At 46.0% G+C, this 227,578-nt stretch overlaps 7 protein-coding genes, 2 long non-coding RNA genes and 3 pseudogenes across 20 annotated transcripts; 3 read left to right on the top strand and 9 right to left on the bottom strand.

Moving 5' to 3' along the window:
• Positions 1–14,186: 14,186 nt before the first annotated feature.
• TIE1 (tyrosine kinase with immunoglobulin like and EGF like domains 1) lies at positions 14,187–33,964 on the bottom strand. The gene is made up of 23 exons (XM_086383454.1): positions 33,847–33,964; positions 30,930–31,247; positions 30,730–30,840; positions 29,128–29,283; positions 28,841–28,972; positions 28,541–28,681; positions 28,192–28,320; positions 27,256–27,401; positions 26,867–27,011; positions 24,624–24,782; positions 24,322–24,459; positions 23,839–24,135; positions 23,025–23,315; positions 22,131–22,321; positions 19,671–19,881; positions 19,399–19,509; positions 19,000–19,190; positions 17,888–18,001; positions 17,707–17,777; positions 16,510–16,550; positions 16,312–16,408; positions 16,127–16,226; positions 14,187–14,655 (listed from the first exon to the last, which is right to left on the bottom strand). The coding sequence occupies exons 1-23, from the start codon at positions 33,902–33,904 to the stop codon at positions 14,584–14,586; spliced, it is 3,420 nt and encodes a 1,139-aa protein (XP_086239580.1). The 5' UTR covers positions 33,905–33,964; the 3' UTR covers positions 14,187–14,583.
• Positions 33,965–54,982: 21,018 nt separating this feature from the next.
• LOC147375158 (hypoxanthine-guanine phosphoribosyltransferase pseudogene) lies at positions 54,983–60,625 on the bottom strand (annotated as a pseudogene). Of its 3 annotated transcripts, none has more exons than XR_015157475.1 (2): positions 60,500–60,625; positions 54,983–55,930 (listed from the first exon to the last, which is right to left on the bottom strand). The product of XR_015157475.1 is annotated as a hypoxanthine-guanine phosphoribosyltransferase pseudogene, transcript variant X3 (transcript). The 3 variants fall into 3 exon arrangements; XR_015157459.1 differs by having other exon boundaries at positions 60,372–60,511; XR_015157466.1 differs by lacking the exon at positions 60,500–60,625 and adding an exon at positions 60,324–60,496.
• Positions 60,481–64,053, top strand: C3H1orf210 (chromosome 3 C1orf210 homolog). 2 transcript variants are annotated; one of them, XM_086383438.1, is made up of 4 exons: positions 60,481–60,616; positions 61,941–62,017; positions 62,906–63,020; positions 63,160–64,053. In XM_086383438.1, the coding sequence occupies exons 3-4, from the start codon at positions 63,002–63,004 to the stop codon at positions 63,480–63,482; spliced, it is 342 nt and encodes a 113-aa protein (XP_086239564.1). In that variant the 5' UTR covers positions 60,481–60,616; positions 61,941–62,017; positions 62,906–63,001; the 3' UTR covers positions 63,483–64,053. The 2 variants fall into 2 exon arrangements, with proteins under 2 accessions (XP_086239564.1, XP_086239553.1); XM_086383427.1 differs by lacking the exon at positions 60,481–60,616 and adding an exon at positions 60,664–60,709.
• An 8,568-nt stretch (positions 64,054–72,621) lies between these two features.
• On the bottom strand, positions 72,622–73,201 carry LOC147375156 (uncharacterized). Its single transcript, XR_015157457.1, has 2 exons — positions 72,976–73,201; positions 72,622–72,872 (listed from the first exon to the last, which is right to left on the bottom strand). It is a non-coding gene; the product is annotated as an uncharacterized LOC147375156 (long non-coding RNA).
• Positions 73,202–73,817: 616 nt separating this feature from the next.
• Positions 73,818–77,022, bottom strand: TMEM125 (transmembrane protein 125). Its single transcript, XM_086383387.1, has 3 exons — positions 76,985–77,022; positions 75,524–75,673; positions 73,818–75,277 (listed from the first exon to the last, which is right to left on the bottom strand). The coding sequence occupies exon 3, from the start codon at positions 75,133–75,135 to the stop codon at positions 74,476–74,478; it is 660 nt and encodes a 219-aa protein (XP_086239513.1). The 5' UTR covers positions 75,136–75,277; positions 75,524–75,673; positions 76,985–77,022; the 3' UTR covers positions 73,818–74,475.
• Positions 77,023–89,639: 12,617 nt separating this feature from the next.
• Positions 89,640–158,694, bottom strand: CFAP57 (cilia and flagella associated protein 57). 5 transcript variants are annotated; one of them, XM_086383344.1, is made up of 23 exons: positions 158,593–158,689; positions 158,198–158,370; positions 152,947–153,263; positions 151,301–151,587; positions 148,934–149,141; positions 145,480–145,632; positions 141,107–141,246; positions 140,157–140,322; positions 139,065–139,178; positions 131,494–131,706; positions 130,042–130,215; positions 126,238–126,399; positions 122,053–122,208; positions 120,851–120,944; positions 120,046–120,236; positions 116,159–116,332; positions 114,581–114,739; positions 111,818–111,961; positions 103,456–103,572; positions 101,789–101,923; positions 101,563–101,706; positions 95,055–95,184; positions 89,640–90,002 (listed from the first exon to the last, which is right to left on the bottom strand). In XM_086383344.1, the coding sequence occupies exons 2-23, from the start codon at positions 158,352–158,354 to the stop codon at positions 89,791–89,793; spliced, it is 3,747 nt and encodes a 1,248-aa protein (XP_086239470.1). In that variant the 5' UTR covers positions 158,355–158,370; positions 158,593–158,689; the 3' UTR covers positions 89,640–89,790. The 5 variants fall into 5 exon arrangements, 4 of the variants coding, with proteins under 4 accessions (XP_086239470.1, XP_086239461.1, XP_086239488.1 ...); XR_015157441.1 differs by having other exon boundaries at positions 101,811–101,923; positions 158,198–158,693; XM_086383335.1 differs by having other exon boundaries at positions 158,198–158,694.
• Positions 105,844–106,742, bottom strand: LOC147375154 (U6 snRNA-associated Sm-like protein LSm1 pseudogene; annotated as a pseudogene). The gene has a single exon (XR_015157453.1). The product of XR_015157453.1 is annotated as a U6 snRNA-associated Sm-like protein LSm1 pseudogene (transcript).
• A 52-nt stretch (positions 158,695–158,746) lies between the features above and the next one.
• On the top strand, positions 158,747–165,480 carry EBNA1BP2 (EBNA1 binding protein 2). Its single transcript, XM_086383375.1, has 9 exons — positions 158,747–158,986; positions 159,070–159,153; positions 159,357–159,526; positions 160,125–160,248; positions 161,798–161,887; positions 162,865–162,940; positions 163,167–163,260; positions 165,000–165,162; positions 165,300–165,480. The coding sequence occupies exons 1-9, from the start codon at positions 158,921–158,923 to the stop codon at positions 165,348–165,350; spliced, it is 918 nt and encodes a 305-aa protein (XP_086239501.1). The 5' UTR covers positions 158,747–158,920; the 3' UTR covers positions 165,351–165,480.
• A 5,683-nt stretch (positions 165,481–171,163) lies between these two features.
• Positions 171,164–179,615, bottom strand: CFAP144 (cilia and flagella associated protein 144). 3 transcript variants are annotated; one of them, XM_086383301.1, is made up of 4 exons: positions 179,411–179,615; positions 176,342–176,401; positions 172,553–172,656; positions 171,164–171,493 (listed from the first exon to the last, which is right to left on the bottom strand). In XM_086383301.1, exons 1-4 carry the CDS (start codon positions 179,541–179,543, stop codon positions 171,383–171,385), a joined length of 408 nt encoding a protein of 135 aa, XP_086239427.1. In that variant the 5' UTR covers positions 179,544–179,615; the 3' UTR covers positions 171,164–171,382. The 3 variants fall into 3 exon arrangements, with proteins under 3 accessions (XP_086239427.1, XP_086239418.1, XP_086239437.1); XM_086383292.1 differs by having other exon boundaries at positions 171,164–171,361; XM_086383311.1 differs by having other exon boundaries at positions 171,164–171,361; positions 179,430–179,615.
• Positions 175,060–175,918, bottom strand: LOC147375151 (high mobility group protein B3 pseudogene; annotated as a pseudogene).
• A 33,546-nt stretch (positions 179,616–213,161) lies between the features above and the next one.
• Positions 213,162–214,142, top strand: LOC147375149 (olfactory receptor 2A12-like). Its single transcript, XM_086383273.1, has one exon. It carries the CDS (start codon positions 213,162–213,164, stop codon positions 214,140–214,142), a length of 981 nt encoding a protein of 326 aa, XP_086239399.1.
• Positions 214,143–219,589: 5,447 nt separating this feature from the next.
• On the bottom strand, positions 219,590–221,431 carry LOC147375148 (uncharacterized). The gene is made up of 2 exons (XR_015157420.1): positions 220,344–221,431; positions 219,590–220,065 (listed from the first exon to the last, which is right to left on the bottom strand). It is a non-coding gene; the product is annotated as an uncharacterized LOC147375148 (long non-coding RNA).
• Between the last annotated feature and the right edge of the window lie 6,147 nt (positions 221,432–227,578).

Here is a 227,578-nt window from a genome sequence, read left to right as displayed (position 1 = left end):
TTTTGTTACTAGTTTCTGAGTAGCCTCATGGCTTCAGTTCCATTTATAAAATCTACCAGTAACTTTCCAAATCTTAACACTCTTGAACTTCAAGTTTTCAGTTACTTACTAGACATCTTGAGTTGTTGTCCCATGGGTGCTTCCAGCTCACCGGGTCCCAAACAGAGCTATTCCTACCTCCCTCCTATCTTCCCTTTCTAGGTTTGCATCTCCCCATAGGCAACCTGGGTGTGTAAGCTTGGAACCTGAATGTTACCCTCAAATTTTCATTTTGCCTCCACTCCTGCATGCAGGTCTTACCAAGTCCTGTGAATTCTACAGAGAGAGTTAGGGGTGCAGAGCCCACCAGACAAGGGGCTTGTTTATGACCATCAGAGAGTTGAGTTGGGGCCTGTTTGCTCCTTCATGGAAGGAGGTCCAATTATCTGTCCCTTTCATCTTCCCATTTTTTTCTGCTTCCACACAGCTGAAGAAAGATGCCTTCCTGGGCCCTCTGCTTTTGTAGAATATCAAACAAGGACTGGGGTAGCCCTCGGGGAAAGATCATTTAGGTCTGCTACTCTCTGGTCAGAGTCCAGTGGGTCCAGCCCAGGTCAGCAGGCCTAGACTTTCCTGTTGGGATATCAAGCCAAAGCCCTGGCCTACAAAACTCTGTATTTATTCTCTGTACAGCCGTTGCTGAGGGAACTCAAAGGGTTGCTGTGTGAGGATTGGCTCAGGCAGGTATGTGCTGTTGATCTGCTCTTTGGTGGGTGGTGGGAGTCCTGTTGTGTAGCATTTGCTGACCTTTGTGGTATAAGTGGGCTTCCCAGCTGGTGCTAGTGGTAAAAAACCCAGCTGCCAATGCAGGAGATGTAAGAGACTTAGGTTTAACCCCTGGGTTGGGAAGATCCCCTGGAGGAGGGAGGGGACAGCAATCCATTCCAGTATTCTTGTCTGAAGAATCCCATGGACAGAGGATCACAAAGTCCAGTGGGTCCAGTGGGTCACAAAGAGTTGGAGAAGACTGAAGCGACTTAGCACACATGCACATGGTATAAATACTCCAGGGATTTCCCTGGCGGTCCAGTGGTTACTTCCAATGCAGAGAGTGTGAGTTCAATCCCTGGTTGGGGAAATAAGGTCCCATGTGCCACATGGTTAAAAACAAACAAAAAACCCAAGACCTGCAAAACAGCTAATTTCAAGCTACTCCTGTGATGTGCTCCTGCCCTGTCCCTCCCAGATTTCCCAACATTGTCATTTTAATCCAGTCAGAAAGCCTGGGAGAGGCAGCTTTGGGCAGTTGGTTTCTCCATCTCCCTGCCTCTTTTGCAGCTTTGCCAAGCTTCTCTCTAGAATCCTTGTTGCACTGGCATCTGGGGCAGCGGGTCAGAGCAGTGTTTCCCCATATTTTCTTCAGTGTTACGTTTGCCCTTGCCGTTGTTAACAAATGATATCTCCTTACTCAGAACCTTTTCTGAAGCTCAAATTTGCTTTTATTCTTTCCCTGCTTAAAACCCTTTCATGATCCTTTGGATCAAGGCTCACCTCTCGATGCTGGAGCAGAAGCCCTTTGCCTCTCTTCGTCCCATTCCTGACTCTCTCCTTCGCGATGCCCGCCTCGCTCTTTCCCAAATGCGATCCCCTTTCCTGCCACAAGCCCTTGCTTCCCTGAGCACAAAACCCTTCAGAACCTCGCAACCTATTGGAACTGTCTTTGTGATTCAAGATTTGTCCTGAGTCATTACTTTTGGGGACTCTTCTCTCCCAACTAAATGTAATGGGTGGTGGCGGGGTTTGGGGGGAGTCTAACTGTAAAAGAAAAATGCAGTGTCACATTTCTTTCAGAGGCCTGGTAACTCTTCTGTGATCAGAAACAATGCGTGAGCCTTTGGGCCTGGGAAGGATTTAGAGAGCTAATTTGCCAAATATGAAATTCGTGAGAATTTTGAAGTGTATAGTAGTAACTCCAGAGAGGAAGAAGGAGGGCTAGTAAATGAAAGATAGCAGCCCGAGGAAAAGACGTCTTCACCAGGGAGAAATTTCAGTAGAATGGCTGTTGGAGGAAAATTTTAGAACAATGATGCCTAATACTCAGTTTTAAGTTTATACTCTCTCTTCTGTGAAAGCTTAGCTTCCCTAAAGCATACTATTGGTACAGGCATTCTATCCACGAAAACTTACATGGTGTTTTAGAAACAAAGGGAAAAAGGTGACAATATCTGAGGAATCAAGAGACAATGGCAGCCACATAAAGTGAGCAAAAAGTGATGAAAAATTTAGCAAGAGCAGGAATTCAGACTGAGAGGCAATCATGAGGATGTACTAAAGTCCTAGTCAAAATAGAGACAGGTATGGACTTTCCAGAGGATGTGGAGTAGGGACAGGGCTGTTCTGATCGGATGTAAAGGGAAAAGGTGACCTCAAAGGGTAGAACGCCTTGAGGATATTTGGGTTACACCCACATTCCTCCCTTCCTCTGAGTCTCCCCAGAATTTTGCGCCTCTATTGGGCTGTTTTATATATAAACAGCCATGCATACCTTTGCCTTTGCTAGACAAGATGTCAACCCTGCTTAGAGGGTACCATCATTTTATACTCGTGCTTCCTGGGGTAAAAGCTGGATGGGGTGGGCCAGCCTCTTCCTCTCTAATTCCCTGTCTCACCAGCTACCACTAAAGAGTGCTTGCTGTTTGCCAGCCCTGTCCTAACGCATTGTCTCATTACATCACATGAGGAATTGATTATATGCCCTTCTTCTTGGACTTCCCTGATAGCTCAGCTGGTAAAGAATGCACCTGCAATGCAGGAGATCCCGGTTCAATTCCTGGGTTGGGAAGATCCACTAAAGATGGGATAGGCTACCCACTCCAGTATTCTTGGGATTCCCTGGTGGCTCAGCTGGTAAAGAATCTGTCTGCAATGTGGGAGACCTGGGTTTGATCCCTAGTTTGGGAAGATCCCCTGGAGAAGGGAAATGCTACCCACTTCAATATTCTGGCCCGAATAATTCCATGGACTGTATAGTCCATGGGGTCACAAAGAGTCAGACACGACTGAGTGATTTTCACTTTCACGCTTTCTTACCTGGCAGAAGAGAAAACCAAAACTGAAATGGATTAACTGAGTTGTCCAAAGTCATGATTCAGGGGTAGAGCTGAGATTTGAATTCAGGTCTGTCTGACTCCAAAGCCTGTTCTTATAACTTCTACATGGACACCTCTGACGAGGACTACTGTTTCCTTCACTTCATTCACTTACAGGAAGTCCCCTACATATGAAACTTCAACTTGAGGACTTTCAAAGACGCAAACGTGCATCTGGTGCCAGCAAGGGACCAGAACCTGTGCCATCAACGTCAGACGTGAGTGAAAGTGCAGCTTGCCATGTGTCTCCTATTGCTGACCATCCTTCAGCTCTGCCATCTCCCACCTCCTCTCCTTCCTCCAGTCAGTCACTCTTCTTGCCTGTTCACTTGATGCCAATCACTGCATCTTAGCTGTTGTACTGATTAAAGTACAACAAGGAACTGTGTTGTAAGATTAAACATGTTTATTTTTTGTGTTTTTATGTATTATTTGTGTGAAAAGTATTATAAACCTATTCTAGTACAGTGCTATATAGCTGGTTGCTTTAGTTGGGCACCTTGGCTAACTCTGTTGGACTTACAAACAAATTGGACTTCTGAATGTGTTCTCGGAAAGGAATTTGTTCATATGCAGGGGACTTACGGTATTTAATATTTTGTGCCTGGCACAGGGTCACACTAGGCCAGAATCTCCCACAGGATGAGGCTGGGTTGAAAATAGGCATCAGGAGAGACTTAATTCAAGTAAAGGGACAAATGATCCCTAGGTACCCACCAGTGACTCCAAGCGAGAGAGCTTCCAGAGACCCAGTTTGCTTAGCTCTCTGTTCTCCTGAGCTGCTGGGCTCTTGCTGAATCCATCTTTCCTGCTCAGGAAACATGAGGACCAGACCACTCCGGCCAGACTCTGGGAGAGGGCCTGGGGTGAGATAAGAGATGCACAACCATGAGAGGCGCCTGAGCTGCCCAGAGGGCTAGGCAGGAAATCACCCTTTCCTTGGGGCTGAGAGGGGAATGACTCAGGGCTGACGGGTGGGAGTTCCATTTTTGCAGCCCAGGCAGGCTGCAGCGAAGACTGTTGGGCAAAGCGCTTGGGTTTGCCTTCCCCGTAGCCGCCAGCCTAATGAGGCTTTAAGAGGCATGCCTTGGCCTTCCTTCTTCTGCTTTCCATCATTTCCCTGGAAACAAGTTTGTGCTGCTGGTCTGGTCTCTTGCTCCAATGCTTATCCAACCCCGGCCAGCCTCTGTGGGAATGCAGCTGCTGAGAGAGGTGGTGAGGACCACAGCTAGACAGGACTGGGGCAGGTGGGGCTGCGAAGCCAGGCACTTTGGCTTGAAGGTCTTATTTGCAGTGGCATCCTGGGTCCTATGGTACCAAGTGGACATGTGAGCTCTTCTGCTGGGGAGGATACCCTTGGGGCCTGCCCTTAGCCCAGGACCTGGCATGCAGTATGGAATCAAAGTATTGGTGTTGGATTTGCAAGCTTGTATTAGGGCACAGGGAAGGCCGGCATGCTGCATGCAGTCCATGGGATCGCAAAGAGTTGGAGATGACTTAGTTACTCAACAACAACAACAACAATCATACCTCAGCTGGGCCCTTTCTCCTGTGCCAGCGAAGCACCATAGCACTGTGGCTAACAGAAAGATTCTGGATCCAAAATTCTCAGTTGGAATCCTAACTCTGCCATTTACTAACTGCCAGACTCTGGTTAAGTTACTTAACCTCTCAGACTTGTCTTTTCTGTTAAATGGGAATGATAATAATAGTACCAACCTAATAGGGTTGTTGAAGATTAAAGGAATTAATATATGCCAAGTTCTTGGGACAGTGCCTGGCAACTAAGTATCATGTAAGTTGTTGTTCAATCAATAAGTTGTGTTGGACTCTTTGCGACCCCATGGACTGCAGCATGCTAGGCTCCTCTGTCCTCCACTGTCTCCCAGAGTTTGCTCAAATTCATGTCCATTGAGTCAGTGATGTTATCTAACCATCTCATCCTCTGCCAGCCCCTTCTCCTTCTGCTTTCTATCTTTCCCAGCATCAGAGTCTTTTCCAATGAGTTGGCTCTTTGCATCAAATAGTCAAAGTATGGGAGCTTCAGTTTGAGCATCAGTCCTTCCAATGAATATTCAGAGTTGATTTCCTTTAGGAGTGACTGGTTTAATCTCCTTGCAGTCCAAGGGACTCTCAAGAGTCTTCTCCAACACCACAGTTCAAAAGCATCAATTTTTCGACACTCAGCCTTCTTTATGTTTCAACACTCATATCCGTACATGACTACCAGAAAAAACATAGTTTTGACTATATGGACCTTTGCTGGCAAAGTCATATCTCTGCTTTTTTTTTTTTTTAATTTCTTTCTTTTTTTAAAAAATTAATTTATTTTTTAATTGAAGGATAATTGCTTTACAGAATTGTGTTGGTTTTTGCCAAACATCAATATAAGTATACATATGTCCCCTCCCTCCTGAACCTTCATCCCATTTCCCTTACCATCACACCCCTCTAGGTTGTTACAGAGCTCTGGTTTCAGTTCCTAGAGTCATACAGCAAATTCCCATTGGCTATCTATTTTACATATGGTAATGTAAGTTTCCTTCCTTGCTCCCCTGTGTGTCCGTAAGTCTGTTCTCTATGTCTATGTCTGCATTCAATTCAGTTCAGTCGCTCAGTTGTGTCCGACTCTGCGACCCCATGAATTGCAGCACACCAGGCCTCCCTGTCCATCACCAACTCCCAGAGTTCACTCAAACTCATGTCCATCGAGTCAGTGATGCCATCCAGCCATCTCATCCTCTGGTGTCCCCTTCTCCTCCTGCCCCCAATCCCTCCCAGCAACAGAGTCTTTTCCAATGAGTCAACTCTTTGTATGAGGTGGCCAAAGTACTGGAGTTTGAGCCTCAGCATCAGTCCTTCCAGTGAACACCCAGGACTGATCTCCTTTAAGATGGACTGGTTGGATCTCCTTGCAGTCCAAAGGACTCTCAAGAGTCTTCTCCAACACCACAGTTCAAAAGCATCAATTCTTCGGTGCTCAGCTTTCTTCACAGTCCAACTCTCACATCATACATGACCACTGGAAAAACCATAGCCTTGACAAGACAGACCTTTGTTGGCAAAGTAATGTCTTTGCTTTTCAATATGCTATCTAGGTTGGTCATAACTTTTCTTCCAAGAAGTAAGCGTCTTTTCATTTCATGGCTGCAATCACCATCTGCAGTGATTTTGGAGCCCCCAAAAATAAAGTCTGACACTGTTTCCACTGTTTCCCCATCTGTTTGCCATGAAGTGATGGGACCAGATGCCATGATCTTAGTTTTCTGAATGTTGAGCTTTAAGCCAACTTTTTCACTCTCCTGTTTCACTTTCATCAAGAGGCTTTTGAGTTCCTCTTCGCTTTCTGCCATAAGGGTGGTGTCATCTGCATATCTGAGGTTATTGATATTTCTCCTGGTAATCTTGATTCCATTGCTGCCCTGCAAATAATTTCATCAGTACCATCTTTCTAGATTCCATATATATGTGTTGCTGCTACTGCTACTAAGTCGCTCAGTTGTGTCTGACTCTGTGCGGCCCTATAGACGGCAGCCCACTAGGCTCCTCTGTCCCTGGGATTCTCCAGGCAAGAATACGGGAGTGGGTTGTGTTAGTATACAATATTTGTTTTTCTCTTTCTGACTTACTTTATCTGTATAATAAGATCCACCTCATTAGAACTGACTCAAATGTGTTTCTTTTTATGGCTGAGTAATATTCCATCATGTATATATATATATATATATATACATATATATACACATACACCATAGCTTCTTTATCCATTCATCTGTTGATGGACATCTAGGTTGCTTCTGTGTTCTAGCTATTGTAAATAGTGCTGCGATGTACACTGGGGTACATGTGTCTTTTTCAATTTTGGTTTCCTCAGGGTATATGCCTAGTAGTGGGATTGCTGGGTCATATGGTGGTTTTATTCCTGGTTTTTAAAGGAATCTCCATACTGTCTTCCACACTAGCTGTATCAGTTACATTCCCACCAACAGTGCAAGAGAGTTCCCTTCTCTCCACACCCTCTCCAGCATTTATTATTTGTAGACTTTTAGGTGATGGCCATTCTGATTGGGTGTGAGGTGATATCTCATTGTAGTTTTGATTTGCATTTCTCTAATAATTAGTGATGTTGAGCATCTTTTCATGTGTTTGTTAGCCATCTGTATGTCTACTTTGGAAAAAGTCTGTTTAGGTCTTCCCCCCACTTTTTGATTGAGTGTACCTCTGCTTTTTAATACGCTGTCTAGGTTTGTTCTAGCTTTCCTTCTGAGCAGCAAGTGTCTTAATTTCATGGCTGCAGTCATCATCCATAGTGATTTTGGAGCCCAAGAAAATAAAATCTGTTGCTGCTTTTACTTTTCCCTCTTCTATTTGCCTTAAAGTGAAGGAGAGGATGCCATGATCTTAGTTATTTTTTAATGTTGAGTTTAAAGCTGTTTTTTGTTCTTTTAGTGACTGGCACTTCCAGTAACCCAATCATGTAAACAGAAGTGTGGCAACCATCCTAGACTCCTTCCCTTTCCTTCCACACCCTTATTCACCGCCTGCTCGGTCTTTCACCCGAGAATTTCTTCCAGCTCATCACCACACCATCACATCTCCACTCTCTCCCTCTCTTTTTTAATAGCTTTATTGGGATATAATTCACATACCATAAAATTTGCCCAACTAAGTGTGTAGTTCAATGACTTTTAGTATACTTTAGTGTTTATATGAAAGTGTAGTCAATTTTAGATCATTTTTATCTCCTCAAAAAGAAATTCTGTATCTTTTAGCTTTTGCCTTTATATCCTTCCATCTTTCTCCCAGTCCTAAGCAACTTGCAATTTACTGACTGTCTCTAAAGACTTATCTGTTCTGGACTCTTCAAATAAATGGAATACAAACAAATACAATGTTAGTCTTTTTGTGACTGGTTTCTCTTAGTGTGGTATTTTCAACATTCATGCATGTTATAGAGTACATCAGTACTTCATTCCCTTTTAATGGCTGAATAATATTCAACTTTATGGATATATCATATTTTGTTTACCCTTTCATCAGCTGATAGGCATTTGGGTTGTTTCTACTTTGGGGCTAATATGAATAATGCTTCTACAAACATTCATGTACTGTTTCATGTAGGCCTGTGTTTCATTTCTCTTGGGTGTATACCTAGAAATGGAAGCGTCAGGTGCTATGGGAATTTTATGCTTAATTATTTGAGGAACTACTATTTTCCAAAGAGGCTGTACCATTTTACATTTCTACCAGCAATGTATGAGGGTTCTGATTTCTTCTTGCCAACTTGTTATTGTTTGACTTTTGATTATAGCCATCATAGTAGATATGAAGTGGTATCTCCTTATAGCTTTTAAAAAAAGGTTTATTGTCGTGTGGTTGATTTATAGTGTTGTGTTAATTTCTGCTGTAAAGTGACTCAGTTACACATATTCTTTTTCAAATTTTTCCATTATGGTTTTCACAGGATATTGAATATAGTTCCTTGCACTATACAGAAGATTTTATTGTTTATCTATCCTATATATTTATAATAGTTTACATCTGCTAATCCCAAACTCCTAATCCTTCTCTCCCCCTACCCCACCAACTCTCCTTATAGTTTTGATTTGAATTTTCCTGATGACTAATAATGTTGAATATATTTTCATGTGCAAATGTCCATTCAGAGCCTTTGCTCACTTAAAAAATTGAAATATTTGTCTTTATTGTTGAGTTGTAATACGTCTTTATGGGGCTGCCCAGGTGGCAGTGGTAAAGAAACTGCCTGCCAATGAACAAGACACAAAAGCCATGGGTCACTCCGTGAGTCAGGAAGAGCCCCTGGAGTAGGAAACAGCAACCCACTCCAGTATTCTTGCCTGGAAAATTCCATGGAGAGAGGAGCCTGGTGGGCTACAGTCCATGGGGTCACAAAGAGTCGGACATGACTGAGCGACTGAGCGTTCCACACTTCTTTATATTGGGTTGGCCAAAAAGTTCATTTGGGTTTTTCTATAAGAGCTTATGGAAATATCTGAGTGAACTTTTTGACCAAGCCGATGTATTTTAGATACAAGTTCCTTATCAGTTATGTGCTTTGCTAATATTTTTCACCATTGTGTGTGTTGTCTTCTTGATAACGTCCTTTGATACCCCAAGGTTTTCAACTTTGATAAAGTCTAATCTATTTATTTTTAATTTTGTTACTTATACTTTTTGGGGTAATGAAGATTTACCCCTATGTTTTCTTTTAAGGATTTTATAGTTTCAGCTCTTGCATTTAGGTATTTGATTCAGTTTAAGTTTGTTTATGGTGTTTGGGTATAGGTCCAATTCATTCTTTTGCATGTGGCTATCACTTGGAAGGAAAGTTATGACCAACCTAGATAGCATATTGAAAAGCAGAGACATTACTTTGCCAACAAAGGTCCGTCTAGTCAAGGTTATGGTTTTTCCAGTGGTCATGTATGGATGTGAGAGTTGGACTGTGAAGAAAGCTGAGCACCGAAGAATTGATGCTTTTGAACTGTGGTGTTGGAGAAGACTCTTGAGAGTTCCTTGGACTGCAAGGAGATCCAACCAGCCCATTCTGAAGGAGATCAGCCCTGGGATTTCTTTGGAAGGAATGATGCTAAAGCTGAAACTCCAGTACTTTGGCCACCTCATGCGAAGAGTTGACTCACTGGAAAAGACTCTGATGCTGGGAGGGATTGGGGGCAGGAGGAGAAGGGGACGACAGAGGATGAGATGGCTGGATGGCATCACTGACTCGATGGACGTGAGTCTGAGTGAACTCCGGGAGTTGGTGATGGACAGGGAGGCCTGGCATGCTGCGATTCATGAGGTGGCAAAGAGTCGGATACGACTGAGCGACTGATCTGATCTGATTCAGTTGTTCCAATGGTATTTGTTGAAGATTTTTCTTTCCCTATTGAATAGTTTCAGCACCTTTGTTAAAAAACTAGTTGAGAAAAAAAAACAAAAACAACAAAAAAAGAAAAAAAAAACCCCAAACTAGTTGACCATAGACACCTGAGTTACTTTCTAGACTCTCAATTCTATTCTGTTGATCTGTCTATCCTTACATCAGTACCATTAATTTTTCTTGCTTTGTAGTAATTTTTAGAAATTAGGAAGAATTATTCCTCCAAATTTGTTCTTTTTCAGCATTGTTTTTGCTAATCTGTGTCCCTTGCAGTTCTCATATGAATTTTAGAATCAGCTTGTCAATTTCTACTAAGAAGCCAGTTAGTATTCTGATGGGGATTGCATTGAATCTATAGATCAATTTGGGCAGTATTATTATCTTAACAATACTAAGTCTTCTAATTCATGAACATGAGATGTTTTTCCATTTATTTAGATGTGGCTTGATTTCTTTCAGTGATGTTTTATAGTTTTCAGGGTATGTTTTGCATGCCAAATTTACTCCTATGTATTTTATTCTTTTTAGTGCTAGTATAGGTGGAATTGTTTTCTTATTTTCATTTTCAGTTTGTTCATTGCAAGTGTATAAAATAAAACTGCATTTTGTATATAAATCTCGTGTTCTTCAACCTCACTGAACTCATTTATTGGTTCTAATAGTTTTTTTATTGGATTCCTTAGGATTTCCTGGATACATGATCATGTTATTCTCAAATAGGGACAGGTTTACTTCATCCTTTACAATTCGGATGCTGTTTATTTTTCTTGCACATCTGCTCTGGCTAGAACCTCCAGTACAGTGTTGAATAGAAGTAGGAAAAGAGATATATTTGTCTTGTTTCTTCCTTTTCTTAGGGGGAAAGCATTCATTAAGCATGATGTGGATTTTTGTAAATACCCTCTATAAGGTTGATGAGGTTTCTGTTTACTCTTAGTTTTAGTTTCTTTTTTTAAACATGAAAGTGTGTTGGATTTTGTCATATGCTTTTTCTGTGCCTATTAAGATGATCATGCATTCATATTATACTAACTAATTTTTGGATGCTAAACCAAGCTTGTAGACCTGGGATAAAGCCCATTTGGTTATGTTGTATAATCCTTTTTATATGTTGTTAGATTCTGTTTGCTACTATTTTCTTGAGAATTTTTGTGTCCATATTCATAAGCTATATTGGCTCACTGTTTTCTTGTGATATCTTTGTCTGCTTTGGGTATCAGGGTAACACTGGTCTTACAGAATGAATTGGGAGCTATTCTTTCTCCTATTTTTGAAGAGTTTGTGAATAGTTTGTATTTATTTTTAAAGCATTTGGTAGAATTTAGCAGCGAAGTTATCTGGGCACGGGCTTTTCTTTGTAGGTTGCTTTCTTATTACTAATTTAATCTCTTTACTTGTCCTCAGTTCAGTTCAGTTGCTTAGTCGTGTCCAACTCTTTGCGACCCCATGAATCGCAGCACGCCAGGCCTCCCTGTCCATCACCAACTTCCAGAGTTCACTCAGACTCAAGTCCATTGAGTCAGTGATGCCATCCAGCCATCTCATCCTCTGTCGTCCCCTTCTCCTCCTGCCCCCAATCCCCCCAAGCATCAGAGTCTTTTCCAATGAGTCAACTCTTCGCATGAGGTGGCCAAAGTACTGGAGTTTCAGCTTTAGCATCATTCCTTCCAAAGAACACCCAGGACTGATCTCCTTTAGGATGGACTGGTTGCATCTCCTTGCAGTCCAAGGGACTCTCAAGAGTCTTCTCTAACACCACAGTTCAAAAGCATCAATTCTTTGGCGGTCAGCTTTCTTCACAGTCCAACTCTCACATCCATACATGACTACTGGAAAAACCATAGCCTTGACTAGACGGACCTTTGTTGGCAAAGTAATGTCTCTGCTTTATTACTTGTCCTAAGTCTATTCAAAATGCCTATTTTTTCTTGAGTCAATTTTGGTAATTCCTGTCTTTCTAGGAGTTTGTGTATTTAAAAAAAATTATTTGTGTATGGCCTAACTGGTTCTTGATGCTGCGCGCACGGGCTTTCCTCAGTTGTGGTGAGTGGGGGCTACTCTCTAGTTGCGGTGCGGACTTCTCACTGCGGCGGCTTCTCTTGCTGTGAAGCACAGGCTCTTGCTGAGCAAGCTTCAGTAGGTGTGGCTCTCAGGCTTAGTTGCTCCACAACAAGTGGGATCTTCCTGGACCAGGACTGAACCCGTGTCCCCTACAGTAGAAACCTGGAATCTTAACCACTGGGCCACAAGCGAAGTTCCATTTGTCTATTTTATTGAAGGTTTCTAATTTATAGGCATATCTTCACTGTGTTCCTCTATAATCCATTCTGTACATATTTGCTAGTGATCTTTTAAAAAATGCAAAACTGATCATGACACATCCCTACATCCAGTTCTTTTATGGCTGACGTTTGCCCTAAGGATAAAGATCCATATCCTTAATAGTGCTTATAAGGTTCAGCACAGGCTGGCTTGTGTCACCTCTCTGGGGTCATTACCCTCACAGAGCAATGTTCTCACTTTGTTCCAGCCACAGGGAACTCTTTGCAGCTCTTGAACATACCAGATATTACAGGTGTTGTTTCCTCTGCCAGAGGTTTTCTTCTGTCAAGTTCTTGCTTCTTCACGGCCCATATTAAAATGTCACTTTTTCTGGAAAAGCTTTCCTGACTGCATCTCCTTTCTATGTATCCCCCAGATCCCCCTCCTGCTCCTATAGCATACACCACTGTATTTTAGTTTGTTTACAGGATCTGTCATCCCACAAGGGCATCTTTGTCTATATGTTGGTCCCTATCAGAGATAACGTTTTAATCCTTCCACCCTGGACCTGGAAATAGCCCTGCAATAGATCAGAAATGGAATTTCATCTAAGTAAATGCCATCTCCCCTAGCATGCATAGCCTCCCATTTACTCCAGTGAATTTCTTCTTCTTAAAGTCTCTCTTAGCACTCAAGTCTTTTTGGAGTACACCCCTCCCCCAACCTCCTGTATTTGTATATAATGTTATCAGCCGACACTTACTGAATACTACTTCCAAGGTTCAGTGCTGTGATCATATTCAGTGCTGACAACAGGGAGGTACCTATTACTAACTCCATTTTTCAGAGGAGAGAGCTGAAGCTCAGAGAGATTAAGTGAGTTGACCAAGGTCACACGGATAGTAAGTGATAAAACCAGGGCTTGGACATGGTCTATGTGATTCCACAAACTATGCTGTTAACCACAATGTCATGCTATGTTATGGCTTCTTTGATTTTATCTGATTCTCTGAAAAAATGTGAGAAGCAAGACGTCTTGTTTTTTAAGGAGCAGTGGGAGAGAAACCTGAGGCCAGCAGTGACAGATCAGAAGGGTGGGCAAACCTGAAGCCCACACAGCAGAGGGTAGTGATGTGGGCCTAGCTTTCAGGACAGGGAGCACCTCCCCAAACACCGAGAGACTCTGAAGAAGGCACAGGCATCCTGCTATGATTGACTGAAGCTGGAAATGACTTCTGCCTTCTTCCTTTGGGGCCCACAAGGTGGGCAGTACCAAGCCAGGGAAGGTTGCCTACAGACAAAAGTAATATGGGCGCACCAGACAGGCCAGACTCTGTCTGGTGCTCAGTCTGAACTGAGGCTGGGCTAGAGCCGATGCGGGGAGGGACTGTTTGGACACAGCAGAGAATCCTAGACTGGCAGCTGTTTAGGGAGACATATTGGTAGTATAGGCTGGAGAACAGGGAAGAGACTAGGGGAAAACTGGGCTTCTCATTATGATAGTGACGTGAGGGAGTGATTATGAAGTGAAAGTCACTCAGTCGTGTCTGACTCTTTGCAACCCCATGGACTATACAATCCATGGAATTCTCCAGGCCAGAACACTGGAGTGGGTAGCCTTTCCCTTCTCCAGAAGCTCTTCCCAATCCAGGGATTGAACCAGGGTCTCCTGCACTGCAGGCAGATTCTTTGCCAACTGAGCTATCAGGGAAGCCCGATGTGGGGGCAGTGTATGTGTAAAATGAGTCTTTCAGGACATCTCCCACCATGGAGAGCTTGAAATAATGACAGTATAACAAGGGAGAGCATTTCTTTTCTTGGAAAGTCCAGTTTCTCCCTCTTTGGTTTAAATTTTCCCTGGGGTTGACCAGCAGTAAAAGGTAGACATTGGATGGAGCTTCTTAGAGCATTTATTTTTCCTGATTATGAGGCTGGGAGTCGGGCGCAGCTGAAAACGGCACGTTAGTGGTGTGAGTGCTGGCTTGAATGGAGGGGTTGAAGCAGGGGTTTGAGTGGAGGGAGCAGAAGAGCGCAAACAGCTCTGGAGCAGCTGAGCCAGAAGGAAGGATGTGAGGGTAGCCATCAGTGATGCAGGAGGCACTGGGAGCAACTGCAAGGGATGAGGACCCACCCCACCCCTGAGCCCACCCCATCCCTGGATCCCCATTTTTATTCCTTAAGTTAAAAACCAATTCCTTGAGGCAGCTCAGGCGACAAGGATCAGCAGTCACAGGTTGGAGAGCCGAGTGTGCTCTGGCCAGCAGAGCCAGGATCTGGTTGGACAGTCGCTCAGGCCTCCTCAGCTGTAGCGTCAATGCCTGCATATGTGAAGTTCTCAAACAGCGACATGTTCACATAGGCCTGGGGAGCAGAGAAAGCTTTAGTGGGGGGCCAGGGATGGGGTATGCCTGCCCTGGAGGTCCTCGACTTCCATATGGTTGGGGTACTGGAAGAGACACTGATCCGTACTGGAGACTCAAGATGACCCCATGGCCAAGGGTGGTGCTCACCAGCCCAGAGCAGCAAGAATATCAGACCACAGCTGGGAAGCTCACATGAGAGACCCTTGACACAATGTTGGATAGGTGTTTTTTCATGCCCTTAGCTAATGAATTGATGGATAGTGCATTCATCCATTCATTTACTTATTCTTGTACTCATAAGGCTATTTCTGCTGATTTACCCATTTTTATGGTTGCTTGACTATTCCTTCATTCTTAAGATAGTTTAATAATTTCTATAACTACTTAGCTCAGTTGGTAAAGAATCTGCCTGCAATGCAGGAGACCCCACTTCAATTCCTGGGTCAGGAAGATCCCCTGGAGAAGGGATAAGCCACCCACTCCAGTATTCTTGGGCTTCCCTGGTGGCTCAGCTGGTAAAGAATCCACCTGCAATGTGGGAGACCTGGTTCGATCCCTGGGTTGGGAAGATCCCCTGGTGAAGGAAATGGCTACTCACTCCAGGATTCTAGCCTGGAGAATTCCATGGAATGTAGTCCTTGGGATTGCAAAAAGTAGGACATGACTGAGCAACTTTTGCTTTCATGGTTATTTGATTATTCCTTCATTCTTAAGATAGTTTAATAATTCCCAAAACTATTTAGTCATTGATATTTAAGAACTCTTTTCACATTACTCATTTTCATGTACTTCTTCACTTAGATTTATTTGATAATTCATTTACTTATATTATTATTATCATTTACTTATGATATTATTATATTAGATTTAGTTATTTAATTACACGTTTTTTTGTCATGTGGCTTATAGGATCTTAGTTCCCAGACGAGGGATCAAACCCGTGCCTCCTGTAGTGGAATCATGGAGTCCTAACCACTGGACCAGCAAGGAATTCAGGAATTCCCTTAATTAGTTTATTTGTATGATTATTATATCATTCATCCACTAATTCTATACATTCATTCATTCAGTTACTGTGTTACTCATCCATCCATCCATTTGGTGAGCTGACCATTCGTGCATTCCACCCTGGCTCTGTGCCAGGTGAGAAGAGGTGTCCATAAGATAAGATAAGAAAGGACTGATGACCCCAGCAGAGGAAAGCAGGGAGTCCTGGACATGGGATCTGGGACAGGGACTTGCTGCTGAAGCTAATCAGTGGTCTTGGAAGGCTTTAGAAAGGCCCAGTGTCCAACTTGGTGAGAGCTAGAAAGGGCATTACGCCCCAGGGCCCAGTTTAGCTGTGGTGCAGCTGTTGGTGGGGACAGGGCCATGGAGACTGCTGCCTTCTGGCTCCTATGGGCACTGTGAGGGGCAATCCTGTGAGCTCAGTGAGCCCAGCTCTCCCCACACCCCGGTGCTCTCCTCACCTTCCTGGCTTCCAGCATTCGGCCCAGCTGTAGCGCAATCTGGGCAAAGGGGGGTCGCTCGTATGGACGGTCCCGCCAGCACTGCCGCATCAGCTCGTACCTGCGGGTGGGGATCGATGAGATGAGGGTCAGGGCCTGCTGGGGTGACTGACAGGGGGCCCAGGGCTCGAGGCTGAGGGACTCACACTTCATCGTCACAGTTGCGAGGCTGTTCCATGCGGTAGCCCTGCGGCAGCTTCTCATATAGCTCGGCACACGTCATGCCGCAGTATGGGGTGCCCCCTGTGGGAGGGCAATGCTCTCTTAGCCCAGGGCCCAGGAGGAGAGGGGTGGGGGTCAGGGAAAGGTGGGGGCCCTCTGGGGAACAGGGCTCAGGGACTCACCAAGGCTCACGATCTCCCAGAGGAGGACCCCAAAAGACCAACTGAAATGAGGAGGATGCACTGAGTTACCTTCTAGGCCCTGGGGCCCAGCAGCTTAATGTCTACCTACCCCAAGTGTGCAGCCCCTCCCAGCCCCTACCTATGTCTACTTTGCAAGGGTCAGGCCTTGGCCAGGTGTGGTCTCTGCTACTGAAATTCCTTCACAGCCTCCCAGGCTCAACATAATCACAGCTAACATTTTTACTGTGTACTTGCTGTGGGCCAGGCACTCATCATTTAATGTATATGTTAATTCATCTACCCCTCACACCAACCCTATGATATAGGCACTATTATTATCCCCACTTTACAGAGACACTGAGGCACTGAGAGGTTAGCTAGCTCACCAAGGTCACACACTTAGCAAGTGGCAGAGCTGGGATTCAAACTCAGGCAGTCTGGTTCCAAAGCCCTTGCTCTTAGCTGCCTCTTATATTATAACAGCAGCTGAGCAGATGAGAGGTGGCTGAGGCCAGGGTAGGAGTTCTAGTCGGGGGAGGCATTTCAAGGGACCTGGGGCAGAAGTAGGAAGTAGGGGAGTAGTGGTTAGAGGGGTGTTGGTGTGGTAGATAGTGAGCTGGGCAGGCCAGGCCAAAGAGCTTGGGGAAGGGCCAGGACCAGGGCTGGAGTGCTGGGCAGGCCAGGTTGAAGAGAGGGGCAGAGGTGTGCCAGGATGGCTGTCTGGAGGAGGGAGCACAGAAGCGGCCTCTGGGGGTCATGCTCTGGTTAGGTTCTCCAGTGGGGATGACCTGCCCCTCAGAGAGGAAGGTCAGAGCATTCTTTTGAGTGGTCTCTCCATTTACCCAGGCGTTATCCGCCAGCAGCCCCATACCTCTCCAAGGCATCCTCCAGTGTCTTAGTCAAACACAGCCCTAAACCATTCCTACTCCAATGCTACCCTGAAATACCTTCCAAGATGAAGCTTCCTTCCAGCTACTTTCCCCGCCGCCCAACCCCGCCTTCCCATTAAGATGCTGGGCATGACCAAGGCATGCTTAAGACACATCTGTCACATCTGTGTCATACCTGGAATATACCCTAGGGGCAGCCAAGTCATGCCTTGGACAACCTGACACATCTCTGAGGTGTGTCCAGGTCACACCTACATGCATCCTTAGAGGACCAAACCCTCCTGCTTGTCTGCACTCCCACACTCACACATCACTCTTGGTGGTGTAGACGCTGTAGTTCAGAGACTCAATGGCCATCCAGCGCACCGGGAGACGCCCCTGGGAGGGAGTGGGTTTGAGGGGTTGGGTAAGGAGAAAGGGCTGTTCAGCAGGTTTTGGGAGGCAGGGCGAGACACCGGCCCTGAAGGGGAGGATTGAAGGAGACTTACCATAGTCTTCTTTACATAAACCTCCTCCCCCCGAGAAAGGCCAAAATCTGCAATCTTGGAGGCCAGGTTCTCTCCGACCAGCACGTTTCGGGCAGCCAAGTCCCTGTGGATGAACTGCAGGCATGGTTAGAAGTCAGGGACGATGGAGGATGATGGAGCCTGGGACTCCAGGGCCAGGGAGGGGGTCCACCTCATGGCTGGCTTCCTGGGTCCTCTGGGCCTTTAGTAGCCCTTTACTCTTCTGCCCACCTACCCCAGGCCTCAACCTGAGGTAGGTTGAGACTCAGAGACTCAGAGCGACTCAGAGACTCGTGCCTGGGAAAAACCACAGTGGGGACTGTCATCCCTTCCTACTTGTGATCTGGGCCATGGCCAAGTTCAGGCTGTATCCTTCTCCTGGGACAACGGTTGACTTTCCCCCAGTGACCACACTGCATCTTCTCCTCTTTGAATGCTCCCTGACCCCGTCTCTCCCTGACCTCTCCCTGACCCCTGCTCCACTGATGAGAGTGGAAAGGCCCTTCTCTTGCCCAAAGCGATCTCTCCCTTGAGTTCCAGATCCTCCTCACTGGGCCCTCCACCTTCCTCAGAGACCTTGCTCTATCATCCCTCCCTCTGCCCTGGCCCCCTGCCCTCTACTTTCAAAGATACTCAATACATTAACAACTTCAAAATGCCTCCCTTAGTCTCACATCCCTTCCTCCAACTGTCCCCTCCCTCCTTTCATTCAAGCGGGGTGTCCTTGGACTTGGGCTCAGGCTTCCCGTCTGTTCCACCCTTCTCCTGGTGAGTCTCACCCACTCCCTGGCCACCAGCACCCCTATTTATGAAGTGACAGCTTCCAGACTGTTGTCCCTGGTCCAGGCCTCCCTCCTTGGTTCTAGGCTGACAGTTGCAAAATGCTAAGCCACATCCCCAAACACAGACCTGCTTTGGGGGTGGTCTCACCCACTCACCCAGGCCAGCAACTTGGGGTCACATCCTCTCTATCCTCAATTCCATATTCAATTAGAGCCTGCTGATTTGATGTTCTGAAGTGCTTGATGGTCTCCCCTCATCCCGCTAGCCCACCTTCCCCAAAGACACACACACACACACACACACACACACACCTGCTTCTCACTCAGGTACTGCATGCCATTGGCAGCATCACTGGCAAAACGCAGCAGCTGCCGGGAGCTGAGGGTGGAGGCTGTTCCGTGTTCCCGGGCAAAAGCTGGGTCAGTTTCCAGGACCCGGCTTTTGCGCAGAAAATCCAGCAGATTCCCATAGGGGGCATATTCAATGGCGATATACAAGTAACCTGGGAGGTGAGGAATACAGGGTGGTGATTTATACTCAGACAACCTGGGATGGCAGCAGGCACCTTACGGTACTAGATAGAGAACCTGGCGCATGAAGGAGAACCAACAGTGATGTTTTGGTGTCCTGAAGCTTCCTATAAGCTACTAGAGGTCTTGGCTGATGATGAGGGTTTGGAAGAAGGGGTAGGTGATGAGTTGGGGACTCACCTCGGTTCTCACAGGCCCCCAAGAGGTTGATGATGTTCGGATGATGCCCCAATTTGCACAGAACTTCCAGTTCTCCCGCAAAGTCACGATGGTCATTTTCAGAGGCATACTCTGTGTAAAGAATCCAATATCACTTTTGCCGGAAATAATCCTGGAGAAAGGGTGTGGGCTGTTGAGGGCTGGGGTCAGTTGCTGGTGGAAGCTAGGTGGGGCCTAGGGTTGAGGAAGAAAGGAGAGGGTCAGGGCTGGGGCAGGGGTTGCTCTCAGCGGACCTTTCAGCATCTTGATAGCGGCGTTCATCTTGAGTCCATCCTTCTTGATCATGGCCCGGATGACCTGGCCAAAGTTACCCTCTCCAATGAGATCCTCAAAGGTGATGTCCTCCCACTCCAGCACTGGGTAATTTAGGGGCTCGGGCTGAGGTTTTGGCCGCCGGGTCAGTGTCAAGGTGCCTGAGCTGAACTGCAGGATGGTCTCCTCGCCCTTCACAGGATGGGACAAGTAGGCAGACAGTCCACACAAGAGACAGGGGCAGGCAGACAAAACAGTGATCAGACAAACAAACAGAGACCCAGACAGAGGGCACCCTGGTGGCCAGCCAGGCATGGACAGACACAGGACACATACTGAGACAGAATCATATGAGATGGAGCCACAGGTGGGCCAGTGGGTAGACAGATGTCCAGAGAGAAATGCAGAGACCACAGGCTGGAGATCTAGTGTGTGGGCTCTGAAGGAACAAGGAGTAGGTAAAATTGCTGGAAGCCATGGCATGAGTCAACGGAAGGTTGATACTCCTAACCCTAAAACCAAGAGGCACTGGAGTGAGCTGTGGTGCGAGCAACGAGCGTCCCCTTATTCTTCCAATCCCCCAACCAGGCTGTGCTGTCACCAGGGAGGTTCTGGAGTGGATTCTGGCCTTGGGCAGTGGATCGGGGTGTGTTTAGTGAGTACCTACTCCATGCTGAGCCTAGAGCAGCGGGCAGCCAGTGGAGTGGTTTTCTTCTCCATAGCAGAGAAGCAGAGATGACCCCTGTCCACCCACTTGGCAGCTCCCATAGCTCTCAAACCACCCAGGACCTGAAGACAGAAAGAACATAACACAGAAGACCATCCATTTGCCCTAGCCAAGTAGGCCCTGGGCCACCTGGGCAGGGCTGAGAGCAGGGAAAGGAAATAGCTGAGCGGGACCATGGGCACCGCCAATATGAGAATACAAAGAATGGTTAAGATAGACCTGTTGGGGTGTGGGTCCCCATATGAGCCGCAGCCCAGCTTGATGGGAGAGATCTGAGGACACAGGTCACACGGATTCACATGAAACGTAGACAACTGAAAGCGCACACCTGCACGCACACACGCGTGTTCTAGTGGAGGCCAGTAGGCAGGGCATCCATGAGAGGTACATGTGGACATGTGCTCGTACAGGAGAACAAGCAGAGGGACACATATGTCAGGGATACAGGTGCATGCTGATGGGGGCATTCACAGATGGGCACACGCACGCCCAGCACACGCGTTCATGCACACAGATACCCGCACATAGGCGCCTGGGGCAGGGGAATGTCTTGATATATGTTAGGATGCTACATCCATTTAAGACTACTTTCCTGCTCCTTCCCTTCACATGCATACCCCTGACCCTCCCCCACCACAGCCAGGCCGCTTTTTGCACACACTGACCTCAGAGGGAGGCCAACGCAGCCTGGAACAAAGAAGCCGATTGAATCTCTGAAGGGAGTATTTTAGAGGCATGGTAGAGACAACAGCCTTGGACACTAGGCTTTCTATCACAAGGATCAGCCCTTGAGAGAGAAGAGGGTTTTTTTTTTTTTGAAATGCCAAAACTTCTTTGTAAATACCGAGTCCAGGCACAGAGGACCAGGGCAGAGTTCGGATCATAAGTGACAACAGTGGGGAAGATTCCAGAGGAGAGAGAGGTGGAGGAGGGTGACAGATGGGGTGATGCTGGGGTCCCTGAAGGGGAGTTAGCACCCTCCCCCAGTCCTTACCCCCTCAGTGGGGTCCTGGTGCTCAGGTTTACAGGGAAGACAAGAGTAGGGAGGCCTGTGCTTCTCGCAAGGAGTGACAGGTGAGGCTGCAGGCTCGGCTCAACTCGAGAGCAGTAGAAACAGTTGTAGGAGGAGCTGCAGCAATGGGTCTGAGGGCTGCAGAATACGCTGCCCTCTGCAGGATCAGGGAAGGCCCTTGGAGTTCTTAAGTCCAAGGAGGCCCTGGGATTTGCAAAGATGGAGATTGGGATGAGGAACTCATAGTGCAAATGCCCTTCTGGCCCAAAGGAGGTCACAGAAGGGCTGAGGACATGAGCCACAGATGCATGCAGGACGGCCTGGCCAGAGAGAGGTCCTCATGGAGCCCAGGCATTCTCCATGTTCTCATCAGGCTTCCCAAGCATCCATCACCCCTCATGGGAAGGGGGAGAACCCCGAATTGACCCTGGTGCAATATGGACATAACTGAATGATTCTGAACTGGGAATACTAAATATTTCATCACTAATATACCTGGGCTCATGAGCTGCATTCAATTCTGTAGAAATGGATAAAATTACAGATTGTGCCCTTGTATGCTTTTGAGTATAGTCTTACACCTAAACATCCATGCGTGCACACATACACACTCACAGTGAACAAATACTTGTGTGTATACAGGGACACATATATACGCAGGGTCTGCACACATATGCCTGGTGGCGGGTACAGGTGACTGACCGATCCTGACTGGTAGGTGAAGGTGCGTCTGCGATGCAGGCAGCTTTTGCGGATGCACGCCAAGGTGAGAAGGGCAGCCAGGATGGTGAGGCAGGTGGCAGACACAGAGCCCACCACAGCCAGGACCAGCTGTTGATCCAGGCCCTCTTCAGCTGCATGGATCTCTTGGACTGGGCCCTCAATCTGCAGCCCTGGACACCAGAAGAGGGGCAAATCACAGAGATGCCTGGGTCAGGGAACCTGGAGGCCACCACGGGGTCACACAGAGGTGGAGGTCAGAGATCCCAGTACCAGGGAGGGAGCGGGGATGTCAGGCCTAGGACCAGCAGGTTGCTGGAATGTCATGAGTTTCCCAGCACTCGGACAATGGGTCATAAGAAGGGAAGGGTCGGACTCCCCTGGTGATCCAGTGGTTAAGAATCCGCCTGCCAATGCAGGGGACAGGGGTTCGATCCCTGGTTCTGGAAGATTCCACATACCTCGGGGCAACAAAGCCTGTGTGCTACAACTACTGAGCCTGCACATCAGAGCCCTCGAACCACAACTTCTAAAGCCTGCGCTCCACAACAAGAGAGAGAAGCCACTGCAATAAGAAGCCTGAGCACGGCAACTAGAGAGTCATCCCCCTCACCACAACTAGAGGAAGCCTGCACACAGCAAAGACGACCCAGTGCAGCCAAAAATAAACAAATTAATTTAAAAAAAAGAAAGAAGAAGAGCCACATCAAAGAAAAACGGAAAAAATGAAAGAAGGGAAGGGTCAGGGCCCTCACTGCCAGGTGTCATATCACTCTCTGGGAGGGGCCTAGGAGGCCCTGGAGCCAAGGCAGGGGATCACGTGCCAGGGAGAGCACCTGAGACCGACCCCGCGGCCCGGGCAGCCCCTCATCTCACCATTGCCCAAGGTGGACTGTTCTACCACGTTGCTCCAGTCGCCAGGGCCCTGGACACTGGCCCGCACGCGGAAGAGGTAGCGCGTGCTGGCGTTAAGGCCGCGGACGATGGTGCTCGTCTCCTCGGGCCTGTCCACGTCCATCCACAGCGGGTCTCCGGAGCCCCCTGCCACCTGCACCTCCACGATGTACTTGGATATAGGCCCGGCTGCAGCCTCGGGGCGCTGCCACATCAGCTGGATCTCAGAGTCTGAAAGGGCCTGGGCATGGAGGTGTCGGGGGGCTGGGGGCCCTGGGGAGATTGGGGTGGGAAGGTGGGGCTCAGATGGGACCAGGCTGTGTGACTGTGGGGTCAGACAGATCCGCTCTAGCTGTGCCCGCAGCTCTACCGACCCCAAAATGGGAGATCTGCTGCCGACTTCTGTTTCTTCCTGGGCTGTATATTCCTCTCGCTGTGGCCTCCTTCACCAACGAGCTTCTGCTTCCCCTTACATCCCAAGTCTTCCTCACAGTATCCCCATGTCCCCCAGGCCCCATGTCCTCCTCACGCCCCACCCCCTCCCTTGACCTCCCTGGGCTTGCCTCTGTCCTAGTCACTCCTGGAGGTCCTGGCATCCTGGATCCTCCCGTGTCCTGTCCTCCCTGTGCTCCTGTCTGCCTGACATCCAGATCCTCCCTGCGCCCATTTCCACGTGCTGTGGTCTCTGCCTGTCCATCCAGGCTCCTGTAACCTCCCATGTCCTTTCGGGCCCCGTGTGTTCCCTGCATGCTCTGCCCTCCCTCGTCACGAGCCCGCCACCCCCTCCCAAGCGTACCGCTGGGGGGCAGAAGCACACGCGCTGCGGGCGAGGCCGGGCCCAGGAGGGTGCAGTGGTAGAGCCGCACGTCCAGCTGGTAGTAGGTGCCAGGCGTGAGTCCGGTCAGGAGGGCGGTGCGGGCCTGGGGGGACGAGACGTTCTCCCGCCGCTCCTGTCCCCGGGCCCCGTCCCACAGGCGCAGCAGGAAACCATCGCCCACCAGCGGCCCCGGCACGGGGGGTAAGGACCAGCTCACTCGCAACCGGTCGGGGCCCTCCACATGCCAGCCCTCCAGCCACGGCTTCAACAAGGGCTCTGGGGCCAGAGGTAGAGGTCAGAACTGTCTGGTAGGTCCTGGGGCCCGGACGGGATGCTGAACCCCCAGGGACAACCTCCAGTGGGAAAGGCAGGGACCCCCGGGGCTGACAAGCTGAGACAACCCCAGAGCGCACGGGACAGTGACCCCTGGGGGACAGAAAGGGGTGACTCTGGGCCTCTCACCAGGACAGTCTGTGGTCATGAGGGTGGGAGGCCCCCAGGCCCCCTCCCCCCCTTCCCCGGGCCGGCTCAGCTGCACACGGACACTGTATCCCGTCTTCGGCCTCAGGTTCATTAACGTCACGTTCTCACTGGGGTCCACTGGGGGCAGGGTGCACAGCACGCAGCATTCAGTCCCAACTCCGTCCAGAAGCCTCTGCTCTCCCTCAGCCCCTCTCTTCTCCGCACACTCCCCACTCCCTTCCATTCCTCCGACCCCCTCATTGTCCGGCACCCCATCCTGCCCCTAGCTCTTGCCCCCTCACCCACGATGGTAGACCAGGCCATGGTGCTGTCCTGGGGCCTGTAGTGCAGGCGAACGGAGGCGATGGGTCCGTCCCCAGAGAAGGAGACCAGCGGGGAGACCACGAGCTGGCGGCTCTGCTTGGCCAGAAGCCTCGGGGCAGTCAGGGGCACTGGTGGCACTGCCAGGAGACTTAGGGTAAGGCGTGGCCCACACAGCCCACCCAGCCCTCAGACACAGAGGCAGACTCTGTGCTCTGGGCATTAAAGATAACTCTGGGTCTCAGGTTGGGCCTGGGGACTCCCCTGGGCTGGGGAGAGACCAGGTGCAACAGATGATCAAAGTGGCCAGGGCCTAGGGAGGACAATTCAGGGCATAGGGACTCGGAAACAAGGAGATGAGGGTGTCCCAGAAGATGTTAAGTGAGGAAGTGACATGGCCAGACAGGGGTTTGGGGGAGGGCACTCCACCATACAATGTGCGGGAGGACAAAGAAGGCTAAAGCCCAAGGCAGTGTCACCCTGCTCTCTGCCCCTCCCCCATCATTCATCACTCTCTTAATTAAAAAAAAAGTAGCAGGTGATGAAGCACCTGCTCAACCCAGATGCTTCACGTGCATGGCCTCCAATTCTGACAACTGCCTTCAGGCAGGGCTCATCATCCCTATCTTAAGAATGAAGAAACTGAGGCTCAGAGACATGGAATGACCTGCTTAAGGACATGCAGCCAGGGTTTAAACAAAGTCTGTCTGACCAGGCCATCTAAAATCAGCCCATCTTATCCCAAACAGCTTTTGTGCTCCTGCTTAGCTTCCTCACCCCATGGTCACTGTCTTTCCTGCCTTAGCTCTTCTGTCCAGATTATTGCATTAATGTCTCAACTGGTTCCCTGGCCTCGTCCAAACATTTCCCAGATGGATTTTCTAAGGAAAATGGATATATGTATGGATGACTGCAAGCATGGATAAATGGAGGGATGGGGGAAGGGAGGAGGGTCAAGGAGGATGCAGGGGTGTGGTAGAAGGGGTGGGAAAGAACAATGTTGCCAGGCAGGAACACACATGTACAGAAGAAGTGCTGGCCTGGAGGGAGAGGAAGGTCCAGTTTGGATCCTATGGAGCCCCTGGGCCTGCGGCTCACGCAGAGGATTAGGTGACCTGGAGTGGGGCCCCTGAGTCGTGCACCGGGTGACTTCCCCACTGACTTCAGAACCAGACCCCCATTACACAGAGGTCTGGAACCCAGGAGAGGGGTCCAGGCTGCAGATCGTTATCTGGGAGTTGCCAGGGAACGGCTGAAATCTTAGGAATAGGTGACATTATAACTACTAATAGCAATAAATGTCAATATACATTGACCACATACCCTGCGTCAGGCACTGTGCCAAATGCTTAAACGCATCATCTAATTTAATCTTCACAGCAATCCTATCAAGGGAGTGCTGATATCCTCATTTTACAGAGAGAGAAACAAGCTATGAGGGGCAAGGTAACTCGCTTAGATGATGGAGCTAGAATTTGTAGTGAAGATTCAAAGCCAAGTGGCCTGGGGAGAGTGAGAAGAGGAAGGCTGGAGGTGGGACCCTGGGGTGGTGGAGGGGGCGACAGAGAAGTAGAGATAGGATGGGAAGCAGAGTCGTACAATGAGAAAGAGGGAGAGGGACAAGAGATCTGGGCTCATGTCAGGGGAGGTGGTGGCGGGGTCAGGAGCACAGGGAAAGAGGACCAGGGGGCGGGAGGGGGTGTGAACGTCTGATGCTTATGATGCTGCAGAAGGTGGGGGACACCTAGATGGGGGTGGGGGTGCTCGGCTCTCAGCAGTCCTGGGCACTGGCAGCTGCCTCCTTATTCACCAGGAAGCACTTCTGGGAAATGAAACAGGTCCACAGCCCCAGGCACTCCCCTGTTGTAGCACTGGGTGCCCGGTGGTGTGACTTGGGGCTGGAGGGAACACAGCATCGCAGAAGTGGAAAGAAAGGCACCGTGTGTCTGCGGGGCGGGGGAGATAGAAAGGAAGCATTGCCCGGGGCAAGGCTGGAGAGTGCCCCATTTCTGGGGCATGGGTTCCCTTTTCAGGGGGGACTGAGCTACGCTCCAGCCTGGAGAGTGCCCGGTCCAGGCCTCAGGCTGACCACAAGCCCTCTTCTCTGCCTGGTGCTGGGCTGTGACCTTACATGCTCTTGCCCTTCCTGCTCCTATCTGAGCAGCCTTGGCTAGCACCCACTCTGTCTGCCATCTATCCTCCATGGACCCGGGACATCACTGACCTTTGACATTGATCCTGAAGCGTCGACTATCCTGGCCACCAGACGTGGACACGCGGCATTCCCAGAGTCCACTGTCCCCAAGAGCCAAGCGGGGCACCTCAAACTCGGCTGTGGTTCTATCTGGCTCCACAATGGCCTTGGTGGACTGAGAGAGGCAGGGGAGAGGGGCAGGCCTCAGAGAAAGTGTGCCATGTGGCAGAGGTTTGTGTGTTTGTCCAAGTTGACAAGGGGACAGAGACTGGGAGGTGGTCCCTCAACAATCAGCCTGACCCAATTTGAGCTGTGATCAGGCCAGTGGGCAGAGCCTGCAGAAAGCCCCGAGGGGTGGAGAAGCCTGAGGGTGGGCAGAGGCCCCGGACCGCCAGAGGCCCTGGGGTCATGGGGCTCACCAGGAGCACCGTGCCATCCGGCTTGCGGAGCTCCATGCTGCCCCGGACTGGGAAGGGGTTCCCCGCTGCGGCACAGTTGATCCGGGGCATTGTGTCTAAGTTGAACTCCAGTTCTGAGACCATGTCCAAGATCTGGGGGATCCGGTCTGGGGAAAGAGGGGACACTCATCCTGGAGGCCCTGTAAGGGCAGACACACAACTGCCACAGAGCCCCCTGCCTCCACCCCCCTGCCCCCTGAGTCTTTCATCTTAGAGGAGGCACCACCAGCATCCCAGTCATGCAGGCCTGCAAGCTAGGAAAGTCTGGGCAACACCTCCAGGCCCTCGTGCCCACCTCTACAGGCCCCCGAATCTGCCTCTTGTGCCCTCCGCCTCCTCAGACCCTCCCACACCGAGACCAGACCCCTCGCCAGCCTCACCGCCAGAACCCTGGTTCAGTCCTCTATCATTTCTGGGCCCCGTGACAGATCCTCTGGGCTCTCCTGCTCCCGCTCCCTCCCCAGCAGCTGGGGTCCTCTCTCAAACCCACAGCTGACAGCAGTTCTGATGGACCTCTTCAACCCTTCCCTGCAGGGCTAGCATATTCAGCGCAAACCCTACAGCCTGTCATTCAAACGCCCCGAGAGCTGACCTCTTCTGAACACTTCCAGAGCCTCTCCTCATGCCACTGTCCTGGTATTAAAGCTTGAGTCCTCAATCCCCCGGCCTTTGCCCTGCTCTCTCCCTAGCCATCTTTCTCCCGTCCTTCATACCCCATCTGAGATCACACCTCTTTCCAGAAGCCCTTCCTGAATCTCTTGGCTTGGTCAGGGTCCCCTTGGGGCTCCCACCCACCCTGGGCTGCTGCCCATCCCCAGGGGGAGGAGGGGCTTTGAGCCAGGGGGATGCATCTGGTGAAGCTGACCTGTTCCTCAGAGCCACCCCCCGTGCTCATACCTGACTTCTCACAGTGCATCCCATGCCACCCGGAGGGACAGACACAGCCGCTGAAGCGGTCACAAGTACCACCATTCTGACACTGGCACTGGAGGTGGCAGTCAGCTCCAAAACGACCTGGGGCGCAGGCTGGGCACAGAGGGGGTATAGTTAGAGGGGCACAGGTCTGGGGGCAACAAGGGCACAGCTGGGGCCTGGGGAATGCCAGGCTTGGTGGAGAGGGCACTGGTCAAGTGAGCAGGGGACGGTGGAGGGCTTGGTGTGTGAAGCAGGGCCAGAAGGAAGAGTTGGGGCCAGGCTTGCAGCCAGCTGTCTGGTCAGAGACTACAGAGGGTGGGTTAGTCCGTACCTTCCTGGCACTGGCTTCCTCTCCATCCAGATCCACAAGAACAGCCATAGGGGTCTGGGAGGCAGAAGGTGAGGCCCCGGCAGCCTGATGTGCCTGGGCACTGCTCCTGGCAGCTCTGCCCAAAACGGCCTTCTCTGCAGGCTAGAAAGAGGGCATGTGGGTATAGAAGCCTCTGTTGGGTCTCAGCGTTCAAGACCTACTGGAACATCCTCACCCTCCAAGTCCATCCTCGTGGTTTGCGAGTCTTCTCCCAGCCAGGCATCCTCTCCTGCCCAGGTCCTGGTGCCCCCTCCTCCTTACCCTGCTCACAGCGGGTCCCAGTGAATCCAGGGGGGCACACACACTCGCCGTCCTGGTCATGGCAGACACCTCCATGCAGGCAGCCTGGGCATTCCTTGGTACAGTCTTGTCCCCAGCGCCCTGCCTCACAGCCTGCAGGAATGTACTCTCAGCAGCTGACCCTAACCCACTGGACCACTGCCTCTGAGGACTGGGGCGGCCCTGGGGGCTCAGGGGGATCCACAGGAAGTATGCACAGGGGTCCCAACCTCCCATATCACCCACCACCTCTGCCCTCTGCTCCTGACCCCGCACGATGAGTCGAAAGAAGGCACTGCCCAGTGGGCTGGCTTCCAGGTATGTGGCACTGTAGATGCCGCTCGACGATGGCTGCACGTTTGGGAGCTGCAGCAAGAACTGCCCGTCCTGGACCTCGTGCCGGTCCAGGGTGTAGAAATAGGATCCTGCGGGCATACACGGGATAGGGGCCTCAGCATCACACAAGAGCTGGTGTCCCCTCCCTCTGCCCACCTTATCCCGAGTCACATTAGTGTGGGTCAGGCAGAGTGAACAGACCGGGGGAAGGCACCAGCGAGTGTCTGGACCTGAACCAGGAATGTGGGAGGCAGCGTCTTTTCCATGTTCCACCAACCACTCAGTAAATCACCAAGCCCTGTTCAGTCCACGTCCTCCTTGTCTCCTACAGCTGCCAGCTTCTCTCCACACTCACTGCCACTACCCTGCTCCCAGCCTCCCACAGCCTTCCAAGCTGTCTCTCTGCCTCCAGTCCCCCTGCTTCCTGTCTGTCCTCCACTCAGGGTGACCAGTGAGATTTTCCTCCAATAGACCCCACCATAGCTCCCTTGCTTAAGCTCTTCAATAGTTCTTTACTGCTCCAGGGACAGCATCGGACTCCTCAACACATCAGTTTCACCAGTCTGGCTACAGTGCAGCCCTTTAGCCCCACACCTCTTCACATCTTGACTTCTAGCATTCCTGAACTGCTCTATCTCTTCCAGAAACAATGTGGTGTCTCACAGCTTCCTGCCTTTGCTCTTATCAATCCTCCTGGAATGCTTCTCCCCTCTTCTTTGTGCAGTTAATTCCCAGGAGCCTCTACCTCCAGGATCTGTGAACCCTAATATTAGGGTTCTCGTCTCTGCACCCCTCTCCACTTCCTCTTTGCTCAGGATGGAAGAGAGATTCTAGAGAACACAGGTCTACCTGACTCCACGTCTCTTATTAGTTCAGGGACCCTGGAGCTCAAGAGGCAAAACCTTTGGCACAAGAGTCCAGGGATACAAGAGGCAGCCAAAGGGCTGTGGGTGTGAAAGCTGAAGCAGGAATCTTTGGGGCCATACAGAAAACTGGCTTCCTCCTCTGCGGTGGCCAGAGGAGCTGACAGGGCCAGGTGGGGGCAGGCCCGGACTAAGATCCCCAGGCCTGCCCTGGCCCCTGCTCCCGTCTGGACAGCTCTCTGGAAGAGGCCAAATATCCCTTGCCTGTGCTGAGGCTTTGTTACCCCTTCTTTTCAGCAGGGGGGGTTTCTGCTCCCTGCCAGACCTGCTGTGATAGTACTTGCTAACTTCTGGGAGAGCCCAACTGGGAGGGGTTAACACAGCTAACTGGGGGGTGACAGGGAAGGAGGCAGCTGCCCATGAGGCCGCTGGTCCTCCAGGCACAGTAGGGGGACATCTCACAGCCAGAGACGAGTTGGATGCAGGCGCTTCCCATGCATCTGGTGCAGGAGAAAGGATACGCCCGGGGAGGCTGGCCAGAGCGGGTAACAGGTGTATGGAGTCATGGCTGTGTCAGGGGTCAGCACTAGGAGCTTCGAGGGCCATGGAGGTGCTGGGGTGTCAGAAATAAGGGTTTACCTGCCCACCCAGTTCAGACCCCTCCCCCCTTACCGTTGCTCTTCCAGATCACATCTGTCTGTTTCTCCTTGCGCACTCGCGCGGAAAGTACAGCCGTGTCGCCCTTGTTCACTGTGTGTGTGACCTTGTCCGGGAGCAGGTGGGCTGCGAGGCGAATGGAGGGCGGGGTCAGGGGTCAAGGGCAGCCCCTCCTCCCCTCCCCCACCCCCACCCTCACCGGCGGCCGGACTCACCCCCGGGGCTGTTGTGCACATAGAGGACGCGCGTGCGCCGCGTCCCCGCGCCGCCCACGCAGGAGAAGACGCCCACCAGGTCGGAGGGCTGCGAGAAGCCGCGCACGGTCACTCGGCTCGAGCCGTTGCGGGCGATGTGCGGGGGCTGCCAGGGCCGCGGCGTGCGCACGATGCGGTCGTCCTTCTCCAGCAGCAGTGGGGGCCCCCAGGCGTCCGAGCCCCTGCCCGCCCCCGCCTCCCCGGACACGCAGGTCAGGAAGAAGCGCTGGGGCTCGGTCAGACGCAGGTCGGCCAGCAGCGTCAGGTCCACCGCCGCCCCTGGGCCGGGACACCGGGCTCCGATCTGGCAGGGTCCCGGCCCTCCCCCTGCCCCGCCCTCCACCTCTCGCCCCTCTCCTCGCAGCCTCTCCCCTCTCCTTCCCTCCCCCCCAGGCACTGCACTTCATCAGGCACGTCCATCCGCCTCCCTTCCTGTCTCTATCCCCTTCCCGGTGCACCGGCCCCTTTCCCTCGAGTCTCTTCATCCTAACAGAACAAAAACAAAAACAAAGCCCCTTCCCTAGCTTCCCCATCCCCTCCTTTCTCCAGCCAGATGGCTTCCCTTTACAGCCCAGCCTTCGGAAAGAAAGAATGATCTATGCGCCCCATCACCGTTTCCTCACTCTATTCCTGGCAGTGCCCTTTCCTGACCTGTCTCTACAGCTGCTCCGCAAAGGGGAGCCGCTCTCCCCGCCCCCCTCCACTCTGCCCCCCGCAACACCAGATTGCCGGCTAGGAGAGTGCTAAAGATCAGAAGTGTCTTGGAGGGACCCCTCTGGTTGCTCTGGTCCCCAGGTCGCTCCGGAATCTGGACCGGTTTGCTGTGCTGGGATTGAAGGCGGGAGAGGCTGCATTCTGCAGCCAGGTGGTTATGGGGCAGAAGGGAAGAGAGCTCTGGTCCCAGCAAAAGGCCAGAAGCAGGGAGGGCAGGCCCTAGGGCCCACTTGGGGCTGAAACATGCAGGGACACCAGGTGGGCCTTGACCTTTGCCTTTTACAGAGCTTCCTCTGGACACATCTATCAAATGCATGAAACTGTAGAGAGCACAGAGAAGGGACAGCTGACCTAGCAGGGGGGAGATAGGGGCTGGAGCGGTGCCTCCTGGAAGATACAGCTTGAGGGTCTTAAAGCTGAGCAGGATACAGGGTGGGGATTGAGGATGAGGACAGGGAGAGGTCATTGGTGGGAAGGACCTTCTAGGCAGAGGACAACGCCTTGTTGCATGCTGTTGCTTCAGTCGTGTCCGACTCTTTGCGACCCCTGGACTGTAGCCCGCCAGGCTCCTCTGTCCTTGGAGATTCTCCAGCAAGAACACTGTCCTTGCCAAGTGGTTAGTTGGTTTAGATGCTGCTTTGCTTGTCAATGGATATTCTTTGAAAGCTTGCCACAAGTAAGCGAACTGACTGTCCTGTGCTGAGCACCTGTTTTCCTTTGGATCCTCACACTCTGCAGAAGTTGGTGTCTTTCCAGAGGAGGGTCATAAAAATTGTTCTCCAGGCTTCCTCTAGCAAGCTCATCCTCTCTCCAGGCTTTCACCATCACTTCTGAGTCAATAACCCTGGGCAGGCCTCTTGGCTCTCCCCAGACTTGCTCCTCTCTGGACTTCCTGCCTCAGTAGACTGCAAAACCCACCTGAGATACAAACTTCCGAGACATTTCATACTGCTGCTATCATAATGAATGTCTATCGGAGATCAGTTATATGCCACATCCTTTACTTATGTTCTCTTGTTTTATCATCCCAGCTCTCCTGGGAGGTGGGTATTATTACCCCAGTTTTATAGCTGGAAAATTAAGGCTCAGAGAAATAACTTACCCAAGGGCATACAATTAGTAACTGGCAGAGCCCGGTTGTCTGACTCTAAAGTCCACACTTTGAAGCACTATCCTGACTGCCCCAATTAGTCACAAAATAATTCTGTTTCCTCAGAACCTCTATAGACTTCATCCCCACCCTCAAGTCTCCCTTGCTAACCCTCATCCTTGCTTCCATGGACCATCCTGATAGCCACACTCTTCCCTCAGCTTGTCCTCCAAACTGACCCATCCAAGACCTTGTGACTCTCTGGCCTACACCTTCCATGGCTCCCTATTGCCCTTCAGGATGCAGAGCTTGCTGTAGAGCCCCCTTGCTGTTCCCACTGCCCCTCCTGCTGTGCGTTCCCTCCCGAATCCCTCACTCCCCTGTACTTCCATGCCTCTGAGACTTGTGTCTATTGTTCTGATTGCCCTGGAATGAAGACTACTCCTCTGAGTGAAGTCTGTCCTGATCCCTTTTCATCTCCTACCCTGAAGTAGAGTAGGCTGACTCTTCAGTGCTCCTCTGTGTCTGTTCCGTGCTCACCCAGTGTCCCGGGTCTCCCACTAGACTGCAAGCCTCTCAAGGTGGACTTTGTGTTCTAATCCTCTTTGGGCAGCACGCTGAAGGAATTGGCTACCACATATTCAGAAACTCTTAGCAAGTGCTCTTTGTAAATTACCTCATTGAAACCCAATTACAGCCATAGGAGGTCAGCGTCATTCAATCTGTTGTACAGCTCTAGAAGCGCTCTGCCTCTTAAAGCTCTTGGAATATTGTTGGTACTCGATAAATGTTTGTCAAATGAATAACTGAATTGAGTCCCACACACTGACCGTATGAGCACCCCTGAAAACTTCAGGGGGCCCGGAGACTCTGCTGCTCCCCAGTGATGTTCAAATCCAACACAGTCTGTGGCTGCTTCCCTCCCCCAGTCCCTAGCTTCTGCCTGGGTTTTCCAGGCCCCAATCCCACTTTCTAGTGAATCAGGGTGTGGAGGAAAGAGATAGCAATGATGCTAGGGTTTTCGGGGGCAGGGGTAGTCAAGACCCTGGGCAGGGAGGTTCAGGGGAGACTTACCAACATGAGAAGCCAGGAAGAAGATGGGGAGTAGCAAAGGGGGCTCCAGCCAGACCATGCTCCGGAGGCTGACTGCGCCAGCCAGCACAAGCGGGGCCCGGGGCCACTCACTGGGTCTGGTTGCTCAGCCTGTGCAGTCGGTGTGTTGGTGTTTGGGAGGAAGAGGAAATGAGTTAGCTTGGGTGGGAGGGGTAGCTGGGGAGAGGGGTGGGGAGGACTTATCCTGCTTCTGGGCCTCTAGGCCCCCCTAGTCTGGGGATGGGTGTGGCCTGGAAGGTCCTGGAGTGGGGTCACTTAGGGTGGGGGAAGGGTTGTGGTAAGGACGGACCTGGGGACTGTTGGGCCGTTTCCCTTCCCCTCCTCTCCCCGTGGTCCTCAGTCCTGCCAGCGGGCAGGAGGCAGGAGACAGGAAAGGGAGGAAGTCGGTGGCTTCCTCCTATTGAGAAGGGATGGGGAGGATATTGTTCTGGGGTCTCTCCTCCCCCAGCACAAACACACGATTCCTTATGTTTGCACCCCAGGACACAGTTACATGGGTGTTCTAGAGAGCAGTTCATGCATGTAACACAAGGATCCGGAATGTACACAAAGGAACAAAACAACACTCTCAGGATAAAAGCCCTTTGTTTCAATCTTGTGTTATTCTCTCAGTTTACAGGTAGCAAAATTGAGGCCTGAGCCTGCAGGGCCTGAGGGCTCTCTGAGGTTAGGGTGAGGCTGGGACCTGAGCTTCTGACTTAGCCATTCCTCAGGGCTCATGCTAAGCCAACCCACAGAGTGCACAGGGGGTGAATATCCTGCATTTACAATCCTTGGCTTAAGCCACTAACAGAGGCTTCAGCACACTGTCTGACTGATGTCATTATCCTTGGACACTGGGGCAGCAGAAGCCCCGCCCAGAGAGTGCCTGTAGCCTGACAGCAGCCTGGAGGCAGTCCTAGCCCTTGACAAAGGCTCTGAAGTCCCATGGATCTGCTGTGCCCCTCATCTCTCCCTGCTCTGGTGCCAGCTCTCCACTGGCAGTTGCCAGAGCAGAACATCATCCACAGGCATAGAATGCCTGCCAGGCTGGGGGTGGGGTCTGTCCTGGAGCCATTGGATGGCTGGGTGCACGTGTGAAATCTGTGACTCCTCTGGCCTCGAATGGAGTGGTTGGGGTGGGGTGAGACCTGGTGCTAGGTTAGGGGACTGGTTTGGAAGTCCATACCCTCCCTCTGGGGCTGGGACATCAACCTTCCCTTTGGGGCTGGGACATCTTCCAGAATCTGTTACCAGGTGAAAGCTGGACTCCCTTTTGGACCCACAAGGCTCTAATTCACTGTCTGGGGGAAGCTGGGCCTCTGCAGTCTAGCTGAGCTGGTTTAGGCATGGGACTCTTCTGAAAATCCCTGAAAACTCCCAAGAGAGACGTTGACTCCTGGTGTAGTTTGAAAAATGGATCAGGGAAGACCCCCCACCCCACCCCCACCATGTTGGCCCCCAGATTCCTCATTCCTAGGTATGAGGCTGGGAAGGGCTTTTTGTGGATAAGACACTAGTGGGAATAGGGGTGGTTGATGCTTTAGTCTTCAGCTTATCTTGGTGTCAAGACGTTTGACTCTGGCATAAGAAAGGAGATGGGAAATGCTGGGGCAGTTTGTCTGGCAGGGTTGTAGGCAGAACTTTTCTCTTGTTTCTGGAAAGGCCTAATGTCATTTTGTATATATACAGAGAGCACTTGGGCAGCATCTGTTGTGGAAAATGACAGCTACTGGCACAGGTGCTTGCTCTGAATGAGGTTTAAGGCTCTGTGACTCTATAACATGGCAAAGACTACAGGTCCATCTGGCCGCCCCACTTTCAACTGAGAAACAGAACACAGTAGTAATGATCTGTAGATGAACACAATGCACATCTTGCAGAGTTTGTATACAAGAATTTGTATTATAAAACAATGTCCTATAAGTGTAAAAGTGTATTTTTACATGTGTTGAGATTACGTTGCAAGCAACTTAAATACCATCTGTTTACAAACAGAATGTCACTAATGAACTATCTGTGCACCAACAAATTTTGAGTGGGTTGTGTGTACATCTGCTCTTGCAATAGGAATACTTAAACCATAATGCATGCCTTAAAGTCTCAGTCACTGGAAAGTTACAGACCAAGAATAATGTTAATGCAGATACGCAGTTCTACATATTGTGAGGTCAACCTTCCAATCCAGAACAAAGCTGATAATAATAGAGCTAAAGATAACTTATTTTTTAAAAAAGCAAGAATAGCAGCATGACCAACTCCACACAAGGCTGATGATTCACTGCTACAAAAGCCACCTTCCTGCAAATAGTGGGAATGCCAGCTCTTGTCACATGGTCACATATAGGGGTTTTGCCAGGTCACCAGGTGTTAAGGGCAACCAGGCCTCCTGTGGAACTCTGAAGCAGAGATTTTTGGTAAACAACCTATGCCAATTTACTTTCCCAATGCCAGATTTTACTTACCTTCAGTTAGAATGTTGCTAGTAAGAAGCCTGCAGTTGGACCTGAAAAGGTAATGAAAGTAATTATCCTTTGCCCATAAGAACTGAAAAAGGACGTGAAATTGTGGAACTGTCCAAGGTCCATGGGGGCAGCCTCATGTTCCACTGTGGGGCTGTGGAGCTAGAGTTCTGTGTTTGCATGATTGTGTCAACTGTTGGTATCAACTGAGTGCTACTGAAAATGGTCGTGTATTTTTTCATAGCTAATCTGAGCTTTGGGGCTGCTACTTTTGTAGAAGTAGTCTGTTGTGGTCCCTTTGGGATGCCATAACAAAATACCATAGACTGGCTAGCTACTAAACAGTAAACATTTATTTCTCACAGTTCCAGAGGCTAGAAGTCCAAGATCAGGATGCCAGCGTGGTCCAGTCCTTTCAGGTCACAGGTCCTCACAGGGTGAAAAGGCAAAGGAGCTCTCTCAGTTCTCTTTTATAAATGTATTACAGGCATCCCTAAGAGATAGTGTGAGCTCTATTCTAACGTCTCCAATAAAGCAAATAATACAATAAAGCAAGTCACATATTTTTGGGTTTCCCAGCGTATATAAAAGTTAGGCTTACTGTACTGTATCTATTAAGTGTACAATACCATCATGTCTAAAATATATATGTACTTTAATTAAAAAATACATGGGACTTCCCTGGTGGTCCAGTGACTAAGATTCTTCACTCCCAGGGCAGGGGGCCCAGGTTCAATCCCTGGTCAGGGAACTAGATCCCGCATGCAACTAAGACCTGGTGCAGCCAAGTAAATAAAGATAAATATTTAAAATATTTTATTGCTAAAAAATGCTAACCATTATCCGAACCTTCGGCAAGTTGTAATTTTTTGCTGGTGGAGGGTCTTGCCTTGATGTTGATGGTTGCTACAGGAAGGGGTGGCTGTGGCAGTTTCTTAAAGTAAGACAGCAGTTGAGTCTGTATCAGTTAACTCTTTCTTTCCTTTGAACACTTAGAGGCCATTGTAGGGTTATTAACTGACCTAATTTCAATATTATTGTGTCTCAGAGAAACCCGAGGAGATGGGGAGTGACAGGGGACTGACCAATGGGTGGAGCAGTCAGAACACACATTTATCGTTTAATTTCGCTATCTTATATGGACACCTGCCCCCAAACAATTACAATAACATCAAAGATCACTGATCACAGACCATCATAACAAATGTAATAATAATAAAAACGTTTGAAATATGAGAATTACCTAAATGCAACACAGAGGCAGGAAGTGAGCAAATACTGTTGGAGAAATGGCACTGATAGCTTTGCTCAATGCAGAATTGCCACAAACCTTCAATCTGTAAAAAAAAAAAGCATGGTCTGCAAAGCATGATAACGCAAAGCACCATAAGATGAAGTATGCCCATAATTTCACCCTCATGATCTAATCACCCAAAGGCCTCCACCTCCTAAGATCATCACATTGGACAGTAAGATTTAAATGTATGGATTTTGGAGGGGGACAGACATTCAGACCATACTGTCATCCTTTGCTAGGAGCAGATTAATGAGACTAAGGTTCTAGCCCTTGTCTCTGTAACAGTTGGCAGACTTCTGGGCCACTGGCCACATTTTGAGTAGCATTAGTCTAATGGGTAACAGACAAAGAGGGTCGAGGGATAGATGGCTCAAGTCATAAATGTCTGAATTTGAGAGTTACAGGGATCCTCCACTTTTTCTCTTTTATGAGATACCTGCCTTAGTACCTGTTTTTGCTGACCAAAAGAGATCCGAGGAGCATTTTCAATTTTATGAAAAAAGGTGAAAAGTGAAAATAGCATTCATCGTTTGTTTTGCAGGGAGTTGTTACAGAGGCAGCTTGTACCCTGAGCTGCTAGAGAGGTAGACCGCCAAGCTCCTTCCCAGAAACTATACTCAACATCTTAGCGTCAAGCTGATCTGTGTCTGTGAGCATCTGTGCTTAATCTTGATTTATTTTGTGCAACCGTTAGTTAACGAGATGTGTCCTAAGTAATTGCTTCTTTGCTTTATGCCATCTCAGCTTAAAGGTTTCATGGGAACGCTGTGATGGTGGGGAGACCCATAGAGCATTTCTGGCTTATGGTGGAGTCTGTGGTACTGTAGGAGTGGCAAGGAGGTGATGGCCACAGGAGACGAAGAAGTCCAAGCGGGGTTTGGAAACGTCATCTATAAGGATATGGTCCTTTTCACCCTTGTCATTCAGAATACACTGTATTTTTACATAGATGCAGGCGTGTAAAAACTCTGCACTGAACATTTCCAGTACAGGCCTTCTTGATTTGTGTACCTTCTGCACATTGTTTGTAATGCATCAATTCTGTTTTTCCTACAAGTGGTTCTAAACTCTGTGAGTGGAGATGGGAAGGACAAATCTCCTCTAAAACAATGGGACAGGACAGACCAATCCCAAACTCTGAAATTGAAACCATGGTTAAAAACCTCCCAACAAGCAAAAGTTCAGGATCTGACAGCTTCACAGGCGAATTTTATCAAACATTTAGAGAAGAGTTAACACCTGTCCTGAAACTGTTCCCAAAAAATTGCAGAGGAAAGAACACTTCCAAACATTTTATGGGGCTTCCCTGGTGGCTCAGACAGTAAAGAATCTGCCTGCAATGTGAGAGGCCCCAGGTTTGACTTCTGGGTTGGGAAGATACTCTAGAGAAGGGAATGGCAACCCACTCCAGTATTCTTGTCTAAAAAATTCCATGGATAGAGGAACCTGGCAGGCTACAGTCCATAGGGTGGCAAACAAATGAAAGTTCAGGACCCGATGGCTTCACAGGCTAATTTTATCAAACATTTAGAGAAGTTAACACCTATCCTGAAACTGTTCCAAAACATTGCAGAGGAAGGAAAACTTCCAACTTCACTTTATGAGGCAACCATCACCCTGATAACCAAACCAGACAAAGATAACACAAAAAAAGAAAAATACAATATCAACTGATGAACATAGATGCAAAAATCCTCAACAAAATACTAGCAATTCTTATCCAACAATACATTTAAAAGGTCATACACTGTGACCAAGTGGGATTCATCCCAGGGAAGCAAGGATTTTTCAACATCCAGAAATCAATCAATGTGATATACCATATCAACAAGTTGAAGAATAAAATTATGGGACAGAATTAGGGTTGGAGAAGGAAATGGCAACCTACTCCAGTATTCTTGCCTGGAGAATCCCATGGACTGTAGCCTGCCAGGCTCCTCTGTCCATGGGGTCGCAAGAGTTGGATGCGACTTAGGGACTAAACCACAGAATTAGGGTGGTATGCTGGCCTCCTCCGACCAATGGGTGTCCTACTTGATCCCAGGGTGTTCCGAGGAAACCAAACCCTGGAAGACCTGCTGTATTGCTTATTTGGGTCTGGGGACTGCTTTTCTCCATGTTGAACTATCCCCCATCTTCCATGAGTGAAGGCTCAGGAAGCGGAAGGGGGAGAATTGGGGGACTAGGGAGCAGCGGACCATGTGGGGTAGAGGGCTTGAGGCTAGGTGGGAACTTACTCTAGGGATGAGCTCTGACTTGCCAAGGCCCCATTTAGTCTGTGCTTTGGTTGGAGGTGGTCTTGGGGGAAACATCCCTTTCTGTCATCTTAGAGACTGCCTGATTTTTCACTTTGAGTCTAAAGAAAAGTCCTGAATGGGGCTGGAGGTGCCTGGCTGGCACCTCAGTCCCCAGGCATTGGTGGGGGAGGAGGAGGGGCAGGGAGTGGGCTATAGCTGGTACTGCTTACAGTTCCAGCTCATGGGGACCTGTGAATCTTTTCTCCTGAGCTGGAGCGGGGCAGTGTTTTTTGTTTTTGATTTTCATTTTGGGTTTTTTGTTTGTTTTATTTTTTGTGATTTTATTTCTTAGAACAATTTTAGATTTATAGGAAAATTGATATTATAGTAATCAGAGTTCCCATATACCCCATAGCCAGTTTCCCCTCTTGTTAACATCTTATATTAATAGGGTATATTAGCTATAATTAAGAAACCTTACTTAGTACATTATTATTAGCTAAAGACTATGGTTTATTTAAAAATCTTCAGTTTTTACTTTTCTGCTCCAGCATCCCATCCATGATACTATATTACATTTAGTTTTGTGTCTCCTTAGGCTCTTGCCTGGAAAATCCCATGGACGGAGGAGCCTGGTAGGCTGCAGTCCATGGGGTCGCTAAGAGTCGGCACGACTGAGCGACTTCACTTTCACTTTTCACTTTCACGCATTGGGGGAGGAAATGGCAACCCACTCCAGTGTTCTTGCCTAGAGAATCCCAGGGACGGCAGGGCCTGGTGGGCTGCCGTCTATGGGGTCGCACAGAGTCGGACATGACTGAAGCGACTTAGCAGCAGCAGCAGCAGCAGCAGGCTCTTCTTGGTATGATAATGTCTCAGACTTTTCTTCTTTTTGGTGACCTTGACAATTTTGAGGAGTCTACTGGTCACGTATTTTGTGGGATGTCCCTCTATTGGAATTTGTCTGATGTTTTCTTACTATTAGACTGAGGTTCTAGATGCTAGGGAGGAAGACCAAAGAGGTCTTAACAAGGATACACATCACCGATATGTTCCGTCACTGTTGATATTGAACGTGATCACCTACCTGAGGTGGTATTTGTCACATTTTCCCACTGTAAAGTCACTATTTTCCCCCCTGTTTTATAGCCACACTGCATGGCATGTGGGATCTTAGTTCCTTGACCAGAGATTGAACCTGTGTCCCCTGAAGTGGAAGCATGATGTGTTAACCTCTGGACTGTCAGGGAAGTCCCAAAAGTTACTACTTTTTCCCTCCCTTTCCAGACACTCCTCTTTGAAGTCACTACATATTGTCCCTTTTCTCTTCCGTTTCTCTATCTAGTCAATTATTTGTTTACGACAACATGCCCTCATGGGTATTTATTTCATATTTTGGGTTATTGTAATCCAATTCTGCTTTATTTATTTTGTTGCTCAGTTGTTCCAGCTTTGACTGTTGGCAGTGCTTCAGTTGGCTTCTATGTCCCTTTGATATATTCCCACCAATATAGGGCTTTGTATGTTTTTGGTTATTATTTGTTTGTTCTTTTCCACTTCCTTACTTCCTGGCTCTAACAAGATGCTTCAGGTTCATCTCATATATTTCCTGCTCCAGTTCTAGAATGAGTCACCTCTCTGAGGAGCCCTGGGTCTTTTTAATTTTTTTAATATTTTATTTAAGAATGGCATTAGAAAACAAAATCTGGGTGCCAGGTGTGCTTATCACTCCTGGCATATCATTGCTTCTGGGCCCTCTCAGCTGGCAGAACAAGGAAATATATGTGTTTATGCCAGTAAATGCATGTATACATATCTACAAATATTTCTATGTTTAGCAATTTATATTTATATTAAACTAAGCATCAGGAGAAGACTCTTGAGAGCCCCTTGGACTGCAAGGAGATCCAACTGCGAGGATACAACTCCATCCTAAAGGAGACAAGTCCTGGGTGTTCATTGGAAGGACTGATGTTGAAGCTGAAACTCCTATACTTTGGCCACCTGATGCGAAGAGCTGACTCATTGGAAAAGACCCTGATGCTGGGAAAGATTGAGGGCAGGAGGAGAAGGGGACGACAGAGGATGAGATGGTTGGATGGCATCACCGACTCAATGGACATGAATTTGGGTAAACTCTGGAAGTTGGTGATGGACAGGGAGGCCTGGTGTGCTGCAGTCCATGGGGCCGCAAAGAGTCAGACACGACTGAGCGACTGAACTGAACTGAAGCATCAGTTCATAAGGATGTCTCCAATTCTCCATTATTACATGAGTCAAGAGCAGTGCTTTTTATTTTACACACACCCTCTCTCTGACCAAACACAATATTCATCTCTATTATTTAATTTTTAAAAGCGTATTTTCAGAGAACTTATTTATAGTTAGAACTAAATGTATATTATGAAAATGATAAAACTTTAAGACATGATTATCAGTGTATTCACCTCAAGCATCAGATTTCTAAAAATGCTCCTTAGGGACTTCCCTGGTGGTCCAGTGGTTATGATTCCCACACTTCCATTGCAGAGGGCCAGGGTTTGATCCCTGGTCGAGAACTAGGATCCCACAAGTTGCATGGTGGCACAGCCTGGTAAGAACAGCCAGAAAAACTCTGAAATAGAAGATTAATGAAGGGTATTCCAGTCTGATCAGAAAGTAAAATGGGGTAGATTGTATTTTCCCCAATTGACCACAGTATTTTCGCCCACTCCATCTGTTTTTCTTACAGTGTGACCTTGACATTTGTCCCACTGAGAGATGGGGTCATTTCACCTCTCTGGATTTGGATGAGATTGACCCACTTGTAATAAAAGGATTGCAGAGAATATGATGCTGCCTGGGTCAGAAAGATGAGGCAGCTTCTAGTTTGTTCTTGGAAGCACTTCACTATAATTCTAGTTGCCATGTAAACAGCCTGTCTTCTCTTCTCTGAAGCCACCATGCTGCGAGGAAGATTGAACTACCTCTCACAGAGAGACCACATAAAGAAAGCTTGAAAGAAAAAAAACCCAGAAAATTTGAATGAATGGGTAAGTTCAGTTCAGTTCAGTCGCTCAGTCGTGTCCAGCTCTTTGTAACCCCATGAACCATAGCACGCCAGGCCTCCCTGTCCATCACCAACTCCTGGAGTCCACCCAAACCCATGTCCATTGAGTCAGTGATGCCATGCAACCATCTCATCCTCTGTCGTCCCCTTCTCCTGCCCTCAATCATTCCCAGCATCAGGGTCTTTTCCAGTGAATCAGCTCTTTGCATCAGGTGGCCAAAGTATTGGAGTTTCAGCTTCAACATCAGTCCTTCCAATGAACACCCAGGACTGATCTCCTTTAGGATGGACTGGTTGCATCTCCTTGCAGTCCAAGGGACTCTCAAGAGTCTTCTCCAACACCACAGTTCAAAAACATCAATTCTTTGGTGCTCAGCTTTCTTTATAGTCCAACTCTCACATCCATACATGACCACTGGAAAAACCATAGCCTTGACTAGACGGACCTTTGTTGGCAAAGTAATGTCTCTGCTTTTGAATATGCTGTCTAGGTTGAATGGGTAAAGCAGTGGTGATACATATATACATGGACTATTACTGAGCTATAAAAACGAATGCATTGAGTCAGTTCTAATGAGGCGGATGAATCCAGAGCCTATTATACAGAGTGAAGTAAGTCAGAAAGAGAAAAACAAATATCGTATATTAACGAAAGATAGTACTTATAACGGAGAAGGCAATGGCACCCCACTCCAGTACTCTTGCCTGGAAAATCCCATGGACGGAGGAGCCTGGTAGGCTGCAGTTCATGGGGTAGCTAAGAGTCGGACATGACTGAGTGACTTCACTTTCACTTTTCACTTTCATGCATTGGAGAAGGAAATGGCAACCCACTCCAGTTGTTCTTGCCTGCAGAATCCCAGGGAGAGAGGAGCCTGTTGGGCTGCCATCTATGGGGTCGCACAGAGTTGGACACGATGGACACGACTTAGCAGCAGCAGCAGCAGTACTGATAAACCTATTTGCAGGGCAGCAATGGAGACACAGACATAGAGAACAAACCTGTGGAGGTGGAGGGTGGGTAGGCAGGAGACAGTGGGATGAACAGAGAGAATAGCATGGGAGCATACACACTACCATGTGTAAAATTGATAACCAATGGAAATTTGCTGTTGGACTCTGGGAACTGCAGCCAGGGCTCTGTAACAACCTACTGCGGTGGGAAGGGGTGGGATGTGGGAGGCAGGTTCAAGAGGGACGGGACATGTATACCTATAACTGATTCATGTTGAGGTATGGCAGAAACCAATGAAATATTGTAAAGCAATTATCCTTCCATTAAAAATAAATATATTAATTTTTTAATTAAATAAAAGAGAAGGCTTGAAGCTGCATGAGAAAAAGATGGCTGACCAGCTCCCAGTTGCTCTAGCTCCTCCCCTCCAACACGTCCAGTTCTGGCTACTTTCTGATAACTGAATGAGCCAGAACCACCCAGTCAACACTTTCCCAAATTCCTAACTTATAGACTGCAAGATATAATAAAACAGTTGTTTTAAATGACTAAGTTTAGGGATGATTTGCTTCACATCAATATTTTCTATTTATATGTAACATATAATATATTGTGTTGTCTGTTCAGTCACTCAGGCATGACCAACTCTTCGCAACATGCCAGCCTCCCTGTCCATCACCAACTTCCAGAGTTTACCCAAACTCATGTCCATTGAGTTGGTGATGCCATCCAACCATCTCATCCTCTGTCATCCCCTTCTCCTCCTGCCTTCTATCTTTCCCAGCATCAGGGTCTTTTCCAATGAATTGGCTCTTTGCCTCAGGTGGTCAAAGTATTGGAGTTTCAGCTTCAGCATCAGTCCTTTCAATGAATATTCAGGATTGATTTCCTTTGGGATCGACTGGTTGGATCTCCTTGCAGTTCAAGGAACCCTCAAGAGTCTTTTCCAAAACCACAGTTCAAAAGCATCAGTTCTTCGGTGCTCAGCTGTCTTCACGGTCCAATGGTCTTTATGGTCTCACATCCATACATGACTAGTGGAAAAATTATAGCTTTGACTAAACAAACCTTTGTTATATACATAAGTCTCAGTAATTAAAACAATGTGTTGTCAGCACACAAATAGACCAAAAGAAGACAAAATCCAGGAATGACCCAAATACAAACAGGAAATTAGTATGCATAAAAAGTGGCATTTCAGAAAGAAGTGCTGTTACGGGGAATTCTCTGCTGGCCTAGAGTTTAGGACCCTGTGTGCCCACTGCAGGGGGCACAGGTTCGATCCCTGGTCAGGGAACTAAGATTCCCCCATGCTGAGCAGTGCAGCCAAAATAGATAAATTTTAAGAAGTGGAATTTCGAATCACTGGGAAAACTTATTTCTTTTTAATAAATGATGTTGCAATAACAGATAACTGTCTGGAAAAATAAAGTTGGATTTATGATTAATATCATATATCAAAATAAACTCCAAATAGGCCTAAGATTTAAACATAAAAAATCAAACCCACAAAATAACTAAAAGAAAACATGGGTAAATTCTCTTATAACTTTGGATTGGGTAACTTTTATAACTAAGCTTTAAAAATCTTCAGACCTTAAAAGAAAACATTAATCAAATTTACTAAATATAAAAGAACCTGAAAAGCAAAAATAAGACAAATGTCAAAAATATTTTAAACTCATTATTACAGATTGGAAATCAATAAAGACACATAAAATATATAAATGGGCAGAGATTACGAAAAGGATAACATGTTAACACACAATTTCATGATTATGAAAGTTTATAGAGAAGTAAATACAAATGGCCCTTTAATTTATGAGGGCATGCTCAACCTCATTCATAGTAAAAGTAATACAAAATAAAAGTCTCGCTAACTACTATTTTCTTTGGCACTCAGCTGTCTTTATGGTCCAACTCTCACATCCATACATGACTACTGGAAAAACCATAGCCTTGACTAGATGGACCTTTGTTGGCTAAGTAATGTCTCTGCTTTTGAATATGCTGTCTAGGTTGGTCATAATTTTCTTTCCAAGGAGTAAGTGTCTTTTAATTTCATGGCTGCAGTCACCATCTGCAGTGATTTTGGAGCCCCCAAAATGAAGTCAGCCACTGTCTCCCCATCTATTTGTCATGAAGTGATGGGACCGGATGCCATGATCTTGGTTTTCTGAATGTTGAGCTTTCAGTTCAGTTCAGTTCAGTCGCTCAGTCATGTCCGACTCTTTGCAACCCCATGAATCGCAGCATGCCAGGCCTCCCTATCCATCACCATCTCCCAGAGTTCACTCAAACTCACGTCCATCGAGTCAGTGATGCCATCCAGCCATCTCATCCTCTGGTGTCCCCTTCTCCTCCTGCCCCCAATCCCTCCCGGCATCAGAGTCTTTTCCAATGAGTCAACTCTTCGCATGAGGTGGCCAAAGAACTGGAGTTTCAGCTTTAGCATCATTCCTTCCAAAGAGCACCCAGGGCTGATGTCCTTTAGAATGGACTGGTTGGATTTCCTTGCAGTTCAAGGGACTCCCAAGAGTCTTCTCCAACACTAGAGTTCAAAGGCATCAATTCTTTGGTGCTCAGCTTTCTTCACAGTCTAACTCTCACATCCATACATGACCACTGGAAAAACCATAGCCTTGACTAAACAGACCTTTGTTGGCAAAGTAATGTCTCTGCTTTTGAATATGCTATCTAAATTGGTCATAACTTTTCTTCCAAGGAGTAAGCGTCTTTTAATTTCATGGCTGCAGTCATCATCTGCAGTGATTTTGGAGCCCCAAAAGATAAAGTCTGGCACTGTTTCCACTGTTTCCCCATCTATTTCCCATGAAGTGATGGGACCAGATGCCATGATCTTAGTTTTCTGAATGTTGAGCTTTAAGCCAACTTTTTCACTCTCCTCTTTTACTTTCATCAAGAGGCTCTTTAGTTCCTCTTTGCTTTCTGCCATGAGGGTGGTGTCATCTGCATATCTGAGGTTATTGATATTTCTCCCGGCAATCATGATTCCAGCTTGTGCTTCATCCAGCGCAGTGTTTCTCATGATGTACTCTGCATAGAAGTTAAATAAGCAGGGTGACAATATACAGCCTTGATGTACTCCTTTCCCGATTTGGAACCAGTCTGTTGTTCTATGTCCAGTTCTAACTGTTGCTTCCTGACCTGCATACAGGTTTCTCAAGAGGCAGGTCAGGTGGTCTGGTACTCCCATCTCTTTCAGAATTTTCCACAGTTTATTATGATCCACACAGTCAAAGGCTTTGGCATAGTCAATAAAGCAGAAATAGATGTTTTTCTGGAACTCTCTTGCTTTTTCGATGATCCCGTGGATGTTGGCAATTTGATCTCTGGTTCCTCTGCCTTTTCTAAATCCAGCTTGAACATCTGGGACTTCAGGGTTCACGTATTGTTGAAGCCTGGCTTGGAGAATTTTGAGCATTACTTTGCTAGTGTGAGATGAATACAATTGTATGGTAGTTTGAACATTCTTTAGCATTGCCTTTCTTTGGGATTGGACCGAAAACTGACTTTTTCCAGTCCTGTGGCCACTGCTGAGTTTTCCAAATTTGCTGGCATATTGAGTGCAGCACTTTCACAGCATCATCTTTCAGGATTTGAAATAGCTCAACTGGAATTCCATCACCTCCACTAGCTTTGTTCGTAGTGATGCTTTCTAAGCCCCACTTGACTTCACATTCCAGGATGTCTGGCTCTAGGTGAATGATCACACCATCGTGATTATCTGGGTCATGAAGATCTTTTTTGTACAGTTCTTCTGTGTATTCTCGCCACCTCTTCTTAATATCTTCTGCTTCTGTTAGGTCCATACCATTTCTGTCCTTTATTGAGCCCTTTATCTTTTCATGAAATGTTCCCTTGGTGTCTCTAATTTTCTTGAAGAGATCTCTAGTCTTTCCCATTCTATTATTTTCCTCTATTTCTTTGCACTGATTGCTGAGGAAGGCGTTCTTATCTCTCCTTGTTATTCTTTGGAACTCTGCATTGAAATGGGTATACTTTTCCTTTTCTCCTTTGCTTTTTGCTTCTCTTCTTTTCACAGCTATTTGTAAGGCCTCCTCAGACAGCCATTTTGCTTTTTTGCATTTCTTTTTCTTGGGGATGGTCTTGATCCCTGTTTCCTGTACAATGTCCATAGTTCATCAGGCACTCTGTCTATCAGATCTAATCCTTTGAATCTATTTGTCACTTCCACTGTATAATCATAAGGGATTTGATTTAGGTCATACCTGAATGGTCTAGTGGTTTTCCCTACTTTCTTCAATTTAAGTCTGAATTTGGCAATAAGGAGTTCACGATGCTTTTGAACTGTGGTGTTGGAGAAGACTCTTCAGAGTCCCTTGGACTGCAAGGAGACCCAACCAATCCATCCTAAAGAAGATCAGTCCTGAGTGTTCATTGGAAGGACTGATGTTGAAGCTGAAACTCCAATACTTTGGCCACCTGATGCGAAGAGCTGATTCATTGGAAAAGAGCCTGATGCTGGGAAAGACTGAAGGCAGGAGGAGAAGGGGATGACAGAGGATGAGATGGTTGGATGGCATCACCGACTCAATGGACATGAGTCTGGGTAAACTCTGGTAGTTGGTGATGGACAGGGAGGCCTGGCGTGCCGCAGTCCATGGGGTCACAAAGAGTTGGTCATTGCTGAGCTACTGAACTACTATTTTCACCCATTATTTGGCAAGAAATCCACAAATTTTACAAGACACATTCTTGATGGAATTGTGGGGAAACAGGTATGCTCACATATAATGCATGTTAGTCTAACTCCCATGAAGGGCAATTTGGGAATATTTTCAAGTTCACAAATGCATTTATTCTTTGACTCACATTCTTGGGAATTTATCCTGTAGATATACCTGCACAGCATAAAATGTTTCATTGCAGCGCTGTATCTTATGGTAGAAGATTGGAAATCGCCCAAGTGTCAATCAACACAGGACTGGTTACATAAATTTTGATGTAACCACATAAGGGAATACTGTGCAGCCATAAAAATGATTGGAGAAAATCTCTAAGTCTATATATTGATTTTAAAAAGCTCTTTGCTGCTGCTAAGTCGCTTCAGTCGTGTCTGACTCTGTGCGACCCCATAGATGGCAGCCGACCAGGCTCCCCTGTCCCTGGGATTCTCCAGGCAAGAACACTGGAGTGGGTTGCCATTTCCTTCAATGCATGAAAGTGAAAAGTGAAAGTGAAGTCACTCAGTCACGTCTGACTGTTTGCGACCCCATGGACTGCAGCCTACCAGGCCCCTCCATCCATGGGATTTTCCAGGCAAGAGTACTGGAGTGGGGTGCCATTGCTTTCTCTGAAAAAGCTCTTTAAGACACACTAATTAATAAGTGAAAGAACGATGATGCAGAACAGTACGTTGGCTTTTGCTTAAGAAAGGAGAAAATAAGAATATATATTGATAGCACTTGTATTTGTATAAGGAAAGTAAAAAATTACAACAGGAATTCGTGCAAGTATGTTATTACTTGGGGTGAGAAGAATAAGGTAGATAGGAATGGGGCAGTGAGAGTGAGAACTTTCACTGTATATCTTTTTTCTGTTCTCTGACTCATACTATCTTTTTGAGAATAAAATAAAATAAGTTTGAAATAATGGTAATTCAGCTCTTCATATTTATGTCCTTGGTTTAAAAAAGGCAAGTGAAGACTTCCCTGGTGGCCCAGTGGATAAGAATCCACCTGCCAATGCAGGGGACACGGGTTCAATCCCTGGTCCAGGAAGATTCCACAAGCCATGGAGTAACTAAGGCCATGGGCCACAACTACTGATCCAGCCCTCTAGGGCCCATGTGCTGCAACTACAGGAGCCCATTTGCATAGAGCCTGTACTCCGCAACGAGAGAGGCTACTGCAGTGAGAAGCCTGTGCACTGCAATGAAGCGTAGGACCCCACTTGCCACAACTAGAGAAAGCCCTCACAAAGCAAGGCAGACCCAGTGCAGCCAAAAATAAAGAAATAATTTTTTTTTAAAGGCAAGGGACTTCCCAGTGGCTCAGAATCTGCCTTCCAATGCAGGTTTGTTCCCTGGTTGGGGAACTAAGATCCCAAGTGCCACTGGGAGGTGAGGCCATGCGTAGCAATGCTGAGCCTGAGCAACACCGAAACAAGAGCAACACCCCCCGCCTTCCGCCCGCCCCTGCACTGCAACAAAGCCCCAGCACAGTCAAAAAGAAAAAAAGGCAAAAAACATTCCACTACCCTTCAGAGAGGGCTTCCCAGGTTGCTCAGTGGTAAAGAATTCACCTGCCAATACAGGAGATGCAAGAGACTTGGGTTCAATCCCTGAGTCAGGAAGATCCCTTGGAATAAGAAATGGCAACCCATCCCAGTACTCTTGACTGGAGAATTCCATGGACAGAGGAGCCAGGCGGGCTACAGTCCATGGGGTCACCAAAAGTCAGACATGACTGAGCATACACACATCGGTGAGAGAACTCAGGAGCATGAATGGTTGTGGTATTAAGTACCGCTTTGGAGGGAGTACTCAGCTGCAAATCAGCCAAAACACTGTTTTCTTGATTATTCTTTTGTTTTATGAAAGTAAAATCCCATTGTCTGTGGTCACCCTACTGGGTCTGGGTTCACCTTTATCCAAGTGATCCTCACATTTAAGAGGAACAGAAAAACTAGACTGTCCAAGCTGCATCAGTCTTCCTTGAGAAGTGGCTCAGACACTGAACTGAGTTATACCCCTTCCATGGTCTTCCATGATTTTAGCTTGCAGGTAAATATTTGTGGAAACACTTGACAGGCTCTTTTGAAAATGCCCATGGATTTGATTTAATGTTTTATGTAGACAAGTTCCACTGTCTTCTTGCAGAAATGGTGGCAGAGTTGAGACCCATCTGGGTGAAATTGTTATGTAAATTATGTGCACACACACACACACACACACAATTGCTTGAGAAATTTAGGGATGGATCAACAGAGAGGGAAGAAAATGAATCTCTTCAGTTTGCCTCTCAAAATTGATTCTTTGCCATCTAAGCTACCAGGGAAACCCTTGTCAAAATTGATACCAAGGTCATCTAAATAAGGGTGCTAAATTGGTACTTTCCTAAGTAACAGAGACAGACTTCTCCCAAGGAAACCTGTCAGACAAGGGGGGATAACCTGAGTGTCCATGCAATTATTTTTCAAAATAAACAGAGCGCTCCATCTTTGCTTCTTGGATTAAAGTCAAACCATTATATATAAGCTGTGTCAAGTCAGTATGCAAGGCTGAATGCTGCTTTGTTTTCCTCATTGATTTGAAAGGAAACGGGTAGCTCCAATATGCGCTGCCGCCCCCCCTCCCCCCGCCACATTCCTATGTGCTCTTAAAGCGTGTCCTTGTGTCTTGGCTTCTAGACTATTTTGAAAAATATTTCAGATGTTTCTTTGTTGGGTGCAACCCCAAATGCTGGTGTCTATCTATTCCATAAACGCTTTAACTCTCTCTACTATTCATCACAATTGCTCTTTGAAGGAGCAAGCAAACTGGTGTCCAACCAACATTATGAAATTTCCTTTTTTTGAAATAACACATTAACCCAATTCCTAAGTCCTGTCTTTGCTTGAAAATGACTTACCAGTAAATCATTCTTCATGTTGATCAGTAAAGAAAAAAAAAAAGAAAGTAATTCTTGAAAGTTTTTTTTTTTAGGTAAATAATTGGTAACAATGGTAATTTCACTTAGCTTCTGCAGCAACTAAAGCCATACTGTTAATTCAAAACCAGTTTTTGCTATTCTTCCAGGAAATAACTTTAGTGAGCGGAAGTTTGTCAGCAAATGCTTTGGGGGACAGGCTGGGGCTAGGTTCCTGAAGTTAGCAAGTGAGGGAGCTGCCTGTTTGCACTCTGGGCTGAAAAGATGTTCCAGGTGTCTGTGACAAGCTGTGATGAGGTCTGTAGATTACTTGGAATCCATTGTGTTCTTTTCCTTGTTAGAAAGAAGAAACCTTCTGAAAACAAGCCCTTATTTAAAGGAAGCCCCAGTTAATCCAACAAGGCTTGAATGAAGTTCCTTTTATACAAACTGCTTGACAAAGGCCATTTGGCCCTGAGGAGCCCTGGGAGAACAGAAGCTGAAATCAACACCGCATACAGGGTTCAGATAGTGCAAAGCTCAGGACCCTCTTAAAGCATATCTGACCTTGGTTAGAACAAAATTTATCTAGTACTGCAAGTAGAGGTCTTACATAGAACAGCAACAAACCTCCATTAGAGTGACAAATGGTTATTGAACATTTACGAGTGCCAGGAAAATACACTGACACTCCCCATTAGCTCCTTATCTCTTGAATCAGGTTTAATTATAATTACCCCATTTAACAGATGAAGAAACTGAGGCTTCCTAAGAGTGTCATGTGGTGGAACTCAGCTCTGATCCCAGACAATTTGATCTAGAACCAGAGAGCTTAACTCTGGATCAGGTCTGCTAAATGGTCCCATCCAGATGGCAAGCAGGGTAAAAGTAAGTCTCTGCCAGCATTTACAGGGAGGTGGCTACCATCTGCATGCATCATCTCCAAAGTCTTAAAAATGATTTTAAAAAGTCAACCCTTGATGTATGGCAAAACCAATATAATATTGTAAAGTAACTAACCTCCAATTAAAATAAATAAATTTATATTAAAAAAATAAAAATAAAACAGAAAAAAAAAAAGTCAACCCTTAAGCACTCAGAAGGGCCTCCTAGGTGGCGCTAGTGGTAAAGAACCTGACTGCACCGCAGGAGACACAAGAGATGCAGGTTCGATCCTCAGTCAGGAAGATCCTCTGGAGGAAGGCATGGCAACCCACTCCAGTATTCTTGCCTGGAGAATCCCATGGACAGAGGAGCCTGGCAGGCTATAGTCCATAGGGTCGCAGAGTCGGACACAATTGAAATGACTTGGCACTCACACATGCATGTACTCAGAAAGCATTAGATGTTTTACTCCAGAAAAATAATTTGTCTTCTCTGTGCTGTGTCACAATTGAGTAGGGGCCCTTTAAAAGGCAAGCGTGACTGGTAGAGCTGGGCAGGCACGAATTTTCAGAGCATCTTGCCTTTAAGGTACACCAGGTCCTTACTTCATCTCCACTCTGAAATCCTAGAACCACTGGCTCGGGACACAAATGACTCATTGTCCTTGGCCTCAAACAACAGCAAGGCTACTTAGAATACAAAGCACATTTCATGGGAGAAAGCTGCCACCACCGGCCACAGTCACAGTTTCCTGCGAGATCCACAGCCTGGCTGAAGCATGGGGATAGCTTCCCGGCTGTTCAATCTCACTTCGAATGTTATTTGAGAATAAGGAGTAGTGACGACACAGCCCATTCATTCACTATGTCACAGGGACATCCCCTGCTTTTTAAAATCCTTTTCCCCTGAAGACATGTTGGTGCTCAATCCTTGCCCCCACCCTGAGGAAGGGACGTTTGTTCTGCTGTGAGTGCAACAGCAGGCAGGAGTGGGCTTCATGCCATTGTGGGAAGAGTTGCCTTTCCCCAGGCATGAGTGGTGTTGACTACCAGAGGATTTCCACTTGGGAATGACCCAACACTCCCAGGAGCTCAGATAGGACCAACTCTCCTCCTTTCCAGCCCCCAGGAGAAAGCAAGAATGTGGAAAAGATGACTATTCCTATTGCAAGGAGCCCACGGAGGTGGGGCTGGGAGGCACAGCCTGTGGGGCCACTCTGTCCAGCTGTCCTGTCACCTCTTGCCACTTGCCTGGGTGTAACATCCCTCAGGAGAGGGAATGGTTATCCTCTGGCAGGTCCGCTGAGTTTTATTCTTCCCAATCCAGTTACTAGAGAGAGCTGATGACAGGGGATCCCAGACTGCTGCTTCATTGTTCTGGACACCTGTGATGTCTAATTATAAATCCAGCCTGGCAAGGTGGAGCTGGTAGCTTGGGAAGAAGCTGTCCTGTGAACCTGGATGTTGGCTGTGGCAACCATCCGAGGCAACTACGCTGGAGTTTCATGGTGGTGTGGTTGGGATAGAGGAGGTTTAGTAGGCTCTTGCTCAGGGCTTTGCGGAACACCATGGCCCCAGACAGGCTGGTCTGCCTTGAGGAAGTGGGGAAAGCCAAGAAGCTGTGCTCTCCGAGTGTTGCTGGGATGCACCACTTTGATCTTACTTCACTGATGACCAGGTCAGAGAGCTCAATCCCTGCTGGGACCACATCAGGGATGCTCTGAATGTTGGGGCATGTCCAGGAAGTCAGCCCTGGCTGAGCAGGAATAAGGAGGGGCCAGCCTCCAGGGAAGATGGGGGTTGAATGAGGGCGGAAGGGTGCAGGGTGGGGCCTCCACCTCCTCTGGGATGCTGGGTGTGACTGGGAGCAGGAAATGGGCAGTCACCCTCCAGAGGCTTACAAGGAAAAAGATGTCCTCTGCCTAGTCAAAGGCGGTACCTGTTTATAATAGAATAGAGGTTCCTGCACACTCTGTTAATTCCAGGCTTTCACCCCAAGAGAGCAAGTGAGCTCCCCAAATTCTGACCATTCAGTCATTTGACAAACTTTTATTGAGCAGCTCTTACCTGTCAGGCCTGTGAGCATATTTGTGACTGAGTGTGCACGTGCATTTTCTGGCTTTCATCAACCTCATCACCTTTTTATTTGTTAAAGAGACAGCTTTTAGTTTAAGGATTTTTATATTGAAGAATTCAAAAAGTGGTAGGTTTTTGGAACTTAGTGATTTGTATTTAAAAGGAACTATTGGTTGTTAATCAGCTATACCCCAATGCAAAATAAAAAGTTTAAAATTTGGGAAACAAATAAAAGGAACTGTTGACAAAGATTCACTGGAAAGAATCTGAACAAGTGGGAAAATACAGTTAGTACTACTGAAACCTACTAAAATAATTCCAGGATGTATGGTTTATCTGACATAATGATACCTCTCAGAGCTGTCACTGGTCTGAAACTGACTGCTTCTTACTTTTCTAAACACAGTGGTGCCGATGGACAATGTTCTATCACTTCTGTTCTTTCCCGAATGTGTAAAAGTTAAAATACCAATTCAAAAACGAATAAATTCTTTTCTTTAAATGTTTCTTACAGATACAACTTCAATATTTTCATTCAATAGTGGTACAGTTTAAGAGATTTTTTTATTCATGAGTCAAACAACAATTTACCCAAAGGGAAATGATAGTTTACAGGCTCATAGTGCAAATAAAGAGTTCAGGAATGCAGTAACTAATATTTCTAAAATACAAAATAGATACAATTCTTAGAAGACACATGCAATAATAAACTACTAAGCAGCTGGTCACAGAACTAGAACATTTGATGATTTTACTGGTGATATCAATGGGACACTAGCTGTTTCCAAATTCAACTGGAACTCTCATCTTAGGCTTTGTATTTTGCTTTTCCAGTTTCACTAATGACACAAACATGATTCAAATCCCTGAAGTGTTCATTGTAGTCAAGGGCATATCCCACAACAAACTTGTCTGGAATTTCAAATCCAACAAAGTCCGGTCTATAGCTAACACTTCGAGGGGTCCTTTTCACAAGCAAGCTGGCAACCTTGACCATCTTTGGATTATGCCGCTTAACCAGGGAAAGCAAGGCTTGCATCGTTTTGCCGGTGTCAATGATATCTTCCACAATCAAGACATTCTTTCCAGTCAGAGTTGAGAGATCATCTCCACCAATCACTTTTATGTCGCCTGTTGACTGGTCATTATAGTAGCTCTTCAGTCGGATGAAATCTACAGTCATAGGAATGGACCTGTCACTATTTCTGTTCAGTACTTTGATGTAGTCCAGTAGGTCTGCAAAGAACTTATAGCCCCCCTTCAGCACACAGAGGGCCATGATGTGATGGCCTCCCATCACATGCATCATGTCTCGAGCGAGCCGTTCGGTTCTGTCCATAATCAGTCCATGAGGGATAAACACCTTTTCCAAATCCTCTGCATAATGATTAGGTATACAGAATAAATCCAGGTCATAACCTGGTTCATCATCACTAATCACGATGCTGGAGCTGCAGGTCGCCATAATGGAGCTGGCTGGAAATATGTTGGACCTAGAGGCAAAAGACCTAGGTTCAATCCTGCCTCTGCCATTTACTTATTGAACTATAGTACATAATCATTTGACCTCTGTTTCAGGAGTTAATATGCCGCAGGCAATAGTAAAACCACTATCAGTCTGTAGATCCTACCTCAGGACCACTCCATGGTTCATGTCCTAGGACTTCCCTGTATCAAGAACGGCACCCCCTGGGTAACCTCCACTTCTATATGCTGTCATCTGCCCACTACTTCTATTTTTTCACCTTACTACTCTAGCCAGTAATCACTGCTAAAATCCATCAATTCTGCCACTTTTTGAGTCCCTCCCACCTCCTCAACTCTGTCCACACTTCCCTTTTTACCTGGCCCCATCTCAGGCCTTGTCTACAGCTCAGTCCCCTTTATCAGACTTGCCTGGTGTGTCTCCCAACCCTGATTAAGTTGCAGGCTCCATCTTCTTTCCACCTGCACTTGGAGGGGCTAGAAAACAAAACACTCGGCCATCCTGACTGACCTCACTATAAACTCATGCTGCTCACTTCAAGGGGGTCCTGATGCTGCCTGGCAAGCCTGCCACATGCAGTTCTCTCTCCAAAGCCCCAGGATGATAAACTCACGTCTTCTCTCCTCAAACCTCAGCACCCCTTCCCCACTCTCAGCTGAGGACACTGCTTCTTATTTCTCTGGAAAAGCAGAAGCCATGGGAAGAAAACCCCCTGACTCCCATCACTCACCTGACACTCTGCCTTCCTTTGCTCCTGCCCAAGGCCAGCCCTTCACCTGCCACTCAACTCCCACACCCCTTGATTCTAGAAGGATGCCCCCCCTCCACTGTCTCTTCTCTCTTCCTTCTGCATCATCACTTTCCTCCCTCTCCTGGATTATTCTGACCAGTATACGCACATGGTCTAAAAGCTCCTAGCCATGAAAAAAGTCTTGAAAAAATCCTTTCACACCTGCTCCCATGTCTGCCCCATTTCTCTGCTCCTTTTATAGAAAATTCCTTGAAGGAGTTGTCCCTACCTCCTCTGCTCCCATGCCCAGGCATGGATCCAGTTGGGCATTTGTCTCTGATTTAGCAGTGAAACTGTGCTTGTCAAGGTCACCAGTGCCTCCACATGGCCAAGTTCAATGTCAATTTTCAGTTCATATTCATCTTAGCGGACCTATCCTCAGCATTTGATGTAGCTGGTCAAGCTCTTGCCTTTGAAACACTTTCTTCTCTGACCTCCAGGACACCTCTCTCCCATCATGCTGGTCACTCCCCAGTCCCTTTGCCTGCTTCTCCTCTGCTCCTTCACCTCTGCTCCCTGAGGGCTCCAGGGCTCAGCCCTCAGCCCTCTTTTCTCTCTGCACTTCTCTATGGGGTCTCATCTAGATGACCAGCTTTTTTAAAAAAGTCTGTCTTTTGCTGGTTCCCCAGTTTATATATCTAGCCTCTACCTTCTGCTGCCTTTAGGCTAGTTTATCTACTGCCTACTTAGTATGTTACTTGGATGAATCATGGGTATCTCACAAGTCACATGTTGAAAACTGAGGTCCAGATTGCCCTCCCATATCTGTCCCCTCCAGAGTCTCCCCACAGCTACATCCTTCTAGTTGCTCAGGTCAACGGTTTGGAGCTATCCTTGCTCCCTTTCTTTTTCTCAACTCCCATATCCAATCAGCAAATTGTGTTGGCTTCACCCTCAAATTACATCCAGAATGGAGCACTTTTCTCCATTTCTACCTAACTACTCTAATGCCACATCCCTTCTCCTGGGTGATAGCCATGGCTCTCTAACTGGCCTACCTACCTCTTCCTTGGCCTCCTCTCATCCATTCCTCACATAGAAGCTGAAGAAGGTCAGTCCCTGGGTGCCCAACTCTGATCACCAATGGCTCCCCATCTCACAGGAAGGACCTGGCACGGCATCGCCAGGTCTTCTCCCATCTCCCCTGACTTAATGGACTCCATTAGCCCGCCTCCATCTGTTTCTTGAACAAGCCAGTCCTGCTTTTGCTTTGTCCTGGCTGTTCCCTTTTTCTGGAATGTTCTTCCCCCAGATATAGGCATGACTGCTGTCTCTCTCTTATACAGATCTCAGCTCAAATACCTCCCCTTCAGTCAACCTCCCTTTTCCGACCATCTCATATAAAATAGGAGCCCCTTCCACAGCTCCATGACTCGAAGCTATTTTACTTTCTTCATAGCACTAACCATTATCTGAAATGATCACATTCATGTCTTTACTTGTGTATTGTCTATCTTCACCACCAGAATGAAAGCTGTATGGCAGCAGGAACTCTCCGCAGTAGCTAGCACAGAGCTGACCACACGGCTGCCAGGGCTGCCACGGAAGGTTGGAAAGGTTGTTCCCTGCACCAAAGCTTCTGGCTGAGAGGCTGGTAGGTGCTAATATCCAGCCAGCTCTCTGCTCTCCGTGCTGTGGGGGCATTTAGCAGGTTGCCTTCTGCTATTTTACAATGCTTGCCTATGGGCTGGCTGTGGCTCTGTGGTGGGCATTTAGGAAATATTCATTGAATAAATGGCTGACTGATGGATGGGCAGACTTTTACTTGTTTTCTTCTGTGGGACTTCATGGAAATTACCTTCTTAAGGCCTCATTTTATTCATCTGTTAAGAGGGTAATTAACATAAATTTCATAGTACAGTTAGGAGGATTAAATAAAGCAGTTCATTAAAAAGCTGACACAAATATGATTACACTTGTAGGACATATCCAGGATAGGCAGATCCATAGAGACAAGAGAAGATTAGAGGTTGCTGGAAGCTAGGGATCAGGAAACGAAGTGTGATTATTTAACAAGCAGGGGGAATTCTCTTGGTGTGATGAAAAGGTTTTAGAACTACACTGCATGATGGTTGCCCAACATTCTGAATGTACTAAAAGCCACTGAATTGTGTGCTGAAATGGATGAATAGAGTGATATTTGTTGTAGATGTTATGTGAACTAAGTTACGCTATGTGAATACCTCAATGAAAACAACAACATCAAAACCATATGTACCATGTGCTGGCACAGTGTCCAGCATATGGTAGGTGTTCAATGAATATCTTTTGAATCCTGTGAAATTTCCCTGCTTCAAAACTTCTAAACCTTCCTTGGATCTTCACTGCCTCATCCAGGATAATATTCACTTTCCTCTCATTTGTTTATTTCAGGGGTGCGGATTGTTGTCATTCTAGATGTTAGGGATTTGAAGGGGAACAAGACAGACACAGACCCTATCCTCAGAGTTTATAGACTCATAGGGGACTCTGCCAAGTAAAGAGAAAATCACAATACTGTGTGGTCAGGGCCATGAGGGAGAAGGGCCAGGGTCTTCTAGGGGCACAGAGTGGGGAGGAGGGACCTAGGCTAGGGTACATTTAGATCAAGAGGACCTCACCTAGGACCTACATGATGGGAGGTCTGGGAGGAACAGTCAGCCAGGTGGGAGGTGGATATGTTGGGGGAGAGGATTAAGGTTGGAGGAAAGCAGGGGTCCCAGGAACAGCACATGCAAAGCCGGGGAGATGAGCACATGGTGAATTCTAGGAATGGAAAATCGTTTGGCATGACTGCAGCAGAGAACATGAGGTGTGGGTGGGAGACTGAGGAATGGGCCACTGGCAGCAGGAGTTCAGACTCCGTGCCAAGATCTTCAACGTCCTGCATTAACTGGTCATCCGCTTTCCACCCGCGTTTCTAATCGTGCCCCATTCACAAGCCCAGACCGCAGCCGTTGCTCCCTCTCTGCCCTGTGGGTCCCTGTGAACTGCTATGCCTGCATGACTTAGCTCATGGAACCCTTCCTCCCTTAGTTATTTCCTGAGAGCCTGCCCTGTGTCAGGTGCTGGGAACCTAGAGACTGTCAAACTTGTTTCCACCCTGGGAGAGCTCCCCAACTAGTCTAGCTGGGGAGAGAGCTGAGGAAGAAATGATTACAAAATAATGACGGAAATGCTCTGATAGGCGGAGCTCTGGGCATAGAGGAGGCGGGGCTTTCCGGGTGGAGGCGGGGCCTGTCAAGGTAGGGGCGGGGCTTGCTAGGGTAGACTGGGGACTCGGGGAAGGTGACTCCCTGAGGGTCTGAAAGGACAAGGAGGTACACTAAGCCTGGGGAGCCTAGCTTTGTGGGGGTCACAGAACCCTTGAGATCCAGATAGAGGCTTGTACCCTCTGTTCAGGTAAACACACAAATACAGGATAAACCCCCAGGGCACATCACATTCCCAAAAGGCCTCTAAACTCACACTCTCCATCGACTTCCACATCCGCACACACACACACACACACACACACACACACACACACACACACGCTTACATCCACTTTTGCAGGCAGTTTTGATTGTGCTTGGTCCCTCTGGATTTGCCTGGAGAATGCCCACCCCTCTCCCCTTTGGTTCTGGCTCACCGCCTTCACAGGCCTGCAGAGCACCCTCTTCAACTCTGGACTTTGTACCTGTCACCGGAAATTCACTTGTTTATCAGGCCGCCAGCTTGAGCAGCCGCCCGCTGAAGACTGTCCCCTCTCTGGATCCCAGCTGCACCAACCCCCCACCCGCTCAGCACTGGGGGTGGGGGTGAGACCTGTGCCTGAAGGTTCTCTGCAAAAGCTTGGGAAGATGTAGAATTAGTCGTCCCTGTTGGCGGCGCTGCCCTCCTCTCACCCGCGCCTCCGGCCCCGCCTGCCCTCAGCGTCCCCAGGTGAGTCATGGGACAGCTCGGGCCCGCCCACCTGGCCCGGTCCTGCTGTCTGTAACCGGAAGCTCCTCTGCGGACAGGGCACAGTTCCTACAGGTGGGGTGCAAATGGGAAGGCATTGGGGGGCCTGGGCGGGGAAGTCACAGATCCCTGAAGGTTCCTGGGAGCAGGAAAGGAGCTACAAATTGGGGTGGAGTGTGTGTTTGTCGTTGGAAGAAATTTAACCAGAAGGGGTGGGGTGATAGCCTGAGGGTGTGTGTGTGTGTGTGTGTGTGTGTGTGTGTGTGTGTGTGTGTGTGTCCCTGGGGATAGGGCAGGAAGGAAAGGAATACGAGTAAAATCTTAGAAACATCAGGTTGAATTGAACTCATTTCAGTTTTTTTTTTTTTTTTTTAATTGCAGGCAAATTCCTTTACAATTTTGTGCTGGTTTCTGCCATAATCAACATGAATTAGCCATATTTGTGCATATGTTCCTTCCCTCTTGAACAACTCATTTCAACTGAACAAAACATGTTTTTTTGAGAACCCAAGACTTAGTATGGGGCCCAGATAGGCACGCAGTGGACTTTTGCTGCTGAATGGATGAGTGAATGATTTACTTCTCCTTTCTAATGACTCCCCCACTCCACCCCCTATATCACTCATCTCACAAACATGCACTGAACCGCTGACTGCCAAGCTCTCTCTCTGCCTACGGCAGGGTGCACATTTGTCAGCCTAGTCCCTGCCTAGGGAGCTGCACATTTAGTAACTGGCAAATTCTGACTGGTGGCCGAGTGGGCAGGGCAGTGAAGGGGATGATGAGGGGGGTCTTGGGACAGCCTCACAGGCAGGTATGGTCAGATTTGGCCTTGAGGGATGAGGGACTGGAAAAACTGAGGAGGAAGTGGCTGAGAAACAAGAGTGCAAGGCAGGACGTGTGTGTGTGTGTGTGTGTGTGTGTGTGTGTAGCATGGGGAGGGAATTGAGGGCCGTGTGTTGAATTGCAAAGCCTTGAAGCATCTGCACAAAGCTGTAGGGGCCTAGGGAGCTTGGGCAGGACTTTTAAGCTGGAGGGTAATGGGGTCAGATTTGGTCCATAGGCCCATCACTGACATGGATGAGAGGTAAGGAGAGATCTCAGGAGGTTATTGCGAGCTGAGGAACCAGATGACGGTGGCTCGAACTGGGGCAGAGGAGGGATGTCAGCATTCTAGGGTTACTGAGAGGAAGAACTCATGGGGCCTGGTGGCAGTGCAGTGGTGTTGAGGAGGGAAGGCGTCTTTAAGGTATCGATACTAAAGACGATGGCCGAGTGCTCCCTAAACCAGGTGCTTCTCTCCTAGGTGCTTTTCTGCCTGGACACTCCTCCCAGGGCCTCTTCTGATTCAGATACCTCCAGCCCCAGCTCCTGTTCCTCCAGGTACTTCTCTAACCCAGATGCTCTTCCCTTAGCTCCTCCCCTAGCTGTCCCCTGACCCCAGACATTCCTTTGGCCCAGATGCTCTCTCTACAGGTATCCTGAGCCTAGCTGATCTTGCTCCAGATAGTCCCTTACTTCAGATGCTCTTACTCCTCTAGACCCTTCCCAGCCTTAGGGTCTCAGCCTGGTAATTTCCTGATCCAGTTGATTTACATTCGGCTACTCCCCCAAAACAGCTCCCCGCCCCCTGAGGCAGAGGTGAATGAACAAGGAATGTGCCTGAAGGGCTGAGGGTAGAGGACACAGGGTAGGGACACAGGGCTCCTGACTCCAGAGCTGAGGGCCAGGGCTGTTCTGGCAGTATCTAGGGCCTCCGATCCTGGATGGGGACCAGCACCATCCTCCATCGTGGTCTCCGCTTTGCCCATTAGCTTCAAGGAATTGCTGTTGTCCATCCTCTGGAAGGTGAGACTGCTTCTGCCCCACTTCCCACCCTCAGCTTACGGAGCAGGGGAGCAGCCTGGGCTCTGGGCCCTGGCACCTGAGACCTGGGTTCAAGTCCTGGGTCTTTGGCTGAGTTAGTTCACCTTTCTGGGCTGTAATGTCCTCACCTGAAGAGTGGGGATAATGCTTATGCTCACATTATGGGTGAATCATAAGTTGTGCTCAGTAAATTCCATCACTGAGTTATGTTTCCAGCGACTTCCTGGTGTTCCCTTATAAACAGCCCATGTCCATGGCTCAGCTTGTTTTGCTCCCGTGGATAGCTAGTTATGGCCAGTTGTCCAGTCTCCAGAGTTCGCGCAGTGCCCTCCTGTGGCTGTGAGTGTGGCCCGGAACAAGTGTCTGTGGCTGTCCCTGACCCCCATCTGCGTGTGTATATTCCAGGACTCTGTCCCAGGGCTGCCTGGCATCCGGGGGTCTCCTTAGAACCAGGGCTCTTCTGGCAGAGGCTGAGGCTCACCAGTGTCTTCTGGCCCCTCCATGAGTGAGGCGAACCAAAGTGAGTGACAGTGGGAGGGAGACTGAGGAGGGGGTTGGGTTCCCCTTGGATTGTGGGGAGGACCTTGCGCTCATGTCTCTCAGTTTCCCCTGGGAGCCGATCCTGGGCCCCATCCATAACACTGTCCCTTTCTCTGCAGCCATCGTGGGGTCCTCCGAGGTCCCCACAACATCTACCGTATCCTCTGGACCAGGCAGCGGGATCCAGACATGGCTTGTGCTGGTAGGGGTCGTCCTGGGGGCTGTGGTCCTCTCTATCCTCATCGCGGTTGCTGCCAAATGCCATCTCTGCCGCAAACACCGTGCCAGCTACCAGCACCACCCACTGCCTGAAACAGGGAAGGGAGGTCGCCCCGAGGTGGTTGAAGATGAGGATGATGATGGCTTCATTGAGGACAATTACATTCAGCCTGGGTTTGGTGGGCTGGAGACAGGGGCAAGCAGGGACCACTTCTCCCTTTGAGTCTTCATCTTTGGACTGCCCCACCCCCCATCCCTATGCTTGACAGCTTAAGGAGAGCAGATATTTCATGGGAACCACAAGCCTCAGGGACTTGGTAGTTAGGGCTTAAGGGCTGACCAGGGGTGGAGCAATCCTCCCTTACTCGACTCTAGTCACCAAAGTGATCATGACCCTCTTTTACTCAATGACTCTCAATGACTCCCTCCTGTTCTCAGAATAAAGCTTATCAAGGGCCTGACTTTGAAATCGTGCCTCTGTTGGCCTTTGGTTTCCCTTCTTGACCGTCCCTTCTTTACTTCCTGCTTAGCTAATTCTTTGTTATTCCTCACTCTCCTACCATGCTGTTTCTCCCTGGACCTTTGCTCACACTCCTCTTTTGCCTCGATGCCTTTCTCTTCTCCCAAGTCCTGTCTGACAGTGATGAAAATCACCGGCCAGGAGACTCCAGGTGGTCTGCCTACCTGCCAGCATTTCAGATGTGACCTGATGATAACATTTTAGCAGGGGAAATGCAATGTGCCAAATTTCTTACTGAGATTTTTTTCCTGTCAATAAAGTGGAAATCTAAATAGTTCTATTATGTTTTTCACAGATATTAATACATCTGTTTTCATTTTAATTAAAACTAAAGTCTCTCATTTTTTATTTTCCTGAACTGAGGCTTGTGCATAAAAATGTCCCTTGTCACTGAATGCTATTACAGTGCTCAGACATCCCCTCCTTTGGACACCTGAGAGCTGCTGCCTCCTATAAGACCTGTGAGTTTCTCTAGTGGTCTCTTACCACGTTTGGTTTTCATCTTTGTTACAGTTTGCACGTACCCTTACTGGGCCAGACTGTGTATTCTCTGAGGCCACAGTCTGCACTTTGTTCTGTGTACTCAGAGTCTCTCTACATAGCAGATGCTCAATAAATATTTATTGACTTCGTTGAATTATCATGGGCCTAGGGGTGAGTGGATGAGAGATGATGGAGTGGAGTTGACTGTGGAACCTTGATGGAGAGGAGAAAGACAGGGTCATGATTGCTAGTGGTGAGTCTGGGGAAAGGGAGACAGTTTCAAGATAGCAGAGGCTTGAGTTAAGCTTTTTGGTTGCAAGCAATGGAAAGGAGTTTGGGGGGTGAATTAAAGGGGGATAGCTAATTCAGAAGGGCAGGAAGCAGGTGGTCCCAGCTGCCTGAGGTCGAGCATGGGACCTCTAGTGCTCTGTCATTTATGGGCACTTATGAGGTTCCATGCCTGGGACTCCCAAACTCTTGATTCTGGGTTTCAAGTACCCAGTTGATAGAATCTGATAGGTCCAGCTTGGGTCAAGTATCTACTACTGGTCTGATTAGCTCCGGCCAGTGGGGGCAGGCTCCTGTAGTCCTCTTGTGATTTGAGAAGCCCACCCATTTGCTCCGGTTCAGCCCCAGCCAAGCAGGGGGAAGTTGGGAACCAGGCAGCTGCCAAGATGTATCCACCACATGCAGTGTTAGCCTTTGAGGAAAGAGCCAGGGGAGAAAGGTGAGTGCTGACTAATGTGAGGGCTGACTAATGTGTGACTAATGTGCCTAATGAGAAAAGGCCAGAGGTCAAGGATGGCTGGGTTGAGGGTGCCCATGCCAGGGATGAAGCTGAAGAGGGGATGCTGTGCAGGGATGGACGGAAGGGGAGAGACCAAGATGTGACTAAAGTGTGGCACAGGGAACAGAGATCCCAGGGGTGTGATAGAACGGGGGTGAGGTGGGGGGAATGGGGAGATGGTTGACAGGACTTTTGGCCACTGGACATGCGGAGTAGGGAGTCAGGCCCTGGTTTCTGACTGACTGGCTGGGCACTTGAGGAAGAGCAGGTTTTCGGGGAGCAAGGATTCAATGCTGGACATGGGGTTTCCAGTGGGTAGATGCCTGGGGCAGCTGCATTTACAGAGTGAAGTCCGGTTGGTCTGTAGATGTGGCCTTGGGAGTCCTTGACAATAGGGTCTCTGAGGCCCTCCAGAGTGAATCAGCTCACCAGGGCCGGGGTGGCATAGAGGAGGCACTGAGGACAGAGCAGGGAAACACTGACCTCTAAGGGTTTGTCTGTGGAGGAGGAGGAGACAGGAGAGACTGGGGACGAGCCAGGGAGGAGGGGAGCCAACCCTATTCATTGTTCCTCAGCCCCCAGACCCTCGAAGGCGGGGAAGGCCCTGTGTGGGAGGCAGCAACGCTGGCTGCCCCAGCCTGAGACCCCGGAGAGGATGCTGAGTAGCAGAGCATGTCCTGGCCTCCGGAGGGAGGAGCCGGTTGGTCTTTCCTCTGCCCCTCATACATCCCCAGGGCCCACCCAGAGGGGCTGCCCTGGCTTGCACTTCTGGGCCAGGAAGCATCTCAGCTTCTCAGGGCCTTGATTGAACCTCTGAGAAATGTGGGCAGAGGTGAGCACCCAACCCCAGATTAGAAGTTTGGAGAAGGAAATGGCAACCCATTCCAGTATTGTTGCCTGGAGAACCCCATGGACAGAGGAACCTGGCTGCTATAGTCCATGGTGTCACAAAGAGTTGGACATGACTGAAGTGACCTAACACACACATTTCTGAGCCCAGCACCAAGAAGGGTTGATAGGGGAGGCTTCCCCTCAGAACCTACTGTTCAGTTCAGTTCAGTCGCTCAGTCGTGTCCGACTCTTTGCGACCCCATGGACTGCAGCACACCAGCTCCTGGAGTTTACTCAAATTCATGTCCATGGAGTCGGTGATGCCATCCAACCATCTCATCCTCTGTTGTCCCCTTATCCTCCTGCCTTCAGTCTTTCCCAGCATCAGGGGCTTTTCCAGTGAGTCAGCTCTTCACCTCAGGTGGCCAAAGTATTGGAGTTTCAGCTTCAGCATCAGTCCTTCCAATGAATACTCAGGACTGATTTCCTTTAGGATGGTCTAGTTGGATCTCCTTGCAGTCCAAGGGACTCTCAAGAGTCTTCTCCAACACCACAGTTCAAAAGCATCAATTCTTTTGTTCTCAGCTTTCTTTATAGTCCAACTCTCACATCCATACATGACTACTGGAAAAACTAGAAACTATCGCACAATTGCACTCATCTCACACGCTAGTAAAGTAATGCTCAAAACTCTCCAAGCCAGGCTTCAACAGCACGTGAACCATGAACTTCCAGATGTTCAAGCTGGATTTAGAAAAGGCAGAAGAACCAGAGATCAAATTGCCAACATCTGTTGGATCATCGAAAAAGCAAGAGAGTTCCAGAACCTGCTGTGGGTGGTGGGAAATCTGGACCTAGAGAGCGGCCCTGCTGGATTTCCCAGAGAGATGGTTCCCAGCAGGCTCGCATGCCTGGCCCCAGGCACGAAGAGGAAACACCATTCGGGTCCACAGGTTCAAGGGCACGGGGATGCGGGAACTGCTGGGAGGCCGGGGACTCAGCCAGGCTTCTCTCTGGTCTGCCCTCCTGTGGCTTCAGACCACGATCCCAGCCCACCTCTGCCCTTCGCGTGCAACCTGTCCTCATCCCTCAGTAGCTGTCACTACCTTCTCTCCCCTGTGAGCGCCAACCCAGACTGCAAAGGATAGCCCAGTTTCTTGGCAGCCTCATCCTTCTGACCCCAGAGCAAAGCCACAACCCTTGTCCTTGTGTGGAGGCCAAAAACAGGGGTCACACAAGTCAGGGATGTGAAGTTGAAGAAGGCTGGCAGAACAACAAACTGAGTTGAGAGTACAGATGTGAAAGTGAAAGTGTGAGTCACTCAGTCATGTCGGACTCTTTGCCACCCCAGGTTTGTAGCCCGTCAGGCTTCTCTGTCCATGGAATTCTCCAGGCAAGAATACTGGAGTGGATTGCCATTCCCTTCTCCAGGGGATCTTCCTGACCCAGGGATTGAACCCCAGTCTCCTACATCGCAGGCAGATTCTTTGCCATCTGAGCCACCAGGAAGATCTGGATTCAAATCCCAGCTCTGCCATTTATCTGCTGTGTGACCTTGGGGAAGTTACTTACCCCCTCAGTGCTCCAATTTCTTCTCAGTAGAATAACGATCGTAGTAGCACTTGCCTCACATGGTTTTAGAAGGCTTAAATGAGTGACATGTGTAAAATAGAATAGAGCAAGCATCTGCAAGTATTAGCCATATCTGTAGGGGCACCACCAGGGCAATCTCTCCCCACGACAGATCATCCTGAAGAAGGAGCTTGCCATGCCTCCTTCCTCCTCATTCTCTCTAGACTGGGATTTGAACATGTTTGTTTCCCAGGACTCAGGTCAGAAGATCTAGTTCAAAGCTGCAAAAGACTAGAATTAGATGTTCTGATGCTCTCTCTTGGTAAATGTCACATTGCACTTAAAAATACATGGGTTGTTTTCAAATACCTTTTGCTATTGATTTCTAACATAATTCCACAGTGATCAAGAGAACTGACTCAGGACGATTTCAGTACCTTTAGACCATGAAGTATTTGTGACTTGTGGTAAAGCGTCTGCCTGCAATTCGGGAGACCTGGGTTCGATCCCTGGGTCGGGAAGATCCCCTGGAGAAGGAAAAGGCAACCCACTCTGGTACTCTTGCCTGGAAAATTCCATGGACAGAGAAGCCTGGTAAGCTACAGTCCATAGGGTCACAAAGAGTCAGACACAACTGAGCGACTTCACTTTTACTTTCACTTTACATTCCTGGATATATTCCAATGTCTCTTGGTTTATAGTCAATGGAAACTTGAATCTGTATCCTGCTGTTTTAATTGTGTTGAATTGGTTCACAGTGCTTTTCATGTCTACTATATCCTTCTTGGAGAAGGCAATGGCACCCCACTCCAGTACTCTTGCCTGGCAAATCCCATGGACAGAGGAGCCTGGTGGGCTGCAGTCCATGGGGTCACTAGGAGTCGAACACGACTGATCGGCTTCACTTTCACTTTTCACTTTCATGCATTGGAGAAGGAAATGGCAACGCACTCCAGTGTTCTTGCCTGGAGGATCCCAGGGATGGGGGAGCCTGGTGGGCTGCTGTCCATGGGGTCGCTGAAGTCAGACACGACTGAAGCGACTTAGCAGCAGCAGCAGCAGCAGCAGCAGCATATCCTTCTACTTTTCTGTCCATTCATTCTATTAATTTTTCAGAGTTTGATATTGAAACTGCAACTAAACATCTTAATTTATACACTTAAAAATAATTCTAATATATAGTAGAACTATATGTAATTTTGTTCTGTATTTTCTGTTTCCTGTAAATGTGTTATCATACTGTCATAATTAAAGGAGAAGGCAATGGCAACCCACTCCAGTACTCTTGCCTGGAAAGTCCCATGGATGGAGGAGCCTGGTGGGCTGCCATCTATGGGGTTGCACAGAGTCGAACACGACTGAAGTGACTTAGCAGCAGCAGCATAATTAAAAGGAAAAAAAGGGGGTGAAAAGTTCTGATGCTGTAGGATATAATGATAGCAACAATAATAACACTGATGTGCTGGACAGGCAGCCCATTTGATAGACTGAGAAGTTGAGGCTCAAACAGGTTAACTACAACTTGCCTGCTTCACTCAGCAATAACACTATTATCTTACCTCTAAGTCATGATCAAACAGACCCAGAGAAAGAATCTCCTGGTAGTTGAATTCACCCCCATCCTTCCTTGGTTGGCACCCCTTGCCCGTGAATCAGGGCCAAGAAGTTCCAGGTTTGGGAGAGCAGGCTGGGAGGGTAGAAGTGGTGTGTCCCATCCCTGACTGGGGAGGGGACCAGAGCAGGCTGTTCTCTGCTGTGCCCAGGGCAGGTCCTGGGCAACAGTCCAGGAGGCAGACTGGTCAGTGTGCACACACTGAGGCCCGACTGGTCCCCTGGTCCCTTGAGGAAGCTCCTCAAGGGGAGCCTGAGGACTCCTGTGGGGTGTGACTGGATATGATGGAAGGACCACCTGAACTAGAACAGAGTTGGAGATTTCTGGAACATATTCTTCTAGGATCCAGGCATCCAGGAGACCCAGAAGGAACTCTTCATCTTGCCTGCTGCCAGTGGGAGCTTTTAGGAGGTCCTGACCACTCTATGCTGTCTTTATCAGCTCCCCTTGTCCCTGACACTTGTTTAGATTACAGGACCTTTATGTTAACCTCTCTCTTGCCACTACCTGCCCCATCATGTCACCATTGCACACTCCAGGTGACACTCCAACCTGAGGCCTGCATCTTAACCTCTGCATGCTGTTGAAGAACCCTCCTTCCCACCCCCTCACTGCTACCTGCATCGCCTAATCCATGCTTCTGTTCCTGCCCATTCTCCAGCTTCCCATGGGCTCTCAAAGCCTCCATTTTCTAGCCTCCTTTGGGCTTTCAAAGTCTCCACTCTCCAACATTCTCCAGGCTCTCAAAGCCTCTGGCAACCTTGCTGTTTCCTTGTTCATTTTCCCTAAAAGTTCTTTAAAATGGTCTCAATCTGCCTGCGATGCAGGAGACCTGGGTTTGATTCCTGGGTTGGGAAGATCCCCTGGAGAAGGAAATGGCAACCCACTCCAGTATTCTTGCCTGGAGAATCCCATGGGCAGAGGAGCGTGGCAAGGTACAGTCCATGGGGTCACAAGAGTTGGACATGACTTAGCGACTAAACCACCATCACCACTGCCTCACAGAAAGAATGGGTGTTGGCCAGTTTCCTGTTATAAAATTCACAAACTTACCTGTGTCCACATTCTTCCTTCTCTCCTATCAAAATAGCATCGTGAGCCCAATCACTCCACTGTGGGCTCCAGTCACTCCATTGTGGGCTCTGATCCACTCTCCCTACCTTTCTGCTCAGGGACTTAAAGACCTACTTCTTCTCTATCAGTGTGGACCCATCACACCTATCTGGTCCTAAAGAAGCTCCTCCAGGTAGATAGTCAAAGACCTGTGAGTCCTACCTTCTGAGCATCCATAGAACCTAACCTATAAGACTGTCCCAGCAGACACCTCCTTGTCCAAGCCCCGTCATCTGGTTGCTGCTAAGTCACTTCAGTTGTGTCCGACTCTGTGCGACCCCATAGACGGAAGCCCACCAGGCTCCCCGGTCCCTGGGATTCTCCAGGCAAGAACACTGGAGTGGGTTGCCATTTCCTTCTCCAATGAATGAAAGTGAAAAGTGAAAGTGAAGTCGCTCAGTCGTGTCCGACTCCCAGCGACCCCATGGACTGCAGCCTACCAGGCTCCTCCGTCCATGCGATTTTCCAGGCAAGAGTACTGGAGTGGGGTGCCATTGCCTTCTCCACCGTCATCTGGAGATGGCATCAATCTACCACTGGCGTCTCCGCCTCCACCCAGCTGATACCATCCTTCCCATGTTATAGTCGGGTGTATGGAAGATGACTTCTGCTCCCTTTGGAACAAGTCCTCTGTGAGCAGAGGCAGAGGCTTTCCCTGCCTCCATTTTTGCCTCTTCCAATGAATTCTAAATTACAATTTCAGCCAGGCCATTGTTTTCCTTACAGTCCATCACTGGGTTCCTCTTGACCTCAAGAAACTGTGCTACCTGCTAAGGAGACTCTGAAGCCCGGGAGGAGCCCAGGGCTCCACTCAGGTATGCCCTGGCCTCTTGTCCGCTAATGCTCCATGTTTCCATCACGCACAATCTCTGTGGTTCCTCAAAGGGCCAGTTCTCTCATCTCTGGGTACTTTTGCTCTTTCTTCTTTCTGGGATTCTCTTCCCAACCTCCCTATCTTGGCCAACTGCTTCCCATCCCTCAGGAGCTAGCTGAGATGGCACTTCTGGGGCTGTTTAGTCATTTTTTCTTACTCTTTTTCTCCTTAGACCAGTCTGGGCTTCAGAGGGCAGCCAGGTGAGTCCCCAGTCCCATTCTGGTCAGGGTACCACCCTAATTAAAACCTTCCCAGGTTTCTCAGTGTCCTGAGGACAAAAGCCAAATTCCTCAGCTTGGCTTATAAGACCATCTGACGGGCAGGAGTTAAGAAGGAGCAATTTCATGGGAGCAGGGTGGAGGTTTCCTGCCCCATGACTCTCATTTTATCATAATGAGGGAGGCCAAGTTGTCTGCAGAGAGCAGTGCTGGGGGCTGCGAGCGGAATGATGCTGGGGTGTGAAGGGAGTGGAGGGACCTTGAGGGCTGTGTGGGAGCAGGAGCTGGCCTGGGAAACAGGGTAACTTGTGAGGTGAGTTTAAGACCAGGCTGGGATTAGTGATGGGGAATCACGGTGACACCAGGCTGCCTGGCTCTTCAGATTTCTCTAGTAGCCACTTGCTGTGAGTGTTCATCCACAGAGGGGATTTTTTCTGGGAGGGAGGGACCAAGGGTCAGGCAGCTAAGTTGTTGAGGAGTCTGTCAAGGAGTGAGTGAGAGGATGAGTCACAGAATCTTAACCAGATGGAATGAGAAGACAGAATGGACTGCTTTAAGAGAGGGAGAGAGCAGAGGTGGTCAGTGGATAACTGGTGGTGATGGAGATCAAGATGGGGTTTAGTGAGATGCTTTGAGCACACGAGCTGGAAGTGGGAGGTTGTGGGGCTGCTTTAGTGAATAAGGAAGGATCAGCATTTTCACCGCGCCTGGGCCTCCGCCCAGCTGTTACTGTCCTTCCTGTGTTATAGTTGGGTGTATAGATGATGACTTACACTGCCCTTTGAAATAGGTCCTCTGTGGGCAGGAACCATGCTCCTCGTGTAGCGTCCTTCCCAGGAGAGTCTGACACGGCCTGACCTACGGTAACTGCTCATCCAGACATTTTCATATGTAACTCTCCCCCCTCCCAATTTTCTGTGTTTCTGTTTTCCTTTAGTTTCTTGAAAGAAATTTTGTGAAAGTATCTAATCTCGTCTCAGCTGAAAAAAACCCAGGATGTAACCCCCGTTTTACAGGATGGGGAGGCATTCGGTGGGTCTCTGATGGGCCAGGAATTGGGTGAGAGTGAGAGCTCCCTCTTGTGAGCCCTGGAAGAATGAGTTACTGGGGCAGATGGTGTGGGGCCTCAGGAGGGAAAGATTCAGGGCCAACAGCAGACAGCGGTATAACCTCCCACCCTTCCCAGTTCTAGGAGGGTCTCAATGAGCTGAGTCTTTAGTCCACACATCCATACCCTACTACATGCTGGGCCAGTGTGGGGGGCTAGGAACACATGGATGAGCAGGACACAGACCCTGCCAGAAGGAGATCACTGTCTGGTTAAGGGAATAGATTCACAGAGAAAGAACTGCAGGCTGGTGTCTACAATGGAGGGTTTGGCCATAGCAAAGGGGTAATTTGCTAGTGTAGGGGGAGAGGGTCAGGAAAGACTCCCCAAGAACGTGGCTTCTTAGGGCCCAGGGTCTTGAAAAGTGCCATGGCAGGGGAAGGGAGCCATGAAGCCTGGGAGAAGGGAGAGAACATGTTGGAGTCACGCTGATGCTGCACCGTGGGTACGTTGAGGAGAGGGAGGCCAGTCCTGTCGGGGAGTCTGCACGTTAGCCTGCAAAAGCGGGGGGCACCTTGGCACCTGAGGTCTTTAACCTGGATGCTGGGTGAAGGGGGAGACCGGAAGCTAGTTCAAGGTAGAGAGGAGAGGGGCTCACATTTGAATATGTGGAGTCTGAGATGCCCATGGAATTCCTGGTGCTCCTCAACTTGCCTATTCTCTGCTCACGTTGCTCCCTGCCATGGCTGGCAACACCCTTCCCCTCATCCATCAGCTCAGCGTTTTCTCCAGGAAACTGCCTTGATCTTGGCAGCTGAAAGTGATTTTCCTGTCAGAGCCTCAGTAGTTCCACATTTAACACCTCTTAGGCAGCACGTCTGCTCGGCTTCCCCGCCGCTCCTGGTTTCCTCAGTGGGGTATCCCACGGTCTTCACCTTGTGAAGCAGGAAGTGATGAAACAATAGCTCACGCAACGAGTGTCCCTGCACCCGCAGAGGGAGAGCCCTTTCAGGGCTGACCTTAAGCAGGAAGAGACTCTTATGCCCCAGCGGGCATCCAACACTCCTCCCATGCCTGGGAACCCAGAGGCAGGCCAGCCGGTGCTGCGATTACACAGACCAGGATGTTCTGGTTTCAGAGGTGGGGTTGGGAGCTGCAGCCTCTGGAGAAACCAGCCAATAAAACCTAAATACTCAGGCTTCATGTGGAACCAGCACCTAAGCAGATGAGGACTCATCAGCCTCCCCACCCACGCTGCCTTCTCCCTGGGACCAGACGCCCACCACCTTCCTGAGGGTGAGCAGCCCCTCACCCGACCCCTCTCCAGCTTCCTAGTACTTATGAGGAGAAGCCACAGGCCCGGCTGAGGACACCTTCAAGGTACCTCTGTCAGCCTGAGAGAGGCACCAAGTGTCCCTTTTGGGAGGGATGGCTGTGCGGGAAGGGGCAGGGCCAGGGGAAGGGATGGTCTCTGAGGGAGATGCTTAAAGACAATACTAGTGACAGCGGCCACCACTTTTATTGCACACCTGCCACGGGCCCGGCCCTTCCACACATCATGTCACTGGATCCTAACAATCGATGACCATGACTGTTTCTCTTCAGAGACTGGGACTCAGAGAGGTTAAGCCACTTGCCCAAGGCCCTTGGCTGGTGAGTGGTGGAGGGGGCACTGCCACCCCGGCCTGTCATGCCAGAGCCCGTGTTCTGTCCACTTTGCCGCCACAGTCTCCTCGATGAAGAGGGCTCACTTTGCAGTCTCTGGGGGTGGGCAGCGTCCTCTCCTGGGCAAATAGGTGATGGGTGTTACAGGCAGAGCTGGCTCTCAGAGGTGTTAGGAACAGGGGTCAAGAATCTTCAGGGATCCCAGACCCTACTCTGCCGAGAGGCTCGGGACACCAACAGGCAGACCGTGACAGCTCCATGAGCTCCAAGGAGAAGCAGCCCTCTCCTTGGGATGTGACCTGTGGGCGCATGCTGGCTCCTCGTCACAGGTTAGCCACACAGTCCTGAGGGCTGGGCAGTCCTGGGGATACATGCGCTGTCACTATCCCCTTGGTACGTGTATGCACACACGCTTGCACACACACTCACTCACGCTCGGGCACGGTTCTGTGGAGGCTGAGGGCAGGTCGGGGGAAGGAGGGCCCGGGCTCGGTCAGATGAGGCTGGCGATGCTGGACGTGGTCTCGTGACGCTGACCGGCCGACAGCTGTCCTGAGATGCTGAAGACGCTGCCGTTGCCGCTGCGGTCACTGCGGGTGGTGGGGGCGGCCGTGCGGGTTGGGGGGCAGTGTCCACTCACAGCCACCTGATAGAGCAGCAGGCCCAGCAGCAAGAGCGCCCCAGAGGCAGCCAGGGTGATGCCCACGGACAGCATGGCAGCCAGCGGCCGGGCTGGGGCGGGGGCGGCAGCCAGCCCGGCCAGCGTCAGGCCGGTGACCAGCAGCACCAGGCCGCTGAGCAGCACCACCAGGGCGTCCGCACCTCCTCCGCTGCGCAGCAGGGCCACGTGGTGAGGCTGGCGGATGCAGTTCATGTCCTGCACGGCCGAGCTCATCAGCTGCTTAACCAGGACCAGCAGGGCCAGCAGGCAGAGCGCCGTGCCCACTGCCAGGCGCCACTCCCCCGAGCGGCTGCTGGTGGAGGACAGCAGGGCCACGCCGCCCGCCCCACAGCCGGCCACGAGGCCCACGGCCACAGCGAAGCAGAGCGCCGAGCGCCGCGGCTGCTGGGACCACCACAGCTCCACCTGCTCCGCCAGCACATCAGGGGGCAGCCCCCGGCCCCGCGGGGCCTGAGCCTCTCCTTCAGACATGGCTGATCTGGCACGAGTGAGGGCGGAGGGCAGCGTCAGGGGGCAGAGGTGCAGGTCATGGCCTGGAGCCCCCACCACCTGCGTGGCAGCTAGAGGCCCAGAGTCTCATTCCTCGCACAGTCCAGGATCTGGTCACCATCACCTGCCAGGGAAGAATCACACTTGCTATCTCCCCAGCCCACCTTCCCCTCATGGTCTCTCCTGGGAGCCTTGGGGATGCTCCCGTGTCCCCTGGGAATCCTCCCGTGCGTGTCCCCTGCAATCCTCCCGGGCACCCAAGTCCCTCCCTAGCACTTTCCTTTGGAAATGCCTCTCCAGAGACCCTAGGAGAGCTCCTCCACCCAAAAAACCCCCAGCCCTCTAGGGAACCCCCTGTCCAACCCCTGACCTCTCTGGCTCTCGCTGTCTCAGTTGCCTGTCCCATTCCGGCTGGCCGATGGAGCTGGTGTCACGGTGGATGATGGGACTGGATGAAGACTCTCAGATAAAGCCTCATTCAGGATCTGACTCACATGGCCTCAGCTGTCACCGCTGGCTCCTGGGGGGAGGGTTATGGGGAGGGAGGGGGCTTATGATTTAACCCTTCTGGAACCAGCAGCCTGACCCTGCATCTTCTCTCTTGGGGCTGCGGCTCCTTCTCTGTGAGTGAGGATCTGACCCCGTAATACCCTCCTTCCCCTTGAGGTCCCATCCAATCTCATAGCCACAGCTACTGGCTCCCGAATCCCACTCTCTGCCAAACCCAGATCTCCCTCCCAAGCTCCAGACCTGTAAGATGGTAGTCACTTTGACGTCCCATAGGCACCTTTGACACAACAGGTCCCAACCCAAGCTTGTCATCTCACCCGAACCTGCTCCTCCTTTGTGCTCCTCCCGTGGGCACGTCCTGGGGATGCCACCTCTGAACATTTTTCCATCTCAGCCCTGCCCTCATCCCCCTGCTCCTGCACTTCAGCTTCTGTCCCCCCACAACTCCATCACTGCTCTTCCTGCCTCCCCCATGCTTCTCCTCTCACCGCCCCCCACGCCACAATTTCTCTAACGTGGTACAAAGGGAAGGAGGGCTCTGGACTGGTCCCCCGACTGCATCCCTCCACCGTGGGTATGTGGGCGAGGGATCCTGCAGGGGTTCCTCATCGAACACGTCCTCCAGAGGCCAGTCAGAGTGACTCCCACAGGGCAAAGTACAGCATTCCAGGCCCTGCCACAGGAGCCCCAGTTTACAGCATGGGTGCTGCTGTGATGAGTGCTGGGCTGTGAGTCAGTCAGAGAGGGAGGTCTGACCCCCTCTGCAGGAGGTCAGAAAAGCCCCCATGAGTTCACCTCTTGGACCTCAGGCTCCTAATCTGAAAAGTGAGGCCAATAACCTTTATCTGGGGGGAGGGGGCATTAAAAATCAGGTCAGAATTTCAGTGGGAATTCTAGGGCCTGCAAAGATGCCCAGAGTGTGCTTTCTGAATAAAAGAACCCAGAATTCTTTCATCCAATTCAGGACGAAGACTACTGCTTTATATGGAGGACGCAGGCCCTAGGTCATTCTGGGAACGTGACTTCATGACTGTACGTGTGTTACACCCCTGATGAGGTATCTGTTGTCCCAATCCCTCAGCAGGGGCTGCCTGGCACATGAGGTAGGAGGGGGAGCTGCAGGTGTCCCCCAAGGGAGGTGGGGGAGGGGCCGAGGAGGGGGCCCTGGAATCAGTCCCAGCTTCCCCAGGACTGTGACTTCACTGGTCTGAAAGTGCTGCACAGGTGTGCTGGGACCGCAGACGCGAGGTTGGGGGTTCTCAAGGGAAGAGCCAGTGGGAGAAGGTGGGCTGGCAGGGGTAGGGGATCATGGGGCACTCACAAGAAGCCTGGAGTGGTTGGATCCGATCCCGAGCAGTCAGGGCAGGCAGGTGGGGCATTCCAGCTCCGTTTCCGGGGAGGCGCTTCACCTGCCTAACCTGCACCTAGGTGAGCTGAGGTGGGGGAAGGGGAGGAGGATCAACAGGTGTTTCCAAGGCAGAGCCTGAGCCAATTGGCTGACGTGGCACTGCTCCTTCTGCTGGGCTGAGGCATTCCAGGGAAGGGAGGGGCTTCTGTTTGCTGCTGTTAGGGCTCAAACACAATTCCTAGACCTGGACAGCAGGAGGAATGTTGTCCATCTGCCCCAGAGCCTGGGCCTGAGCCCATCCCCCAGCTCCAACCTCTGTTTAGCTTTAACTCCAGCCTGTAACCCAACCCCAAAACCCAGCTGCAGTTTTAAACCCTACCTAGAACTCCTGGATCTAACTGAGGCCCCTACCTCACATCTCAGCCCCAACTCAATCTCAAATCCCAATCTTAACCCCAGCCTCATTTCCAAATCCAATTCCAGTCCCAGCCCCAGATTCCAACCCCAAATCTGGCTTGAAACCTCAGTCCCAAATTCTGGAATTAGGTCTTGGACTGCAACCTCATCCTTGGCCCCAAACTTGACCCGTTTCTGAATGTAGCCCCCAAATTCTAACTCCAAACTCAAATCCTGCCTCTGCCCCAAATTCCAAAACCAGCTGTCCCACAAACCCAGCCCCACCACTTCCTTGTCACTTTCCCCTAGGCAGGAGCCCTCCCAAGACCCTTGCCCACTTTCCTTCTAAGCCTCAAGGGCCTGACCAAGGTAGCTTTGCCCCACGTCTTGGTCCCGCTGAGGAGGCAGGGTTTGAGTGGACAGGAAGTGGGTAATGGCTCTTCAGGTAGAAATCAAGGGTTCCCTTGCTTAAAACACTTGCAGAATAAACACTTGGGGATAAATGCCTTTCTCCTTCACAGGCTCACAAAACCCACCAGCACCGGCCAGTCATTTTCCTCTGGCCCCTGCCTTGCAGCCAGAATGCCTTTCTTTCAGTTATGCATGCTCTGCATTGCTCTGCCCTTTTGCTTGGTTTTTGAACTCAGAGTTCCTTCTCCCTGGGATATTTACAACACCCTCGACTTCAGTCTGACCAACTAGAATTCTTCAGCTGAGATGTCACCTCCTCCAGGAAGCTCTCCTTGACCTCCAGGCTGGTTCAGGTGCCTCCCTGGGGTGCCCATGGTTCTGGGGCTTCCCCTGCCACTGCTCTCACTATATGTACTAAGAGTGCCCTTATTTACTAACCTGTCACCACTCACTAGAAAAGACCCTGATGCTGGGAAAGACGGAAGGCAGGAGGAGAAGGGGATGACAGAGGGCGAGATGGTTGGATGGCATCACTGACGCAATGGACATGAGTTTGAGCAAGCCCTGAGAAATGGTGAAGGACAGGGAAGCCTGGCATGCTGTAGTTCATGGGGTCACAAGGAGTCAGACACGACTGAGTGACTGAACAACAGCAATACCCCTCAATACACGTTCCCAGTGCATACAGGTTTAGTGCCTGTTTTGCTAACCGTGGTGACCTCAGCAGCCAGCACTGTGCCTGGCACCTGGGAAGTAATCAGTAAACACTTGCTGAATGAATGAATGTGCGAACTGCCGGATGTGGAGTTTTTACGCAGGGAGCTTGTAAGATGAAGCTGGAAAGACAAGTTTGGCTCAGGGGCACAAAGCCTTGAATGCCCTGGCGAGGCATTTGGACTTACTCGAGGTACTCACAGAGGGTTCTGAAGTATAACAAGAACTTTGGCAGGGCTCTGCTTCTGATGGGCGAATCTGGCACCACACACCACATAATGGGTGAGGGGGGCTGGTTGGAAGTGGCTTTAGACTGGATTGAACCCCCTGTAATACCTCCCGCTCTCTCTTCCTTCTGGTGTGTATGAAACACACAAGAAAGACAAAATCAACATTTTCTTTCCATCATCAGCTCACAAAGTCATTATGCTGGACCCGTCCATTGCTTTGTCTGTAGAGATCATGGTCATAACTATACAGCAGCATCGTCCAGTAGAAATATAACACAAGCCACATACGTAATTTAAAATTATCTAGTAACCACGTGAAAAAATTAAAAAGAAACATGTGAAATGAACACATTAAAATTTTTATTGAAGCCCCAGATATTTTCATTTTACTACACAAGTGATTGAGCTATTTTAATCTTTTGTCTGTGTATTTTATACTTATAGTGCACCTCAGCTCAGACTAGCCATCTGTCTAAAGCTTTCCAGGTATGGCTTGCAGATATTTTACTGGATGACTTCCCTTCAAGGAAAAAGGGGAAGGGGCAGGCTGGACCTTGGGACAAATATGTGGTTTTACTACTTCGCAAAACATTACAGAGTTTCCTGCCCTGGGGCGGGCATGCAGCAAGGGCCTGGCAGGACTCAGTGGCTGTGTATTCCTCTTGTTCCTCTGACATTCCTTTTCTTCCTGGTTCCAGCGAGGGGCCAGTTCCAGCCAGACCCATGGTCTAGCTGTCCTGAATAGAGCTAGACAGGGTAAGTCATGAGATTCGCCCCCTGCCCAACACCCTCCCCCCCGTCCCTGCCCCGCTTCCTCTGGGGATTTGAAGGGAATTTTTCTGGGCGGAGGGAGCAAAGCCTAAAAGCTTCTTCAGTTTAAACATTGGTCAAGTGACACTCTGTTCTCATTATGGGTCTATCGAATAACTTGGAGTTAAGGTGGATAGGCAGGCTCCTCGAAGGGCTGTTGAACTCTGTCCCCAAAGCAGAGGCCGCTGGGACAGCTCAGATGGGTGGTAACTGAAGGCAGGGGAAGGAGGTGACAGTGGGCAGAGAGTGCAGGTGTAGATCCTAACTGATCCCTTAGCCAGTGGGAGGACCCAGGAGAAGGCAGAGGCCCTGAAGCCCAGCCTCCCTGCTTGGGCCAAGCTCCCACCTCAGACTATTCTTCACCAGTAAGCTGCAGTGATACTGTTATGGTTCGAGCAGATAATGTCACTGGTGTGCCTCCAATGTCACCCCTCCAATGGCCTATCTTACCCAGAGAAATAGCCCGAGTGATGACTTCCCTTCAAGGAAAAAGGGGAGAGGCAGGCTGGATCTTGGGACCATCTCTAACACCTTCTCTGACTTCACCATCTCTAACACCTTCTCTGATTTCATCCCCTGCTGTCTCTCTTCTGCCTGTGCTTGTTCAGAGCCTTTGCACTAACTGTTCCCTCTGCCTGGAACACTTTCCTCCTTTGGGCTCCCTCCCTCACCTTTCTTCAGGAAGGTGCTCAAATGCTCCTTCTCAGGGAGCTTTCCCCCCCTGCTATCCTGTCTAACAGCACAGCCTTCCCACCTGGGGACTGTTGTACTGAGGGAAGTAAGACAGAGAAGGAGAAATATTGTATGACACCCCTTAAATGGGGAATCTAAAAAGTGATACAAATAACTTATTTACAAAACAGATACAGACTCACAGACTTAGAGGAGGAACTTATGGTTGCCAGGGGAAAAAGAGGGAGGGAAAGGATAGTGAGGGAGTTATGCACCTTATGAACAGTTATATTTAAAGTGGATGATCAACAAGGACCTACTATATAGCACAGGGACCTCTGTTCAATGTCAGGTGGCAGCCAGGATGGGAGGGGAGTTTGGGGGAGAATGGACACATGTACATGTTTGGTTGAGTCCCTTTGCTGTCCACTTGAAACGATCACAATATTGTTAATTGGCTATATTCCAATACAAAATTAAAAAGTAAAAAAAAAAAAGAAATCACAGCCTTTCACATACTTCCTATCTCCCTGCCCTTAGTTCTCTGATTTCCTTTATTCTCTCATGTTTCTCCTTAGCTTTTTGCTGTCTAATATGCCATATATTCTTCTTATCTGTCTGGAATATTGTCTGTCTACCCCACTAGAAGATAAGTTTCATGAAGAGAGAGATTTGTGTAGAGAGATCCTAGCCCCTAGAACAGGCCTGGCAAATATAGGTGTTTAGAAAACACATGGACAGTAGAGAAAATTCTGGTTTCAAAATTAGATTGACCTTGAAGGTCCCAGTCCCAGCTCTAGTTGTGCAACCTTAGAAAAATGGCTTAACCTCCGTGTGTCCCAATCTCTTCATTTACAAGACTGCAAAAAGCGGACAATAGTACTTAGTCTAAACAGCTGTGGGTGAGAATGAAGAATATAATTCATCCAGCAAACATTTACTGTTCCCTTCTCTGGATCAGGGATTGTGTAGGTGCTGGAGCCAGCAGTGAGCAAAAGCAGTCCTGTCCCTGTTACCCTGAAAGGCGGTGGGAGGACGAGGGGCTCAAAGCACAGGTCCAACAGTAGGTCTTTGATGGCTCCATCCCCTCTGCCCTTACTCCAGATGCCATGACTGACAGTTGCCCCAGATAGACATTTTTTGGAGTATCTACCCTGCTCACAATGACCAACTTCACTCTGGGAATGAACCCCAGTAACCAGGATTCCATTCTGTGACCCAGCACTACGGGTACAGTTGATTGGATAGAAGTGAACTCCAGACTCAAGCTGTGTGTGTGTGCTAAGTCGCTTCAGTTGGGTCCAATTCTTTTCGACCCTATGGACATTTGCAACCCCATGGACTGTATCCTGCCAGGCTCCTCTGTCCATGGGATTCTCCAGGCAAGAATACTGGAGTGGGTTGCCAGTCCTCCTCCAGGGGATCTTCCCGGCCCAGGGATCAAACACTAGTCTCTTGCGTCTCCTGCACTGGCAGGTGGGCTCTTTACCACTAGTGCCACCTGGGAAGCCAAACAGTCTCCTTTGGCAATTTGAAGTCAGAGAAGAGACTCCATGTCAGCTTTATGGCATGTACTCACAGGATGCTAAGGGTTCCCTTCTGCCAGCTGAATTGGCAATACGAGGCTGGTCTGCAGAGAGCCGAGAATAAGAGAGGGGGTGATTTTAGCTACGTCCCAGGTCTTAGTTCAAGTCCTTCTCGAGACCTGGCTGTATTTCAGCCCTGAGATTCCATGACATACCCCCAGGGCTAGACAATAAACTCTCCTTTTTGCTTAAACTGGCTAGAGTTGGTTTCTGTTTTTTGTGAACAAAGAAGTGCACCCATAAGTTCTCTGTTCAGAACTATAATCTCATGGTCCCAATTTTACTACGTTTAATACATTAGGGCATACATTTTAATACATTAGCAATACTAGTCTACACATGCTGCCCCACCAAATCCCACCATGTGACGTATACTAGATGAGCAATAAATACAGATTCTTTTACGTGACTGGTCATCATAGGTGATCAAGAATGCTAGCCCTTCCTGCTGCCTGGCACACAGCACATTTCCTTCCTTGAGAATCTGCTCCCCAGTTTTGCTCAGCTGTGGGGAGTTTGATGGCATCTCAGACATGCCCTGAGCATAAGCAGGCCCCAGAGCCTCCAAGGCCTAAGGAAGCTCACCCCAACAGAGCTCAGGGAGAATGAGCCCTAGAACCCTTGGGGTTCATTCATGTTCAACCCTGAAATGCCTCCTCTCTCATCTCTCACTCCAGATCCTGAACAGTGAATGTTGGGGGTCCAAGCTGAACATGCAGATATTCCCAGGCTCCCCAGTCCCCCTTCCACACTTGCTGGGACCTGCTGGTTGGTAATGGCTTGTTACACTTTGTAAGAAGCAATGGAGAGTCTGTGCCTCCTCTCTTTGGATCTGAGTGGGTCTTTGGCCACTTTGACCACTTTGATCAACAACATGGAAGAAGTTATAATAATGCCAGTTTCCAAGCCCAGGACTAAAAAGAAATAAAATGTACATTTCTTAGGTGTTGAAACCAGCTTCCATTATGAGAAGGTCCACACATTTCAGCGTAGAGGTCCTTGAGTTTCCCAAATGAGCTTGGGGCTGACAGACAACATAGTAAGTCCTCTACATGCCAACGTCAAGTTGCAAACTTTCAAAGATGCAAACGTGCATTTGGTTTCAGCAAGGAACCAGAACCTGTGCCATCAACGTCACCCGTGAGTGAAAGTGCGGTTTGCCCTCTGTCTCCCATTGCTGACCATCCTTCAGCTTTACTATCGCCCACCGCCTCTCCCTCCTCCAGTCAGTAACTCTTCTTGCCTATTGACTCAATGCCAGCCTCTGTATGCCAGCTGTTATACTGTACTACTGTACTTTTCAAGGTATTGTAGATTCAGTTCAGTTCAGTCGCTCAGTCATGTCTGACTCTTCGCAACCCCATGGACCGCAGCACGCCAGGCCTCCCTGTCCATCACCCTCCCAGAGTTTACCCAAACTCATGTCCACTGAGTCAGTGATGCCATCCAACCATCTCATCCTCTGTCATCCCCTTCTCCTCCCACCTCCAATCTTTCCTAGCATCAGGGTCTTTTCAAATAAGTCAGCTCTTCGCATCAGGTGGCCAAAGTATTGGAGTTTCAGCTTCAACATCAGTTCTTCCAATGAACACTCAGGACTGATGTCCTTTAAGATGGACTGATTGGATCTCCTTGCAGTCCAAGGGACTCTCAAGAGTCTTCTCCAACACCACAGTTCAAGAGCATCAATTCTTTGGCACTCAGCTTTCTTCACAGTCCAACTCTCACATCCATACATGACTACTAGAAAAGCCATAGCCTTGACTAGACAGACCTTTGTTGGCAAAGTAATGTCTCTGCTTTTCAATATGCTATCTAGGTAGGTCATAGCTTTTCTTCCAAGGACCAAACGTCTTTTAATTTCATAGCTGCAGTCACCATCTCCAGTGATTTTCGAGCTCCCCAAAATGAAGTCAGCCACTGTTTCCCCATCTATTTGCCATGAAGTGATGGGACCAGATGCCATGATCTTCGTTTTCTGAATGTTGAGCTTTAAGCCAACTTTTTCACTCTCCTCTTTCACTTTCATCAAGAGGGTCTTTCTTCTTCATTTTCTGCCATAAGGGTGGTGTCATCTGCATATCTGAGGTTATTGATATTTCTCCCAGCAATCTTGATTCTAGCTTGTGCTTCATTTAGCCTAGTGTTTCTCATGATGTACTCTGCATAGAAGTTAAATAAGCAGGGTGACAATATACAGCCTTGACATACTCCTTTTCCTATTTGGAACCAGTCTGTTGTTCCATGTCCAGTTCTAACTGTTGCTTCCTGACCTGCATACAGATTTCTCAAGAGGCAGGTCAGGTGGTCTGGTATTCTCATCTCTTTCAGAATTTTCCACAGTTTATTGTGATCCACACAGTCAAAGGCTTTGGCATAGTCAATAAAGCAGAAATAGATGTTTTTCTGGAACTCTCTTGCTTTTTCCATGATCCAGCAGATGTTGGCAGTTTGATCTCTGGTTCCTCTGCCTTTTCTAAAACCAGCTTGAACATCTGAAATTTCACAGTCCATGTATTGTTGAAGCCTGGCTTGGAGAATTTTGAGCATTACTTTGCTAGCATGTGAGATGACTGCAATTGTGGGGTAGTTTGTGCATTCTTTGGCATTGTCTTTCTTAGGGATTGGAATGAAAACTGACCTTTTCCAGTCCTGTGGCCACTGGTGAGTTTTCCACGTTTGTTGGCATATTGAGTGCAGCACTTTCACAGCATCATCTTTCAGGATTTGAAATAGTTCAACTGGAATTCCATCACCTCCACTATTATAGATTAAAAATGTTTATTTTTAATTTTTTCTGTATTATTTGTGTGAAAACTATTATAAACCTATTAAAGTAAAGTACTGGATAGTTGATTGTGTTAGTTGGATACCTAGGCTAACTTTGTAGGACTTACAAACAAATCGGACTTTTGAACCTGCTCTCAGAATGGAACTTGTCTATATGAAGGGGACTTACTGTACAAACACTTGCCAGCCATGTAAGTGAGCCATATTCCAGCCTCAGTCACCTTTCCTAGCTGATACCACTTAGAGCAGAGACAAGATATCCAGGGAAGTCCTTCTTGAACTTCTGACCCATAAAGTGATAAACAAAATAAAGCTGTTGCTTTAAGCTGCAAAGTTTTGGTGTAGCTTTAGATATAACAATAAATAACCAAAACAATTGATGATCCACAATTTTCTAAATAAGGTGAGGGGATTTCATTCTCGCAAAGGAAGGGACTGTTGAAAAGAGGAAAAAAAAACCAGACTAGAAAACTATTCTAGGCTTAAAACCAGTCACACTATCAAACACCTGCAAATATTTTCATAGCATAGTACTTGCTGTGAAATATTGATGATATTTATTAATAATTGATAAGCAATAATGACTATAAATATCTAATATAATGCAACTTTTATGATTTTGGGAGTAATAATTTTAGAATATTTAATCCTACATTATAAGAGACAAATACAAGTAATTTAAATCTCATTCTTGTAAATCGGTTAAAAATTCTAACATGGCAAGTAGTAAATAACCTATGACTATTTGCATCGCTGAGATGAATTTTAATAGAAGAGCAAAATAATAAATATTATCTTTGAGGGAAAGTGGGAGGTTAAATTCAGCAAATCCTCATATTTTCCTACAGAAAAACCTTTTAGAAAACAGGTTTTTAATCACCAAAAATAAACGTATTCCTTGAGTGGGCAATATGTAGGAGGTCAGCTATTCCTTTATCACACTGGTTTTTTAATTTTGAGAATAACAACAGGAATTCTGAGAAGCCCATCCTTTCCCTTTGTTCTGAAGCAACATTTGGTTTCTGTGATGACTCCATCCTTAATGGCAATCTTCCTCTCTCTGACTCTGCAAGAGCGACCCTCAGGTTTTTCCATTTTTCTCAAATGTGTTTTTCTAGCAACTCCATGTTACTGAAATATTTTTATGCCTCTAGGGTTGCATTTCCATTAATTGCCATGTTTGTGTGTCTTCTCCCAAGACCAGGTTCAGTGAATATAGAAGTGCCTATGAATGCTGCAGTGTATCTCTTGCCCCATCCCCGCGCTGCCTGAGACTCTAATAAAGCCTAATGTTAATTTGTAAAACAAGCAAACGAAGCAGTAGGGAGAGGCAGACACCGATGTATGAGCTCCTACAGGGCAGCGTCTTCAGTGTTGGGAGAAGAGGATGGCAGAGGTGTCTCAGCTGAGCAGCTCACCCTGTCTGGCCACCACTGACGCTAAGACTCCAGATGAAGGGGAGGAGAGCCAAAGGATGTCTGGGATCCAGAAAGAGGGTAGCCCCCAAAGGCACAGCTGTCACACCAGCATTGAGTGGATCCCCAGTAGACTGTAACCAGAAGAACAAAAGCAGAGTCCATATGCTAATGCCTAGGCGCTTGGGTGACCAGCAGAGGTGACTGCCAGGCCCATTCCATCAGTGAGAGCTCAACTGGCTCAAGGGAGCCTGTGAAGGAGAAGGTGGCACCAGTGGGGTGGGAACCTCCCCATGGAGTCAGCTTAGGCAAAGTGAAGGGAAGTCTCAGCAGCAGCAGCAGCCACTCAGCAATGCCACCTAACCAATGCCACCCAACAGTCTGGTATAGAAACATGGAAGACAGAACAGAGAGACGTTGGAAACGACGTCTGCCAACAGACGAAAGGATAAAGAAGACGTAGTATGTGTATATACACAATAGAATACTACTTAATCATAAAAAAGAATGAAATAATGCAGTTTGCAGCAACATGGATGGAGCTAGAGGTTATCATACTAAGTGAAGTATTTCAGGAAGAGAAAGAAGTATCATGTGATATCATTTATAGGTGGAATATAAAATATGACACAGATGAACTTATTTACAAAATAGAAGTAGACTCACAGGCATAGAAAACAAACTTATGGTTTCCAAAGGGGAAAGAGGCTGGGGGAGGAATAAATTAGGAGTTTGAGACTGGTTGATATGAACTGTTATATATAAAACAGATAAACAATGAGGTCCTACTGTATAGCACTGGAAATTATATTTAATATCCTGTAATAAACTATAATGGAAAAGAATAAGAAGAAGAATATGTATATATATGGCTTCCCAGGTGGTACTAGTGGTAAAGAACATAACTACCAATGCAGGAGACTTAAGAGACGTGGGTTTGATCCCTGGGTCGGGAATATCCCCTGAAGGAGGGCATGGCAACCCACTCCAGTATTCTTGCCTGGAGAATCCTGTGGACAGAGGAGCCTGGCGGGCTATGGTCCATGGGGTTGCAAAGAGTCGGACACGACTCAAGTGGCTTGGCAGGCACACACACATGTATAACTAAATCATTATGTTATACAGTGGAAACCAACGCAACACTTTAAATCAACTGTACATCGATCAGAGAACAACATGGAGACATAAACAAGATTGTCCTTTTGGTCCCAAATTTGCCAGCAGGAAGCTGTGCTCACCCCTGTGCAGCTGAGAAAGTGCCCTGCTGACTTGGTGGCCGAGGTGCCAGGCTCTGTGTGTGGGTGGGGCTCTCCCTCGGCCTGGGATTTCCCCACCTCTTCCTTCCCCAGTGGACCACAGCCAGCCACGGGCTTAGGTGAGTTTAGCGTCAGAGTCGTCTGCTCCTTTGACTTCCGCGTTAGACGCTATGGGCCTCAAACTCTGAAACCTCCACCGCTTGGCCCAGTGTTCTGTTTGGGCACCTCTCCAGTCCCAGGTTAAGAGCATGGGATGTGGATGCCTCTGGGCAAACCAGGCTGTAATCCTGACCCCGTGCCAGCTACTTCATCAGTAACATAAGACCCATCTTGTAGGTGAAATGTGACATCTTCATCCTAAGCCATTTTTAAGGTGAAAAAATTGTCACCTGAACGTTGGGACACTCTAGCCAGTGACTTTCCTTCTGGCCCTCAGAAGAGCCCCAGTTACCCCTGCAGGGTCCTTCTCCCTCCTGCTTTGCCTGGATAACTCCCTTTAGTCCTCAAGTCAAAAGAACTCTCTTCTCTGAATGTCCATGGTCACCATCTTGGTCCCAGCAGCTGTCCTCTCGGTTGGTCATGGAGCCCTCCTAATGGTCCCTGCCACCACAGTTGGGTCCCTTAGCCAAAGCTCTGCTCTGGAGTGAACTTTGAAAACAGACAGCCCCTGCCCCATGAAATGGAGAGCCTGGGGAGGCAGCATCACACTGAAGGGATATGTCATAGGGAGGGCTAGGGGGCCTTCCCTAGCGGCTCAGATGATCAAGAGTCTGTCTGCAATGCAAGAGACTGGGGTTGGATCCCTGGAGGAGGGCATGGCAATGCACTGCAGTATTCTTGCCTGAAGAATCCCATGGACAGAGGAGCCTGGTGAGCTACAGTCCACGGGGTCACAAAGAGGGCACATTGGAAGAGGACACAACTGAGCAACTAACACTTTTCTCACTTTCACTAGGAGGGAAGACAATGGAGTGGGGGAGGAAGGGATCAGGGAAGGTCTTTCTCAGGTGGTGACATTTCAGCTATGACCTGATAGATGAGGAGAGGCTCACTGAGCGAGGGGTGGAGGTGGCAAGATATCAGGCAGAGCAAACAGTATGTGGAAAGACCCAGAGGCAAGAAAGAATTTGGCAGGGACTGAAAGGAGGCCTATTTGGCAAAGCTTGGGAAGCAGTGGGGAGTGACTCTCAGTGGCTCAGCGGTGGCCTCTGGATGGTCCCCGACCTGTAAGGTGCCTTCATGATCCCCACCATCTGGCCCTACTGACCTCCCCAACCTCATTCCGAGTCAGTTTCTTTGGAAGAGGGTAAAGCTAGTTTGGGATGGAGAAGTCTGAGTTCCCAGAAGAGCCCGTCTTCTCGGCATGATAATGTTCTGGGCCTGGTCTCCCTGTGGGCAGGGGACATTGCTGGGTGAACCCTGGTCTGGAGGGAATAAGCTGGCCCCTGCAAAACGGTGTGGGCTAGGGGTGGGGGTGGGGAGTCGCTCAGGAGAGAGAGAGATCCATGCAGACTTTGCTTTGGGGCCTCTGCTCTGCATCTCCTTTTGTTGTTCTCAACCTTCGGGAGAGCCTCGGCAAGCTTCACAGTTCTGTCTCAGCTCTTACTTAGGAAACTAACTCAAGAGCAGTGCCCAGAGTTGGGGTAAAGCAGATTGGGAAAGATGGGAAGATGCCTTGGAGATGCCAGATTTAAGACAACCAGTGGGGCAGCAGAGACTGGGGGCTTCATATTTGTTATTTGGGTATTAGAAGGGTGTCTTCTCCAGGTGGGAGAAGACATATGGGTTCTTAGTGCACAAAAACCCACCTTTCCTGGTGCGTGCGGCTGGACCAGCCAGTGTAGGGTTGTGGGGAAAAGGCATCCCCCAGAAATGGAGGAGCGGGGCAGGGCCCTGCAGACTGAGGATGACAAGTGCAGAGAGGCATGGGGGGTAAGAGAAGGAAGGGCAGAGCTCTGCGTATGGTCCTACCACCGGGGTCTGCAGGTGATGGAAGACGTCGGGGAACGCTACCAACGGCGCCGTGCTCCTAATGCTACTCTTTCACACAGATGTGAAAATCCTCAGAAAACCTCGCTAAGTTTCATAAGTGAGAAGAAAACATAGGAAGGTTTGTCTGACCCTGATGCATCTGGCAGAGGAAAAAGCAGGTCAGAAGTAACAGATAGCCCTGCCCTTGAGGCGTGGTGCGGGGAGGGGTATGGGATCTCTGCAGGGGTGGGCAGCCAGGTGCCTGGACAGGGGTTGGCAGCGGCAGCTTTGGGTGAGCAGAAGCCCCCTGGGCCTCAGGGTCCCTCTTTCCTTTCCCCCCTCCCTGGCTCCGTGGCTAAGCGGAGAGTTGGACGTGCTTGTGGGCTAACACCTTTATTCTGCCTGTGTCCCAGATTCCCCAGGGCCTGGGGAAGAGGCTCGTGTGGTCTGGGTTGCAGCCCAGAGTCAGTCCAGGACAGGCACATGGAGCACCTTCTGGAGAGGCTGGAGACGTCTCACCAGAGGGTGTCACTTGGTCTGGGCCTTTAAATCTGCTTCTCCACTGAGGGACGGCAGCTGCATCCCGGCCAAGGGGTGGAAGCCGGGGACCTGCTCTTGCTCTTGGATCTGGTCTCTCAGGCGCTGGATCTCCAGGCGCTGCATCTCGATGATTCTCCCAGTTTCTTCCTGCACATTCAACCTCATGGTGGGAGGGACACTGGGCAAGTCCTCGCTGGACACTGCAGGGGACAGGGCAGGGTTAAGGTTGGGAGGTCTGTCCCCGGACTGCTGTAAAGGTTTTCAGACACAGCTTATCCTTCCTTCCCCCACCAGCCCCGACCCCCACCCCTGTACTTGTTCATGGAGCACCTATTATGGGGTAGACATACCATCCCAGACACTAGGAATAAAGAGAGGAGCCATTTCACCCTCTAGCAGTGGAGAAGTGAAGAGACATGCTTTGGAGTGATACGGCAAATGCGGAGCCTGACCTCAGCCCGGCCCCTCTTCTGATCCCCCCAGTCTGCCTGCTCTGAGGTCCCTCCATGCGCGCTGCTCATCCCCCACACCCCCACAGAGAGAGGGTGCTGCTCTCCTTGTTGACACAGCTTGGCCTCGAAGCTGCCCGTCCTCATGTAAACCTGCTCCTGGAGATGCCTCCTGCTGTGGTCACCCACGCATGTTCCCTGAGGACATCCCTGGAGACCCTCAGCCCTCCTCCTGCCTCTGTGCTGCCATCCTCCTGCGCAATGCCGGTGTCCATGGCTCATCCTACTGCCGGGCCTCACAAGGTCCAACTCTCACCATTAACGTGCTTGGCCTGCCCGCCAGCTCTGTGCCTTCCCTTCCCTCGCCACGTCCAGGGTGTTTCAGTCCAGTGCTCCATTCACCTCTTCTTTGGCTGAATTTAGAGCTCATCTTCTTGGACAGCTCCATGTTTTACCCACCAAATGGGCTCCTCTTAGATTCACTCCCTTTTCTGTCCAGTTAGACCCACGGTGAGTTTCTTCTGTCATCATGACAGCAACTTTGATATACTAGATGCCTTGTTGCTCTGCTCCCAGGTACCCTGCCTAGCACAAACCCGAGATAACCCGACCATCCAGGGTCTCCACTTTCACATCTGGCCTGCTGCACACTACCTGTAAAAGTAACATGTGAGATTCGAATTCTTGGTTTCCAAAAGACGGACTTTATGTACATCAGCAAACTCTCATATCCTACAGTGGCACTCAGGAACTTCAATCCCTACTCCAACTCCTTTCTCCCACTTAGAAAGAAAATTGTGATAAAGTCTATATGACGTCACATTTACTCTCTTAACCATTCCTAAATGTACTGTTTAGTAGTGTTAAGTACATCCACACTGTTGTGCAACAAGTCTCTAAAATTCTTCTCATCTTGAAAAACTCAAACCTCATACCCATTATATAGCTCCGCGACTTCCTTGCTTGCAGCCTCAGCAGCTACCACGCTGCTTCCTGTCTTTCTGAATCTGACGACCCTAGGTACCTCAGATCAGTGGAATCATGTGGTACTTGTTCTTTAGGGTCTGGCTTAGCATAATGTCCTCAGCTTCATCTATATTACATGTCAGAATTTCCTTCCTTCTTAAGGCTGAATAATATTTCATTGCATTCTATACCACATTTTGGGAGAAGGCGATGGCACCCCACTCCAGTACTCTTGCCTGGAAAATCCCATGGACGGAGGAGCCTCGTAGGCTGTAGTCCATGGGGTCACTAAGAGTTGGACACAACTGAGCGACTTCACTTTCACTTTTCACTTTCATGCATTGGAGAAGGAAATGGCAACCCACTCCAGTGTTCTTGCCTGGAGAATCCCAGGGACGGGGGAGCCTGGTGGGCTGCCGTCTGTGGGGTCGCACAGAGTCGGGCACGACTGAAGCGACTTAGCAGCAGCAGCAGCAGTATACCACATTTTAGGGCTTCCCCAATGGATTAGCAGTAAAGAATCTGCCTGCAGTGTAGGAGCCATAGGAGACTCGGGTTCGATTCCTGGGTTGGGAAGATCCCCTGGAGGAGGGCATGGCAACCCACTCCAGTATTCTTGCCTGGAGAATCCCATGGACAGAGGAGCCTGGTGGGCTACAGTCAAAAGGGTTGCACTGAGTCGGACACGACTGAAGCGACTTAGCATGTACGCACCATATTTATTTATCCATTCCATCTATTGATGGAAATTTGGGCCGCTTCCACCTTTTGGCAGTGAATAACACCACTGTGAACTTGAGTTTACAAATATCTCTTTGAGACCCTGCTTTCACTTCTTTTGGGTATAAACCCAGAAGTGCAATTTCTGGTTCAGATGGTAGTTCTATTTTTAATTTTCTGAGGAAAACACCTTACTGTTTCCTATGGTGGCTGTACTGCTTTACGTTCAGATCAACAGTACACCAGTGTTTCGGTTTCTCTAGACCCTTGTCAGCACTTAGTCTTTTCCAGGTTTGTTTGTTTGTTTGGTTGGTTCTTTCTTTTTGGTTTGGTTTGGTTGACAGTAGCCATCCAAGTGAGTGTGAGGCAGTATCTCACTGTGGCTTTGATTTCATTTCCCCGATTGTTAATGATACGGAGCATTTTTCATGTGCTTGTTGGCCATCTGTGTATCTTCTTTGGGGAAAAAAGTGTCTGTTTAAATCCTTTGCCCATTTTTCAGTCACGTGATTTTTTTTTTTTTTTTTTTGAGTTGTAGGGGTTCTTTATATATCCTGGACATTGCCCCTTATTAGACTTATGATTTGTAAATGTTTTCTCTCATGCCATAGGTTGCCTATTCACTCTGTTGATTGTGTCCTTTGATGCCCAGAAGTTTTAAATTTTGACAGTCTCGTTTATTATATTTTTTTCTTTTGTTGCCTGTGCTTTTGGCATCATATCCAAGAAATTATTGTCAAATCCACCCTCTCCTCTGCCCTTAACGAATGACTTTGCCACCTTCTTAACTGAGAAATGATGTCTCCAGCTCCCGTACCGCAGTCAAGCTTCTCCCTCTCAGTGGGAGAGGGGTCTCCTTCCTATCCACTGCCGACCCCTTCCCTGGAGGAAAAACTAGAAATGAACAGATGATGATGGCCAAGGAAGAGAGAGATTGCTAACCAAAGAGGAAGTGGTTGGCAATGGCCAGTGGGCAGCCTCGCCTTGGACCTCTAATTGGTCTGATGGGGCCAGCATTCGGCATTCATCCTTTCCAGGTGAAGTCTGGCTGCTTCTCTTTCTGCCTCTGCTCCTTCTGTCTTCTCTTTGCTGCAGTTCTTAGGTTCTTGATCTTTCTAGGCTCTCTATTTCTTCTAGACTCTTGACCTTTTATCCTCCCTGTGTTACTCAGTGTTCCTGGTAACCATTTCCTCAGTCAAGCCCTGGAGCCCTGGGGAGAGTAGCAACCCTGCGAAGGTACCGCACACAAAGGCCTATCAGCCTATCCACCTTCTTGGGCCTGCACCGCTTGCCTTTGCCTAGTTTAAAACTATTAATAAATGAACTGGTTAATTTTAAACAACTTGGGAATGTGTATTTGGGGCTAACTTGTTTTGCTGGCCTCATGTTCAAAATCAGAAGCCAGCCTTCTTCATTTCAAGGCAGACAATTGGTAATACCTGTCTTCAACTAGGAGAGATGAAATCTCCCTTGAGTAAAGCTCTATGAAACAAGTGACATGATGTTTGATTTGCTCCAGAAAAACCTACTGTGGAAAAGGCAGGAAATAAGTGGGTTGGGGCTGGAGAGACCAAGGAAGCAAGAGTGACAGGAGCTGACCCTTGTTTGAGTTGGGGAATGGATTTGTGGAAATTCATTAGACTTTGCTCTCAATTTCTGTCTATGTCTGACAGTTTCTACTGTATTGGGTTCGCCAAAATTTTGTTAAGAGTTTTCTGAAGCGCTTATGGAAAAACCCCCGAAAAACTTTTTGGCCAACCCAGCAGCAATAAGAAGAACCTGGCTGTATCATACAGCATCCTGAGGAGGTCTCAAGTGGTTATTTGCTAGACTGCGCGGGCGTATTTGAAATACTTTTTAAAAGAGAAGTTTTGCAATTATTCACAGACGCATCTATGCATCACTTCTAACTGAAGATGGGTTCACCTCCAAGAAGTCAGGTTCTCAGCCATGTTGACACATGTGGTACGCTCATGTCAGTTCTTTACAGTTGATACTGTTCTTCCTGTACTACTCACAGAGTTGACCCTCTCAACTTCTCTCCAACTCGAACAAAAATGGCATGTGAGACAAGTCTATACATATGATCATATATATGGGCTTCCCTGGTGGCTCAATGGTAGAGAATCTGCCTGCAATGCAGGAGCTGTGGGAGACATAGGTTCGATCCCTGGGTAGGGAAGATTCCCCAGAGGAGGGCATGGCAATCCACTCCAGTATTTTTGCCTGGAGAATCCCATGGACAGAGGAGCCTGGCAGGCTATACAGTCCATAGGCTCACAAAGAGTCAGTCATGACTGAAGTGACTTAGCATGCACACACAATTTTATATCTATTATAAGGCTTATGTATTATATATAAGGCTTATGTATTATATATAATACATAAGGCTCCATGTATTAAGTTTCTCATAGAATTTTGTACCAGAGAAAGGTTTGCTTCTCTAGAAAAAACGTCCTTTCTCCATACAAGAGGTATATAAAGTATAATATTTTTCCCCTTTTTGTCTTGGCTATCAGAAATTCAGAGGAACTTTATAACTGCAATAACTAACTTGTTTAACATTTCTAGGGTCATTCTTCCTGCTCTCCCTTTAAATAGTTTCTGGTCCTTCTTTTTGCCTTTATTTTCTTTGTACAGATCCACAATCCCTTACCCACAACTGTAAAATGCTAAAAACTTTAAAAATGGAAAGCATTAAAGATTCATGAACTTGAGTGTGAATATTCATATGTTTCTCTACAGAAAGACTAATATGTTTGATTTCAGGGCACTGCCTCAGACTCCTCTAGGGACGTTATATAATGTATAGTATACTTACGTATAGTATATATAGTACGTTCTTCCTAAGATCTCAAAGATCCTGAATTCTGAAACCTTATCTAACCCCAAGGATTTTGGGTTTGTGAGTGTTTGAATGCAGTAGGGTCCTCACAAAGCCTTTGGGGAGCAGGCACGTGGCATGCAGAGGTGCCCAGAAGGCCGTGGGGTGGGTGTGGCCTGATGCAGGAGGAAGCTTGGGAGAGGCAGCTTTGGAAGCCAAGAGGAGACCTGTTTGTGGCTGCCTCTGTCCCCTGGATCCCAGTGCCTGTCTTTCTTGGCCACTGATGATATTACCTGTCTCTGAAACCTCTGGTCGAATTTTCTTGGTCAGTTTCAGAGCTGCTTCAAGGTCATAGACTTGGGAGCGGGTGAACTTCAGCTCTCTGCGGAGCTCATTAATCTCCTTGATCAGGGAGACATTTTCCTATTGAAAAGGAGGAGGAGAGAGTGAGTATAGATGGATAAGTGATCAGTGGGCACAGGAGCTCCCCTGGCCTGGGGCTGAGGGTGTAGGGGAAGGTCAGGGTTGGTCCTGGCTCTAGATTACATCTCTGGTTCCTCTGGTGGCATGAGTCTTTATTCTGGCTCGTGGATTGGTCTCTTGAGGTTATCAGTTGACTCACCTTCAGGTGGACTCTGGCAGTCTAAGATACAGACAGTACGCACCATTCCCATCCATCCAGGCTCTTCCCATCAGTAGCAACAACAATGCTTTTCATGGGTTCGATGCACTGAAGTTTCATAATAACCCAATGCGTAGATTCTGTTATGACCACAGAATGCCGAGAAAACCAAGGCACAGGGAGGTGCTATAATTTACCCAAACTATATAGATAATATGTGGCAGAGCCAGGATTCTGACCCAGTTTGGCCCCAGAGCTCAGAGCTCTTCAGTGCTGTACTACACTTTGCTTTTTTCCATTCATTACTTGAAGAGCTTAGGGTCTGGTGAGGGGTCTGGGCACACTTTAGTGAGATGGCCACCTTACTGGGATGGAGGAGCGGGACGCAGCAAAGGCACTTAGCCCTGCCTGAGTGACCAGGATGGATTCCTAGGAACTGAACTGAACTGACGCAGCAAACACTGGCCAAATCTACCTAGGATGGACCAGTTCTGGAAATGCTCTGTGCTTCAGCTGGGGAGTCCATCTTCAGAGTGGCGAGTGGGGAGTCCGAGCCCAGAGGACAGGGTGATCCTGAGCCAGTGGGATAAGCCTTCTCTGTTAGGAGGATGTGAACGGCAGACACTCTGGCAGGCCCTCCCTCCAGCGCCTCTTCATCTAAGCAGGTCAGATCTGCCTTCAGAGTTATAGTATATCACTTAATTTCACTATTCCTCATTTAAAAAAAAATGTTCTTTCTCTTGGATGAAATGCCCAATTATTGCCACTTCTTTGTTCTCTCAGGCTCAGCTTTGTGCCTATTTTTCGATAAAGTCAGCAGGTTTTCTCCTCATTTTTAACCCCTTTAAACAGCCCAAACCTTGGAGATGCACAGCCCACATTTTCTTTCCGATGCTCTGTTTCTTCCCTGCTGACTTTATATCATGACATAATGAATTAAATATGTATTCATTGGATTCTAAGACCTTGGACTCTGCCTGACCCATAAGGGGTTCTTAATAAATATTTGTGGAAGGGATAAGCAAATGAATAACTAATGCAAGATGCCAAGTTGAATAAGATGAATGTTCCTAATGAGGAAATTACAAATCAAGGGGTAAAGTCAGGGGACACCAGGTAGAAAGGAGTCTTCAGAGAGCCCCAGGGAACCCCTGGGGACACCAGCCTGCTCAGGGGCTCTCTCCACACCTCCTCTTAGTTGAGGTCACTTAGTTTCACGTCCTCTGCCTCATTCAATAAAGTAATAGTTATCAGAATAAAGATCAGAGACTAAAAGTGCCATTTCCACAGTTCTCTTCAGAAACATTTTAAGGTACTTCTTCCCAGGCAATCTCTATTCATCATGTCACTCAATCCTGTTGACTTTGTGTTTGAACTGAATTTCGTGTTCATTCATCACCAGCTCTCAGCATGTCTCCTCTGCCACTGTGGTGGCCCCACATGGAGCCCCTGCCATTCCCTCCACCCTGACAACCTTGTGGCCATGACTGGGACCTCTGGCTGCAACCTTTTGATATACGCATTTCTGACCCCACTGCCATCCCTGGACAGCTCTATGGCCTCCTAGACGGGTCTCCAGAACATGGCTCAGTCCTCACTAGAGCATCACTGAGGCCCAGGACTCAGCGCAACCTGATTCCTCTGCTCTGTTCATTCATTCACAAAAATGGGAAGCCTATTAGGTGCTTATTATGCCAGACGTGGGGGTCCAGCGTGGACCAATGTAGAGAAGTGAGGGGGGGGTCACCAGTGTAAGGAAGCCTCCTTGTGGAGGCAGGGGATAGGGAAGAGTATTTCAGGCCCAGAGCTAAGAGGGAGCAAGCACTGAGCCACCCAATTCTTTACCAGCTGAGCCACGAGGGAAGCCCAAGAATACTGGAGTGGGTAGCACATCCCTTCTCCAGCAGATCCTCCCGACCCAGGAATCGAACTTGGGTCTCCTGCATTGAAGGTGGATTCTTTGCCAACTGAGCTATCAGAGAAGCCCTTGATGATGATAACAACAAGATAATAACTTCAGGGCTGACTAGATTCCTGCACCATATCAGATACTTTGCATACATGACATCATTTGATCTATCTAACCACCTTAAGAGAAAGTTGTAATGAGATTCAGTTTCAGAAGAGGAATCCAAGGCTGTGCATGGAGGGCAGAGCTGGGATTCAGATTTGGTTGTGTCTACCCACAGGCGCCTCCCAGGCTCTGCTGCTCTCACCACTGATGTACATCACCTCCAGCCACACCTCACACAGGATGATGGCCAAGGAAGCTCACAAAAGTACAAGTGGGGCTGTCTTAGTATAAAAGTACCAGAGGGCTTTCTGGTGTGGCCCATGTTCTGAGGAGTCCAGAGGTCACACTGAGGTCAACTGTATATACCTTGAGTAGTTTTGTGAAATTACAATGTGAATGCAACAGACTTCCTGAGCCTTCTGTTCCGGATCCCTCCTTGGTCAGGATGGTCTATAAAAACTCCTATAATCCTTCAGAGCTTCCCCCCTCCCCCACCTCCCACAGCTCCTCTGGCAGGGAAAATCTAACCCTGATTCCCTGAGCACCAGGATTTGGGCTATGTGAAAGAGACACACTCAGGGATGCCAAGGTCTGTTTAGATAGAAAGCCTTCTGAATGAAGAAGCTATGCCAAGCTGTCCAGGACTGCCTTTGGTTGAGGACAACGCCAGAAAGCTCCAGATGGGAATGACATTGAACTCCAGACTCCCAGGAAGAAGGGCATGGAGAGGAAATACCTAGAGCACCCCCTACTGGCCTACCTTGGGTTGACATCTTTAAGAATACAGCAGCGTCTGGTTAGCGTGCAAAAAGTAGGCAACAGATTTATTCCAGAAACTTGGGAGCCCCGCATCCAGTGGTGTCCTTCCTGAGCCCACAAACTGGTGGGGTCACCACTTGCCTAAATGCACAAGTGAACCATTTCTTTGTTTCTCTTTCAGCCTTCCTCTCACATCCAACCTGACATTTCTACGCATCATCTCTACTCTGAAATGTCTTCTGACATCACAACCTTCCCTCCCAAGGCCTGGCATCTCTCTTTAACATGAGAGTCATCTTCTTAAGGGTTTTCCTGCCACCTGCCTTTCCCTACCGGTATTTCCCTTCTGCCCATAGAGGTAACATTTCCAGAACAGATAACACCCCTACCTACTTAATAAAACTTGGGTGGCACCAGCTTATAAGATAAACTGCGTGCTTCTTGGTGTGACACAAAAAGCCCCTTCAACGCGACCCTAAGCTACCTACCATTCCAGCAGGCCCCCATGCTCTAGTATAAAGTTAGGTCAGAGGATTCCAGGGTCCCCAAACACCCCAAAGGTCTCACTCTTCTCTGACTGTTCTCAGGTTGTATCCTTGGCCTGGAAGGTTCTTCCTCCATTGCTCCCTGACTCCCTCTACTCACCATTCAAGGCCTAGCTCAAATGCCACACCCCCTAGCTAAAGCCCGCTTCTCCAGTGCGCTGGCCAGACTACATGCCTGGTGTGGAGCAGTGATTGCTTGTGTCGGGCTCCACTCCCCTAGGTGAGCCCCATGAGAGTAGGCAAGTCTTCACATTCATCTGGGAATCCTCCATGGTCAGCTTGTAGCTTGGCATGTGAGAAGCTCGCAAAACATGTGCCCTGAATGAATAAAGTATGTTTCCTAGATATTTGTTTTCTATTGCAAATCTTATTTTCATATCTGCAAGCATGCATGAGAATAAGTGACAAGTGCTCCTGTCTGAACATACAGATGAAACAGTGACTTCATTCTCCGTGTCTTCTAACAAGTTTCTCTCAGATGCCATATCTGCCCCAGCCTTCCTCGGCCCTTTGAGACTTCAGTGTCAGGGCCTTGGTTCCTGTAGATGCAGTTCCTTACAAACATGTATCAAGGCAGCGGGTGCCCCAGGCCACCAGCTGGGAGATCTGGAATTGGCTGCACCATCCTATCTCCATGCCCCCAGCTCACGGGTACCCCCAGTCCATGCTGTGATGGACTCCTAGGCTCTCCTACTGGATTTTGCCTTGGTTTTTGAGTAAGTCTTTTGCTCAGGAGAAGGGAAGGAAAACTGCCTTTTTAGAACCCCTGTTCTGTACAGGGCCAGTGCCTGATGCTTTACGTTAGTTAGCTCATTCAATCCTCACAGTCACTGGCTGAGGTTGGCATCTTCTCCTCTTTGTACAGATAGAAAGGTGGTTCCTGGAGAATTTGAAGTCATCTCCCCTCCCCCGAACCTGCCAGCAAGAGTGGCTAGCAGGAGGATAAACGGGCTCTGAACTCAGGCAAGGCTATGCTTCGCCGCCCCAACACCTTGCCTGGCCCTTAAGATCAAAGAAGGAAACAATTTTTATCATCTAGAATAGAGGTTTTCAAAGTTTCTTTTATGTCCTCCAAACAAAATCCTACACAGAGCCCACTGAAATAAGCAAGGCGTCTTCCTGGTTGAGGGGATGGTGGGGCCCCAGAGCCTTGTATCCTGACCCCTCTCTTGCCCCCTGTGGTTGTCTGCAGCACTTCTATGCATCTGCAGGGCTCTGCAGCACGCAGGTTTACGATGCCGCTGCAGCCAACACTCTCCAAGGAGCTCCTTGTTGACGGCTTCTTCTGCCTGCTGTCAGAGTCCCCTGCTTGGGTCAACTCTGCTTCTGCTCCCCTGACTCTCACCCTGGCTCAGCAGGAGTGGGCAGGCAGTCCCTGGGGGATGGGGGAGCCAAAGGGGGACCTTCTGCCAGCCCTGAGCAGCCTCCTGCTGATACTCTTACTCTTATCTATCCTGTAGTCTCCGCCCTCTTTCCTTTTCCTTCTTCTCCTGGGATTGATACTTGCTTTGGGGGCCTGGTTGGCACAGAGAGAGGAACACAGCCCCTGGAGGACCCCTTAGGCCTGTGCTCTGGCGGTAAATCACAGACGAGAGTTCAGCAGTGTCTCTAGCTGACAACCTCTCCTGTAGTCACCTGGTCCCCCTGCCCTGCATGCTGCATTGCAGCATCCACGGGGCCTCTCCACGCTAGGGAATACTCAAGACCCCTAGCAATGGCTCCTACCCCTAGCAATGGCTCAATACCCCTAGTGTATCAGCTGCTGTGAAGAGTCCCATCTGTTGGATCCGCTTCCATCTCTGGGCCTCTGGCTGCTTTCAGGACTCAGGAGCTGGGCCATGGGCAGGGGCATGGTGGCATGAGGCCCACCATGCCTGGGTCTGGCCTAGATGGCACCGTGCTCTTCCCAGCTGTGTTCGGAACTGATTTGTTATAGTCCAACTGCAGTTCATTCCCATTCTGGTATTTAAATTATAGCATTAAGGAAATACAAATGTTAAAAGATATGTGCCTTATAAACGTAATTCTGATGTTTTCTCTTACTATTAATTCACATTAACTGCCTCAGATGATACTGATACCCAGATAGAAATTGGCAGCAGAATCCTGCCTGGCAGTCCTGATAGTGTACTTGAGTGGAAGCGGTAGTAATGGGGTTAGGCTCTCTGAATAGCCAGAGGAAGGGTCCTGGGAGGCCTCATTAAATCAGGGGGAGGACAACCCTTAGGGTTGGTGTAGTTGGCTCTGGACCCAAGAGAAGAGTTGGGACCTGAGGCATCAGAAAAGCCAGAGGAGATGGGAGGCGACAGGCATGCTCCCGGGAGAGGACAAAAGACTTGGCCATGCTCCCCGGAGAGGACTTGGCCAGCAGGGATCATATGATACAGGTAGCAGACTAAAAACAGCAAGGCAAAGTAAGGTGAAACAAGAGTTGGAAACAGAAAAGAGGAGATGGAAGGGAGTGACTTGGAGAGCTAAAGTCATGTGGATGCAGGTCCAGAGGAAACGGGGTCAAGGAGAGGCCTGAGGCAGGGTGCAGGAGTGCTCTGCATGAAGATGAGGGGGTTGAAAAAGGAAACAGGTGCCTGGTGAAGAGAGATGGGGCAGAAACGAATGGGCCTTGGAAGTGCAGGAGTAGGCATGAAAATGCTGAGAAAACCTCCTTGGGTGGGGTTCTGGGCCATGGTCACCGCCAGGATGAGCTCTGGGAGGTTTGAGGAGATGAGTCAAAGAAGGAACTTTGGAGAAAGCTAGTGGCTCCCTCGGACACTGGGGGAGCCCTGAGGACAGTGGTCTCGGAGGGGCCCTTGGCAGACTTTCTCATCTCTGATGGCTTGGTCTCCGAGGGCGCGTGTGGGTACCTGCATGATGCGGACATAATCTGTGCGGTGCAGCTCACTCTCCTTGACCACCTTCTTCTTGAGAGTGGCCAGGTTCCTCTCCAGGTGTTCCCGCTGACGGGCGTACTCCTGCTGCAGGTCTGAGTTCAGCCCCGCGATCTCCACCTGACAGGGCAGAAGGGGTTAGCCACGAGGGAGGGGAGAGCCCAGAGGACAGGGGAGGGCAGGGGTGGGAGGCAGAGCTCACCATATCTGCCCGCTGCACGTACTTCTCAAAGAGAGCGCGGACCTTCTCCTTCAGCTGCCGCGGTTCCTGGATGTAGGCCACGCAGTTGTGGAGGTCCGTCTTGAACCGTTTGACCAGCGCCTCCAAGTCCCACTCCTGTGAGCAGAGGCATTTACTTCTGGCCCTGCAGGGACTCTCCAGGGACAGGGGCTGCAGCCTCGTGGCTGCTTAAAGGGACAAGAAACAGCTCATCTGGGACTCATCACTGACTGCCAGGGGCCACATGGGGCCCAGAGATCAGGAGGGGCACACGAGCCCTCGGGGAGGCACTGAACTCCCATGCCCCTGGCCTGAATAGTTTCGCGTCTTTAAGAGGCTGCACACATGGATTTCTTTATTGGCTCTGGATTTCTTCCAGGACCACAGGCCTTAAAAGACTAAAGGAGGTACCACTGGTCACCTACTCCTTTCAGAGCCAGGATGGAGAGCACTAATTCCCTCATGCGGATCCCAGGCCAGGGCTTCCCTGCCCCCTAGTTAGCTCATCCAGTGCTTCTCCTTCCTAAGGGTTGCTATGAATGAGTGGGTAGGGAAGAGAATGACAAAATTGGGCAGAATGGTTCATCTGTAAATTTGGGCTCTTCCACCATACTGTCTCAGGTACCCATCTTCCCCTACCCATGACCTAGAGAGCTTCTTTTCTCTCTTTGCTCCTACAGCCCATTTAATCATGCTCCATAATTTTCTACCTTGCACAGTTAATTATTATGCACACATCATAAATCACCTGTTAACCTCTTCAGTTTGGAAAGGGCAGGATCTGTGTCAGTTCACGGTGATAGCTCTGCAGCTTCTAGTATTATCAAGTCCAGAGTCAAGGCTTGATGTGGGAGATGGAAAAGTTCCATCTGATTCTACCAACACTATGAGGTGCTCTATGCCAGGGGGTGAAAGTGAAGTGAAAGTGAAGTCGCTCAGTTAGGTCCGACTCTTTGCGACCCTATGGACTGTAGCCTACCAGGTTCCACCGTCCATGGGATTTTCCAGGCAAGAATACTGGAGTGGGTTGCCATTTCCTTCTCCAGGAGATCTTCCCGACCCAGGGATTGAACCCAGGTCTCCCTCATTGTAAGCAGACGCTTTACCGTCTGAACCACCAGGGGGTAGGGGTGCAGCCAAGTCCTGGCCTAGGACCAGAAGACTGGGTTTCCAGCACTGGCCTCTATGTGCTAAATAGCTATGAGTTCTGGGTGAAGTTTCTAATCTCATAATCTCTCTGACCTTGCTTTCCTTGTTTATTACAGAGAGACCAGAACAGGTGATCTCTGAGGTCCCTTAAACTCACACTGTTTTGGTAGTCAAGCCTTTAAAAACCTACTACAGAGGACCTCTCTGAGCATGCTCCTTCCCAGGATGCACAAGCCAGTGTTGCAAGCATCCTTATAACCCTGCCTTCCACCTCCTTGATTGCTCTACCCAAAGCCATTTTATAGTCTCAGATGGATTCAGTCACGTAAATTTACATGAGCCTCAAATAGGCCAGGGTTGTGAGCAAGTAAAGAATGCGAGTTAAAATGGGAATGTATCTTAGCGATGGGCTGGCTCTGTCTCTTGGAAGCCAGCTGCCCATTGCAGACAGGTGCCAGCTCTTGCATCCAAGAGCTGCCAGACTCTGAAAATCCTCATACCTTCTGTCTCTCTCTGCGCATCTCCTGATCAGTGGCTCTTAATTTCTGCCACAGTTCTGTGATGTTCAGCTCTAGCTGTGTGTTCTGTTTATGGAAACGCTCCAGTTCAGCTTCCATCTATAGAAAGCAGCGGGGAAAGAGTCAAGAATAAGAAAGTAAGCCACAGAAGACATACAGATGGCCAATGAGCATGGTAAAAGATGTTCAACACCACTAATTGTTCAGTTCAATTCAGTTCAGTTCAGTCGCTCAGTCGTGTCCAACTCTTTGCGACCCCATGAATTGCAGCACGCCAGGCCTCCCTGTCCACCACCAACTCCCGGAGTTCACCCAAACTCTTGTCCATCGAGTCAGTGATGCCATCCAGCCATCTCATCCTCTGTCGTCCCCTTCTCCTCCTGCCCCCAATCCCTCCCAGCATCAGAGTCTTTTCCAATGAGCCAACTCTTCGCATGAAGTGGCCAAAGTATTGGAGTTTCAGCTTTAGCATCAGTCCTTCCAAAGAACACCCAGGACTGATCACTAATTGTTAGGGAAATGCAAATCAAAACCACAATGAGATATCACCTCATGCCTGTTAGAATGCTTATTATCAAAAAGGCAAGAAACTATAAGGATTAACAAAGATGTGGAGAAAAGGAACTTCTTGTGCAGTATTCATTGGAATGTAAATTGGTGCAGCCGCTATGCAACACGGTATGGAGATCCCTCAAAAAATTAAGAATAGAAGTATTAAAAGAGGGCCCAGCTATCCTACTTCTGGGTACTCATCCAAAAAATACCAAAACAGTAATTAGAAAAGATATGCATCCCTATGTTTACTGTAGCATTATTTATAATAGCCAAGATATGGAAGCAATCTAAGTGTTCATCAACAGATGAATGGATAAAGAAGATATATATATTATATATATATATACACACATACACACACACACACACACATATACACACACACACACACACACACACAATGGAATACTATTCAGCCATAAAAAGAATGAAAATTTGCCATTTGCAATAACATGGATGGACCTTTAGGGTATTATGCTAAGTGAAACAAGTCTGACAGAGGAAGACAAATACTGTATGATTTCACTCGTCTTTGGAATATAAAAGACATGGACGCAACTTAAATGTCTATTGACAGATGAATGGATAAGGAAGATGTGGTGCATATGTAAAATGGAATATTAGCCATAAAAAAGAATGAAGTAATGTCATTTGTAGCAACATGGATGGACATAGAGATTATCGTGTTAAGTGAAGTAAGTCAAACACAAATACCGTATGATATTGCTTATATGTGGGATCTAAAAAGAATGATACACATGAACTTACTTATAAAACAGAAATAGACTCACAGACATAAAAAACTTACGGTTACCAGAGGGGATATTAAGGGTTGGGGGGGGATAAATTAGGAGTTTGGGCTTAACACATAAACACCACTATGTATAAAATAGGTAAACAAGTATGTATTGTGTAGCACGAGCAATTATACTCAGTATCTTATACTGTGCTGTGCTCAGTCGTGTCCAATTCTTTATGATGCTATGGACTGTAGCCCACCAGGCTTCACTGTCCATGGGATTTTCCAGGCAAGAATACTGGAGTGGGTAGCCTATCCCTTCTCCAGAGAATCTTCCCAACCCAGGGACTGAACCCAGGTCTTCCACATGGCAGGCAGATTCTTTACCATCTGAGCCACCAGGGAAGCCCAAGAATACTGGAGTGGGTAGCCTATCCATTCTCCAGAGGATTTTCCTGACCCAGGAATTGAACCAGGGTTTCCTGCATTGCAGGTAGATTCTTTACCAGCTGAGCTACCAGGGAAACCCATGCATGTGTGTGTGTGTGTACACACACACACACACACACACACACACATCATTGAATGACTTAAAGTATACACTTGAAACTAATAGAACATTGTAAATTAACTATTCTTCAATTGAAAAAAAGCAAAAAACAAAGTAAATGGACAAACCAAGCACAGGATACAGAAAGCAGAGGAGTGGTTACCAGAGGGGGAAGGACAGGGGAGGGCAACATGAATAAAGGGGAGCAGCTGTGTGCTGATGGGTGGAAACCAAGTCTACATGCTGTAGTGCACGCAGAGGTAGAGATACAGTGTGGTAACATGAAACTTACATGACGTTACAAACCAACGGTGCCTCCACGAAGAAAGTAAGGGAATGAAAATTATATTTGAGAACTGAAGTCTTTCAGTGGGAGTATTTCCCCTACTACCAGGGCACCTCCCTTCTAGTTCCCTCTTTGGAACGAACCTTTCCTTTTATTCCTGGCCATCCTTGAAGCCCCCGACCCCCTTGGCTGATATGGTAGCCCAGATCATGTGTTTCTATAGCCAGGCTATGAATTTTTTTTTTTTTTTTTGAGATTCGAGTTTTATGTACAAGTAAATGAAGACTGTCCCCTGTAGCCGCTCATTTGGGGTGAGAAGAGCAATGTAAAGAAGTAGCTGTTGGCTCCACAGTGATGAGCGAGAGGAGTCCATGCCACTATTTCTTTAAACGATGATTTTGTAATTAAAATGAAAAAAAACAAAAACAAAAACAGAACACATGATTTCTTCATGTTGCATCTGTGAAAGAATTAAAAATAAAAATGACTTTTCAAAACTCTATAGAGTTTCTCATCACATGTGTGAGGTGACCAGGCTGTCACTTCGTTTAGTGACAGCCCTGCTCCCCAAGAGCGACAGTCTCTGCGCAGAAGACTTAATACTCCTCGAGAGTTTCTGCCCGAGGGATGGACAGGCCTCGATCCTTCAGGGCCTGGACTTTCAGCTTCTCGGCTTCCAGCTTGGTCTGCTGTTCCACCCTCTGTTCTTCTAAGATTTCTTCAATAGACACTTGCTGGAGAGGTGTGTCACTCTCCTTTTCTATTTCTCCTAGCAGGACCACATTTTCTCCTCTGACCACAAAAATCCCTCGAGGAATATCACCGTATTTTTTGCCCACATGAATACGCTCCACAGTCTGATGTAGCACTAAGTTAGTAAATTGATCAATGCTTCTCAAAAAGCCTATAAGTGTCCTTCCATCTCGAAGCAGGACCAAGTGCTTTTTCACTGTCGATGTCCTCGATGAGGCTGGTGGTGCCAGGCATATAGTTCATTTTGAGTCGAGATGGAGCTGCAGCGTATAGCGGTGGTGGGCCAGCGCGTCCCACACCTCCTTCCTCCCACCGCGGTCGCCGCCTCTGCGGGACCGGGACAGGAACCCGGACCCGGACCAACGCCGCCCCCGCGGCTTTCAGCAGCCGGGGCCTCTGGGCTATGAATTTTTTTCCCCTTAGTTTCTCTGTTCCTTCAACCTTCTTTTCTTGAGTTCCTTATAAATTGATGACTCCTGACTACTGGAACCTGGAGCCTGAGGCAAGGTTCTGCAGACAAGCCCCTTCCTTGTCTACTCTGTGAAGTCGCGTGAGTGAATCTTGACTCTTTGCGGCCACAAGTCAGCAGGGCCGACTGTAAGGCAGAAAGTTTTGACGGGACCAGCAGGTAGGCATCCCCAGTCTAAAGCATCAAATAGGAAAGAGGAGGCTGAGAAGGCACCTTTCCCTCATCCTTCTGTTGAAAAATTCTTGAAAAGTACAACTCAAGAGTGTCTTATTTTCAAAAGAAAAAGAAGCTATCCGCACGCTTCTGAAAGACTATTCACTGTTGCGTTGCTATTAACCAAAGACCTGTGAGTGACGATCAGACCTTCTAATTAGGAGGAGACCAGCTGTAGGTGAGCGCTTCACAGATTTAATTCCTGCCAAAAGCAATGGAGTGCAGTCTGATTGACAGGCCAAATCTGATGGACACCAGCATTCCTGTCAGAGAAGGAAATGGCAACCCACTCCAGTATTCTTGCCTGGAGAATCCTGTGGACAGAGGAGCCTGGAGGGCTGCTGTCCATAGCGTCGCACAGAGTCGGACACGACTGAAGTTACTTAGCAGCAGCAGCAGCATTCCTGTTATTAGAGAGGTTTGCTGACTATTATTTTTGGAGGGGGGAGGTTGGGGTTTTTTCATGACTGAATGGAGTAGCCCCTTTCCTCTAACCCAGGCCCTTTGGTCAGATTTCAAAGCTCCCCAGTCATGTTCTAGAGTACCAGCAAGCCCTAAGGAACCACATCCTGGACAGGGAGGGGCAACGTTTAGAAGAATGTCAGCCTAATTACTGGAAGCATTTTGTATGGACAGAGGAGTCCTTTGACCCAATGCCTGGCATAAAGGTGGTACTCGGTAAATATTCATGTGAATGAATGAATGCATCGCAGATGTAGAAGGGCAAAGGGGAGCGAAAGAGGGGGAAGGGAGGGGGGCCTGAAACAACCTGCCTCTGGAAGAAGAATGATAAGATAAACATTCAATGTTTGCAGAGCTCTGTGGAGCTGCCTCATGGAGGACACAGAGCAAGTGTGGTTATTTGCACAGCTAACCAAAGAATGTATCTGTTAGAAAGGACTGGCCGGCTGTCAAGGGCATAGGGGATACGGGCCTGATTGAGAGGCAGTTTCTGTCTTCAAGAAGCCCTGGGTCTAGGGGGATTAGTGGGAAGTCAATGAGAAGTTCAGGTGGAGCAGGATAAACATCGTCTGCAGTCAGGATAGAAAGAGCCCTGTGTGTGCACAGTGGAGAGTGGGGGTGGCCCCCAAGGAAGGGATGCTCAGTCGGGCTTTGTAGGAGGAATAGGGTTTAGAGGGCAAGTTGGGAAGGAGAATGTCAGGCAGGGAGAACAGCCGTGCACAGAAAGGACCTAAAGCATGGGAGTCTGGCCCATCTCTGCAGGCTGCGAGTGGTTCAGACACCCTTGGACCTTGGAGGGGTGCATGTGAGGAAGGGGGAGAGGGGGCTGGACAGGTCAGCTGAGCTGGGTCATCCAGGGCTCTAGGGCTCAGGCTCGAATGGCGAGAAGCTCAGACTCTATCCTGGCCAGAAGTTTAAACTGGTCAGAAGCATGGCCTCTATCCTGAGAGTTCAGGGAGCTGCTGACAGGTCTCACCCAAGGTGTGGCATGGCCTGATGTGTACCTTAGAAGGTTTGATGGCGAGAGCTAGACTGGAACCAGGCAGCCAGTCAGGAGGCCGCCACTGTGGCCCAGGTGGGAGGCTGCTGCCCCAGACCAAGGAGATGGCCGCTGCGGGAGTGAAAGGGGACGCTTCCCTGGTGGGCCAGTGGTTAAGAGTCTGCCCTGCCATGCAAGGGACACGAGTTCAATCCCTAGTCAAGGAACTAAGATCCCACATGCCTCAGGGCAACTAAGCCTATATGCCCCGACTACTGAGCCTACACCCTGCACCTGAGACCCGAAATAGCTAAATAAATACTTTTTAAAAAGAGAGAGAGAAAGGGGCTTCTCCAAGGTCTATCTGAGTGCCTGTAGCTGGCTGTGCCTCTTTCTCTACAATCTTAAAGTCAGCAATGGCAGATTAGGTTAGAAAGGAAGTGATATGAACAAAGCCTCAAACCACGCTGAGAAAAAAAATATAGCACACGGAAAAATTGTGAAATATGTTAAATTTGAGTCACTGGCTGGACAGCCAGGAGACTAGCTGGTATAGCGGAGCAAGCATCCTGTTCCTGGTGGGGAAATTCCATCTCCTTGTCATGTGTTACTCATCCAGTTCAGAGATTCTCAATGGGGTGGGGCGCTGGGGAGAGGCAGCTTGCCTCCTCAGGGGACATGTGGCAAAACATCTAGAGACATTTTTGGTGTCACATCTTGGAGGGGGGGGCATGCGGGCTGCTACTGGTATCTAGCTGCTAAATATCCTACGAGGCACAGGATAGCCCCCTTCCCCCCCAACAAAGACTTATCCACCCCAGAGTGTAATTAGTGCCGAGGAGAAAAAACCCTGCACTAGATGAAGAAACAAATATATGAAGGAAAATAAGGTTCTGGAAACTCCTGCCCTAGGAAGGAGATAGTCATGACTCATCAAAGAGAAGCTGGAAAAGCATTTGGGGTGGAGGAGGGGTAGTATTCTCCTTCCACGCACAGGTCTCAGCTCTACAAAGGCACCAAGGACTTGCAGCTTCCTTCTTGCAGGGAAAGGAACTTCCAGGCAGGGCTGCAGCAGGTGGGCCAGAGGTATCTGACCCCCGGATGGAAGCCCCTGGGTCATGGGCCCCTGGAGAAGGAACTGGGCCCAGATATCAGCCGTGGCAGAGACTGGCACCTGTGGTGGGGCTGAAGGGGTCCTGTTTGACTCATTCCCAAAGTGAGGGGGGCATATTCCCTGCTGAGGATCAAAGTCATGGTTGGTCCAGGTACTGAAGGGAAAGTGAATAATCTTTCAGGTGTGTGGCAGTGCAAGACAACTGACCCAACCTGAAATGCACTTAACAAATGTCAGATGAAGTGGGGGGAGAAGGGAGGCAGTGATGGTCTGGGGCCTGCGGCACATCGACCTTCCAGGCAGGTGGGGCCCCTGCTCTGTCTTATCTGCTCAGGCTGCCATTCTTGGGGCCTGAGGTCATTCAAGAATGGCAGGAGGGCACCAGGAAGCCACTCTGTGGCCAGCTGGGAACACTCTTCCTTATCCCGGAGGCCAGGGAGAAAGTCACCGTCACAAGGACAAGTCCTCTCTGGATGCATCAGCCCTGGACCTGTCACACCATCTGGCCTCTTTTCTGGGCCTCCTGGAGAAGAGGCTTTGCTTTTCTCCACCACAGCTGTTGTGGAGCCAGTCCTAATGGGGCTGTCGGTACATCCTATACCTTTTACGTTTAGCTTTGCTCAGCACAGTTAGAGAAGACGGAGGGGGAGCAGGAGGCTGTTTTGGATAGGATGGTCAGGGAAGGCCTCCTTGAGGAGGTGACACAGGAGCGGAGATGTGAACAACTCAAAGCGGCCAGTTAGGTGATGGTCATCCTGAGAGCCTTCCGGGCAGGGGGAACAGATCTGCAAAGGTTCTGGATGGGGAAAGCGTGGCTCGTCCGCGGAACCGCCAGAAAGCCTGCAGGCTGGAGCTGGAGAAGGAGCCTGGAGATACGGCTGGAGGGGCAGGTAGAGAGGGGATCACGCGGGGCCTCAGGGGCCTCGGCAGAGTCTGAATTTTATTCTAGGTGGGATGGGATACCACTGGGAGTTTGCTGTGGTGTCAATGCAGGGACCAGACTGGAGGCTGGGGTCAAGTCCGGAAGAGAGAGGAGGGAGGTGTGGACTGGAGTGGTGGGTGGCAGCAGAGGGCAAGGAGGGTTGGATCTGAAATATCATTTGGAGATCAATCAGACAGGCATCAGTGATTTGGATACGGGGGTTAACAAGGGAAGACCTTAGAAAGTGCCCAGAGTTCTACCTTAAGCACCTTGGTGTGGGTCTTGGTGCCACTGACTGAGAAATGGGGGAACTGGACTAGGGGGATGTTGCTGCTGCTGCTGCTGCTGCTAAGTCGCTTCAGTCGTGTCCGACTCTGTGCGACCCCATAGACGGCAGCCCACCAGGCTCCCCCGTCCCTGGGATTCTCCAGGCAAGAACACTGGAGTGGGTTGCCATTTCCTTCTCCAGTGCATGAAAGTGGGAAGTGAAAGTGAAGTCGATCAGTCGTGTCCGACTCTTCGCGACCCCATGGACTGCAGCCCACCAGGCTCCTCCGTCCATGGGATTTTCCAGGCAAAAGTACTGGAGTGGGGTGCCATCACCTTCTCCTAGGGGGATGTTAGGAGTTCAGTTTCAGATCAGCCATGGACCCCAGGCAGCTGCTCTCTGCCCAGCATGGGCAGGCTTCCGGGTAACACTGCCATAAGGAAAGGCAGAGGGGCTGAAGGGGAATACTTGTACCCCACTGGACTCTCAGAAGCCCTCTCTTTTCTCTGCCTTCATCCTGTTTGTTTCCCAGAACACACACTTCATTTTGCCATTCTCTTGCTCAAGAGCCTCTGAGGATTTCCTGCTCCTTATCAGATGAAGTCCAAACACCGCCGCCTCCTGTAGGGCCCCCACCAACATGTTTAGTCCAAGAAAAAAATGTTGAATCCAGAGGGATGTACTTTCTGGTGGACAAGCTGGTTGCTGAGTTGACATCGCCCCCTGGTGGCTGAAGCCTCAAAGGCTGCGGTTTCCCTTTGAGGGCTCAGAACATGGGCACAGAAGGGAGTCGGGGGAGGAGCAGGGTTAAATCCCACCCAAGGGCCCGGGGAAGCCAAATCTCAAAGCATTTTGCTTCTGCACCACTGGACCCCTCCTCAGGCCTTCCCTTTGACTTCCTGTGCGGAGTGGAGGCTGGTGTGGACCTTGGGAGCAGAGAGAGGCTGTGAGGAGAGCTTGCTTTCACCTTTGCAACACCAACCCCAGCCAGGAATGGTCGGGACAAAGGCCAGGGTGTCCAGATGGCCTCTTACCTCTTGAATCTGTTCCTTCATCACCTTGATCTCATTCTCTCGAGGTTCTATTTGCTTCTTCAGCTCCTTTATCTTGTAGTCGAGCACAAACTTGAATTTCTCTAGTTCCTGATTTTTCTTTTTCAGATCATAGATTCGCTTCTCCTGTGGGTGAGAGCAGGGAGGCGTGAAAAAGCTATCCGGAGGCCCTGGTATGGAATCCCTTTAGGCACAGAACACAAATCCTGTGACCTCCTGAGGGGACACAAACAGGGGCTCCCCCACCAGGGGCACCACTGACTCCCCAGCTTCTGTGCCAGACTTCAGTCATTTACTCACCCATCCGGACAGGTTGTGGTCGATTGCGTGGAAGAAAGCTCACCTGGACAGCACCTCTCATCCTAAGCGTTCTTTTACAATATGACCTTACGCTTCTCCATCAGGAGGCAGGGTCTAATCCCTTCCCTTTGCGTCTGGCTGGATTTATGGTCTCCTTGTAACCCAAAGAACTCAGCTCAAGTGATGCCATGTGGCTTCCCAGGCTATCTCGGAAAAGACCGAGCGGCTTCCACCTGGTTCTCTTGGAACACATGCTCTGGGGGAGGACACCTGTTATGTCAAAAGTCCCACCACTCTGAGACCTGTAGGCTGGAGAGCTGCTCTGTCAACAGTCCCAGCTAAGCCCAGCATTCCAGTCATGCTGGCCAAGGGGCTGGATAGGGGGCTAAAGAAGCCACATTGGCTGTTGGTCTTCAAGCCCACCGCTGCTGGAGTCACCCAACTGAGGGCCCACTAGGACCCAGACATCAAGGACAAGGACAAGCCATCCCCTTGTACCCTGTGCAGATTCTAGACCTACACAACCTGCAAGCATAATAAAACGGTTGTTTTTCACCACTAAGTCTTGGGGCGATGTGTTGCAAGGCAATGACAACTGGAGTGTAGATCTATCTGTTATTGCTAAACAGAGATCTTTTGCCAAGGTTACAAATTCCAAATAGAAATATGCACAGTCCCCACCCTTAAGAGAAAACATACTAGCTGGGAGAGCAGATGTGCCAAGAAGTGTAAAGCTACACTGTGACAGGTGTCATAGAAGAGGTTGGCACACAGAAGGCATGGTGTGTACTGAGGGTGCTGGGAAGAACTCACATGAGTTAGGGTGGTGGTAGATGGAGGCAGTGAGAAATAGGGCTGGAGGGGAAGCAGGGAGGAAGGCAAGGGTCTAAATAGTTGAGAATTTATCCAGGAGGCCAGGAGCTGGTTAGCTACAGCCCTCAGGTCAAATCTGACCTTCTGCCTATTTTCATAAAGTTTTATTGGAACATAGCCAAGCCCATTCATTGATGTCTTGTCTATGACTGATTTTATGCTACTGGAGCGGAACTGAGCAACTGTGGCAGAGAGACCACACTGCCAGCAAAGACAAAAATACTTACTACCTTGCCCTTCACAGAAAAAAAGGTTGCTGACCCTTGCCACATGCAGTTGAGAGTTGTGAAAGAATTTAAAGTGGGAGACTGAAATGATTACAGAGTGTGGAGGCAGGGAGCCTGGATGGGAAGTGGGATGGAAGGCTGTTAGACCCGTTAGGCTGGTGCAATTTTCTAGAGGTCTTAACCTCTTTCTTGTCAAACCCCCCTTTAAGTAGTGGGGGGGGGGACAAAAAATCAGTAGATTGGGGTTAATATATATACACCACTCTATGTAAAAATAGCTAACTAGTAAGGACCTACTTATGGCACAGGGAATTTTACTCAATACTCTGTAATGACCTATATGTGAAAAGGATCTAAAAAAGAGTGGACACATGCATATGGATAGCTGATTCACTTTGCTGCACACATGAAACTAACACAACATTGTAAATCAACTATACACAAATAAAAATTAATAAAAAAAACACTTTAAGAATCTGCAGAGAGCTTTGGCTCCTACCTAAAAAAATGCCCAGATATAAATGCAAATGCTCACCTGCAGAAATGACATGCAGGCACGGTCTCATTTTGTCTTTGTCAGACCCCCTGAGCGCCCCATTCACAGGTGAGAAAACAAGGCTTGGATCAGTTGCCGGAGGCTGCCATGTGGCCAGCGGAAGAGGCTGCCCGGGAACCTAGCTCACTAGGCGGAAACCCAGGTCCTCAACCACCTGGGAGTTGCATCCAGCTAAGGCAACAAGGGCAGAGGGGACGAGAGGAGGGCGAGGAGCCTGGATTTGCTCAGGAGGAGGAGATGCGATGTTGGATACGGAGGTGGTGTACCTCACAACAGGTGATGTGTCTCTTACTGTTTTGTGAGAAAGCTATCCAGAAAAGTGATTTCACTTTCTGTGGTCCCCAGTGGTTACAGGGCTCACCGCAGGGGAGTTCCTCTCTGATCAGGGGGACCACACGGGCGATGCGCTGGGCGAGCTGCCCCCAGTCCATGAGATGGTCACCCTGGGATGCCTGGCACAGAGGCGAGCCGGGGCCTGGCAGTCAGCACTCAGGTTCTTACCACAAATCTGTCACCTATAAACTGTTACGACCCTGGGTGAGACACTTCACCCTGGGAACCAGCTTCCTGAGCTATATAACTGGGTTGCTCACGGTCCCTGGCGTTTTGAGGGGAACTGAATGGGATGAATTGACAGCACTTAGCCCCGTGCCACCCACACAGTAGGCACTTCACTGACAGCTCATCCCCCATTGAGGTCAAAAGGCAGGGAGTCTGCCTAGAGCTGTGTCCTCATGGCCTGTGTCCAGCTGGGCTGGAGCTGAGGAGGGACAGAGGATGTGCCTTTACCTTATCTTGAATCGTCTCGTCTCTCTCCTGGATCTCCCGCTTGAGGCCCATGATGTCCTTCTCCAGGGACTTGATGACCCCTTGCAGCTTCACCTGCTCCCCCTTCAGGAGCTCAATGTCGTTGGTTCGCTCTTCAATCTCCTTCTGCAGGCTGCTGAACTAGGGGAACAAACAGCAACAGCAGAGAACCCCAGAGCCTGTGAACGCACCTCCATTCCTCCCCACCGCCTGAGGATTTTAGGAGCGCCTCATCGGAATTTGGGACTATCAGGAATTTCCCAGGCCAAATGGGCGATGTGGGCTTCTGGGCAAGAAGATCCAGTCCCATCCCTTATGTGAGGAAGGACCAGCTGCCGTGAGAGCCTCCAGAGACCAGTTCCCCTGGCGGATCCAGAGTTTCCCATGACTGCACAGACTTCGAAAGGTTGGGCTCCATGCTCCATCAAGGTCACAGATGAGTGACCTAAGTGATGAGCCATCTTAGTCATGTCCAAGAAGGGAAGGCATGACTGCCCCTGGATTGGGTAGTAGTGTGATTTCTAATAGGAAAGAATGTGAACTGGCTTTGCATTTGGCTTCTTTCGAACTGTGGTGCTGGAGAAGACTTTTGAGAGTCCCTTGGACTGTGAGGAGATCAAAGAAGTCAATCCTAAAGAAAGTCAACCCTGAATATTCATTGGAAGGATTGATGCTGAAGCTGAAGCTCCAATACTTTGGCCACCTGATGCAAAGAACTGACTCACTGGAAAAGACCCTGATGCTGGGAAAGACTGAGGGCAGAAGAAGGGGATGACAGAGGATGAGATGGTTGGATGGCATCACCAACTCAATGGACATGAGTTTGAGCAAACTCTGGGAGATAGTGAAGGACAGGGAAGCCTGGCATGCTGCAGTCCCTGGGGTCGAAAAGAGTCAGACATGATTGAGCAACTGAACGACAACAAAGGCTAAATGTTTGGGGGGGAATTGGCAATTCTGTAAGGATCTGTGAACTGAATGCCTCCTTGCCTGGCCGTCAGTGACTACAAACATCTCCCCCGCCTTGTAAACTAAGTACTCTCTACTCCCAATCCTTCTCCCACCCACAGTGTGCGACCAGGAACACCCCTGACTCCCTACACTGAGAGCCTGAGGACACCTCCAGGAGCAGACTTTATCTATCTCACGTCCAAAGACCTCATTTCCACTTTAAGGTTTAACTCTGAAAACTCTAAATCCCACTTGCCAATACAGGAAAGCCCAAAGGGTTCACCAGGGCCATGGTGAACCTCCCTGTCTCCTGTAAACAGGAGAGAGGAGGACGAGCCCCAGTGGTTACCCCATCAGAGGGTGTGGTAAGGATCTGTCTGCCTGTCTGTGCAGGGGGAACCTTCACACTGGCTGGCGTTGCTTTCCAAACCCACTTGCTGGAGATGAGGACATTCAGGTGGGAATTCTGCCAGTCGCCCCACTCCCCACCGGCCCCTACCCTGGGCAGAGCCACTGTTCGCTGACTCCACGTCTGTCCACCCACCCCATGCTTTCTCTGCAGTGCGGTCCAGGCCTGCCCCCCACGCCTCTCAGAGACCAGCCCGGTACCTTCTTCCTCATGATGCCTGTTTCTCCTTTGAGTCTCAGGTTTGATTCCTTTTCATCCCGAAGCTTCTTCTCATATTTAGTCTTGATGTCTTGGATCTCACGGTCTTCATCTTCTTCAATCTGCTTCTTGGTCTCTTCAAACTCCCGTAGCTGCTGCCTGACATCCTCCTGTGCCTGGCATGGAAAGAAGAGAAGAAGAGTGTGAGCCTGGGGAGGTGGGGACAGGTGGCACTTTGGAGCTCAGAGAGCCCAGGGCAAGGTGAGCATCGAAGGCCATCACGGGGATGAAAGACCGAGTGTTAGCACAGAAATGGAAAACAAGGCCATGGGTCCCTTGGCCCTTCCACTTTCTTCCTGTCCTGTTTGTCCCTCTCTCCCTACCAGATCAGGCCTCACGCTCCATTGCTTTGATCACTGTCCCATCAGAACACTCGCCATTCCACCCCTGGCTTTCTTCACACTGACACCAGCAACCCCCTCTATCTTCCTTTCACTAAACTTGTGATACTTACAACTTTATATTTATTTCTAGACTTACTTGATTGTCTCTCCCATTAGATGTTAAGTTCCCTGAGGGTAAAAACCTAGCCTATCATGCCCACCATGAGTTCCCAGTGTACAATGCACACTGGCCCACAGCAGGTACTCAAATACTGAATGAATGAGTGGCTCTTTAATTTCTCCCCCTTCCCTAATCCAATCAGTACCACCCTTTCCACCTCTTGAATCCAGCCACTTCTCTATGCCTCTGCCTCTGCCCAGGCCATTATCTCTTGCCTGGACTGTTCTCAGCCTCCTAGCTGGCCTCCTGCCTCTGGTCATGCTTCCCTCCAGTCTGATCTCATCCTCTAGTCTAGGGGAGCTTTCAAAACCACACACCTGGTCATGCCGCCCCTAACTTGAGAGCCTTCTCTGCCTCACCCTTGTCCTCAGGGTAGAGCCTGGACTCTTGAACCCGGTCCACAGACCCTCAGAAGGCAGGCCTGGCTCACCTCTCCAGCCTCAGCCATCACTCCCGCCCTGAGCTCTTGCCAGTGTGAACTAACTGCAGTTCCCCCAATGTGCCTGGTCCTCAGCTACAGGTGGTACTCACTGTACCTCTGGTTCTAGCCTCTTCCCGTGGCTTTCTCTGACATTTCCTCCAGCTCTTGGTTGAGGTATCATTTCCTGTGTGAAGCCTGTATATCCCCCATCACATAATAAATGCCTGTTTGACATGGAGGCTCCATGATGGCAGGGCCACATCTCTCTACCGCAGTGAATACCCAGCACAGCATATGGTATAGAGTTGGTGCTGAATGAGTAAAAGCCTAGAGCTCAGATGCTGGGAGAACAAGCTCTGCCTGGTGGAGCATGGGGCAGGACCCCTCCTTGCTCACTGCTGCCTGGGGGTAGACACTGTAGATCTCAGCAGAATCAGTGGCTTTCTTCCGATTCTGACCCTGGCATTCTCCCAGGTTGCATATACCATCCCTTGACCGAGTGTTTTGGAGATTGAGAGAGGCAGGTGTTTTAAAACTGAGCTCAGTGACTTCCTGACAAAGGCTTCTCTTTGCCAGACTCTTGCTGGATGGAAGTCTGGCCAGTGGACTCCGTCTGTAACCTAGAGGGGCCCACAAGCCCCTGCTCTTGACCTAAGAGATGTTGCTAAAAAGTAGAAGAATCCCAGTCAGCTTAGTAAGATGACATTTGGGAGGCATCTCTCTAGCAAAGTTCTGAGTTGAAATCCTGCTGACTCAAAAGAAAAAAAGCCTTGTCATCACTATGAGAGGTCTGGGGAGGAAGGCTGGCCTTTCACTACTCTGGGAGGATCCATTCACCCTAAAAGCAGAGCCCGGCAGACTGAGATGTTGTTGTATAAGCCACAAGGACAAAAGGGGTCTGGGGCCCTTGAGAACACAGAGGGATGCTTAGCCCTGTAAAAGGGGGAGGAGGACGGTGAGTGGTTGGGGAAAAATTGTCAAGGAGTTGGCTCTTGTCCTGAGTCCCTGAGGGTGCACACCAGCAGCCAAGTGAAGAAGCATCATCCTGAGCAGGGGCTCAGAGGTTGGTATAGAAGAATTCCAGAGGCTCCACATCACTGGATGTGGGAAGCTGGATGGGGCAACCGGAAATGGGGCTGGGCAGGTAGGCAGGGCAGCTGTAGAACTGGAATCAGGTGGGCTTGGGTCGGGGTGGAATTCTCTTGGCTCTCTGCTCTCTGAGCTCAGCCTCTGCCGAGTAGAGGGCCTCCACCCTCTACTTCCCACTGAGTCCACCCCCACCACCTGGGCAGTGTCCCAGTTCACCGAGGACTTCTGGATGCCGACTCAGCAGCTTCCTTGCCATCATCAGGGTGGTTACAGAGGACCCTAGGATGTCTCCTGATGCTGTGACCCTTATCTTCCTGCATCCACTCGCAGGCCCACCCCCTGGAACGGTGCCACCTCTGAGTCTTAAAATACAGGCCCTGTTCCCTGAGCACAGGTGACTTTTCTGTTGGATCCCAGGTATGCCACCCTGGCTCTCAACCTCACCACGTTCCCTGGCCCAGTCTTGATTCATCCACTGTCTCTTGGTTCCTTACTGACTTTCTCTGGCCTGGACCCAGTGGCTGGTTCCCAGCCGACCATTATTTTCACCAGTTGGTAAAGCCCTGGCTCTGGGTCAGGGCTGCCCTGTGCCTTCCTTGCTCACACATTTTCTTGCAGAGCCCTGCTGTGGAAAAGCACACAGCCTGGTGGGTCACTGCCGCCAGAATTAGCCTCAGGCAGCTAGGCCTTCAGCTACAGACCTGCCCATCCTCTTCTTGGTCATTCCCTTCAAAAATCACTCCATATGGGACTTCCCTGGTGGTCCAGTGGTTAAGAATGGGCCTTCCAAAGTGGGTTCGATCCCTGGTTGGTGAACTAAGATCCCATATGCTATGAGGCAACTAAGACCAGGCACCATAATGAAGATCCAGAGCAGCCAAAAAAACACAAAAAACAAAAACTAAAATCACTCCACACCTTCATGACTCTCCTGCCCCGTCACTCTCAGAAGAACACCATCTGCCAGAATTTTGTGCCAAAAAGGAGACCATCTGGCCTCCTCTCAATTTTCTCTTCATCTCAGGAAATGAGATATTGCGGCAACCCCATCTGCTGGAACATTCTATGACTTTGCTCTGCCTGGATGCTCTCTCTTAACCTCCTGCATTTCCCTGTCTCCTGGTTAATTCCAGCTTCCATGCCTCCAGGATCTCTGTAGCTCCTACCAGTCTTTCCCGACCTTGCAGGCCAGTGGCAGGGGATGTGGGGGGCGGGTGGTGGGTTAGCAGGTGGAGGGGGCAGGTGCTCTGCGTCTGCGCCCCCACTGTGCCGTCTACATTTTGATGAACATTAGTCTGTGTGACCGCCTCTCTCACCCAACCGAGAACCTGGCCCCACATTCACTTTACTTGACCACCCAGCACTTATGCTGGTAAACCTGTAAGGCAGGTCTGCTTGTTCAGTCCGTGAAGGAATGATTTCATCTTGTGAGACATGAGAAGCTACGAAGGGTTTCAGGCAACCACCTTCCCCATGGCTCAGGTACCTTGTTCGTCTCCAGGTTCTACAGGCTTCTGCTAGAAAGCTCTCCCCAGAGAAGATACAGTTAGAAGAGAACAATGGGGATGAACTTAGTCAAGCCAAGGAACTTGGGTCTGAAAAGCTGAGCACCTCCCCCCTCAGGGAGGCCCCTAGCTGCCAGGGACACAAACACAGAAACAGCACAAAACAAGGCCACGAAACACACTCAGGAAGGAAGGTGGGGAAGGAAAAGGAGGCCAAGCGGGGCTCCCCACGGCTCTCAGCGCTGTTCCCAGGCCAGGGCTGCAGGATGGCACTGTCAACAGGAGGCACAGCTCGGTTTCCTGTGAGTACCTCTTCCAGGAGGGTGGTTTTCTCCTGCAGTTTGGCCTCGTAAAACTCAGTCAGCTCCTCCAGGGCCTGGCTCTTGGTCTCATCATTATCCCGAAGCTGCTTCTCGTACTCCTCTTGCATCCTCTGGGACTTGAGCTGCAACTCCTGGTACTTCTCATATTCCAGAAGCAATTTTTGGTTGTTGCAACATTCTGGAGAGAAGCAAGAAAGGTTACTTCAGGAGAGACGGTAGCACCAGCCCCGGGGGACGCTCAGGGGCCTTGGCTGCTTTTCCGTTCCCTTCCAGCACCAGCTAGAGCCTCTGCTTCGACAGGCCAGATTCAAATGCACACCCATCTTCCTTACAGGGCCCCCACGCTATCATCTTATAAGGCAACCTGATTCCCTCCCTTCGATGTTAGGCAGAAAGGTTTCCAGGAAAGTGCAGAGGGATGTTTGGAGGTTCAGGGCCAAGAAGAATGTCCTGAGTATGCAAAACAGGCGCCAGTACCCCCATCTTATGGAAGAGTAAAGTAAGGCTGGGGGAGGTTTGGTGACTCCCTAGCGCACCCAGCAAGTCAGGGTGAGTCTGGAACCCAATGCAGTCTGTTAGGTTCCAGACCCACACTTTTTTGTATCTCCTACTGGCATGCAGTAGGTATTTAACCTGTGTTTAAAGAATGAGTAAATACACAGGAATAAAAACCACAGTGAGCTCCAGGGGATAAAGGCAGGCTGTTTATAGACGGGGTTGAATCCAGAGGGCTGTCGGACTTTGCCCCCAACCAACGGCCCTCTGCCCAGGGCCCTGCATGGGTGGCCTCACCTAGGTCCTGCAGTTCCCGGCTCTGTTTGTCCAGGAGGTCGTCCATGCGTTCGCGATGGAGTACATCCTGCTTTTCTTTTTCCGTTTTTAAAACCTAAGACACAGAGTCAAATATTCGCATTTCTACACGTCTGCTGAAAGCATCACTGTGAGAGCACCCATTGTATAAGTAATAGCCTCCTTCACTCACAAACATTTCCCAAGCCCTTACTTTGCACTCTTACTTTGTTCTACGAACAACATTCAAGCTATCATTTTTATTTGTATTATAGTCTGCTCTGAGAGTTCTATATTATCTCTATACAGATCCCTTCTGTGAAATGGATCTTGTCAATCATGAGTTCAGTTTCGGACAGGCACCAAATGGATTTTTGGGTGGAAAACGTAAGGATTGATTTGAATCCTCTGTTGTTAGCACGTTGCTCTCAAAGGAAATCCTTGGATATGTTAATGTGTCAGCTTCTGAGAAAGTGTTTTCTTTAATGGAGCATCAAAGCTCCTTGCAGACAGGGGAGGGACCTAACTTTGTACTCTGTGTACAGAGGGCACCGACGTTTGTTGATTAAATGAATGAAATACTAAAATTAACTGCCAGGGTGTTTTTAGACCCATAGAGATAACATAAAAGAACCAAATATCACTTGAGCAAAAAATTGGCAGCATTGAAAGAAGGGCCAGGCAGGTTTGTACGGAATAGAGGAATCATTCCAGGAGAATCTTGGGCCAATGTTAATGACAGAGAGGTCATTTAGACTAATTTTACTTAACTTACTGACAATCTGGAGATCAATATTCTGTACGCTTTCTCTTTACATACTTTATTTTTCTTGTTACTTTTCATTTTGCTATTAAGTAAGTTTCTCTTGATCAGAAAGGTAATATATTCTCCTCGTGGAGAATCTGGAAATTATAGAAAAGCCTAAAGAACTAAATTCAAACTATCCACAATTTCAACTTCCAGAGATGGTCATATCATTATCTATTTTCTTAAAAATTGTTCTAGGTGTGTCTGTTTTACCTCATTAGTAGCATTCACCATAAAGAGTTTTTTATATTCTGCTTTTTTCTCTTTTTTCACTTAGCACTTTGCTGTAAGCATTTATGGTGTTATCAACATGATCATATGTCTTATTGTTTGAGCGAGTGCTGGTTGTTTTGAGTGAATAGGAAATTTCTTATTTGCGGCTGTTGATTCAACAGACCTGGTTTTTTGTTTTCAAGGACTCCATTTCCTGGAGGAACTTGTCTGTTAGCTCCTTAATCTTCTCAGAATAGTTCATATCCTTTAGTCGAAGCTGATACTCATTCTCCATTTTTAATTCTTCCACACGAGTCTTCAGCTCCAACATAACCTGAGCCTTTGAAAGGAGGACACAGAATCAAGAACATTCACAGTGCGGCTGAATCGGACTATTTAAACCCCGTGGCTTTGAGCTGTCTGGGGCCTGCAGCTCTGCTCAGAGCATGCGTCATCTTTCCACATAAGACACAGATCAGACACTTGGAGACACATGAGCTTCTTCCTCTATCTCCAAAACACCTATTCAGTGTGGCGCTCCACTGAGCGACAGGCATTATGCTGATAACTCACATCTCTTCCGCAGATACGCCTAAATGTCACCTGCTCAGTCAGGTCTACATGGACCTGATTTTCCTTCCCCTTGCTATTCCCATTCCCAGCACTCTGACTCCCCACCTCTTACCCTGCTCTATTTTTCATTATCCCCTTAGATCTTGGCACTTTTAAATGTTATGTATTATTTTGTTTATTGCCCTTTGGCTTCATCCCCGCCCCAGAATTCAATCTCCAAGAAGGCTGAGATCTTTGTTGGTCTTGTACACTGATGTATTTCAGGTACCTAGAATGGTGCTGAACACACAGTAGGCACTCGAAAAGTATTTGTTGAATCAGGATTCCTGCCTCCATGGAACTTACAGCCTACTGAATCAGCCAGGTAGACACATCATTACCAATTGTGAGAAGTGCCCAAAGACAGGCAGTGTGCACCCAGGCTGGGTCAGAGAAGGACTGAGGGCAGATGCATTGGTTGAGGGGCCCTGCATGGTCCTGCTGCAGGATGGTAAGAGCCTGGCCAGAGGTCGGGGAGCAGAGCAGAGTGGAAAGATGTCGGAGAGGTTTTAGGGAATGGTACCTGATGTGGTGAAGATGAGTGAGAGGACTATGGGTGAAGCTCACCTCTCCTGACCGGACCTTCCCTGAGGGTTGCCCTGGCCTGGCTTGCTTCCCTGCATGATCCTGGGAGCCCAGCACAGGACCAGCAACAGAGTCAGCACCAAATAAACACTTATCAGATGAACACATGGCCCTGGCGGTCTGCCGGGGACGAGTGGGATATGTTTATTGGCCAGAACCCCCGGTTCTGACGCGCTGCACCGGAAGCATTTGCTCATCCTCCTGCCTCTGTCCTACTCCACGTGGCTGCTGCAGAGAAGTCTCTCCAGATACAAGTCTACCAAGTCACTGCCTAACTCAGATCATCAATGGGGCCTTAGGAACCGTCTCCAAAGTCTGAAACCTGCTATAGAAGCCCCCTCATCACCTCTCTCTGCTTCACCTCCAAACTTTCTCTCCAGCACCCCCTCCACTCCAGCCCCACTAGCTAGGGGCATCCTCCTCAGAGCACCTTCCCTCACCCATCTGCACACACTCATGTTCTGGAGGCTCTGTTCAAGGCTCACTTCCTCAGACACCAGTCTGCCTGGGTCAGGGTCCCTTCCCTGGGCTCCCACAGCACCGTTTCCTTCATAACACTCACTACACATTTGATTCCCTTTAAGATTTTACCTAGGGAATCCCCTGGCTGTCTAGTGACTAGGACTCCATGCTTTCACTGCCAAGGGTGTGGGTGCAATTGCTGGCTGGAGAACTAAGTTCCTGCAAGCCATGTGGCAGGGCCAAATAAATAAATAAAATTTTAACCACACCTTCTCCTGTGATATAAACTCCAGGACTGTCTATGTCCTTCATTTCTGTAATCCCAGATCTAGCACAGTGTCTGGCACGTGGCAGATCCCTCTGCAAGTACTAGTTGGATGCATGAATAAATGAATGACTAAGTGGCTGGGTGAATCACAGAGTTACATACAATGTCATAAAGAGTATAAAGACAAAGAAAGAGTTGGGAATTCTGGGCAATGTGACTTTTAAGGCCGGGTGAAGGAAGGGCCAGGAATGTTGCTGGGGAGGAACAGTCAGTGGCTTACAGGCAATGATAAGAGTGTGGGCGCATGGAGCCCGAGAAACAAGGGAATTTCAAGAAGCGAGGGGAACACACACTGGTCACTTCCGGTTGGCAGCAGCGCTGTCAGGCCTAGCTGGGGGCGGGGTCAGGAGGCAGCCCAGACACCTCAGGCTTCGGTGCAGCCTGGTGTATTCTGCTCGGGGAAGAAGAGAGAAGAGGGAGGAGGAAGAGACACAGGTGCCTGCCTGCAGGAGGTTAGACCCCAACTGTCACAGGCTCTCCCTCAGCCTTTCCTCCCACTTCCCTTTCCTGCAGGAAGTTCCAGGGAGCTCGCGGAGTGATCTCCGGGAATCCCCTGGGGACTATCATCCTACTACGGGGCCCTGGCATTGCGGTTCCGCTGCTTTCACTTGTCGCTGTTCCTTGCGTGACCGTGAGTTTCCTGATCACAGGGCCCCGCCTGTCTTTCCACACATGCAGCCCCAGTGACCAGCAAACAGCAGGTACTCAGCGAATGCACAGTAAACTCTGCATGAACGGCAGTGAGTGCATAGCTGTGCACGCTCTGTACGCCCTGAGAGAATACCACCCACTGGGCTTCTTCCTTGGGGAGCACAGGGCTCAGAGCTCTCCAAACACATGTGATTGGACTCTTGGCTGCCTCAACAGGAGGAAAGGTGCTCTGAGGTCATGATGATGGAGTGGGCTGTGGACGAAGTCTGGATTGGTGCTCTAGGCCTTCTCCTAACTGTAATACTCTATGTGTAGTAGCACTATGGACATGCCACTCGACCTCTCCAAAAGTACTTCCTGAAACATGGGGGAAAACAATAGTATCTTCTCCAGTTGTGAGATTCAAATGAGAAAATACTTATAAAGTAATTAGCACAGTGTTTGATTTGTGGCAAACCTAAAAAAAAGGTTTGCTGTTGTTTAGTCGTGAAGTCGTGTCCACCTCTTTTGCAATGCCATGGACTGTAGCCCACAAGGCTCCTCTGTCCATTGAATTTCTCCAAGGCAAAAATATTGGAGTGGGTGCCATTTCCTCCTCCAGGGGATCTTCCCAACCCACGGACCAAACCTGTATCTCCTGTATTGGTAATTAGCACAGTGTTTGGTTTGTGGCAAACCTAAATAAAAGGTTTGTTGTTGTTTAGTCACTCAGTTGTATCCAACTCTTTTGTGACCCCAAGGACTGTAGCTACCAGGCTCCTCTGTTCATGGGATTCTCCCAGCAAGAATACTGGAATAGGTTGCCATTTCCTCCTCCAGGGGATCTTCCTGATCCAGGGATCAAACTTATGATTCCTGCATTGGTAGGCCACTTCTTTACCACTGAGCCACCAGGGAAGTCCACCCCCCCCCCCCAAAAAAAAAAACGGTTGGTTACTGGATATTATTACTTTTATTGTTTTATTATTGAAAGCAGTGAATTTCAGGACTGTTTTATAAATATCTTTTTCTTTTTTTAAAAAAAAAAAAAGGTTCCAGATACCAGCTGTTATTTAAGTTTCACAGATACAACTGGAATACTCAGTGTGTCACATTAATTTTGTAAGTATTTACTGACTGTCTCCCACATGCCTGGCATGTGCTGGAAACTGCTGGTCATTAATTATGTCACAATAATTATGCGAATTATTTCACAGTCCCTGCTTTTAAGGAGAAGGCAATGGCACCCCACTCCAGTACTCTTGCCTGGAAACTCCCATGGATGGAGGAGCCTGGTGGGCTGCAGTCCATGGGGTCTCGAAGAGTTGGACACAACTGAGTGACTTCACTTTCACTTTTCACTTTCATGCACTGGAGAAGGAAATGGCAACCCACTCCAATGTTCTTGCCTGGAGAATCCCAAGGACGGGGGAGCCTGGTGGGCTGCCATCTATGAGGTTGCACAGAGTTGGACACGACTGAAGCGACTTAGCAGTAGCCGCACCTGCTTGCAAAGAGTAGGAGAGGAGAACTAGGTCACAGGCTGAGAGCACAGCTCAGTGTAAGTCAGAATGACTACATGGCAGAAGCGCAGGCGGGTGGGAAGGACACAGGATGCAGTGGAGGTGGGGGGTGGTCTGCACTGGGCACAGGTGCAACCAGGCTGGGGAGGGGCTTTATGCCGGACCCAGGACACTGGACGTGGCCTGACAGGCAATTTCCCTGTTGCTCTTCATCAGGTCCAATTCTTACCTTCTCTTCCATGTCTGTCTTGGTAACGAGCACCTCTTCAGCAAAGCCCACCTCCCTCTCTCGCTTGATTCCCCGACCATCCTTATCAAAGACCTTCCAGGTGAACAGGCAGCCATCCTCGGCAACGCTCAGCAGGAACTGGTCGTCAAAGGTGAGCGACATCTGAGGAGAACGAGCATGGTGAGGAGGCTTTCATTCTCAGGCCGTGCAGACCAGGACTGAGTCAGTGGTTGTGCAAGATCCCCACCCCACGCAAGCCCGGGCACAGCCTCCCTGGGAGGAAAATTTGATCTTAGAAAAGAGTGAGACAGAAACCCTCACGGGCTTCTGGGAATGAATGAAAAGACAAGGCTATATATATGTTCTCTGTGGATTTGGAATATTTAGAGTCAATTATTAGGTACACAAAAGAATCAACAGTTAAAAAAAAAACAAACCAATAATCCAATTACGAAGTGGGCAAAAGATACAGAGACATCTCATTGGAGAAGTAATACAGATGGCAAATAAGCACATGAGAAGATATTCAACATTATTAGTCATTCAGTTCAGTTCAGTTCAGTTCAGTAGCTCAGTCATATCCAACTCTTTGTGACCCCATGAACTGCCGCGCGCCAAGCCTCCCGGTCCATCACCAACTCCCGGAGTTCACTCAAATTCACGTCCATCGAGTCGGTGATGCCATCCAGCCATCTCATCCTCTGTCGTCCCCTTCTCCTCCTGCCCCCAATCCCTCCCAGCATCAGGGTCTTTTCCAATGAGTCAACTTTTCGCATGAGGTGGCCAAAGTATTGGAGTTTCAGCCTTAGCATCATTCCTTCCAAAGAACACCCAGGACCTTTAGAATGGACTGGTTGGATCTCCTTGCAGTCCAAGGGATGCTCAAGAGTCTTCTCCAGCACCACAGTTCAAAAGCATCAATTCTTTGGCGGTCAGCTTTCTTCACAGTGCAACTCTCACATCCATACATGACTACTGGAAAAACCATAGCCTTGACTAGATGGACCTTTGTTGGCAAAGTAATGTCTCTGCTTTTTAATATGCTGTCTAGGTTGGTCATAACTTTCCTTCAAAGAAATGCAAATGAAGACTATGATGAGATGTCACTATATACCTATTAGAACAGCTAAAATAAAAAAATAGTGATAATACTAAACGCTGGCAATGATGCAGAGAAACTGGATCTTTTGTGTATTGCTGAAAGGAATAGAAAAGAACCTGGCAGTTTCTTGAAAAACTAAATAAATATACTTGCAGTATATGATTCAGCAACAGTATTCCTGGGCATTTACCCCAGAGAAATGAACTTATGTTAACATAAAAGCCAGTATGGAATTGTTCATAGCAGTTTTATTTGTAGCAGCCCAAAACCTATGGGGAAAAATCAAATATCTTACAAGGGGTAGACAGTTAAACAAATCACGGCACACCCTTACCGTGGAATTCTACTCAGAGAAAACAGAATAAAGTATTGATATATGAAATAACTGACATGGAGATCAAAGGTATTACACCGAGTGAAAAAAAGCTCCTCTCAAATGGTCATATACTGTATGACTGTGTGTTAGTCACTTAGTCGTGTCTGACTCTTTGTGACCCCATGGACTGTAGCCCGCCACGCTCCTCTGTCCATGGAATTCTCCAGGCAAGAATACTGGAGTGGGTCGCCATTTCCTTCTCCAGGTACTGTATGATTATTTTCCACTTCTATAACTTTGACATTTTGATAATTTCATATTCATACTCTTAGGATTATTTACATAAAATGATCAAGATGTCAAAGTTATAGAAAAGGAAGATAAATTAGTGGTTGCTGAGGACTAGGCATGGTGGTGGGACTGTGATGAGAGCAGGAGGGAGCTCTTTGTGGTGCTGGACTGGTTCTGCGCCTTGCGTGCAGTGGTGGCCACACACATCTGCGCATGAGAAACAGTGACATAGGGCCCCCCTCGTGTGCCACTGTCAGTGTTCTGGTTTGACGCTGTGCATCAGATGTAACTACTGGGGGAAGCTGAGTGAGGAGCACCAGGACCTTGCTGCTATCTTTTAGATTTCTTGTGAATCTATAGCTACTTCAAAGTAAAAAATGAAAACTGAAGTATCAACTATGGAAACTCTCTTCTCACAATCACCAAAATGTGTCAAGAACTTTAAAAATGGCCATTCTCTTTCCCTCAGGATTCACTCTCTGTCTAGACATTTAGTCTTAGGAAATAATCAGAGATGCTCATAGCAATCTGCAGACTAGGATATTCATGAGCTCATGGGATAATTTAAATGCCCAGTTGTAAGAGATGAGTTAAATAAGTTACGATCCATCATTATCATAGGATATTTGAATAGCTGCTAAAATCATGCTTTTGAGGAATATTAATTGTACAAAAAATGCCTACAATAGCACAAATTTAAAAAAAAACAGCCAACAAAACAGTACATATAGTATGATCTTAATTTATTTAAAGCATATGCACAAAAATGTAGAAGAAAATGCATCAGCATATTAATGATGCATAGTCAAGGCTATGGTTTTTCCTGTGGTCATGTATGGATTTGAGAGTTGGACTGTGAAGAAAGCTGAGCGCCGAAGAATTGATGCTTTTGAACTGTGGTGTTGGAGAAGACTCTTGAGAGTCCCTTGGACTGCAAGGAGATCCAATCAGTCCATTCTAAAGGAGATAAGCCCTGGGTGTTCTTTGGAAGGAATGATGCTAAAGCTGAAACTCCAGTACTTTGGCCACCTCATGCGAAGAGTTGACTCATTGGAAAAGACTCTGATGCTGGGAGGGATTGGGGGCAGGAGGAGAAGGGGACGACAGAGGATGAGATGGCTGGATGGCATCACCGACTCGATGGACGTGAGTCTGAGTGAACTCCGGGAGTTGGTGATGGACCAGGAGGCCTGGTGTGCTGCAATTCATGGGGTCGCAAAGAGTCGGACACAACTGAACGACTGAACTGAACTGAACTGAACTGATTAGGATTTTTATTCCTAAAATAAACATGTCCTGCTTTTATAATCAGAAAAGTAAACATCCACAAAATTTAGTGGTTCTAAAGCAAAGCGGGGAGATATGTGATAGTAATTTACTTTGGACCCAAGACTCAGGTTCAGTACAGGAATGTTCTGGTTTATAATGAAAAAATCCTTTCCTAATAAGGATGTGTCTGCAGGCAAGCCAATTTAAAGTTTGGGACTTAATGAAAAACCTCAGAGGCTGGTATTGTTCAATTGGAGTTGAGAGAGGGAGGAGGGAGAGAGAACACATTTCCCAGAGGCTGTTCTTCAGGATCCCATTGTAAACAGGGACACTGCTTTTTTAGAAGGGGGGATGGAAGGACAGTTTACAAAAGTGTGCTCAGGTTATTGCCCCTGGGGAGGGATGGGGGCTCGTCTCCCAGGCTGTCTCCTTTTAGTCCAGAACAACCCGGTGGAGAAGGACAGCTGTGAGCCATTAGCAGCCGGGACAGGAGGGTGCTGGCCTGTAGAGAACAGCTGAGCAGGGCCCTTCAGCATCTCTCAAATGGCCCATGTTTTATTATGCAAAATAATATGATGAACAACCTTGTACATACATCTTCAGGAGCACCTCTGACCACTTCCTAGGACTAATTCCTGGGAGTAGTTCAAACAAAGAGCATTAAGAGCCAGTGAGTGTTTACTGAACGCTTGGCTGGATTAATAAATAAGGGGAGAGACAAGGTGCTGGGAGGGGGAAGGGATGAACCAGGTACGCCGCAGGCAGGACCAGGTGGATCGCTCAAGACCTGAATCTGGGACTGAACCCCAGGGAAAGTCCCCCTCACCTTGGTGACAGGACCTGCGTGGGCCTGGTACTCATTGAATTCTTTCTGCAGAGGGAGCGGGTACTTCATCGCACGGATGGTCCCCACCGAGGTGCCCACAAACATCATGCGCCCGGAGTGGGAGATGACAACGGCCGTGTAGGTGACGTCAAATGCTGACATCTCTCGAATTACCTGAAACACAGCCAGCTCTGTTCAGGGCGAGGGGCTGAAGCGCATCCCCAGTGTCCCCAGGTCACTCTCCTTGCTTTTAATAGCAACATTAGGGCAACTTCTGGATTTTAAAATGTGTGTTTTCCATCCCTTTTAGCATCTGGCTTAGTGTCTAGCACATAAAAGGGCACAAACTAAATATTTCTTGGCGGCTTGACTGGTGAGTAAACAGTTCTAAGAGTTAGGAGTAACACTAGGGAAAGTTTCCTAAGATACCCAGAAGCGCTCTCCCGCTTTTACAGGTTGTGACTCATTTAACCCTCACAAAACCCCTTAAGGTAGTTACTGCCATCCTTATTTTAAAGATGATGAAACACAGGCACAGAGACACAGGGAGGCTAGGTCAGTTACCTCAACTCACCCACTGCACTCAGGCTCCCGAGAGTATGCTCTCAACTGCTACTCTTATCATGTATCTCAAACTAATAATGGGATGTGGATCATAAATCTATCCAGCAAATAGTTATTAATGTCCATTATAGGAACAAAACTACACTCTCAGGGAATTACTTCACTCCTTCACTCTTTAATTCACTCATCCACCCACCCATCCACCTAGCCACCAATTATTACTGGGTGTTTTCTGTGGGCCATGTGTTGTGCCACCTAGTAGGGATACCATGAGATGTGAACCATGGCCCTCCCCTTAAGAAGCTTTGTTCTGGTGCAGCACCGTGGAAACCACCACGCTGGGGGCTACCTGGGGGTATACTGGAGAGATACCCTCCTCTCGGTTGGACTCGTGGAGGAGGACACTGCTCCTTTTCCAGGAAGTGTCCTTGCCAAGCTCTTCTTTCCTCCCTTAACTATTTGGGAGCCAAGGTGCATAATTTTAAAATTTCAGAGTTTGGGGATTTCCAAACAATTATGGAGGCAAGCTTAGGTGATAGCAATAACTACGGTTCTGTTTTTAGCCCACGGAAGTACATGCAAATCACGGGTTAGAGCGCCATTTAGAGATGCTGCTGACCTCCTTCCCTCCAGGGTGAGAGACAAGTTACAGTCAGCAAGCAAAGGAGGAATGGAAAAGAGCCCCACAACTTAAACGAGTCAGGTGGGCACTGGGCAGGAAATTCCAGAAGTAACAACTACTGAGCTGATCCTCTAGGGATGAGGAGGCAGGTGTTCTCCCAAGAAGAAGGGCCCTGTTCTCAGAGAAGCCCTTTCTGCTGTAAACACAGGAAGCTGTCTTCTGCAGATCGAGGCAGCAGCCCAGAGGAGGGACAGGGGCAGACTCACTGAGGAATCTGCAATCTCCTTGAGAGTCTGGTCTGACCCAACAGCAAAGATGATTTTGCCGTCAGGGGAGATGGTGACGCAGTTGTAGCTGCAGGACTTGAGCACGCACTCGGTCTCTCTCTTTCCTGTGGACAGACTCCATTCGTACACAGCACCGTCTGTGCCACAGGAAATCAGCTTGCTGTCATCGGTATTCCACGCAACTGAACGAATCTACGGGGGATGAAGATGCGCCCAGTTGGGAGTGCGCATGTACACTCACTCACACACACACACACACACACACACACACCTTTCAAGGAGAGGAGGAGAACCCCTTATGTGATTCACTATGCTGAGGCAGAGTGTCCTTTCCTGGAACATACCCTTCAGTAAACACAAATCATAGCTTTGTAGGAAAGTTAGCATTCTATTTCCTCAGACGTTTGCAAAATACTGAAGATTAAATATTCTCATTTCTGTCTCACTTTATGAATGTAAAGACTGAATCATAATAATTCCTATAATGCTGCAATCAATCACTGCTATGTTTTACAAAAGTTTTTTATTTTGAAATAATTATACATATATATATATATATATATATATATATATATATTCAAAGGGAGTTGCAAAAATTGCATAGAGAGAGTACTTCCAAATGGCAGAGTAAGAACTTCAGCTGGCCTATCCCTTACATAATAGGTAACTTAGAAATCATAAAAACAGTTATTTAGGGACTTCCCTGGTAGTCCTGAGAATCCACACTTTCACTGCAGGGGGTGCAGGTTTGATCGTTGGTTGGGGAACTAAGATCCTGCACGCCTCGTGGTGTGGCCAAAAAGTTTATAAAAACAGTTATTTAAAGTCTCTGGCAATTGTCTTAAGGGCATAGAGAAAATGCAGAAACATTCACTCAAGAAAATCTACTCAATCTCAGGAGGAACAGAGACTGGGGGAGATAAGCACTGATCTGCTGCTTTACCCTCCTCATCTTCAAACACTTTATTCCAGTGTACTCTGGGCAGCTGTAGCCAAAAGGTGGGGCTCCCTCTCTCCCCCAGAGCTTAGTCATTGGCTATGGTTTCATCCTGGGAAACCTGCTGGCATTTCTTATCCCCACCCAGAAGCTCTATTCCAGGCAAGTGTGGCCAAGAGGGCCTCATCTCCCTTCCCCTAGTTGGTCCCCACCTGCTGGGGAAGCTCTACTCCAAGTGCAGAAGCCTGAGAATACTGGTACCCCAGTTGCCCCTGCCCCAGTTAACTCAATGGGTGGGGGTTCTACACCATGAGGGGAGAGCTGAAGAGACGAGGGATCCCACCCCCTTTCCACGCACAGAGTAGGGAGGTCACTCTTGGGAAAGAAAGTCGATACCCCTCACCCTCCACTCTGGTGCAGTGGAGCAGAACTTCTTCCCAGGGGGATGTTGGTCATAAGACAATGAGCTCCACAGCTCTGCTGGAGGAGACTGACTTATTTGGAACAGAGCATGGAGAATTTCATCCTATGGACAACCTCTAAATTGGTGGAGATCTAGGTGGAGGGCAGTTAAGAGAAGGCTGGAAACTCCCTGATAGAAGCAAAATGGCAGAGCAGTAACAGAATTAGAACAGGAAGAAGAAGGGAAGGGGACAGTTGAGAGAGCCCTTCCGGGATAAGAGGCAACTGTGGGGATCGGGAAGGCTGATGTGTGTGCTGTGCTGCACACACTCAGGAGAAATCAGAGCAGGATGTGGGGACACTTGAAAGCATCTCCTGTGCTGTACAAAACCCCACTGACACAGGGTGGAAGCTTCACAGGCATGAAGGGTTTAAATACAACATCTGACCAACACCAACTGAATAATAAGCTTCTGACCCAGGGGCATTTCCCAGGAAGTCAGGCTTAGAAATAACATCATGCTTATGCCTGGCAGCCTGGAAGGTGGGGTGCATGGCTGAGGCTGCACCCTCTCAGGTATAGTCAGAAAGGGAACCTCAAAACTACTAGTTTCTGGCTAAACATGGAGCAAAAGCATAAACTCCATGAACTGTGACAGGAAAATCACAGTTTTCTGTTTTCTAAACAAAAATCCAACAGTGAAGGGTGAAAATATAACTGGGGAAGGGGGCTTAAGCATAATCTATGACTAATTAAGTGGCTTAGGTCAACCCAGGGACAAGCCCTAGGTAACCAGGCTAAAAGATCAAGAAAGAAAAACATCCGAGCAGCGACATCCGAGGCTGCCCACTGCAGGAGAAAAAAAGACTTCTCAGAATTAGGTTACCAAGTCACTGAACAAAACTGCCAAATAAAAACAACATTCTAACTTTTTCCCTTTTCCATATTTGTAACTCCGTTCTCCAGTAGAGCGACTGGCTCCCATAATCTCCAATACATTAATATCTCCGACACATTTTCTCAATCTCCTCCTACGTAGCCAACCTCCTGACCAACTGGACACCTTTTTGGGTGTTTCCATGACTCCAGTTCTGCCAGCCACATCCTTAGCCATGTCTTAGCCCGAGCTCTACCTTTTAAATGACATTTTTTGATCATTTGTCACTATTATGTAAAAAGGGACTTAAATATAATAATTTCCAACAATATTCCCAGATTCACGAATTTTAATAGTTTATCTGCAAATTCTCTAAATTTTCTACAAACTCAGTTATGCTGTCCGTGGCAATAGCTTTATTTCTTCCTTTCCAACCCTCATGCCTCTTATTTTGCTATGGTCTGAATGTTTCTGTCTCTCATCAGCCCCACCTCAATTCATGTTGAAATCCTGACATCCCAAGGTGATGGTATTAGGAAGTGGTGCCTTTGGGAAGTGATTAGGTCCTGAGTTCTCCCCTCATGAATGGGATGAGCACTCTTAGGAAAGGCCCCCGAGTGCTAGCTCGCCCCTTCCACCATGGGAGGCTACAGGAAGTCTGAAACCAGGAAGAGGGCCCTCTTCTAATTGTGCTGGCACTTTGATCTTGGACTCCCCACCCTCCGAACTATGAGGAAAAATTTCTGCTCTTCATAAGCCATCCAGTCTGGGCTATTTTGTTATGGCAGCCCCATGGACCAATGTTGGGCTTCCCTGGTGTCTCAGATGGTAAAGAATCTGCCGGTAATGTGGGAGACCTGGGTTCGATCCCTGGGTTGGGAAGATCCTTTGGAGGAGGGCATGGCAACCCACTCCAGTATTCTTGCCTGGAGAATTCCCATGGGCAGATGAGCCTGGCAGGCTACAGTCAATGAGGTCGCAAAGAGCTGGACATGACTGAGGAGCCAACTAAGCATGGACAAATGTATATTTCCGTTTCGTACCTTATTGCACTGGATAGAACTCAGTACAAGGCTAACAGAAGGCATCATGTTTTGTTCTCTTTCACAATTTCATAATCAAGTGTGCTGATTGTTGTAGGTTTTTAAAATAAATGTCTTATATAAGATTTTTTTATAATAAAGTACATTCCCCATTATTTTAAGTGCTTTTTAAATCTGTTATGTTATTGATACACTGTCAATGTTATTGATTATTATATTTGGATTTATAGAGATAAGCATATGCTTTTTAATCCTTACTATATTAATGTTGTATACACTAATGATTTCAAAATCTAAAACAATGTTGTATCTATGGGGTCGTACAGAGTCGGACACGACTGAAGTGACTTAGCAGTAGCAGCAGCAGAATGAATCAACATGGTCATGTTGTATTATCCTTTTAACATATTGCTGGATTGGTTTGATGACAATTTATTTAGGACATCTTTATGTTCACACACAAGACTGGCTTGCCATTTTCCTTTCTTGTGATGTCTTTGATAGGTTTTGCTATCACAACTATGCTGGCCTCCTAGAACAATGTTGGAAGTATTTACTTAAAAAAAAAAATTCTCTAGAAGAGTTTCCCCCCCGCCCCAAGATTAGTGTCATGCTTTCCTTAAAATTCGATCTACTTCTCCAGTGATAGTTTTCCTTGTCAGGTTTTAAATTACAGATTCAATTTTTCTAGGAATTTGTCAGTTCATATATGGGAATACCAGACTACCTGATCTGCCTCTTGAGAAATTTGTGTGCTGGTCAGGAAGCAACAGTTAGAACTGGACATGGAACAACAGACTGGTTCCAAATAGGAAAAGGAGTTCGTCAAGGCTGTATATTGTCACCCTGTTTATTTAACTTATATGCAGAGTACATCATGAGAAACGCTGGACTGGAAGAAACACAAGCTGGAATCAAGATTGCCGGGAGAAATATCAGTAACCTCAGATATGCAGATGACACCACCTTATGGCAGAAAGTGAAGAGGAACTAAAAAGCCTCTTGATGAAAGTGAAAGTGGAGAGTGAGAAAGTTGGCTTAAAGCTCAACATTCAGAAAACGAAGATCATGGCATCCAGTCCCATTGCTTCATGGGAAATAGATGGAGAAACAGTGGAAACAGTGTCAGACTTTATTTTTCTGGGCTCCAAAATCACTACAGATGGTGACTGCAGCCATGAAATGAAAAGACGCTTACTCCTTGGAAGGAAAGTTATGACCAACCTAGATAGCATATTCAAAAGCAGAGACATTACTCTGCCAACAAAGGTTCGTCTAGTCAAGGCTATGGTTTTTCCTGTGGTCATGTATGGATGTGAGAGTTGGACTGTGAAGAAGGCTGAGCGCCAAAGAATTGATGCTTTTGAACTGTGGTGTTGGAGAAGACTCTTTGAGAGTCCCTTGGACTGCAAGGAGATCCAATCAGTCCATTCTGAAGATCGGCCCTGGGATTTCTTTGGAAGGAATGATGCTAAAGCTGAAACCCCAGTACTTTGGCCACCTCATGTGACGAGCTGACTCATTGGAAAAGCCTCTGATGCTGGGAGGGATTAGGGGCAGGAGGAGAAGGGGACGACAGAGGATGAGATGGCTGGATGGCATCACTGACTCGATGGACGTGAGTCTGAGTGAACTCCGGAAGTTGCCGATGGACAGGGAGGCCTAGCATGCTTCGATTCATGGGGTCGAAAAGAGTCGGACACGACTGAGCGACTGATCTGATCTGATATTTATTCAAATTTATTTACATAAAGTTGTTCATAATACTCTCTTATAATCTTTTAAAATGTCTATCAGACCTGTAGTAATAACTCCTTTTTGTTACTCATGTTGGTTACTTGTATCTTCTCTCTCTCTTTTTTCCCTTAAACAATTGTGCTAAAGGTTTGTCCATTTTGGGCTTTCAAAAAACAAAGTTTGGGTTTGATGATCTTCTATCGTGTAAATGTTCTCTGTTCCATCCTGCTCTTATCCTTATGATGTCTTTCAATTTGTTTTCTTCGAATTAATTTGCTGTTCTACTTCTTATCTTTTTCAATGGATGGTTGTATCACTGATTTTCATCTTTATCATTTTTCCAATACATGTTTAATGTTAAAAATTTCCCTATATGCATGGTTTTGGCTGCATGCTCCATCTATATTTTTTGTTTGTTTTTGTATTTTCTTTTAATAGCACACCTGTAAACCTAACATATATCCCTGATTAGAGACAAGTGTTATAGATTCTGGTAAAGTGATGGAACAAATGGCTGCTCCCCGGGTTGGTGAGGTGGGGCTTCCTATGGGGATGTGCACGGGTCTAGAAAGAGTATCACATTCACCTGGTATGCTTTCCTCTAAATTTCTGCAACACCCTGTTGGAGTGGAGGACGCTCAGTAGCTCTCAATACACTTGTTCTTAATAGCACTTACACTTATGACCTGTTAGTTGTTGAAGTCAATGGTCACTGACTTCTTTATCTGTCTGGAAACTAGTTCCCTGGCTGCTTTGATACAATTCCTTGATTCCAGGTTCTCTCTGCACCTTCATTTGCAGTCTCTCTCTTCTTACCAGTCCCTTACATGTTGCTCACCTGTCTCCTGACCATGATCTCAGATTCTGCACGAGTGCTTAGTGATCTAATCTACACCTCTGACTTCCACTAACTACCACCTCATTCCCTGAATTGAAATTTTTAGCCCAGACTTCTTTCTGACGTCTAGTCTCACATACCACACTCATGGACACAGCAAACATAACAAGTCCAAAATAGAGCGTAATAGGTTTCTTCTCTCTGTCCCTACTATGAAAGCCATGGTTTAGTTCCTAGTTCCTCGCTCACCCTCACTTTCTAGCTGACCTCTTTCATTCCAGCTTCCCTTCCCTCTAAACCATTTTCAGTACTGTCTGGAAAATTCTCTTTCTGATCCCATTACTTGTTTTCTTAAATCCTTTCAGTTATTTCTCATCCCCTACAGACTAATGTCCAATTCCTTGGCACGGCACACACACACTCCATGATGCAACAAACTTCTCCAGCTCCTCTTTGTATCACTTCTCAGATGTGCTCAGTGTTCCAGCCTATAAACCACAGACCACCGTCCTGTTCCATACTCCCATCCCCTTACCTGTAACATGTCCTGCTGCCTAGAATGCCTTTCTTTTCCCACTGCTTTTTCTATCTAAATTCATCTGCTGACTTCTTACCCTTTCAGTCTTTGGTGTCTCCCTTTTCTTCATGCTCCATATCCACTTTACCTTCAGGTGCTACTGGTTTAATTTCCTAAATATCTTTTGAATGCATACATTTCTTCCTATTGGTACCAGCCCCATCCTGCTCCAAAATACTATCATTAGGTAGACAACAATCTCCTTACCACTTCTACCCTCATCCCTTTCAATACAGTCTTTACTCTGAAGCCAAAGTAATCTTGTAAAATGCAAATATGGTCATATCATTTCTTGGTCTGAGAGTCTTCAGTGATTTCAAGGAAAAAGGAGGATAAAGTATATGCTGTGCTTAGTCACTCAGTGGTGTCTGACTCTTTGTGATCCCACTGATTGTAACCCTCCAGGCTCCTCGGTCCATGGGGATTCTCCAGGCAAGAATACTGGAATGGGTTGCCATGCCCTCCTCCAGGGGATCTTCCCAATCCAGGGATCCTGCATTACAGGTGGATTCTTTACTGACTTAGCCACCGGGGAAGCCCAAGAATACTGGAGGTGGGTAGCCTATCTCTTCTCCAGGGGATCTTCCCGACCCAGGAATGGAACCAGGGTCTCCACCTGCATTGCAGGTGGATTCTTTACCAGCTGAGCTACCAGGGCCTATAAGGTTCCATGAACAAGATTTCAAGAACTCAGGCCCTGCTAACCTCACCAATCTTAGCTCACGCCAAGTTTCATTCTTGATACCTATGTTTCAGTACCACAGATAGTTCCTCCTCTACCCCTAGCCATCTCCATCTCAGGGTCTTTGGATCCCTGTCGGCAATTACTTGACCTATTAGGTCTGTCTGGTTAATTCTGACTCACTCCTTAGGACTATGCCTTTGTGAACATCCCAATCTCCATCATGTCAACTCCTCATCACTTCCTCTTCTAACAACCCATATTTTTCTTTCATTGAGTTTTCTGCAGTTAGTACTTAAATCTGTATGTGCATTTGTTTTATTGTCTTTTCCCTCAACTAGACAGGGACCTCCGAGAAGAAAAGAATCACCTCTCTTTGGTTCTCTTTTATCCCATTGGCCAGCAGGATGTTTGACTCTGTGCCCTTGTTTCCCTGGACACTGCTCACTCACTCACCTTCCCTGTGTGTCCTTTAAGGTTTGAGATATTCTCTAGGCTTGTGGTGGAAAAAATGTGAATCACGTTCCCATTGACTGCAGCAAACAGGTGACCTCCATTGCTAAAGGAACACTGCAAAGAAATATAGGGAGAGCCCAATAGTGAAAGAAAGAGCGGTTTACCTGGAGGTTGTAGTTGAGAGCTTCTTTTCCCAAAGAGTTCATGCTGATACCACGTGCAGGACTGGGAATTGGGGGAAGGTGTAAATAGGACTCAGAATTGGCCTATTTGATGTAACTATTCCTATAGCTCATACTGGCCAAGATGCTGACACTACCATGCGCATGAATCATGAAGCTGTTTGGATCAGAGAATGGAATACTCATTTTGCCTGTAGAAGTTTCAGAGTGGGACAGTGATCTTTAAAACTCTGTCTTGTTTCTGTAAGTTATCTTCGGGATGGGGATGGGGGAAATCAGATAGGCTGCTACTGTCTTTTTGGAGAAGGCAATGGCACCCCACTCCAGTACTCTTGCCTGGAAAATTCCATGGACGGAGGAGCCTGGAAGGCTGCAGTCCATGGGGTCGCTGAGGGTCAGACACGACTGAGCGACTTCACTTTCATGCATTGGAGAAGGAAATGGCAACCCACTCCAGTGTTCTTGCCTGGAGAATCCCAGGGATGGGGGAGCCTGGTGAGCTGCCGTCTATGGGGTCACACAGAGTCGGACACGACTGAATTGACTTAGCAGCAGCAGCAGCTACTGTCTTTCACTGTTGCTCATTTTCCCTGATCCCTCCCAATTGCCAACCCTGTCCTCCCAACTGTGACTCTGAATATGTGATAACTTCCTTTTCAATGCTTAAAAAAAATTACTCCACAGTCACAGAGAGGACAGATTGCAGGTGGGATCTCACACGGTTTGGTTCAAAGGTGAGCAAAAAAGAAAAGGGACAGGACCAATACACTCAGTAACTTTGGTGGAAAAATTGGATTTTTTTAAGCCACTAAAATTCTCTAAGACATTCTCTGGTCTACCTCTTCAGCTGTGTTAGTTCATGATATTTCAACTCTGACTTTCCAAGATACTTACCTCCAGAAGCTCTTACCTCTTTGCACCCTCTGACGGAGTATTCCTTGAAAGAACGTATATCATCAATAAGTAGGTTCATAATGCGTAGTTTGTCAGCAAACCCTACTACAATGTAGTGTCCAGATGGGTGAAGGCTGATTGTATAAGCTTCTTCTTGGTATTCCTTAAATAGTTCCAAAGAACTGTGAAAAAGATACATTACTGAATAAAAGTCTAGCCCACTAAGTCCCTTGAGCATTCCATTGTATCTGGTATGTATTTTTATAACGGCATTTGAGATACTTTATTACTTGTAATTACTGGTACCTCTTTTTCTAGATTTTTGTTATTTGAGGATAGTGTTCAGCAATGAGTATGGCATGTGAAGGGACTGATCAAGGGGTGTTTAGGGATGTGGAAGATACAGCTCCATTCAGATCTCCAACTCAGAAGTATTGCACAGTTTTTTCCCTAGCAGCCCCAGCAGCTATATGTAAAAGCAAAGAAGTTATGTTCTGGGGCCAATTGAAGCTGGAGATTCTCAGGGATTCTGTGCCCGGAGGATAAAATCGCTGGAAGTTGAGGGTTGGGGCAGTGATCAGGATTGAAAGGAGGAAACAGTGATCTGGACAGCTCCATGAGACAAAGAACTGATCCAGTGGTGGGGCAGTGGTGGTGAGGGGACAGGAAAGGCCGAAGGACACAGGAGGGTATGGAAGGAGGTGAGATATTGGTTCCTTTCTGTCCCCAGGGCCAAGCATATGTATGGCACATGGTAAACACTTAATAAAGTACAAAGTGATTTTCTAGCTCATGCAAGAGTGAAAAGAGAAAAAGGAAGTCTGACGGACTTGATTTTTTTATAAACGGTTTCCAGCTGAAAGCTTCTAAGTAATTAAAATTGAAAACTCTCTAAAATAATTTGCATGGAAAAATTTAACAACCAGAATCTTGCATACCGCAGTAGCAAAGCCTTTCATTTCTTACTTTGATTCGTAATTCCAGATGCGGACGGACCGATCCACAGAGCAGGTGGCAATGAGGGGTTTGCGGATGCAAGTATCTAGACCAGTGATAGACGCCGAGTGTAACGGGTACATCAGATACTCAAAGTGGGCAGGCTCCCCCTAGAGAAGTCACACAGAATCAGACTGAGCAGAGGAAGCAAAAGACTGGCCAGGCACGCCAGCTCTCATTACTGCTTATGGATGTTAATTAGCCCAGATGCACAGCAATCAGGCTGTGGGCAAGTTGTTTTAACATAATGCATATTTTCCCATGCTATTATTATTTTAAAACATTTTAATGGCAATAAAATATTTTATTCTATAAATATACCAGGATTTACTTTATCCATTCTTCTACTGTGGGAACATTTAGGTGGTCTCCAATTTTTTTCTTTTTATTTTTTTTCCAATTTTTTTCTATCAAGGCGTAACATGGACTAAATATTCTTGCAAGTATGTCTGTGTACCTCTCTGATTACTTCTTTAGATATTGTAGAGTAAGTGCCTGACAGTAAGTTTTTGAATCTCAAGGCATCTATCTCAAAGGACCTCCAGCTTGAATAAACATATTGCAGTTGTATGACGCAGTTACCAGCAAAACAATCAGCTAAAGAATTGTTGCTCCCACCCTTGAAGATCCCTTTCGTAGAAAGTCCCGGATACTTAAATAACTGACTTCTTGAATGATCCCACTCTTCCTGTACCCTAATTCCCACACTCATGGCTAAATGAGCATTAAACAAATAGTGAACTCTCGAAACCCTGACACCCCATCCTCAAACACTGATAAAGGCAGAGCCCCCAGTCCACCTCTCTCTTTACGCACGGCCTCACTGCATATGGCCCTTGGGCAGCTATGTGCCCTCCAGGACCTGTGAGTAAGAAATCTTGTTCCTCAAAGTTCCCTCATGGATTTTGCTCAAGTGCATCCTTCAATTGTAATAAGAACCAAAAGGGCCTATCTGGCCCCAGCACTGGCCCTGGTCGGGGAAAGTGTGTGTGGGGCTTGCTGGGAGAGACGCAGCCGTGGGTGAGTGCCTCCAGCATTCCTAGCTGATGGCTTCACTTCCAATAGTTTGGGCCCCACACAACAGATACATTTCTAGAAATAGAATACAGGGCAAAATGATCTGAATGGTGTTAAGGATCTTAATGAGTACTCCCAAATTTCTCTGCAGAGAGACTGTATGACTCTGTCAGCTGCAGCTAGGAGAACTGGGTGAATGATTTAAGTTAAAATGTATCCTATTGCACTGGTCTGCATGTTATGTGTAGATTTCAGGTGTTTGTCATCAGAAGCATTATACCTGGGACTTCTGCATGAGAAGTGATGATTGGGAAACTCAATGAGGTGTATATACTTTGCTCATAAGCCAAGACAAAGGCTGAACTGTCAACTCCCTCAAATTCAGACCCTTCCCCACTTAGAAACTACCTGCATATTCTACCCGCCTCTGCTATATCAGAATGAGGTGCTGGGCTGTCAGAGAGAGGGGGTGAAAAGTGAAAGTGAAAGTCACTCAGTTGTGTCCAACTCTGCGATCCCCATGGACTGTAGCCTGACAGGCTCCTCTGTCCATGGGATTTCCCAGGCAAGAATACTGGAGTGGGTAGCCATTTCCTTCTCCAGAGGAATCTTCTCGACCCAGGAATCGAACCGAGGTCTCCCACATAGCAGGCAGATTCTTTACCGTCTGAGCCAACAGGGGGTAGGCACAGATTATTCCCATTCTCCGCTTGCTTCCCATACTTTCTCTAATATCTTCAACGACCCTGTCTCTACTAGCACATTCCTGGTAGCTTTCTTCCCCTCGAAGGCTGAGCAAGAACTAACAAGAACTAATGTGGGGGAGAGGAGGGTACGAGTGTCCCAGGCAGAGGCAGGAGCGCTGATGCCTTTTGGCAGAAGGAACATGCAGACTCCCAGTGATCAAAGGGCCCATTCTATCGGATGGAGTGATGGGATGGGGCTGCAGAGAGCAGCCCGGGCCAGACATCACCCAGCCCCATGTCCTAGCTCAGTTCTTCTCAGAGCACCAGAGGGTCACCGAGGGGTTGAGGCTGTGACAGTGGTGGAGGTGGTGGAACATGTGAATTTTGTGACAACCACATCTGGGTTTTGAAAAGATCACTCTGGCAGTCGAACCGAGTATAATTCGGGGGCCTAAGGGCAGAGTGTACATGTGGAGACAGGCAGGGGACTTACACGTCCTGGAAGTGAGAGTGAAAACACCCCACTCTACGGAAGATCCCGCTCTCTGGTCTGGTTCTCTCCTTTCCAGGCAACCTTCCCTCTGAGAGGCACGCCTAACAGCAGGGAGAGAAGCTCTATGCAGTGAGCTCACCCCTCTCCATGGAGAAAGAGGACAGACTGGAGATCCAGCCATCAAATAAGTCCTTTCTGAGTCCTTGTGAATGAGGTCCCCCCATGTGAAATGATAACAATGTCTTAGTCTGGGGTATATGACAGAATGATTTACATATTAGCCTACAAGCTTTTAAATACACTCAAATCTCCCTTGTGTTGAAACAAAAGCAACTCTCTCTTTTCCACCTTATCTCTTCACCTCATTCTGTGAGGTCAGTATTACCCCAATACCAAATGCATCACAAGAAAACTACAGACCAACCGCTGTTATGAATGTAAATTTAAAATCAGATAAGAATAAGTGCTGACAAAAATACGGAGAGATTAGAACACTCGTACACAGCTGATGGGAATATAAAACAGTTCAGCACTTTGGGAAAGCTATCTGGCTGTTCCTTAAGTGGTTAAATATGGAGTTCCTACTTGACTCAGGAATTCCACTTCTAGATACATACCCAAGAAGAATAAAAACATATTTCCACACAAAAACTTGTACATAGATGTTTATAGCAGCAATATTTATAATATTCAAAAGGTGGAAGCAACCCAAATGTTCATTAACTGATAATTAGACCAACAAAAATGGTATATCCATGCAATGGACTATTATTTGGTTATGAAAAGGAATGGAGTACTGATACAAGCTCGAACATGAATGAAACTTGAAAACATTGTGCTAAGTGAGGGAAGCCAGTCACAAGAGTCTACATATTGCTATGAAACATTCAGAAAAGGCAAATCTATAGAGACACAGACATTAGTGACTGGCTAGAGCTGGGGGGTAGAGAAGGCAGTGGCACCCCACTCCAGTACTCTTGCCTGGAGAATCCCATGGACGGAGGAACCTGGTAGGCTGCAGTCTTTGGGGTTGCTAAAAGTTGGACACAACTGAGAGACTTCACTTTCACTATTCACTTTCATGCATTGGAGGAGGAAATGGCAACCCACTCCAGTGTTCTTGCCTGGAGAATCCCAGGGATGGGGGAGCCTGGTGGGCTGCCATCTATGGGGTCACACAGAGTCGGACACAACTGAAGCAACTTAGCAGCAGCAGTAGCAGAGCTGGGGGGAGGCAGATGGGATGATGGGAGCATAATAGCAGGTTTTTTTTTTTTTTTTGAGTGAAGAAATGCTCTAAAATTGATGGTGGTAATGGCTGCATAACTCTATGAATATACTAAAAACCATTGAATTGTACACCTTAAGTAGGTGAATTGTATAGTGTATGAATAACTCAATAGTGTTATTATTTTAAAAACCATCATTGCTGAGAAAGATATATTAAAACCTCCTGTGATTGTAGGTGGTTTATTTTCCTTGTTGTTCTGCCAAAGTTTGCAGGCTATATTTTGAGTCCATGCTATTATCTGCATACAAATTTAAAACTGTAATGTCTGCTTGATAAAATGAACCTTTTCTAAGTACAAAGTGCTTTTTTTTATCCTTTTTGCTGCAATATCTACAGTGTATTCATACTGGCTTTCTTTATTATTTAAAAACAAAAGCAATGATAAATCTTTACACATAAACATCTTTGTGCACAGGAGCAGGTACTGCAGTACATTAAATACCTGAAGTACACTTGCTTGCTGAGGAAAAGATAGGTACAATTTAAATCTGAGAGAGACCTTCAAGGTGTTCTTCAAAGAGGCTCAGTTCAGTCATTCAGTCGTGTCTGACTCTGCGACCCCATGGACTGTAGCACGCCAGGCTTCCCTGTCCATCACCAACTTCTGGAGCTTGCTCAAACTCATGTCCATTGAGTCGGTGATGCCATCCAAAGAGGCTACAACAATCAGATTCTGGTGTCCCCCACCCCGGCCCCCTGCAGGTGTTGGAGTGCTCCTACAAGGACACCTTGAAATCAGAGTTTCTTTTGCTTTATTATGAAGGGGTGCATGGGCCTATTCTCAGGAATTGGATTAAAATTTGCCCAGTGGTGACCCGTCCCCAGGCTGGCAGGAAGCGCTGCTGGAGAGACTCACCTTGCTGATCTCCGTCAGGGACATGGTGATGCTGTAGAGCTGGTTCTTGCTGGTGCTGGCGATCAGCGTCTCCTCGGAGGGGCTGAAGCACATGCAGAGCACGTCCTGTTTGTCCGACTGACTTGGGTCATTGCTCTGTGGATCCACAGGAATCTGCCCGAGACACAGGACAGCGGTCAGCAGGCCTCTGCATTGTCAGGTGTCCTTGGGCTTTAAGATGCTCTTGGATACTTGCAGCTTCCAGACTCCTGATCAGCCTGCGTCCTGGATCTCCTCAGATGCAGAGAAGGGAGGGCTTGAGGTGTCTCAGTTTCTGTGGGTTTCCTACGCACCTTTAAGTGACTAGCGGCTGAATAATAAGCAGCGGCACAGGTGAAACTGATCCATCTGTACATCTGCTTGAGATCCCCCCTCAGAACAAGCGTTAGTCTAACCCCACGCTCGCCCAGCGGGTGGGAGCTCAGTGCAGGCGCCTATCTGCACCAGGTACACAGTGCTTCAGGGCAGCGGAGGGGAAGGTTGAGGTCTTTCTATCACGTGGGGAGGGTGACAGGGCAGAGAGAAGGGGTCCCGCAGCTCCTGCAGCAGTCTCAGGGGCCTGGAGTTCCCAGTGGACAGTATTAAACGAGGTTTCCTTCTCCCTGTTTTTCCTCTCCTTCCACGAACAACCAAACTTACTGAAATCTGGTCTGCATATACCACCTTTGCATCCTCACTACCCACTCAGTTCTTAATTCCTTATAACGTGGCCTCCACTGCCTCATTTACTGAAACTGTCCTCCTGAACATCAGAACTTCCCTTATCACCAAAGCCCGACGCCCTGCTCAGCCCTCATCTTCTGGGCTTTCCTAGAGCCTTCAGCCATGACCTGGGCACCTTCCTCCCCTGAACATCCTGGAATCTTGTGCTGCCCTCCCACTGCGTGGAGTTGTCTTCCTCGGCACCTCCTAGCCCGTCCTCATGAAGTCTACTCCCTCTGCTCTCTCTGGGCAGCGAGGGCTCTGGGAAGCCTTCCCTGACTGCCCTGGGCTGAGTGGGCCCTGACAGTCCCTCAATGTGCCCACAGTACCCAGGAGTTCCCTCTGTTGTCCCAGGTGTCACACTGCATAAAGGGGAACAGGAGCCTGCAGACTGGGGACCTTGTCTGTGTCCCCTGGTGCTTGGAGCAGGGCCTGGCACATGGCAGGTGCTCAGTGACTGCGTGGTGTGGCCTCACACCCTCCCCCAGGCAGTGAGGTCCGTGGGGGAAGCGCCACATCCGATGTGCCCACCGCAGGTCCCACCCTGGAGCCTGGCCCCTGACAGGTGACCGACAGACATTTGTTGACTGAATGAGTGAATGACCTCGCCTTCTCAGTGTCCTGCTGGGCTGTCATCCTGTCTCAGTCTTGAAATTGGGAAACACTAAGTAGTCATGTATGGATGTGAGAGTTGGACCATAAAGAAAGCTGAGCGCTGAAGAATTGATGCTTTTGAACTGTGGTGTTGGAGAAGACTCTTCAGAGTCCTTTGGACTGCAAGGAGATCCAACCAGTCAATCCTAAAGGAAATCGGTCCTGACTATTCATTGGAAGGACTGATACTGAAACTGAAGCTCCAATCCTTTGGCCACCTGATGTGAAGAGCTGACTCATTGGAAAAGACCCTGATGCTGGGAAAGATTGAAGGTGGGAGGAAAAGGGGACAACAGAGGATGAGATGGTTGGATGCCATCACCAACGTGATAGAACATGAGTTTGAGTAAACTCCAGGAGTTGGTGATGGACAGGGAAGCCTGGCATGCTGCAATCCATGGGGTAGCAAAGAGTTGGACACAACTGAGCAACTGAACTGAACTGAACTGAACCGCATCCAGTGATCACACAGATGTTTAATCCTTTCGATAACCACCAGGGTGAGCTGTTTCCTTAATGAAGAGACACAGGTTTGTTACATTCAGCAACTCATGTGAAGTCACTCAGCCAGGAAACCTTAAGAGTCAAGTCTCATTTAATGTGTGTTTACCACTCCATATCCAATACCTTCAAATCGCCCACACTGTGTATTAATATCACAGGCAGATCACTTTTCTGAAGCATAGTGCTTCTCCACTGAAAACAGGATGCCTTGCCCGTTTACATACTCACTCTTCAGGCTGGCGTTTGCCATCTTTTCACCAGCCTTAGTCTTCTCGTTCCCTTCAAGTGACTTAAGGCCCCTCCACTGGGGAACAGATATCTCCCCAAAACACCACTGCTCCCTGTCAGCGGTACCTTTGCTTAATTTCCTCCCTTCACCTGGACTTCCTGATCTGTTTCTTCCTGTCTAATGTTATCCATCCTCTATAACCCTTCTTCAATGATGACCTTCAAACACTTTGAAACCTTCCTGGTTCTTCCCCAACCAGGTGAAATCTCTCTCCACAAAAGTCTGTATCATTTCTTCCCCAAATATTTACTGAATGCCTGCTGCATACCAGGTGAAAGTGAAAGTGAAGTTGCTCAGTTGTGTCCGACTCTTTGCAACCCCATGGACTGTAGCCTACCAGACTTCTCTGTCCATAGGATTTTCCAGGCAAGAGTACTAGAGTGGGTTGCCTTTTCCTTCTCCAGGGGATCTTCCTGACCCAGGGATCGAACCCAGGTCTCCCGAATTGCAGGCAGACGCTTTAACCTCTGAGCCACCAGGGAAGCCCAGGTAGTTTTCTTTCCTTTTTTTTTAAAAAAGATGTTTATTTACCTATTTGGCTGTGCCGGGTCTTAGTTGTGGCCCACGAGATCTTAGCTGTAGCATGCAAACTCTTAGCTGTGGCAAGTGGGATCTAGTTCCCTGACGAAGGATCTAGAAGCCAGGTCCCCTGTATTGAAAGTGCTGCTGCTGCTGCTGTGTCGCTTCAGTCGGGGGCCAACTCTGTGTGACCCTATAGACGGCAGCCCACCAGGCTCCCCTGTCCCTGGGATTCTCCAGGCAAGAACAATGGAGTGGGTTGCCATTTCCTTCTTCAATGCATGAAAGTGAAAGTGAAGTCGCTCAGTCGTGTCTAACTCTTAGCGACCCCATGGACCACAGCCCACCAGGCTCCTCCATCCATGGGATTCTCCAGGCAAGAGTACTGGAGTGGGGTGCCACTGCCTTCTCCATTGGAAGTGCAGAGGCTAGCAACTGGGCCACCTGAGAAGTCCCATATCAGGTGGTGTTCTTGATGTTAAAATATCCATATACATTATGGGAACACTGAACTTGAAGAGAAAACAATTTGCCCAAGTTCTCCCCCAGGATTCAGATCCTGAGCTCCCTATTTCTATACCACAACTCTGTCCAATCCATCCTAAAACTGCCCTCAGGACAAATGGCTCGAGTCCCTTTGTGCTCTGCGCTCAGCCCCCTTCCCTGGTTGAACGTTGCGTCAGTGCTCTGCTCCTGGAGGATAGTTGCCAGTTGGACCCCAGCATTGCTGCTTCCTCCCCTCCTTACCCGGATCTCCCTGCTCTCACGGTAAAACTCCTTGTCTTCCATCTTCTCAAACAGCAGAACTCTCCCTGGCCCAGCAGAACAGGCAAATCCCTTTGAATAGGCTGCGATGGCAAACACCTGGGGCAGCGACAGCTGGCTGTGGCTGCTGGTCATCATGACCTGCTCGTAGGAAGGGACTGGGGAAGTGACTGCTGGAAATTCGATCAGGCTGGAAAAGAAAATAGCACATACAGATAACAGAGATGATTCCAAGGAGATGAACTGTGCCAGGGATGAGAAAGAAGGACTGTCCTTGGGCGTGGGAGTGTGGCTCAGATGGTAAAGAACCTGCCTGCAATGCGGGAGACCCAGGTTCCATCCCTGGGTCAGGAAGATCCCTTGGAGAAGGGCATGGCAACCCACTCCTGTATTCTTGCCCAAGAATCCCATGGACAGAGGAGCCTGGCAGGCTATAGTCAATGGTGTCACAAAGAGTTGGACACAACCGAAGTGACTTAGCATGCATGCACATGGGAGAAACCACTCAATGTGAGCCCCTTCCCACGGCCTAAATGTGCCCCTTTGGCTGGGAGTGCTACTGGGGCTCCATGGGAGATGGAAGGTTATACACTTATATGGAAATCTGTAATCCTCTGTGGTCACTGTTTTTATTATCATACTCATTTTGTTGTTTAGAAAAAAGTGGCTCAGAGGGGTTGTTTCCAAGATCACACAATTAGTAAGGGGAAGAGCTGAGATTTAAATCCAGGTTTCTGCTTCCTTCCCTCTCTTCCATCCCTTTCCCTTTCTTTCCTTCCTTCCTTCTCTTCTTCTTCCCCTTCCCCCTCCCTTCCTTTCTTTCTCTTTCATTCATTTATGCATATTTGCATTCACTCATTCATTTATACAACATTTACCAGAGTTATGTTAACGACTCTGTGAAACAATGATAAATAAGTTGACCCAGTTCCTAAGCTAGGGGGCGTGTGATAAGGACTGTCAGGGACTGCTGAGTAGGATGGCAGTGGCCAGTTATCAGCTAACAAGAAAACCTAAGGACAGATATAGAAGAACACCTGTCTGAGATGAGCAGAGCCTGGGGGCTCCCAGCTGAGACCGGAAGGACAAAGAGGGATGTGGCAGTGTCCAGAGGAGTGGGGTCAGTGTAGGGGCAGACTGAGCCCAGAAGTAGGAGAGTGCATGAGGGATATGCGGTAGACAGAGGCAAGAGCTGCTGCTGCAGATATAGAGAAGTGTCAGAGTAGCAAGGACATGTGGGCTAAGTTCGAGAGTCTGAGCTTTATCCTTGGAGTCCTGGACTCACTCAAGGATGGTGAACACAGCAAACTGGAGGGAAATGGCCTTATTAGGAAGTTCTCAACATAATCATGACAAAAAGGAAATGCCATTGGCATGGGGGTGGTACAAAGGGGTGAATCCAAAGACATTGAAGAAGAAGAATCTACAGGGTGCTGTTTTGATTGCAGGCTCAGGTATTGGGATCAGACATCTGGCTTTGAATCCTGGCCCGTTACTTAACAGTGCTGTGATCCTGGGTGAGGCATTTAACCTCTTAGAGTCTACGATATGGGTGTGATAATAATATGTACTATGTAGGGTGGGTAAGGCTCAAATGAGGTTATACACAGATTGTTTAAGGCAGTGTCTAGACCACACAATGGTACTGTCCAATATGAGTGAGATGACTATGATTGACTGCAATAGAGGTAAAATCGGCAGCTTCACCCTGAGCCCCTTCTCCGGTCCATACACTTCTGTCACCCTGACTGACATTTCCTTGTATTTCCTTATTAGTCTGCTGCTTCCTATCGAATTATAAGGTCCTGAGGATGGTGTCCCCAGCATTTAGCAAGATGCCTTGCACACTGCAAAGGCTTGGTGGACATTTATTTAATTGATTTAGTAAACTGGGAAGCCATATTTTCGAAAATAGGTAGTTTTGAAGACTAAGTCATACCAGTCTGTGAAACTGTTAGTTGTTCAATTGTGTCTGACTTTTTGTGACCCTCATGGACTCTAGCCCACCAGGATCCTCTGTCCATGGAATTCTCCAGGCAAGGATACTGGAGTGGGTAGTCATTCCCTTCTCCAGGGGATCTTCCTGGAAATTGAACCTGGGTCTCCTGCATTGCAGATGGATTCTTTACTGTCTGAGCCACCAGGGAAACACTTATAAAATACGGTTAGGTATAAAAATAAAAATAGTTGTACCTAGGTTATGGTTATAAACATCAAATTTGACCCTGCATATGGATGAACACTAGAAAAGATAAAGGAATGATTTTTAAAGAGTGCTGTTTTAGGGGTGTTGCTATTGGCAAGATGAGTGTGTTTGTCTAAGAACTCCAGCCCAGATGGCATTGTTACCTCTCTGATTCCTGGATCACCCCCAGGTTCTTTGTCTCGCTGGTGGGCTCCTTGACCACGATACTTGTCTCCCAGCGTTGATCTCCAGATTCAAAGAGGAAGAGTCTGCCTGTATCAGTGCCAGCAATAATCTTGTCATCGGACACCCAGGTGTGGGCGAGATAGTTTTGGGGTTCTCCCCTCTGAAAATTAGTTTGCTTCAGGGTTCCCTCAGCAAAACGGAGAAGCTTAAACATCCCATTTCCAGTGATACAAATCTGAGTGTTATCCTGGGGATTGAAGCTCACCTGTAAAATATGAAAGAATGAAAGAAAAAGAGACATAAAACTAAACTTGATGGAATTATTTCCCATTTAACTAATTATTAGTTAGTCCAAGTAGTTCACAGGATCCTTTAAACATCACTAAATCATATAATTTTAAGACATATTTGATAAGAGGACAGATCTATGTCCATTATATTTGTAGGGTCCATGAGTCAAATTAGGAAACCTTCAAAAGTCATCTGATGAAGACCAAAAAGCAGGATGAGCAGGTCTTGACAATCACCAAACTCTGTGTTAGCAAAACAGAATGAAAGCTCAGCTAAAAACAGACAAACGAGGGTCAGGCAGGTTTATGTGGCCTGTCCAGGGAGAAGGAGCCACATGTCAGGGACTAGCCTCCGTTACCTTTACCCTCATCCCCATTTGCAGTCACAGTCAATCTGGCACCCACACTGGATGGTGGGCACCTGGAGGGGCTGCGGCTTTATCTCTGTATCCCCAGGGGCAGGTTCAGAGCAGGCATCCGGTGAACGCTTCCTGAATCTGTTTGAGACAAGGTGCTCCCTGCTCCGAATAGGATGCTGTAGCATGTCTTACTATGACCTGGATGAAATAATCCTCAGGCTCTACTTGTCTTGGCTCTGATTCTGTAATCACCAAGCAACCTGTTGATTAACAATTTCACTTCTCAAGGGAGGAAACACACTGGATAGATGATGTGTGTTCTGGTTGTGACATGCTGGTTCACACACCAGCCTCTTGTGAGAATAACAGAGTCTGTGCCCAAGATGCTGATTAGCCAGTATCTCTGAACCTGAACAGAATTGTGCATGGACCTGTAAAACTGAGCATTAGATCTCAGACCAGGTTGACTGCTCCAAGCAAAGTCTCCTTGGGACCCGACCAGCCTCCTGACACGGCCTCTGCATTTTACCCTCAAAGCACAATAGAAACTTCTGCTCCTCACATAACGGCAATTTCATGGATAGCTTCCTAAACATTTACGACCTCACACCACTTTCCTGAAGTCTTCCCACTGCCCAGAAACGCTTCCCAGTAGAGGCCAGGTCTGGGGAGAGAGCAAATTGATCAAACTGCCTCTGAACCTGACTTGTGACCAGCAAGCAGTTCTGGGCCAAAATAAAGAACATAGGCCCTGGGGTCAGGGAGTCCTGGTTCTGCTAAATTGTTGGAGCCTCAGTTCCTTCATCTTTAAAACAGAGACAATAAATATGTATACTTTATATAGTGTTGTGTGGCAAATTTCCAAATGCATTTTAAGAAATCAGCACTATTCCTGGCATATAGAAAGTATTCAGTGAGGGACAGCTTGTACTATTTTTAAATAATTTGCATAATATTTGTTATTCTGGGCAGTACCTGGAAGACAGCATTGTTCTGAGTGTCGATTCTAACAATGGCCATGACTTTCTGTTTTTCCCACAGCCAATAGACAAGGTTTGATTCTGGAGGTGAAGTCTGAGTCAAGAGGTATTTGGAGTCTGGAGAAAAAGCCATGCAAATAAACTTCTGAACTGGGAAGTCAAAATTATTAAGGATTTTGCGCTTCCGGCAGGGGATGGCTGACAGTTCATAAATGGTGATGACAGGTTTATCTTGCACAGTCTCCGAGACAGCGAGGTAGCGCCGGTTGGGACTGATGGCCAAGGCCAACATGCCCTGACTCTTGTCTGAGCCTGCAAACAGAGGAGAGGGGCTGATGAGGGGTGACCATGCATTCACCAAGATTCAGCACAAACCAGGCACCGTGGTGGGTGCTGCCAAGGCAAGAGGAGAAAAGTGCAGAAACAGGTAACCGCTGATCCTTGTATCCTTCAGTACAACTGTGCCTTGGCTATTTTGAAAATAACTAGGATGGGCCCCTCACTGAGGCCGTGGTGGGAGGAGAAGTCAGGGAAGGATTCCTAAAAGAGGACAAAGAGAGAACAGGATGGGGGTGGGGCAGGTCAGGAAGGGCAAAGGTGTGGACGTGAGAAAGGGTGTAGATGGTGGGGGAACTACACACAGTGGCCAATGGCTGAGCACCCTCTGTGAGCCAGGGATGACCTAGATGGGTCTAGAAGGTGCAGCAGGGTCAGATAACAGGCCATTATGCCCTAAACAGCCAGCACTCCATACTCTTCCTCCACTTTTCGCTCAGTCGTGTCCGACTCTTTGCGACCCTATGGACTGTAGCCTCCTAGGCTTCTCTGTCCATGGGATTTTCCAGGCAAGAATACTGGAGTGGGTTGCCATGAGTTTGGGTAAACTGCAGGAGTTGGTGATGGACAGGGAGGCCTGGTGTGCTGCGGTTCATGGGGTCGCAAAGAGTCAGATACGACTGAGCGACTGAACTGAACTGAAACTCATTTATGTATTTCTTTATCCACTGTATTGATTTATTTGTGTATTATTGGGTTTCTGAGATATTTATACTAGGACTAGCTTATTTTTGTAATCATATCTTCATCATGTGTTTGAATACCTTGCAAAGTAGAGTCTCAAGGAAAGAGGGAGAAAAAAGGAAATGATAAATTCTATTCTGGATATATATTGTGTGAGATACATACTGTGGAACTTTCAAGTAAAGAGGTCTTAGCAGACAGCTTGATATGATGAAAGCTAGAGGAGATGTTTGGACTGAAATACAGATTGGAGGTAAAAGTCATGGTGGGGCGTTGAAAGTGTGAGTGTAGACAAGACTGCCAGGAGAAGGCAGAGGACAACAGGTGACTCCCCTCCTCTGTGCTTCTGTACCAGGGCTGTGCCTGGCCTAGCAGGTGTCCTGCTCGTTTACATAGTCCCAGTGCTCATTTGAATACACACCTGTCCCCATTACAATGCTCAGAGCTCCTGGAGGCCAGGGGCCCTGGCTTTCTGGCTTATTCATTCTTTTAATCACTAGTGCCTGACTCCCAGTGGGTGCTTAACATGTGCTGACTGATCGCAGTTTGTAAATACTTTCCTGTTGTTTTAACCTAGTTGATGACTGACTTCTCCTTGAAATATGTTCACCTTCTATATGGATTTCCTCTTTTTGGCTACTCCTCCAAAGACTCTTTTCCAGGTTCTTCCTCATTTACTGGCACTAAATGTAGGAAGGCCCCGTAGCCCAATCTTTATCCTTCTTTTCTTTCACAAATACATTTATTCCCTGGGTGATCTAATCCATTCAAAGGATTTTTTTTTTTAATTATTTTTTGGCCATGCTGCAAGCATGTAGGATCTTAAGTTCCCTGACCAGGGGTTGAACCCATGTCCCCAGCATTGAACGTGCAGAATTAACCACTAGACCACCAGGGAAGTCCTCATACTAAGGACTTTGTATTTCACCTCTATGCTGCTGCTGCTAAGTCACTTCAGTCGTGTCCGACTCTGTGCAACCCCATAGATGGCAACCCACCAGGCTCCCCCGTCCCTCGGATTAAGAACACTGGAGTGGATTGCCATTTCCTTCTCCAATGCATGAAAGTGAAAAGTGAAAGTGAATTCGCTCAGTCGTGTCCGATTCTTCGTGACCCCATGGACTGCAGCCTACCAGGCTCCTCCATCCATGGGATTTTCCAGGCAAGAGTACTGGAGTGGGGTGCCATTGCCTTCTCCCACCTCTATGCTAACAACCTTCAAATTTTTGTCACCAGCCAGGGCCTCTTTCTCTTGAATCCACAATCGACATCAATTGAAATTGAAAAAGTGCTAGTTGCTGAGTCGAGTCTGACTCTTTGCTACCCCATGGACTGTAGCCTGCCAGGCTCCTCTGTCCATGGAACTCTCCAGGCAAGAATTGACATCAAAGTGCTCACTTAAGATCCTATTTGCATCTCTATCAGGCATCTCAGTCTTCCCATGTCAAACACTAACATTCCACACAAAACCTGCTCCTTCTGCAGTCTTTCCTGTCTCTATTAGCAGCAACTCCATCCTTTCAGTTGCTCAGGCCAGAACCCTTGCTTCTTCCTTTTCTCTCCCAACTACATCAGGTCGATGAGGAAACCTGTCACCCTCACCTTCAAAATAGAGCCAGGCTTTGATCTCTTTTCACCATCCCTATTACCTGCTACCTGCTCCATGCCACTATGTTCTCCCAGCTGGATTACAGCAATAGTCCTTCAGCTGGTCTCCTATTTCTTCTCTTGTCCCTCCTTAAATCTATTCTCTGAACAGTAGCCAGAAAGAACCTTTTGAAACATAAGTCAGATCATGTCACTCTGCTCAGAATCCTCCATCCCAGCTTCTCATTTTCCTCAGAGTAGGAGCCCTTGATCTCAAAGCCCATGTGATGTTGCTCTGCTTACTTCTCTGCTTCACCTTTCGCTCCTGCTCCTCTATTCACTCTGCTCCAGGCATACTGGATTCCTCACTATTCCCCTAGCACACTCAGCACCCTCCTAACCCAGAGCCTAAAAGACGAAAGGTAAATGTGGAGTGCATCAAAGAGATAATATAGGAGAATATATTAATAAGCTTGAGTAAGGTTGATAAATTTGACTTCATTAAAACCAAGAATTTCTGTCCATCAAGATACCATAAGGAGGAAGAAAACACAAGCCCCAAACCGGGAGAAATTATTTGTAGTATGTATACGTCTGACAGAGGATTAGCATACAGAAAATATAAGAAAGAAAGAAAGTGAAGTCACTCAGTCGTGTCCGACTCTTTGCGACCCCATGGACTGTAGCCTACCAGGCTTCTCTGTCCATGGGATTTTCCAGGTAAGAATACTGGAGCGGGTTGCCATTTCCTTCTCCAGGGGATTGTCCCAACTCAGGGATCGAACCTGGGTCTCCCACATTGCAGGCAGACGCTTTACCATCTGAGCCACCAGGGAAGCTGGCTTCCCTGGCTGACAGAAAATATAGTGTGACCATAAATCAGTAAGAAAATTACCCCCCAAAACATAGAAAATGGATAAAAGATTTAAACAAGACATTTCACAGAAGATTAAACAGGAGTAGCCCCTTAATCATGTGAAAAGATATTCATCCTCATTGTGAAGTGAAGTCGATCAGTTGTATCCGACTCTTTGTGACCCCATGGACAGTTGCCTGCACCAGGCTCCTCCGTCCATGGGATTTTCTGGGCAAGAGTACTGGAGTGTGTTGCCATTTCTTTCTCTAGGGAATCTTTCCGACCCAGGGATCGAACCCAGGTCTCCCACATTGTAGACAGATGCTTTACCATCTGAGCCACCAAGGAAGTCATCCTCATTAGTAGTAGGTAAATGCACAAAACGTTAGAAGTAGAACAATAGCAAGGGGTGGTGAGGTTGTTGGGTAACAGCAGTGTGAACTAGTACTGCCACACTACTGTTTTGGTGTGTGCCCTGGAGAATCTCTGCACAAGTAGATGAGAACACTTGAATGCAAGAATGCTTATAGCAGCATGGTTTGAAATAGCAAAAAAAAAAAAAGAAAGTGAAAGTCACTCGGTTGTGTTCAACTCTTTGCAACCCCATGGACTGTAGCCTGCCAGGCTCCTCTGTCCATGGAATTCTCCAGGCCAGAACACTGGATTGGGTAGTTGTTCCCTTCTCCACGGGATCTTCCCAACCCAGGGGTCAAACCCAAGTCGAACCCAATGTGATCGAACCCTCATTGCAGGCGGATCCTTTACCATTTGAGCCAACAGAGAAGCAAAAAAAAAATGTTGGTTCTCAAATATCCATCAACACTAGAATGGATAAATATATTTGAGACATTAGAGTCATATGAGGGAATACTGCATAGTAATAAAAAGAACTCAGTTAACATGTACAAAATGCATGAATCTCAGAGTATGTTGTTAAACAAGAGAAGCACGTCACAGAATATATACACTACCATTACATTTATACGAAGTTGGAAAGCAGCACAAACAAAAACAATATCTTACATAAGGCCACACAGATAAATATGTGGTAAAACTATACAGAGAAATAAGGGAATAATTACAAATTCCAGGATGGAGTGAGAGTGGGCACATGTGAGATGAATGAAGTCAGGGAGAAACACTGGAAATAGTACATTATTTGCTCTCCTTTTGGCAGACTTTCAAAGCTTCATTTTACTATAGTTCTTTAAATACTACACATATGTAGTATACAGTCTTTTGTATGCATGTCACAATAAAACAAGTTGAGCGTAGAAAACAGTGGGAAAGAGTGGCTAAGGTGTGAAAATCATGTATATCATTAGCAGGACCAATGTGAACAAAACCAAATGTTACAGTATACAAATGGTTATTTCTGACCTGGGGTAAAATCTCTAGTGTCTTCGTCATAAATGGATTCAAAAGGTCTGTAATGAAAGTGGTGTACTCTAGAAAACTGTTAGAGAAGTCAAAAAGCAGCCCTGGTGATGACAAAGAGAGTGATACTGAAGATGCATGAAACTCTTCAAAAGAATTTTTTTCCATTAGATCACAGTGAAAATAAGTACCTTTGAATTAACAGGATTTTACATGTGACTTTATGTATGATTCATTAATCTATACATTAAAATAAGGCAAGTAGACATGTATTTCTTCTACATTTATAAAACTATACGTATATTCAAGTTGTCCAAAAAAGTTTTCTTTCAATCATCGTATTGGGATTATGGTGTTATATTTGGTTCACATGGTTACCTAGGTGTCAGACTGGAAACAGTTTTACCTGGAATGAATTTTTGCCATTTCTGATCCACATTGTACTTCACACAGTGATTTCCTGAAGGAAATATAATGATCTGTTCATCGAAGAAGAAGACATTGTTGGACACGTGGGATCGAAGACCAAAAACATGCAGCGACTGAGCTACCACAGTGGACATGGTCCCGGTAGTTCCGCTAAAGATGCAACGCAGCTGGTGAGCACCGAGAAGCGCGAAACCCCGCCCACTCTGCCGCACCCGCCCCGCGACACGCCCGTGGCTCCGCCTCCGAACTGCTCCTTAGCCCCTCTCCTTAGCAATCTCCTCCGGTGCCCCAGACCCAGCTCCTGCGTCTGCTCGTTCCTTTCGCCCTTGCGGCTTCCTGCTCCTCTGGACGACCCCCAGGGATCTCTCCCACCTGTAAGCTTCTGCTCTCTGGATCACCAGACCACGCGTGTGTCCAGGGTACTACCCCTACGAATCCGAAGCAACCCGGCACTCACCGACGCCGGAGCGTTCCTATAGCAACGGCAAACCGGAAGTATGTCAGCACCCGGAAGCGGAAGTCCTTTGCTCAGAGAGCTGAGGAGCAGCTGTTTGCTTCAGTGCGGTTCGAGTCCACGTGGGTCCGCTGCAGGAGGACAGGGGGCTGCAAACCGGCAGCGGCGAGGGGCGCCCTTTTCCAGGCGCTGGGGGTCTCGGGCTACTCCGCTTCCTCCGGTAGGTGTGGACTCGCGCGCGGTGAGATGGACACCCCCCCGCTCTCAGGTTCGGACTCCGATTCTGATGACTCTCTTGTCACAGACAGAGAGGTAGGTATCATCCGAGCTCGCGGGGCTGCGCGAGGGAGAGGGTTCCTCACTCTCCCGTTCTTACCGCGGAACGTGCCCTGTAGTTGCAGGAGGCGTTTTCCCGAGGGCTTCTGAAGCCAGGCCTCAACGTGGTGCTAGAGGGGCCGAAGAAGGCCGTGAACGACGTGGTGAGTTCGGGCGCCCGGTCGGAGGATGCTAGACTTGGGATGCGCGCGAGGCACTGTTGTGCTCCAGAGACTGCATTCTAGTTCTAGGAAAGACACAACCCGAGCATTGCCAAGAGTGTCAACTACCTGTCGGGGTTTTGGAGGCTGGCTCTTCGTTTGTTGGTCTGTTACCTTTTTGTGAGCTTGGTGTCTGAATTTCCTAGAATGGCCTGAAGCAGTGTTTGGCTGAATTCAAGCGGGATCTGGAATGGGTTGAAAGGCTTGATGTGACCCTGGGTCCGGTACCAGAAATCAGTGGACCTCAGTCAACATCTCAGAACCAGGATCCGAAAGCTGTTGATCCAGAAGATGACTTTAAGCGTGAGATGAGCTTGTATGTATGTTTTTAAGTGTGGGAAAAGTTGTAGGTCCCTGTGCTAGAGAGTGGGGAGAGGGTGGAAGCCGTGAGCATGTGTTCCTCCGAGGTGTCCTGAGCCTGGGAGTAGGGAGGAAAGCTTCTTTGGACTAAAGAGTAGGAGATGCTCCGTGGTTGAGAGAAAGGCCCCGTGGTCCAGCAGTCACAATTTAAAGTCCAGTTTATTTTCAAATATTAAGTTTTAAATTTTTTTGTGCAGTTGATTATGAGAACAAAAAGTTGCTTATGTGGGATCCTTATATGGACTTTTTTTAGTGACTAAGTAAGAATGTGTAATTCGCATTTGTAAGCTAGTGAGCACTTCTAAAGTGGTCATTCTATTAAACTACTAATTCATTTTAAGCAATACTCCCCACCCCTTTTAAAATCGTGTACATCTAAATTTCTCCTGAGTTAATGAGGTTTTATTACCATTTTGTTTGTGTGTGTGTTCTTGCTGGTGGAGGTCAGGTGTTGCGGGCTCTTCCGACCTTGGATACCTTATGAGAGGCAATCAGAAGGATGTAATAAGACCTCTCTGCCTTAGCTTATTTCACACTTTGTCCTACTTCCGCAGCTACCGTCAAGCCCAGGCAGCAGTGCTTGCAGTATTGCCCCGCCTCCATCAGCTCAAAGTGCCTACCAAGCGGCCTACGGATTATTTTGCAGAGATGGCCAAGTCTGATCAGCAGATGCAGAAGGTAAGAAATGGAAAAGGTTTTCTATGGAAGACTGAAGCTTTGGACTTAAGTCTATACAGCTGGCTTGTCTCCCTTAATGTTCAAACAAACAAAGGCATAAGCACATTAAAAGGGAGCCAGTTGTCAGAGGAAAATTATTATCTCAGTTATCTATGTCAGATTCATGCTAATCAACACCAGGTGGACAAATGTAAGGTTGACTTTTTCCTAATATAAACAGTTAAGGGAGGAAGATAATGTAAGAAGTGTGGTCCCTAAGGTAAAGATGATCTTTATGCATCTTCTAGCCGGCATGGTCATGGCATGGTGTGTGGAAGAGAGAACAGTTCTTTACTGCCATTGCCTGGGCAGCATTATAACTTGTAGACAGTTACCTTTCTCTGAGCCTCAGTTTTTCTCTGCTGTAAAATGAAGGATTAATATATGGCTCAGATTTGGCATAATTTACAGTTAGGTAAGTTAAGGCTAGTCAAGGCTATGGTTTTTCCAGTGGTCATGTATGGATGTGAGAGTTGGACTACAAAGAAAACAGAGCACTGAAGAATTGATGCTTTTGAACTGTGGTGTTGGAGAAGACTCTTGAGAGTCCCTCGGACTGCAGGAAGATCCAACCAGTCCATCCTAAAGGAAATCAGTCCTGAATATTCATTGGAAGGACTGATGCTGAAGCTGAAACTCCAATCCTTTGGCCACCTGATGTGAAGAGCTGACTCATTGGAAAAGACCCTTATGCTGGGAAAGATTGAAGGCGGGAGGAGAAGGGGATGACAGAGGATGAGATGGTTGGATGGCATCACCGACTCAATGGACATGAATTTGAGTAAACTCCAGGAGTTGGTGATGGACAGGGAGGCCTGGCGTGCTGCAGTCCATGGGGTCACAAAGAGTTGGACACGACTGAGTGATTGAACTGAACAGTTAGGTAGAATTTGGTCCTTATTCAACTTTGGGAGGCAGAGAATTACTAATGTCTAATGCAAGATATACCTAAATAGTTCCCTTGGGTCTCAAGCTGGATTTTCTCGTCTCAGTGGTACTCAGGGAAGCTAATCTAGAGATGAACCCAGACCCATTTCTGCACATTCAAATTCATAACTGTTCATTCTTTAATGGAAATGTATATGTTTAATGCCAACGGCTAGGTACCTGATATCTGTTTGAGTTTTTATAGTGCAGATGGTATACTGGAGAAGGAGGCTAAAGCTGCATACTGGTTTCACCACAGTCTGCAGATGGTATGGATGGAGAGAAGTTAGTCTTTTCTCCTGATTCAGTGGCAAGCAAGCTGTTTTGTTTATCAGAGCAAATAGCACACTGGGAATAAGGTCACCCTGATGTTGTGGTTCCAAGGCTGAGACTTTTGGTGTCTTGGATAAAGGTGTTAGCCTTTGGGCCTTATTATCCTTGTGTGTGAAACACAGGGCTTGGAGTAGATGATTCACAAGGTTCCTCTGAGCTCCAGAGTATGTCCGCTCCCTGCTGCAGTGCACCCTAAGCAGCTTCCATGCCATTTTCAATTAACGTAAGCTGACAACATTTTGTGTTTTAGATTCGACAGAAACTGCAGGCTAAACAGGCCGCCATGGAGAAGTCGGAAAAGGCTAAGCAGCTGCGAGCACTTAGAAAATATGGAAAGAAGGTGGGAAGGACAACAGACAGGGATGGGGCCAAGGGTGTTTGTCCATAGATTGCCTGGTCTGGGTTGGTTCTGTGCCTGGTGTGTGTTCCATTGTGTGTTTACTATCTCATAGCAGTGTGGGTTGCTAGTGTCCACAAACACAGTCCCTCCTGGACACCTCTGTGTCACCAGAAGTAGTATGGTCACTACAAGCGAGTCAGGCACTTCTCTGGGCTGTACTTTACACACCTGTACAGTGAAGCGCTGGGTCCAGATCAGTGGTTTCCAAACCCAACCTCCCAGCACAGTCTGATGGGGGGTAATTTTGTTTGACCAGGGAACATTTGGCAATGTCTGGAGGCATTTTTGGTTGTCACACCTTGGTGGGGAGTGTGCAGTTGGCAGCTTGTGGGTGGAGAGCAGGGAGGCTTCTAAACATCCTGCAGTGCGTAGGACAGGCCATGCTCCCCCCTGACAAAGGATGATCCTGTCCAAACTGTCATCGTGCTGGGATGCAGAAACCCTGCCTTAGAGTTTAAGCATCTCTTGTTATCCTTAAAGGTTGTTTTGGTTTGTTTTTTGGGGAGATTGTTTTCTCTGTTGGTATTTTCATGCCTAGCAACAGTGGTTTAGGTATTTAATCTGCCCAGATATAATCAGGGAGAGAATTGGATGTTGACATAAACATGATTTGTGCAGTTTTGTAGCAGGTTGTGTCATAGGTAAGAATGCAGACTGCTTGGGTGTGAATCTCAGGTCCACGCTTGCTGTGTGACTTCGGCAAATTATAGCGTCTCTCTGTGCTTCGTTTTGGGGTCATAAGAATTTCTGCTTCACTGGGTTGTTGGGATGAGAAATTGAGAATATACTTAGGGCCTTAACGTGGTTGTGGCACACAGTCAGTGTTCAAGGATGGTCACAGCCTGGTCACTGAGAGACACTTAGACATTTGGAGTGCTGGTTTGGAGTAGGTGTAACAGTCCTGTGTCCACATCCAGGTGCAAACAGAGGTTCTTCAGAAGCGGCAGAAGGAGAAGTCACACATGATGAGTGCCATTAAGAAATATCAGAAAGGTGAGTGTGTTCTCTCATAAGGCTGCAGGGGAGCAGGGGTACCTGCTGATTCCATCAAACACATCTGAAGGCTTGATTGATTTGGAACTATTGGACCTCACATTTGGGAATGGCATGGGGAGCAAGATGTGCCTCTTAATACCAATTCCATAAGTAACAGCCTTCTTTTGAAGTTGAATCTTTTTTTTAAAGCACTGTGGTGCTGATCAAAGTGCTTCACTCCCAGGTTTCTCTGATAAACTGGACTTCCTTGAGGGAGATCAGAAGCCTGCTGCACGGAGCACAAAAGAAGGAGCCAAAGGCCAGCAAATGAGGAAGGGGTGAGTGCTGCGTTCGTTTTGGTGGTGGTGCATGCAGGGCCGCAGTTCCTGGTGTGGCCTCGGTGCATGGAATGCGGCTGTGCTGCGGCCAGAACTGTGGGCCACGTGATGGGCCTGTTCAACCACATCGGTCTTTGAAGGTTCAAGTGAGGTGATTTCAGTGAATACGCAGTAGAAGTTGATTCCTCGTGTGTGAGGGTTGTGTGCAGACCTAGGGTTCTGGTTTGGTTTCTGTCTCATTAGGAGGGTAGTTTTGAGCAAGTTACTTCACCTTCCTAAATGTTAATTTCCTCATCTGTGAAAATGAAAAAAAAATTGTAAGTACCTTTTATATTAGAAAGATTAAAAGGGATAATGTTGGATATTATTATTGGTTCTTTTTGTTCATCTTTATGCATTCCTGGACACCCATCCTGAGGAGAATGATCATATCTGTATAATATAGTCCATGCTGTGATAGAGGCATTGAGGGAGAAGTCTGGAAGCCCATGTTAGAAATATGTGACATGATCCAGGGGTCAGAGTCTGGGGATGGCTTCCTGGAGAAGCGTTCACCAGAGCTTAGTCTGAAAGATGAGTAGGAATTAACCAGGAGAACAGGAGAGACATGGATTTGGGGAAGATGGAAGAACATGAATGAGCAGAAGTGTAGAGATGAGAACAGCAGGTTTGTGTGTGAGGAACAGCCAGCATTTGGTGTCATGGGGGTTACCATGAGGCAAGGAGTGGTGAGGTGTAGCTGGGAGGACGTGGGCTGATTGCAGGGCAGTGTTGTGAGGAGCCTGGGCTATTTCCAGTAGTCAGTAGGGAGGTGCTCATGGGCTTTACTCAAAGTGGTGAGCAGGTCATGTTCATGTTTTCAATATTACAGTGGTACTTGTGTAAGTGAGGGAGGCAGGGGAATTGATCAGGGGACCGTTAAAGTCCAGAGAACAAGGATAATGACCTGAAAGTGGTAATAGGGGTAAAGAAGAGAAAATTGGTTGAAGAAATACTCAAGAGGTCAAATTAGCAGGACTCAGTAATTGAGCTGGGTGCAGAAAATGAAAGAAGGAATTATAATCCACTCTAGGTTCATAGCGTGGACAGCTGAGTATATGGTAGGACCACCAACCTCAAGTTAGGCTGTAGATACAGGAGGTGAAACCAGTCTAGGAGGGAGGTGACTATGACTTCGGATATGGTGAATTGAGATTCCTGTGGGATGATCAGTTTTAACATGTATTACACTCAAACATTAACTGCATTTAATATCCTTGAGAGGACTAGGAAGAACTGAGGGTGATTTAATAAGATTTAGTTTAAAAATGGGGCTTCCCAGGTGGCTCAAATGGTAAAGAGTCTGCCTGAAATGCAGAAGACCTGGGTTTGATCCCTGAGTGCAGAAGATCCCTTGGAGAAGGGAATGGCAACCCACTCCAGTATTCTTGCCTGGAAAATTCCATGGACAGAGGAGCCTGGTGGGCTACAGTCCATGGGCTCTGAAGATAAATGATGAGCCACATTGATAGATCTTTTCCTGATTCTCACTTTGTTTTCCTGCTTTGGTGGTTAAGGCTGTAGGTAGATGATCTTGTCTGGGGAGTTTATAGAGTAGAAATATTGGGTCAAGGATGAGATTTTGGGTACAGTAGTATCTACAGGCTTCGTTTACAGAGAGGAAACAGGGTATGGTTGGATCGTAACATTCGTCAGGATTTGCAGTGTTGAAGGTAACCTGTAAGACTGCTTTTTTCCAGGCCTAATGCCAAGCGACGCTATAAAAACCAGAAGTTTGGTTATGGTGGGAAGAAGAAAGGCTCCAAGTGGAACACTCGTGAGAGCTATGATGATGTATCCAGCTTCCGGGCCAAGACAGCTCATGGCAGGGGCCTCAAGAGGCCTGGAAAGAAAGGATCGAATGTGAGTATGGAGTGAGGGGGCTGGAGCAGCCTCCACTGCCACCCCTCCCTTCTCCCTCCCTTTCTTTCCTTGTGTCCGGATCCTGGGGCAGAAGGCCAACTGCTGTGTGAACACATGTCATATTTCCTTTTCTGCAGAAAAGACCTGGAAAACGGACAAGAGAGAAAATGAAGAGCAGAAGACACTAAACAAGCCACATCTTTGTATACAAACACCAGGAAAAAGAGATGGAGACTTGGGATTTCACAAGGCAGTTGGATCCCTTCTGTTAGCTTCTTTTTGTAAAAATTCTTTCAATAAACTAAAGAAAAAATTTCAGAGAAATATATATTCTTGGTTAAAAACTCAGGACTAAAAGATTTAGAAGTTACTTTTACATATTAAATAATATTGCCATTTATTGATAATAAATAAACGAGCCCTGTGGAGGTTAAAAGCATGGACTCTAGGGCCAGACTGCCAGGTTTGACACCTGGCTCTGCTGTGTACTTGCTGTTTGACCCTGGGCACGTTGATTTTTCTGTGCTCTGTCATCTCTATATAGACATGATAATAGAATCTACCAAAGACGGTTCCTGTCAGCAGTGAGTTAATATGTGCAAAACGCTTAGCACACTGCCTGCCGTATAATGAAGCGTACATGCCTTGGTGGGATGATTTTGCTGGGTGAGGTGGTTCTCCATAATGTGTGCTGAGCCGTGTGGTGTGTGTGTATTTGAAGTTCTCCCGTGCCGGCTTGGAGCTGTGTGCAGGTTGAACATTGTGAGCAGGCCGTGTTTTGTGTTGGGATTTTCTCTGTCTTGAGAGGTAGGAAGGGAAGACAGCTTCCCCCACCGCACCACACCCACCCCCGCCCCCATTCCAGTTTAGAAATTTTGAGTCTACAAATATCTGAGAACTCTAGATGCTTAAGCAGAAAAAACAACTCACTTTTGCATGGTTTTCTTATAGCATCATTGGTACCTAAAAGATCTCTCTGGTTTCCTATGGTACTGTTTCTAGAACAAAAAGAATGAATTTAGTTTGTGTGAACTAATTTCAATGAACAAAAGTCTAAGCACATGGGTCATATTCTCAGAAGACCACAATGTTTTACCCCAGCCTATTTTGACAATTTGTACAATAGTAGTGAATAGGGTAACGAATAGTAATTCCAGTTAGGAGCCTTAGCTTAAGAAACTTTGAATTATGAGTGGAACATAGGAGAGTTTTAACATTGATAGAGTTTACCCTAGTAGGGACAAAAGTAACTTACTGACTTGAATACTTCTGTAGGGTTTGGATGATGTACCTTCTTTCCTTTTTTTTTCTTTTTATAGCAAATGGAATCACTTAATTTCAGAGATATACTTTATAGAGCTTATTTATATCACTTTATCATCCCACTCTTAAAGTATAATTGGGCTACATTCAGTATTAGCTCTCACATTGCTTTAAGATGTAATTCCGTGCATTGAAGGATGGGTAGGTTGCTAGTAGTTGCCATGACCAAGTCCAGGCTGTTCTTGCTTTGTACCAATATGTGTGGACTTCAGCTGTCAAGGTGCCTGGACAACACTGTTCACCTTTCAGTTACCAAAGTATTGTTAACCGAGTAACTGTGGAAAGTAGAGATTTTGCTGCTGGCTCTTCAGTCCATAAAACCACTGCCTAAAAGATACATAATGGTTACTGACCCCAAATTGCTTCTTTCAAAGTCTGTGGGTGATTGGTCACTGCACGTGTTACTTAGTTCACACGCAGGTGGCAAAGAGTGCAGTTGTGTTGCCTCCTCATCTTCAGCAATAAACCCACATGGCATTTTATGAAAGTAAATAACTGAAAGAGGGAATTGACCAAACAAATGGAAAGTGATAAAATTGGAAGTAAAGTTGAATAGGATGCAAATGGAGTTACGGGAGGAATATGTTGCCAGGGAATGGAGACATGGCTGCTGTTCTAGGACTCAAAAGAGATGCAGCTAGAGAGCTAGTGAATGTGAACTGAAACAGAATGAGGAAAATGGTGGAGAGGATGGTGTCCCAGAGGAAGTCACCCTGGCAGAAAACTTCACACTAAAGGGACTCTTGGAGGTATTTTGTGACATTGAAAGTACAAATGATACAATGTTGAAAGCGAATCTGATAGGCATAGAGTAGGATAATTAGTTTAGAAATCCCAATAGAGCATTAAAAATAGGTAATTCTTAAAGGGGTTTGGGAGATTTGTAAGTTAATGACCACTCAAGAAAATCCAGGGATCTAGCAACAATCTGTCCTTTATTGTGCCTATCTTTGCATGAAATGCAATAAAGGACAGAACTGGTGTATACCTAACAGAAGCAGAAGATGCTAAGAAGAGGTGGGGAAAATACACAGAAGAACTGTACAGAACAGATCTTCATGACCCAGATAACCATGATGGTGTGATCACTCACCTAGAGTCAGACATCCTGGAATGCCTTAGTCAAGTGGGCCTTATGAAGCATCACTAAGAACAAAGCTAGTGGAGGTGATGGAATTCCAGTTGAGCTATTTCAAACCCTAAAAGATAATGCTGTTAAAGTGCTGCACTCAATATGCCAGCAAATTTGGAAAACTCAGCAGTGGCCACAGAACTGGAAAATGTCAGTTTTCATTGCAATCCCAAAGAAGGGCAATGCCAAGGAATGTTCAAACTTGTGCTTATTTCAGATGCTAGCAAGAAAATGCTCAAAATTCTCCAAGCCAGGCTTCAATAGTACGTGAACAGTGAACTTCCAGATGTTCAAGCTGGATTTAGAAAAGGCAGAGGAACCAGAGATCAAATTGCCAGCATCTGTTGGAGTATCAAAAAAGCAAGAGAATTCCATAAAAACGTCTACTTCTGCTTTATTGATTATGCCAAAGCCTTTGAATGTGTAGATCACAACAAACTGTGAAAAATTTTTCAAAAGATGGGAATACCAGACCACCTTACCTGCCTCCTGAGAAATCTGTATGCAGGTCAAGAAGCAACAGTTAGAACCAGACATAGAACGAAAGACTGGTTCCAAATAGGGAAAGGAGTACATCAAGGCTGTATATTGTCACCCTGCTTATTTAACTTCTATGCACAGTACATCATGTGAAATGCTGGGCTGGATGAAGCACAAGCTGGAATCAAGATTGCTGGGAGAAATATCAATAACCTCAGATATGCAGATGATACCACCCTTATGGCAGAAAGTGAAGAGGAACTAAAAGCCTCTTAACGAAAGTGAAAGAGGAAAGTGAAAAAGTTGGCTTAAAACTCAACATACAGAAAACTAAGATCATGGCATCTAGTCCCATCACTTCATGGCAACTAGAAGGGGAAACAATGGAAACAGTGACAAACTATTTTCTCGGGCTCCAGAATCACTGCAGATGGTGACTGCAGCCATGAAATTGAAAGATGCTTGCTTCTAGGAAGAAAAGCTATGACCAACCTAGATAGCATATTAAAAAGTGGAAATATTACTTTGCCGACAAAGGCCCATCTAGTCAAGGCTATGGTTTTTCCAGTAGTCATGTATGGATGTGAGAGTTGGACTACAGAGAAAGCTGAGCATTGAATAATTGATTCTTTTGAACTGTGTTGTTAAAGAAGACTCTTGAGAGTCCCTTGGACTTCAAGGAGATCAAACCAGTCAATCCTAAAGGAAATCAGTCCTGAATATTCATTGGAAGGGCTGATGCTGAAGCTGAAACTCCAGTCTTTTGGCCACCTGATGCAAAGAACTGACTCATTTGAAAAGACCCTGATGTTGGGAAAGATTGAAGGCTGGAGAAGTAGGTGACAGAGGATGAGATTGTTGGATGGCATCAGCAACTTGATGGACATGAGTTTGAGCAAGCTCTGGGAATTGGTGATGAACAGGAAAGCCTGGCATGCTGCAGTCCATGGGGTCACAAAGAATCGGACACAACTGAGTGACTGAAAGGAACTGAGCAACAATCTACACTACCTTGAAGGAAGACCAGGTGCATCCAAGTGCCAGGCACACTCAAGCCACAAGTCCTGATAGTTAAATCTCTGCCCCTTTCCCCCACCAGTGCCTTAATGTGTACCTACCTGGAGGCTCCCTAAACCTTATGGCCAACCTAGATAGCATATTAAAAAGCAGAGACGTTACTTTGCCAACAGAGGTCCGTCTAGTCAAGGCTATGGTTTTTCCAGTGGTCATGTATGGATGTGAGAGTTGGGCTGTGAAGAAAGCTGAGCATTGAAGAATTGATACTTTTGAACTGTGGTGTTGGAGAAGACTCTTGAGAGTCCCTTGGACTGCAAGGAGATCCAACCAGTCCATTCTAAAGGAGATCAGTCCTGGGTTCTCATTGGAAGGACTGATGCCGAAGCTGAAACTCCAATACTTTGGCCACCTCATGCGAAGAGTTGACTCATTGGAAAAGACCCTGATGCTGGGAGGCATTGGGGGCAGGAGGAGAAGGGGATGACAGAGGATGAGATGGCTGGATGGCACCACCAACTCGATAGACATGAATTTGAGTAAACTCCGGGAGTTGGTGATGGACAGGGAGGCCTGGCGTGCTGCGATTCATGGGGTCACAAAGAGTCGGACACGACTATGCGACTGAATTGAACTGAACCTGGAAGCTCCCTAAACCCTGCAGTCTAGGGGCTTTATGGAGATTTCACCATGTGGGCATTATTGATGAAATCATGGGCCATCAGTAATTAGTTCAATCTTGAGCTCCTCCTCCCTCCCCAGATTTTGGGTGGTGGGGCTGGAAGTTTTAAGTTTCTAACCAAGGTTTGGTGTTCCTGGGGAGCAGCCCCCATCCTGAAACTATTAAGAAGCTGCCAAGACTCACTTCATTAGAACAAAAGACCCTTCTACCACCTCTATCACTTAAATTTCAAAGGATTTAGGAGTTCTGTGTTAGGAACCATGACAAAGACCAAATCTCTTTCTATGATATCACAAGTCACCCCCTGGTCATTGACCATGGATTCCTTACAGCAGATGCACTGTAACAGTCATGAGATACTGGCACACTTCTAGATCCCCATGTAGTCACTAATAATTTATCTGGGCCATCCTTGGATGAAAATGTCCATCAGGGTGGGGCCACTCAGGACTGCAGCTTCCATTCAGTCTTGGCAATTTCAAAAACAGGAGTGACCTCAGCAGTATATGGCTTCACTCTTCAAGGTATAAGTCAGGAACAGCCAGATGGAAGATACACAGAGAGCAAGGTATTGGGCGGGTGTGGGGGAAGTGATGAGGTGTGGTGCACAGAATGTCCGTGCACTCCTTGGGTGAGTGACTCTCCCAGCACTTCTGTGTGTTCAGCTGCCTGGATGGTCCCTAGTTCTTTATTCCCAGAACCTTCAAATGGTACCATGTGCGGGTCTTTGGGGGGCAGTTCTTTAGAGCTGGCTCATTTTCCCAAAAAGAAGCCCTCTAGCTTCAAACCCAGGGTAAAAATGCAGCCTGGTGGGCGAGGGGTTCATCCCTCCTTTCACAGATGTTCATTGATTGTTTTCAGGCTCACACCTACTCCTAGCCCATGTCTTAGTGTCTCCAAGCCCTGGCCTTTGCCCATTCCTGCAAGAGTAAACCTCCAGTGTGGGAGCTGTTAAGCATCTGGCGCTGGGGTGTGTGACGGGACTCCCAGCAGACTCCCTCCCTCCTTCAGTTCCCTGCCTCACACCCATTCTGTCCAGAATCCTGACCCCTCTCCAGAGACCTGGGGGGACCGGGCTCTGTGCTCAGAGGTGTCCCACTCAGCTCACATTTTGTGGTTTCCTCCACCCTCTTCCACCAGCTTTCCATCTTCTAAGCACTGGCTTCAGTTTTCTTGGTTGCTAATGTTTCTCATTTATCTTTTAAAAAATCAATTTATTGTCTTTTATTGGGGTCTAGAAGGCAGAGGAGATATTGTATACATTTAGTTTGCCATCTTTAACTGGAATTCTCTCGCTGGTTTATAAGATTAAGGATGTGGACTGGTGCACTTGGGCAGAAGGGAGAAACGTGAGACTCTGGACACAGAAATAGATCAAGGCTTAAAAGTGTCTTTATTTACCCGGGCAGCACACGCTTTGGGCATTAATGACAAGGATTGCCAGGGCTGAGGGATTACTACTTGTGGCGATCGTCTTCTCCCAAGCTCCACATTTTAGCCTTGTACAGAGTGATGTCTTTGTAGACCCTGAAGTGGTTCAGCCTGCGGTCGTCACGTTGCGGGTTGACCTAGAGAGGAGCAGGCAGATGTCAGAAAGAAGCCTGTGGGGAAGGGGGAAGACCTTGTCTTGTAGGGACCTGGACTTGACTCAGGTCCCAGTCTCCTGATGTGTGGCCCCTGGTGCTTTTTCTTGCTAAACCCTGTTTGTGAAATGAAGATGACATAATCAGAATTAAAAGACAAGTGCGACAGGAAGTTCTTCAAGTCTATTCAAAATCCTGTGTTTCTTTCTTAGGAACAGAAGCCCTATATCATTTAGGGAGATCATACTTTGCCAACAAAGGTCTGTCTAATCAAGGCTATAGTTTTTCCAGTGGTTCATGTATGGATGTAAGAGTTGGACTATAAAGAAAGCTGAGCGCCAAAGAATTGATGCTTTTGAACTGTGGTGTTGGAGAAGACTCTTGAGAGTCCCTTGGACTGCAACCAGTCCATCCTAAAGGAAATCAGTCCTGGGTGTTCATTGGAAGGACTGATGTTGAAGCTGAAACTCCAATACTTTGGCCACCTTATGTGAAGAGCTGACTCATTTGAAAAGACCCTGATGCTGGGAAAGGTTGAGGGCAGGAGGAGAAGGGGATGACAGAGGAGGAGATGGTTAGATGGCATCACCAACTTGATGGACATGAATTTGAGTGAACTCCGGGAGTTGGTGATGGACAGGGAGGCCTGGTGTGCTGCGGTTCATGAGGTCGCAAAGATTCGGACACGACTGAGTGACTGAACTGAACTGAACTGATGCTAAAGACTGCATTTCCAGGCTCCTTGCACTTAGTGGTGCTTTTCCAATCAATGACACAAATATGTTACTAGCATTCACATTTTCCAGAGAAGGGGACAGAACTTGGAGATGTAGGTGACATGCCCGAGACCACTCTACTAACAGCTGGGAGAGCAAACTCAGGCCATCTGTCATCAGCAAGCTTTGTTTAATCCACACTTGGCAATATTCACTTTGTACCAGGCACTGTGTTCTAAGCACTGTCTTATCTAATCCTTGGAACAATTTTATGAGAGACATACTGGATTATCTCCATTGTACTAAGAGGAATCTTAGTCACAAAAGAGCTTAGTCACTTCCCAGGGTCACACAGCTATTACATGGTAGCCAGAAAAGTCCAGGCATCTGGCTCCAAACTCTGTTTCCTTAACCACCGCTGGATTACCCCTGATCTTCCAAGTAAAGGAGACCCACTTACCAAAGGCTCAGAATCCCATCCAATCTCTTGACCTTCAGTCTGTGTCTCTGGGTATTTCTTTCTGGGTCCCTGGGCAGCGTGGTGGATAAGATTTAGAAACCTGGCTGGGAGATGAGGCAGGGGTTACAAAGGAGTCAGGTTTGGGGACCAATGAGAGATGCTGTGCCCTTGACTCTGGCACATCCTCCTGGCAGGCAGAGCACCAGCCTCAGAGGCTTGCCTAGACAAGACACAGGCATCTGGTTCTTCCACGCATCTCTCAACAAACATCTGTTGAGAACAAACTCTGTGCCAGGCACTGTTTGGGCCCTGGAGGCAGAGCAGAGTGAGATAGACATGGTTCCTGGTCTCCTGGTAATGTAGACTGGGTGAGGGGGTCAGGGGATGCAATATACAAGTATAAAAACAAACCCGACATGTACTCACTGCTATATTTAAAGTGGGTAACCAACAAGGACCTACTGTATAGCACAGGGAACTCTGCTCAATGTCAGGTGACAGCCTGGGTGGGAGGGGAGTTTGGGGGATAATGGATACATGTATATGTGTGGCTGAGTTGCTCTGCTGTGCACCTGAAATACCACATTATTAATTGGTTATATTCCAATATAAAATGGAAAGTTAGAAATAAAAAGAAAAACAAACCGCGTAGAGGCAGGCAGTGATGGACACTGTGAAGACAGGAGTAGGCCGGGGGCAGGGGGAGGCAGGGCTGGCTACTTAGGATGACGAGGGGAGGCCTCTCTGGATGCCTTGCCGGTGCCAGCCCTGAGAGAGGCAGAGGAGGAGCACATCACAGGCAGAAAGAACAAAGGCCCTGGGGCATGAGCAAGTTTGGGCAATGAAGCTGCAGAAGAGACTGAGGAGCTGGACTATAAGAAGTGAGGTCAGATCCTTCTGGATTGAAATCAGCATGGCTGTCAACACCAGGTATATTTCTAACTCTACACCTTAAGGACTTAAGTAGATTTCATTTTCTACCTTATGCAGTCTCTGTTTGAGGGAGGTAGTCTGACAAGGGGAGGAAGCTGGCTTGTAGTCAGACATTCATGGCCCTTCTACTACTAGCTTGACAGGTGGTTTAACTTCTCTGGGCCTCACTTTGCTCATCTGTAAAATGGGAGGAAGATATCTACCTCAGCAAGATGTTCGAGAATGGAATTAAAAAATAAAGGACTGGGCACTGGGCCGATCTAATCCTGAATACAAGGCGGCTTGTAATGAAGTCCTTACCACCTGCTTTTTTCCTTATTGCTACAAGTCCCCAGCTGGTATACTTTGCTCTAGCCAGGCTGGTGTCTCCACTACAGATGGAAATCTCACTTCCTTGTTCTCTATCAGTCTATTTCCTTGTCTGTCTCCACGATGCTATGAAATCCTCACTCCTTCTGCCCACCCCCATTTCCCAACCCTTCCTCCATCAAACTCCACCCTAAGAAGGTAGAGGGGAAGGAGAAAAGCTTGTCAGCAGAGTTAGGCTTCCTATCAAGTATCTTCTTCTCCTATTCTTAAATGTGGCCCCACTTACCTGTATTATCACAGCCATGCCAAATACTCCCAGTTCTTGGCCATGCTGGTGTCTCATTTCTGTGCTTTCTCGTGTAACCAGAATGTCCTTCCACATTCTTCTGCACCTAACATACTCCACCTCACCTTCTCCAGGAGCAATTTCCAGAACTTTACTGTCTGAGGTGGGCACCTATTTCCCATGCTGCTGCCATCCCAATCTAGCTCTCTGTTTACCTGGGTATTTACATGTCTGTCTCTTTGCTTATGGTATGACATTCCCAGCCCCATTCTAGTGACTATCACCAGGTAATAATGAAAATAATATTAATAACATGTCCCGATCACTATGTACTAGATACTTTTTTTTTTTAACGTAATACTATTTAACTTCAAAAACATTTCAGCATTCTAAACATACAAAAAAACAAACAAAAAACAGAACGTTGCAGATTAAGTTTAGTATAGAAGGTTCTTGAACTTTCACTGGTGCTGTGGCTCTTGGCTTTGCTGACAAGAGTTCTACAGTTTTTTTTTTTTTTTTTTTTAAAACAGTTTAAAACTACCGCACTTCAACTACAAAGGATCCAAAACACTTCTCATGCCAGCTGACCCCTGCCCCCTTTTCCACAGCTAAGAATGGCAGCAGGATGCTATGTCACTATATACAAAAACAAGCCAACCTGAAGCTAAACGGATGCCCACTGCGGTGTTCACAGGTCCAGCCCCACAGTGCACACCCTGAGCCTGCCCCTCCAGAAGGCATCACCCGCACAGCCTCCACACCAAGCAAGGAGCTTGACGTCAAGAGTGTGCCTTGGTTGCTTCTTTTTACAAACTATAGATATGTACAGTTGAGAACTCGGGATTTCTAGCCAATGACCATAGAATTAACACACCACCTTACAGATTAAAAAAAAAAAAAGTGCGAGAAACATCTTTAAGCCTTGTCACACCAACAGCAAAGTGCACAGAGTGAGGAGAACATGAGACCTTTTCGTTTTAAAAATGTTTGGATATATGTACAACTTTGATACAGTTTCCAGGTGCTCCAGATACCCATGGCCACTTCCTGTAAACTGCTGGCAATTACTAGAGCACTTGGAGAGACTACGATACGATCATGATCCAATCGGGTAGTTAAACCTAACGAGGGCAACAGACACGTCTTGGATGAGAGGTGTGTCAATCACAGCGCTCCCTGCTCTAAGGTATTCACAAGGAGACAGATCAACAGCTTTTAAAATTTATCCTCCTCCTCCCCTTCTTCCTTCTCCTCCTCTTTGTCTTCCTTTTCCACTTTTTTCCAGGCAACTTTATCAGGACTTTTGGCGCCATCAACTTCCATTTAGACCTAGTCTGCGACATCCTTCTCATACTTCTCCTCCAGTTTTGCTGCCTGGTTGATGTATGGCTGCTTCTCCCTGACACTTAAGTTATTCCACATCTCGCCTAGCTTCCTTGCCACGTCTCTAATAGAGATGCCAGGGTTTATAGACTTGATCTTGGGGCAGAATTCAGAGCAGAATAGGAAAAATCCAGATGGTGGTCTCTTGGAGGCATTAGGGTCCCTCTTCTTCTTGCCTCCCTTAGCTGGTCCGTAATCCTTCATTTATCGATCATAGCACATTTTATCCACCTCTGCCATTTCATTGAATTTAGACTTCTCTTACCTCTCGGAGCATTTCTTGGAAAACACAGCAAATTTGACAGGGACCTCAAAATAGGGACAGGGTTTTTCTTATGTTCCTCTCTGCACGTCTGCACAAAGAAGACATAAGCAGTCATCTTGCCCTTTGATTTCTTGGGATCACGTTTAGCCATCTTGACTGTATTGTTTGCTAGTCTGGGCAGCGTGGGGCCCTAGATACTGTTTTAAACACTTGCAATATATTGTTTAATTCTCACAACATCTCTAAGAAATAGGTTCAGAAATGTTAAAAAAAAAAAAAAAGTGCCCAAAGTCACACAGTTAATGAATGGCAGAACCAGGATTTGAACTCAGTTAGTAGAACTCCAGAACCTGTGCTTGTTATCAGCTAAGTATTGGATGGATGAACAAATGTAATGTCAGGGCCATGAGGAGCATGTTTTTTGGTTTGACAGTTAATAAACTGGCAGTTTTGAAAATGCTGGTTTCTCGTGAGTTTTGTCAGTATGAGTTCAGCTTTCAGATGATCAAACAGAGGACTGAGGCCTGCCCTAAGGAACCACTACCCTGAGAGTCTCCCAGCCAGCTGCCTCGGTCTCTGTCTCAACATCATTCTCAAATCCTGGACTTACCATCTGCAGGTTCTTCCAGGTTATCATGCCAAGACATGGGCTTTCTGGCGATTGTGTGAACTGGAGAAAAACAGTATCATAGGTTTAAGTTAAAAAAGTTTCTCCCTGGCCTTTCTAAGACACTCCCTATGCTGGGTACCCATTTAGCATTTTTTGAGTGTCTGTCCAATGTCAGATATTACGCTGGGCACTAGGGCATAGGATCTACAAGGACCTCACAATCTGAGAGGCACTGTCCTGATGATGGCCACCAGCTATGTGTGGAGACTTGAATTTGAGTAATTTAAATTTAATACAATTAAAAATCAGTCCCACAGCTGCATTTCAAGTGATCAACAGCCACATATGGCTACTGGCTGCCATTCAGATCAGCACAGACAGAGAACATTTCCATTATCTCGGAATGGTCTCTTGGACAGACTGATCTATGGAGCTGCAGATGTATCAGGCAGCCAGACATAGTGATATATACCCAGGAGGCCATGTGGTACCAGGTGGAGGATGCACAGACATCTATTCAGCTCATAATTACTGATGCAGTGGAGGTAGGGCTGTGAACAAGACAGAGAAGGTCCCTGTTCTCCCCGAGCTTTCACTCTACTTGTGGTCATGCTCAATAAACAGATGTATAATATCAGGCAAATATAAGTAAGATGCGCAACCACATAGAGCACATTATATGGATAAACCCATGTTGATGGTGGGGCACAGTGTGGGTGATGTGTCTCTAAAGACAGACAGAGGAGCAGAGTCCTGAATAAACTTGCTGTGTGAGATACATGGGGAAGATCCAAGAGTGAGCTTGGTGAGTTAGAGAAATATCAAGAAGCAGAGTAATTCTGGTGGAGGGAGCTAGGTGGAATGGAGTAGTAAGTGAGCAGAGGCCAGAAGGAACCAGTGGTCTCCATGTGTTTTATCCTTATCTCCTACCAGTAAACAAAAACAAAAACTTCCACATGTGTATATTGATATAGTCTCTATGCACTATTGTCCTATATTAACAAAGCATCATTTCTTTCTTTATACATAAGTATAATGATAAGTAAAAATTCTAATATTTCCTCACTTAATCCCAATGGATCATATTAATCATGTGCCTGACGATTGTGAGCTGAGAGACCAAGCACCTTTCCTAGGAAGCCTGGACACTGCTGGAAGGGATTATGAAAATTGTTGAAATGGGCCAAGCTTAAACAGAATTGGATGTTAAGTGGTTTTCTTGAAATTAGTAGTTGGAGGATCCAGAGGAAAACCAGGTTATCATAAGCAAAATGAAGATATACATTTTCTGTACTCTCATCCCCCACCCCCAACCCCCAAAGGTAAGTATGTGAGGAGGTGGTTATGCTTAAATAAATGACTGTCCTAATTATTTCACTGTATAAATGTATATTTAAATGTCACATGGTATGCATTGGAGGAGGAAATGGCAACCCACCCCAGTATTCTTGCCTGGAGAATCCCAGGGATGGGGGAGCCTGGTGGGCTGCCTTCTACGGGGTTGCACAGAGTCTGACACGACTGAAGCGACTTAACAGCAGCAGCAGCAGCATACCTTAACTATATGCAAATCTTATTTTAAAATAATGACAATCCATTTCTTCTACACAGCTGGGCTGCAGTGGACTACAGCTAATCAGGTCCAGGACTGGGAGGTCTTTCCCATTGGAAAAGACCCTGATGCTAGGAAAGATTGAAGGCAGGAGGAGAAGGGGATGACAGAGGATAAGATGGTTGGATGGCATCCCTGACTCCACGGACATGAGTTTGAGCAAGCTCCAGGAGTTGGTGAAGGACAAGGAAGCCTGGTGTCGCAAAGAGTCGGACATGACTGAATGACAAACGACAAGGGCTGGAGGAGAATTCAGAAAGAAGAGAAAGTGAAGAGATGGGGGAATAGCATGGTGATTTAGGAATTCCACGCATTCAGATATGGTGGGACAGAAAAGAGCCTGTGCATGCTGCAGAATAGACACTAAAATGTTTATTAAAGGAACAGGGTGCGGGTAGAGGGGAGTTGGGATAAAGCTGAGTGAGCAGCAGAACCACATCCACAGGGGCCTTACGTTCTGATCAGGGTAAACCTCAGCTCAGAAGCTGTGGGGCCTCTGAGACAGCTCTCACCAGCCATGGTATAGGGGAGGGTTGGAGGGTTGGGCCTGGAGGGAGAAAGAGAGTTAGGAAAGCATCAGATCAATGCAGGCAGGAGTGAGGAGGGCCCTGCTGAGGCTTCGGAGGCCAGATGGAGAGAGGGCGGAGCTAAGTGAGGATTCGCAGTCTTGCGCGATGGCGTCTCCCATTGAGGCAGGAACGTGGGAACCGTCCTGTGAGAGAAACGCTAAGGAAAGGAACAGTACGGTGCCTACTGAGCTGTGTGGAGCGAGAGAGAGAGAGACTGCGGATGACTCCCAGGCTTCTAACTAGGGAGAGAAGAGTGGCTGTGGTGCCTTGTGCTTAAAACAAGATCTTCTGGAGTAGCCACAGGTGGGAGAGGGGTGCGGGATGAACCAGGGAAAGGGAGCTGGGAGGTGGTTGTGGACGTGGGTCTGGGTCTCCATTTGAGACTCAGTGGCCTTTAGAGGGAGCTGATGTTACAGGACCAGATGAAACTGGCCCAGGAATGTGCAAAGGGAGAAGAGTTGGGGTGGGGCCATTTAATTAGGGGGCATTTAACTAATTGGGCCTTGAGTCTGTGCCCCTTAAATTTTCTGAAGGTCCTCAGACAATATAAGAAGATGGAAAGAAATCCTTTAACTTATCAACAACAAACCAAAACACACGCAAAACACAAAACCCTGCAAAATATTTCAAAAGCAAATTTATAAAGAACCTTTCAAATTCGTTACAATAAAATATTTAATCAGGATGTGGATGCATTTTAATACATCTGTTTGACGTGATGGGGAATGAGACCCCCTCCCCAACCCCAAAGTCATAGTTCTGAAATGTTGAGAATAGGGGCGAGGTCAGAGGAGGTGTCTCTTACTGGGCTCCACCCTGCACCCCCTGCCCCGCACACCTGCCGGCTCCTTCCCTCTTTTCCTCCCTCCGTCTGGTAGCGCCCCTCACCCTTGCGGAGTGGATTCACGTGATACTGCGTGTAGAGTTTCTGGGTTCGTAGCTCTTTGAGGTACAGTTCCCGCAGGATCTGGTTCTGGTGGACCTCATCTGAGATCGCTTTCTCCTTCTGGTGTCCAGCCATGGCCTTGGCTCTGCTGTGTCCGGTCAGTACAGCGCCGCCTAACCTCGCCAGACGCTCACCAGGTGCTAGGCCAAAGGCTGTTTCCAGGCAACAGAGTCCCAAGCCGGCTCCAGGCAACCGGTCCTAGCTCACCCGCCTCCCTTAGACCTCGGTCCTGCTCGCCCATCCCCCAGCCCCAAATCTTAGAACGCCCTCTTTGGGCTCTCAACCCACCTCCCCCAGCTTCTCAGGACATATCTTAGCCTGGTTACAGAACCGCTGCCCGACACTTGCAGAAAACAGACTCGCCATGAAGTGACCAGTCAATCCTAGAGGAAATCAGTCCTGAGTATTCATTGGAAGGACTGATTCTGAAACTGAAACTCCAATCCTTTGGCCACCTGATGCCAGGAACTGACTCACTGGAAAAAACCCTGATGCTGGGAAAGATTGAAGGCAGGAGGAGAAGGGGATGACAGAGGATGAGATGGTTGGATGACATCACCGACTCAACAGACTTGAGTTTGAGGAAGCTCTGGGAGTTGATGGACAAGGAAGCCTGGCTGCTGCAGTCCATGGGGTTGCAAACAGCTGGACACAATGAGCGACTGAACTGAATGATAAAGTGACAGACCCAAGATGTAATGGGCTTAGGATTCAGCCTCACCTTGACTAGTCATTTCCTGAAAAATATTTTGGAAGGAGTAAGAAAACCTCTCTACATTAAAGCACATGTCCAAAATTGAGACCCTCTATGTTTATCTCTGCATATAAGTTAAATAAGCAGGGTGACAATATACAGCCTTGACGTACTCCTTTTCCTATTTGGAACCAGTCTGTTGTTCCATGTCCAGTTCTAACTGTTGCTTCCTGACCTGCATATAGGTTTCTCAAGAGGCAGGTCAGGTGGTCTGCTATTCCCATCTCTTTCAGAATTTTCCACAGTTTACTGTGATCCACACAGTCAAAGTCTTTGGCATAGTCAATAAAGCAGAAATATGTTTTTCTGGAACTCTCTTGCTTTTTCTATGATCCCGTGGATGTTGGCAATTTGATATCTGGTTCCTCTGCCTTTTCTAAAACCAGCTTGAACATCAGGAAGTTCACGGTTCATGTATTGCTGAAGCCTGGCTTAGAGAATTTTGAGCATTACTTTACTAGCATGTGAGATGAGTGCAATTGTGCAGTAGTTTGAGCATTCTTTGGCATTGCCTTTCTTTGGGATTGGAATGAAAACTGACCTTTTCCAGTCCTGTGGCCACTGCTGAGTTTTCCAAATTTGCTGGCATATTGAGTGCAGTGCATGATGCTTTCACAGCATCATCTTTCAGGATTTGAAATAGCTCAACTGGAATTCCATCACCTCCACTAGCTTTATTCATAGTGATGCTTTCTAAGGCCCAACTGACTTCACATTCCAGGATGTCTGGCTCTAGGTGAGTGATCACACCATCGTGATTATCTGGGTCGTGAAGATCTTTTTTGTACAGTTCTTCTGTGTATTCTTGCCACCTCTTCTTAACATCTGCTTCTGTTAGGTCCTTACCATTTCTGTCCTTTATCGAGCCCATCTTTGCATGAAATATTCCCTTGGTATCTCTGATTTTCTTGAAGAGATCTCTAGTCTTTCCCATTCTGTTGTTTTCCTCTATTTCTTTGCACTGATCCCTGATGAAGGCTTTCTTATCTCCCCTTGCTATTCTTTGGAACTCTGCATTCAAATGGGAATATCTTTCGTTTTCTCCTTTGCTTTTCACTTCTCTTCTTTTCACAGCTATTTGTAAGGCCTCCTCAGACAGCCATTTTGCTTTTTTGCATGTCTTTTCCATCAAGACAGGGTCTTGATCCTTGTCTCCTGTACAATGTCACGAACCTCCGTCCATAGTTCATCAGGCACTCTGTCTATCAGATCTAGTTCCTTAAATCTATTTCTCACTTGCACTGTATAATCATAAGGGATTTGATTTAGGTCATACCTGAATGGTCTAGTGGTTTTCCCTACTTTCTTCAATTTAAGTCTGAATTTGGCAATAAGGAGTTCATGATCTGAGCCACAGTCAGCTCCTGGTCAGACACGACTGAGCGACTGAACTAAACTGAACTGATGTTTATCTAAGAAACATGGAGAGGTTTCCCATGCATAAAGACATTCCTTCCCATATCACCCCTATGATAAATAACATAGACAGGATAACCCTTTCTTAACCCTAAAAGTAACTTAGGAACTTTACAGTTTATTTATTTAAATTTTTAAAGTTGTGGTAAAATACACATAGAATTTGCCATCTGAACCACTTTTAAGTATTGTAGTTCACCACTGTGAAGTATAGTCACACTGTGTGAAACTCATCTCCAGAAAGTTTTTATATCCATTAAACAACTCCCCATTGCCTCCCCCTTTAGCCCTTGGTGGCCACCATTTTACTTTTTCTATGAATTTTACTCCTTTAGATACCTTATTTAATACAGTTTATATTAAAAAAAAAAAGACTAAAAGTAGCCCTAGCATAAAGAAAGGAGCCACCCCTGGTTTTAGGAAGCACCTAAATGCTGACTCCAGAGACTGTGGTCTTCCCCCCAAGTACATTCCATCTATCCACTCATCCATCCCTCCTTCCAGAATGGTGTGTTCCCGGTAAATTTAGGTTTGGAGACACAGTGCTGAACATGACAGATGGGTGGACATGTCTGCAGTTTCCTAAGCCCAGCAAGCAACATCATGATCCTTGCTTTAGCTCCTGCTGCTCCATCTCCTTGGCCTGGAAGGCTCTTTTCCCTGTTGTCTGTCTGGGGAACAATCGCCTAATGTTTATAATGAGCTCACATGTAATCTTCTTTCAAAAACCTTTCTGGACTGTATAGCCCCTAGTCCAATTTTTCTTCGAGCCATGCTCAACTTCAACTCTGTAGTTCTAGAATACTAAACTTATTTTATAGATCTAAGTTACTAGAGAACAAGAAATGTGTCTGGCCATCTCTGAATTACCAGTACCTGGCACAGTATGTACAGGTGCAGGCTTTTGGTAAATTTTTGCTGGCTGACCGGATGTCCAACCAGATGGCACTGTGATTTTCTTCTGCTTACACCATTATATAAACCTTTACATCATGCTGAAATGCAAACAGATTTCATTGTACCTGGCTGAGTTGGAGAAGAACCTCTGTTACTTGTCACTGTGATTCATGCCTGGGTTCCTTTTTCTATCAAGAGTCTAACAACTTCCTGAGGTCTTCAGTTCAGGTCAGTTCAGTCGCTCAGTCGTGTCTGACTCTTTGTGACCCCATGGACTGCAGCACGCCAGGCTTCCCTGGTCATCACCAACTCCCAGAGCTTGCTCAAACTCATGTCCTTCGAGTCGGTGATGCCATCTAACCACCTCATCCTCAGTCATCTGCCGGGGACCAGCCCCGGTGGATCCAGGGTATTCGAAGCGGGGACGGCGTCGGCGAGGATCAGGAAACAACTGCTTAATTAAACGTTAATTAAGGATATAAAGAGTAATAGAATGAGGATAGCTCAGTGAAGAAATTCAGTGGAGAAAAGAGGCTGAATAATTCAGCCAGAAGGTAAGAGAAAGAACGACATGGTGAGACCAAGTTTCGGTGAACAAGGCCCGCACTTTATTTTCCAAAGTAGTTTTTATACCTTAAGTTATGCATAGAGGATAATGGGGGAAGGGGTAGAGTCAAGCAGCAAGCCAGGCTTTCTTCCTGCAAACTTATCATATGCAAAAGTTTAGGTGATTTGCATCATCTTCTGGCCCGGAGGCCTTTTCCTCTAAAGGTGATTATTCTAAAGTCAGGCGCCAGCCTCCAAAAAGCATTAGATAAAGTTGCATTCCTACAGAGCAAAGGTGTGGTGGGCTATAACAAGAAAAAGAATTAATTCAAGGGTCCCAGGTTACAAACATTAAAGCTACTATTTACACCAATTATATTAATCAATCCACTGCCAGGGACACAGCAGGTAAGGGATATGGAGACTTAGCAGCAAACATTGGCCCAACAAGTGAGAATCCCTTCACCAATACAATTTCTAATCAATCTTTTAACTGCTCAAAGGAATCTGTATTTAGACAGTTTAGAACATCTCATGCCTCTCACAGTTTGGAGGCTCTGAGCAATCACATGTGGCCGGAAAAACCTATTCAGGCAGGCTAGAGGACTTCCAAGGGAGTTTGTAGGTTGAAACACTGTCACACCCAGGAATTATTAACTGGAGCTGTAAGCTAACTCTTTTTTCAGAGAGGTAGTGGGGGACAGCCCCCCGTAAAGTCAGAGGTGTAGGTGAAAGCACAAAGCAGAAAGTAGGCAGACTCTGGTTTTGGGGGTAGATTGCTCGAGAATTTCCAGGGAGACTCCTGAGGCTTGATCCCGCCTTTGCATATGTCAAGCCTCCTTCCTCATGACCTTTGCCACGGGCGGAGCTCGCTCCCCACAGTCATCCCCTTCTCCTCCTGCCTTCAATCTTTCCCAGCATCAGGGTCTTTTCCAATGAGTCAGCTCTTCACATCAGGTGGCCAAAGGATTGGAGTTTCAGCTTCAGCATCAGCCCTTCCAATGAATATTCAGGATTGATTTCCTGAATATTGACTGGTATTTAGTATTGACTGGTTTGATCTCCTTGCAGTCCAAGGGACTCTGAAGAGTCTTCTCCAACACCACAGTTCAAAAGCATTAATTCTTCGGCACTCAGCTTTCTTTACAGTCCAACTCTCACATCCATATGTGACTACTGGAAAAACCAGAGCTTTGACTAGATGGACCTTTGTTGGCAAAGTAACGTCTCTGTTTTTTAATATGCTGTCTAGGTTGGTCATAGCTTTTCTTCCAAGGAGCAAGCATCTTTTAATTTCATGGCTGCAGTCACCATATGCAGTGATTTTGGAGCTCAGAAAAATAGTCTGTCACTGTTTCCATTGTTTCCTCATCTATTTACTATGAAGTGATAGGACCGGATGCCATAATCTTAGTTTTCTGAATGTTGAGTTTTAAGCCAGCTTTTCACTCTCTTTCACTTTCATCAAGAAACTCTTTAGTTCCTCTCTTCACTTTCTGCCATAAGGGTGGTATCATCTGTGTATCTGATGTATATTTCTCCCAGCAATCTTGATTCTAGCTTGTGCTTCATCCAACCTGACATTTAGCATGATGTACTCTGAATATAAGTTAAATAAGCAGGGTGACAATATACACCCTTGACATACTCCTTTCCCAGTTTGGAACCAGTCTGTTTTTGTTAGGATTTTTATTGGTGTCTAAAGAGTATTGATAAAATTACAATGAAGGCAAAACACAGATAATAGTAAGATAACCAGAGTCTGCTCATGGCTAAAAGCATCATCATAGAAAAGGACTTCTGCAAAGAACTGAACTTACTTTCAAGCTGAATATTGTTTGGCCATCATCTTGAATTCACTAGATCCACCAGGTTAAGCCTTCTGGGAATCCACAATCCTGGCAATTCTGAACTGTATCAGGTCTGTCCCGGTAGTAGAGAAATAATCTCTCCAGGATAAGATCTGTGAGTCAGCAGGTCTGGTTCAGATTGGCTGGAGTGTTGGTGAGGACCAGAGTCCAAAGGACTAAAAGAAGGGGCAGTAGGGGGAGTAGGGGCACAGATAAAGGAGTAACAGGAAAGGGGAGCAAGACGAACAGGGTGGTAAGCAGTTGATATGAAAGAGACAGGGAAAGAGTTGGGCGTGGATGTCATTAAGGTGGGGTGGCAGGAAGGGGTGACGCTAGTCAGAGGAGGGAGATGGGTAGGCCTGAAGTGTGAAGGGGGTGGATGGGGCTGCGCAGTAGGCTGAGGGCTAAAAGACTGAGGAGACAGGGAGGAAGGAGCTTTGGGTAATGAGAGCAAGAAGGAACAGAAAGAGGAGGTGGAAGCTGAGCGTGAGATGGGGAAACTGGAGGTAGAAAAAATGACAAATGACTGCTTTCTTGTCATTGTTTCAATGGCATATTTCTAGTTATTCATCTTGTGAAAATAAACTGGCAGAAGCTCACACCTGCTCCAGAACCTATCTGATACACTACCACTGGCACCACCCCATGTCGGAATGCCCATTATGAAGCGTACACACTCCTCCCTTTGGAGCCAATAAGAAGAGTTCACCAACCAGAGCAATGGTCTCAGTTTCTAGGTTGAAGAGTGGTTATGGGAAATGGCAAAGAGGATAAATGGAGTTATAATATTAGCCCCTGTTTCTTGGGATAACGTACAGTTTTGCCCCTCAGTAGGCAGAGATTGATCCAAGGGCTAGGATAGACTTGGGAGTTGGGAGAATGGATCTAAAGCAGAAATGGTCAAAGTGGGGGAGACGTCAATGCCCCCATGTATTTAACTTACTACATTTTACAAAGCCTTCTCACATCATTTATATCACTCCGTGAAGATGACATAATCAGAGTAGGTGACAAAGCAGGTATAAACTAGAATATGGGGCAAACGTCACGAGGTAGGGGGCATGCAGGAGGGAGCACGGAATGACACAGAATACTGACAGTCAGCATGACCCCTTCCCATGTTTCAGGACAGAATCTTGTAGGGGTGCTTTCAAGCAGAACTTTACAATATAGCTTGCCTCTTGGTCCTTGTAGTTCCTTGGTGTTTTGCCTGACCCTCATATGGAATCAGAGACACAGGGGCAAAGCTGACAGGATGACTGCCCAGTCCTGAGTGCCTAATGACTAGGTTTGGACTTTCCTGTTCACTGCCCAAGGCACCTAAATCAGGTGATTTAGGAGGCTGCTGCAACTCCCATTTCATCTGTCTGATTTAGCAGTTCTCTCTACTTAGCAGTCCTGGTTTCTCTGATCACCGTCCAGATCATAATTCCATTTGGTCACCTATTCTCTTTTATAACACTGTATTCTGATTGTTCACTCTGACCCAATACCCTTGCCTCCCATGTTTCACACAACTTTTCATTGTCCTCTCTGGAAATCTAACTACAGGACTGGGAAACTTCCCTATTTCCTCCACTGTTTCTTCATTGTTCGCATCTGCCAGCTTTAACTGACACCTGGATCTCCCTTGAGGACATTGTTTCCCTTGTATATCTCTTAGGTAGAGATGGCTCATTCTCTCAGACTCTTAAGATGCTTCAGGGTGGGAATGAGGTGTATTCTCCTTGTTCCTTTTGACTCCTTCTAAACCATTATTCCTCTCTTCCAATTAGAACATCCCTTGCTCTTTAGAAACTGGTGCTACCCAGCAGCATTTCCCTGGTACTTTCACCTTCAGATCTCCTGGATACTCTTTTTCTATGAAAATTTTGTACTTGTTGTAAAGTCAGTTTTGAGTCCATCGTCCTTAAGGACTCTAGTGTCTATGTAGATGACCCCACTCAAAGCTCTGGCCTCTCTTTCTTTTGATTTCTTTATCATTAAAGTTCATAACCAACACTCTACTTTCAGCCACCCGTGGTCATACCTGATCTTTTGCATTACTCAAGAATTATCTGGGGACTCTCCTGGTGGTCCAGTGGTTAAGAATCCACCGTCCAATGCAGGAGACATGAGTTTGATTCCTGGTCAAGGAACTGAGATCCCACATGCTGCAGGACAACTAAGCCTGTGTGCTGCAACTCCTGAGGAGGTGGGCCTCCAAATACAGAGGCCGCGTGCTCTGGAGCCTGGCTGCCACCACGAGAGAGAAGCCTGCACACCTCCTCAACAAAGGTCCCCATGTTGCAACTAAGACCAAACACAGCCAAAAATAAATAAATATTTTTTTAAAAAGTAAACAATTATCCCACTTTTGAAATCACTTGTTCGGACATTGTATTCTCTGACACTGCTTCCTGCTCTTACATTGTAATCATTCCATTTTTCCCACTTCCCTGGGGCCAGTGATTCACTGACTCTTACTTTGTTTTAATCTGTGAACTCTGATTTCCCTGATTTTATTTCTCTCCTTACCCACTTCAGAATCTATGATTCAAAATGTCAATGACTTTCTTACCCTAGTTCTAAACTCTCCTGCCAGAATATCTTTTTATTGCATTTTCTTGAGTGGGGTACCCCTACCTGAGTGATTCCAACTATTTGACTTGCTTGTGTTGCTGAATGCTACTGGAAAAAATTTTTATACAACCTGGAATATTGGTACTAAATTAATAGTCTGACTTCAACTGTATGCTAAACAATATCCACAAAAACCAATACCCATGAGAATGTTCATGTTGAGAATGTTTACTTATTAGAGTAAACAAATGGAAAACAGAACATATAAGTATAAATAAGGATTTAAATAAATTATACCACAGTCACACCATGGGGTATGAAAAGGAAATATCCAGAGGCAAAAAATAAAGAGATGTAAATACTTTAGGTGTTAGTATGGCAGTCTAAAATAGAATGGGTGGTGGAATAGTGAATTTTGAGAAGTACTAGGGCCTTGGTAACACCTATCTGGGTGGAACTAAAAAATCTATTTACATCACAGGGAAATGATAAGGTGTCTGACTGGCATCTTAGTGTTAAAAAGTTTCTCTTGAGATATTAAAATCCCACGTCTACTTCTTGCACTGGTTTTGAGTCCAGAATTTAAACTACATTATGTAGAAACCTATAGCCAATAATTACATTAGTGGCAGGTCAACATTACCTCCAAGGTATTAGGAAGCTGCAAAGCTTTTCACTCTGTAGGAACACTACAGGCTGCTGTAGTGTGGTCTGTAACTCAGGCCGCAAGTTCTCCCAATAGGAAAATTCCTCTGAAGATGAGTTCACAATCCAAAATTACAAGACACATGAGTAAGCAATTCATGTGAGCGGTAGTCAGCAGATACAACAAGGAAAATATTTATACATCCTTCACAAGAAACTTGTAATTAAAGTCATAAAATAAGGACTTGAAATTCTAAAAAATGAATAAGATACTAAAGAGCAGATGACAGAAAAAAAATCAAGAATGAATGATACACCCATTGATACAAAAGACTCAATGGATAGGGTGAACTTTAGATGGCATGCCACTCTCTAATGCCAGAATGAAAGCTATGGTCATTGAAACAATAATAAGAAAATCTCAGTGAATAGGATAAATTTGACATTGACATTAGATGTCACTGAAGAGCAAAAGAGAGGATAAATGTGAGGGAATGTGTACATTCTGCCTGTTTGTATAATGCTTTGAAACTTGACTTGGTACTTTGGTCTCTGCCCTTGTGAATATTATACTCTGAGGGAGAGGCAGACGGAATAAAAGAGTTATGCAAATAAATATAAACCCCAATTGTCAGAAGTACTAAACTGGAAAGATGCATGGTGCTACAAGGGCATTAATAGGTACATTTAGTCTAGCTGGGTCTGGGAAGGTTTCCTTGTGGAAGTGAAGTGTGAGATCCTAAATTAGGAGTTAACCGGGTCAGGAAGATCCCCTGGAGGGAGTCATGGAAACCCACTCCAGTATTCTTGCCTGGAGAATCCAGTGGACAGAGGAGCCTGGTGGGCTACAGTCTATGGAGTCACAAAGAATTGGACACGACTGAAGTGATTTAGTATGTAGAGGAAATTAATGGGAGGAGGGAATAATATAACAAGTTCCAACAGTCAGAAGGAACATGGCATGTACAAGGAACAGAAAGGTCGGTTAGGCAGAAAGCAAAGGAGACACATGTGCAGAATTAACCAAGTCAAATCATGGGCTTTGGAGGCCACCTTAGAGCTTTGTTTTTTATTTTAAAAACACTGGAAAGTTAATAAAGTATTTAAAACTGAGGATGGTGTTCTAAAACACATTTTTAATGGATCATTCTAGCTTCAGTGTGGAGAACAGATTATCAGGTGAATATATGAAGGTATAGACTTCTTTTTTAAAAAATACTTATTTATTTGACTGCACCAGGTCTCAGTTTTGGCGCTCAGGCTCTTTAGTTGCAGCACGTGGGATTTTTAGTTGTGGCGTATGGTGAATGATAGTGCAATAAAGAAAGGATGATATTTTGGGGTGATGGTGAAAATGATAATGATAATACTAATGAGGTGATGAAGTTAGATGATGATGTAACGTGTGATGAAAATAGCAGGGCAGTGGTGGTGGTGAAAGTTAAGGTACCTTGGGTGTGTGAGTAACTAAGGTACACACTTGGGAAAAAGTTAGGTAAAAGTTTCAAAAAGTTTCTTGAGGTGCCTCTGAGGGACACGGAATCATTCCTGCTTTTTCTGCTTAGCTGCAGCTGTTGGCCCAGAGGTTTAATAAGCTGAAGTTCTTAATGATGCTTCTCCCGTATTCTTAAGCACTGAATTTAACAAGCCTCCCAGGGCTTGTTACCTCAGAGCAACTCAGCTGTGGATTAATTGGGCCGCAGCCAGGAAGTTGCACTCCTGGGGCAGAAGGACCCAGGAGTGGCTCCCAGTAACTGGGGAATAGACTTAAAGACATAGCAGGAGGGGAGAAAGAGGAAGAGTGATCAATGCATTATTTTTAGCTTAATTGGGATTAGAAAAGCATAGTTTTCTATAATTGACAGTTCTTGCATCCTCCTGGGAAGTATCAAGCTAATGCAGAGCTTCTGGGGAATTCTCAGTAGCTCAAAGTCTGGGGTCTTTGATTTTCCTTGGGAAGCCACATCACTAACCTAAGGCAGCCCCCTAAATTCAGGTAGCATATCCTTGCTGAGAAGCTTTCACCACCTTGAGATAACCTTGCCACGCTATTCAGTTACTGAAGACCAGAGCTATCAGAAGCCTGAAAGGTGGCAGTGATAGCCCGGTTACATGAGAAACCATTGCAGTGTTTTTTAATAGCTGCTATTTTAATTTCTTTTATTTTGTCTCTAATTATACAAGTTAACATTAATACACTCATTGTAAACATTCAAACAATACAGATAAGTAAAAGTCCCCTTTGATCTTTACTTCAATATTAGTCTCCACATCAGAGGTTAAGTCTGCTTCCAGATTTTAAGAAAATTTGCTTTAGCATTGTGTGTGTGTGTATATATATATATATATAAACATATAGAAATATAATTTTGTTTTTTTTTTTTTAAAGGTGAGGGACATACTGATATCATAACATAAGAATGATACAAATGACATACTGTTTTTACTGTTGGGTCAAAAGATGCATGGGTGCGGTCACTTCAGTCATGTCCAGCTCTTTGCAACCCTATGGACTGTGTAGTCCATCAGGCTCCTCTTGTCCATGGGATTCTCCAGGCAAGAATACTGGAGTGGGTTGCCATACCCTAATCCAGGGGATCTTCCTGACCCAGGGATCAAACTTATGTCTCTTACATGCATTGTCTCCTGCATTGGCAGGCAGATTCTTTACCACTAGCACCACCTGGGAAACCCAGATCAAAAGATATGCATATTTAAAATTTTTTCAGCTTTACTGAAGTATAATCGACTTGTAAATTTTTAAGATATTTAAAGCATATACCATGGTAGTTGGATAAATGTATACATTATGAAGGGATTCCTCCATCTACTAACTCATGTATTTATCTATTTTGTATGTGTGTGTGACAACATTTAAGTTGTACTCTCTTAGCAAATTTCAATTATATAATACTGTGCTAGCAACTATAGTCATCATTAAAAAAACAGTCATGATTTCTATTAGATCTTCAGACTTTATTCATCTTACAGTTGAAAGTTTGTATTTACCAAACTCTCCCTATTTTCCCCTTTCCACAGCTCCTGCAACAGGTTTTCTACTCTCATTTCTGTGAGTTTAATATTTTAAAAATGAAATATATATGATACTATCCAGGATTTGTCTTATTTCACTTAACATGATGCCCCAAGGTCCATCTGTATTATTGCAGATGGCAAGCTTGTCTTCTTTCTCATGGAGGAATAATACATGTCCCTATGTATCTATCTACCTATCTATATCACACCATCTTTGCCATTTAGGTTGTTTCTATATCTTGGCTATTGAGAATAATGCTTCAATGAGTATGGAAGTGCAGATATCTTTTTGACATCCTCTTTTTATTTCCTTGGATATATACCCAGAAGTATGATTGCTGGATCATACGGTAGCTCTTTCTAAAAAAATTTTGAGAACTCTCTGTACAATCTTCCATAGTGGCTATACCAACTTACATTCCTGCCAACAGTGCACCAGGGATCCCTTTTATCCACATTGTTGTCACATGTCTGTTTGATGATAATCACTCTACCAGGTATGAAGTGATACCTCATTATAGCTTTGATTCTCATTTCCCTGATGATTAGTAATGCTGAATCAATATACAAGTAACTATTGGGCATTTGTATGTTTTCTTTGGAAGAATGTCTATTCATTTCCTCCACCCATTTTAAAATCAGATTCATTTTTACCCCTTTTTTGCTATTGAGCTGTATGATTTCTTTATGTATTTTGAAAATACTTCCTTATCAGATGAAGTGAAAGTGTTCGTCGCTCAGTCGTATCTGATTCTTTGCGACCCGCATGACTGTAACCCGACAGTAACCTGCCAGGATCCTCTGTCCATGACATTTTCCAGGCAAGAATACTGGAGTGGGTTGCTGTTTCCTTCTCCAGGGAATCTTCCCAGAGAGAGAACCCAGGCAGATTCTTTACTGCCTGAGCCACAGGCCTGCAATTCCTTATCAGATATGTGATTTGCAAATATTTTCTCCCATTATGAAGGTTACCTTTACATTTTGCATTTGCTTTACATTTTACATTTACCTTTACATGGTTTCCTTTGCAGTGGAGATTTTTAGTTTGACATAGTCCCACTTTTTAATTTTTTTGCTTGTGCTTTAGGTCATATCCAAAAAAATCCTTGCCAAGACCCATGTCAAGGAGCTTTTTTTTTTCCTTCTAGGATTTCTATGGTTTCAGGTCTTACATTTAAGTCTTTAATCCATTTTGAGTTCATTTTTGTGAGTGGTATAAGATAGGAGTCTAATTTTACTCTTATATGTGAATATCCAATTTTCCTAGCATCTTTTATTGAAGAGATTGTTTTTGAGGATTGCCATTGAGTGTTTTTGGCTCCTTTGTCAAGTATTAGATAACTGTATGTGCATGGGTTTATTTCTGGGCTCTCAATGCCTTTCCATTGGTCTTTGTGTCTGCTTTTAAGCCAGTAACATTCTGTTTCAATTACCATAATTCTTTTTTTTTTTTTTTAATATATAGCTTAAAATCCCTGGAGGAGGGCATGGCAACCACTTCAACATTGTTGCCTGGTGAATCCCAAGGATAGAGGAACCTGGCGGGCTGCAGTCCATAGGGTCACAGAGTCGTACATGACTGAAATGACTTAGCATATGCACATAGCTTAAAATCAGGAAGTGTGATGATCCATTCTTTGTCTTCAGGATTACTTTGGGTATTTGGGATGTTTTGTGATTCCATACAATTTTAAGATTGTTTTCTACTTCTGTAAAAATGCCATTGGAATCTTTATAGAGATTGCATTAAATCTATAGATAGCTTTTGGTAGTATTGAGATTTTAACAATATTAATTTTTCCAGTCCATGAATACAGGACATTTTGCAGTTATTTGTGTCCTTTTCAACTTCTGTCATCAATGTCTTGTAGTTTTCAGAGTTCACCTCTTTGATTAGATTTATTCCTAAGTATTTTTTGTTTTTTCTTTGATGCTATTGTAAACAGAATCATTTCTTTTTCAGAATATTAGTTGTTAGTGTAAAGAAATGCTACTCTTTTTTTTTTGTCTATTAATTTTGTATTCTGCACTTTAACCTAATTCCCTGATTAGATCGAACAGCTTTTTGATGGAATCTTTAGGATTTCTCTATATAAAATTATGTCATCCACAAACAGATGCAGTTTTACTTCTTTCTTTCTGATTCCGATGTCTTTTATTTCTTTTTCTCGCCTGATTGCTCTGGCTAGGAATTCCAGTACTATGTTTAAAAGGAGTGGTAAGAGAGGGCACCCTTGTCTTGTTTACCAATTACTTAAAACTTTTTTTTTGGCCAACTTCATGAGTGAATTGACATCTTGTTTAATTTGAATGTCACTAATTACTAATGAGATGGACATTTAAAAATTATTGACTATGTTATTTTTATTTTTTATAAATTACTTATTATAATTGGTACACTTTTTAAAATTAGTTTTGTTTTTAAATGTATATATTCTTTATGCATTGTGTATATTGTATATACTCTTACATGTTACGCATATATATCTCTTTTCTGTATTAAATATGTTATAAGTATGTGTGTTAGTCGCTCAGTCATGTCCAGCTCTTTGCAACCCCATGAACTGTAGCCTGACAGGCTCTTCTGTCCATAGAATTCTCCAGGTAAGAATACTAGAGTGGGTTGCCAATTCCCTTCTCCAGGGGATCTTCCTGACCCAGGGATTGAACCCAGATCTCCTGCATTGCAGGCAGATTCTTTACTGTCTGAACCACCAGGGAAACCCATGTTATAATTATTTTATCCCATTTTATTCATTTTTTCTTTTGAGGTTTTTGGTATTTTTTTTGTTGTCAAATCAATCAGTCTTTTTCCTTATGGCTGTGTATGAGATCTTACTTAGGAATTAATCTACATCTTAAAACTATAAAAAATATTTTACAATTTTCTTATATACTTTTAGTTCTTTAATTTATCAAGAATTATTTTTTTGTTGTGGGATGGGAACGAGATCTAATATTTTCTCCAGGTTGAGAGCTAATTGTACAAAATAATGTTTATTGAATAGTATATTCTTTACCCAAGTGATCTGAAATTCCATCATTACTATATTCTAATGATCCAAGGAATTATGACTTTAATTTGAACTCTACTCTTATTGATCAATTAGTATGTTTTCCTGTCTTTCCTAGCAGGACAAGTTTTCTTTTGTCATTTTCTCTTTTTGCTATTTTTACATATTTTATGTTCCACAGGAACTTGAGAATCAGCTGATTTCCATAAATATAATTTTGGGACTTAGTCTGGGTTTTGAGTTAATAAATTGCAGAAGTGACATATTTACAATATTGAAGTTTCCCATTCATATATATTCTGCATTTATTTATTAATAAAACTATATAGCTTTCTTATATATACCTTAAATAAATTTCTTAAATTTAAATTCTTAATATCTTAAATAAATTTTTTAAAAACTATAATTTTATAGCAATTATAAATATTATTTTCCTTTACATTGGTAATAATTGGAAGGTATTTTATCTTTGTTTTCTTTGTTTGTCTTATATGTAATCTTATTTCTTGAATCTGAAAACATAGGACATGCATTAGTATATTTTAAAATTTGGAATCATTTTGCTTTCAATAGGTAAACCCTACTTGGTTATGATACATTATTGTTTTAATATACTGCTACATTTCAGTTAATATTTGTTTATTTATATCTATTTGTAAGGGAAAGATTGGCATTTAACTTTCACATTTTGTACGATCCTTCTTTCTTTGCCTACTACAGTAACAGTCTTGTAATCTAGGAGGCAGCCATCTTTTCCTACACTCAGAGACAGTTTGTGTTAACATGGGAAGAATCTGTTCTGTAAAAGGATTAGTGGCATTCATTTACAAAACATCTGCACCCCAAAACTTTTTAGAAAGTATATATACTTGATTAACATATTAACTTGCTTTCTTGGTCTATTCTGAGATCTTACTTCTTCTTGAGAGATTTGATCAGTTAAATTGTTCTAAGAAACTACTCATTGAATCTATATTTTAAAATTTATCGGTTTGAAATTTTATGCAATACTTAATTCTACTGAATTAGTTCTAACAAATTTTTGGGTGAAGTCTTTAGTTTTATAGATACAGATATAGATTATACCTGCACTATATACATATAATCTGCAAACAGATACAATTTTTACTTTTTCTTTCCTGATTTTCTTGTCCTTTATTTCCTTATTTCTTTTTCTTGCCTAATTGTTCAGGCTACAACTTCTAGTACTCTGTTGAATAGGAGTTGTGAGAGTAGGCACACTTATCCTGATCTTAGAGGAGAAATCTCTCAGCTTCTTACCATTGAGTATATTAGCTGTGGGCTTATCCTGTATGGCCTTTGTTATATTGAGGTATATTCTATCTAAACCTACTTTATTGAGAATTTTTATCATGGAAGATGTTGAATTTTGTCAAAAGCTTTTTATACATCTATTGAAATGATCATATGATTTTTTACCCTTCATTCTGTTAACGTGATATATCACATTTATTAATTTGTGTATATTGAACTATTCTTGCATCCTGGAATAAATCTCACTTGGTTATGGTATATGATCCTTACAATATGCTGTTAAATTTGATTTGCTAGTATTTTTGCATCTATGTTCAACATCTGTAATCTTTTCTTGTGGCATCCTTATCCGGTTTTGGCAAGGTATTGCAGACCTCATAAAATAAGTTTAGAAGTGTTTCCTACTCTTCTGTTTTTGTTTTTTAAAGAGATTGTGAAGGGTTGGTGTTAATCCTCCTTTGATATTTGGTATTATTCACCCAAGAGGCCATCTGGTCCTGGGATTTTCTGTGTTTGGAAATGTTTGATACTGATTCAACACACTCTTCTTATTGGTCTGTTTGGATTTCCTATTTCTTCATGATTAATTCTTGTCAGGTTATATGTTATTAGGAATTTATCTATTTCTTTTAGGTTATCTAGTTTCTTGGTGTATAATTGCTTATAGTAGTTTCTTATAATCCTTTGTATATTTGTTCTACTAGCTGAAATGTCTTCTCATTCATTATCATTTTGTCTTCTCTCTTTTTTCTTAGTTAATTTAGCTACAGTTTGGTCATTTCTGTCTATCTTTAAAAACAGCCATTAGTTCTGTTAATCTTTCCTATTGTTTTTCTGATATGTGTTTCATTTATTTCTGCTCTAATCTTTTTTATTTCCCTCCTTCTGTTTCACTTTGGGCTTACTTTGTTCCTTAGAGTATAAATTTAAGTTGTTTATTTCAGGTTGTTTTCTTTATGTAGGCATTTGTTACTGCTATAAACTTTCTTTTTAGAACTGTGTTCTCTGTAGCCTGTAAGTTTTGGTATGTTGTGTTTCCATTTCACTTGTTTCAACATATTTAAAATTTTTTTCCATTTGATTTCTTCTTCAGTCCATTGGTTGTTCAGAAATATGTTGTTTAATTTTCACATATTTGTGAATTTTCCAGATTTTCGCTTGTTATAAATCTCTAGTTTCATATCACTGTGATTGGAAAGGTATTTGGTATCATTTCAATCTTATTAATTTTGTTAAGACTTACTTTGTGACCTAATATATGATCTATCCTAGAAAATGGTTCATGTGTGCTTGAGAAGGATGCATATTCTGTTGCTGTTGAATTGAGTGTTCTCTTAATATCTGTTAGGTTCATTTGGCAAAAAGTGTTAAAATGTAGTTCTAGTCAAATATCTCCTTACTAATTAGAGTCTGGATGTTCTAGCCATTGTTGAAAATGAGGTATTGAAGTCTCTTATTATTATTATATTGCTATCTATTTCTGACTTTGGATCTTTCAATATTTCCTTTATATATTTAGATGCTCTGATGTTGAGTGAATATATATTTATAATTGTTATATCTTTTTTCTTTTTTTAAATTGAAGGATAGTTGATTTACAATGTTGTGTTAGTTTCAATCATACAGCAAAGTGATTCAGATGTATCATGTGGTAACTCTAGTTTTAGTTTTTTTTTTTTTTAAGGAACACCCATATTACTCTCCATGGTCACTGCACCAATTTACATTCCCACCAATAGTGTACCAAGGTTCTTTTTTCTCCACACCCTCTCCAATGTTTATTATTTGTAGGCTTTTTGATGATGGACATTCTGAGCAGTGTGAGGAGATACCTCCTTGTAGTTTTGATTTGCATTTCTCTAATAATTAGTGATATTGAGCATTTTCACATGTGCTTGTTGGTGATCTGTATGTCTTCTTTGGAGAAATGTCTGTTTAGATCTTCCCCCATTTTTTGATTTGGCTGTTTGTTTGTTTTTTTATATTGAGCTGTATGAGCTCTTCATATATTTTGGAAATTAACACCTTGTCAGTCACAGTGTATGCAAATATTTTCTTCCATTCTGTAGATTATCTTTTTGTTTTATTTATGGTATCCTTTACTGTGCAAACGCTCTTAAGTTTAATTGGGTCCCATTTGTTTATTTTTGCTTTTATTTCTATTATTTTAGGAAATGGATCCAAAAAGGTATTGCTATGGTTTATGTAAAAAAGTGTTATATGTTTTCCTCTAGGAGTCTTATAGTATCCAGTCTTACATTTAGGTCTTTAATCCATTTGGAGCTTATTTTTGTATATAGTGTTAAAGAATGTTGCAATTTCATTTTTTTACAAGTAGCTGTCCAGTTTTTCCAGCACCACTTATTGAAGAGACTGTCTTTTCTCCATTGTATATTCTTGCCTCCTTTGTCATAGATTAATTCACCATAGGTGTGTGGGTTTATTTCTGGGCCTTCTATCCTGTTTCATTGATCTATATTTCTATTTGTTTGTCAGTTCCATACTCTTGTGTTTACTGTAGCTTTGCAGTATAGTCTGAAGTTAAGGATCCTAATTCCTTCAGCTCTGTTTTCCTTTATCAGGAGTGCTTTGGCTATTCAGGGTCTTTTGTGTTTCTGTAAAAATTGTAAATTTTTTTTTCTAGCTCTGTAAAAAATACCATTGGTAATTTGATAGTAATTGCATCGAATCTGTAGATTGACTTAAGTAGTATAGTCATTTTGACAATATTGATTCTTCTAATCCAATAATATGGTATAGCTTTCCATCTGTTTGTGTCATCTTTGATTTTTTCAACAGTCTTATGGTTTTCAGAGTACAGGTTTTTTGTCACCTGGATAGGTTTATTCCTAGGCATTTTGTTCTTTTTGATGTGACGGTAAATGGAATTGTTTCCTTAATTTCCCTTTCTGATCTTTTGTTGTTAGTGTATGGAAATGCAAGAGATTTCTATGTATTAATTTTGTATCCTGCAAGTTTAGTGAATTCATTGGAGTTCTACTAGTTTTCTGATAGTATCTTGTGTGTGCATGTTTTAGAACCATTTTAATATAATTATACATATCTGCCAAATCCAGGAAGCAAGATTTATACACATATAACTTTTCCAGTTAACATCTGCAAGTCAAAAATTCATCAAGATCAGAGAACTGTCCAATGTTTATTTACTGCTGTGCTTGCCAACAGTAAATTACGGATGAATTAGTGTCTTGTGTTTCTTTTCTCTCACTCTCCATGCCCAGAGAAAGTTTGTTATGAAGTTTCAGTGCAGCTCACCTCCAGACAAAGGTAATCTTTTTAGATAAGAACTCAATTACTCTGAATTTACTTATAATTATAGCCTATTTAATCACAGAAGAACCCCTGCAGAATTGGAGTTCAAGGTTGCATACAATAACAGGAGATCACAGTTTTGAAGTCTAGTACAGATTAAAAACCACAGATATACCATTTATATAAGATGATTGTCTCAAATTACATGTTGACTCCTTATGAACTTTGTGTTTTACATAAAGTCATGCATCTAGAACAATCAGTTGCACAATTCCAGCCCTAGAAAGTTTTTCAGTACCAATTACAATTTGGTCATGAAATGGGAGTGAGTTTAAGACACTGTCCCTTCCTAAGATTCAACCAAGTGTTGGCTAAAACATTGGAACACCTCTGCTAAAGAAAACTATGTCCTTCCCTCCTTTCCCTCACAATTTAGTTTTACTTGTTTATTTTTGGTGATATTTGGTTGCTCTCTGGTAGTGTCTCTAGGATAAGAGATGGGAATACCAGGCCACCTGATCTGCCTCTTGAGAAATTTGTATGCAGGTCAGGAAGCAACAGTTAGAACTGGACATGGAACAACAGACTGGTTCCAAATAGAAAAAGGAGTACGTCAAGGCTGTATATTGTCACCCTGTTTATTTAACTTCTATGCAGAGTACATCATGAGAAAGTCTGGACTGGAAGAAACACAAACTGGAATCAAGATTGCCGGGAGAAATATCAATAACCTCAGATATGCAGATGACACCACCCTTAGGGCAGAAAGTGAAGAGGAACTAAAAAGCCTCTTGATGAAAGTGAAAGTGGAGAGTGAAAAAGTTGGCTTAAAGCTCAACATTCAGAAAATGAAGATCATGGCATCCGGTCCCATCACTTCATGGGAAATAGATGGGGAAACAGTGTAAACAGTGTCAGACTTTATTTTTCTGGGCTCCAAAATCACTGCAGATGGTGACTGCAGCCATGAAATGAAAAGACGCTTACTCCTTGGAAGGAAAGTTATGACCAACCTAGATAGCGTATTCAAAAGCAGAGACATTGCTTTGCCAACAAAGGTTCGTCTAGTCAAGGCTGTGGTTTTTCCTGTAGTCATGTTTGGATGTGAGAGTTGGACTGTGAAGAAGGCTGAGCACCGAAGAATTGATGCTTTTGAACTGTGATATTGGAGAAGACTCTTGAGAGTCCCTTGGACTGCAAGGAGATCCAACCAGTCCATTCTGAAGGAGATCAGCCCTGGGATTTCTTTGGAAGGAATGATGCTAAAGCTGAAACTCCAGAACTTTGGCCACCTCATGCGAAGAGTTGACTCACTGGAAAAGACTCTGATGCTGGGAGGGATTGGGGGCAGGAGGAGAAGGGGACGACAGAGGATGAGATGGCTGGATGGCATCACTGACTTGATGGACATGAGTCTCAGTGAACTCCAGAAGTTGGTGATGGACAGGGAGGCCTGGCGTGCTGCGATTCATGGGGTCGCAAAGAATCAGACACGACTGAGTGACTGATCTGATCTGATCTGATCTGATGTAGAAGATTATGTCATCTGCAAACAGTGACAGTTTTACTTCTCTTCCAGTTTGAATGCCAGCTTTTCACTGTTAGCCATGATGTTAGCTGTAGCTTTGTCATTTATGACCTTTATTATGTTGAGGTATATTCCCTCTATACCTGCTTTCTGGGGAGTTTTATCATAAGTGGGTAGTGACTTTTGTCAAAAATTTTTTCTGCATCTATTGAGAAGATTCTTCAATTTGCTAATGTGGTGTATCACACAGATTTATTTGCAGATATTAAAATATCCCTGCATCCATGGGGTGACTCTCACTTGATCATGGTGTATGATCCTTTTAATGTGCTTTTGGATTTTATTTGCTAGCATTTTGTTGAGGATTTTCACAACTATGTTTGTCAGTGATATTAGCCTGTAATTTTCTCTTTTTTGTGTGTGTGATAGATATCTTTGTCTGTTTTTGGTATCAGGGGATTGTGGTCTCATAGAATGAGTTCAGAAGTGTTCCTTCCTCTGCAGTTTTTAGCAATGATTTCAGAAAGTTATGCATTAAGTCTTCTGTAAATGTTTGGATTCCCTGAAAGTTATAATTGATAACTTATAGCCATCTAGTCTACTGAAACTTAATTCTAAGAGTACACAAAAACTTTGTTCTTGTTTGTCTTCATTCCCTCCTGTATATTTGTTTTCCTATTGTCATACAGATTGCATCTTTATATGTTGTGCACCCATTAACACAGATTTATAATTATTATTTTATGCAGTTGTCTTCTAAATTACATGAGAAATAATTACTAACAAAAATACATATAGTCTCTTTTATATTTACTTCTATAATTATCTCTACCAGTACTCTTTATTATTTCATGATGATTTGATTTACTAATAGCTTCTTATTTCAGCCTTAAAGTCTCCCTTAATATTTCATATAGTGCTTGCTAGCGACAGATTCTTTCAGTTCTTATTTGTTTGTGAATGACTCAATTTATTTTTCATTTTTGGATGATAGTTTTACTGGACACAGTGGGACTCCTGGGCACAAAGATTTTCTGTCTCCCCCATTTTTTTGGTTACTGGAAGTAGCCTTTGTTCAGCCTCTATGACACTTCCTGAGTTCCAACTTGGAACTTCCAACTTGGAAATTTCCAAGGTGGAACTTTCCTGAATTCCAATGGGCAGATCAAGCAGTTGCTATTTAGGAAAGGGAAGGGATGCAAGACCAGGAAGAAACAGTCAAGAGAAACAATAGAGCAGCCTTGGTGCAAAGTCCTGTTTCTCCATCAAGGGACACACACAAAAGTATCTTTAAGTTGTTTTGCAGATACTGAAACACCCTCCAGGAGGGAGAAGTTACTAATCAACAGTGGTATGCTGCCCACAAGCTTGTTGACCATAGACCAGGTGGAACCTGAATGTTGCTGATGCTTGACTCCTACTTACCTCAGAAGAATGTCCGTGAGCCAATCACTTCCTCTTTGGACCATGACTATAAAACCTCTCACAATCCTCTCTAAGTTGAGATAAATGTACTTTCAAGTCAGGAGCCCACTATATCCCCCTTTGCCTGGCAAAATAATAAAGCTAGCCTTTTATACTTCATCCAAAGTTCTGTTTTCCAGATATGATTCCGTACTGGTGTACAAAAAAACTGAGCTTTGGCATCATAAAAAAACAGAAAAAGGAAGACTTTTAGGGAGTGGTAAGGACTCAGACTGGAGGGGTCAGGGAGCTGGCTAATCAGTCTTGAGTACTAGATGTTGGAGTTTGAAGTTGATGTTCACACCTTGGGGCACAGAGAGCTCATTAGTAAGGCACTGGGTTTTCCTCATAGGAATTAAGGCCCCCAGGAGGAGCGCTTCAAAGGAAATATCCTCAGACTCCTGACCCATCCCTCACACAGAGCCCAACAGCAGGTAAAGAATGGTGGGGGTGCAACAGCAGGGCCCAAGGTTTGGGGCATCCCGTCTTCTGCCTGCCCTAGTTTTCTCTACTGTTCACAAATCTTCACACCTGCATGTCCTTTCATGTCTGTGTTTCTTGCTCTATCCTTTGCTTCTCTGTACATCTCTTCTTCCCTCTCTGACTTGCTTTTTTGTTTTCTTCTCTCTGTCCAACTGCCCTTTCACTCTCTGTCTTTATCTGAGTTGCACAACTCCTTCAAGGCTTCCTGCTGCCAATAGCAACAAAGAGGAGGAGGAGGAAGTGTTGTTGGGGAGACTGAAGCAATTAGGATTTTTAGGATATGGGAAAGAAGGAAGGGAGCTGCAAGGAGATCTCAGGGGAGTCAGGGATTTGGGGACCACCTTGAAATTGGATGTTTCTCTAAGGATCTCTCATTGAGGAGTGGGGAGCAAGACAGGCACCTACCACAAGATACCTGCAATCCACTGATGCTCTCTGTCATACTCAGCAGGGATTGGGGACTGAGTGGGCTTTTGGAACCTGTTTATCTATCCTCTATCCCCTCTCCCCTTGTTTCTTCTCCTCTAAGTACCCAGTGGTCTTTCCTGCACATATTCTGCACCATACTTAAAGAGACTTGAAGAGAACGGAGGTCACAGTGAGTGAAAAATTGCTTCTAGCAAATGCTGTAGGAATAGAGGGTGAAAGTCACAAGTGAGAATTTACTGCAGTGCTCCAGGAAGTAGGCATTAGGAACAAAGTTGTATAACAAAGAGAACAGAGAAGATGGGAAAGTTCTTAACTCTTCCACGTGGAATGAACAGCAAGAGTCTGCCTGTCCCACATTTCTCTAAGTCTGGGTTGATCCCAGAGCATCCCAGACATTCAGTCAGCTAGGTTCAGCCTGAACTGCTCAACCCACAATAGGGAGCTCATTGCTTTTCAGGACAATTCTTCGTCTATGGACGATTCTGAGAGCCAGAACATTTTCTCTAGTCAAATTGAAACTTGTTATCCTGGTAAAATTCACACATAATTCTAAAACTGGGGCTATGCAGAGCAATCTTATTAACCTTTCCTAACACATCCTTTTGGATACTTCTGTAGACAGCATCCTCCCTTGCTTAAATTTTTGCAGAGAAAATATTATCACTTGCTTAGATTTATTTTTTCACCATTACCATATATCTTCCTACATGCAGCAACTTGTCCACACACCCCACTAGGGCAGGGGTCATGGGAGTAAATTCTACATACCCACATGTTTTTGCTCCATAGGAGAGGATAGATGTCAATCATGTCTTATCTTACCAACACAACATTTGGGATGGAGTGCAAAACTAGCATCCTTGATTTAATAACTTAATAAATATTATTTAAGTTCCTACCATGTGCCAGGCATAATGATTGCCACAGGAGTCATAGTAGTGAGTAGTCTTTGCTTTAACAGTCTATTTGGAGGCAACATACAACAATTAGATAAATAATAGATACATTTTTTTAGAGAAGTGAGATACAATGAAGAAAAGTGAAGCAGGCTAAAGAGACAGTGAAGGATAGCTGTACTTTACATAGGATGGTGAAGAAAGAGCTCTCTGGTGAAGTGACAGTTGGACAGAAAAGCAAAGGAGGTGAAAGAGCTTACCCTGAAAATATCTGGTAAAAGAGCATGTAAGTACTGGATATCGTGGCAAAAGAAATCTGAGTTGACTGGAGATTATGATTTCATATCAAATTCACTCTGTCATTAGGGATGTCTTTGACAAGTTAGTCCAACTACTTAGCTCATGTTATAAATGAAGGAAAAGATTTTAAAATTCACACTGAGACCAGATGGCTGATCTTGATCTAAACCATTGCAAAGAACTGAACCTCATACTAGATCATCCAGTTCACAAATGATGACATTGGAACAAGTGGATCCTCACCTGAAATAACTTTATATGTAAAGATTAAGAACAGCATTGCAAGCAGACATCCCTAAGTTTAAATCCTAGGTAGCCACAAGCTGTGTGATCTTAGTTAAGTTACTTAACTTCTCTGAACCTTAATTTTCATGTCTGTAAAACTGGAATAATGCTGTGTGTCTCAGTATTATTGTAGGAATTATATAAGGTAAAATAGAGCACCTGATATGTATTCAACACATGACAGGTTCAATAAATGATAACAGCTATATATAAAAAAAAAGAATTTAGGTGAAAGCCAAGTTGGCAGAATAGAAGTTACAATGTTGTTTTGGTGAACTGAGCAAAGGAGACAGTAATAGGAGATGAGATGCAAGAGCTAGATCATATAGTGAAAATTAGGAGTCCAGTTTTGGATATGAGTTTCAGGTGCCCATTAAACATTCAAGGCAGAGTTCAGGTAGTCAGTCAGCTGGATATGTGGAGTTCAGGGAAGGGTCTGGGCAAAGTGATAAAAATACGAAGATGTATTTAAGACACAGACTCGTTGGTTTCAGACCGTTTTTCTTGTTGGGTGAGATGGGTTTGTATCCTGATTCTGTGACTAATTCTGATAGATCATACCTTGGGTATGAGGTATGTTAAAAAGGAAAAAATCCTTGATATTATCCAGCAGAACTGACACAGACATGCTTCAGAATTTCTGCTACCTTTCAAATATTCTGTGTCCACAAAATTTTTTTTAAATATAAATTTATTTATTTTAATTGGAGGCTAATTACTTTACAATATTGTATTGGTTTTGCCATACATCAACATGAATCCACTACGGGTGTACACATGTTCCCCAACCTGAACTCCCCTCCCTCCTCCCTCCCCATACCATCCCTCTGGGTCGTCCCAGTGCACCAGCCCCAAGCATCCTGTATCATGTATCAAACATGGACTGGCGATTTGTTTCATATATGATATTATACATGTTTCAATGCCATTCTCCCAAATCATTCCACCCTCTCCCTCTCCCACAGGGTCCAAAAGACTGTTCTATACATCTGTGCCTCTTTTGCTGTCTCGCATACAGGGTTATCATTACCATCTTTCTAAATTCCATATATATGCATTAATATACTGTATTGGTGTTTTTCTTTCTGGCTTACTTCACTCTGTATAATAGGCTCCAGTTTCATCCACCTCATTAGAACTGATTCAAATGCATTCTTTTTAATGGCTGAGTAATACTCCATTGTGTATATGTACCACTGCTTTCTTATCCATTCATCTGCTGATGGACATCTAGGTTGCTTCCATGTCCTGGCTATTATAAACAGTGCTGTGATGAACACTGGGGTACACGTGTCTCTTTCAATTCTGGCTTCCTCAGTGTGTATGCCCAGTAGTGGGATTGCTGGGTCATAAGGCAGTTCTATTTCCAATTTTTTAAGGAATCTCCACACTGTTCTCCATAGTGGCTGTACTAGTTTGCATTCCCACCAACAGTGTAAGAGGGTTCCCTTTTCTCCACACCCTCTCCAGCATTTATTGCTTGTAGACTTTTGGATCGCAGCCATTCTGACTGGTGTGAAATGGTACCTCATTGTGGTTTTGATTTGCATTTCTCTGATAATGAGTGATGTTAAGCATCTTTTCAAGTGTTTGTTAGCCATCTGTATGTCTTCTTTGGAGAAATGTCTGTTTAGTTCTTTGGCCCATTTTTTGATTGGGTCGTTTATTTTTCTGGAATTGAGTTGCAGGAGTTGCTTGTATATTTTTGAGATTAATTTTTTCTCAGTTGCTTCATTTGGTATTATTTTCTCCCATTCTGAAGGCTGTCTTTTCACCTTGCTTATAGTTTCCTTTGTTGTGCAGAAGCTTTTAATTTTAATTGAGTCCCATTTGTTTATTTTTGCTTTTATTTCCAATATTCTGGGAGGTGTGTCATAGAGGATCCTGCTGTGATTTATGTCAGAGAGTGTTTTGCCTATGTTCTCCTCTAGCAGTTTTATAGTTTCTGGTCTTACGTTTAGATCTTTAATCCATTTTGAGTTTATTTTTGTGTATGGTGTTAGAAAGTGTTCTAGTTTCATTCTTTTACAAGTGGTTGACCAGTTTTCCCAGCACCACTTGTTAAAGAGATTGTCTTTTCTCCATTGTATATTCTTGCCTCCTTTGTCATATACAATGGAGATTGTCTTTTCTCCATTGTATATTCTTTGCCTCCTTTGACACTCCTAAGGTATCCATAGGTGCGTGGATTTATCTCTGGGCTTTCTATTTTGTTCCATTGATCTATATTTCTGTCTTTGTGCCAGTACCATACTGTCTTGATGACTGTAGCTTTGTAGTAGAGCCTGACGTCAGGCAGGTTGATTCCTCCAGTTCCATTCTTCTTTCTCAAGATTGCTTTGGCTATTCGAGGTTTTTTGTATTTCCATACAAATTGTGAAATTATTTGTTCTAGCTCCATGAAAAATACTGTTGGTAGCTTGTTAGGGATTGCATGGAATCTATAGATTGCTTTGGGTAATATACTCATTTTCACTATATTGATTCTTCCGATCCATGAATATGGTATATTTCTCCATTTATTAGTGTCCTCTTTGATTTCTTTCACCAGTGTTTTATAGTTTTCTATATATAGGTCTTTAGTTTCTTTAGGTAGATATATTCCTAAGTATTTTATTCTTTTCATTGCAATGGTGAATGGAATTGTTTCCTTAATTTCTCTATTTTCTCATTATTAGTGTATAGGAATGCAAGGGATTTTTGTGTGTTGATTTTATATCCTGCAACTTTACTATATTCATTGATTAGCTCTAGTAATTTTCTGGTGGAGTCTTTAGGGTTTTCTATGTAGAGGATCATGTCATCTGCAAACAGTGAGTTTTACTTATTCTTTTCCAATTTGGATTCCTTTTATTTCTTTTTCTGCTCTGATTCCTGTGGCCAAAACTTCCCAAACTGCTGAATAGTAGTGGTGAAAGTGGGCACCCTTGTCTTGTTCCTGACTTAGGGGAAATGCTTTCAATTTTTTACCATTGAGGATAATGTTTGCTGTTGGTTTGTCATATATAGCTTTTATTATGTTGGGGTATGTTCCTTCTGTTTCTGCTTTCTGGAGAGTTTTTTTTTTTTATCATAAATGGATGTTGAATTTTGTCAAAGGCTTTCTCTGCATCTATTGAGATAATCATATGGCTTTTATTTTTCAATTTGTTAATGTGGTGTATCACATTGATTTGCAGATATTGAAGAATCCTTACATCCCTGGGATAAAGCCCACTTGGTCATGGTGTATGATCTTTTTAATGTGTTGTTGGATTCTGATTGCTAGAATTTTGTTAAGGATTTTTGCATCTATGTTCATCAGTGATATTGGCCTGTAGTTTTCTTTTTTTGTGGGATCTTTGTCAGGTATTGGTATTAGGGTGATGGTGGCCTCATAGAATGAGTTTGAAGTTTACCTTCTTCTGCAATTTTCTGGAAGAGTTTGAGTAGGATAGGTGTTAGCTCCTCTCTAAATTTTTGGTAAAATTCAGCTGTGAAGCCGTCTGGACCTGGGCTTTTGTTTGCTGGAAGATTTCTGATTACAGTTTCAATTTCTGTGCTTGTGATGGGTCTGTTAAGATTTTCTATTTCTTCCTGGTTCAGTTTTGGAAAGTTGTACTTTTCTAAGAATTTGTCCATTTCTTCCACGTTGTTCATTTTATTGGCATATAATTGCTGATAGTCATCTCTTGTGATCCTTTGTATTTTTGTGTTGTCTGTTGTGATTTCTCCATTTTCATTTCTAATTTTGATTTGATTTTTCTCCCTTTGTTTCTTGATGAGTCTGGCTAGTGGTTTGTCAGTTTTATTTATCCTTTCAAAGAACCAGCTTTTGGCTTTGTTGATTTTTGCTATGGTCTCTTTTGTTTCTTTTGCATTTATTTCTGCCCTAATTTTTAAGATTTCTTTCCTTCTACTAACCCTGGGGTTCTTCATTTCTTCCTTTTCTAGTTGCTTTAGGTGTAGAGTTAGGTTATTTATTTGACTTTTTTCTTGTTTCTTGAGGTATGCTTGTATTGCTATGAACTTTCCCCTTAGTACTGCTTTTACAGTGTCCCACAGGTTTTGGGTTGTTGTGTTTTCATTTTCATTCATTTATATGCATATTTTTATTTCTTTTTTGATTTCTTCTGTGATTTGTTAGTTATTCAGCAGCGTGTTGTTCAGCCTCCATATGTTGTAATTTTAAATAGTTTTTATCCTGTAATTGAGATCTAATCTTACTGCATTGTGGTCAGAAAAGATGCTTGGAATGATTTCTATTTTTTTTTTAATTTACCAAGGCTAGATTTATGGCCCAGGATGTGATCTATCCTGGAGAAGTTTCTGTGTGGGCTTGAGAAAAAGGTGAAATTCATTGTTTTGGGGTGAAATGTCCTTTAGATATCAATTAGGTCTAACTGGTCTATTGTCTCATTTAAAGTTTGTGTTTCCTTGTTAATTTTCTGTTTATTTGATCTATCCATAGGTGTGAGTGGGGTATTAAAGTCTCCTACCATTATTGTGTTATTGTTAATTTCTCCTTTCATACTTGTTAGCATTTGTCTTACATATTGTGGTGCTCCTATGTTGGGTGCATATATATTTATAATTGTTATATCTTCTTCTTGGATTGATCCTTTGGTCATTATATAGTGTCCTTCTTTGTCTCTTTTCACAGCCTTTGTTTTAAAGTCTATTTTATCTGATATAAATATTGCTACTCCTGCTTTCTTTTGGTCTCTATTTGCATGGAATATCTTTTTCCAGCCCTTCACTTTCAGTCTGTATGTGTCCCCTGTTTTGAGGTGGGTCTCTTGTAGACAACATATATAGGGGTCTTATTTTTGTATCCATTCAGCCAGTCTTTGTCTTTTGGTTGGGGGCATTCAACCCATTTACATTTAAGGTAATTATTGATAAGTATGATCCCATTGCCATTCACTTTATTGTTTTGGGTTAGAGTTTATACACCCTTTCTGTGTTTCCTGTCTAGAGAAGATCCTTTAGCATTTGTTGGAGAGCTGGTTTGGTAGTGCTGAATTCTCTCAGCTCTTGCTTGTCTGTAAAGCTTTTGATTTCTCCTTCTTATCTGAATGAGATCCTTGCTGGGTACAGTAATCTGGGCTGTAGGTTATTTTCTTTCATCGCTTTAAGTATGTCCTGCCATTCCCTCCTGGCCTGAAGAGTTTCTATTGAAAGATCAGCTGTTATCCTTATGGGAATCCCCTTGTGTGTTATTTGCTGTTCTCCCCTTGCTGCTTTTAATATTTGTTCTTTGAGTTTGATCTTTGTTAATTTGATTAATATGTGTCTTGGGGTGTTTTGCCTTGGGTTTATCCTGTTTGGGGCTCTCTGGGTTTCTTGGACTTGAGTGATTATTTCCTTCCCCATTTTAGGGAAATTTTCAACTATTATCTCCTCAAGTATTTCTCATGGTCTTTCTTTTTGTCTTCTTCTTCTGGGACTCCTATGATTCAAATGTTGGGGCATTTAACATTGTCCTGGAGGTCTCTCAGATTGTCCTCATTTCTTTTAATTCGTTTTTCTCTTTTCCTCTCTGATTCATTTATTTCTACCATTTTATCTTCTACTTCACTAATCCTATCTTCTTCCTCCTTTATTCTACTATTTGTTCCCTCCAGAGTGTTTTTGATCTCATTTATTGCATTATTCATTATACACTGACTCTTTTTTATTTCTTCTAGGTCCTTGTTAAACCTTTCTTGCATCTTCTCAATCTTTGTCTCCAGGCTATTTATCTGTGATTCCATTTTGATTTCAAGATTTTGGATCATTTTCACTGTCATTCGGAATTCTTTATCAGGTAGATTCCCTATCTCTTCCTCTTTTGTTTGGTTTGGTGGGCATTTATCCTGTTCCTTTACCTGCTGGGTATTCCTCTGTCTCTTCATCCTGTTTATATTGCTGTGTTTGGGGTGGCCTTTCTGTATTCTGGCAGTTTGTGGAGTTCTCTTTATTGTGGAGTTTCCTCACTGTGAGTGGGGTTGTACGGGTGGCTTGTCAAGATTTCCTGGTTAGGGAAGCTTGTGTCGGTGTTCTGGTGGGTGGAGCTGGATTTCTTCTCTCTGGCATGCAATGAAGTGTCCAGTATTGAGTTATGAGATGTCAGTGGGTTTGGAGTGACTTTGGGCAGCCTGTATATTGAAGCTCAGGGCTGTGTTCCTATGTTGCTGGAGAATTTGGGTGGTATGTCTTGCTCTGGAACTTGTTGGGCCTTGGGTGGTGCTTGGTTTCAGTGTAGGTATGGAGGCGTTTGATGAACTCCTGTCGATTAATGTTCCCTGAAGTCAGGAGTTCTCTGGTGTTCTCAGGATTTGGACTTAAGCCTCCTGCTTCTGGTTTTCAGTCTTGTTTTTACAGTAGCCTCAAGACTTCTCCATCTGTACAGCACCATTGACAAAACATCTAGGTTAAAGATGAAAAGTTTCTCCACAGTGAGGGACACCCAGAGAGGTTCACAGAGTTACATGGAGAAGAGAAGAGGGAGGAGGGAATTAGAGGTGACCCAAATGAGATGAGGTGGAATCAAAAGAGGAGAGAGCAAGCTAGCCAATAATCACTTCCTTATGTGTGCTCCACAGTCTGGACCGCTCAGAGATGTTCACGGAGTTATACAGAGAGGAGAAGAGGGAGGAAGGAGACAGAGGTAGCCAGGAGGATAAAGAGGGGAATCAAAAGGAGAGAGACAGATCCAGCCCGTAATCTGTTCCCTAAGTGTTCTCCACCGTCTGGAACCCACAAAGAGATTCACAGAGTTGGGTAGAGAAGAGAAGGGGGAGGGAGGAGATAGAGGTGACCTGGTAGAGAAAAAGGAGCGGGAGAGAGCAGTCAAGTCAGTAATCTCACTCCCAAGAAAAAATGGGTACTGAAGATTGGGTTCTTAAAGGTACAAAATTGATAACAAATACCAAAAAGCAAAGATTAAAAATCCAGAGTAGAGGTTGGATTTTCAAAAATACAATATTAAAGAAAAGAAAAAAAAGGGAAAAAAAAACAAAGTCACAAAAATTATAAAAAAAAAAATATATGACGTTTCCTTTAAAAAATAGGGTCTCTTTTTTTTTTTTTTGCAAAGTAATAGTAGGTTATAAAAATGAAAATTAAAGGAGTAATAGAGGATTTAAAATTAAAAAAAATAATAAAAAGAATGATAGTAAAATTAGTAAAAATACATCTAAGACTTTCTCTGGTGTTTTTGTGGGCAGTTTGGGGTCAGTTCATTTTCGGATAGTTCCTTGGTCCAGCTTATATTTCTCCAGATCTATAGGCCCCTTCCTATGTAGTTGGTACTGACTGCAGTGTTTTAATCTATTGCACCTGTCACTTCCAAGGCTGTTCCCTCTGTTTTAGCTTCTTCTGTTTGCTGGTCTCTTTAGCGTCTGATTTTGGCCCCGACACAAGGCGGCGATGGGACACTTTTTTAGGCTCACTTGTTCAGTCATGCTGTGGGGAGGAAGGGACCCTCCTTTTGAAGACAATCAGCTGCTTTTCTGGGTGCCTGATGTCCTCTGCCGGCATTCAGAAGTTGTTTTGTGGAATTTACTCAGCGTTTAAATGTTCTTTTGACGAATTTGTGGGGGAGAAAGTGGTCTCCCTGTCCTATTCCTCTGCCATCTTAGGACCGCCCCCCCCCCCACCACATAAATTCTTAACTCCATCCCGCCAACCACAACAGAAAGGGGATCACTCCCTCAAATTGAGCCCAGTCCTTCCTTTTGTAGCTTGGACACCACATTTTCCTGTTTCATTAAACACTTGGTCCATGATTTAGTTTGTCATAGCCCTGTAATTTTAGATTTCTCTATTAACTAGCCATTTCCTTTACCATATGAACAAGCCAAAATCCTTACAATGTAAAATACTGTATTTCACCATCTAGTTCGTGACTTACACCTCCTTTCCACCTGGTTCAAAAATCTTAGAAATCCCGCCTACACTTGGCTTCTTTTAACCTACTTCATGTATTAATAGACGTCTGTTGCAACTATTCTCCCAAAGCCTCTTTGTTGCTAAAAGTGATAGACGACTTTTAAGATTCTTGTCTTACTTGATATCCTCACACATTTGACCACAAAGACCACCTTCTCCTTACAGACCTTGTCTCATCTTGGGTTTCTGTGTTGTATCATCCCTCTTTGGTCACTTAGTACTGCCTTCTCTGGATTCTCCTCTAAGCCTGTCCTTAAATACTGGAGCTTTTCAGGGTTCTGGTGTTAGTGTTCTTCTAGGCACTGTCTTTGAGTGGTCTCATCCCTTCTGATGGCTTCAGTTCCTCCAGAAGTGCTGATGACATGCAGATTCCTATCTCCAGAGTATTTTCTTTAGCTTTTGATCCCTCAGTCCAACAGATACTAGGAGTCCCACAAGCTCCTTGAATCCAAGGCTAGACTTATGTTTCCTCCTCAGCTCCTTTCCCAAACTTACCTCTCCCATTTCCTTCTCTTTTCTTCTTTTAATCTTCGTGCCTCCTCTGCCTCTCCCTATCTCTCTCCTATGTGACCCACCTGTGGCTCACTGGAAAACATGACTTTGACTCTCCATAGGGCACAGTTTATTTCCAAATAACAGTTCTTTTCTTGATACTACAGACTTAAGTCAGATACCTAACAACTGTGTTTCTAAAGTTCTAGTGTATTCAAGTGTTTCTGCTGAAGCCCATTTTTGGGGAAGCTTCAAAGGAAGGGCAGACATTCCCATTTGATATGAAACAGAGCAAATGCTGTATCCACAGATATCTAATTCTTTGCTTGGCCACTGTAAAATATTTTATAAGTTGCATGAACTACACATGCTCATGAAGTAAAACAAATAGGTTTATATGCTCCTTTTGCAAGTTCTACATTTTGAAGAGCAGAGTTTGTTATTTGGGATCTCAAGATAAATTAGGATTAAATAATACAATATTGACATGCTGTTTCATATCAAGTGGAAATTCTTTCAAAAATTTGGCTTTGCAATCGTCCTGGCATGCACTTACTTTGCTACTGGTATGTATCTGGCACTCCTGATTCGAATACCAGCAGAATTTCAATCTGGAGATTCCACTTTATGGATCATGACTCTGTTATTTCTCTACACCAGGAGAAGGATGCAGGACTTCCTTTTGGGAAACCACAGCTCTCTTACTGAGTTTATTCTTTTAGGATTCTCTGGCAACACTAAGATAAATGTTATTCTGTTCAGCGTTTTCCTTTTCCTTTACCTCGTCACCCTTCTGGGAAATGGGCTCATTATCACCTTGATACGCAAGGATTCCCGCCTCCACACACCCATGTATTTTTTTCTCAGTGTCCTATCCATTCTGGATATGGGGTATGTCACCACCACAGTGCCCCAGATGCTGGTACATCTGGTTTCCAAGAAAAAGACCATTTCTTACGTTGGATGTGTGGCCCAGATGTACATCTTTCTGATGCTAGGTATCACTGAGTCTTGGCTTTTTGCAATCATGGCTTATGACAGGTATGTAGCCATTTGCCACTCCCTGAGGTATAATGTCATCATGAGCCCTTTGCTGTGTGGGTTAATGGTGGCCTTCTGTGGATTCTGGGGTACTAGTTGTGCCCTGATATACACTGTCTCTGCTATGATTCTTCCCTATTGTGGGCCCAATGAGATAAATCACTTCTTCTGTGAAGTACCTGCAGTCTTGAAGTTAGCCTGTGCAGACACATCTCTAAATGACCAGGTGGACTTCATCTTGGGCTTCATCCTTCTTTTGGTCCCACTATCCCTCATCATCATTGTCTACATCAATATATTTGCTGCCATCTTGAGAATCCGCTCCTCCCAAGGGCGACTCAAGGCCTTTTCCACCTGTGCCTCCCATATCACTGTGGTCACCATGTTCTCAATTCCATGTATGGTTATGTACATGAGACCTGGATCGAAGGCCTCCCCAGAAGAGGACAAGAAGCTGGCCCTGTTCTACAATGTCATCTCTGCCTTCCTCAACCCCATCATCTACAGCCTCCGAAACAAAGATGTGAAGAGGGCTTTCCTCAAAGTGACAGGGTGGGGCAATGCACCCAAATAAAGTCACAGCAGCTGGGGCACCAGCAACAAACCCAGGACACAGCCTACATGACCTCTTCATCCAAATCCTTTTGAACGTCCCTGGGCACACCTGATATATCAGTTGGCTAGATTCAGTAGGACTGCATATCAGAACACCTGAAGGGCTAAAGCAGTGGGTGTCCCTCAAGCACAAAGACACCAGACAGCGTCTCCATGTAAGCAAGTCCCATGTTTGATTCATCTCTGTATCACCAGTTTATAAGATCTAGTAAAGAACTGGAATCAATTTTTATTTTTAATAAGATGCTATTTTATTAAAATAATAAAAATATTATTATTTTTATTTTTATTACTAAATGAACACAAAACTGGGTGCTTGAGCTCTGGACTCATGAAATAAGTTCAAACTGATGGGGACAAGATGACTTCCAGATTCCCAGATCAGTGACCCAACTATAGCTTAATCAGGGACAAGTTCTGAAGTAAGACTAATTAAAGAGAAATAGATGGTTGTCCTATAAAATAGAGTTCAGGGACATAATAAAGGTCAGTTTTCATTTAGTACTATCAAGAGAGAATGAATTTAGGGCACAGTAAACCTCATGTCACTAAGGAAAGGAACTCTGTTTTAGTGAGGGGATATTTGTAGAGGGGAATAGAATCTCCTAGTAATTGGGTGCAAATCTCCTCCCACCCAGACACTTTTAAATGTATTTTCAACTTTATTGAAGTACACTGACATATAATGAGCTGTAGATATTAAAAGTAAATATTCTGGTGAGTTCTGAAGCATGAATACAGCTGTGAAACCATCGCCATAATCAAAATCACCATAACCACCATCCCCCCAAGTTTTCTTGTGATCTTTGCGATTCCTCTGTATTAGTTATTTATCTATTGCTGTGTAACAAATCACCTCCCCCCAATTTTGTGTCTTAAAAAACCAAACATTTATTTTATTTTTTAACACTCTCTGTGGGTCAAGAATTTGAATGAAAGTTTGCTGAGTCCTCTGGATTAGGGGCTCTCAGGAGACTGCAATAAAGGTATCAGCTGGAAGAGTAGATCTTCTAAAGTTCAACTGGTGAAGAATCTATTTCTAAGCACACATGACTGTTTGCAGAGTTAAGTCCTGCCAGGCTATTGGGTTGAGGGTCTCATTTTCTTTTTGACTGTTGTTCAGTTCATTCATCACTTCCTTTCATGTGGACCTCTCCCTACAGCAGCTCTCCATGTGGCAGTTGGCTTTATCTGAGCAAACAAGAAACAGAGCAAGAGAGAGACTGAAAAATGTGGAAGCCAGGGTCTTTTGCAGCCTAATCTTGAATGTGACTTCCAATCACTTTTGGGATATTCATGAATAGCAAACTAATGGGCTTAGCCCAGACTCAGGGGGAGGGGATTACCTTAGACACGAATACCAGAATACAGGGGTCATTGGTTCATGCAAACTTCTCCCCTGTGACTCAGACTCTTGCTGCTACTCAAGGAGGGGTCAATGTTTGAATGTCACCAGGATCATCTAGGAGTTGTTAAGAAGTACAGAATCTTGGCACCCTACACACCTTTAGGATCAGAATTTCACTTGAAAAGATATTTCAGGTGATTCTTATGCACATTTGAGTTTGATAACAATGATTTAGCCAACACTGCAAGGACAGTATCACACAACCTGTGTCAGTAGACCTGTAGTGTAACTACAGCTTTTTTGTTGTTGTTGTTGTTAAAAAATGTTTGTGAAAATTTAAGCTCAGAAGTGAATAAAGCTTTTTAAAAACTAAGAGGAGAAACCTAAACTTCCTTGACACAGGTTTGGCTCCAGGGTTTCAGGTAAGACTGATCTTACATTCTCTTGTCTCTGAGATTTTATTTGTCATTTATATTGAGTCAGTTATCTGACACTGTAATTATCTTGAGAAAAACCTGAATTTGGCTTCTGTCCATCTTGGTTGTAACTCTCACTTTATTTTGTTGAGAAGAATAAAAAAGAGCAGCATATGGTTATCTGGAATTGGCAGAAAGAAAGGGGCTAGAGTATTGACATTTTATTATCTTATCTCAAAGAAAGGCACTTTTTTTTGGTCCTATTTCCCTGCCAGCTACCATCCATATCTTCATTTTCCTCAGGAAAAAATTTTTTAGAAAGAGTTGTCTATACTCTAATTCCTGTCCTACAATCTTCTCTGAAACACACTGATTAGGTTTGACTCTTATTCACACCATTAACACTTCCTTCACCACTACCTCAGTTCAGTTCAGTTTGGTTGCTCAGTCGTATCTGACTATTTGCGAATCCATGGACTGCAACACACCAGGCCTCCCTGTCTATTACCAACTCCCGGAGTTCACTCAAACTCACGTCCACTGAGTTGGTGATGCCATCCAGCCATCTCATCCTCTGTTGTCCCCTTCTCCTCCTGCCCCCAATCCCTCCCAGCATCAGAGTCTTTTCCAATGAGTCAATTCTTCGCATCAGGTGGCCAAAATATTGGAGTTTCAGCTTTAGCATCATTCCTTCCAAAGAAATCCCAGGGCTGATCTTCTTTAGAATGGACTGGTTGGATCTCCTTGCAGTCCAAGGGACTCTCAAGAGTCTTCTCCAACACCAGAGTTCAAAACCATCAATTCTTTGGTCCTCAGCTTTCTTCACAGTCCAACTCTCACATTCATACATGACCACTGGAAAAACCATAGCCTTGACTAGATGGACCTTTGTTGGCAAAGTAATGTCTCTGCTTTTCAATATGCTATCCAGGTTGGTCATAACTTGCCTTCCAAGGAGTAAGCGTCTTTTAATTTCATGGTTGCAATCACCATCTACAGTGATTTTGGAGCCCCAAAAAATAAAGTCTGACACTGTTTCCACTGTTTCCCCATCTATTTCTCATGAAGTGATGGGACCAGATGCCATGATCTTAGTTTTCTGAATGTTGAACTTTAAGCCAACTTTTTAACTCTCCTCTTTCACTGTCATCAAGAGGCTCTTTAGTTCCTCTTCCCTTTCTGCCATAAAGTTAAGTCACTCAGTCATGTCTGACTGTTTGCGACCCCATGGACGGTAACCTACAAGGCTCCGCTGTCCATGGGATTTTCCAGGCAAGAATACTGGAGTGGGCTGCCATTTTCTTCTCCAGGGCATCTTCCCAATCCAGGGATCGAACCCAGGTCTCCTACATTGCAGACAGACACTTTAACGTCTGAGCCACTAGGGAAACCCTCTGCCATAAGGGTGGGGTCATCTGCATATTTGAGGTTATTGATATTTCTCCTGGCAATTTTGATTCCAGCTTGTGCTTCAACCAGCCCAGCATTTCTCAAGATGTACTCTGCATATAAGTTAAATAAGCAGGGTGACAATATACAGCCTTGACGTACTCCTTTTCCTATTTGGAACCAGTCTGTTGTTCCATGTCCAGTTCTAACTGTCGTGTCCTGACCTGCATACAGATTTCTCAAGAGGCAGGTCAGGTGGTCTGGTATTCCCATCTCTTTCAGAATTTTCCACAGTTTATTGTGATTCACACAGTCAAAGGTTTTGGTGTAGTCAATAAAGCAGAAATAGATGTTTTTCTGGAACTCTCTTGCTTTTTTGATGATCCTGTGGATGTTGGCAATTTGATCTCTGGTTCCTCTGCCTTTTCTAAAACCAGCTTGAACATTTGGAAGCTCACGGTTCACATGTTGCTAAAGCCTGGCTTGGAGAATTTTGAGCATTACTTTGCTAGCATGTGAGATGAGTGCAATTGTGCATAGTTTGAACATTCTTTGGCATTGCCTTTCATTGTGATTGGAATGAAAACTGACCCTTTCCAGTCCTGTGGCCACTGCTGAATTTTTCAAATTTGCTGGCATATTGAGTGCAGCATTTTCACAACATCATCTTTTAGGATTTGAAATAGCTCAACTGGAATTCCATCAACTCCACTAGCTTTGTTTGTAGTATTGCTTCCTAAGGTCCACTAGACTTCACATTCCAGGATGTCTGGCTCTAGGTGAGTGATCATACCATCGTGACTATCTGGGTCATGAAGATCTTTTTTGTATAGTTCTTCTGTGTATTCTTGCCATGTCTTCTTAATATCTTCTGCTTCTGTTAGGTCCATACCATTTCTGTCCTTTATTGAGCCCATCTTTGCATGAAATGTTCCCTTGGTATCTCTAATTTTCTTATAGGGGACTGGAATACAAAATTAGGAAGTCAAGAAACACCTGGAGTAACAGGCAAATTTGGCCTTAGAGTACAGAATGAAGCAGGGCAAAGGCTAATAGAGTTTTGCCAAGAAAATGCACTGGTCATAGCAAACACCCTCTTCCAACAACACAAGAGAAGACTCTACACATGGACATCACATGATGGTCAACACTGAAATCAGATTGATTATATTCTTTGAAGCCAAAGATGGAGAAGCTCTATACAGTCAGCAAAAACAAGACCAGGGCTGATTGTGGTGGAGATCATGAACTCCTTATTGCCAAATTCAGACTCAAATTGAAGAAAGTGGGGAAACCACTAGACCATTCCGGTATGACTTCTAACTCAATGAAACTAAGCCATGCCGTGTGGGGCCACCTGCTGGGGTCCAGCCCCGGCTGATCCAGGGTATTTGAAGCAGGGACAGCATCGGCGAGGATCAGGATACAATAACTTCAATTAGATATTAATTAAAGATGTAAAGAGTAATAGAATGAGGATAGCTCAGTAGGAAAATTCAGTGGAGAAAAGAGGCTGAGTAGCTTGGTTTACGCGGGAGACCAATAAAACTTCAAGACAAGAAGCTTGCACCACTTACGTAGGCCGCAGGCATCCTTCTGTTCTCCCGAAGGAGAGGAGACACTGAGGCCTCCCCGGTTGGATCTCAGGAGCCCAGGCATAATTAGTAAGCATGGCGGGCTCTGCGCTCCAGATGGAGACTCAGCCAGAGTGAGAGAGAGAGCGACATGGGGAGACCAGTATTTTGAGAAACTGATCCCAATTCTTTATTTTCCATGGTCTACTTTTATACACTGAGATGTTATGCAAAAGTCACGTGGGGTCAACAGTCCTGACTTTTATCAAAGTCAGGTGCTTCATACAAATGTATACAGAGGTCTTAGGGGTGTTACATCATCTTCTGGCCAGGGGGCCTGCTGACAATTTATGACCCTCTCCTTGTGACAGCGGTCAGTCAACCAGGACACTTATTTCTCCAGGGGTGATTATTCTTAAAATAGACACTACCCAAATAAAGTTACATTCCTATAGGGTGTGGGTATAGTGGGTTTTAGTTAAGGAAAGAATTTACTTAGCCTAAGGTCTAACGTGATTAATATCAAAGGTTAATACTTATTTCTTCTATATATTCGTTAATGTGTGTAAAGGCAGGGGATATGGAGACTTAGCAACAAGCATTGGCTCAACAAATGAAAAACCCTTCACCAATACAATTTCTAATCAGCCCACTATACTTATACTTATAGTTTTCTAACTTTTCTAAGGAACCTGTTTTTAGAAGGTTTAAAGCATCTCATGCCTCTCACGGTTGGGAGGCTGTGAGCAATCACATGTGGCCGGACAAGCCTGTCAGGCAGGCTAGAAAACCTTCAGGGGAGTTTGTAGGTTAAAACACTCTTGTCACGCCCAGGAATTATTATTAACTGGAGCTCTAAGTTAACTCCTTCTCCGAAAGAGGTGGTGGGGGACAGCCCCCATAAAGTCAGAGGTGTAGGGGAGAGCACAAAGTAGTAAAGTAGGCAGCCTCTGGTTATGGGGGTAGATGCTTGAGAATTTCCAGGGGGACTCCTGAGGCTCGATCCCACCTTTGCGTATGTCGAGCCTCCTTCCTCATGACCTTTGCCATGGGTGGAGTGCCTCACGCCGGCCCCCAATATCTCCCCCTTTTTTATTTCTTAAAACAGCCAGATGTAGTTCAGTTGCGAGCTTCCGAATGCTCTGCCGAAGAATCCTGACAATACAAGGAAGAATGATTATGAGAAGTAGGATTAGAGTACCAATGATAGCATAACTAGGGATATTAGACAGAATATTTTTTCCAGAAATAAAGTTAGAGAAGGTGTGAGAAAATTCATTAGCTGCTCCAGCAGCGGTAAAATCCAGTCGAGAGTGTTCCAAGGTCTGTATTTTATTATGAAGTTTCCGTAAGTCCAGGCCAATATGAGAACTATTCCAAACACCTGAGATATGATTTTTAATCTTTTCCCATTAATAATCTGTCTCGTTTACCTTCAAAGATGTCACGCATATCCACCTGTAATCAGTGTGGCATGTCAAAGCCATCTTCACCTTTAAAGCCTGTAACTCAGTTCCAATATGCATAATTGCCTCTTCCAAGGCATCTACCCTCATCTCCAATTTTGTATCTATAGATTCCTGCGTTGTTAGAGTTAGAGAAACATTTTTAGACATGGTATCAACATATTGGGCAGTATGCACTTGTTGTCAATGATACTGCTGCCACAGTAACAGAAGTAATTGCGGTTATTGAAGCTGATATTCCTAAAATAAGTAAACCCACAAACCTTCGTGATTGCATTAAATCCTGCAGTTGTTGTAACACAGTAAAACCATAGCTATCATATAGGCACCATAAGATAGGATGGGCGTTGTAACACCACAAAGGAGCAAACATTACATTGAGGGTTTAAACAAGATGAAAGCATACATTGTTTACAAGTTACTATATTAGGTCCACCTGAATAATTCATAGGTACATTGAGTTTCTTGGAGTCATTAGTAAAAAGAAAAACATAAGGCGAGGGTAGACAAGCTAAAACAGAATAAGTAGAATTATTTTCTGGTTGGAGTTCACGCTGCAGCAGCCCTGTCAGTCTCGCCGGGATCTCGATATTTATCTTGTCTTCCCTGCCAGCGGGCGCCGCCCCCGCTCCCTCACTGAATCGGCCTCAGCGAGGCCTCGGGCTCAGCTGCGGCCAAACGTGCACAGACAGATGCTGGCAGGGCTACCAGCTGCGAGCGCTGTGTGCTGGGCCCTGGCAGCCAGGCTGGTCCGGCCTGCAGCTCCCGATGCGCGGCGGCGGCGGCAGGGGCAGAGGAGTGCCCTTCCTCTTTTGTGAGGGAAGCAATGGGGGAACCGGATGTTGGGGGACGGCAACATGGTGAATCAGCCTGTCCGGGATCTAAATTGGAGAATCTGCGTCCTGTGGAAAAATACAAGCACATCCTCGACCGCTAGTTAATAATGGGTCAGGACCCTTCCATTGTCCGGAGAGGAGGTCCTTCCATTTAACTAATGGTTTTGCATTCAATTGCTCCGGGTACCAATGGCGAAGCATTGCAGTAGTTACGGCTAAATCGGCATTTAAAATATTTATTACAAAAAGAGCATGTTGCAAGATTTGATGGGGAGAACTATACTTAAACTCCCCTTCTTTTAATTTTTGAATTTGGATTTTTAATGTTTTATGTGCTCTTTCCACAATGGCTTGTCCCTGTGGATTATAAGGGATGCCTGTATTATGTTTAATTTGAAACTTTATACAAAATTCCTGAAAAGACTTAGAAGTGTAAGCAGGAGCATTGTCAGTTTTCAGAGCTTTTGGCAGGCCCAAATATGAAAAACAAGTAAAGAGATACTGTATCACATCTTTAACTGCCTCTCCAGTACGAGCAGTTGCAATAATAATGTGATAAAAGGTATCTACAGTTACATGAACAAAAGACAGTTTTCCAAATGAAGAGACATTAATTACATCCGTCTGCCAGAGTACGTTAGGTGTGAGACCATGAGGATTAACTCCCATAGGTAAACTATTATGAACAGTGGGACAGTGTAAGCAAGAACGCACAATCTCTAGAGCAGTCTCTCTGGGAATTTGGAATTGATATCTTAAGGCAGTAGCATATTGATGATGAAGTGAGTGAGAGGCTCTGGCCTCCTCAATCACAGTAGCCACTGTATTTCTGGTTAACAAGTCAGCCAAATCTTTAAAGGCATTTAAAGGGCCGGTCAATCCGGAATGAACCCAAATGTGTCCAATGAAAAATATTTTATTTCTTTTCCAAATTTGTTGCTGTAATTTACTTAACAAATGAAATATGGTAGTTTTATTTTCAGGCAAAACTGCAGTTTCAATGTGTGGAAACAACCTGACAATATACTGAGAATCAGAATAAAGGTTAAATTCCTCATCTGCAAACATAGCAAAAGCCTCTATGACTGCTGTTATTTCAGCTCTTTGAGCTGAAGTTTCCTGTGTTTCTAAAACCTTTTGGTGATTTTTAGTAACTATGGAGGCTTTACCATTTGCTGACCCGTCAGTAAAGGCTATCTGAGCATTTGGAATAGGAGATTGTTTACATCTGACAGGAAAAATAACTGGACGTCTGGATATAAAATTCAGCAAAACATGCGAAGGTAAATGATGCAGAATTTGACCACAATAATTTCCTACGGCAATCTGCCAATCTTCAAACATTAGAAGAGCATCAAGTTGTTCTTTATTATATGGAATAACAATTTCTGATGGCTCTTTACCAAATAATTTAATGCTCTGCTTTTTTCCTTTAATATCAAAGTAGCTATCAATCCTGGATAAGAAGCCACTACTTTTTTAGTTTGAGCGGGAAGATGGACCCACTCTAGGGGGCCGTTTTGCCATAAAACCAATTTTTTGTCTGGCTACCCCAATTACACCTATGGGGGTTTTATGGTAAAGGAATTGTCAAGCAGTTGTCAATTTAATTTTTTAATTTTTTAAAATTTACATTTTAACAACATAAATTTAGGGATATGTTAATTTACGTCTAATGTTTAGTTTAGGCCTCTGTATATATTTAAATAATAAATGTATAACCTCCTTATCTCATCTTGGTATACAGATATACCTAAATGCAAAATGTATTTATATATGTATTTATATATGGCAACAAGTATAAATTTATTGACATATAATATATATAAATCAGTATACTTGAATTAATCTTTATAATTAATATATTAATTAATATATATTACAGCAATACAACACGTATACAGCTAATACCAACCAACACAAACCAATGTACTGTAATAATACATGTCACACATATATAATATAATTATACAGTATATAGAACATATATCATCACAGCACATCAATCCATACCAATTAATACCAGCCACACACACATTATATTACTACAATATACATTTAATTATACAGTATATGTATAATATGCATATATAGTATACATATTAATTATATACAAATTAATTAAGTATAGATCTATAAATAGAATTAGGTATACCTTTATTATATTTTATTTATACCCATATCTAATTAGGCAAACTGCAATTAGGCAAATATATTTATATTATGTATTTATAATAATATATATAGTATTGTTAATTGTACTGCCTGTTGATAACTAAGAAATTGAGAAAACCTTTCTCTGAGTATCTCCTATTTGAGACAGCACGTCCTTCCCCCATAGGGTAAAGGGGAGTGTAGGAACTACATAGGGTTGGAAAGTTCCACAGGTATCCTCAAACTGCCAATCTAACATTTTTGAACTTTTAACTACTGTGGGGGCTTGAGGGCAAATGAAACAAAATTTAACCCCTGAAATCTATCAGGGCAACTTGCCAATCATCACTATTTTGTAAAAGACTTGCAGTTGATCCTTATTGAATGGAATTACTATATTTGCTACTTCTTTTCTAAAAAGTTCCACACTTCTTTTTTCCTCCTTTTATAATTAATTGTGCCACCAAGCTGGGATAAGATAATACTATCTTTCTTGGGGTCACTGGTAGATGGAACCAATGGGCCTTTTTGTCACAAGCACCCTGTAGGTGTATGTTTTGTGGCAAGAATAATTTAATCTCATTTTTTGGTAATATTAATCCTAATTAACTGATCATTTAAAGTCTCATCTACTGTAACAAGAGCGGACTCTGTCTCATTTAGTCAACTTTCTCTTAGAACTGGAATTAGGATTGCTTTTTAAGCAATCAAACAAAGGCTTTAAATCTGCAGTAGTCAGTTTTAAATATGGGCGTATCCAATTAATGTCCCCTAATAATTTTTGGAAATCATTTAAAGTTAGTAAACAATCTCTCTGCAGCTTTAAAGGGGCATTATCAGTTTTCAAAACTTTTGGGAGACCTAAATATGAGAAGCAAGTAAAGAGGTGTTGCACAACATCTTTATAAGCTTCTCCAGTTATCGTTTTGTAACCTAAATCTGGTCTATAGCTTTTTAGATGGCAAGCAACCATCTCATCTTTGCTTGAATACCTCCAGCAATGGGGGAACTCACTACTCTTCAAGGTTTTAAACTTTCCCTCACCTTTTTCTCTACAGCATTTCCACCTCGCATACCACTTTCTCTAATCTCACCAACTCATTTGGGCCAGGGACTGGGCCAGTCTTTCCCAGCAATGTTAAGAGACATCTGTTCTTGTGTCTAATAGCCCTGACATTTTATTTTCTTGAATTAAAAAAAATTTTTAAAGGCTTAGAAGCTGTAATTTCCTGCACCCAAAAGGCTAGATCACTAGATCTAAACACTCTGTGGCTCTTGGCTTGAGAAGTCAAGTTTTTTCTTGTCTGATAGTAAGTAAAAGCAAAAGCTGTGTTACTCTTTGACCTTTATTAATTTGCACAGTTTTAGTAGGCCGTGAGATCAAAACTTTAATTTCTCAATATAATCAGAATCTACTACACCATGCACAACCAAAATTTTTTTTCTTTTTTTCCTTTTTTTTTTTTTTAAAGAAAGCGAGCTACACCCTAGCACAAGTCCTACAATGCCCTCAGGTAGGGGGCCAGCCACTCCCGTTGGAATTGGAGTAACTGGCTAGTCAGGGGTTAATATTGTTGCTAAATCCCCTTACAGTTCTGCTTTTCTATTAGCCTGGGTGAGACCCCCCCTGAAGGGGTTTTTTCCAAGGAGCACGCTCTGCATATTGTGCATGCAGTCTGTTTTAAAAGCTCCACTGTTTAAAAAACTTTTTATCTTTCTCAGGCTTAGGCAACACTTTGAGAGGCTTTGGGGGCAAAGTGGGGAACTCTTGGGCCCTAGAAGGCGCAAACGGAGGCTGCGGCGATCGCCTTAAATCAGAAAGTGGTGGATAGGTTTTTTTAAAGGTTTGCACAGAGAGGGAGGGAGCTCGCAGGGTGCCTGGCCACAGTGTCCTGTAAGTCCTCTCCTCTCTCCTCTGCTGATTTTTTCTTCCTTCTTCGCTTTAAATCTTTCTCAAGTTTTCTTTCCCTCGCTCTATCTTTTTTCCTTCCTCTTCTCTTCTCTTTTACTTTCTATCATTTCCTTCCTGTTTCCCTCTTTCATTCTCCCTTCTTCCTTACTCTCTCTCTATCCCTCTCTTCCTGCCTTTCTCACTTTTCTCTCCCCCTTCCTTTCTCGCTACCTTCTCTTTCCTTCGTTTCTTTCCTTTTACCCTCTTTCTCTCTAACTTTTTCTTCCCTCCTCCCTCTCTTTCTCTCTGTATCTCTTTTTTTAACTTCCTTTTTTCCTTTTTCTATCTTGCTGCGTTCCCTGATTCCTTCCTCCTCTGTTCCTCTCTCCTTTTCACTCTTTAGTTCTTTCTCTATCTTTAGATCTTTCTCTATTTTCTTTCCTTTTTTTTTCACTTTTTTTTCTTCTCTCTCTCTCTTTTTTTTTTTTTTTTGTTTGGGTGAGGCCCCCCCAGGGGGTTTTCTGCAAGGAGCAGGCTCTGTATATTGTGTATTTTTTAAAAGCTCCTTTGTTTAAAAAGAAAACTTTTTAAAAATCTTTTTCAGCCTTAGGCAATGCTCTGGGAGGCTTTGGATGTAAACTGGGGAATTATTAGGCCCGGGAGGTGTAAGCGGAGGTGGGGTAGTCACCTTAAATCAGAAATTGTTGGATAAATTTTTAAAGGTTTGTGTACAGGGAGAGGGGGCTCTCCAGGGCGCCCGGCCGCAGCGTCCTGTAAGCCCTCTCACTCCTTGGGAGTTAGAGCACAGTCTCCCTCCTTTTCTTCATCAAGGGCTGAAAAAATGATCTGCGCAGAAGGTGGAGACCCACTACCATCCACTGCTATAGCCTCTCCCATAGGTTATCCTACAGCCTCATGACGGGGTTCCAGAACATTTTTAATCATATTTATAGGATAAGTTTTTATTTATTTTTTACCTTCACCCAAGTATCTAAATTAACAGTACCCTCTTCAACAGTTTCAAGATTACTTGTATAAAGAGTTGGCGTTCTTAGTTTCAGTGTTACCTATGTCAGAAAGTTAAGTATAGTACAAGATTTTGCTTTTAGCTATGAAAAGATCAGGCCTTTTTTGTCAGCCTTTTTACAAACCGTTTTTTCTCTCTAACTCTTTAACACTTTTAACACTTCCCACTCCTCTCACCTTGTCTGTTGTATAGGGGGGTCTGCAGCACCCTAAGTGGGGTCCTATCCATCCCGAAAACTCAACACTGGGGGAATAGGGTTGGGGACTTACCTTCGAAATGCCTGTCTCGGCCACCACCTGCCGGGGTCCAGCCCTGGCTGATTCAGGGTATTCGAAGGGGGGACGGCGTCGGCGAAGATCAGGATACAATAACTTCAATTAGATATTAATTAAAGATGTAAAGAGTAATAGAATGAGGATAGCTCAGTAGGAAAATTCAGTGGAGGAAAGAGGCTGAGTAGCTTGGTTTACGTGGGAGACCAATAAAACTTCAAGACAAGAAGCTTGACCACTTACATAGGCCGCAGGCGTCCTTCCGTTCTCCCGAAGGAGAGGAGACACTGAGGCCTCCCTGGTCGGATCTCAGGAGCCCAGGCATAATTAGTAAGCATGGCGGGCTCTGCGCTCCAGATGGAGACTCAGCCAGAGTGAGAGAGAGAGCGACATGGGGAGACCAGCATTTTGAGAAACTGATCCCAATTCTTTATTTTCCATGGTCTACTTTTATACACTGAGATGTTACGCAAAAGTCACGCGGGGTCAGCAGTCCTGACTTTTATCAAAGTCAGGTGCTTCATACAAATGTATACAGAGGTCTTAGGGGTGTTACATCATCTTCTGGCCAGGGGGCCTGCTGACAATTTATGACCCTCTCCTTGTGACAGCGGTCAGTCAACCAGGACACTTATTTCTCCAGGGGTGATTATTCTTAAAATAGACACTACCCAAATAAAGTTACATTCCTATAGGGTGTGGGTATAGTGGGTTTTAGTTAAGGAAAGAATTTACTTAGCCTAAGGTCTAACGTGATTAATATCAAAGGTTAATACTTATTTCTTCTATATATTCGTTAATGTGTGTAAGGGCAGGGGATATGGAGACTTAGCAACAAGCATTGGCTCAACAAATGAAAAACCCTTCACCAATACAATTTCTAATCAGCCCACTATACTTATACTTATAGTTTTCTAACTTTTCTAAGGAACCTGTTTTTAGAAGGTTTAAAGCATCTCATGCCTCTCACGGTTGGGAGGCTGTGAGCAATTACATGTGGCCGGACAAGCCTGTCAGGCAGG

Source organism: Bos grunniens, chromosome 3 (genome assembly GCF_055505025.1).
Source record: "Bos grunniens cultivar Pamir isolate PY7600 chromosome 3, Bosgru_T2T1.0, whole genome shotgun sequence".
NCBI lineage: Eukaryota > Metazoa > Chordata > Mammalia > Artiodactyla > Bovidae > Bos > Bos grunniens.
The sequence above is the reverse complement of the archived record's forward strand: the minus strand, read 5'-3'. Positions and strand labels throughout refer to the sequence as shown.

Excerpts from the sequence above, each read along its gene's own strand:
- TIE1 (XM_086383454.1), bottom strand. The coding sequence starts at position 33,904 with ATGGTCTGGCTGGAGCCCCCTTTGCTACTCCCCATCTTCTTCCTGGCT. Across the intron at positions 19,191-19,398 it reads GGGGGCCTGTGAGAACCGAG|GTTACTTGTATATCGCCATT; the intron begins GTGAGTCCCCAA and ends CTCACCTCCCAG. Across the intron at positions 17,778-17,887 it reads TTTATGTAAAGAAGACTATG|GGGCGTCTCCCGGTGCGCTG; the intron begins GTAAGTCTCCTT and ends ACTCCCTCCCAG.
- TMEM125 (XM_086383387.1), bottom strand. The coding sequence starts at position 75,135 with ATGTCTGAAGGAGAGGCTCAGGCCCCGCGGGGCCGGGGGCTGCCCCCT.
- CFAP57 (XM_086383335.1), bottom strand. The coding sequence starts at position 158,354 with ATGTCCACTGTGGTAGCTCAGTCGCTGCATGTTTTTGGTCTTCGATCC. Across the intron at positions 140,323-141,106 it reads ATCTGGAATTACGAATCAAA|TTCTTTGGAACTATTTAAGG; the intron begins GTAAGAAATGAA and ends TCTTTTTCACAG. Across the intron at positions 101,707-101,788 it reads ACGTGCAGCGGGCAGATATG|GTGGAGATCGCGGGGCTGAA; the intron begins GTGAGCTCTGCC and ends CTGCCCTGTCAG.
- EBNA1BP2 (XM_086383375.1), top strand. The coding sequence starts at position 158,921 with ATGGACACCCCCCCGCTCTCAGGTTCGGACTCCGATTCTGATGACTCT. Across the intron at positions 158,987-159,069 it reads CTCTTGTCACAGACAGAGAG|TTGCAGGAGGCGTTTTCCCG; the intron begins GTAGGTATCATC and ends CGTGCCCTGTAG. Across the intron at positions 162,941-163,166 it reads CATTAAGAAATATCAGAAAG|GTTTCTCTGATAAACTGGAC; the intron begins GTGAGTGTGTTC and ends CTTCACTCCCAG.
- CFAP144 (XM_086383301.1), bottom strand. The coding sequence starts at position 179,543 with ATGGCTGGACACCAGAAGGAGAAAGCGATCTCAGATGAGGTCCACCAG. Across the intron at positions 176,402-179,410 it reads CGTGAATCCACTCCGCAAGG|TTCACACAATCGCCAGAAAG; the intron begins GTGAGGGGCGCT and ends GTTTTTCTCCAG. Across the intron at positions 171,494-172,552 it reads GATGGGATTCTGAGCCTTTG|GGTTTAGCAAGAAAAAGCAC; the intron begins GTAAGTGGGTCT and ends TTTCACAAACAG.
- LOC147375149 (XM_086383273.1), top strand. The coding sequence starts at position 213,162 with ATGACTCTGTTATTTCTCTACACCAGGAGAAGGATGCAGGACTTCCTT.